At 39.8% G+C, this 288,358-nt stretch overlaps 16 protein-coding genes and 2 long non-coding RNA genes across 23 annotated transcripts in view; 13 read left to right on the top strand and 5 right to left on the bottom strand.

Moving 5' to 3' along the window:
* LOC117471780 overlaps window positions 1-2,505 on the bottom strand; it is a 9,673-nt gene extending 7,168 nt beyond the window's left edge. The window contains exons 1-2 of the long non-coding RNA XR_004554811.1: window positions 2,174-2,505; window positions 598-788 (exon numbers count right to left, since the gene is read on the bottom strand). This is a non-coding gene — a long non-coding RNA (uncharacterized LOC117471780). The remainder of the gene's footprint in view (window positions 1-597; window positions 789-2,173) is intronic.
* A 1,243-nt stretch (window positions 2,506-3,748) lies between these two features.
* Window positions 3,749-16,409, bottom strand: kif7 (kinesin family member 7). Its single transcript, XM_034117041.1, has 20 exons — window positions 16,326-16,409; window positions 14,623-15,069; window positions 14,204-14,401; window positions 13,675-14,074; window positions 13,175-13,522; window positions 12,319-12,511; window positions 12,085-12,237; window positions 11,700-11,858; window positions 11,419-11,576; window positions 11,165-11,283; window positions 10,771-10,926; window positions 10,473-10,678; window positions 9,611-9,808; window positions 9,045-9,170; window positions 8,654-8,830; window positions 8,355-8,570; window positions 7,858-8,064; window positions 7,424-7,622; window positions 6,977-7,138; window positions 3,749-5,979 (listed from the first exon to the last, which is right to left on the bottom strand). The coding sequence occupies exons 2-20, from the start codon at window positions 14,951-14,953 to the stop codon at window positions 5,600-5,602; spliced, it is 4,086 nt and encodes a 1,361-aa protein (XP_033972932.1). The 5' UTR covers window positions 14,954-15,069; window positions 16,326-16,409; the 3' UTR covers window positions 3,749-5,599.
* A 3,352-nt stretch (window positions 16,410-19,761) lies between these two features.
* On the bottom strand, window positions 19,762-26,494 carry LOC117471616 (fibulin-7). The gene is made up of 8 exons (XM_034116734.1): window positions 26,269-26,494; window positions 23,960-24,119; window positions 23,706-23,876; window positions 22,986-23,111; window positions 21,649-21,834; window positions 21,423-21,560; window positions 20,973-21,108; window positions 19,762-20,507 (listed from the first exon to the last, which is right to left on the bottom strand). The coding sequence occupies exons 1-8, from the start codon at window positions 26,329-26,331 to the stop codon at window positions 20,144-20,146; spliced, it is 1,344 nt and encodes a 447-aa protein (XP_033972625.1). The 5' UTR covers window positions 26,332-26,494; the 3' UTR covers window positions 19,762-20,143.
* A 2,585-nt stretch (window positions 26,495-29,079) lies between these two features.
* On the top strand, window positions 29,080-45,042 carry LOC117471387 (C-type lectin domain family 18 member A-like). Its single transcript, XM_034116357.1, has 12 exons — window positions 29,080-29,203; window positions 30,626-30,717; window positions 34,951-35,184; window positions 35,296-35,393; window positions 35,774-35,895; window positions 36,466-36,573; window positions 36,711-36,803; window positions 37,312-37,418; window positions 37,537-37,666; window positions 37,832-37,928; window positions 42,283-42,374; window positions 44,925-45,042. Exons 1-12 carry the CDS (start codon window positions 29,080-29,082, stop codon window positions 44,960-44,962), a joined length of 1,335 nt encoding a protein of 444 aa, XP_033972248.1. The 3' UTR covers window positions 44,963-45,042.
* Window positions 45,043-76,137: 31,095 nt separating this feature from the next.
* On the top strand, window positions 76,138-110,943 carry LOC117471621 (heterogeneous nuclear ribonucleoprotein C-like). Its single transcript, XM_034116747.1, has 7 exons — window positions 76,138-76,285; window positions 81,590-81,665; window positions 102,625-102,675; window positions 106,814-106,983; window positions 107,506-107,619; window positions 108,743-108,900; window positions 109,563-110,943. The coding sequence occupies exons 1-7, from the start codon at window positions 76,264-76,266 to the stop codon at window positions 109,599-109,601; spliced, it is 630 nt and encodes a 209-aa protein (XP_033972638.1). The 5' UTR covers window positions 76,138-76,263; the 3' UTR covers window positions 109,602-110,943.
* Window positions 110,944-111,451: 508 nt separating this feature from the next.
* On the top strand, window positions 111,452-113,801 carry LOC117471581 (5-hydroxyisourate hydrolase-like). 2 transcript variants are annotated; one of them, XM_034116689.1, is made up of 5 exons: window positions 111,452-111,541; window positions 112,329-112,406; window positions 112,812-112,948; window positions 113,076-113,211; window positions 113,389-113,801. In XM_034116689.1, the coding sequence occupies exons 1-5, from the start codon at window positions 111,458-111,460 to the stop codon at window positions 113,476-113,478; spliced, it is 525 nt and encodes a 174-aa protein (XP_033972580.1). In that variant the 5' UTR covers window positions 111,452-111,457; the 3' UTR covers window positions 113,479-113,801. The 2 variants fall into 2 exon arrangements, with proteins under 2 accessions (XP_033972580.1, XP_033972581.1); XM_034116690.1 differs by having other exon boundaries at window positions 111,456-111,541; window positions 112,065-112,406.
* Window positions 113,802-114,432: 631 nt separating this feature from the next.
* LOC117471276 (histone-lysine N-methyltransferase SETDB1-B-like) lies at window positions 114,433-132,143 on the top strand. The gene is made up of 24 exons (XM_034116144.1): window positions 114,433-114,473; window positions 120,095-120,298; window positions 120,836-121,002; window positions 121,097-121,140; window positions 122,056-122,182; window positions 122,281-122,451; window positions 122,586-122,787; window positions 122,944-123,017; window positions 123,129-123,319; window positions 123,452-123,581; window positions 123,782-124,046; window positions 125,958-126,071; window positions 126,740-127,040; window positions 127,138-127,399; window positions 127,637-127,727; window positions 127,807-127,923; window positions 128,018-128,187; window positions 129,431-129,646; window positions 129,912-130,045; window positions 130,215-130,234; window positions 130,380-130,498; window positions 130,612-130,868; window positions 130,979-131,067; window positions 131,816-132,143. Exons 2-24 carry the CDS (start codon window positions 120,096-120,098, stop codon window positions 131,931-131,933), a joined length of 3,582 nt encoding a protein of 1,193 aa, XP_033972035.1. The 5' UTR covers window positions 114,433-114,473; window position 120,095; the 3' UTR covers window positions 131,934-132,143.
* Window positions 132,144-136,038: 3,895 nt separating this feature from the next.
* Window positions 136,039-141,282, top strand: pdcd5 (programmed cell death 5). The gene is made up of 6 exons (XM_034117156.1): window positions 136,039-136,225; window positions 136,942-136,985; window positions 137,266-137,327; window positions 140,379-140,470; window positions 140,563-140,634; window positions 140,715-141,282. Exons 1-6 carry the CDS (start codon window positions 136,160-136,162, stop codon window positions 140,760-140,762), a joined length of 384 nt encoding a protein of 127 aa, XP_033973047.1. The 5' UTR covers window positions 136,039-136,159; the 3' UTR covers window positions 140,763-141,282.
* Window positions 141,283-142,748: 1,466 nt separating this feature from the next.
* On the top strand, window positions 142,749-149,482 carry mvda (mevalonate (diphospho) decarboxylase a). The gene is made up of 10 exons (XM_034116608.1): window positions 142,749-142,931; window positions 143,473-143,543; window positions 144,080-144,194; window positions 144,288-144,434; window positions 144,886-145,085; window positions 147,092-147,166; window positions 147,282-147,500; window positions 148,120-148,235; window positions 148,450-148,558; window positions 149,008-149,482. The coding sequence occupies exons 1-10, from the start codon at window positions 142,856-142,858 to the stop codon at window positions 149,086-149,088; spliced, it is 1,209 nt and encodes a 402-aa protein (XP_033972499.1). The 5' UTR covers window positions 142,749-142,855; the 3' UTR covers window positions 149,089-149,482.
* Window positions 149,483-158,314: 8,832 nt separating this feature from the next.
* LOC117471738 (cytochrome b-245 light chain) lies at window positions 158,315-161,059 on the top strand. The gene is made up of 6 exons (XM_034116939.1): window positions 158,315-158,493; window positions 158,772-158,841; window positions 159,323-159,397; window positions 159,517-159,600; window positions 159,737-159,818; window positions 160,232-161,059. Exons 1-6 carry the CDS (start codon window positions 158,436-158,438, stop codon window positions 160,415-160,417), a joined length of 555 nt encoding a protein of 184 aa, XP_033972830.1. The 5' UTR covers window positions 158,315-158,435; the 3' UTR covers window positions 160,418-161,059.
* Window positions 161,060-163,942: 2,883 nt separating this feature from the next.
* Window positions 163,943-182,945, top strand: tcf25 (transcription factor 25 (basic helix-loop-helix)). The gene is made up of 18 exons (XM_034116329.1): window positions 163,943-164,263; window positions 165,059-165,199; window positions 165,315-165,377; window positions 165,967-166,091; window positions 167,107-167,172; window positions 167,280-167,362; window positions 167,915-168,045; window positions 168,561-168,660; window positions 169,297-169,390; window positions 169,579-169,671; window positions 171,715-171,820; window positions 171,911-172,070; window positions 173,125-173,212; window positions 173,447-173,605; window positions 173,688-173,778; window positions 174,475-174,554; window positions 174,940-175,015; window positions 181,800-182,945. The coding sequence occupies exons 1-18, from the start codon at window positions 164,069-164,071 to the stop codon at window positions 181,965-181,967; spliced, it is 2,019 nt and encodes a 672-aa protein (XP_033972220.1). The 5' UTR covers window positions 163,943-164,068; the 3' UTR covers window positions 181,968-182,945.
* A 2,580-nt stretch (window positions 182,946-185,525) lies between these two features.
* mc1r (melanocortin 1 receptor) lies at window positions 185,526-186,503 on the top strand. Its single transcript, XM_034116328.1, has one exon. It carries the CDS (start codon window positions 185,526-185,528, stop codon window positions 186,501-186,503), a length of 978 nt encoding a protein of 325 aa, XP_033972219.1.
* Window positions 186,504-190,656: 4,153 nt separating this feature from the next.
* def8 (differentially expressed in FDCP 8 homolog) lies at window positions 190,657-201,299 on the top strand. 4 transcript variants are annotated; one of them, XM_034116325.1, is made up of 12 exons: window positions 190,657-190,825; window positions 191,898-192,020; window positions 195,409-195,500; window positions 195,606-195,755; window positions 196,752-196,893; window positions 197,343-197,507; window positions 197,836-197,963; window positions 198,354-198,467; window positions 198,614-198,694; window positions 199,198-199,338; window positions 199,575-199,684; window positions 199,969-201,299. In XM_034116325.1, the coding sequence occupies exons 2-12, from the start codon at window positions 191,912-191,914 to the stop codon at window positions 200,060-200,062; spliced, it is 1,326 nt and encodes a 441-aa protein (XP_033972216.1). In that variant the 5' UTR covers window positions 190,657-190,825; window positions 191,898-191,911; the 3' UTR covers window positions 200,063-201,299. The 4 variants fall into 4 exon arrangements, with proteins under 4 accessions (XP_033972216.1, XP_033972215.1, XP_033972218.1 ...); XM_034116324.1 differs by having other exon boundaries at window positions 195,406-195,500; XM_034116327.1 differs by lacking the exons at window positions 190,657-190,825; window positions 191,898-192,020 and adding an exon at window positions 193,895-194,000 and having other exon boundaries at window positions 195,406-195,500.
* Window positions 201,300-202,370: 1,071 nt separating this feature from the next.
* Window positions 202,371-213,157, top strand: LOC117471760 (AFG3-like protein 1). Its single transcript, XM_034116972.1, has 17 exons — window positions 202,371-202,561; window positions 204,601-204,691; window positions 204,794-204,853; window positions 204,946-205,064; window positions 205,532-205,681; window positions 205,782-205,856; window positions 206,275-206,396; window positions 206,510-206,783; window positions 207,600-207,737; window positions 207,977-208,130; window positions 208,230-208,337; window positions 209,578-209,703; window positions 209,861-209,971; window positions 210,076-210,191; window positions 210,347-210,547; window positions 211,043-211,237; window positions 211,459-213,157. Exons 1-17 carry the CDS (start codon window positions 202,448-202,450, stop codon window positions 211,645-211,647), a joined length of 2,343 nt encoding a protein of 780 aa, XP_033972863.1. The 5' UTR covers window positions 202,371-202,447; the 3' UTR covers window positions 211,648-213,157.
* Window positions 213,158-213,685: 528 nt separating this feature from the next.
* dbndd1 (dysbindin domain containing 1) lies at window positions 213,686-229,668 on the bottom strand. The gene is made up of 4 exons (XM_034116145.1): window positions 229,256-229,668; window positions 225,596-225,739; window positions 221,045-221,182; window positions 213,686-215,043 (listed from the first exon to the last, which is right to left on the bottom strand). Exons 1-4 carry the CDS (start codon window positions 229,284-229,286, stop codon window positions 214,889-214,891), a joined length of 468 nt encoding a protein of 155 aa, XP_033972036.1. The 5' UTR covers window positions 229,287-229,668; the 3' UTR covers window positions 213,686-214,888.
* A 9,078-nt stretch (window positions 229,669-238,746) lies between these two features.
* Window positions 238,747-247,728, top strand: mthfsd (methenyltetrahydrofolate synthetase domain containing). Of its 2 annotated transcripts, none has more exons than XM_034116131.1 (8): window positions 238,747-238,941; window positions 239,269-239,372; window positions 240,098-240,211; window positions 240,477-240,590; window positions 240,721-240,811; window positions 241,830-241,942; window positions 242,376-242,501; window positions 245,647-247,728. In XM_034116131.1, the coding sequence occupies exons 1-8, from the start codon at window positions 238,914-238,916 to the stop codon at window positions 246,391-246,393; spliced, it is 1,437 nt and encodes a 478-aa protein (XP_033972022.1). In that variant the 5' UTR covers window positions 238,747-238,913; the 3' UTR covers window positions 246,394-247,728. The 2 variants fall into 2 exon arrangements, with proteins under 2 accessions (XP_033972022.1, XP_033972023.1); XM_034116132.1 differs by lacking the exon at window positions 240,098-240,211 and adding an exon at window positions 239,952-240,065.
* A 1,591-nt stretch (window positions 247,729-249,319) lies between these two features.
* foxf1 (forkhead box F1) lies at window positions 249,320-253,016 on the bottom strand. The gene is made up of 2 exons (XM_034116133.1): window positions 251,710-253,016; window positions 249,320-250,504 (listed from the first exon to the last, which is right to left on the bottom strand). Exons 1-2 carry the CDS (start codon window positions 252,686-252,688, stop codon window positions 250,341-250,343), a joined length of 1,143 nt encoding a protein of 380 aa, XP_033972024.1. The 5' UTR covers window positions 252,689-253,016; the 3' UTR covers window positions 249,320-250,340.
* Window positions 253,017-253,265: 249 nt separating this feature from the next.
* On the top strand, window positions 253,266-265,470 carry LOC117471266. Its single transcript, XR_004554782.1, has 2 exons — window positions 253,266-253,891; window positions 262,401-265,470. It is a non-coding gene; the product is annotated as an uncharacterized LOC117471266 (long non-coding RNA).
* The last annotated feature ends 22,888 nt before the right edge of the window (window positions 265,471-288,358 follow it).

Raw genomic sequence — 288,358 nt, 5'->3', positions numbered from 1 at the left:
CATTAAATGTGCAGTATTGACAGCACACATTTACTATGATCAGGTAATAAAGTATGTGTTTAAGGGAAGTGTGCTGGGACAGCAACATGTATGGGTGTTTGAATACATACAGCAGGGAAGAATGTCTGAATAATTATTCTTATATTTCCCCAATCCCCATAGATGACAGAAAAAATCCTTCAGAAAAGTTATGTCCTTTGACATGTTAAATCTCACAAACCAAAACAAGAAAGAGAAAGAGTAAATATTGCTTGTGTTGTGAGAACGCAATCTTATTTGTGTGTGGCCTCTAAGATGGGTAAAACACATGATGTCTGATACTGTTTGAGAGGCTGAACAAGAAACCAAAGTGAAATGAGATATGAAATCAGTAAGCATAAGAAGGGATATTTTCAAAGCATTTTACACAGGGGTGTTTAAGCGATTACAATAAAATGCCATAGAACTAGTTTAAGGTATTTTTGCGTGCAACTAATAACTATTTTCATTGTTGATTAATCTTGGTTTACGTCAGAAAACTATTTCCTGATGCCTAAAATGATATCATAAAAGTGCCCATTTTGTACAACCAAGAGTCCAAATAAAAGTGTAACCCACCTGAAAAGACATGATGTCCTCTGGTGTTTGTCTTTGTCTTTTCTCTCATTAACGCAGGAGGCTGAAGGTTTGGAGGTCATTCCTACTTTCGGTTATCTAGCTTTATGATGGAGGTTTAACACTCATACAGCTAGATAACCAAAGATAGGAACAGGCTCCATTGTTGACAGAAATGGTAAGTCTGAAGCTGCCTGGGAACAAAGAAAAATGATTACAGAGTTAATGATACCCTAATTACTTTACTTTAACATGGCATAGGCTTCAACCTAAACTGTTTTCAACCAGCAGAATTAGGTTTTGGAAAACTATAATATCTCATACTAAACATTATTTCACAAATGTTTCAAAACCAACTGAAACTAGCTTTTTTAAGCTATTCATACAAAGACAAATATTATCTTAATACCCATTCAAACATATGTCTGGCAGGTCTTTCAAGTAATTGTTTAACATTTTAGATTAAACCATTCACTCATCCCTAACTATGACTAACTAGCTACCTATGACTAAAGTGAAGTAGAGTGACAGGCTTTGTGGAAACCATATTGCACTTTATGTTGCTAAATAATACTGTACATTAAATTCCCCCTGCTTTGCAATAAGAAGGGACCCAAGTTTAACCCCTTTAGCTCCACATATTTGTTTTTATTAAAGCCCAATCTCTACAGTAAAGATGTCATTTAAAAAAACAACAACTATAAAACCTATATTTGGGATGTGGACACTGTCAGAAAGGCCATACAGGCCTGAATTCCTCGTAGTAATTTATGAAAGACACTATCTCTTAGTTTCTTCTGCTTTTCCAAACGAACTGGGATTATTCTTGATATCATGCTGATTAAATTATGCTGAATTCTTAGGCTTGAGGATCACTCCATTTTCAAACTCATATGTATGCTTTTTTTTCTCTAAATTGACCTTCATTCTTATAATTATATGGATTTAAATTATAATCTATTTCATTTTAAAATAACCTCGTGATGAACTCACGCTTTTCTTGTCAGCACGTCTGACGTCAGTCGTTTTAATTGGGGAGTAAATGCACTGACAAGGCATGCGTCACTTTCTTTGTATATCTAGAAGAAAACTCTCACAAATTACTTAAACAATAATAGACCTTTAAAAATTAACATGTCCAAAATACAACATACTTGAGTCTGTGTAGTCCATTTCAGACATGCAAGGCACATTAATAAAGCTCCTAATGGGTGTGAAGTTGTCTTTATTGATTCAATCTACTGTAGGGCTCTCGGTTTAGCAGACCTTCATTGTTACCATAAAAGCCTAATTGTGTTTTTGTCAAATAGGTCAACCCGTATCTTATAGATTTACTCCTTGTGAGATTTTAATGCAAAATACCTCAAAAGTCATATTGACTTTATCTGGCTTTAACTATGAACCCTGTATGAAGCATTAGACTTGGACATAATATGGTTGAATTAATGCATTCTGAAACACCCTGGTCCTAAAATCTGTCTCAGGCCAGAGCATCTGCAGGCTGACAATGAGATGCATTCATTTAAAAAAACATGCATGATGTGGATATGAACAGTACCACCGAATCCAAAACACTCACCTCCACTCGCATCGTGTCTCCTGCATCCATGGAGACTAAAACATCCACATGTGGTGCTGAGGACGGTGGGCAGTATCTCTCGGACTCCAGATGTGCAGGACGACTCATGAGTTGGTGTGCAGCCTCGCTTTGACGAACAGGTGTGGATCAGATCGATAAATCCCACACCTCCTGCCGAGGCTGGGCTGGGTGTCCGCGGCGGGCTGTGGGTGAGGTTATCCTTGTTGAATTGTGTGTTTGTATCCGTGTTCAGGAGGGTTTTCTCCAGCAGGTGGGACGGCCTCCTCCGCAGTGTGAGCAGCGAGGGTCCCTTCAGTCCGGGGTCCTGAGTCCCTGCCGGAGCCTCCAGTGATCTCCTCTCACCTCCTCGCTGCCTTTTCCCCCTCAGGCTGCGCTGACGTCACACCGACGGCAAGTCGCTGATAACCAATCAGGTGGTCTCCCCGTGAGTGGATGTGCGATGTTTAGAAATAGCTTGTATTAACTCTGCACGAACCAATAGGAACTGTACTGTAGTGATATAGGTTTATATATTTATTTGTATATCACCATGAACCCAACTGTTAAAATGTTAGTCTTAGTATGTATTCTGTCATTAAATGGTTTAGGTATTTCAATTGAAGTCCATGGATGATATGACATTGTTAAAAAGGAAATCCAACAACTGTTAATCAATAATATGTTGAAGCATGCGTTCACCACTTGACTTAGCTGTTTAAACAATACACTTTAGACTTGAAGCCACTATACAGAATTGGAAAATATCTGACTTTGCCGCCCCCTTGTGGGAGTGAAAACAAACACACAGTGGGAGACCAGAGTGTTTCGAGTTTTGCAAACCATCGTCGCAATTTTGAATTTCTCCAGAAAAAAATAAAGAAAATAAATTGAAATAATTGTGTTCTCACCCACTGCCCGCACAGTACCCGACCCTGTGCAGGCAACAATCCACAGGTAGATTCAGTTGTGTATGTATCCTTCAGACCAATGTTGAGTCTTCTCGTCTTTCATCATCTCATACACATTTTACAGCTCAATATACATCAATTTTTGAGTCATATACTTTAAAGCCAGTCGCTAGAAATGTTAGCAGGTAATCCATTGCTTGCCCAGATAAGAAAGAAAGATACAAAACAGTTAACAACAAAAAACACACAAAAAGCTCATCAAGTCTGTGCTCTCCAACCCCACTAGTATTCATATTTAGTAAAGAAAAACATATTTTTGGGCAAAATCATAACACCCACTGTACACGAAAGATTGTTCCCCAATGGCTAATATTTATATTTAGTCTTAACTAATTACATGGCTATGGTTCAGACATGTTGTCAAAATTAAATGCATCATCTCAGCCCCAGTCAAGATGATCATCTCTATCCAATAATTTAAAAAATGATTATGCCCAAATTCATGCCCCAATGTTTCCCAACTTCAGCTTTTTTTGTATTTCTAGACCATTTTAAGGTTTGCAATTCTTTGTGTAATTATTCCCCCAAAGGTAATTACCCATTAAACAATATATGTATTGTACTTCTGTGTTTATCTGTACCTAAACTTAATAAAAAAACAAGCTTAAATAATTCATTGAATTTATTGCTCACACAAATACATATTCACCACCAACACTTGCACTTTCTCTAAACCTGGTTTGGTTTCGAGTTTTAGTCCAGGGTGAAATAACACTGTTGCTGACCCTCATGGAGATGAGCTAAGAAATATTGGACTCAGGTTTTGAGGATATGCCGCCCTCTGCTGCTCAGATAGTTTGACACTCCCATCTCACAAGGTTGAATTTCTCTGCAAGCTAGTGAGAGATGACCAGGTAAACAAATGCTCATGTAACAATACATATGATGGCAGAAAGGTTAAATACAGATGAGAAAGCTTCGTCTTATTTGTTTTTTCAAAGGAAATGATCCTCTGAGTTTTTCATCGACGGATCCTATACTTTGGCTTGTTTGGGACATGAAAACAGAAACTAGGATGTTGATCCAATTTAATGCAGGACCATCCCAAATTAGAGAATAAATTACACTGTTCCTTACTGAATCATTATTGTCATGCACTCATTATAGTAAAATGCATTGTTGATTATTTTCTAATTGATTTGGGACAGCACATTATCATGGCAGAATGTAGTGAATGTTTGCCATGTTGCAGATAGTAAATTACTACATGTGTCCACATCACACACTTAGCATAAAAGTCCACATGCTGGTCGATGTTGAAACATTTCTGAGTATTTACCTCCACCTACTGGAACATTTGCAAACTGGAGTTCCTCAAACCACATCCTGAATGCTGGTGTGTGCAAGCGCAAACCATACACCTCCACACACAGTCATGTCCAGCCTGAAACCGACATTTTAGGAAACCAAGGCCAACAATAACAAGAACTATGGAAACAACTTAATGCAAAAACATGTTAAAATCCTGAGACACAGTGTACGACTGAACACATTTCCACAAACCTGAAAGCAACATTGCATCAAAGCTCTAGCTGTATATGCAAAGACTACATTACCTCAGCCATTAAATAAAAATTGCAAAAACATAATGTGCACAAGTAATACGGAAAAACATTTTAATATAAAATACTGTAGAAGGTCACAAGACTACATGTTTAGAGCACATCCTATGTTTGTCATGATGCAAATACTTCCTCTTTGTTCATGGTTGGCAGGACAATATACCTACAAATTCTGTATGACATGGAAACCAATACTTTACCTTAGTGAAAGTGCTTTATATAAAAAATTAGTGGGTGTCCTTGCTTATTAAAAAAAATGTTATATACAAGTACAAAACACAAAGACAATTTATAGCACAAACCTTTCTGAAACAACAAAACTAAAATCTAAGCAAAACACCCAAAACTGGCAATAGACACGTTTTTTTAACTCATGATTATAAAGATAATGTTGATTGCACAATGTACTGGCTGTAGAGTAATGACATTATTAACATTAAGATTGGTACCTTATAAGCCTCGCTTTTCATTCTGCAAATCTCCTGGGAAAATGAAGGCTTGGTTTAAGGCACAAAGCTGTTAAAAATAAAATGCAGTGTGTCCTGTGAAGTGTTGCCAGCTGTTTGTAAATGAAAGAAGCCAGCACTAGCTCCAATAGTCGCTAGATAATGACAAAACTGTCGCAATGTCATTGCGCATCATTTGCATAAAGCTTTGTAGTTGAGTCGTTCGGAGAGACTTCTGTTGGCAGAAAAGCTGTGGACATTATAATGCTCTGCAGCATTCAGAATTCATTATAATAACATGTATTTCAAAAATATTTCTTGCTTCTTTCCAAGTCAATAACTTTGTTGTTAATAGTAGGCTCTGAGGAAAATGAAAACATTGGTAACGCTGGGAAGGGAGGGGGTTAAAAGTTGTCTATTGCCACTTTAAGGGCCACAATACAGTTCTTTTCAGACAGGATTCTTCCGTACATCAATTAATGAATTGTTGGAAGTCAGTGGTCCAATGTTAAGGCTGGAACGCCGCGACTCTCTGCGAGACTTCACCACAGGCATTGGGACCGGCCCGCCCCAGGACCCCACCCCAGTTTGAACTACACGGTTAACGGGAACGTCCCCCGCTGCCTGGAGCCACAGCTCCTCCATGACAGCAGGTTCCTCTGTGGGGAGAGAGGAGCGCCTCCATGTGGACGGGAGGGGAGTGTTCACCAGCTCACGCATTTCCTCCCGGGACCTGCAGGCCTGGTCCGGGCTCCTGCCCCCGCTGCTGTCCTCAGGGAAGCGGGTCAACTTCTCCATGCTGCCAACGCCTGCTGCTCTTCCATCATATGCTACATCGAAGGACAACACGTCAAAAGGAGAGTTAGAGCCGTCAGATAGGAATGCTACTACATGGGACTTACTGAATCAAAACCAATGTTAAAATACAGATCTGAGGGCTAAATATCTGATCAAAGAAACAGAAAGCCAAATAACATTCCTGCAAGCAAATTTACCTTAGACGGCAGTGATGGAAATGTAATCGATTAACTTAAGCAATATACTTAAGTCAAATGTTTGTGAACTATTTACATTTTGAGGCAACTTCTTACTTCTTCTGAACATTTCAGAAAGAAATGTTGTGTTTTTTTACTTAAACACATGTATCAGACAGCTGCAGCTACTGGTTATTGTTTTTGTATTAACATTTCACATAGAAAGCCTGCGAAAAGTAAACTAAAATCTTAACGATGATACATTTATGAAGTTAGTATTAGCTCATGCTGCTGCCTTGCTTAATTTGCATCTGTTTGGAGTGTGGGTTGTGCATGTCCTCAGAAAGGAAGGAAATGCGTTGTTATGGTTAAAAAGCAAGAATACCTTCAACCAGAGTCTTCTATTCAACAACACAACATATTAAAGATGTAACTTCAGGCTTTAGGAAAGTTGGGGATATTTGAACTATTTTTTACCTTCTGCCATTTTAAAGAGTACGTTTTTTCTTTTGAGAAAATAACAGGCGGATTGGTGGATAAAGAAAATAATAATTAGTTTTAGCCCAAAGGAAAGATGTATCCTGTTTCCTCAGCAATACACCAGTGAAGCTTTTCCCACAGGCACAGAAGCTGATATGAATCTATGTAAGGATCTGAGGGTAACAAATGATCTTAAAAAAGTGGATGTGCCTCAGGATATGTGGAAGTATATTTGCACTCAAGTCATTTTTTTTGGCAAGAAGCAAATTATAGCTTGGATAGCCAAAGCCATCTTGCTGGAAGCTGTAAACACAATGATTATGTAATCATACATGTTAAAAGCAACAACACTTTGATCTGATAATACTTGTACCTTTAATATGCTCCTTTGGGTGGCTGCCTGGACCACAGAGCTCCCTGAGTTTGTTGCTTAGTTCCAGGTTTGCTGCTTTGTAGTGGTTCAGCTCCATGCTGAGGTTATGGATCCATCCTTCATACTGCCGCTGCCTTCCTGCCAGGCCCTCGTCTATTTGGTCTGTGGGGCACACACCATAGTATGCACATTTTGATTATTTTATAAGTTGATTATGTAAATAATGTAATACAAAATAAAAAATATTTTCTAACACAAAAATGGAACTTGACTTTTCGCATTACCTTCAATTTCAATTCTACCTGGTAACCTTAAATATGTCCAGTTTAGACCAGAGTGATGATTTTATAATATGTTTTATGGTGGTGCAAGCACAAAAACACATGCAGGAAACCTTATAATTTAGTGAGAGACAATAAATGTATTTTTAGGCCATGTGACCCGCACCTCGACACTGCTGCAGTAAGAGCTGCACACTCCTCTCGTGCTCCTTCTGCTGCTGTGTGAGCCGGCGGTCGGTGTCCAGCTGGGTGCGATCCAGAGCGTTGTCCAGCCACTGCACCAGCTTCTGCTGCTCGTCCAGCTGCATCTCCAGCTCAGCCAGGGCCAGCTGCAGCTTACGCTCCTCCTCACGCAGAGTCACCACCTGCAGGAAACAGCAACACTGTTCAGCCTGAATATTGCTGAATGTATTAAGAGTCTTATCCAACAAGGTGTGGCACTGCTCAGCTTTAGGAAGGAGTATGGTCGTTTAATGTTATTGATGTTCAAATAACATTAGTGTGGTGTGATCAACCAGCCAGCTTTTCGATTGAAAGTAGTACATATCGCATTTTGTAATGGTTAAGTAGGCCGGAAACTCTTTTTATTTGTGTACAGACCTTGTCGAAGTACTTGCACAGCAGAGCTCTGGTCTCAGAGGCCGAGAGGTAACTGAGTTTGGCCATAAGGTTCATCTCCCACTGGGAGAGCATACTGGCAGAAGCCCTCAGCTGTCTCTGTCTCTGAGTGATGGCCTCATTTTTGTACTCGATGGCGGCATCCAGAGCCTCGATCGCCTCATCCAACTGGAAAAGTGTTCGCTCCTCCTTCAAATGTCAGAGGGAACAGATGGACTTAATTAGAGTGTGAACATTCAGTCAAAAACAGACACTATCACCGATTTGCTACGGCTAGTCATATTTCCTAATAGTGCCATGTAAGTCCTAAATTCAGGTTTGTTGAACAGAAATATCTCTTACTTTGAAATACAATTATATTCCTCTTGCACATATTAGAAAAGCTATCTGTACCATAACAAAACAAAAAACAAATCCTATCCCTTCTTATATAGGTCTTTTTTTTCTGTTGGTACTTAAACCCCAGAGTGATATCTGACCTCAGGTGAGAGCAGGCTGCCCTGCCGCAGCTTATCGTCCAGCTCCACTCTCTGTTTGAGCAGGGAATCTTTCTCTTGCCGCAGGTTGGAGATCTCCTGACGAATCTGTTGTGAGTCTTGAGCACTGCTGCTGCGAAGTTGTCCATTCCTCTCACTCAACTCTTGCTCAAGTGACTCAATGCGCCCCGTCAGAGTCACCAGGTTTTGATTCAGTGCCTGGGGAGAAAATGAGTTAAAAAATGTTCAGCATGTGCTTGTTTTCTTTGTCACTGAATTGAGTTGTTTGTGGTTGTTTATACCTGACTGGAGCGAAGCCTCTTTGTCTCCAGTCCGCTGCGTTCCTGCAGCAGGGCTTCCTTCTTGGCCAGGATTGTTTCTCGTTTAGTGAGCTCTCCTTCCAGATCTTCCAGTTCCTTCCGCTGGCCCAGTACCCGCTCCATTTCCTCATCCAGCCACCGTTTTTGTTCTTCAATCTTCTGCTCACAGAGGGTCAAGACACAAAAAGCCAACCGGTCAGGCGGAAATAGAGACACAGACACACAAACTGAGGATGAAGGGGAATGACAGCCCAGCAAGAGAAATGTAAGGCACCAAAATGACAAATGTGACACATTTTCAGGGGTGTTTTAAAGCAGTTTGTTTTCTATAAATTCAAAGTGATTAGAGAAATAATCTCCATGAGGTTTCCACCTGTTGTTCTTCCAATGAGATGACAGAGCCGTTACTGCCGCTGCGTCTCTGCCTCTGAAAGGCAGCGACCTCCTCTGTCTTTATCCTGAGGATCTTCTGCTGCTGCTCATTTTTAATCTCAAGTTCCTAGAGAAGAGATGGAGAGGAGGAAGAAAGGAAGATAAACATCAATTGCAGTATATGCTTTCCTACAAACCATTGCCAGACATTTGGACGTGGCCGGGATGTATTTTCTCCGAAATAAATAGTGATTTGCAATGAACTACAACAAGCTTGGTTCTAAATGTAGTAATTGGGAATTAAAAGCAAAACAAATAACAACACATCTGTGGCTTGCTGGATTTATAATTCAACGTGTAAAAGTAATGTAGCGGTTTCCTGATACTGTGCATTTAAATCATATTAAATATTTGTAATTAGCTACCCGACACAATGACTTAATGAGCCTTGGTTTTCTGATAAAACACCATTTGAAAATGTATACAAAATTATTATTTTGCAATATGTAGGGATGAATCAGTCCAACTCTTATACAGCACTGATACTTTGGGTATCAGCCGAGGTACCTTGACTCTGTGGGTTCTTCTTTGCATCTCGGTCTCCAGACGTCGTTTCTGCTGACTCTCCTGGCGCAGCCTCTTCTGCAGCTGCTCCTGCTGCGTCCTCATGCTCTGAACGCTTCGCTCCAGCTCCAACACTCGCCGCTCGCTCTGGGCAGGAAGGTTAGCGAGGCGAGCGGTGTCCCTCTGACGCTGACTGAGAACCTAACACAAAACCATACACGTTTTCAATTTCAGAAGGTCAAAACAAACATATAAATAAAGAATAGTGCAGTATCTTTTGCTGTATTTGCATATCAGAAAAAGATCATTAGTTTTAAAAAAGCATCTTAGCACAACATTATTCTTTCAGATTAGGGCAGAACAATTATTGGGAATTTTATTGAAAAAGCAATATTTTGACTAGTGTGATATCTGAATCACAGGAGGCAAAATCTAACCCAACAACACCATTTTTAAAGTATTGTGGTATTGCAGCTCATTTTTGGGCCTATTAATTCTACAAACTTCCGAAAAAGGATTGTTGAAAACTAAAATAATGATGTGAAAATTAACACTCTCTCCGATATTTTGAATCACACAGCAATTTTGATATCAGTCAAACAAATCACACTTCTATATTTTATCTAAATCCTGGAACCCTACATCGAATATCAACTCAAATCAGCATCATGACCTCCTAGTTGTTTTGCCTATGTATAACAAGGTAAGGCCTATGTAATGTTGCATTGTTGGAGAAGCCTGTGACATAAGATTTTCAACGACATAATTACTCTGTAGCTATGTTAGTTTGACAATAAAGAACCTTGAACCTTGAACCCTTGAACCTTGAATATAAGGTATAAATACAGAGGTGTGGCAGTCAAACCTGGACTTTGCTCTGAGCAGCAGCTATCTTCCTGCGACATTCCTGAGCTCTGGTCTTGTCCGATGCGCTGACGTCCCTCTCTTGCCTCTCCAGATCCTGCAGCTGCCGTTGGGCCTCCTGCAGCTCCTGTCGAGCCTGAACAGCTTCACGCTCCAGAGCCGTGATCTTATGGCTGTACTGCTTGTTCAGGGCCTGAGCATCCTTACCTAAAAAAAAAATGTGAGGTGTAAAGACACAAAAGAAAACCTTTATTTGGAAAAGATTTAGCCAAGGAAGGAAACAAAATGGGAATTGTTACCCGTTTTGACCAGCTCCTTGATGAGTTCCTCCTTCATACGGATGGTGACAGAGAGCTCCCTGATCTTCTGTTGTGCCTGAAGAAGACCCCTGTCTGAAACACCTTCAAAACTTTTCAGACTTTCACGCACAGATGTCTCCCCAGCACTGGAGTTGGCTAAACAGAGATTTGAGAGAAAACACTGGAGGTCAGCATGGTGGTATCATGAGGAAGGTGACCGAGCTTCAAGAAGGCAGACAGGGTTCAAACCCTTCTGTGAGATCTTCCTCAAGTATCATCACAGATCGTTACGCCCTATATGGTTTCTCAACTTCTATTTGGGTGTAAACTGGCTGATGTGTGAACATTGAAACCCCATGTGGAGACTAATAAAAGGAAGCAAAAAACGACGTACATGCTTTTCTGGCTAAACAGCGGTGCTGGTCCGGATAAGGCAGAGAGATAAGACCTCTAACACCCACTGCTGGTGCTCCTGACAGCGCGTTCCTCCTGGTCCAGGTCATGTTCACCTGTCTGACAGAATTATAAACATTACACATATATTTCACACACATAACATGATCATATGTGCATGTATTTTTTGTTTTATCAACACTCGATTTAAATAGTCTAAGTTGCAAGCCATGATTTCTTAGAAACACAACGTACTGGCGTCTCTCCAGGCTGAGCTCGTAAAGTCTGGCCTCTTCTTCTTCTTCTTCTTCTGTGTCCTCAATCTCTGCTCCTCTTAGGTTCTCCTGCTCCTCATACAGGCCACCATCCTGATCACCAAACATCCCATCACCAAGATAGCCCACTGGACTGATCTGCACACACAAATAAACCCACAGATCAACACATTGGGAAGCTACATCATACTTCTATTTCTTACCACTTTACCTTAAACATCCACACAAGACCATAGGCCAAAGAACTAGCTGCTTGGTTACCTGTCTGTGTTTGCCTCCATTCTGACTGTGTCCCAGGGAGCCGATAGGGGCTGTATGAGGCCGGGGTCTCAGGTTATGGCCCAGGCCCGTCAGCCCTGGAGTGGACAGCAGACACTGCAGCTCTGCTATCAAGTCCTGTTGCTCCTGCAGCTTATCACTCTGACACAGAAGAAAATGAATCAAATAAGTAACAAATCGTCAACAAAGCAAAAACTTGAAGTGAAAATCAGTCCATTACGATATTATATTATAATCAGGATCATCGCACCTCTCCCTATCTGACCCTACCCTGTTTTGAACAAGTACATAAATATGTCATGCCATGATTACTCTGGGAAAAACTGCCCTAATGGGAAAACAGTATTATAATTGCTCTGCATCTTACCTGCTGCTTGTATTGCTCCATAGCGTCCTCCAGAGCAGCTAAAAAGTCTGTGTTCTCTCCCTCCAGCCGCTGGATTTGTGCTTGAAGCATGTCCATACTTTCCTCTTTCTCTCCATGCTCAAGGCTCCACCTCTCCTCCGCAGCCTCTGGATCCTGAGTTAGTAACACATACAGTTACATATTTGTGGTGTGTACCTAGGGTTATGACTAAAACATTTGAATAAAGAGACAGACCTGGTTCCTCACAGAGGGCCAGCCTCTCCTCAACCCAACAGTGTCTTCATTGGAGCTGTTCTCGATGCCGCTGTCAGGTCCGGAGCCCGTGGTCAGTCCGCTGCGCTCCTCCTCCACTGAGCACAGCCACTCCTTCACTCTCAGACTCTGCTCTGCACTCAGAGCCCCTTCACTCTGCAGCTCCCGCAGCAACCTGGGATATATTTAAAATAGAATATGTGAAGGAAGGCAGCACCTCTTTAACATACAATGAATGAAACTCAAGGAAAACTCATGTCATAGTCATGCTGAGAGACAAGTAACTCTCCAGTGAATGAAGCCTCATCAAGATGATACTGCCTGTAGCTTTATGCCACCAAACATCACTGTTTGCCAGAGAGGGTGCCATGTTTTACATATAAAAAAAAACAGTTAACAAAGATATCCTTTTATTTTAGCAGAGAGCTACACTCGATAAAATATAAAGTCATAGCCGGTCTCTGGCTGTATCTAAAATACAAAGGCAATGTTGATGAAAGGAGGAAATATGGCATTACAAAGGTATAGCTTTTATTTCAATAGTTTTTTTTAATGTCAGTAGAGTTGTATCACAAAAAGACATAAGCTACTATATATTGAGCTTTGGCTGAACAGATACTCTAATACTTGTTTGTAGGATTTGGCCTCCTAATGGAATTTTCCGTTTAATTAGGATATATTTTTGAGAATTAGTAAAGTTAATATTATGGAGTTTGAGTACCATTGTTTTAAGGAAATAACTTGCACACTGGGACCAACGGCTTATACATATACTGTACATAGTAAATCACAAATGATCTTACCAAGTATTCATCTTGCACAATCAATGTGCTCTCACCTGTAGGCAGTGTCTGTGCACGTCCTGTAGTGGGCGCTCTGAGCCTGCAGTCTGCTGATCTCTCCCTCTCCAAGTCGAGGTCTCCTGCTTGGATCCGCGTGAGAAATGATGCGGGTCTCTGAGCGCTGGCGGTTTTCGAGGGCTCTGCGAAGGGCTTTTATTTGTTGCTCCAGCCCTTCTACCCTATCAGGCTCACGCTTGCAGTTGACCGTCGCCCGGTTCTGAATATTTCTGGCCCTTGTGGCGTAGTTTAGTGTATTCAGGCTCTCATCAAAGTCTGACGAAGAGGGGCTGATGCAGGCAATCATCAGGGTTTTTGAATTTCCTCCCAAAGAGTCTTTTAGGATCCTGGGTGAAACAAGGATTATATGATCAACATAGTAGTAATGCCTAAATTATAAACAACATCACACGTAAGCAAATGTAAACACTGTTAAATCCTGCACTGCTGCAGTAGTATATCAAATAAATGAGTATTTCCTGAGCTTATTAAAATGTACCTTGTGATTTTAGAATCCCTGTATGGTATGTGTGAGCCTTTCCTCTTGGGATCTCCGAGTGCTCCGATAACATTTCCCAGAGCCAGAAGTCCGCTGTTAATCTGGATACTCTCTTTCAGTCTCTCGCCGGTGTTTCCCGTCTTTAAGATGCGCTCTGACCCCGCGAGGTCAACAAAGTGGAACTTGGAAGACAACATTTGCGGTCCAGAATTTGCAGCAGTCCCATAAAGACGAGAGGCTCCCCGGCGCTGGTCCATATACACGGTAAAAATGGTGTGTGACCGGCTGGAGTTCTGATTCATCTGGGTTGCACCAGTGTGCCTGGCTGTGTTTCCTGACTCTAGTAAACTTAACACCTCATCAAGACCCTCCACCTCGCACTCCTTCACGCCATACAGAACTATGAAGACAGAGAGACAAAAAATGTAAAGCAGAATAATTCATAAATCAACAGTCAAAAGTAAAATGCTATTCAATATCACAACGACAAAGAGATTCTCAAAGTCAAATCCGGCTGTCAATTTTGTACCAATGTTGCCTTTATCCTCCCGGATGAGGATGTCCTTGCTGGCAGTCTCCACTTCCAGCAGGTCGTTGAACTCCTCTTTGTAGACCTCCAGATAGGAGACGCGGACAGAGAAGTCATTGAGGTCATTTTCATCCAGCAGCTTGAAGACATCTGCAACAGCCCTGGGGATGATACCCTGCTCCTCATCTCTAAAGGAACCTACAAACACAATTAGAAAACAAACAATTGGCAACAACTTGTCAGAGTAAAACTTGATTAGAGCAGTGTGTACTTTGTTGGACAAGACCAACTAATGTGCGATTTACTTTATGGCCTATGCAAAAGGATTTAATGTTTAAACTGAGCTTTAATACAGAATAAACTTAGCTGACAACAATTGAAGTGGACATTGGATGAAATAGATCAAATAAATCACTTACAGATATTAGCTTCCCCGATGGTGTAAGTCTTGCCTGAGCCTGTCTGCCCATAGGCAAACACTGTGGCATTGAAACCTTGAAAGAAGGCATCTATGAGCGGCTGAACAGACAAAGAGTAAACATTGTCTTGGCAGCAAGTTTCTTCAAAAAGGTAGTCGCAAAGAAAGTGTCTGTCGTGACCCAGAGTAACACGACACAGCTCCGAGTCCACGGTGATGCAGCTCTCGTGGCAGTGAAGAAGCTCTTTGGGCAGCAGGGGACGCACTCGGACAGCTACTTGAACTGCAGAATAATCCCCTCTGCCTTGGCCACTGGGCACCTTGGGAGACATTTCTGCTGCCCCGCTGAAGCTCTTCTGGATTCCTCTGCTACATGTGGATCATCTTAGTGGCAATGGATAGAAATCCTCTTTCACCAAATTCTTCGTCAACACCCCATGTTATCCGGCTGAATGATTTTAAATGGTTATAAGTGAGAATGTGATTAATTAGCAAGCAATGAACAAAAGTAGCAGCTCAAAATTAAATGTAAAACCATATTCTAAAACACACTTTAACCTACAATAAAAAATTGCGATATGGATACATACTTTAATAATGCAATATCAAAAATTGTATATATGATAGTAAATAGCCTGAAAAGAAAAAAAACAGAAAGGCGTTACTGATTTTGGTATTGATTAAATACCTGATAAATCAAGATACTTCATCACATTGGTTTTTCTGTAGACCCGGCCTGCCTATTGCTTGACCTCGGTATGATTATGTTTTAAAAATCTATACCAAATAACCAAATACCAAATGTACAGCCTTACATTTTCTCATCTTCTAGATAATATGGCCTTTCTCAGTTGAAAAGTTAACACTGTATAGGGATGTTTGCATGCATGTTATTGTGTAGACATACAGGGCATGTGTTTATTTTTGTTTCTATGAAAATACAGGCATTTCAGGGTTATGATGTTAATACCTGTAATGCAAAGTTGTAACCCAACCTGGGAATGCCTAGCTTTTAAGCGAAAAAGACGTCAAAAAGACGTGAGGTATACATTTTAGTTGTTTGCTTTGAAGAGGTGGCCCTGCAGCCTTATACAAACACACTTTGATATGCTTAATTATAGGAAACATTAAATACAACTGAGGTTTCTAAAATATGGATTTAGATTTATTAAGTAACGGATGATTAGAAAACTGATGAGATGACTTAGCCTTATGCTAACGCTACTACACAGTGATATGCGAGACAACATCACTTTATATCAAACTCCTTAAGTTTCAGACTATCTTCCCGTTAGGAAAGCTTGTTTACTTTCACTAGGTTTCTTAACTTTACGTAAAAAGACGAACACCATCATTATAGATAGCATTTTTAAAACACCATGGTCCCATAAAGTTATCTTGGCCATGTTAGCAACTTAGATTACCGTTATCCACAAACACACACACATGGAGACTCTTTTCTTTTACTTGTAAGACATATTTTCACCAAATCTCCCACGGTGGTTTGCTCGCCTGTTTCCCAGATAACTTCAGCTAAGCTAAAGTTAGCAAGTTAGCCAGAAGTCCGAACAACAACATCAAAACATGGGGATGAGGCTGGATATCGTGCTCTAGAGGGGCAACTGAGATACATGATCCCCTAAGAGATACAGCATGGACTGATGTGGTAAGACCTTACAACCATTAACAGTTCACACAACTTACTTTTTAATGTGGCAGAAATCACACCGCGGATTTAGGATAACACTGGAGGATTTTTGGGAGTATGGAAGTTGAGGGGCAGTCAGGGGGGAGGAGCCAGAAAGTTAGAGCTGAATGTTGGGTGTGGTCTCCACCAGAAAGCATCATGGCTGCAGAGAGCAGTCTGGTTGTTCTTTTTAATACAGTTTATTACACATACATTTACTAGCGAAAGTTAAGGGGTTTTCCTTTAAGATTGTGCATCACAAACAAACGTAGAGAAATAGATGTGAAAATATTAGACAAAATAAATACAACAAAGATGCTATTTCCTTTTTTTGTCTCCCTTAATAACAAATGTAGGCCTACTGTTTGCAAGACTGAACAAGATAGTATTTGTTTTGTGGTTGCCTCTAACATAACATTTTGAAAATGTTCAAAATGTTAATATATCCACCTGCTCCACCTGTTAAAAATCTGCTCAAAGATTGTTGGTCAACCCTGTCAGAGACTCTATGACTAAGCCTATCATAACAACCTAGTGAGGCTGTCCAATAACATAATCTCTGACCCAAACCATGTTCTGAACAGTGAATATGAACTGCTACCATCTAATCGGAGATACAGGGTCCCACGATTCAATAAAGTCAGACTGAAGCACTCCTTTGTGCATCAGTCAATCCTCTCAGTAAATACAGAGCTAAATCCCAGATCAAATGCACGCTGAAGGCTCTTTGAGCAGCTTTTCTCTCACTGATTGTGCTGTTATGTTAAATGTTTGTTGTTTGTGTTTCATGTATTTGTGTCTGGATATTTGTCTGTTGATGTTGGACATGGAGCTGCTGTGACGCAAGTCAAATTTCAGACCTGATCTGACAAATAAAGTAATATCGTATCGTATCGTATCGTATATAAATAAGTCTGCAAAACAGCATATTATCAATTTTCAATACCACCACTTGTTTTGAATATGATGGAGACAATAACTTGTTAACTTTTTTTTCAAATGTTGTAAGATACATTTAAAATCATGATTTAAAATAAATCAGCATTTTGACATGTCTTGTGTATCTTACCTTGAGCCCTCTGCAGGTAAAGTTCATAGAGAGAGACATCAACAATATGTAATGATGAATTGCAAAATAACTAAGATCACACAACACAAAAGGAGATATAACAGGAGTTTATCACAACCGCTGATTTCAAATAGCAGTGTCTTTTGTAATTGTCCGCACAAAGATTACAATATATTCTCTACTGAGTAGCAAAACACTTTAAAGGTCACCAGATTTTGGCCACTTTATGATGTCATAACGATTTTTTTGGCTTGATTTTTTTTTAATGGTTACACAAGCCATTAGCTTATCACCTGAATCCTCCTTCCTTACTGCTGCACATGTGTTGTCAAGTTGGTGAAGATGTTTCTTCATTTTCATGTGTTGGCACATTTGTGTTTTTATATTTGCATTGTTTTTGAGAGTGCAGCACATTTCTCCTAATGTAAGTGTTTGCACCTGTCGGCCACCTCAGTCTATAGTGTTTAAATATAACCCCTGTGTGTGCTTAACATATAACCCAGACTCAGAAATGTAATTCTTCATTTGAAGGCTTACACTTGCCATAACTTGAATATGCAATTTGTTTCTTCTGTGCATCTTCTTAACAACCCTAACCCTAAAAAGACAATATACATAACCAAGTATTGAACAGAGTAGAACTGGGCAGCAGGGGGCAGTGTAACATCATGGATTAAAAGTACACAGAACACACACAGGCTTTTTTTTCTTTTGCAATGGATTTTAGATGTAAACACAACAATAAATGTACTCATTGATAATTGAATGTGCAGTATTTGTGTAAAAAATAAAAATAAAATGTGATGTTTTATTGGTGCAAAAGCACATCAAGTAATATATTTAAGATTTGAAAATTAGGTCCCATGTCCCAAATCCCGTCTTCGGTATAGAACAGGGAAGATTTGCTTTTCTGACCACATCAACTGTGGGCACTCTTGGCAGGCCTCTCTCCAATCACCTGCGTGCCCACATTAAATGGCCCTCAGCCAAACTGGCTTTGGAGTCCTGTCTGCACTCTCCAGAGCCTCTGCAGACTCAGTCACACTCTCCTTTGTTCCATTAGACTTCAGAGGAGACCGAGGTATTCCCTTTCAAAAGTAAGTACCAGTGATAACCCAGCCTGCTGTCAAAGATAGTGTGCTGGTTTCTTATGACCGTAGCTCACAACCAGACTGAGATCAGGATATTGATTTCAGTCCTCGTACACACTGCCAGCACTCATTAGGATGGTTTTTATCTGTATGGTGTGACTCAGCCACATTGGCGAGAGCTGAAGAGAAAGGATAGTGGATGGAAATAGAGGAGTGGGGATAGAAGGAAGAGAAGGTGGATGTAATATGATAAGGTAGAGCAGGGAGGAAAAGTGAGGACAGTGAGTGAGGGGTTGTAAGGTGAAACAGCACAGTCAAAACACCAGATTTGAGACCAGGGTCTATCAGGCAGACTTTCTGAGAGCCCAGTTTGTATTGATGTTTGTTATGTACCATGGCTGGATCTCACACAAGTAATGCAGAATAAAAACACATAAATTATAAGCTGTAGATGATACGAAAAGGGTTGAATTTTTAATTTATGGGGGGACAGGGGTTGAAAAAGTTCATCGTTAGTTCCTGATTCACCTCTACCTTAGTCTCCCATTAAAACAGAAGAGGCAGCAATAGAGTGAGAACAGTGAGAGGTCTATTCTTCGGTGGTAATAAAGACAGCAGATTTTAATTCAGCTTGCAACCCTCAGGGACTGGCTGGCGTGAATCGTCTTCCATTCAGCCCTCTCTATTCAGCCATCACTCTCTGTCTGCCTCCCTATCTCTACGCATCTTTTTTCTTCACTCAGCGTGCAATCTCGTTTAAGGATCCCCCCGCCCCCTCAGCTGTGTCCTCTGCGAACCTCTGCCACAGTATGGAGCCCCCTTCTCCCACTAAAGACACCCTGTTTGTCTCCAGTGAACCTACACTTTGCCTCACTGTGCTACAGATGCACTTCTGTGTGGTTTCTTTTTCAGACAGTTGTGTAACGCAGAGAAGTAGATGGCTCCTACAGCACAGAGGTGTCACATTTCAGCACACTTAAAAAAATATAAACCTCCTCTCAAAGGGAAAATCATCACACGTACCTTAGCTGCTGGGTGAATGTGCATTTTTCTGTGTGTACTTGTTGTGCAAATTGAAACGTTGGAGTTATTCATGCACTGTAAGAACACAGTGGCTCTTTGAGCAGCCTGTCTTTGGCTTTCTGTCTGCTGAACAGCACCGCTCTGTACTGAGAGAACTGAAGTGTTTTGCAAAAAACCACAGCTCACATATATCACTGCTATATATATAAACCATTTTCTTAACATTTTAGGCTTTGGCAAATAAAGAACTTTTAAAATGTTATGTGAGGTTTTAATCATTTTATTATAGATGTGTAGAACCAGAATATAAATAAAATATGATCGTAAATACAATTATAAAATCTTCACACGTCATCAATACATATCCAGCATACGTAACATTAATGTCAACATAGCAGAACTTTCATTGGCAAATATAGCACTTTCCTTCAGGTTGAACTGACTCTAATGATTTTTAACTGTTTGCTACATCATGTAATTAACCTTTTACAAATCATACACTCATGTCTTTATTCGTGCAATAAATATGTTTCAGATCAGCAACAGCACACTAGATATTCACCATCCAATAAAGAGTCCTTGGCCTAATCCAAACAATGCTTTTGTTTGGCCTTTGTGCTCTTAGCGTGATTACAGGTTCTTCCCTATCTTTTTAAAACTCATACTGGGAAACAAACATTGTGACTTTGGTGATGTACCTCCCCAGCTGGACTCGTCTCTCCAGCTCGCTCATCTCAACGTCCGCCTCCAGCGTGGCAGGGCCCTGCACAGGGCTCACCAGCATCAGCTGACCCGTCAATCGGTCTGAACGCTGGACTGTGAAGTGCCGCCGGGTTAGCCTTCCCCCCAGCAGGGAGAAGCGAAGCGTGTCACCAATTGGACGTAATGCTGAGACCCTGAACATGACGCGAGGAGCCGACAGGTTGGACACAACAGCCAGGTAATGGTAGGAGAAGGAGTTCGGTGTCTGAGAACATGCCTTGTTGTCCAGAGGACAGGGGTTACGTTCACAACGCCTGGAAAAAGAGTTTATGTTAAATGATCAACCAAGATAATAATCAAACATATTATACTGTCAATGTTTGAAAGGTCCCATATTGTAAATATTTATCTGTTTTTTATTTTATTTAAAAGCTGGTCATGGTGCTATAAAATACTGTGTAAGTATTGAATCGCTCAATCCAAATGCTCAGCAGCCAATATTCAGAAGCTGTGGCTTTAAACAAAGACTTTGGTAAAACACAACAATACTATATATATGAAGAAAATACCACTACAATGTTTTGAAGAAATGACAGTGAAGACACAACAAGAGCGCAGATGCACTGACCAATCAGAGCAGACAGTAGGAGTTAAATATATTTTTTTGATTATTAAGGTTCTAAAAACCTCCTACTGATAGATCTCAAATGAAAACTCACACTAAATTCTTACAATGCCAGTGAATTTAGATGTAAAAAATGGTTAGGTAAAATGCTCACATAGGGGACGTCTTGACATATGTTGCATGAGGGATTTTTGGGCAGTCCACACGGACACACTGGAAGCCACCATACGTGTTAATGCACATCTGATCCTTTGTGCAGTTGTTTTGTCTGGTGGCACACTCATCAATGTCTGTGAAGAAACATCAGCATAGTAACACAATTATTAAACAGAAAAGTTGGTTGAGATTTTATAATTTTTTTAAGTATCGTTTAAGTACGTTTTGATGAGACTTTCTATTATATTTTGAATGAAAGTAACCCAGAATATAGCAAGTATGATATATATAAAAACGGGACAATGGATAAGATGTTACAATGTTTTTAATCTTAATATTTGTTAACAAATGTTTGTATTACATAACTGTTTTATGGATTATTTTATGTTGAGAGCGAATAAAAAAAAAGAAGAGAGAAATAAAAGTGAAACAGAACAGGAAAACACACCTTTACAGCTGCGTCCATCGCGGGTCCCATTGTATCCGACAGGGCAGGTACAGCGGTAGCCTCCAGCAGTGTTAACACAAGAGTGTAAACACAGTTTGCCAGCCTGGCCATTATGGAACAGCTCACATTCATCTATATCTAAAAGCCAACAATGCAAACAGTTAACATCTCACAAGGAGACATAAATGTATGGTTTAGTCACAGCTTGGGCAGGTGTTAGTCGTACCAGTGCAGATGTTGCTGTCCCTGCCAGAGATGGTGTATCCTGCCTCACAGGTGCAGTGGGTGGTCCCCTGTATTATGCTGCAACGTGATGGACGAACAAAGGGCCCAGTGGTGGCAGCAGGCAGGGTAACAGCAGCAGCGGTGTCTGGGGAGGTGGCGGCAGAGGTGTTTGTCATGGTGACAAAGACTGAATGAGGGGGACAGGAAAACAGAAAGGTAAGCAGTTAAAGATTGGGTTTTCCTTCCCTGATTCCCCTCCAATCAACATATGGAAATTATGGAACCTTTCATATATTCACACATATATCATAGGTTGTCATATTTTTTAGAGCTGGGCTAATAGATAAGCTGCGCTTATATTACAGTGTGAACATTACATCGTTTGTCCACTAGAAAAGTTTAGTTTTCAGCTCTCCCACTTTGCACTGTACATAATATTGTCAACATTATTCACAAAACTAAAGGAATCCTTTCAGCAAAATGTTTGGATGAACTTTGGTTTTATGTGATATCTTATGGCCCGTCCACACGGCGGCGTGCGTTGAAGCTTCAACGCTTCTGCCCATTCACTTTGAATGGGGTGACGTCACGTTTCGCCGAACTGCATTGTGGGAGCGAAGCGTAGCTTCAGAAGCGTTGCTCGCTGCAAAAGTTGAGCAATGTTCAACTTTTGAAGCTTCGGCGGAAGCTTCAGCCAATCGAATCATATGCCAGTACAAGCTCTAGCCAATCAAACCACGTGCTTGTGTGTCCGGGGCGGGAGATTCATGTGATTGGTTGTTGGTCGAGTTTCAGCACCCCCCGCCGGCAAGCTTCAACGCACGCCGCCGTGTGGACGGGCCGTTACTGTCAATATTGATATCAGCCTCAAAAATCCAGTACAAAAAGAATAAATAGAACCTCAGTGATCTAATGAGCAACATAGAATTCTGAACAGTAAATTAGCGTGGTGATATAACATGAATGGAGATGAACAAAGTCAAGTTCAGAGATTCACAGACCCCCCACCCACACCAAGAAGCAGACCAGACTCTGAACCAGCATCGTCTTGGACTTCAGAATGTAATTAATTAAAAAACACTTTGTGGTATGTAGCAATGGCTTGTGTTGGCAAGCCAAACCCACAGCCAATATAATCCCCTTTAGTAGACTAGGATGATTTGAATCCTAGCATAACAATTTATGCTCTTTTTGTTACATATATCATCCATTACTATGGTATGAAAACATTTGAAGGAACCTGATAACCAAACTTCAGGTTTTAAGTGGAAGTTGGTGAAGCAAAAGTACACCACCAACATGTGTGTGTGGTCTGAGTATGAACTGTATTATACCCACATGTTGGCAGAGGGCTCTGACAGGTAGCTCCGGTCCAGCCTTTAGCACAGATACAAGAGAACTGGTTCACTTCATCCACGCAAGTCCCAGCGTTCAGGCACGGAGACGACGCACACTCATTGATGTCTGGGGGTAAAGACATAAAGGAGGGTTATACGAGGAGACTCCATTGCTACATTTAATATTTTTGGAGGTGATACAAGGACATCTGGAACTGAATATCTTTGATGCTGAAGAGTGGGTGACATCTTGCATGTTAAAGAGGGAATACGGCTCAAATGGAGCAGATGAGTTAATGTTAGCGTAGGGTTATCCCTGGTCTTGATCAAACAGCCTTTGAGCTGTTATCTTAAAGTCAGCGAGCTGTCAGAGGACATAGAGGTTAGAATATCATATGTCATGGCATTCAATGAGCTCTCTGGACAACAGCCAGAGTACATAAAGAGGAAATATGATCATGGGTCACATATGAAACATATCTCTACATAGAAAAACGTTGGTGACATGCATGATGCACAAAAAGAGGAATGGCAAAAGAGAGCAGGAGAGGGCAAGGTTACAAAAGGACGATGACAGGGTTGTTAAAGTGATCATAGGGTTAGATAACAGGATGAGTGATCAGGGTCAGGGTGAAGAAGAGGAGGGACACTGGTGGAAAGAGGATGAGGAGGAGACAGTGAAGACCAGCCAGGGAGCAGAGGATCAGTGCTAGTCTCTCACCCCGGCAGGTAGCCTGGTGGCCGCTCCAGCTCAGGCTCTCCTGACAAAACCGGCTCTCAGATCCCACAAGTTCATAGCCAGGGTCACACAGAACGTGAACCTCATGACCTACGCTGTGGGACTTGCCAAGCTTCCTCCCATTGATTGGCACGTCAAGTTTGGGGCAGGTACCTGAGAGGAATAAAAAAACAGAATGGCAGATATTTCAACAACTTCCATTTGAATGCATTCATGTTTCTGAGGGTTTTACTTACTGTTGGTGGCTCTTGTACTCTGCTTTCCAGCACTGCTCTGCAACAGGTTTATTTTCTTTTTCAGGTTGCGAAGACTCTGCATGTATGTGGCTTCATGGGCTGAGAGAAGTTTCTGGACTTGCTTCAGAGAGCCATGTAATTCCTGTCTACCAGGGCAGTCCTGGAAAAAAACAGAGGATGACTAATGTAATAAAGTGCTGATTATCTTTCACAAGAACTTCTTCAAAGCTGTGAATTACCTCACAAGACCAATCGATGTTAGAGTATGAAATATAAAATTGAAAGTATTGACACGTACTGTAATTCTATGTATAATTTCATTCAATGGGTTTTATCTGATTTAGATTTTTGTTTTTAGGAGGTTATTGCCTGCTGTTTTACTGAATTGATGAATACATAAGAGCTACTCCTCACGTTAGTTAAAAATAAATCTTTCCACATAAAAGATGCCGGACTACAAGCCGTGATTTCATTGATGTATGTTCTTCCCATTTCAAATCAAATCAAATCAAATCAAGTTTTATTTATAAAGCACATTTAAAAGCGATTTTTGGTCGAGCCAAAGTGCTGTACATGTAATAAAAACACATTACTACAATCACAATAATTTAAGACACATTTAAGACTCAAAATGATGTAATAGATTTTAACAACAAAACTCTTTATTTTTTTGATTGTTCAGACTTTCAAAAAGCTGTCACCCAATCTGAATCACACTCAATTATGTGGCAATTTATTTCTTTGCACTTTTCTCTATGATTTAAATGATTCAGCAACATGGTCACATCACATAAATTACACTGCCTGGTTTTTTATGTCTGCATAGTGACAAATACTGAATTGGCATCACCTTCAACTCCTATGAATACCTGAGGTTAATTAAAAGTACTCCTTGAAAAAAAGGTTATACTCCAAAATAAGCAGCTCCACAGTGCATGTAAACAAATGAAATTCTGCTGAAGGAGTCCCTTGAAGGCCTGTGCAGAGGGCGACAGAGGCTGGGCTGTTATACGAGCGATTAAACGCTGCAGGATCAGAGCATGTTTGGCCACTGTAAGCATTTGCAAGCAGGAACCTCCTCCTCTCAAAGCTAGATACTGTAACTCAGTTATAAAAACAGAAACACTCTCTTAAAATTGTGATGTGGTTTTTAGGTGTGACCCCGCGTTGATGTTTAAAATCGTCATTACATAAACCTATGTAACTTCCATATGTCATTTAGGTGGTTTCAGGGTTCGGGGTCAGTCAGTCGGGTATAAACGCCCACAGCATAAACATCACCTGTGTTACAACCTCTCTTTCTATTGGCTGCTGGGGCGAGGGAGTGGCAAAGACTTGTTTGTCCTCTTCAACTGCGTCATTCTACGCCCTCTGCCCTGCCCTCTTACGCATGTTTTCAGACAACCAATTAGTGTTTGCGTCCAGCCAGGGTTATGTAAGAAGGGTCAATATTTGTTGAAAACACCTTTCTGATTTGGACAGAACTGGGGTTTGGCGAGGCTTCAGTCAGCCGGGAAGGGAGGCTGGTGTTTATAGCGTAGTTGTCAAAGGCCTCTTTCTGCCTGTGCTCAGCGGCATTTCACATGGCTTCATGTTAACTTGGTAACAGTGTGTATGAGGCACTGGAGCGCAAGATGACAGTAGGACTATTAAATATAACCAAATGATCAACTTTAATGCTTTTGGTTCTGTAGTTTGTCTGTATATCAGCAGCATTACTGAAAAAAATACCGCCCAGATCTTCATGAAACTTAGTAGAAGGGTGAAAAGTTACATTCGGAGCGGATATGAATCACATGGCAGATACACACATTTTTTAAACTTTAAATAACATTGAAAGATGCATTTGGCGGGGTTCTGCGCCCTTTCAGTTGAATGTGCAACGACTTTACTACCTTACACATAAAGTCATAACTAACCATCCCATATTCTACAACATGCTGGCCATCTCTCAGTAACACACACATGCACAGACACAGACATGCATGAAACGACCTAAAAGCAGTCATTCACAGGCAGATGTTGATTTATGGAAACATTTAACAGGAATGCTAAATACAGTATATTTAGTATATTAATGAAATTGTTCCTGAGGCTTGCATACAATATGAAAGTGACCCAAGGTGTGATCTCTCAAAAACTGTATGAATGAAGCCAAGCAGTTACATTCACAGAAGGACTTGTAAGGTTACTCATATCTGTCATTTTTGTCTTCTGTCAGCAATTGGTGAGGCTTTAAATGTATTTAACTGAAATAATATCCTTAGATATAGCTCCACTGCATTAGCCTGAGACATTGAATCACTCACCTGTCCAAAAGTAGGGTGTAGCGAGCAGAAACACAGCAAGGTGATGACAATCGGAGCAATCATGATTCCACTGATCCCAATCCAACTCACAGTCGACGATCAGTCCTCACATGTGGAAGAAGTCGCAGTGCTGTGAACTCTGAGTGCGTGCAGGGACTCCAGGTCAGAGAATGACCAGAGTGAGCAGTTGGAAAAGCTGCTCTAGAAAACCACTGAGGAATGTTGAGTTTACTCTTCAGGAGCCAATCAGGGAAAAGAGTCTTTAAGAAAAATGCGACCACATTTTATCCTTTTACTTAACTTGGTGCGCACTTCCTCTCCAGTCAGGGCAGCTTAGTTCATATCTTGTTTATAGAGAAGTGGAAGAAAACAGAGCTCAACAAACAAAGCTCTGGATCATGTGTTATTTGATAATTATGATTTTTTGATGTTTTGTGATGTTATTATTTGCCTGTTTACAGCAATAGTTACTTGTAAACATTAGATTAAATTTAGCAGTTAGACAAAAAAATACAAATATTGTAGAAACATTTTCTATCCAAGTTCTATCTGTTTAAATACAATTTATCATATAACTAATCTGAAAAGGATCTGTCAGCTCAATTTGAAATATGAATGCTGTTTTTGTGACCTTTAATCAACATGTAATGTAGAGAAGCTAAGCTGTGCCCTCTACAGGAATATCTTAATGCATGCATACTGTTTATGAGCTTGGCTGAACAAAATAAGACACATGTTTCTGAGGTTATAAATGTAAGGGTCCAAATACCTGACATGTCCAAATGATTATGATTAGGGCAGATATTACTATAGGAGTCAGGGAATACAAATGATATGTGAAGATGACAGGTACTAAATATTTATTTTCCATTTATATATTATTACTGAAGGGTGCTTACACTGGAGATATAAACCTGTACAAATCAACAATACCTTATTAAATCTTCCATATTCCACCACTATATGAATAAAATAATACCCAGCTGCTTTTTGCTTGTTGCAACTCTTTTGTGCGCATATGTAATACAATTTCTACTTCTTTTTATAGAATACTGTGAAGTTGCAATTGAGAAATATTTATCAGGTAGTCAAGGCCCATCTGTTCGGACTCACAATACCAAAAAGTAAATATTATATGGCTTCAAAATAACTTTTCAAGTTTCATTCTGCAAGATGTCTAAGTCATCAGCATCTCAATTTCTACAGGGTACAAAGGAACTGCAATCGCATCGATTTAGACAGACAACACCGCCTTTTTGGAAAACCAGTTAATTTAAATTGAATGGTAAATATGAGAGTGAGTTTGAAACTGAAGTATTGCTGCTGTAGAGAAATAATTTAGTGTGTAGATGGACTTCTGTCCTGAGTGCATTCAGCAGACACTGCTGCAGTTCAGAGAGTAATGTGGAGGCTCAGGCTGAAGCAGTGAGGAAGCTTACAGTGTTCACCTGAGAAATCATCTCAGTGGGTGGCCGAGTCAGACTGAGCCCAGAACAGTCTGTGTGCAAAGCTGTTGTTTGGCTCAGCAGGGTCAGACAGTACTTTACTGATGCAGCAAAATCAAGGAGATAAGAAAAATCTGGGCAGCCAGGGGACTGAAATACATTGAGCCCACAGGGGAGAGAGACGAGTGGGAGTCCATTGTGTCGCTCTGCAGTCATCTCCAGACTCTGAATCATCACAGTGTGCAAAGCATGATTCATACTTTCCACACTGGATGCATAAAAAAACATTGTCACCATGTCTAAACAGATGGCCGGGAGCTCTATCCTGTACCTCTCACAACTATCTTATCATTACGTACAATTACATTTCTGCCATCATGCTCAATTCCCTCTTTAAAAAATATATCACAAGACTCTTCTTGGATTAAAAGAAGAAATCCTGCACCCCAGCCAGTACATAGTATAGAAATAAAGCGTTGGAAGTGATTCATTGATGATGGACATTGGTCTCTCAAAACAAACCTCCCCTCTTTTAACAATCATAAACACTATTGAACAAGAGTTAAGCTCGCTTTTGTTATTTATTTTAGGAAATGATGACAGAGATGATTAAGCAATGCATGTTGTCATCAATGACTGACTGGCACTTTTCACACATGATTTTTGTGGTGGATAGTATTTACTTTTCAATGTACAAATACACTAGTATCTCAAAACCATACTATTATAGTGGTTTTGAGTAATTTATTTTGCATATTGTCATACTTTATAAAACTCTAGATACAAAGTTGCCTAAATGAATTTTACTAAATCATATGATGTCTTAAATGTAACTCTTTAATAGCTATTTAACATTTTAAATGAAAGACAAACTTAAGGTGTATGCCATGACCGTATTCCATGTAAGCGATATTACATCGTAATTTAAAAAAATACGAAATTAGCTGTCTTAACAAGCGTCTAAATGTGTTATGAAAAGCATAATAAATACATCTACTATATGGTATAATATGTTGTGGTTTTGTCAGGAAATAGCCTACCCTCCATTATAATGTTTATGATTCATTGTTCCTCCTCGTGCATCTTTGCACACATGCACTTCAACGCGTGCAGTGATCATTTGCGTTAATGTTCCATTGTTAAAGGCAATTAAGTATGGATTTTTTTCCCCAAAAAGAGGGATAATGATTTAATGAAACGTTAAAAGGTTAATTACGCTGTACCGTGAGTCTGCTTCAAGGATGATACATGTGCTCACCGCTGCAGCCCGGGGTGATGAGGTGAAAAGAGGGAGGAGAGGAGCGGAGGGAGGATAAAACCGAGGGCCGAGGGGTCACTTTAGTCGGAGATACTTCAGGATTTCACAATGCGGCCTGGAACCGCGTCCCGGTTTTTGGATCTGTTGGTCGCGTTGTCTCTCCTGCCACAGTTTATCTTCGCGAACCGGATTATCACAGACACACCGGAGCCCCTGAAGCCCACCATCACCGGTAAACACACTTTAGCTGTGCGTGAGGCAGGTGGCCACGAGGGACCGTAGCCTACTGTAGACAGTAGACCTCGTAGTGCAGGATGAGCTAGCACGTAACATGTTGACTTAAATGCAAAGGTGGAAAAAGTATTCAGATATTGTACTTAAGTAAAAGTAGAAGTACCAGAGAGTAGGAATAGTAGCTATGTTACAAGTAAAAGTCCAGCAATCAAAATGTGACTCAAGTAAAAGTAGGCCTATTGGCATCAAAATATACTTAAAGTAGGCTACCAAAAGTAAAAGTACTCATTATGCAGATTGGCCTATTTCTAAATAATATATGTTTTGATCATAATTATTGATGCATTAAAGTGTTATCAAAGCTGGTAAAGGTGCAGCTATAGTTTTAATAACTTTGTATACTGCAGGGTAGCTTGTGAATTTTAATCCAGAACTAAAGTCTTATTTAAGTGTTGTTTATATTTTACATTATGAATCCAAATCTGCAAAGTAACTAAACATAGTCAATAATTGTAGTGGAGTAAAAGTAAACAATGTACTTCTGAATTGTAGTGTGACGTACAAAGTAGCAAACAAATAAGTACCTCATAATTGTACTTTAGTACAGTACTTGAGTACATCTACTTAGTTAGTTTACACCATGCCTAAATAGTTTTCCCTTGATGTAAGTCTATTTTAACTGATAGCAAAGCATGTTTTAAGTGTTTGTTTAATGTTTGCCATCAGGTGGCAATCCTTTAAGCTGTAGACTCCAGTGGGTTTTCTAAGCTGTCTCAATCCATCTGGCAAAGCACCAGCAGGCCCACTTTTCTGTCACTGCCTGCTGTGCTAGGAGTTTGGCATCAGTTGAACAAATTACCATTTTGAAGGCATTTTGCCAAACCCAAGGCAAAATGATTAACCTATCACTGGGGAGCCAACTCTCTACTCTTTAACTTTTGGAGTGAAGTGCTAAGGGGTAATAAGTAACCTTTAGCAGTACATTTGATCAAAGCAGATCACTGCCTATTCCTAAATGTTATTATTCCATAATCTGCCTCTACATGAATGATTTAAGAATGTTGGGCTCAATTAAATAGCATAGGCTTTATTGTGCATGGTCCCCAAGATCTCAAGGTTTTGAATAACACTTTAACCGATTTATACGCAGTATGAAACTCATTTATTGAAGACATTTTAAGTCATAAGTAATGTAAAATAAAAATGAAAAAGAGTTTTGATTGAAAGTTTTGTCTTAACCCAACTGACCCTTGAGTTCAATTGTGACTGAAGCTGTGACAAACTGTATTAACCCACGCTCTCACACACACACACACACACACACACACACACACACACACACACACACACACACACTCCATTGCCATGGCGACATCAGTAAAGGCATCGTTGCTAAATGAGCGTTTGTGCTTCCTTGCAGGGCTCGGGGTGAAGGAACACTCAAAGATTGTTGCCCAACACAATAGGCTGCGCAGCCGGGTCAACCCCATGGCAGCTAACATGCAAAAAATGGTTTGTGGCATCCATTGTCTGTCTCTTCTGTGTGAGTTTGAATGGCAAGAATGCTGTCACATACATTTGAGTTTTATTATGTCCATTATGCTGTTTCTCAAACCAAAGTTTAATCTTCCTCTGCAACACAACACATTAGAATTACCTTTTTGTACTGTACTTTCCTCTCTCTCTCTCTCACACGGTACTAGTGGAAGATATCTAGCCATGTGTAGCAGACTTAACCAATATTTGACATACATTTTTTTGCAGATACAGTGCAAAACTTAGAGAAAAACAGTTATGATGATGATGATGATGATGATGATGATGATGATGATGATGATGATGATGATGATGATGATGGTGGGAGTAATGATCAGACATGTTGCGTAAGGATCAAGCTCTGACTTGCAGCACCAAAAAAACATGTTTGTAACGTTTTTTTATTTAACTACACCAGGCACACTAGCAGCATAGTCACAGGCTAAGCACAATGGTCACAATGGTCTTCCTGTGTGGTGCCGATAGTCTCAACAGAGTAAAACAGTAATGAAGCATCATTTTAAATCCGCTCAGCTGCAGGTGGAGTGATAGTGTGGAGAGTCAGAACTGGGCCAAAATCTATTAGCAGTGGGTAGTCTTGTTGCAAAGCATAATTGTACCAATTCATGTTTAAACACACAATAGGAATAAACTAAGCAACACCTTCAATTTGTTAGTTTCAGATTATCAACAGCTACAGTTCTGTATACAAATTAGCTTTCATGAATTTGAGAGTGATAAAAACTGTGTGTTGCTGAGTGTGCAGCATAAATATTAATCTTTCACTCAGGTTTTTCTAATCCCACTCTCTGCAAAACACAGCAGCTGCAGTAAATCCTCTCCCTATCTTTCCCATCTTGCTTCGCCATACGGTACTTATCTGCTCAACTGTCTTGGTTGCATGTGATTATGATGAAGAGGTAATGATGGATTACTAAAGTCATAATGCTCTAGATATCCTTAGGGTCTAATATGAGTTTTGTACCAGGGCAAACTGTCACTTTGTCATAGATTACATCCTCAAAGCCACCCATACAGACCGAGCTCTCTTTCTACGACTGCTCTTCAGCCTCAGAGAACTGTTCCCACCTGATAAGGCAGTAATGAGAAAAAGAGGATGTGGATAATCATTCTGTATTCACAACTCTGGTATTACCGGTAATTTCCCTCAGAGGAAGGTTTGTCGAGCTGAAGAGGCATATTAAAGAGCTTTACTGATAAACGTTAAAAGGCTCAAGGCTTCGGCTGTGTTTTTGAACGTTGGGATAAGAGCTTTTTTTCACCCAGGAACGAGCCAGTTAGCATTGTGGTGAGATTGTGCTGAAGTGATTATAATATAGACCTTTAGGCTTTTCTTTCAGGGGGAGATAAAATACCAATATTTAAGGAATGAAGGACGCCTCTTCCTTTCTTACCCGATGCCCTGTCTGCAGCTTTTCTTTGAGCTCTTGAGGAAGTATTATGAGGTCATACAATCGCTTTAATACATAACAGTTCAGTATTTACTTTTGATATGCAAGACTTGACCTTTGTTTGTTAGATTAGCATTTTATTAATCTCTTTTATTCTGATAAAGCTCCAACGATTCATTTAAATAATAAAGAAAAACACATAATTATGGAGCTGTATTGATTTAGCTATTTTGGTAATCAACAATAAAGCAATTGTCTGTGGTACCACAAAAAAAGCTTAAGAGGGTATAAACTAACATTTTCTTAGTGTGACATTCAAATCCCACAGCTGATAAAACATGACATGCTTTGAAATAAAATGTCTGAAATGAAGTATTGCCCGGTGACCTCTGCTGACATCAAATTATGAGTCTGTCACTTAGGCTGGCTGACTTCAGAGAGCAGAGTGAACAATCAACTTAACGGGCTCATCGTGTCTAAGACATACATTTGTCTCTGACCTCTGATTTGTATCCTTCAAAATCAGTCAAACCAAAAATAATTGTTTGATTCGATTATTTCCTTCTAAAACAGAGCCTCATTTATCAAGAGAGAGTAACACTTTCTAATAAGGCATAATTTATAAAGGGTTAATAAGCGGTAACACATGTTTCACTACACTCTTGGTACATGCTGACCATCAACAGGTAAACATTTTTCCCAGACTGTGGAATTGCAATGAGGGAATTAAACATTGTATTATTTAATAACACTAATATTTACCATAAAAGTAATTTCCTTACTTTGACAGTTTACTAAGTAATGCCCAAAAGCATGAATACAAAACCACACAGTCATAGTAATATTGTATTCACCCATTCATTTAAAGGTCACCTATTATGCAAAATCCACTTATTCATGTATTTTATACATAAACATGTGCGTCCTCTGTGTAAAGAGATTCTACAAGTTTCAGGAAAAAAGTTTCCCTCAGTTTTGTCCTGATCCATTTATATAAAAACCTGTCTGAAGATGAGCTGATCAGATTTTGGCCACTTTATGATGTCACAACGATTTTTTGGCTTGTGTAACCATTAGCCAATAACCAACCAAGGTAACCCCCACCACCTTATCACCTGAATCTCCTCAGAGCACCATTGTGTTCTTTTTAATCAAATATCTCTCAGAGGGGCGTGGGGAGTGGCTCCTTATTTTCATCTAAAGTAACAGACAGAGAATCAGCACTTTTGAAACAGGGCTGAAACAGAGGGGTTTATGGGATGCTGCAATGGGTGATCTGTTGGGTATTTCGAGCCAAACACTTCAGAGACATGTATTGTATATATCTGAGACATATAATATATTGATGAAAGACTGTATAATAGGGGACCTTTAATACATCATCATTTCTAAAGGGTTAATAAGCAGTAACAAACTTTTCTTATGCTACATCCATGGTACATACTGACCATCAACAGGTACACATTCTTCCCAGACTGTGGAGCTGCTGGGTTCAACAATTCAACTGATTCCTGAATGAACTCTGAGTACACATATAGCAACAAAAAACACCATTTATCACGCTCTGCAGTGAAAAGACCATAGTGATATCAACCCTCCATCAAACTCCCATAAAGATAAGTTGACCCCGTAAAATGTTAAAGTAACAGAGCATTACTGGGAACTGCTTTGAGGGAATAAACAGTTTAATCTATTTAATTACACTAATATTTACTATAAAAGTAATTTCCTTACTTTGGCAGTTTACTAAGTAATGCTACTGCCCAACTTCATTAATACAAAACCACACATTCTTAGTAATATTGTATTCACCCATTCATTTAAAAATATGTGTTTATGAAAGTGGTACCCAAGAGAGTTTCAAACATAAAAAACATGTTATTACAAAAAATGCAACTTTTTAACTTAAATCTGTGACTTTCCATCTGTGGTTGCCTTTCCTAGTAGTAAGAGCTTACCTCAATGTGATGTTTGTACTACAGAAAATATGGCAGAGTGATTGATTGTGGAAAGTTTGTGTGTTGTTTATTTGAATTAGCCACTGCAAATCTTGGAAAATGTGCCCCATAGTGAGGTGTTTTTACCAGTGTAGCACACAATGGGTGTCAGTCAGTGTTTGTTGGTCCTGCACTGGCAGTTCGCCCAAGGTGTCTCCCTGTCTGTTGTCTGCTGGACTCAAGGTCTGGCTCCGACCCCTGAAAAGGATTAAGCGGGTAAAGAAAATCACTCATGCACTATTAGGAATGACCTTCATGCCAAAGAGTTTTTCCTTTCATCCAGATTTAATCATATTTGAAGTACAAAATGACCTTCATTTCGGTTGTAAGATGCATCTCAGAGTCCAACAGACCTCAATAACATATTTTAATACTGAATAAGGTGATGAAAATATCCTATTGCTAAATGTTGATGTTATTGATTATTAATCATTCACTAACATACGTATTACATTTTTCATTATATATGTGGGGTTAAACTAAATCAGAATTTGTTTTTTAAACTGTAAAAACTGTAATGTCAGACCTTTTTGTTGTACCCCGATTATGAAAATGATAGAGCAAGATTTAAAACGTTTGAATCAAAAAACATGGTAAGCTTCTGAAACAGATACTTTTTTTAACATTTGCTTTTTTAACTACAATCAGTGGCAGTCTGATTTGATCTTCCCTGTGTGCATGTACAGTAGGATACTGCCAGAGAAGACATTAGTATAACGTATTCCTTTGAAGGTTTTTACAGTAATTTTTGGGAATCAAAGATGTTTTTATGATATTAAATATTATTTTTGTCTTTATAGGAGTGGAGTGATAAGTTGGCCTTACTTGCAAAGGACAGGGTGGCATCATGTCACACAGATCCTCCTGATCAACAATCCTCACCTCTCAGTCACATCGGCTGGAACACACACCTCTCTGCCCGTGGTCTCACTTCAGTTTCTGATGCCATACACTCCTGGTTTGAAGAGGGGAACGATTTTCTTTACCTGAGTGGGAAATGTAGGGAGAACGCCACCTGTCAGCACTATACACAGGTATTAACACTAAGATACAAGCTGTACACATGTTCGTCAGAGATTCTCATAATTGTGTTTTTTCTTCAATAGCGCTAATGTTGTGTGTCTGACCCCTCTGTTGTTGTGTAGTTGGTGTGGGCCACCTCGAGTCATGTGGGCTGTGCCAGCCAGCTTTGTCTGAGGGAAGGAGACCTCTGGGAGATGTTTGTCTGCGCATATTACCCTGGGTAACAATGACACACTTTATCAACCTAAGAAGAGATTGTTAAATTCATCTGAGAATTGCGTGGTAAAAAAATAAAGCCAATACTAAGGGTTTTATCTGCCATCCAGCTCAAAACCATTATGCTCTTGAAAACGGCAATAATTATATCAAGGCTTATATTACTTTTCAGGGAGTCCTTGGTACATACAGTTAAAATGAACTATTATGTAACACTACCTATGTGAAGGCCTCAAAAATGATTATATATATATATATATATATATATATATATATATTACAACATTTTAAACATTTCTTTGACTTTGCCCCATTGCAGAGGCTCTAGATTTTGTGTGATTGTGTCCATATGTTGCAGTGTTCTGTATATCTGTGTTGCTGCAGGGGGAACTGGGAGGTGAACGGTCGGCTGGTGACTCCCTATAAGACGGGGCTGTACTGCTCTCTCTGCACCTCTTCAATGTCTGGCTGCTTCAGACTGTGGGACCATGTAGGTAGATTATGTGGTAAGACAATATATAAACATTAAGGTGGCTACAGAGGCACATTTTGCTGTTGTTGGACATTCACAAAGGTACATAATGAGTTCTCTGCTAAGAAATGTAATAGGCAAGGACATTCCACATTGATTAAATGCAAGCCCTTGAAACAGACATGCATATCATATACATAGTATTATAATGTAAGGTGATTAAAAAAACAGTTTATGAATAATACTTTTACTTATTACTGTAGTTACACCCATATGCTGCTGATATACATTTCTGCACATTTACCATCAATGTGTTTTAGCAATTGTTAGAAGTGCAAATTGAGTCCAATTCAACAAAGATGACAGGTGTGCCCATTTCATATTTCTGCTTATGAAATCTTTCGTTCAATGTTTGTGCCAGATACGCAGTTTTGCCATTTATAAAGTATTTTGTGATTTCCATGGTATCTGGCCTTTATAATAGAACAATAATCACAATACTGCGGCAATGATGTTAACCAATATGATCTAATGTAACACTTCCATATGTTTATTTTTGTAACGTGCATATTTGTGTTGGTGTGAATGCACATTTTTTTGTCAGAGATTCCAAAGAATCCGTGTCGAATGAGCTGCGGTCAGCACGGCCATCTTAACATCTCATCCTGCAAGTGCACGTGTGACCGGGGCTTCACCGGACGCCTCTGCCAGGGTACCACTCATCAACATCAAACCAAGTAGTATCGAGATAATACCCTTATTAGTACCAGGTCTCATTAAATATGTCTGTTTTCCTGTCTGTTCAAAGTAGAGTGACTGATTTCACTGAACTAAGGCTCTGTCTTTCAGTGCGCTGCAGTGTGCAGTGTGTGCACGGTCGTTTCAAAGAAGAAGAATGCTCTTGCTTGTGTGATGTTGGCTATGGTGGTGCTGAGTGTGCAGGTGAGTGCAGTGTGCCTCTTTGTGTTTTTATATACCTCAGCAATGTGTACCCTGAGACGCAGGTTTCAATTCACAAGCTCAAACAGGCAGAACAGTGCTGAGTAAAATCCATCTGCTTGCTGCTACATTCTGTATATATCTTAAGGGATGCCAACGTTGGTGACATTGTGAAAATGTGATGAAAACATGAGCATATTAACTTGTCAAAGGGGGCAAAAATTATAATTTAGAAATGAGATTTAAAGTATGCTATATCAGGTAGGTAGCACCTTTGCAAATGTGTTACAAAGCATTTTTGAGCATTCATATATTTTAGCTAAAGGCAACAAAACTATTTCTTTGTTTGTTTATTAATCTCTCTGAACATATTCTGAAACTGTTATTCTTTAACAATTCATCCAGATTAACAACTGTAATTGCTTACAGGAGACTACAACTTCCTTTTTGTTGATGGTATGCATCATTAGTGTTTATTTTCACCATATTTTGTTGGCTTGTGTCCCTACAGAGAAAGTGCAGTTTCCCTTCCACAGCTGTGACGCGATGATAGACGGTGATTGCTTCGTGGTGTCTTCAGAAGCTGACACCTACTATGGAGCCAAGAGTCACTGTCAGGTGAGAGACAGGTGTGTGTTGAGACAAGCTCTACCGCCATAATACATCATCTAAAACTAGATACGAGGGCTTTTAATTCTGCTTTCACTGTGGCCTTTTCTCTTGTTTACACCACAAGGGACGAGGGGGGATTCTTGCTCAGATCCACAATCAGAAGGTTCAGGACATCCTGGCGTTTTATATCAGTCAGCTGGAGACGAGCAACGAGGTCACCAACACGGACTTTGAGACACGAAACTTCTGGATTGGTACAGTATTCCCTCATCCATTTATGTTAAAATGTCATACTATTTTCTCACACCTGGCAGCAACACCAGATTAGCAGACTCAGCTGTGGTTTAGACCAGATGTACTACCAGGTGGAGGTTGTGGAAATGATGCACGGACAAAAAAGCAATGTTTTTACTCCACAGGTTTGACATATAAGCCTCTGAAAGACTCATTTCGCTGGGACACAGGCGAGATCCCCAGATTCAGCAGCTTCGCCTTTGGGCAACCGGACAACCAAGGGTAAGAGACACATTTACTAACAGTCACTACTGCAAAGTAGAGGTGCAATGGAACTCAACAAACAAACAAACAAATCATCTTAAAGGTAGAACATTACTTTTTTGACTTTTGTTTATCTACAAATGAGTATGCCTTTGGTTCTACATTATGTATTACCTAAATATTACTGCGAGAGATACATACTGTATTTGTGTCTCTAATGTGTTGTGTTTTCACATTCAAATTACATTATCTACTGAGATTTTCTCAAATAATTACATTTTTATTTATGGACTGATGAGGAAAAGACAGATGTTGGCTGACTGACAACCTTCACTCTGACCACTAGATGTCTCTCTCTTTCTGCCTCCCTTACTCCGTTTTATTTATCTCTCTATCTATCTGTCTATAAGTAATTCTTAGTGTTTATAATTAACTACCAAACTTGTCATTTTTTTATTTTATTTAACCTTTATTTAACCAGATAAAAACATTGAGATAAAATCTCATTTTCAATGCTGACCTGGCCAAGAAGGCAGCAACGTTACACATAACACATAACACAAACATATAAAATACAGAGAACATAAAGAAAACAAAAGACGAAAAAGCAGTCACTACATTGTGCACATTAGGACAATAAAAAAAGTACACTACTTGTTACTGCAAGAGCAGCTGGTGGTGAGGACTTCAGACAACTTCAATTTAAAACATGATATAGAGACAAGTGCCCTCAGTTTAAGGCGTGATTGAAGGTCATTCCAAGACCAAGGACCATAATAAGAAAGACTCCTTTTTCCAGCCTCAGTCCGTACAGTAGGAACCTGGAACCGTATCCAGGCACTGGATCTGAGGTTGTAAGAGTCACAAACTGGGGCAAATCTGACACATATGTAGAGTGGAAGCTTACCTAAAATGGCTTTATTAATAAAAACCAGTGCTGCATCCTACGCATAGTAAGTGAGGACCATCCAGTTAGGCTATACAGTGTGCAATGATGAGTCCTATAGGGTGCATTTGATATATAACGCAGTGCAGCATGGTAAAGTGGGTCAAGTTTGGCCAAAACAGTGGGACAGGCAAATCTATAAATGGTATCACCGTAGTCCAGCTGGGACAGGAATAAGCCAGAGACCAACCTTTTACGGGATGAAATTGAAAAACAACATTTAAATCTGAAAAGGAAGCCAAGAGTGAATTTCAATTTCTTTGTTAAAACTTCAATATGGTGTTTGAAGTTCAGATTACTGTCCAACCAAAATCCCAGATATTTGTAGGTATCAACAAACTCAACAGAAACGCCATCAAGGGTGTCAATGGAGAGGCAAGAGGAGGACGCTGACTTGGGAGCAAAAAGCATTGCTTTGGTTTTCTTACTGTTCAATAGCAGTTTAGAATCAAGAAGCGCATGCTGCAGCGTGATAAAATCTGATTTTAAATTGGAAACGGCCATATCCAGAGAAGGAGCACACGAGTATACAATAGTGTCATCAGCATACATATGATAGGTAGAAAATTGCATCTGATTACAAATATTGTTTACATATAATAAAAAGAGCAAGGGCCCCAAGATAGAGCCCTGTGGAACTCCCTTCTCCAAGGTGACAGGGTCAGAGACAGTACTACCCAACCTGACGCATTGAGTACGGTCGGTTAGATAACTCTGAAACCAGCAAATGGCATTATGACCGAAACGAGACACCAACATAACATTAGACATAATGTGGTGATCTACAGTGTCAAATGCTTTGGCTAGGTCAATAAACAATGCAACACAAACTGATTTCTTATCCAAAGCAGCCTTAATATCGTCTAAGTCTTTCAGACTGGCAGTCACAGTACTGTGCTTTGATCTGAATCCAGATTGCATAGGGTTAAGGATGTTGTGTGAATTTAAAAAAAGTTTTAGCTGAGTAGAAACAAGGGACTCAATAATCTTTGATAACACAGAAAGATTTGAGATAGGACGATAGTTATTCAACTCCGTGGGATCACCAGCTTTCAAGAGGGGCGATACCAGAGCTTGCTTCCACACAGCTGGCAGTGTGTGAGTGGACAGGGAGAGATTCAAAATATCAGTTACTGGCTGTGCTATCATCTGAGCTGCAATTTTTAAAAAGAACGGGTCAAGGCCGTCAGGCCCGGCAGACTTTTTAGGATCAATCGAGTGCAAACCCTGTAAGACTTCAGAGACCGAGAAATAAGCGAAATCAAAAACAGGGGAGTTCAACTCTTGACTATGGCTGTGAGTACGACCATTTAGAGAGTCATGACTTTGCTCATCAAAAATGTGACCAGCCTTTTTGAAGTGAGCATTAAAGGCATTAGACATACCATCTGAATCTGAAATAAAAGAATCACTGACCTTCAGTTTTTGTGGGAAACTAGAAACCTTCTTGTTCTGAAGTGATTTAATTGTTTTCCAGAATTTGGAATGGTCATTAAAACAATCAGTGGTTAAGCTCAGATAGTAATCAGCTTTAGCTTTTTTAATAAGGGCTGAACATTTATTTCTGAGGACACGAAAAAGAAGCCAGTCATCACTAGTGTTAGACTTTCTAGCTAAGGACCATTGCTTATTTCGATCATGAATGAGATCAGATAGTTCTCTAGTAAACCATGGAGTGTTCCTATTCTTAACTCTGAATTTTCTAAGGGGGGCATGTCTATTAATAATCGATAAAAAGTGATCAATAAAAAATTGGACGGCAACATCAACAGATGGAATTAACGCTGTGAAGTGCCATTTAACCTCCGCCAGATCGTGTAGGAAAGCCTGCTCAGAGAAGTGTTTGAAGCAGCGCCTGAGCACAATAAGGCCCTTGGCTTTGGGCAACTTAGTGCACCTAACGCAAGCGATAGTGCAATGGTCACTGATATCATTAGGAAAAACACCAACAGACACATACTTATGAGCTGCATTTGTTAGAATGACATCTATAAGGGTATCGTTATTGGGTTTGGCAGGGTTTATTCTAGTGGGACTATCAATAAGCTGAGTTAAGTTCAAAGAATCACAAACCTGCTTAAACTGTGAAGATTTATCACTTAACCAGTCCCAATTTAAATCACCCAATAAAATGATTTCAGAAGAAAACTTAGACAACAATTCAGTAAGGCTAGTAGTTGCATCCATGATGGCCGATGGAGGCCTATAACAGCCAATAACAGTGAGAGGAGCATTTGCTATAGTTATTTGGACTGCTAGCAACTCAAATTGCCTTGGAATTGAAATTGAGTGAAGGACAGAGCACTGTAGTTTCTCAGCAGTGTATATTGCAACACCACCAGCTCTGCCCTTACGATCCGCTCTGAATACATTATATCCATCAATCTGAATAACAGTGTCAGTGACAGACGGTTTTAACCAGGTTTCAGAAACTACAACAATATCAGACTTAGCAACTAAAAACCAGGTCTTGAAAACATCTAATTTGGGCACTAGGCTTCTAGCATTAACATGCAGAAAACCCAATCCTTGCCTACAGCTAAACTCATTTGGAGTTGGCAAATGATGCAAGGAAGCAGAGAAACACTCAGGACCAGGGTTAATGTTAACGTTACCAGAGAGTAATAGCAGTAACAATATTAACAGTCTGGAAGATGATTTTTTCACATGTGCTCTGGACGCGTCACTCCTCAGAGGGGCAGGGCTGCTCCGATCCTTCGATATTAGCGAGTCCAGAGTCAAAAGGGCATACGGGAGTGCGCATTTCGTGCCATGAAACGTCAGCTTTTGGTAAAAACTATCCGATGGAGTCAGCGCTCCAGAGGTTCCACCATCCGAATGTCCGAAGTGAACAGAGGCATCGCTGGGAGGCAATCCGTCAGTTTTGCCGACATGCGGGCTGACAATTAATCCCAGGAAAAAAGCGAACACAAGGGTAGCTTTAGGCAACATTGAGCTGCAACACACCCAATTCAGGATCCGCAGCTCAGGTCCCAGCAGCTCAGGTCGATCAGCAGCTCAGGTCGACCAGCCCCCGACAGCACGGCAGGACAGACAGCAATCCACAGTCCGAAAGAGCGACAGCTCAGGCAGAGAGCAAACAATCCAGTCACAGCGAGGCACCGGCACAAAACGACGCAAAACAGCCCAAAAACTTTGATATATGTTTATATTACAATATTAAAGTGTGATTTATATATCTGAGACAGAATCTGTTTGTTGGTTTTGTGAGTAACTGTAGTATAAAAATACAACTTATTGTGGTGGTTCCTCTGCTTCATCAGAGATTCAATCGGACAAAAGTGATCTGGAAAAAAAGATCCCCCCTCAACTTTACAATAACATTTTAGTATTCAGTAGTTCAGAAAAGCAGGAGAAAAAACCTCAGAACATAGAGTCACTCAATATTTGTCTTTCTCTGTCCAGCTTTGGAAACTGTGTAGAGCTGCAGGCGTCAAGTGCCTTTAACTGGAACGACCAGCGATGTAAAACGCAGAACCGATACATCTGCCTGCACGGTAAGAGTCCTTAAGAAGTTATGTTGACCTTTTTTGACATTCTTTGGGCACAAAACCAAATGACGGAGCTTTAATAGCAATGCTCCCGACTGTACAAATGAAATGCATGGTTGGGTGAATTTGTCCCACTGCAGCAGCATGTGCTCAGTTAACTTGGGGGAAGATGGGCTTCACCTCTCATATTTCCCCCTAAACTTAGCACTTAGTACAGCTCCAACTGATGTGCAGAAGCACCAGGCTCTGGACTTCATAGTGGAACAGATGCCTCTCCAAAACTGGAGTGCTGGTCCAATTAGAACAGGATTCAATGGGGGTGATATTTTTGCCCAGACCGTTATGTTGTTCACCTGAATGATTGGTAGTGATGGTGGTGAGCGGCCACTCTGGGAAAGGGTTCCTAATGTCCGGTCATTTTTACCACCAGAAAAACAGCCGTTATATATACATTCTTTCGAGGGATCATACCTTGTTTCTATACCAACATGACGATACAACTGAGGAATTTAAGTTCAATAGGAATAACCGTATATCAGGCTGATACTGAGTCAAATAAATGTATCAGGTTTGATGAAAATGGGACCTATTTTTCAATTTAATTGAATGTTTATATACTTTATAAATTATATACTGGAATTTTATTTCAGGTTTTGACTAATTTGTTGCTGCATTAAATCACATAACACTTCAATTGTAATGAAAGCAATGTTTAAAGGTCACCTATCATGCTATTTTTAGGCAATAGCATAGGTCTCAGATATATAAAAATATATAAAAACATGTCTATGAAGTGTTTTGCTCAAAATACCAAACAGATCACCCATTCTAGCCATGCCTCATATCCCTCTATTTCACTTCCTGTTTCAAAAGTGCTGATTTTGGGTATAAAGCTTTAAAAAAAAAGATTTGATAAAAGAAAAAGGAGGGGGCTGAGCTCATGCGGGAGATTCTACCGGCAGATACTGCGGTGATGAAACGCCATATCATGGATTATCAAGGATTATTTCTGAAACAGTATGGAGCTCAAAGGCTTTCTCTCTTGCCGGTTATACCACAAGGTGAGTTCCTTTTTATTTCCTGCTTCTTCACACACATGCTCTCCAGTACAGGTTAGCTCTGAGTGTTAGCGATGCTAATGTGAACATGCACCGACCATATTACGTCCAAAACAGTCGGGCATTGTTTCTGATAGCAACGTTTCTGATAGGGCCGTGAGTGTAAAGCCAGCCTACATTTCCGATATTAGGTCATATCGGACGCAAATCTGGATCAGCTCCGTTGTAGCCCCGTTTTTAGAGATTTGGGTACGGAGGAAAAAAGAGAGGGTTTTATTTTCTGACGCTGCATGAGTTCCCTGACACACCGGGGACACATATTTATGTATAAAAGACATCAAAAAGTGCATTTTGCATGATAGGTCCCCTTTAAGTCTAGGCTAATTCAGATGGGTTCTCATTTCAATTCCACAAGCAAGTCTTTCACATAAAGCATTTATTTTAAAAAGCTTTTAATGTAAACAAAAATATAACTTGGAGCTGTACAGCAATTTGTATTTGTTTGGATAGTAGCACCTTCTGTGCTTTACTATGCCCATAAAAACGATCTGTCACTGATAATCACAGCGGAGTGACGTCTAACATGTTAATCCAGTGTGTCCATTAATGACATAAACACGACATGGAAGATGTGTGTGATCCTGTCTACACATTTAAACATGGCACTCAGTCCAAATCAATGGCACTCAGTGCTCACCATCCAGAGCCTTTGAGCGATCAATATGTGTCAACTCAACAAAGGCCTGCAGTGTTTAGACACACACATAGCACTTACATTGATCCTAAGGAATGAGACGGTGGCAGATGTTTAGTTTTGTCCACTTGAGTTGTCTTTGCAAGTGGTCGGTGTGTAATCTTGTATTGATCACTCACAGCTGAATGAGGGATCAGCTCTGAAGGCGGTCAACATTGCCAAGATGGCATGCTAAAACAGGACTAGCATATCATAGTCAGTTTTAGTTTTTATATATGATGACTGTACATTTGGTATGGACCCAGGAGAAGTATAGGTAACATGCTGTCACTATTGGTGATTATTTGTGATATAGGTGGCCAGGCATTACACATTGCATCTTCAAACTGCAGCTAAACATGTGAATATGAGTTTTGTCATGAGTAAATAAATAACATTTCACTGAAGCAGCAAAAAGTTAGATACATAAATTCAGCTGATTATAAGCACACAGAGCCCCCCACCCCATCGGACTCATTTCCAGCCTTCATTGCTGTGTTGTGCTAATTGGTGATAAAATGATAAGTGGATATCACACAGCCTGAGGCAAACATGTTTCTCTAGAGTACCGTCTGTGCATGTGTGTGGGTGGGAGTGTGTGTTTCCATATCCATTTGAAAGGAGTAGTCTTTTATATCATGTTTCCTCACAGCCATGTAGAAGGATGTATGGGACAAACTGAACTCCCCTTTTCCTTTCTTGCTGTGCATTTTCTCAACATGTACAATTCTGTAAAAATGTTCTTTGTTGGTGTGCGTTTCACAGCTGCAGAGCACATTGGCCGCTGGGAGGATGGCAGGTGACCCGGATTTCTTAAGGACGTGAAACTAGGTGTTAAATGTTGGTTGGGACCAAGGCCACTAATGTTTGTCAATGTAGTTTAGATGTGCTGTATATACTCTACATGTAATACAAGATGTCTTATTATTAAATGGTTGTATCATGTGTCTAAAATTCCTTGTTTTATTCTTTTATATAAAAGCCTGCTGTATCTTCTTCATCTTCCGGCCCAATGTGACCTCAAAATCGATTTGCTTCGGCATTTTGAAAGAAAGTAGCAGGTCTCTTAATGTTGCTTGCAGGAATGAGGAGAAATAAAAGATCAGACTTCTAACAGTTGTGATGTCGGGCCGCGTTGAAACCACATTGTTTGTCAAACTGTAGCAAAGGGCAAATAACAGCAGCAATAAAAAAACACTAAAGCAATGAAGTCGATTATTAAAACACTAGAACCGCCAGGGGTCGCTGTATACCTAAAACCGCCAACGGGTAAAATGTACCCGCTATTAGAATGCATTGATTTTCAAGGTACAATGTTCTTTTACATTACACAGTGATGAAACTTATACCAATAGAATATGTTGACTCTCAGATATCTAGTGTGCAGATTGCATGAAGTATAAAATATCGCTAAAAGTGTCTCTCTATCTATCGATCTATCTACTGTATAACTAACTATCTACCGATCTATCTATCTCTCTATCTATAAGGAACCGCAGTAAACAACAGGCGTTGCTATAGCAACACGTCATGTTTATGTTTTCGCGCGAGATCAATAGCGCGAAAATCATTGCATTTTCTATAAGGTCAATATTACCCGCTGATGGGTATAAATGGCAATTTTTTGTGCAATTTTTTCAATCTGACTTCATATTGACAATTTTTAACAACAGAGGGTGATACATAACACACTTTCAGGAAAGGTCACGGACTGGGAGACTTGAATATTTTATTGAAAAAAAGTGACATACAATCAAGAAACAGCTGCGGGTAAAATGTACCCGTTGGCGGTTCTAGTGTTAAAGCTCAAATGCCCTCACATTCTGGATAAGTATAAAAGCAACAGAGCCCCATGATGCCTTCATTCTCTAAATCTAGGATTTCTGTTGAGTTTATCAGAGCAGACACTTTTAAATGTACAGTTAATAATACATATTTATGTTTTAAGCCATTTTCCACCACTTAAATCAGGAATAAAATGCCTCATTGGCTATTAAATGCAAAGAAATGTTCTGCATACATTCATGAGTCACGTTTCCCAAAAGAGGAACCATCCCGGTTGAATGAGCTTTTGAATGAAAAACAACAATCAAATGGGTAGGAATAAATATAACAATATTAGTGATCCTACAACTTCTCCTATAGCGATGAGCTTCAGCTCCTTTCATAATGATCTGACACACAGAAATGACACCTTTGACCCTAAAATAATCATAATAATTCCTTGCAAAAGCAGGGAGGAAATGCATTCAAAAAGATAATGATGCAGTTACAGTACAAAAGGAGATGTGCTTTAGTATGGAGAGTACAGTGTACCATCTGTCATACCAATATAGTTGAAGTTGGAGAGCTTTATTTATAAAGTGACCTGATTTCTTTTTATGATCCCTAACAATTTAATAATAATAACTTGACAGCAAAGTGGGATTTAATGTTTGATATGAGAAACGACACACAAGGTATTTGTAATTATTTCTTGACTGCAGCTGTGCCAATAATTACAGAACATCCTGTGAGGCAGTGGTTTCTTGTATTCAGAGATTAAATGATCCCAGAAAGGAAAGGTAAACTATGGCTGAGCTTACAAAATGACATCCTGGTCTCGATGATCATGAAAAACCTAGAAAGGAAAATGTTTGCTGACGGGAACGATTCAGCACCTTGGACAGCGAACGTTGCTGTTACAGTAGAAGAAGAATAGAATTGGGAGGGATGAAACCCTCTTTAATGGTCACACATGCAGAGCACACAGCACACACAGTGACATTTGTTCTCTGCTTTTAACCCATCCTAGTACCAGGAGTCTAGTACTAGGAGCAGTGGGCAGCTATTGGACAGCGCCCGGGGAGCAATGGGAGTGAGGGGGGGAAGGGGGATGTCCGGTGCCTTGCTCAAGGGCACCACGGCAGGGCAGGAGGTGAACTGGGACCTCTCCAAGTAGAAGTCCACACTCCATATTTTAGGTCTGGTTGGGGACTTGAACCGGCGACCCTACGGCTCACAGTCCAAGCCCCTACTGACTGAGCCACTGCCGGACAGTAAAGCCCATATCAAGATTTAACTATCTTTTGAAAGACTTGCTATCCAATATCCCCAATTCCATATTTGAGAAAAACATCATGAAAATACTGGGAAGTATCCAATATGTTGAGGAATGAGGATTTCAGCTACAGGATAAATCTGAACCTGAATGGAGGCAGCAGATTCACACGACCTCTGTTTGAATAACACACAGAAAACAGAGGCCACACGTCCCTGACTCCAGAAGAGAGGAGGAATGAGTAGAAATATCAGTGAAATATAAACTAAAAAAGGAGAATAACTGTCAGAGATACATAGTCAATTGGTTAAATTGTTTACCGTACCATATAATAAATGGCTTGGCAGCAATTGTTTCTTGATCTGCTTAACTGAGTCTGAAGTAGCCTACATTTGATTTTAGGAATCCAGTTGTGCATCAAGGATGATCTAAATACATCTTCCAAAGTATGAATTGAAAAAGACAAAGCTCAAATCCTAAAGAGAATAAAAAGTGACATATAATGCTATACATTAAAGACATTAAGTCTTGTGTTAAGTCTGTGAGTATATCTTTTTTACAGTGTGTTAGATGTAGTATGTGTAAATTAAAACCAGACAAATTCCAGCAGGGATTCAAACCTGATACGAGCAGCTTACAAAACAAATGTGGTACCATTACACACCACAGGAATTTACAGGAGTAAGTGTTTTTGCTTTTTGTGCGTGTGTTTGTTTGTGTGTGGTTTAAATGCGGATCAGGTCAGTGACTGTTTAATGGCGCCTCGGAGGTCCAACACCGCTCAGGCTTCTCAGTGAACAGAGAAAGATCCTGCTGGATGGGAGATGATGATACACCCGGAGTGAGGGGAGGGATAAAAGCTGCAGATAATGGGGTCAGAGCAGTGTGCAGAGCTGCAGTGAAATGGTGCAAATGAACAAAACAGGGATGAGGGTTAAACAGCTGGGAGCAAGAAGAGCAAACCAACAACCTAATTGTCTTTCAGCTCTACTGAGTTTCCACTTTACTCAACACATTAAATGTACCCTCTGCAAGCGTAATGCGCACTACAGTGCTTCTACATAATGCATACAGGGAAACCTTCCCATGTCACATGCACCTGGCTCACACTGACACAGCCTGATGCTCCATCACAGGAGGGTCAGGTCTGTTTAGGAGTTGATCAAAACAGGCTCTATACTGTCAGCTTCAAGAAATAATTCCAACGCTGTCATGTCTTCACAGCTGAAATAATCGGCAGCAGTTATTAGCTTAGCCAAACTGATAGCAGAAGAAACAGGCAGCTGATACTTTACTGACCCCTTTCTTTATGTAAAAGCTAAAGTACCCGTCTTATGGGTCCAGCTTCATATTGAACAAACGTTGACACTTTTATCAATGCTCTCTTTGAAAACTTTGAAATCTAGGTCAAGAACTTAAATTGTTAGTTTGAACAATGTGTGGCTGCACAACATGCATTATTTATGACTGATAGATCACTGATTACCTCAATGAGTTGTTGTGCCCTTATGAGCCTGTGCTCAGTCTCAGATCCTCGGGTAGGGCTCTGATGGCTAAAAGAAAAGGGCGACAGAGCTTTCTCCATCAGATCTCCGCAGCTCTGGAAGAATCTGAGAATGAGAATCCGAGGCTTGCAGAATCAGTGACATTTTTTAAATCACTTCTTAAAACTCACCTTTTTATTAAAAGCTATTGATGACACCACCGTTTGAGTCGCCATCCATGTTCTATTTGTTTAACTTTCTTGTTTTGTATTACTGCTGCCATTGTTGAAACGCTGTATATTTTAGTGGGTGGGTTTGGGGAATTTTGACCGCATGCTCTGTCTTTTTAATCCATGTAAAGCACTTTGTGACTGTTTTGAAAAGTGCTGAATAAATGAAGTTATTATCATTATTATTATCACTGGGATGTTAGACGTTACCTTTGTTTTATTTAAAAATAATGACTTAATTGGTGTCAATGGTTCAGAGATGAACAAATAATACAGACGAATGTCTCCCCACACAGTGTGTCACTAAGTGAGATTTGCTGAGTAAAACTACTTATTTTGCTGATGTGTTGGTTCATGCCAGTGACTGCCTCTCCAAACAAAGTCCTGAATGTGTTTGCCTGTGGCGTACTGTATGTGTAAATCTTTCCGACGGGCGTAGCTTCCTGCTGGTCTCATGGTGCCCCCTGATAAGCTGGTGCTGCGGAGGGCTTCAGGATGGCGCTGGTGGCAGTGGAATTAGCTCCCATTGTCATGATAATGACAGTGATACTCTTGCACCATCCAACTCAGACCAGCCATTGTATGGAAACAGGAATGCAATTTCTCCTGCAGCGGCAACCGACAATCCTCTGAGAGAGTGAAAGGTCCCTAAATGACTCTCCTTTCAGGCGAGGCTGAGGGGCCAGCAGCCAATTAAAGTGGGAGCAGCAGAACAGTGCCATCCAAGAGACCTTTAGGCTGTCTCTAAACACACACATTAAGCAACACAAAGTCGCTGTATTTTCCTTTTTACAAAGAACATCTAATCCCCTAATCTATCTTTCTCCTTATCCACCTAATTCGTTTGGGGGTACAGGCAATGTGCAGTAAATAACTGAAGAGTTTATTCAGCACAAAATGTACACGACTCAGAGGTTATTGATTTGAAATTGCCAAACTATTGGAGTTGGGGGACGGAGCTCCTGAGCAAAGGGGAGACACTCTCCAACATCAATCATGGTGAAATTCTCTGCTGGTGTTTATGGTACCAGAGTTTCCTCTGAGCGTTTATCTGTCAGCTGAGGTAGAGTCACGATGGGGGGAGAAGGTTTTTTTTAAAGTGTTCACGATACTGAGCTGTAAGTAAAGTGGATGTTTGCTGTCGGGCTCCGAAAGCCTTGAGCTGAAAAGAAGCCCATTGAGCTGGATAAGTTTGTTTTAAGCAACACTGCTAATAATCACTCACCGCGGCACTGACGATAACTCAGAGATTCCCCAGAGACAAAGACACTATCCGTGAATGCCGACTTCCCTCCAAAACATTTTCTCTCTTTATTTCCACTGCTGATTCAAACACGTTTATCCATACTCTTTAGAAATGCGTCCAGTTCAGGCATTGAATATCTCCTTTGTTAACCCTTCTAATTTGAACCTTTGTTATTGATGTACGGTATTGATAGCTAGTTAAAACTCAAAGCAGAGAGTATTACTCAACAAATCCCCTGAAAATACCAAAACCAACACTGAATTGTGACGCCTGAGTAGCCATAGCCTGATAAAGCGTATTCCTCTGGAGCTCTATTGTGGTAAAAAAAAAAAAAAACTAAAAAACAAATCAGTCAGTCGCTGAGATTTGACTGAACATGGGTACTAGAGTTTATTTTAAAATCATTCGTACAAACAGCGTTCTGGAGCCATAAATGCTCGCTAGGGCACTAAATGTGTATTTATCCACAGCTGAAAATAGTCCCTGACAAATGTACTATTTATTCATGTTCAAGAAACGATTGTACAAATATAAATACAATGCCTGCCTGTTGCAGGGACTTATTCAACCTTTCAAACCGCAAATAAAAAGAAACAATGTCGTTTACTACTTGTCACATTTTTTACACTAGCAAGAAACAATTAGTTTGAATCTGATGACAGAAATAAGGGACATAAACAATGTTGGTTAAGCCTTTGTATGTTTTTTATCAACAAAAATAATAAATTATATTAAAATAAGACCAAATACTATGCCCATTGAGCAGTGAACTTGCAAGATTAATTAAAACAGTTGTTCATCTGCACCTCAGTTTAAAGTATCTGTCAATAATGGCAGTAAAGCCATACTTATGTTACGTGTTTCAGTCCTGGAGAATAGTGTTTCCTCCTGGCATTTTCAGTATGCCGAGGGAAAAATGACTGCAAACCTGAAACAACACAGACATTTACAGGGGCTTCATGATAACAGAGCAATTAGGCACGAGTTTAGGGGCTATTGGAGGTACCTTGGCTAGCACAGGGCATAATATGCATGAAGAGTTAGCAACAGACACCAAGTCCAAAATACCTTTCACTCAGATGATATTACACGGTTAGATGAAAGCTCTCATCAGACAGCAGGATTCTTTTTTCTTATTATAAATAAGGCTCTTATGTGTTTAAGCATCTTGTGATATTCAATGAAAGCTGCAATCAGTCTCCAATTAAATCTCTTCACATCTCAATGAGGAAAATCCAGCTGTACTGCAGGATCTGATGATACAGGAGGAGGAGTAACGTGTATGAGGAGGGGTAGATGATACTTACAGACAGAATTACACGATGATTTCTAATCAACCCGAGTACTCGCTTCATGTGTCCACCTGCCAATGTTCTGTTTACTGGAACTGGGGCAGTGTTTTCATCTCTGCCGTGCTGCTTGAAGTGGTTTGTGAGCTTTGGCATTGGCATTTCTCTTTTGATGGATTGAAAGCAAATAACATGAGGGCATTCATCAAAGGGCCTCTATTGTGAGACTGAGATTGAATTATGATTGTGAATTCTATTTAATTATTTGTCCGAGACAGTTGTGCTTCTTTTACTTCTTTCCCATCTCTAAAATACCCAAATGGACATTGAAAAGTATTGGTTTATAGAAAGAAACACATGCTTATCAGAGGTTCAGATATGAGCTGTTTAATTTAATATCAAACCAATATTCAGTCTAGAGGATTGCAGTCATTATTCTGCCTGTCCTCAATCACCATTTTACCATTATTTCTCCGTCCTTTATCTGCATGTTTCTCTCACTGTCTGTCTCTCAGCCTCTCTCTCTCTCTCCATCTGTCTCTACAGCCTACTTTGTCTTTTTCATTTTCTCTTTTCAATGCCGTCCGTATTGAGCGGCCCACAGCATTTGGATGCAAGATGAACTTTGATAAGAGTTAATGAGAACACAGCATTGTACGGGGAAAGAATGGCTCGGCTTCACTCAAGAGCCTCCTCACCAGGAAATGGACCGTAAAGAGCCACAGCCACCCACTCCTCCAGGTTTAGAGGAGAGGAGGGGGGGAGGAGGAGGAGAGGAAGACAATAGAAGAGACCAGGGAAAGACAGGAGAGAGAGGATGTGAAGGACAAAGAATACGAAAAAAAGAAATATATGATTAAGGCACAGAAATGTGGAGAGCCCAGGGTGCAGCCATAATAATAGATAATTACTGCATTTTAAATAACCCAGCTTTACTACAACTAAATTGCACTGCGCTCTGAAATGTTCTGTCTTACTGTAACAATAGATTGTAGATTGTGCTCAGAAAATAAATTAATCCATTTCAGTGTGCTTTCCCTCTTTAGCTGGACTCAATAATGTTCTGTTAAAAGCAACCAAACACCAGCTAATCATTTTGACTTTAAATCATTTAGTATAGTTTCCCACATGCCCGAGAAAAACAGGTTAACTGAACTTGAGTCAACATTTAGTTCAAAGTCTACTTGAGTAACATTTAAACAGCTTCAATTATGTAAAAAAACGATTCAGTTTAGTGAACAAGCTCAATATACTTCAGATATTAATTTGAGACACATAGACTTTCTTTTTATATTTTTAAGAGTTAAGTAAAAGTTCTTCATCATCTCATTTTTAATTCATGGTTTGATACCCAATGACTTTGGCACAAGTCGTTTTTAATTATCTGCATTTATAAAACATTAGAAACAGCTACATTTTCTATACTCACATTTATTCAAAAATGTCAATAACAGTCTATTCTTCTAACTATAGTGTCTGTATTTGTGTCAGATGTATTAAAAATGAAGTATGACTCTACCCAACAATACTTAAAGGGGACCTATCATGCAAAATGCACTTTTGTACGTCTTTTATACATGAATATGTGTCCCCGGTGTTCCAGGGAACTCACCAAGTGTCAGAAAACACAACCCTCTCTATTTTCCTCCATACCCAAATCTCTAAAAAAGGGGCTGCAACGGATCTGATCAAAACTGATCCAGATTTGAACACTGTCCTGACGTCAGGACGGTGGCGCTACGGCTATTGGGCCAACTCCACCAATCAGGAGGAGACAGCCACGGCCATTGCCGTTCGAAAGCGCTGGATACGCTGTAGTACATATGCCAGGCCTCTAGATGGTGCTGTTGCTCACAGAATCAACCCTTGCAAAAACAGAGCTAACATTTTTCAAATTGAGCGAAATGAGGCATGGCTAAAATGCATGATCTGTTTGGTATTTTGAAAAAAAAAAAGTATAAATATGCCTTATATAGGTATGGTCCTACACTATATTATTCAAATATAGCATGATAGGTCCACTTTAAACTATTTACTCCGATGAGATATGTTGCTTGACAACCAGGAAAAAAAATTATAATGTCCCCGCCATTGGTTATAGGAAATCTTTTCAAATGTTTCACCGTCAGATATGATGCTCTTTAAGTATATTTTTAGTAGAGTATTTAGTATTTTAGTATAGTTTTAGCTTTTTTTGCATTTGCCAATCATAGAACAGATACTATTGAAAAACAGTGCAGAAAAAATGCAAATGCACTTTACGGTCTGTGTAGTTTCTTTTCTGCACAATTCGGTTTCCCAATATTTTAATGCCGTTCAAGGCCACGTCCTATAGCTGACTGAAAAGCATTAAAGATTCATGTTTCTCAGTTTAGGGCTTACATTGTTAACCATCTTGGATATTCAAGCACAAAACGTCAGCACTTGATCATCCATCAGTCTTTTTCCAGACAACATTGTGTGTTTACTATTTGCAGCCAATCTTAAAAAGGAAAGCAATTTTCCCAAAAATCCAAAAGATATATGCAATTATTATGTTTTTGCAGCAGCTCAACAAACTTTGGGGTACTCTATCTCATTAAAGTTTAGCTTGGCAGGGTTGTCTATTCTCTGCAGAAAAGATAATGTTTGAGGAAATAGTTAAGACAGCATCCACAAAAATGTTTATTCCCAATAGGCCATTTCATCAATCTATGAAACTCGCCTCTGCCAAATAAGTTTTAGCGCTGTAACAGAAAACTCTCGTCAACAATCACTCCTTTTTACAGAACATGCTTCTTGGGAAAGATTGAGACAACTTTTACACTTTTGTGACGAACATTTTTATATTTTACATTATTCTTGTTTATTTTGTGAGTAGTGTGAGTTGTAATGCCAATAAAACCACTCAGTTAATAAAGCCATGAGAGTTGTTTGGAATAATAAATGATAAATTAGATGAGATGTTGAATATATGTAAAGGGGGTTTCATGATAGATTCTGAAGGGGCATATAGATGATTATAAGATAAAAATGAAGGCTTAATTAAGGATGAAAGACTACATGGAATAAAGCAGAGGAAGTGCTTGAAATCAGAGTGGCCTCCATCGTTATCAACCGAAAAAGACGGGTCCCAAACATTGAGAGGAGAGGAAGAGAAAAAAAGATCAGGAGGCAAATGAGTGGAGCATCTTGAGGAGGCTGCTGATAAATGAATAAATACAGAGTTGAGAGGGGAGAGGGCTTCTCAAGGATGTCATATCTTAATTGAAAATGACAGCTTCAATTAAAAATGTAATCATTCTGTCCGTTTTCTAATTAAAAGCGAAACCACTGATAGTTTTGACTCATTAACTTCAAAGAGTGATGCAGTTTGACAGAGAGGGGGGAAGTGTGACATTTGCTGAAAGGAGAAGGCGAGCAAAGTGGTGCAAAGTCTGAAGAGGACAGATGCGTTGGGTGAGGATAATCTGTTACAATTACTCTGTTTGAGAGACAGACACAGCTTATGGACAGGGGACGAGTGGTTAAATTATAAATTATAATCACCAGCAGACAGTCACAAAGGTTGTTAGGCCTGACAAAATCAGTACACCCACAGCAGTGAGAATGATTGATTTGAAAGAGTTTAACTAAAACTGACCGAAACCTTTCACACACACACACACACACACGCTCATTACCTGATACACACGATATACAGTCTAAGATACACACATATGATTCTGTCATCAGGAAGAGGCCACTCAAGGTCTGACCCACCTTCAGAGAGAGAGTAGAGAGTGTGAGGAGGGCTGAATTGTGAGGCAATTGAGTCTGTGTGTAAAAACTATTTGGCTACACCTTAACAAATAGCTAATATTTACTGGCTTTTTTTTGGTGTCCTGAGGCAACAAAACATAATCGATGTACACATTATTTAATGCTGCTAGTTGTTTTAACCATGGTAATAACATGTGGTATTACATGTGTGCTTGCCTCTCTTAATATTTTACCCTTTTTTATTTTTGCCTTTTATCTGCACTGTCCCACAATCTTGTCTTGTTTATAATAGCGCAAAGAAACACTATGCATAAATGATTTCCCCATATACAGTACAAGTTTGGGATACATGCCTTGCTCATGGACGCTTCAGGATGAGCTGAGAATACAACCAACAGCCTTTCACTGCAATCAGTCCACACGGCCTCCTCTGTAAGGAGTATTGTACATGTTAGTCAAGCTTACACAATTCAATAGTTGTCTGTTTAAAATAGGAATTTGAATAAATCATTACTTATTTGGTCTGTTTCCAGTAACATGTCACCAGCATTCGTCTTGGTGTGTCTTACACAGTCTAACAGGAACTAGCAACATGTGCCGAGACCCTTTGATTGTCATGAAAGATGATGTTTTTGTTTTTCCAGAAAAAAAAGCAAAGCTGCATCTCTCTCTCTCGCCTTTTATTTTGTCCACCCAAATACCTTTAACAGCCATCTCTTTACATCATATACAAGCAAATTCTTAATATTTACTTTGCTCTGTCAAATCGATACTTGCAACAGAATGGAAAACAATACGACAACTACAATGTGAACTCTTATGGAATGATTTCATATTTTTAAACATATTAACTCGATGTAAATTAGATTATAGGTCTCAGATGATTGCCAAGTGAGAGTTATTTAAGTACTCTGAAATAAATGTAATTATTTATAGTTTCTTAAAACTGTATTAACCCAACAAAGCTTAATTATTTCTTCTTCACACACAGTCTATGGTAATGCAAACCAAGCACCTCCACTGGAGCAGCAGAGGAGAGAAGTGAACAGTGGTCTCCACTTTTATGTCAAGCATTTTGCTGATTTATAGCTCATTTTGAATTCCTCAAAAGTAAGACATCTCAGTCTGTGGGTATGTATGTTTTTCATTTAATAAACAACATTTAAACTCACATTTAGCAGGTGCATTGTCACATACTGAAAGACGTGCAGTATCAAATTTAGTTCAATTTTGAGTGACACATTCAATATTAATAAACTTAAATAAACAAGCAAACAGCACTCTTTGCAGAAGCGAAGGGCTGGAGGGCGGGGATTTCAGGACTCTGAAAACCGAGTTTAGCATGTCGACTGCAGCAGGTAGACCGCTGCTCACTGACTGCAGTTTGCTTTTTTCAGCAGGGTTCAGTATGACTAATTTACATAATGGATGCTGGATAAACCAACGTTACAACCAGTCTCTGAGCAGACAGCCTGATGGAAGCTAAGTTGAACGACAGTGCATTATATGAGCAGATCTTCGAGACATTTTAAATGCAAATGCATATCCCTAAAATAATGGTGGAGCTAATGGAGAAAAAATGCTTTCTGAAACAGCAACTGATCCGGTTAGTCTCTGGTCAACTTACCCTCAGCTGTTAGTGGAGGGGCGAGTCTAGCCTTCACTTGCTGCATAAATGTACCAATGCAGATTTCACTGTGCTAACATCACAAGCTTGTTTCTCCAACATATAAGCGTTTCTGAAAATGAATAGATACATTTACTAAAGCAGAGAAAGCCAGCCATGATCACAAAACATTGTCCCTCAGACCTAAAATTGGAGCTGATGGCTAATCATTCACAATAAGCAGAGGAAACATATCATTAGACCATTAGCTTGCATAATGTTGCTCTATGAGGTAAGTGGGAAAACAGGGCTTGAGTGACCTTTATCTGCCCCAAAACACACACAGTTTTAAAGATAGAAGGAGAAAGAACAAAATAACTATAATAAAGAGTAATTGTCTAGTTAAGTGTCAGCTTCCAGTCCAGAGAAGATCACTGGAAACTGAATTCTAAATAAAGTCATCCATTTGTTAATCTCTACACAGTACAAGTTAAGTGGAGTCAGACACAGTTCAGAGCAGAGTATCCCAAAGGAGGAAATGAAAGGTCTGCACAAGTCACAGACATAGGTTGCGGTCGAATAGTCCAAAAATCAGCTCCTAACGTCTAACCCTATCGTCTATCCCTTGACCTCTGAGTGAAACGTCACGGGGTTAAGGGATAGTGGATAGGAGAATTCAAAAGGAGAAGAGACTGCGATGCTTTGAGAATCCGACTGCACTTTCACTATCCGACGTGTTTATGATGCGCCAGCGGACGTCATAAATGTGCGCCTGCTGCTGTGGGGAAACTATGGAAACTACAGTTTTCTATACAGCGGACTACAACATGGATGTTTAATAAGAACGAGGGACTACTGTAAACTCATCTAGAGACTCTGCACCGTGCTCTGATGCTGTTGTTTTATGCTTTATGAACGGGGACAACAGAGAAACATATTATTCATGACCAAAGTTGGAATTGAAATAAAAAAGGAAAGTGAACCTTATGCTCGTCACCCTCTCCCTCCGGTCTACATTAATACAAATGATCCCAATACGTATGATTGTATGAACTATGAAAAGATCTTAAAATCAATACAAATGTATTTATTATAAACGTTAGTCCTTAACATCTATCACTGTGTATATCACCATTCAAACATCTTTTAAAAAGTTGAACAAACCCCACAGCTCAGTAAAGACTGAAATGTTGACTTTATTTGATCATTTCAGTAAAAACTAACGTTCATATTTCTCTTTTTGATTATAATACTGATGAACGTTCAAAACAAAGCACTTTGGTAAGTTACCATATACGTTTTAAAATGCTTAATAAGCACCGTAACTTTCATGATATCATTTCTCGGTCATAATCGGTTGTTTCCGTGAACGGCCGAATGTTGTGTGACGGCAAATGCTGCGGCTGCAAGGCATTGTGGGGCAGCATTTTCTCCTCTCCTTTCGTCAAGGGAGGTCCAGTGGTTCCTAAGCTAAAGGAGGTTATAAAGGAAGTTTGAAACCTCCTTTCCTATCATCTAGAGAATTTGAACGGCTCTTATCATAGCTGCCACTGAGGGACTTCCGGGTAATTTCACTCCGTTAGGAAGGTTCCTAAGCTAAATGGACTATTCGACTGCAACCATAGACTAGTCTTCATTGTTTGTACATTACATCATAACAACTTAAATAAATCATCCTGACTTACTATAGAGCACTGCAGAGCTCAGGTCTAGTGTGAAGATTAATACATGAAAAATAAATATCATACTTACAGATCTCTATATAGTTACAGTAAAAAAAAAGAAACTTAAATGCATAATGTAATCAAGCGAGGTAGAGGTATAATAATTGAAACTTTGGGTGCAGCCCTGCATCATCAAAAGGGTAGTATTCCCTATAGTGAGCCAGCAGTGTCTCCCTACAGTAAAACAACAGCTCAGTTTTACTGCTGATCATGAAGGAAGCCTTACAACAAAGTCATTAGTTAACATGTGGATTACGGTTAAACCCAGGGCATTTTCAAACAGCAGTACTTTAAAGGTAGGTAAGTTTGAGAAACCGGCTCGAGATACACTTTTTGTTATATTCCATGGAATGCTCTTAACATCCCGATAGCAATGAATATCTTAAGTGCTTTGACAAAAAATCCATAAAAAAATGTCATGTGTAAAAGCCGTGGTACTGTAAAAAGCACGAGCCGGCCCGGCTAAAATAACTGGATGGCCTACCTGCCTGTCAGCCTTCCATCTGTGCACAAACTTATCTCGTGCCCTCATTGGTCATGTGCGCGTTCGTGTGTGTTGGAGGAGGGGCTCTGTAAGGAAGTGGCAGATTTTTTCCGGCTGTGTATTTTCAAATTCTAGCACACTCGAGCTGGTTTCTCCAAAATTACCTACCCCACCTTTAAGAAGTTGTATATTTCTACGTTTTATTCTTCATACATGGAGCATAGGGCAGTGTGTATGAACAGTCTATGGTATGAACGTAAAGCTGATGGGGCCAAGTGTTTCTGACACGGTTGTTGTTGTGTTAGCGATTTCACAATTAAATTCTTCTACCTCACAATGTCTGTTTGAGCACTAATTTAAGTTGCTATAAAAAAATATTTCTAAATCAAGAATTGATCTGGTCCAAAGAGAGTCAATGGAGTGATTAACCCCAATCTGCAGTTCCCCTCAGCTCCATGGGGTTTCATACCATTGTTTTGATTTTCTGACATGCAATACTGTTTTGGTTTACTCTTTAAAAATCTATTCAATGCTGCATCGGCCAGAGAAAAAAGCTTTAAAAAGCAACTGTGCAATACCTGCTCCAAATCAAAAACCAGACTTAGTCTGCGTCAGTGACATGTTCTCTAACATTTAAGTCGGCTTTCAATACATGTAGCTTCTCTAACAGAGTTGACACGTCTGCTGTCAGTGCATCTCTCGTGTTTAGAAATATGACAATTAGAATGTGAAAATGACTGCAAATGCAACAAAAATAAGCGCAAACTTTTCCTGTAACTGTTTTCAAAGCCTAACTTTTCCAATGTTCGCTCTGTAGTATTTTGTTCGGGTATGATTTCTGTTTTCTTTCCGATTTCTGTCAGGCTCTCTGGCTGATGCAGAAACGTCTGGTTAGTTAAGAGGGTTTTTTTTTTTCCTTTTTCGTCACACCTGGGCAGTCCAAGTGAACTATCCCTGACATAGAAAGATAGGGCTGCGGAGGATGATGAATGAGGCTGTTTTGGAAAGCTACTCTTCATCCACTTCTGACTCACTGCAAGAGGCAAGGAAACGGCTCTAATGCAAAGTTAACCACGTTTTACATTCTCTCTATCCCTGAGCATAATTGAATCCTCTTTCTAATTGGTCCTTCTAGCTGTTAGACTGGCCAATATGAGTTGGATTGTCCTCTGAGAAATATGCTCTGTTCCTCATCGAGCCATCTTTCTTTGTTCAATACATCACAAGTTTGGAAATGGCTTACAATCAGTGTGTGTGTTCTGTATCCCAGAGATGCTCCAGGGAGAGACAGCTTCATCCAAAACTGAGATCAGACTGGGCAAAGCAGACACTGTTATCTCACATTCAAGTAACCAGCATTAAAACCAGATCCTCACAACACAAGACACTGTCTGATGTGTACAACACTCTGCATTGGACCATAATTTTCCATCAAAGAAGAAAACATATTTGACTCCAAGGTTAGTGATCCTTCTTTTATGATCTCCGGATTTTGAAATCTACAAAATAATGAACCATATGTTCCCTAATGTATATCTACGCCTATAAAAGGACACATTGGTGCTAGGGAATATTTTATATTGAACAAGAGAGTATGTTAAGTGTAATAGCTGAGGGCCAGCAGCAAAGGAGAGTGATTGAGGCTTGTGAAATGTGTAGCTGGCCACAGGCCTATTATCATCAAACGGGTCAAATCATGCTGCCATCACAGTTACCCAGTGTTCGGAAAAGGGGAAATTCTCACCACATGGACACTGTTACACTGATGGAGCCCTTCCTGATTTATTCACCACTGATCACACATACAGGTGCCTGCACACACACAAACAAACAGGCATGCATGCGTTTGCATCCACACTCACACCAAAACACACTGGCTCAGACCCGCACTATAGCTCTCTGTCCAATTTAGTTTGCAGGTCCAGTAGCAGAACATAATGAGGTTTTCACACCGCGACACTCCAGCAAGAGAGAGCGACGCGGGAGGACGGTGTGAGGGGGAGTCAGTGGGTGTGACACGGAGAGAGAAGGGGAAGGAAAGAGAAAAGGCACTCGATGATAATGTATGAGCTGTCGGCAGTGCTCTATGGTGGGGGGAAAGAGCGCAGTGGTGCATTTAAAAAGAAGATTATCATGTCAAGATACAGCAATACCTCGATGAACACAGATTCTCATTGGGTGACGCTGCTCTGCTCCGTCTGTCTGGGTGTGAATAATCAGAGTTGCTAATCAGGAGGAGAGGGTGTGTTGGCTCCAAGTCGTCTCATAAACTGACCACGTTGAGTTTGAACAAGGACCAATCATTGATGGGTTTTTTTGTGATTCATATAGCTTTACTGTCACTTAGCATTTAAGGTTATATATAGACTAATCAGATGATCAGATGTGCGTTTTGTCATTCAAACACTAGGTTTTGTAGCGAAACACCAACCCTTGTAATGGCTACTTGTTTACTCCCAGATACTTCCCCGGATTTGCGTATACAATGTTTTTTAATACACAGTAAAATATGTCAAGACTACGGTGACCATTCCTTTGGCCCCTAACAGCCCTGGTGTGTATCAGGCTGTACCATCTTAAATCTACTCTGCGATCTGATAGGTGGCAATTAATCAAACACCATGTTAAGCTAACTAGCATGCCACCTGAGCCACCAAACACATCAAACAGTCCTCATCTTCTATCAACAAAGCATAGGCCTACACGTCTATCACCATTAGACGACAGCTAACATCATGTTAAGGCTAATTCATAGGCCATGTCTACTGTTTTTGAACACAACACAAGAAATAGTCTTAGATTAGTGTTAGGCGTGTCCTTTAGAAAAAAATGCCGTGATCCTGATGAATACTCTCTTTCTAGTCCCTAACGCAACACCTTTAGACATGCTTTTTTCACACCCTGAATTTGCAGACGCTGTATCTGAACATACTGCAGACGGAGCCTGGAGCTGCTACAGCTGACACCAAAGGTTAAAAAATAAATACAATTAATATAGAAATATGAATAAATACACTAGCATAAAATAGCAAGCATGTTAATGGTTAATAAAGCACGTCGAGAAGCAAGAAGACAGTATTCCTTAGTCTTCATTTACAATTCAGTGTGGTTCTGAATGCCACAGTGAGCACCATTTATATTCTGCTGTAATCCTAACACCAAATTCAAATTAGTTCATCCTTGAGTCCAAGAGGAAGTTTGTGCCAAATGTGAAGAAATTCCCTCAAGGTCTTCCAGAGAAATTGCGTTCCTGAGAATGAGACCGACAACCTGAAAACACAATGCTTCGTCCTTGGCTGTTGCACGCATGTAATAATAAAACACGTGTGAGATGCTCATACTAAGCTCTAAAGTTTTTATATTTTCTTCTTTTTTCAACCGAGATGCATTTCAATATTTATGAGAATCAAACTGTGACTTTGGTTTTAAATGACTCTGCTCCTAGATGCTGCAGCAGTTAATGGTTTCAGTGCAAGAGAAAAACGGTGTAAGGATCTCAGTTATTCATCTGACTCCAGATTCAAGTAAAAGTGCACCTGTATTCTTTACACTTGTACAATAGAAAAACAAATCACATGTTTGGTAGGGCTTGTATCCCAATTGTTTTTTGTGATTAGAAGCTCACTGCTGAACCTCACCATGGCTGTGTGCCTCCTCATGAAAGTTCATCAACACTACATTGCCCAGAGCCTTTATTTTTTGCGATGTTGTCAATTTGTCGGTTGGCTAAGCACAGCTTGAATACGTAAGCTAAAACAAACCTCTTTCTGCAGGCTAATAACCTATAGGTTAAACATAAAAGCATAGGTGTAGTTCAATACACTTCTTAAGGATAAGCTATTAGAACGAGGACTTTCTAAGAAGCAAGCTTCAACTTTAATGTTTTTTAAATCAATGTAGGCTATCTGTTCTTCACTTTTTCTGCTAGAAGAAATCTTATTTTATTTTCCATTCATATCTAAGCATGTGACATTGTTTCCATGTTTGTATTTTCCATTTCAAACTTGTTTTAACCATTTCCTCAGCCTGCAGGATAACTTTCTCTCTCTTCTCATCAGCTATCCACCCCCAGCCCTATTTTATTTCTAGGTGAGTCAGTCAGCTGGGCTGCATCAAGCCGAGTTCTGCTCCACTAACCTGTCCCCTCCCGACTCACCCTTTCTCCCCCCTCACCTCTCTGCTGTTTCTCTTTTTAATTCCTTTAATAGCTCACAGTGAACCCAAATGCACCTATCTGGAAAGACGGTATAAAGTCAAAGCCATAAAGAAATAAAGTAAGAGTAGAAACCATGCTTGCACTGTCTGGAATCGTACACATAGTATGTTTATTTATGTTTGTGGTGTGTTCCTGTATATATATATAGAGAACTGTCTGTACATGTTCCCGATTTCCTGTGTGCTTAACAAGCTGCCAAGAGCAGTGCTGGGCTGTGCTGTAATTTCAGCAATATGCTCACATAACTGTAGTACATGTGTTGCAGTGTGGCCAAAAACATTTTATCTTAAAACTATGACTCAAACTGTCACATACAGTACATGAATACATAGATAATCTTATTGAGAATGATTTCCATCTGAACTACTAAGATCTTTAACAACTGTATACGGAATAAAACAGTCCAGAAATAGTGGTTAGCAAAACAAATATTTAATCTACCAAATGTAGGAAGATTGACCAATTTCTGAATAATATATTCAATAGGCAACGCAATAATGTGTAAGCATCACTAATGTTGCAGTTAGCCACTTGAGGCTCTGTACCTGTATACTCTCATGTCCTCAATATGTTTGTTACAAAAAAACTTCCCCAGATGTTTCCCCAGTACCTGTGGGGTTTCTTTGGGAGTTGTTCTGGTTCTAAGGACAGAGGGTGTTGTATTCTGTACAGATTGTAAAGTCCCCTGAGACAAATTGATACAAAATATATCAACATGTACAAGATGATTTACATTTGGTATTAATAATTTGATTGTGCAAAGTTACTTGTAACTAAAGCTTTCAAATAAATGTAGTACAGTATAAAACATGTTTAGCAGTATAAGATGCATTCAATGTACCTGATGTAGTGTTCCCAAGAAATGATGGTATTTTTCTCCAGCTGGAAACATGGCGTAATAATAGGGGTAAGAAAAAGAGAAAAGAAAATAAGACCATTTATTTCACAAAAATTAAAATCAATAATTTAAAAAGTGAATGTTGTTCGCAAATAAACAAACAGCTCCCACCATCTCAGTCAACCCCATAGAGGCAACTGTATCTGCAATACACACATCCATTGAAGGCGTACAGCATTTGTTTACACATGTAGCAAAGTCATGAGTGCTCATTTTTTGTTAGCATGTTAATGTATATCCTAGTTGGCATATTGAGCAATCCTAGCTCAATATACTAGCATCCTTGCTAGTTTACACAAAGATGATGCCAGCTAATATTAATCACAATATTAAATGAAATATTGACAAACCCTTATCAGCCTGCCAGGTGCAAAACAAACAAGACACGCAACACGCTCTTTCCTCTGGAAAAACACACCTGCCACTTCTTCTTCCGGTGTTACTCTTTCAAAATAAAATCACCGGCCAGTGGCGAAGTCACGCCCATCTACTTCCGGTCCATGGGACCTTATTTCGGAAAAATAGTGGGTGTTTCTCAATCGCGAGTATGCTTGCTTGGTAGCACATGTCTGCCGAGCATCTTGCTTCAGAAGTGAGTCAAGAATACTTCCTGGCATTCGGAAAACGAAGTGTGGAACACGCTAGCAAGTGTGCAGGTGTGCGTCATATGAGAGGCCCCGCCTTACATCTTCCGCCACAGATTTGGGGAAATTGGTCCGTGCGCAAAGCATTGTGGGGATTTTAAGACCGCGGAGTCTACTCATGTGCAGCCTCGATATTTCTCCAAACTGAGTACGCCGGGCTCGGTAGATTTCCAAGTATGCTGGAGATTGGAACAGTACTTCGGCGGCACTCGATGACGTAGTATGCTTGAAATAGTGGCTCTGAAGCAGCTTTACTCGCGATTGAGAAACACCCAGTGTATTGAAGTCAATGGAGAGAGAAAACTTATCTTTCGATCCCGTTTGAATTGTGCCATGAATTACACATATGATGTTTGTCAATCTTAAAAAATAATTTCCATGTCAAAAAAGTCACAGTTTGTCGTAAAACTGTTGAAATATAAGACTGAAAAATACGCAACTAGAAAGACTACAAATCCCAGAGTCGCGTAAGTGATGTCACAATTGAGACACTAAGAGATAGCTACGATCAGCGCCATATAGATAGAATCTATCTATATGGCACTGGCTAAGACAGGGTTGCCAACTTTGGGTACCTGGCTGGAGTGAGATTTTGATATCATGGGTTTAATTCGGTTTAATTACACATATGCGCACGAAATGACTGCTATCGTGTCAGCAGCGGGACCTTAGCATATATATAGGATATATATACAATATATACAAATACACAATAATGGACACAGACTATAAAGGGCACACAGTTTCAATTCACTAATGAAAGTCAAACATGTTGTTTCCACTGTTTTATTGTGTGCCTGTCGCGATAAGCAATTAATTGACTTATCGTACGATAAATCAAAATGAACTCGATAACTTTTCTGACCTTGATAAATTGCCATTTACATGAGGATGTGACTAGCAGTTTGAAAGGATGTACTTGAATTATTATTATATATTATCATTATGTCAGTGGTCTAAAATGGTCATACAACGGTGCCGACAATATTATCGTTTATCGCAATAATTTCCGGGAAAATGTATCCAACAAAATTAATTATCGTGAGAGGCCTATACATGAAACACACACACACAAACAAATCTACAGACTTACTCCAAACTGCCAAATATATTAATTAACACACTCTCACTCTCATATACTCTTTGACTCTATTTTGGCCTAGTAGAACAATAAGCAGCAGACTTTTACTTTTTTATCATTTCTACTGGATCTTAGACCTGCGCATGCGCTCCAGAGTATTTTTGTTGGGTAATCTATGGTAGTGTTAACCGATACAGTGGTGGGGCTCAAGTCAGTATTTGCAATGTAATTACATACACCAGGGGTCCCCAAACTTTTTCCTGTGAGGGCCACATAACTTTTCCCTTCTCTGATGGGGGCCGGGGTCAGTTTGTAACAGAAAAGTGTGACGATCGCAGGGGTGCCTAAACGTAAACATTTATTGTTTTCCAGAAAGCCACACATAACCAAATATTAATAACCTTTTCCGGGATCTTCACAGAAAAAAAGTCAGGAAATAAATAATAACACTATTAATGAAATAAATAATAACCAAATAACCCTCTCTGGGTTCTTCACAGAAAAAAAGTCCACTGAACATTAACTTTCTGTTGTGCCGTGCACAATCTTAACAGGTAAAAGTTTAGCTTAGTTGTCAGAGCAGAATCTCTTACTCAAATGACTCATATGAGCAGTCTCTCAAAGTTCTTGTGTTCCTTCCTTATAATCCTTTTGTAGGTTCCAGTAGGCTTGTAGACACCGCTGTTTGCAGCTCTCTCTCATCAACTTCCCTGTGAAAACCACAAAGCAAGCAGGCTGAGAAACCGAACTAAGTGATACAGCACCTACACTGAGGTAATGGTTTTTGGAGCCAAGGCAGAACGTATAAAAGTTAGCGCTGAGCTTCAGTCTGCAATGTTCAAAACAACAGATAAAGCCAGAAATCTAGGTGTAGTCATGGACTCTGACCTGAGTTTCAACAGTCACATTAAAACAGTTACTAAATCAGCCTACTATCACCTAAAGAACATATCTAGGATTAAAAGACTAATGTCACAGCAGGATTTGGAAAAACTTGTCCATGCTTTTATCTTCAGTAGACTCGACTACTGTAATGGTGTCTTTACAGGTCTCACTAAAAAATCTATTAGAAAGCTGCAGCTAATTCAGAACGCCGCTGCTCGAGTCCTCACTAACACTAAGAAAGTGGATCACATCACTCCTGTTCTGAAGTCCTTACACTGGCTTCCTGTGTGTCAAAGAATATATTTCAAAATACTGCTGCTGGTTTATAAAGCTTTGAATGGTTTAGGCCCAAAATACATGTCGGACCTACTGCTAAATTATGAACCATCCAGAACTCTCAGGTCTTCAGGGACTGGTCAGCTTTCTGTCCCCAGAGTCAGAACTAAACATGGAGAAGCAGCGTTCAGTTATTATGCTCCAAATATCTGGAACAACTCCCAGAAACCTGCAGGTCCGCTGCAACTCTTACTACTTTTAAATCCAGGCTGAAGACTTTTCTTTTTGCCGCTGCTTTTAATTGAACTATTCACATCTTAAACTGCACTGTAACTTTTAACTTTTATCCATGTATTTTTTCTTTTAATGTTTATTTTATTATCTTTTCTTTTTAATGACTGATTTTAAATGCCATTTTCATAATGTCTTCCATTTTTGTAAAGCACTTTGAATTGCCTTGTGTTGAAAGGTGCTATATAAATAAACTTGCCTTGCCTTGCCTTGCCTTGCCTTGCCTTGCCTTGCCTTGCCTTGCCTTGCCTTGCCTTGCCTTGCCTTGCCTTGCCTTGCCTTGCCTTGCCTTGCCTTGCCTTGCCTTGCCTTGCCTTGCCTTGCCTTGCCTTGCCTTGCCTTGCACAGCACAGCACAGCACAGCACAGCACAGCACAGCACAGCACAGCACAGCACAGCACAGCACAGCACAGCACAGCACAGCACAGCACAGCACAGCACAGCACAGCACAGCACAGCACAGCACAGCACAGCACAGCACAGCACAGCACAATACATTTCACTACCAGTATGGTTGTGGAGATGGATTTTATCCCAGTAGATTTTATTATGATTACATTTGTTTATACTCAGAAAAGTCAGAAAAGTGATCTTACCTATGTATGTTCATCAGTGTGAACTGTGGGCCTGCATCTGGCTGGTGAGAAGTTGAATGTCAGGTTCCATTCTAGTCACAGCCAGTCTCAAACACTGATGCAGATGTTCATCTGTCAATCTTGATCTCATCTGAGTTTTCAGGTGTTTCATGTGTGAAAAGGTTTGCTCGCAGATATACGTGCTGCCAAAAAGTGTAAACATCTTCATTGCGTGTTTTTTTATGTTAGGGTACGTGTCGTTTGGGAGGGCGGCATAGAAGTCAATGAGACTGTTGGGCTTGAATGTGTCTTTCAGAACATCACAGTTCTGTAACTCGGCCAACTCAAACTGATAAGAAGGCTGGGCTTCATCGATGTCGGCAAGAAAGGGGTTCTGAAAAAGACGGATTTCTTTTGCATTAACACGTAGTTGCCGGAATCGCACACCGAACTCCGCCTTCAGCATTTCCAGTGCTTCCACACACTTTTCAGCTGGGAACGGGACCGCTGGGTTCTCTGCAGAGAGGTTTTGGGTAGCAGGGAGATGGATGAAGTTGTGCTTTTTCACTTGTTCCAAAAGCAGCGCAAGTTTCACCTCAAATGCTTTTATGTGAGAATACATGTCGCAAATGAGTTTCCCCTGGCCTTGTAGCTGCAAGTTAAGGCTGTTCAGCATTTCTGTCACGTCTGTTAAAAATGCGAGGTGCCATTTCCATTCTGGGTCGATCAGCTCTGGGACCATTTTGTCTTTTGAATGAAGAAATGCGTTAATTTCGGGGTAGCAGCTCGTAAAAACGCCTCAAAACTCTGCCCCGGCTCAACCATCGGACCTCTGTGTAGTACAGCACATCGCCGTGCGCAGACTCCAGTTCAGACAGGAATTGTTGGAACTGCCTGTGTTTAAGTCCCTTTGCTCTGATGAAGTTTATGCATGACACCACAACCTTCATGACAGAATCCCACTTCAACACTTTGCAGCACAGTGCTTGCTGGTGAATTAGGCAGTGGATTTGTAGCGGGGCGGTGAGACCCCGTTCTTCCATCTCCCGGTTCATGCGTCCTATTAGACCCCGAGACGCGCCCACCATACTAGGAGCCCCGTCAGTCGTGATGCTGGCAAGCTTTGACCAGTCTAGGTCCAACTCTTCCATGGTTTGGCATACTTTGCCGAAAATATCCTCCCCCGTTGTAGTCCCTTTGAGACTTTGGAGGGCTGCCAGCTCCTCGCACATCTCAAAGTTTGCGCTAACTCCGCGAATAAAAATGAGCAGCTGCGCTGTGTCTTGCACGTCCGTGCTCTCATCCAGTGCTAATGAAAAAAAGTCAAATTCTTTCGTCTTCTGCTGCAGCTGGGCATATACATTACCCCCGATTTCTTCAATGCGTCTGGTGATTGTACTCGCCGACAGACTCACGGCATTAAAGACATCTTTCTTCTCGGGACACACCTCTTCCGCGACAGCATTCAAACATTTCTTGACAAACTCTCCATCAGTGAAAGGTTTACCGCTGCTTGCTATCAGTTGAGCAACCCGAAAGCTGGCCCGAACGGATGACTGGTTCAGCTGAGCTTGGCGTACAAATGTATTCTGCTGAGCTAACAGTCCACTTTTTAGCTTTGAGAGTTTGTCTGCTCGCATTTGGCCTTGCAAGTTATCATACTTGTCTTTGTGACGGGATTCATAGTGTCGGCGCAGATTGTATTCTTTGAATACCGCCACCGCCTCTTGACAGATGAGACAAACAGCCTTTTCTTTCCATTGAACAAAAAAATAATCGTTTGACCACTGCAGGTTAAATACCCTGCATTCTGAATCAATTTTTCTCTTACCTAACCTTTTCGCCATTATTCCGTTCTATTTGACAGGGGCTAGTCTAGGATTCGCGTGGCCAGACTGAAAAAAAAATCATAATGCGTCTCTGGTATTGTTCAGGGGGCCGGGCCAAATGTGGAGGCGGGCCGTATCCGGCCCGCGGGCCTTAGTTTGGGGACCACTGACATACACGCTCCCCCCGACAGTGAAACGCCACGCGTGAGGTTTAGATTATTTCCCTGTCTCAATCCAAATTGAACTGTATGAAATAAAAAGGCACATTTGTGTTGTAGTAAATAAAAAGGGCGACCTGGAGCCAATCCTGCAATTTGCCCACAGGTGAAAGAGTTGACATGCTGAAAACCCAACCCCTGCAGGGGGGTCTGGGGGGATTCTCCCCCAGGAGATTTTTTTAAATACTAACATAAAATACACATTCTGGTACTCTCTTGAGAAGAAAAATAAATAAATCTATTACTACACATTTAAAAAAATGAATGCCATATTAGTTTTTTGTTACTTTGTTCTGAAAGCTGAACCTGCTGCTCCTCACAGAGAGAAGAGGGAAGAGGCTGTGTGAATTACTTTACATTGTGGATAAGGGTGGATAGCCCCCATTGTTCTGTGTGTCAAAATGAAAGACAGCCCACACACCTATCAATCATCAAACCGTGGGGTCTTATTTCATTACGTGTTGATTTCTATCAACACGTAATGTTGTATCGATGTATAGAGATGTACTACCGCAAAAGTATTCTCCGTCGGGACTTCCTGCAACAACACCACGCCGTTATCGTGATTCTGATTGGCCAGAAGACATTATCAAAGATGTTCTATTGAGAAGACGATCACTACGTGACAAAAGTTTTCAAAACCGTTTCTAGTCTTCGTATTCTTGTTTTTGGTGTGAGAATAGTTTGGGCAGCGTGAGAGCGTGAGATTGAGAGTGAAAGCGTGTGTCACACGCCAGATGCGTGAGAGTTGGCAACCCTGGGCTAAAATAAGATAACTTTAAAGCTCCCATGTCATGCTTTTCCGGTTATTACCCGTCCCCTTGTGTGTTATGAAGGTTTTTATGCATGTAAACGGTGTGCAGAGTCAAAACCCTCAAAGTACACCCTGTAGCGAGTAAAAGTCTAACACAGAAAATACCTCCCCAAAACGCCTCGTTGGAGATACGTCACTGCCCATTTGATTCTTCCGGGTACCGCCTGATGTCATGCGGTACCCGGAACGAAATGGACCAATCCCGAAGAGCTATGGCCACACCAGCAGCGGCGTGTTCCTCCTCCAGAGGTTCGAAGAACCGGCATTTCACAGACGAAAGCTTCCAAAACATTGCCCAGTTTGAGGCCGGATATGCACAGCTTGTTTGGACCGTTTGGAGCAGGGGAAGATCCGGGTATACAACCTGTAAGTTTGCATTGTTATTTGTGTATTTATCAAACAAGACTGTTTAAATGTGTAAACTGTGTTGGACTGCTAAGCCATTGACACAGTGCTAACTGTGCTAACTAAGTTGCTAGAGTTTCCATATATCAACTCTAATATCAGCAGATGGCCTTGCATACATGTATCTCATAGCAGGAGAATGTCTGCATTCACACACAAAATACCTATTGACAGTATACTCCGGGTGATTTGCCGTGCGGTCAGTCGCGAAACGTAATTACATTATAGCTGGCGTAGCGTGTATGCAACCGATCTAACACACGGAGCTAGAGCTAGATTTGGTCGGAAAAACATTTTTGTGATGCTACGTTGCTAGCGTTTAAATATATCAACTACAATGTCAGCAGATGGCCTTACATGTTTGTCATGGCAGGAGAATGTCTGCAGTCACACACACGGAATACTCATACAGTATAGTCCGGGTGATTTACCGTACATTGTGACAGTACATATACTGCATGTAGCTAACGAGGCTAGCTGTATGCTAGCGCAAAACAATGTATTCATGCAAGTTACATTGTATGGTAGCAGAATACCCGTATACGATTGCAATTATAAACACGTTATTGCTAGCCTAATATGAACCACTAGCTTTTGTTCATAGTAGTTTTATTACACTGCATTATAGTTGCCTTTCCTCCAAGCTAACGTTCATATCGTGTTAGCTACCAAGGTAAACAAAGCTAGGTTAGCATATTAGCAGGCAAGCTGTTCATTACACAACTACTACTAACGAATCTAAAACAACTAAGTTTCTCTAATATTTTGTGATTTGCATTTGATTTCGTCCAGCCAGATCCTGGCGGACAATCCATGACGGGGACGGGACTTCTACTACTACTGAGGCGTCGTGCTAAAAGGCACCGCACCGCACCGGCTGTGCGCAGGCAAGAGGAGGAGGAATGGATGATATACCGTGTATATATGTATATTTATGTTCATTTTGTACATTTCTAAAAATAAAGTTTAATGGAAATACTTAGTAGGCCTATCCTTTCTTCCCTGAATTCATATATTAGCAAACCATGATTTGATTTCTCATCAAACAGTAGTAGTTTATTACAGGTAAAAATAACTTACTCTTTGTTATGTCGGCTCGTAGGCCACAACGGAAAGGCAAGGAGACATACACGAGTTTACAAAACCACGGCATATTTATTGTGGTAAATGCAGAGATAGGTGGTCGAGGGGAGAGGGTCGCTCAGTTCGTCCTTCTGCAGCCGCTTTGGAGAGAGACTCCGGGCCGCTGGGATTAATAGCACCGGCTACGGAGGTGTCCGTGATCGCGCTGATTACCCTCTTCAGCTCCACCCCACCGTAAGCCCTGCAACACACCTGCACAAAGGCCCTGGGGCCGTCACACTCTTCTATAACAACAGTTGTAGGTTCAGTTCGGTTAGTTAGTATAAAATATCAGCTGTACCATTACACTGATGTTCCCCGAAAAAAGCGGGCGGAGCCTCTCTGGTGGTTGACTAATCAGAACAGAGTGGCCGAGCTGACCAATCGGAGCACACTAGGCTCACAGGGAGGGGGGGGCAAGAGCTCCAACGAGTCGTTTAGTGGAGAAAGTAAATACTGCTGAATACACATGCTTGACAGAGATGCTGTATGCGAAACCAATGTGAGTTTGGAAAATTGCACAGTATAAATCTATTTTAGTATACCTCAACAATGTAATTATGATCAGTGGAAATGGCCATGACATGGGCCCTTTAACAACATGCCTGTGTGCTTAGTACCAGGTTGTTATTATACCAGCAATGGGTCTTGCTCGTTCTTTCGCTTCCCGTCTGATGAAAGGACCAGGAGTGTGTGGATCAAGCTAGCTAGTAGCTAGCACGTTAGTTAGCATTACAGCCTTGTCATTTGTATTAGCCTTAACATGAAGTAACATTAAGTAACCCAAAATGTTAAACAGTAAGAGTAGTAGTCATATTTCGTGAACCCTTTGAAGAGTACTGTCACCGGTGTGATCATTCTATAATACACCATTTAAGCCCGGGGGAGAAATGCTAACGCTAACGCTAGCGATCTTCTCTACTTCATGCTATCTGCACAAATGGTTGACATTAAACATTAAAACGACCAGGCAGTTCAGAGAGAATCAAAGGAAGGCAGGCAGGCAGCTTTGCATGACATTCTTCTGGACGTGTTTCATTGTGGTGATAGTGAGGGTAGTCAATTGTTTTGTTGACAAGACAGTAGTGACGGCCATCTTGGTGACGTGTGTTGTTGACCAGAGATGTAGTTCATTGAGCGTTTCACACAAACAAATGTGTTACTTCACAGTTTTACGACACATTTTATTTTTTTTGACTTGCAAAATTATCTTTTAAATTGACAAACATCATATGTGTAATTCGTGGCACAATTCAAACGGGATCGAAAGATAATCTTTCTCTCTCCATTGACTTCAATACATAATTTTTCCGAAATAAGGTCCCATGGAGGTCCACCGGAAGGGGAGGGACTTCGCCACTCTATAGAGTGGCGAAGTCACGCCCATCTACTTCCGGTCCATGGGACCTTATTTCGGAAAAATAATGTATTGAAGTCAATGGAGAGAGAATGTAATTATTATTATTAGTTAGCATTACAGCCTTGTCATTTGTATTAGCCTTAACATGAAGTAACATTAAGTAACCCAAAATGTTAAACAGTAAGAGTAGTAGTCATATTTCGTGAACCCTTTGAAGAGTACTGTCACCGGTGTGATCATTCTATAATACACAATTTAAGCCCGTGGGGGGAAATGCTAACGCTAACGCTAGCATCGGTGATCGGCGATCTTTTCTACTTCATGCTATCTGCACAAATGGTTGAAATTAAAAAGACCAGGCAGTTCAGAGAGAATCAAAGGACGGCAGGCAGGCAGCTTTGCATGACATTCTTCTGGACGTGTTTCATTGTGGTGATAGTGAGGGTAGTCAATCGTTTTGTTGACAAGACAGTAGTGACGGCCATCTTGGTGACGTGTGTTGTTGACCAGAGATGTAGTTCATTGAGCGTTTCACACAAACAAATGTGTTACTTCACAGTTTTACGACACATTTTATTTTTTTTTGACTTGCAAAATTATCTTTTAAATTGACAAACATCATATGTGTAATTCGTGGCACAATTCAAACGGGATCGAAAGATAATCTTTCCCTCTCCATTGACTTCAATACATAATTTTTCCGAAATAAGGTCCCATGGAGGTCCACCGGAAGGGGAGGGACTTCGCCACTCTATAATGTAGGCAGAGGGACTCCTTTTTACAGTCTTAAGAAAACGCATAAAAACGTGAAAAAAACTAATGTTGATCTGGACCAAACTATAGACCCTTCACAAGAACATTTTATAAGTAGGCCTACAGTTGGCTATTGAAGTAAGATATTCACATTAAGAATATGTTAACTGTTGGGAAGACACATTTTGTGAAATTGTAGTTATGGTTTTTCAACTTCTACATTTGTTTCATTGCTTCCTATGGAATTTGGACACAGCTAAAAAAGTTCATGATCTTGTTCCTGGCATTACATATCTTATCAATATCACCACCAAAACATCCTCTGTAACCTGTGTCTTTGAAAAGCAACAATAATTCATTATGTCTTTTTGCAAACATGTCATGTTTTCATTATGCACTTATAGCGTTGTGTTAATATGGGTTACTATTTTGATTTGGTTTTGACTGACATGGTAACACATATAAAAGCATATTTAAAAACAATTGCTGAATCAAATTGATCACCAGCACTAAGATCCCTTATGTCTTTTCATGTTATGATGAAACAGAAACAGTACCCTAACCATGATATATTTTTCTGACACAGTGTTATTGCAACTCATAGATCAATGGCCCATGGGCTAATTTAGCTCCTTGTTACAAGACCGAGAGCACAGTTATCCAAGGGTTAACAGTTTAATAATGCAATTGCTCCTGGGTTAAGTGTAGTGTGAAAAGAGGTAATAATCATTTTAGAGTTGACCAAGATTAAAGTTTGGCTTACAGCCAGTCTTACTCTGTGCTGGTTGCTAAAGAAGCCAATTAAACCTATATGAAAGCCTCTCCTCAGGAGCCCTGAAAGATTAAATACCCTCAGGTGTATTCTCTCAAAAGTGGAACAATGATTAGACAGCATGCACACTTTGCAATATGTTTAAAGTGATTCAGCTGCTGTGTTTTCAGGTGTGGTATTCATATTATCACACTATCAGTGATGGAAATAACCTTGCCATATGTTATTAAAATGATACTGCTAGAGATGTATTAAAAGCACGAATTGGTTTACATGTAGCTCATGGTTGAGGTTTAGCTGGGAGATTAAGTTTGTCTGAGTATTTTCAACTCATAATTGCTTATTAGTTCAGCAGATTTCCTGCAGGGAGACAGCAATTGTTGTACTTGGCGATAATCCCTTTTCCTCCTGTTTTACATAATCACATAGGATGTGTGCTAATGTACTCAGTGTGTATGCCTTTATTTCCAAAAATTCAAATCCAAATGGTCCTCTAAAAACACTGCAACTCAATTTATTCCTCCATTTCACCAAATATGTGTTCACTTATATGAGTGTGTTCTGAACACAGTGAAGGTTAAGTGCACAGCTTTGTCTACAGGTTCCTTCTCTTTGTCATGTTTATTAAGACACACACACACACACACACACACACACACACACACACACACACACACACACACACACACACACACACACACACACACACACACACACACACACACACACACACACACACACACACTCCGGCAGCTTCCTCTTGCCTCCTGCCTGGCTGGAATCTGTAAGCCCTGAGCTCCAGCCAAGCTCCTGTTGCTGAGGGGAAACCAGCTGCACACTCATCCAATCCTCCTGCCAGTTCTCCTGCTAATGGCACAGCCCGGTGTACCCCTGTCCACCCCTGCCATAGGAAACCATTTGGTACATCCCATTGGTTCTTCTTTAGCTGGTTTGTCACTGACTCAGTAGTATCACAGCAGTTAGCCAAACGGCAGCCAGAACACACACACAGACACACTGACTGACACACAGCAAGAGTGAGGACGTAAAAAGGGAGAGTTGCAAAAGAGAAGCAGAGAAAGCCTCTCTTCTCTGTTTCCTGGTTGTTTTGTGTGCCTGATATGACCCTGTTCAGCCCGAGATGTGAGTATACCGGGGTTATCCCCATTTCTGTATGTGTGCAAGTGTTAGTGGATGTTTGCATGCAGCACTGTGTTTCTAAAAGACAATATATTCCTCTCTGCCTCTCATTCTTTGTCTTTCCCTCCCATCTTCATTTCCATCTGTTTATAAAATCAGCTGGTGTTTGCTAATCTGAATCCCAGGTTCCGTTTTTTTTTACTTCTGCCTCAGAGCTTACTTCACTGGCTTTCTCTGTACCCACACATTGATCCAATCAGAGGGTGGTTTTGAAAAGAGTGTGTGGGATGTTTGATGTTGAGATGTAAACATTGTGATGCAATAAGAGGTGTTTTAGACAATTTGACCAAAACTGTGCAGGTACATGTGATCAAATCAACCTTTCTCTCACATGGGCAAGGTCAGCAGTAGCTCTACAGGGCATAAGGCTCATGAAACAAAATGTCAGAAGTCATAAATGTGTTAAATGGTGGACTTTTAAGTGCTTTTTATTCAGCATTCAAAAATAGTGCATCTTCTTTTTTAGAGAACAATTAATCATCTGAGCTGCTACATTTCCTAAAAACTTCCACACTGGTTCCGAAACTGTACTGGTCTGTCGGGGGAAGTGAAGTATTTAGATAGCTAATACAGGCTTAAAGACTCTTCAATAAAAGTGCAACTCATAGGCAGTCTTTGTTGTTTGCCGTGATTTGAGAAACTGTATTCTCAGGGTCTCTGATCACATAATGCAGGAGCTTTCATTCACCTCCTTTTTTGCGTGTAACATTTTCTTTCTGGCTTCCACCTCTGATCTCAACATGCGCATCAATTCACATCACACTACACTATGTTTTCCATCTGCCCTGGCATATTGATTACTCTGCATTTAGCCCTGAGAGCAGTAACTCTCATGGTTGCCACTTGGCTCTAAGTCTGACCTGAGGTCACTTGCAGTGCAGGAAATGGAAAAGATGACGGAGTGTGAAGCCTTTCAACAAGAAGCATGCATGCTTGGCTTTTACATCCTTGTATGACAAACTACCCTCTCTTCATATGAATGAATGGTACAAGACTGTGGCCTGAATATTAAACTTTGAGGCTAGTGAGGGCTACAAGCTGTCCTATTCAAGTGAAAATTAGGGGTAAGGGGATATTGGGGCCTTATTTTTCAAATATCAGTCAAATGCTTTGGAGGATGTAAATAGAAAGTCTGACAGCATCCCATACAGATTATCTTATTCATTGACAACAGCCTTTCACATATTTGAACAATGGAACAAACTCAGGTGGAAATATATATGAAGTACTCTTTTTGTTGCTTTATTGCAAATAGTGTTTCATCTTGCCAGATGTATTCTGAGCTAAGATATTCAAACGGATCAGGCAATATTTTTAATCGGTAACCGTGATAAAACTGGCAGAAATAAAGGAAAATATCTGTTTGTTTTTTAAATGCAAATCAGAAAAGAAACAAGCAACTTCATTTTTCCCCTCGGTATGAAATAGTTTTTTTATATATGCCAATGCCAGTGAAATTAGTACTTATTCATGGTGGAATGTTTGACATTAGTATGAGCAGCGTCACAAAAATATCTTTTACCTAGATTGAGACGCCTCTGAAAACATTTGTGTCAGTCATCCGCACTCGTGTGTTTGTGTTCTGCTCTGAAATAAATTGTGTGATTTAAGAGATTAACTGAAAGAATCTATAAAAATTAAGGATGCGGTTCAACCCATTGCATGAAAAATTGTAAAATTGGAAGGATGGCACTGATTAGAGAAGATAGAAAATTGAGCGATGTTTTTATCTGATGGTGTTATTATCCCATCTCCCACACATCAGTGACTTCAAAGTGTACAGATTAAAAGAACATGCAGTAGTTTATGATTATCTTCCTATGAGAAGCACCATTTTCTTTGTGTGTGTGTATGTACAGGTTTCAGGTGAAATTATGTTTTTTCTTTCTTAATGGCATAAGGAGGGACATTTTGAAAAAAAAGAATAACGCTATTGTAAAATTAGGACCGCTTTACAAATATTAATATAATATAAACAGGGGAATGTGTGTGTGTGTGTGTGTGTGGTGTGTGTGTGTGTGTGTGTGTGTGTCTGTGTATGTGTGTGTGTGTGGTGTGTGTGTGTGTGTGTGTGTGTGTGTGTGGTGTGTGTGTGTGTGTGTGTGTGTGTGTGTGTGTGTGGTGTGTGTGTGTGTGTGTGTGTGTGTGTGTGTGTGGTGTGTGTGTGTGTGTTGTGTGTGTGTGTGTGTGTGTGTGTGTGTGTGTGTGTGTGTGTGTGTGTGTGAGAAAAATATGAGGCGGCTTGCCAAAAACAGTTTGTACAAGAATTACCCCCATTAAAATGTTTGAGCAAAGTATTTGTATAAATGTTTGCTCTTGAGATTTACTGTGGCATACATAACTCAGAGAAGAAGAAATAACAGTAGTAATAGTTCAAGGACACTTCAGCGGCAGGGCGGGTGCTGACTGACTGTGGTCTTCAAAGGTTGTCCAGCCTCCTGCTCCTCTGGAGATTCAGAACAATTTTGAAAAAAACTAAAAACATGTTCAAGATGTTACCGTGTCATTTTGTTTCCAGGTAGTGTGGTCTCACTCTGCCTCGGTATGAAGTGACGGTCTGGCACTTAGCCGCTCATCCGTTGAAGCGGAGGCTGAAGCTTTCATTGTGGCTGTTCATGTGTGACCTTGATGTGTCCTCTGGTGCCCTTTGCTCCTATTTTATAAACATGCTGACTAGTATGCCATACCTGTTTGATTTCTGTATGATCCTGTTCAGGACTCTCCTGGGCTTGTTCCTGATTCATTTGACCTTTAGTGAGAATAAACACTTTCCATGCCATGTTATTCTGAAATGCCACCCATGATAATGATACTTTCAGCGTACAGGCATTGTTTGATATACAATGTATTAAAGAAAAGTGTCTTTAATGTATCCAAAAACAATCCTCCCAAAAGCTGGAATTTGTTCTCTAAATACTACGGTATGTAACATTTGTAAAATGCTGTTTAACAACATTTAATTTGTTTGATTTCACTTTTTTGTTAATGTAAAATGTTTTCCTCCCCCACCATTTTTACCTATCAAAAATTCTAATAAGGTTAAAATGATAATGAAATGGAGTTATAAGAATAATAAAGAAAAACACATATGAGAAACAAAAGAGCAGATATCTTTAACACTTTACTCGAACAACCTACATGTACACTTTGTTTGTTAGTAGCAAAATAGAAACAATACAGAAATCCGCAGTGAAGTCGATCGATGTGCTATTATTTCAATTAAAACATTTAATCTGTTTTTAAAATACGAACAGCAAATCATTTTCAATGTAAAGGCTGTAATTTGTAAATGTAACCCAAATATAGGCTTATACAGTATATGTTGTTCAGGTGAGTGCGTCGGTGCTGTGTGAGTCTTTGCTGGAGAGGCTGATTGTGGCACACAGGATTTTGTTTACCAAATACCAGCTTGATTACCTCCTGAGGTTTTGCTCCCGCAGAGCGAGACCACTGTGCTCAGCGGCTTCCTCCCCTCTTCCTGTGTAATGGCTTCTTCGTGCAGTCAATCATACAGTCCTCATGTTTCTCAGCAACACATTATAAAACTCAGTTTTGTTTACAATAATTTCAGCCCCAAACTGTGGAAATGAGGACCTGTCCAGTGTGTTTTTAAAGTTTTGTTTCTGTAACACATTATTTTTCTTCAGTGTACACGTTTTATCATCATAGTGGAGGAGGTATACTGTCACAGGAAATATTACAATGGTGCATGAAAAGCTTGGCTTATCTAGTGCAGTTGGCCAGATATGAAACTAGTTATCAGTGATTTTTACAGTATTATTTGTAATAGTATGATAAGCCATATAGTACATTGAGGCATTTTATGGTCTGCATTGCAACTTTCTGAAATGGTTAAAATACAATTTTTACTTATTTTGATATGCCAGTATTACTGCCCATAAATATCGACACTTTAATGTGTTTTTAAGGCATATATCATGTCTTTATTTTACATTTGTTTATATTCCTCAGATGTACATCACAGTAGTAGTGTTCTTGGTGTGCACCATAGACTGTATATATAAACGTGTGCATGCTTGCACAGCTCAGGCATTGATGATTTAAAGTGTGAGCAGCAGGGCCAGCTCCTCACCAGCAGAGTTGGCTGCAGAGAAGCCATCCAGCAGGTCACTGTTTGACTAAAACTGTCAGAAAATGATCCCTGCTGTGAGGGGTAAAGGCGCATACACGTGTCTACATTTCTTTTCACACATTCAAACCCATACTTAATTAATTGTAGCTTCCAGCCATTTGACAGTCACGCTGTGTGAGTGTATGTGCAGCTGGCCCAGTCACAGTCCATTCACCACCCATCTGTCCATGTCCGACCAGCCTCCTCGCCTCGCCTCTTTTTACTTTTTTTTTCACGTTTCCACTCACCTTTGGAATTTTCTACTGAGGCACGACCACCGTGAGCAGTGAGCTGTTGGCATATCCTGTAATCAACACGGCTTGTGGTCAGTGGCACTGGCCTTCTAATTATTCCCAGGGTAAAAACAAAGACATACGGGGAGGCAGATCTCAGTGCCTGTGATCATCGCCTCTAGATCAGCCTGCCAGAAAAGCTGAAGGCGTCTGTAAATACCTCTTTTAACTAAATATTAAAACATTTGTTTTTATATTGCCATTCTCTAACCTTAATAGTCTTAAAAACATATTTCAATAATTTAGCTACCATCTTTTACTGTGCAATGTTTGATGTTTTGGTATATTTTCATTGTGTTGTTGGTCATTGTATTATTGTAATGTTATGGTTTTGTTATATATATATATACATAAATAAATACAGTATTTCCGCATATGGACAGAGATCTTTGCAGGAGAGACCTACGCAGACAAAGAGATATGGGATTTGACGTTTTTAGACAAACTAAAGCTGCACCAGGGTTCTGATAGACTTGCAGATGGGGGACAATAATTGAGGTGAACAGCTGGCTCGGAGTGGCAGGAGCTATTAACAATGAGTGATGGATGATAGATGTATGTGAAAAACAGCCACTGTCGTTCTTAGCCGGCCCTTTAGTCATTATGATGTCAAATGTTGACAGCAAACACAACCGTTTAGGTTCATTTTGTTCAAATAAAGAGCAAACTCGGGTGTTGGATATACATGAGCAGACAATGTGAAGGGTTTATAGGTTAGTTAGTCATCTGAATTAATTCTCTATGTGTTGTACCCCTGCTATATGGTGTTTTGATGCTCTTTGCTGTATCAGTACAAAGTTAATTGCTTTCTCTTCCATGCAGACATAAGCATGAGTGGAGAGTTGAAGTCCAGCCGCTCCAGGGCAGCCAGTAAGAGAGCCAGCAACACCACTTATGGGTGAGTAACACACACAAAAACACACACCCCTGCCACCACACACTCTGAGGTAATCATGCACTCTATTATTTGCTGCAGCCCTTTATCTGTAACTCAAGGACTGCACCTTAGCGTGGCGATCAATGTAGCATTATTCGTTATTAGCTTCATACCAGCTGTGTATGTAAGCATCTATTGATTTTAGCCAGAGGTGCTGTCTCCATCCGTCAATGTTTTAATCTCTCTGTTGATGTAGTGCACACATATGACTGGAGCTGATTACTGTTTATTGCTGGCAATTCAATACAGCGCCGGGGAGCTACACTTGCATTAACTGTGTGCTTAGATAGCTGGTGAAGGGAATGGAGGGCAGTGGGAGAGGCGACAGTGTGTGGGCTTGTGTAAATTCAATTATGCCTTCATTACTCTTACCTCCAACTCTCTCCTTGAACCATATCTCTTCTCTGGCTGCAGATTTGTGTGCTTGAGGTCTTCTAATGAGCATAAACTACAGAGAGTATTCAGGTTTTTTTTTCTCCATTTCCTCTGAAAGCCCACACATTGTCGACCATAAAGCAAGAGACCTGGAAACGATAAGCAAGGTCCTTAAAAAACGAGAACACCAACATTGCAATTGTTAATACTCATTGGGCTCCTGAAAACATGTTTTTTTGGGTTCTGCTTCCACCGGTGTAAAAATTAAATTAATAAAATTGCTTCGAATAGCTTTACCAAAAGAGGCACAAAAGCCGATTTGCTGACAATGTACAGTAGATAGGGAGAGGAGAGATACTATCATTAAAGCAACTGGGGTAAGCATAATAAATAATATTAAAATGCTGTGCGTGACATCCACCCTCGGGCACCAGAATACAAAATAGGTTAGCAGTGCAAACAAAAATAGGAATTTAATATTAACAGATGTGATAATATTGATGCCAGCTTGTTTTTTACCGAGCCAAATCAACAATCGCTTTATTATTCTGTATAACTGGACACACTAGGGTGGTCCTTAAAATTGAAAGTCGGAAAGTCTAAGCTCCAACCCCCAGAATTAATTCTATTAGTCAAGAAAACTCTCCTGGTGAATCTTTTCCTCAATCTGACAACATTTACCCCCCCCTCATCAACCTTGAAGTTTAGCCTCAGTTGCAGCACCGTGGCTGCTGGTGTGGCAGCCCAGGCCGATGAGGGGGGGGGTAAATGTTGTCAGATTGAGGAAAAAATTCACCAGGAGAGTTTTCTTGACTAATAGAATGAATTCTGGAGGTTGGAGCTTACACTTTCCGACTTTCAATTTTAAGGACCACCCTACGTGAGGCTAAACTTCAAGGTTGATGAGGGAGGGGTAAATGTTGTTGGAATTTGAATAGAATTCACCGGGAGAGTTTTATTGACTAGTATAACGAATTCCGGTGGTTGGAGCTTAAAATAAATGAATTAAAAAAATGTACCTCTCACGAAGGACCACCCTAACACACACGTGTCCAGCTCCACTGTAAATACTGGTATGTATTGATTCCCGGAAGCTCCCTGTCCCTGTGCTTGTCTCATTATAGCATAAGTAGGTAGAGGTGTATATATATTGCAATGTAGGGCATTAGATATTATGTCCCCAACACAGTTAATCCAGCTCTCTGCCTGTGCTCCCTCCGACCGTCTCTGCCTAGACCTTAAACCCCCAAACGTTATTTGCCCATTCCACCATGTAATTATTCAGCATGCGGCCATGCATTAATGAGGTTAGTCATACAACAAGCACACGCAATGACTAACCGCAAATGGGGCACACCTGAGGTAGCAGCCTGATATAGCCTGAGATTACATGGACCTAAATTTGACTCGTCGTTTTAGGTCTATGGACACATCCAGTTGATTTAACGTGAGAACCTGTCCAGTCTCATAGTCACAGAACAAGACTGTGAGTGTGCGGCCATTTTAGCAGCTCTGTGAAGCTGTATATTACATCCTGGTGCATTTAGCTAAATGCTAATGCATCATGCTCATAATGAAACTGCTTACATGCTGATGTTAACAGGTATGTAGACCAACGATCACCATCTTAGTCTCACATGATACATGCATGCACATCTTTGCTAAACACATTTTAACCTCATTATAGCAATAGATGAAATATCAGAAGGGTCACAAAATGTTTTACCTATTAACCTGAGGGCAACATCATTTTGTGTAGACACATGAATGGCCAACATTTCAATAGAAAAACACGAATAAAAAGAAAAACACAAACAACTTTATAGAGGCGCGACAGGAAAAACCAGAGGATCACGAAAGTTAGTTGGATTTATCACCTGGGCACCATGAATGTGTGTACACAATTGAATTGCAATCGATTAAATATTCGTCTGACTAAAGCGGCTGACAGTTCGACTTCCTACGCTGCTAACATGGCTAAAGCCATTCATTTACACAAGTTGTGAAACTGCAAACATAAAAAGTGATCCAAATGCTTTCGCTTTAATTTATATTGGAAGGCAGAGTCAAAAAGTGTTAACCCTTCACCTTGAACAGCATTGCATAGATTTCCAGTCAAGGGAAGAGATAAATAAATGACCAAACAAGCTAATCTACATAATCATTTCACAGTGAATAATACTGCTATAGCCACAAATCTAAATCATGGCAACATAGCCACCAAAACTCTTTGTGGCCAGACTCCAATATTCCTGCTCGGTGCTGCTGGCATCAGTGTGCCCGTCCCCTCCCACTGTTCTCACAGTTGGCCAACGAACACTGCTGCCTATGGCCTAGATTACTTCTCGAACAAGCTTTTCAATTCATGACTAAAAGACTAAAGCAATATAATCTGCTCATGAAACACCATATGGGTTGAATGTTGCTAAAGGATTGTATTATTGTTGGAAATGTTGATTTATTTAGCTACAAAAATAACCACCACTGTGATGCCACCCATTGGTTTGTGGACTACCATTTTGAAGCCTTAAGTTTGGCATTTGGGCTGTAGCCATTTTGGAAGTACTAACAAATGGTTAGAGATGAGTACACCTGTAACGCTGAACAAAACATGATAAGGCGACCAATCGTTGCTATAAACTTTGATAACCCTTAAAGCACGCTGTGGTTGAAGTACAGAGGTAGCGACCTGTCAATCACAAGGAAGCCGAGTATGCTGCTTTATCGTCAATTTTACTCTAAATTGGCCCATCATTTACAAAATGAACATCATGCCTAATTTAAGAAAACTTGAGACAAGTGATTTTGAATATATTCATTAAGAAGTAGAGTCATTTTCTCATTGACTTTTATACAATCAGACTTGTTTTTGCATCCAGTATAGGTCTCTCTGGCTGGCCGTTACAACACATTCATGTTTATGGCACTTCTGCATTGGCTTCACTTTTCAGACCCGGATGTTGAAGTTTGGTCCTCCCCCCTCAGGCCATTTGCTCCAGAGCAACCCTGAAATGATAAGGGTTATCATCATTAATCGTCCGTGCTTTCTGTCTTTCACAGCAGGTCGCCTCTAGCTTGAGTCCCAGCTGTTTAAGAAGGAATAGGGTTGAGAGAATGGCGAACGTTTCACAACCCAGATGCCGCTGCTGCGTGTGTGCTCCAGTGCACTATTACAAAAGCTCACTGTACTGTGTGGCCTGTATAAGGAGGCTCAGGTGCCAGAGGAAGGGCCTCAGAAGTGTCTGTGTGTTTGTGTGCAATTTAACTCTGATTTGGTAAACCAGGTCAAAGGTCTGCTGTGGTGAAGCAATTAAAAGAAACAGAGCAATATCACATTGAAGACCCTGATGTTTCTCTAGCTCTGTTCCTTAGCGTGTGGCTCTGTGGTCACAGCACTCTCTGTAGAAATGTGTATCCCGTCCTCAACCCAGCACAGTGCTCATTTCATCATCTGCTCCATTTTGAAATGTTTTATCACAGTGAAGAGGGGACTGGCCTTCACGAGTGGTAAAGCGTACTGAACATCTGGTCTCTGGTATTTCTGTCTGCTTTCTCAATGCCCTCACTCATTTAATATTCTCTCATCTATTTTAATTATCAGAAGGGCTGGTCATAGAGGAGTTTGAGTTATGATGGAAACGATGTAGCGGGCCCATCTGTCATAAAGGGGGCAGCGGAGGGTTCAAAGACTGCAGCTGGCAGGAGCAGTGATGATGATGTCCTATCTGTTCTGCTACACAGCGTGGGGCAACCTAAAGAGTTATGTGATGGCAGATATTACAAAGATGGGTAAGAGGGTGACAGGAATAACAAAAGTTGGCTAGGGCAACTAAAAATATAATTCTCGTTTGTTACAACTGGGTTGTCATTGTTGTGATTTGGGTCATCATTTTTATTGGTTTATGATAACATTGAACTAATTGCAGTGTTTGTTTCCTATCAGACTTTGGTGTGTGCTCTACTAAGTTCTAACTTCAATGAATGAATTGTCACTATAACTGATAGAAATAATAACAAAAGTTATAGGTTAATACAGAGTTAAAATGTTTTTTAGAGGCAGTTACTGTATAGCAGTATTAGGGAACGATCTAAAAAGCTTTTTTCACTGAGTATAATTGTAGTCGTTGTCCTCCATCTCATTTGTTCCCCTTGCAACACTTGTCACTGATTTTGTCAGATTGTATATGTGTATGTGCTGTACATATTTCTGTGACATCACTCTGACACAGGTGACTACCAGCTGTTATGACACCCACCCACAGCTACATCTGTATGCACTACATCTTTATCATCTCTTTAAATCCTTACAGTTATAAACATTGTTTAGGAAAAGGAGAATGCACAGGGCTTTAGACATTCAACTCACATATTGCTAATGGGGAAATATAGCATGTTGTTGCTTCTAAAAACATGTAAAATAGATCTGACATAGTGCTATATCTACCCCCACCCTTACCAATTTCCCATTGTGGATGTCAGGTTATGAAGATGAACTGTGGACAGGTTTGTGGGACTCAGTTCAGGTACAATAACCATCCGTTGGGATACCACATTTATGACTTTACAGGACAAAGGGGTAGCTGTCCCGTGTTTACTGGCTTGGCTAGAAATCATTGCCGCATTTACTTGATATTTGCTTTTGATATATTCAAAACATCAAGTAATCGGGAAAACAAGGAATAATACATATAGATAAACAATGGCCTACTGCAGCATAACTTGTTAATTTGTTTTATATTGAAAAACACTCCAGTTTACAGTGATGAATTTCGCACCATTTAGTTTCTCCTCCCAAATAACAAGACCATTCTGCTTGTGTCTGCACATCTGTGAAATGAAGTTAAATGAAGTGTGGAGAGAGTTCTAGGTCTGTTTTGTCAGTATTTGTATTGGGAGAAGCAATGTTGTTCTGGCCATGTCAAAAACTATGCATCAAATCAGGTCTTCTTACTTGACACATGTTTAAGTCCCTGGCTTAATCCCATCAATACAGCAAAAATGCGTGTTGTATTGTATACATAAATCTATAAATTAACCCTGTACACACCTTTTCCCAACATTTCCGAAACCAACAATCCCTTCAGTGCATCCAGTTATACTGCGTCTAACCAGATGTGTGGAGGTGGGAAAGTAGGCAGGATTTAAACTAGTCTCTTAGCTTTATTTCTTCCATTCTTACAACTACTTCTGCCTCTTTTTGTGTGTAAAACCAAGCCTTTTAGGAGAGTCTTTTCGTCAGTGTGTACCATTATCACTTGTACAATTACTTGCATCTCACCCTGCCTTCTAGTGTAGCCATTTAGAACAGCTATAAACACTTGCGTTTCAATGTGTTAGGATGACCATTGATTTGCACCATTTCGCTTGAAGCATACCAAACCCAGCATCCTCACACACTGAGTGAGCAAGTGGGTGACGACCATTTGCAAGAAAGTGTATAGCTAAGACGAGCCTTTCTAAAAAAAACAACAATCCAGTAACCATTCATTAAAGCTCTCTGTACCTTTCCCTTCCACTTTATCGGTGGTGTCACTGCCATTTGAATTTTCTCCCTCTACTCTTTGTTGCCGTTTTTCTCTGCCCGGATGCACAGACAATGTGTTGTCTGCAGTCCACTCCTGTGAGAGGGTTACTCTGGGTAAAGGTCAGTGCAGTCAGAGGTGGATGTACTGCCGGAGAAAAGGTCACTGTGCAGAGACGGGAGGAGAGTGCTGGTTTCAGGGCCACTGCCACCGCTTTTGAGACGGCAAACTCCTATCATGAATAAAGGACATGGGTGGATAGAGAGAGAAGGGATAAAGGAAGGAGGGATAAAGTGATATGGAGTCTGTAGACATGATGCTCTGTGGAGAAAGGTTATGAGTCAGTGCTGCTGACACCAATAGCTCAGGGCACGATGGAAAGATGACCAGGACTGCATAACTGAGGAAAATATTTTTACATTTCAGTGTGTGTGTGTTTGTAGGTGGGTGTGTATATGATGGTTCATGTCCATGTGTTCTGTGGAAATGTCCATTACCAAGTTAGATGAGTTATCTCTCCATTCCTGCAGGCTTATCACTCGTTGGTCCCTCTGCTAATGAAGTCATCTCTATCCCTACTGCCTACTCTACACTGGGAGGGGAAAAAGGCAAGGGAAGCAGGTGGGAGATGGAGAATAGGAGGCATGAATAAGGATTGATGCAAAAATACACGCAGGGCGTAATATAGTACAACAACATTATGTTTGAAACAACTGAAATGGAGAGGAGTGGATAAGAGAGAAAAATGCTGAGAGAGAAAGAAATAACAACAGTTGCGGAGAGTGAGGGGTGAAGAAAGCAAAGAAGGGAAAGCAAGTGAGCACTGCACTGCGTGTCATTGGCCCCCTGGCGTGAACAATCCATCTCAAATTGATCTTCCAGCTCGGCCCAGCAGGGCATTCTGAATCAATCTCAAATTGATCTCAGTGCCAGAGGTCGGGAAAACTAGCAGTGGAGCTTATCAGAAATATAGTGGTGCTGGGAGGATCTGACAGGGAAACTTATCACACTGCACAACAGGAAATGGGCTCTGAGCCCCCGGGGCAGCGAGAGGACGAGCCTGCTCCCTGTGTACACACACACGCACATGCACACACACACACACACAGAGATTCAATGTCTCTGCGTGTTCCCAACACAACCATACACTGACACATGCTCCACAGTGTTCAGCACAGTACTGAGAGGGTATACTGTGCAAAGACACACACACACACACACAAACTGGGACACACACACAAACTGGGACACACACACACACACACACACACACACACACACACACACACACACACACACACACACACACACACACACACACACCGCCCAGGCATCACTATATACCTAGAGGCTATGTTGAAAAATAAAAAGTTTGTGAGAGCGCAATATGTCAATATATTTTAAGTTAGACAGGTGAGATTTGAGGCCTGGAGCCCTTAATGGCTTATAACACATTTAATGTGTCCTTAGCAAGGCTGTGTGAAAGGCCAGAGGAAGGACGATCAATACTGGCTTGCATTTAGACGTTCAGTCAGCTTAAGGGAACAACCTGCCTCTCCAGGGTTCAGTGAAAAATAAAGCCATATAAACAATTGTCCATACGTGACTTTCACCTTTTGTTTTTCTGAAAACACTTTCAAAAAATGTAGTCCAGGGGTGAAGGAACCTCATCCACAGCCACAGCTTTCTAAGCAAACTGCATACTCAGAATTAGGAGCTGAGCTTATGATATTTGGTGACTTTTGGAGACGGCAGTGCAATGTTATTACTGTCACACTAGTGGTCAGTGATCCCATTTATGTCTCTTAAGGAACTGTAAAGTGTATTTTTCTCGCTGCTCGGGTCACCAGATTGAAGCTGACACAAACTTTAAAGAGCACTGCAAGTGAGCAAAACACACGGAAAACTAGCTCAAAATTGGGTAGGGGCAATACAGACAATGTGTTACTTTGGTGTACATCAACACTTATTCAATCTACTTTCCCAAAAAATATTATGCCTCTAATTTGTTGTCCGTGTTGACATAAGCACTGGGACGTTGATTCATTTTGTTTTATTCCAGGTAGAGGTCATGTGATATGGCCTTGGTGAATAAGTGAAGGACATGTTGTTACTGATAAGACCCAATCAGGAAGCAAACGTGGGTATCTTTGTCTTTAAAAGTTCACATTTCTGCCCTTCCAGACTAAACACCTCTACCTGCATTCCAAACTAAAACAGTTATAGCAACATTTTCAAAAGTCTTCATTTTCGGGTTTCAAAACGCCAGAATAGTGTCGACGCCAGGAGTAAACACAGCAAAAGTCATGCTTTCTGAATTGAAAACGTATTGGTGTTGATTCAGCCTGAGGGAGTGCAGAGTAAATGAATGAGTGAGGAGGGGAGGGGTGTCTTTGAGCCTGTCAGCAATGGGGAGGCAGCAGGAGAACCTTTTCTGTGGCCTGGACTGGAAAAGCTCTCTGTCAGCAGAGAGGGGTAATGGGGGTTAGCATGGTGAATAGAGGGAGTAAAAATGACTGTGTGAGTACAAAAAAATATGAGTGTGTCAGGACAAGTGGTTGCGTGTCCCAAGTGGTACTACAGAATATTGGCGACCCCAGTGAACCTCGGGATGCATACATGCACTCACAATACCAAATAATAACAGTCACTCTCTAGAAACCTGCATATAAGCATTTAGTGAATTCAATTTGAATAGTTTCTTCCAAAAGTCCCATGGGAAGGGTAAATAAGCAACTCTGCAGAATCAGCCGCCACGATACGAAGACAGATGCTGATTTAAAGACAGTTGATGTACTGGACACCCTGTTGTGACTTGGCACCATCTTACGTTAAGGAATGCTTCAACAAAAACAAGCCAGACCTTATTTTGACCTTTGGCCTCCATGAGGGACACACACATGCAGAAACACACACTCACACAGACCTCAAAGTCACCTCCCTGCAGCTTCGCTGTGCAGTCTTACCTGTGATGCCTACTGATGAATGCCCTTCATATAACACATACACTGCGTGCTGTATTATTACACAGACCTCCCTCTGTTGACTTCATTCAGAGTCCTTTCTTTACAGGAGACATTTTGACTCGTCGCAGCAGGAAATGTGTACAGGACATACACAAAGGTATACACATCATCACTTTTCACTATTTGGAAGGTGTGTCATAATTATACAATTCTTAAGAACAACCTTGAAAATAGTTTATTTGATCATTTTTTTGTGTACAAACACAATTTGTTAGGATTGTTCACTTGTCTATCTCCTTCAACAAATCCTGGTCTCTCTCTGCCTCTTTCAATCTCCAAAAATCTTCCAAAATTGAGGCATATGGTTGTTGACTCAGCATAGCTAATGTTATCTGAGGTTAAAGTTTTGTCCAGTGAGGATCACTGACTGCAGTCTGAGGTTTACTCGGTAAATGCCGGTCCTGTCGATCACAGTTAAAACCACAGACAGCTCTTCTGAGATCTTTCTGAATGGCAGCTTAATATTGAGAAATCCCCCTTCTGTTCAGATCCACATACACACTATCAGAGTTTTGGTATTTTCGTGATAGTGTCCTTACTTTTTTACTTTACTTTTAGTAGCGAGTTCATTTTAGCTCAGTGTAACCATGCTGCTTTGCCCTTCATGCAGTTGAGCTGAAGTGACTTTTAGCTTTTTAATTCTTCAGTAATTCCAGGACAACAGCATAGTTCAGCACACGGAAACGATGCAGGGGCTTGACAGAGTTGAAAAGGCTGAAAGGATTAATTACTCCAGGCAGCCCTGGGTAACCTTTTAACTTCTCGCTCTAAGTCGGTTATGACGGGGATATTCGCCGCTTTCAGAGAAAGTGTCTTGATAACTATGCTCCTCAAGCTCTTGGTAATGGGTGGAGGGGAGGGGTCTCTCTGAGTGCCCTGGATGTCACCTGTCACCTTACTGCTGTGTAATGCTGCTAATTAGCACTTAATAACCTGAACTCTGAAATTTCCAATTACTGCTCCCTGCGAGACCCAGAGCTTTTTGATAAATGGCATGGAGCTAAAGCATTTGGCCCTCCTGGAGAGAAGCCACACAGTCAAATACGAACAATCACACGCACTGCATCACTAACGGGCAAATGACATATTAACCAGCTCTCTTTTCCACATACCTCTCACTCCCTCATGAGCCCCAACAACAAGCTTTATTTAAAAAGTGCTTACTAAGAAAGAAAGAAAAAATTAGGTAGCAACTTTGCACATTTTGTTGCATGTTGAGTTGTGTGCAGATGGTCTCAAGTCACGCAGAAGAATTGGACTTATCCCACTCCAAACACTCTGCCTCCAGGAGGATTAGGCCACATTGTTGATGCTACTGAGAGGTACAAATCCCTGCAGCACGTACTGTACGCATCCAGTTTAACCCACACTTACATATGCACATATTTATGCATAGCAGACATACCTACACCCACATAATGTACGCACACACTCGTACCGAAAGGACTGCAGCACACACACAGAAGTAGATTATACTTTATGTCTTCCAGTGATTTTAAAGCCAGAGATTTTGGTTTCTGTGATCTTATTTTTAGACTTGCGGTGTATTTCTTTATCAAACAGAGGCCAGGATCCGAATGGGTATATTTATTTTAACTGTGACAATAAAACATGTACAGTGTCTATCATATATCCTGTCCTGCAAGAGTGCTACATGAGCAATTCATATAAAAGCCTTTTGGGCTTTTAATCACAGCAAAGACGCGAACGATTGCCTGATTTGAAAGGCAGCTTATATTAATCTTTTGTTTAGACAGTCGAGGGTCATCCTCTCCTCTCCTCTCCTCTTATCTCCTCTATTCTTTACTGTTTTTGCAACATCCCTTTGTTTCCCCTCACTGTTTCTCTTACGTATTTGTTGTTGAAATGCTTCTATTTAGTCTTTTGAACCTATTCAGTTGCTTTTGGATCAAAGCCGTGCTGCAAATGGTGACATTAAGATGTAATGATTACAGACTGTAATGACACTGTCTCCTCTCCCTTGTGAGAAAACATTTAAAAACACTGTCTCAGATGAGTACGTTTTGTCAAATAGTCAGTTGTCCATGATTGTTTGCTGGTAATGATGCAAGTACACAGGCTGATTTATCATTTCTAGGCTCATTATTTCCAACTCTAACATTCTTTGGCTAATCAAACAGAAATTAAACCACGCAACACCCGCCTCGTCTCAGCCACGGCCGATCCTACTGCCTCAGTCAGGAATGTCCACACCCCGACAGCTGTAGGAGAATCTGACTCATTCCTCTCTCCGTCCCAATCCTCCTTGTCTCTCTAACAAAAGCTCCACTCCACCCCTTCTCACCCTCTCTGTCCTTTCCACTTTATCCACTCTTGTTTGAGAGCTTTGGCAAGGTGGCTCTGCCTCCTCCTGCCATCTAAGTGTTAGTTTACCACTGATGAGTGCGCTTGTAATGGGACAAGAGGGATGCATTCTGATCGACGAATTGACCAAAGAAAGAGAAAAAACCTTTCTCTTAAGGGACCCTCTTTATTGAGTCTCCTGGTCTCTGATGCATGTCTTTTGTCTGATATGTGCCTGCTATGGTTTGGCTCAAGTCCTGGCTCCTGTTCAGTGCCGTATTGATGTAGCAGCACTCCCCAGCTTCTCTCTTTGAATGCACTGCTCTTCCACCCCTCTCTCGCTGCAATCAAACCCAAATGGCTGTCAGCCATTCAGAGCTACTTAAACCAAAGTGAGGAAGGATGAGTGCAATCTGACCTTTATCCATGTAGCTCTATTTCTCCGACTGAATAAATAGCTCTCTGGCTATAATTCCACCTTGATGCATGTAGGATATACGTTTATGAGCCCCTGAGGTTGCTCTCCTCTCATGCTCCGGCCTGTAGCTGTGCATCACTGCCCTGCGGCACATTCACTACATCTAAATGATGCAGACCAGTGGGCCAAGCTGTAATGGATGTCGAGAAGCAGATTACATGGTAATGTGTTATTGATCGACTACTGTCCGGCACACATCATTGATTAAGGCAGCAGAGTATGTGATCGCTGCATGTTTAAGTAGGATCTCAGAAAATAATGAAGATGCTGTTTGTCAAATGCTAATACAACCTCCGGACTAATTATAAAAGCTGCCATGTGTGTAGGGGTCATTATCAGGAATCAATACTTATGATCTTGGTAATTTTATACTGCGATACTGATACTATTGATAAAATAACCAGATGGAAATGTCAAATATTGGGAAAACTTAATTAAAAAAGGTTGTGTACCCTATATTACTATTAAGCAGTCTTGCTTATTGATTTGCAATATTGCCTCAATGTCACCAGAGATGTTAAAGGGATGGTGAGTAGTGCCTCGGTGTAAACAGAAAGGTCTCTGACTTGCAGGTGACACATATGTCTTTCGACCAAAGCACGTTAGTATATATAGCTGTAGCATAATATAATTTAGATGACTCAATAAGAAATATACAGTTTTCGTCTTGTTATCATCTGTGTGGCTATTCTTATACATGTGTATGTCTAATGCAGGTGAAGTATTACATTTGACAAAAAAACAAGAAAAAGTCAGCGAGTAGAAAGTAGAGAATAAGAGCGACAGTGATTACATGAACGGGAGGGAGGGAGTAGATTAGCTCAGTCTGTCCTCAGAGAGAGTCTGAGGGAGAGAGAGGGAGCTGCCAGCACTCCCTTTATCTCCCCCTCCTCCCCCCCCATCAAAGCTTCTCTGCTCTCATCTTGATCATACTCGCCCTAACATCCCATGGTATCTCTTTCCGTCTGTTCCACCTCTAATTGTCAGTCTATGAACAAAAAAGTAGTTTTCTAATTTTTGATTGAACAGAAGAGAAGTCCCACTTCACAGTTTTTGTCATTTCTTCTTGAATACATGTTCTTGTCAGTCTCTTTTGTGTACATGTAGGTTGTATTTCAATGTGTTGTCTCGTGATTATACTGCTTTGTTGTGTTTTTTTTTGTATTTTACTATGAATGTGGACAGGGGGCCATGTTGGCTAGAAAAAACACCCATTGGTGGCTTCGGGTCCTATATGATACTTCATTCTCTTTAAGATACGAGAAGATACTTGTTTCTAATTCAACATGTCTTTCATAAAATAGGACACAGTAAGTTGTTTTTTCCTTTCCCTCAATTGACAATAGTCTTCATTCCTACAGCTACTTGAATGTATTTGGACATTCTGTAGTAATTGTCTCTATATGATTGGCTTGCAGGTGTGTGTCAACGTTTTACTGTGTAAAAACACATACTCCAATTGACACGATGGGCTCATAGGAACTCAGATGCACGATTCCGTTGTCTTTGTTATGTTCTTTATTATAAAAGACTACAAAGTCTTCAATAATGATCACTAGGATCTACTAGGACTCTCAAATGAATCTCTAGGTTCGACTAGGTTTACATACAGGTCTCTGGTTTACAGGCATAGACACGATGAAGAGACAAGACGAACCAACACAAGACAAAGGGAGAGAAGGGCTATACACACACACATTAGGTAATGGGGCACAGGTGGACACAATCAGGGGCGGGGACAACAATCAGGGTGTTTCTCAATCGCGAGTACGCTTGCTTGGTAGCACATGTCTGCCGAGCATCTTGCTTCAGAAGCGAGTCAAGAATACTTCCTGGCATTCGGAAAATGAAGAGTGGAACCCGCTAGCAAGTGTGCAGGTGTGCGTCATATGAGAGGCCCCGCCTTACATCTTCCGCCACAGATTTGGGGAAATTGGTCCGTGCGCAAAGCATTGTGGGGATTTTAAGACCGCGGAGTCTACTCATGTGCAGCCTCGATATTTCTCCAAACGGAGTACGCCGGGCTCGGTAGATTTCCAAGTATGCTGGAGATTGGAACAGTACTTCGGCGGCACTCGATGACGTAGTATGCTTGAAATAGTGGCTCTGAAGCAGCTTTACTCGCGATTGAGAAACACCCCCTCAGTCTGACAGGTGACACACAAGGACAGGAAGTGCAGACACCTGAAACGGGAGGGTAGAGTCAATACCAAAATAAGACAGAATTAGACAAACACTAGGAACACAACACAACAACTAACAGGACACTAACGCTGAAACCTTACACCAAACATGGCAAACATTCACTTTTAGCACACTTTGCACTTTAACAGTCTGTTCTTAGCTTTATCAGCTTCATCACATCTCAATGCACTTTACCTTCACAGGCAATGTAACAACCTTTTTTTGTCCTTTGCCTCTTAATCATAAGATATGTGGCTCTTGGAGTCACTGCTTAGTCCTAATGGGCAATGACACTTAGAGGGAACATCGAACAGCTCATAACCAGCCAAGAGTGTATTTGTCTCCTATTCTGTAAATCACATACTTATTGTTTATAGTTTCCAATCTCTCCGAAACATTTCTCATGTATCAACCTGCTTCCTGTTCATCTATGTTTGCCACATGAAGAATATTACCAAACGAACTTTACATTAGGCTACCACAACTCAATCTGCACTCATAACTTTATTGCAAAAATGACTGTCTTGTCCTTTTTGGTCACATGGACATCAGAGAAAGAGCATGAGACATTACATTTCATTTGTTGGATAAATAAAAGATCCTTTCTGCACACTCTTAGCAATGTTTAAACACTAGCTCTTGACCTTGAGTGTTATTGGTTTACGTTTGTCTAAGGATGTGGGGTCCTGTTGCTCCTACATTCATAAAGTAATACATATGTAATTATAGCAAAAAAAGGTCCTTCACTATTGAGACTATTTGGCAGGATAGGAACTACATCAGTCTGAAAAAGTGAAGAAATAAAAATGATTCTTGAGATTTATTTCTGAAATTGAAAGAATCTTACATAAAACCAAACACTTCTAAATCGCCGTGGCAAATATAGAAAAATGCATGGCCCCCCTTGCTATGAAAATTGCTATGAACTTGGACAAAAGCCTTAACAATTCAGAAACTTACTCAGGTACTAAACTTGAGATGGTAATTTCCAGATTTGTATATTTAACTCTAAACTCCACCGGTAGATAATGGGGAGAGGCCAGTGTTGGAGTAATGTGCTTTCTGTGCCTTCTCTTTGTTAAAAGATGAGCTGCATCATTTTTGAACGAGCTGAAGGCGAGCTGCAGCTCCTCGGCTGAAGCCAGCATATAGAGAATTACAGAAATCCAAGCATGAAGACACAAAAGCATGGATTCATTTTCCTCTCATTAAAGGAGGGAATATGTCTCATCCTATAATGATTTCCGAACGGGAAAAAACATGACTGAAGAAGTTTGTTAATATATGTGAATTTCTCAAATAGGATTTAAGACAAATAGCAAAAGGGAAATAAGCGTGTTGTCTAGAAGATCTTATCTTATTTACAGTTGTTGTTCACAGTTAACAGGACAAAAACACAATGGAAATCAGAGAGAACAGATGCTTTTAGTATTTAGACAGTATTACGAAGAGCTGGGGTTCACAGGTTCGAAGAACTTAGCGGCATATTTATTTGCAGCCTTATTGTTAGCAACAGGCATGCAGCAATAAACCCATCTTTGTATTCACATGGAAAATGTCAGGGCACAACAGGACTCTAATCTTACTGCATTTGCTCATATGTCTAATTGTGTAACAACAGGTGAAATGTCAAAACAATGGCTCTGGAACACAATGAGGAGCACATTAACACTATTAAAAATGGAGTCTGACACATAACATGAGCCTTACTTAATCCTTTTTTACAATGCATGCTGGGAGGCGTCCCTAAACGGTTTAATGCAGTCCTGACTGTAGAGGAACTTAACTGTGCCTCGGTAAAACAAATGTGTTTGCTTAGTTACTGCAACGGAAAAAAAGGGTCTGGGAATTTTACTCCCGTATTATATCTGCTCTCTGATAACACAGAGAGTTGCAAGCAGCTATTGTCTGAGATCGCATGATGTAGTATTGTTAGATGTGCCAAGAGCAAGGACTGTCTTAGGTAAGACAGCTTTTATGTGCGCAGCTCCACTTGCTTGGAACAATCTTCAGCAAGAATTGAAACTGAGCAATCTCAATCCTCTGCATGTTTTTAAAGCTAGGCTAAATGAAATGCTCGTTGATACTATGGGTACTTGTAAATGTCTATACTGTAACTATGTAAATGTATCCTGTAAATATAATGTATGATGTCCTTTATTGTTTTATGTTTCATGTGGAACCTATATGCTGCAGGTCTCCCTTGAAAAAGAGATCTATGATCTCAATCGGACCAATCTGGTTAAATAAAGGTTTGAAATGAAAAATGAAATGAAATGACATTTACCATAAAGATATTAAAAGATAAAATAAATATTGATGTAGATGTTGCTCTGCATCAGATGTTTTTTTTTAAACTGTAACATTAAGCCTTATCTATCTCTGTGTTACATACATAATGATCTTATTGTGTTGAGGAAACCTTATTGTCAGTGACAAAAGATTGTTTGTGTTTTTTTCTAGATTTTGAATAACTCTAAAGATGGGGTTACTTTCAGGCAGGGGCAATATTCTGGTCTTATTTTTTACCTACATTTATATATATTGTATTATCTTTAAAAAAGGTATCTGTCCAGTCTGATGACTTCACAAAGAACTGTTGACAATGTTGTAAATGTATCGTAAAAGAAGTGAAGGACAAAAGACTATGGCAGTGAATATGTATCGCGCAAGATGTCACCACAATCGAGAAAACAAGAATCTCACATAAAATGTCACTTTGATTCATTGTTAGCGGGATTTAAATTGCATCTGTCAAGGCTCTAAGCCAAGTGAACTACACCTCTAATAATTCATCACACACGCACACACACAAACACACACACACACACACACTCGAGGTTCTCCAATAGATTCAACTGCAGTGAAACTGATGGTTTTCTGCCCAACGGCGGGTGTGCATGTTTGAGGAAATCTATAGGATGCTTTGTTCACTAACTGCATCTGTTCTTTTGCTAATACACACACACACACACACACACACACACACACACACACACACACACACACACACACACACACACGGGGACAGGCACGCCGAGGCTGAGATGATTTATAGCCAGCCATGTCTAATGGATTGCCTTGGCACTTGAGAAATTATGAAAAGAAATTAATTAGCCTTTAGTGACCCTGCTGTCCATCTGCCCCCCTCTTTCTCTCTCTCTCTCCCTCCCTCTCTCTCTTTGAATGTAATTAAGGTCTGTATGGATTGGGCTAACCTGTCCATTTAGCTTCACTTAATCATATGACATATATGATCTATACTGTTTACATTGACTTTTTAATTATTTGTTCAAATATGTTTTTAAGTGAGATAGAGATAAGTACGGTGGCCGACAGGCGCTAACACGCTATAACGGGCCAAAACATTTCCATTAAGAGAAACGCGCTGCACTTTCTTTGCATGTGTTTTTGGCACATTAATGTTTTTTTATGTGCATTGCTTTTGAAACGGCAGTTTTTGTCTTTGTGGAAATGTTTTGGGCCTGTGCAAAGTGTTTGCACCTGTGCAAGAAACAAGAACAAAAAGGTTAAAGTATATAATACAGGGTGCGTACGGGTGCTGGAAATCCTTGAAAATGCTTGAAATTGTACGAGGTGTTTTCAAGGTTTGAAAAGTGCTTGAATTTTGGGAATGGTGCTTGAATTTGGGATAAAGTGCTTGAAATTGTAAATGCTTTACTTCGCTTTTTAGATTAAAATAAAATAAAGAAGTCGGAGCGCGCTTAATTGCTTCGCTTTTACATAAAACAGCTCCGCTCCGGCCTTCCCGCGCAATGCGCGTGACCGGCAAGTGTTTTTGTTACGTGTGTGACCTGGGCATTCTGATGAGAGTGATAGATGACAGTATGCCAGGAGGTTGCCGTTTCAACGAGCGTTGGCTAGCAGAAGACAAATAGTAAATACAAGCCATGGCTAAGACGAGGGTCAAGCGAAGCCCAAGAGTAGCCTCCTGCAAAGTGTGCAACAATAACGATGCGAGAGTCTGCGCTGACGAGCCACACACCACATGAAAGGTACGCCATCGTAGAGCATTTTAGATTAGGCTATCGTTGCATGTAAAATACATGACACTTTTCTCTGTGCGCGGCAAAAAAGCTCGCCAAAATGGCTTCACCGGTCTGGCAGTATTTTAAGTGTCCGAAAATGACAATAAAATAGCGGTATGCAACGTGTGTGTGAAGCAGAAATCCTGCAGCTCCACCCGCTGTGACGGACCGGTGAGCGGAGCAGAACACACATTAAGAGTTAGACCTAACACACTTAGCTATTTTATCTACCTCTGGAACAAGCTAAACTAGTTATAAATATATTTATTCTTCACTGTCGGGTCGCTCATTACTGGATCAGTGAGCTGCAGGAGATACTGACAGGCTGTCAGGAGAGAGAGAGAGGGGGAGAGAGGAAAATAGAGCGATATCGGTATCGGCCGATACTGATTCCGGCGATCGGCTCCAAAATTGGCGATCGGAGCATCCCTAATAATTGTATATGATATGTTTTATAATGATTGATCATGAAAGTGTTATCAAAGCTGGTAAAGTTGCAGCTAGTTTGAATGGCTTTGTATACTACAGAGTAGCTTGTGAATTTACTCCAGGTGGAACTAAAGTCTGATTTAACACTTGATTATATTTCACATCATTCATCCACATCTGTAAAGTAACTAAAGGTATTAAATACATGTAGTGGAGTCAAAGTACACCATTTACCTCTGACTTGTGTTTACTGCCAACCTAAAAGTACCTCAAAAATAGTAATCAATAATATATTGAAAAGTTATTTGGCTGATTGTTTTATATTGGCTCAGCCAGGTTATATGGGATGCCCAGTCTACGTACAGATGGGTCACACATTTTGAAATATTAAACTTAGTTTTCTTTTCTAACATTTTTAATTTTTCATCCTCATGTAGAATGCTATTATGAAACACACATTTGGTTGTTTATAGCATAAAGAACATCTGATTTAATGTGAGGTAGGGAAATAATCATTTGAGTATAAGTATGTGTATATAAATATGTAATTTACAACAGCTGTAAGATGCTTGAAAAGCTTGAAAATGCACCTTGAAAATGCTTGAAAAGTGCTTGAATTTGACTTTGGAAAAGGTGTAAGAACCCTGATAATATACAATAAGATACAATTGTATAAGTATACAATATATAGATTTTTTAATGCTTTATTCAGAAAAAAAATACTTTCATACAATCAAAAAGGAATACAGATTAGAAAAACTCACAAAATAAGCGTAATTATTTAACAAATTATATTTTGACAAAATTAGAGCCAATGTGAGATCATCAATAGGAGTGAACAACATCTCCCCCTCAGTGAGGATTTCTTCTGGCTGAAATCACTTGGAAAGCAGAACTCTAAAACAACATGTACATTTTTAATTGATTACTAGAGGACAGTCTTAACATTAGATTCAACAGAATAATGTTGTGGTTTCCTGTCTTCTGAGTTCTGAAAACCAGCTGGTATGAGACAGAGAAGAGTCTGTGAGAGTAGGTTGTGCGTTGGTGTTGGGATCAGGGGGTCACAGGTTCAAACCCCACTGCAGTCAGCATGTCGTTGTGTCCCTGGGCAAGACACTTCACCCCAAATTGCTCCTGTGTGGATTGCCCACGGTATTGAGTATGTAAATCGCTTTGGATAAAAGCGTCTAACAAGTGACATGTAATGTAACGTAATGTAATTTAATCCAGAGACCCACACACAGCACACAGCTTCTTCCAGCCCGATGATGTTTAACTGTACGTGTGTGATTCTGAATGTGGAGTTTTCAGACTAGTCCACTGCTGTTTTCCCTGATGTAAAAACAAAGTAACCAGAAGTTATTCTGTAACCAGGAGAACCACTGCCGCCTTGGGTGATCAGCAGATGGCAAGGATTGTGGGGGTTTTAGTCTTCCAAAATATGTTTAAGTGTCCTCCAAAATCCACATACAAATGGCCTATATTTTGTGAACATGGGCATGTCACTGATTTGAATATAAAACTATGGATGCATGATTTTGTATTTTTGTTGGCATCCAATATGTCAAATGTTCCTGATCACCACTTCCCAGTGCCAATAAACACTAAAGAGAACATCAATTCTGTGTTGGAATCATACTATATATGCCAACTGCTATCTCAATAGCTTACAAGAGGTTGCAGACATAAATTACAATGGGTACACAAACAAAAGTGAATAATGTATCCTTGAATGACGTGTCAGCTTATCGGCATGATCATATCTGGTCGATGGCAATATTTAATCTCCAAGCCTTTCATGACGTGCTGTTGCTTCATACCTGCTGGATGTGTAAGTAACACAATCCTATATTGCTTCAAGTGGCCTTGCAAGTAAAGAAATACTGATTAGAGAGTAGTTGATGAAGCGAGGTCAGTTCAAACAAAATGGAAAGCAGAACCGATAAATGAAAGAATGACAAAGACAGATTGAAGGGAGTGAGTCAGAGAGAGACAGACGGATGGTGAGAAACATGGAGGGATTATTAGCGACTCTGTGTGCCAACCAGAGAGGAATGCTGGGGTCTGTCACACCAGAATGTGATCTCGCTACGGCTTAGTGTCACTTTTCTGTCCTCCACTTCCTCAGGTATGTATTGCCGGTACACACTGACTACTCGCCCATATAAATTCTCTCCTGTCACATCACTCAACCTGCCTCACTGCTTGCCTCCCCAAGCTTACACATAGAGATGTTCGGTGAGTGGTACAGTTGGCACAGAAGCCCATTTCTATGGATTTTCCACCTTGGATGCTGCAGCAAAATAAATCCAATGTCTTTTTCTAGCTGGCTGGAGCTCATGAACATTGCATTCTTTCCAGATGAAGTGATTGTACCATATTACTCTGTTGAGGCTCACGCACATTTACACCCTGACACAACAAACAAGCTTACTGTTTGTTAAGTGAAATGTGTTATCGCCCCAGTGAAAGAGCATCTTGTAGATGTTTACAAATACTTTACCAACCACCCCTTCTCCATCTCGGTCTCTGTCTCCATCTCCCCTGCAGATCTGAGTTCGACCTGGACTATGACAGCTATCACGAGGACTACTATGACAGGTACACGAGTGGCAGCTCACACACCTTATTGCTTGTCTGCATGTCACAGGACGCTCAAGAAGGAGGCTCAAGTGGATTCTTCATCCTTGGTGTCTCTAACGGTCTCCGCTGCCTGTCGTTTTCGGCCACACAGCTGTCAGTCATCCTGTCTTTACTCACAATGTTGCCTGTTACCACTCAACAGCCATGCACACACTGCATGTTACACACAGAACACGCAAATGCACACTTTCTTTGAAGACACCCAGACGGTTCAATTACATTTGAGCATCCAAACTTGTGCTACAGACTCAAATCATTTGCTTTAGTTGCATCCATTTAAAGTAAAAATGTCAATACAAAAATAATGTATAGTGGGAAAGCTCTGAATGAACAAAGTACTATATATTGACATACTGAACAGTATGCGTTGTATATCAATACAAAAGATCTCTGTGCTCATTTCCCACTGGTATGCCTTTATAGAAATGAAAGCTAATCACTAAGGTAAGACAATATTGCTGCATACAGATATTTATCAGTACGCATTTTACTGTATTTGTCTTTTGTGCACTCGGTCAACCCAAACTAACAGAAGACCTATTCCTCTCAGTCTCTGTCTAAAGCTATCTAAAGCAAAGAAAAATGCTCTTTATTTCACCCAAATTGAGGGCATAATAAAAAAAAGAAAAGAAAACCTTCACTGAAAGACTTATAAAGCAAAAACACTTAATTGTTGGTTGACTATACAGTATTTTAACTTAAATGCAGGCATTTAAAGCTGACTCAAGTATTGTTGTTAACTGCCAAACAATGATGTTGTATGTTGTGAAAATGTCACAGATTGGTGGTCGTTTTCAGTGAATCTGCATTACTTTAGTGCCCACAACGGCTTAACAATAATCATATACATAAGGGTTACATAATAAGCCTTAAAAACACAGTACTGATTATAAACCATGTTAGATTACAGCTTGTGTTTACTTTTTTTAACTGCAGAACACACTGTTGTGCAGTGTACCATCAAATGCAATGGTTAGGTAGATGAGGTATTTAGTTGGACTGAGAATGGTTCTGTATTATTGGACCTGCACTGAAATTGCGCAGGGACCTTTACCAAATCCCCCAGGTCTCAATCATAAACACTCCACTCAGCATATCTGAATAAAAGCAAGTAGTCACATAACAGACACACACACACACACACACACACAAATTCACACAATAGAATATACACCTCGTTCCAGTGCCTTTCGCGCACGTATCGATGCTCTGTTACTCCCAGTATCTGTCATCTTTTTTTGCATTCGGTATGCCTTACTCTGCATTTGTTTTACTTTGCTCAGGGGGGTACACTCACTACTGATTTTCAATTTGTTTTTAACACAGTGCATGATTATGCCCCATGCTGCTGGCTAGCACAACTGACAGCTGTGTATGTGTGTATGTGTGTGTGTGTGTGTGTGTGTGTGTGTGTGTGTGTGTGTGTGTGTGTGTGTGTGTGTGTGTGTGTGTGTGTGGGGGGGGATATGTTTGGGTATGTGTGTATATTTTCTGTGTGTGCGCACATGTGTTTGCCTCTGGGTGTGAGTGTGTGGGGATTGTGTGTGGTTGTATGTGAGTGTGTCTTTTTGTTTCCGTGTTTGTTGTTTTGTGGAATAACAGTACGTGGGGAAAAGGAGAAATTACTCTATTTTTTTTTTCTACTGTCCTCTTGTGTGAACACGATAGAAAAGTGTCTTTCAACACACAGATAACAGCCCCAGCTGACAAAGCTGCTTTCCGTGTGGGGTCTAATCCATAGAGACAAACACTCTCTTCTCACACACACTCACACACTTTTCTGTAATCCTCACTCGTCTACAGTCTCTCCATGTCTGAGCTTCCATTCTCTGAGATGACACTTCAAAGCCGGTGTAACAACACATTGTCTATCTGCCCCCGCAAACAGCTCTAAAAGACTTTAAACTCCCCTAAGTCTTTGGTCTCTGTGTCTCCCCACACGGACAATGCTCAAATCCTCTTATCTCACACTTAAGAAGGGCCTAATATACTTCATCCTTATGTGACATTGTGATGCGTATGACTATGTGTCTACTGTGGATGTGCAAAGTACACAGTATCAAGTAAAGAGGCTTTAGAGAAAAATAACCAAACAGAAAACAATATGGCAAACTTTTCAGGAAGTCGGGCTGCTTCAGACTGTCTGGCTAACAGCTAAATCCACATTACCGTCCGACTCCAAGTCCTTGGAGCTGACAGCTTGCCTCCCTGTTGTTGGCGGCTGACGTATTACAGCAGGAGAACTGTTCACTCTCATGGCTGCGCAGAAACCATTTGGGCTGTGCTCAGACTGTCCTCCATCCAGATTTATACAGATTGTGACTAGATTGAGAGAATATTCAAACTGTTGTTATCTGCAGATCTGGAAAGCACTCAATTCAATTCCCCCATAAAAAGTCCACGATGTTGCCATATGTCTTGAAATGTTACTTATATATTTGTATTCCTGCAGTAGACACTCACATTAGATATATATTTGTTTGTATGTGGCTGAATCCTGTCGGGACATGTTATACATGGTTATAGCTGTTCAATCATTTTTTGTGGAGGTTCAGCCAGAACTATGAGACCCAAAGCAAAAACTGTCGCTTCAGTAGCTAGGAGGCTCATTGTCTCATAATGGGTAAATACAAGTTTTATCAAAAAGTTAATGAATTAATTATTATTTCTAGGAATTATTGTCATAGATAGCTAAATAAATTATTTAAATGTCAATGAAGTAATGTTTAATAGAAAATATAATGCCCTATTGTCCGTATGTCATTCTTTGAACAAAATGAGAATGAAAAATACATGTTATTCTATGTAGTATTAGAGTGTCTTGGCCTTATTACTCTTTGGGGGGGGGGTTTCCCTTTCCTGTAGTCCGTTACATATGTTTTTGTACATGTAAATGTTCTGAAAATGCCTAAATCCCTGTGATCCCTCCAGAGGGAGTTTCTCGTCCACACACTCTCCCCCCCCCTGCCTGAAACACCTCCATTGGACTCCTTTGTTTACTTCCGTAACATAGTGACATCACTATGTAACATGTATGCTTCTATTGGCTAGCGCTCCAACACATTGTATGTGATAGGGGAGGGGGAGGGACATCTCTAAGTGGCTGACCAATCACAACAGAGCCGGCCAGCTAACCAATCAGAGCAGACTGGGCTCTGGTTTCAGACAGAGGGTGAAAAGAGGTGCTGCAGCACAGGCAGTATGAGAAAAATAAAGAGCTTTTTGAACATTAAAGCATGGAGACATGTCACAGTAAAAGCGCAAATTACAATTATGAAACCTGAGAATTAGCATAACAGGCCCCCTTTTAAAGTTTAAAAAGTAACATATTTATTTTGGTGAACCAACAGAAACCCTGTGTATCCCTTTGTTTTATTTAAAAAAACAATGGGGTGTACCATTTCTTTCTAAGGGCTACAATTAGTTAGATACATTAGTATAGTCTTTCATAGATTTGATTGGCCTAGTTCCCACACCTCCTGCATTGGTGGTTGTGGTAGCCCTTAGCTGTGGTTCTCCTGCTGTTGGGTTCAAATGTGAGGTCAAATCACTTTCTGCTTCAATCACAAATTCACATCTATTCTTATAGTAACACACACACACAGACACACACATACACACAAATGCAGACACAGTGTGGGTTCTTTAAGCACTATAGAGTTTGGCTGTGTTACACCCCCTGTCACCAACACTACGAGCCTGGCGGAGAGCTATTGATTGGCCCTGACAGAACCAATTACATTCAGTGACAGATAGAGACATGGAGCTGTCCGCAGGGAGGAGGCTACGCGAGCGCAGGAGAGACAGAAACCCAAATAGAAAGACAAAGGACCATAGAATATAAATATCCATATTTATCTATGAACTGCTTCAACATATGCTTTTCTTCACTGAAGATGTTTCCCTTTTGGACAATTTTTTTTCAAACTTGTATCACCAACTTATTTGAGCTACGGCTGGGTTTAAGATATTTCAACATTAGGCCCAATGCAATTACTGAGTTTTACTATTGATACCAAAACATTACTTTTCTCCACAACTGATTTGAAGGAATTCTTGTTTTAATGTTTTAAAATTGTATCTCCCACATTTTTAGGGCGTATGACTACCAGCGTGTGCCCGCCTCCTTGTCTCCTCTGCCCCTGGGACCCAGTCTGGCCAAGCGATCGCGCTCCTCCTCCCACTCCTCTGGGCACAGACGCAGTCGAGACAGAACCCATTCCAAAAGCTCCAGAGCCCAATCCTCTAATTCAACCACATCCAAGTGTGAGTAATATGAATGGAACAAGTCACGAAAAAGGTTGCACGAGAAGCTGCAGATTTACAATGTTTCTCTAAAACTCTAGTGAGTAGAATGCCTGTCTGTATGAAGAATTAAATGTCAACCTCAGATTAATACTTTTGTATACCCATCCCTCAAGTATAAAGCAATTGCAGGCAAAGTATGCTGTGTGTAGTACTTAGAGCACACACTGAGTATTGAAGTTCAGTCAACAGTTTTAAAAAAAAATTCTGTGATGTTCCTGATGAGAGAAACATCGCAGTGTAGAAACATGATTGTAATCAAACCCCTTTCATGACACCTAAATCTGACCCTTAGAAATGGGATAGTTAATTATGCTCATGCTGCCCTACTAGTTCATAAAATCTAAATAATGCCACATGCCACATTTTAATATATTATGCCCCATAACCCAATATGTCTAACTTTAAAGGTCTCCCTGAGAGATGTCCTGCTTGTATAATTTCTTAATGTCCTTTACGTTTTCCCTCTCTTCATCCCTGCAGTGGGCATGGAGGAGTTGCAGGTGATTAAAAAGGAGCTGACTCTGATAAAGACACAGATCGATGGGCTGCTTGACAGTCTTGACAGGATGGACACACAGAGGAATGACCACAAAGGTGAGACACTCATTCACAAACACAGTGGAGGCAGGTAGGTGCGAGATCGAATGATAGATAATCTATTCGCACATCAAAAACATTTTAAGGCGGACTCAGGCAATAGGCTACTTTCAGAATTTTGCTTGATTATCTCCAACAGTCACAACCCCATTCAAAATGATTTAGGATCTGTGCCGCAGGGGAAACTGGGGAATAAGGAATGCACTGCACCACCAGAGCCACTCCTTTTTTACCTGACAAATCAATTATTTTTACTCCCGTCAGGTATTTTTTTTTAAAACGGAATAAAGGCTGATAGGAACTGGAGTGCGTTGTCTGGATTTAATGCTGTGAGCGAATTCTCGAATATGCTGGACAAACAGTGTGGTGGAAGGAACTGGTGAAGCTTCAGAAAACAGACACATATCATGAATTGGAACAACAGCAGCTCAGTGTGCATGAAAAGAGCTTCTGCTGTCCTCATGTGGACATTAGAAGCCAATACAGTTTCTGCACCTGCCAAAAAGACTAACAACCCAGGGAAGAAACAAGGCAGAGCTTTATTATCCTTCCTAAGAAAATTGGTTTTGCTGGAATCTTAATTAAACTGATCGTAAACTAAAGCAAAGTTAACGCTTTTAATTTGTAGTCCACCCTCCACTGAGCACTATATCCACAATCACTGCTGCATGCTCTTGTACAAAAAAAGAACCGTAACCTTGAGTCATTATCATAACATCAGGCTGAATAAATAAACAGACAGTGAACTAAAATGAGAATGTGTCCTGGGGCTAATTTAACTGACGGTGCAGACCTTCAGGGAAGTATGTGTGTTCTTCCTACTTTGAATGACCTTGGGCGTGTGATAGCTCTCATCTTCATAGCCTATTAATTTATCTCCGGCTCGACTTGATTCCCCTGTCTGTCACTTAGCTCTGCTGTCTCTCACTTCTCTCCTGGTATCTCCTTGTTTGTCCTTCCTCTTGTCACTCCCTTTATTAGATTCTGCCTGTCATCTCGTACAAAGTCAGTGGGATGTGTGCAGGTTTTTGTATTTGACCCACAGAACACATGTATTTTCTGTATCCTCCAAAGAGCTCAACACCTAAACTCCATGTGTGTGTTTATTCCTGTGTGTTAGGGTCTCCCCTGAGAGAGGACAGTCCAGCTGGCTCACCATACGCTCTGTCTGCCAGCAGCCCCGAGCACTCCCTCTCCTCCCTCTCTCCACCCAGCTCTCGCCATCGAATCCACCGAGAGAAACCCGACCAGAGGGAGCTTGATGATGACCACCACACGGTAAATGCACCTGAAGGCTGTGCACACTTGTTCCTTCCCTAGTGCTTTACAACATGATTATAGTTACTCAGAATCAGAATCAGAAACTAGTTTATTGCCAGCTAGGTTTACACATACGAGTAATTTGCCTTGGTGTATATGGCGCATATATAAACACAGTTAAAGAAAATAAATTATAAAAACTAAAACAAAACCTATTTTAAAAAACCATTAAAAAAAACTATTATAACATTAGAATAGATAAATATTTATATGAAATATAGATATAATTGGTTGATATTCATGAAAAAAGTCAAAGTGGAGCTGCACTTTTGGTTACTTTGTTTTAGGCAGAATGTCTGTGGGTTCATATTTTGTGGCTACATTCTTTTTTTTATTTAGGACAATAATACACAACAACTCAGGTTCCCACTGAAATTGAAAAAGATCTTGAGACCAGATATTAATTTTAAATTAATTACTATTACATTATTTTAAGCTTTCCCATTAACAATGTCAAAGAGATGTGAGGAGATGAATCTACTCATGAGGCTCCGCTGTGGTGAAATCAATTAATGCTTGCTCCATTAAAGAATACTTAGTCATTGTGAGATTGCAGTACAATGAAACGTCCCTTTGTTTTGTCTCTCGCTGTCCCGTCTTTGTCTGCCTGTCTGTCACAGATGAGCAACCACAGCTCTGACCCTGAGGAGGAAATATGAGGGAGGAACATGAGAAGACACAGAAGACATGGATTAAGTGCCAAACATGGAGGAAGAGAACAACAACGCCCAAGCAAACGCTCATATCAGAGGCTCAACTCCCTTCCAACAGGGTGTACATATCAGACAACACAATACATTTAATTGCATCATAGCAGCTTGGTTTCTTTTACTTTTGAGGAAAACTAAAGCACTGACAGAGTTGACTAATACAAACTGAGTACATGCACATCTGATTGACTAGTATTTGGTATGTAAGGACGTTGTGTATTTCACTTTTTATCCTCTAGCAGCAGCAGGCATTTCTAATAATTTGTATAAGAGGGTTTGCACCAACACATATTCCAGTATTAATCCAAATAATACAGTGTTACTCCAAATGAGACAATAGGGTTCTCTGATTAAAACTTTGTTTAAGCAGCTTACCACCTTCTTTTAAACCAGGCAGCTTGCCATTATCAGACTGTACATAAAAAAGTATTATGTTTCTGTTAGAGGTACACAGGTACTACAATGGTTCTGCTGTTTCACCAGTTTCTCCCAAAAACGGATTTCTTACATCTTGAATTAGCTGGAATACAAACAATATAGAACCAGAAATATTAATGCAGCACAGTGGTTATAAACCGGGTAAAAATATTACATTATTATGATTTTCAGAATTATGGGTATATCTAGAAAATGTTGTGCATCTACTGAGAAATGAAAAGCTCTTCTGTGATTCCCAAATTATTTTAACATGTAAAAGCAAAAGAAAACACTGTCAAATTTGATATTTCAAGAGTGCTTTTTGTTAATGCTAACCCTTTTTCTCTTTGTTGTATTCTTCTCAGAAATCAGAATTGTACTTGTCAAAGTAAATCACAGTAATACTTGAGGGATGATAGTCAAACTGATCATGCAGGAGAGAAACGGTTGCTTTCTGGTTATGAGTATCAGAATACATACTTCTGTAAACCAATGTCTTTTGTGTACTTCAAACTTATTAGATGAGTATTACAACTATTTTCCACCATGTATTTGGCACTTTTAAGACATGCAAAGGCCCAGGTCTGTGTGTAATATTGTGTATTATTGTAAACTTTAATGTAATTGTTGAACCGTCTGATTTTATTCTTGTTTTAGGACTTCTCATGTTTTTTTTAAAGGAAAACAATCATGTTATTCTTATGGTGTTACATGGTTTTGTTTGCATTCTTAAGATAAGCCAAGTGAAAATACTCATTGTCACGGTAGTAAAAGTATTTTCATATTGAGTATAAGTACAGTACATGGGAGTGTGTTTTTATTCTGATGAACCAAGAGCGACACATTAAAAAAGGGATAGAGAAACAAACAAAATCAAAACAAAGTTTTCTTTAATTGATCATTATTTACATAAAGAAATGCTGAAAGCTTCAAAATGTGACCGCTAAAAGTGTGCAACTAATCCAAATTGTAAAAGTAATTCGAAATAATTGATTCTATACTATATTCCACACTAAACAGAGGAAAGCTGGTTTACTGTGTGTGTTGTATTGAAGGCTGCTGGTCTGGTATATAACATATAGTTTATGGCATTTTCTTTGCGAAAATATTGTAGAACAATCCTCCGGCTACTCTCTTTAACAGCACATGAGATCCTGCTATATAACATACATAATAAGACTAAAATAACTATTCAAATCAGATCAGGAAAATAAGTTTGAATTAGGTTCAAAGTTAATTGTTAAGACTAATATACTGATGTAAAACTTAGCCTATGTTCAATTTGCTGATAAAGCCCATGGGCTATGGTAGAAATGCGTGTTAATAGTAAATACTTTCAGTTCTGGATATTACCTCACAACTGTAGGCCTACTATACAAATCCGGTATATGCGCATGTCGCAGGACTACGCACCCTGCCCGTGCACTCATGCGCGTCACCAGAGTCTAGCACAGGCTGGTAGCTTAACAGCAGTGAGTAGCCTTCTAACATTAGCCATGTTGTTTACGTTCACTCTAAACTGTTTACGTTACTGACATTGTTCTGGGAAGCGGCTTTGAAGGGAGTTCCTGAAGGGACGTTGTGTCAGTGTAGTTTTTTGTTAATTTCTCGCTTTAGCGTCTTTTGGAGCAATTGCGGCTAGGTATCATTTCAAAAGAGTTGGCAACATGTTATTATTACAAATCTTACCGACCCTAGCCTTTCAAGCAGTCTTATTTTTGGATTAAAATCATTGACTATTCCACAACTCGGTTCATTGAATTACAGGAAGTGCTTTCAAAGCAGAACTAGCCTATTGCATCGGTCACATTTCTTTTATTTTTTAACAGAGCTTCAGAGAGAGGAGTAGGCTACACAGCATGTCTGTTAGGGAATTAACTTGTGGAATTCAACCAGGAAGTTGAAGGTTGTGTATTCAGGGTTTATTAACCTAGCAGTCAAACATCCATGTTAGGAAATAATAATAAAAAAATACTATGTTTCTTTTAATTCCAGTAACTGTGCTTGTCTGCATTTACTTCGCCCTCTGAGCATTTGGATCATCCATTTCCACTTAGTTCAAAGTGCTGAAAGCAAAGTGTGACAAAAAGAGCTCTTGCACAACCAGTCGTCTGTTGACAAAAAGATAAGCACACGAGTACTGAATGTCATGCCGAAAAGGACAGGGTGCAGAACTGCATGAAGGCAATGTGACAAACATCTGATGCCTTTTAATTTACCATAAAATTACAATTTGGTTGACTAAAACTGCTGTGCTAGTTTGGATTTCATTCATCAGTGCACATGAGTGTGTCCAGGCTGCAGCAACTCAAGGGTCATATTTTTCCTGAAAATAAGGTAAGCACAAAACAAACTTTAATAAAATACAATTATTCAATAGAATATAAGATTATAATTAATGTGTTGTATTGTTTTGTATACTTTATTTTATAGCCCAATAGGAGCAGTCAATAGTTGAGTCACTGAAATAATTCTAACATTTAAGAAGATTTTATTCAATTGTGCTATACAAATATGATATGAAGAGTTTGTATTTATCAGTCGGATGGCATATTTAGTATTTAGCTATTAAAGGGAGATTCATGTATTGTGATTTGACTATCCTAAGGATTTATACATATTAAATCACAGTCCATGTCCCTTCAAGAAACTATTAGAAAAACATTTGTGGAATTATTAATATTGTTGTTTAATGTGATTTCTTCAGATTGAATCATATACGTTTTACTTATTGTTCTGTAGATCACAGCAATGGCAGCCCCTAGTCCTCTGAGCACCCATGTGCTGAACACAGCTATGGGTGTCCCTGGCTCGAACATGGCCCTCAGTCTCTATCGACAAGACCCCACCACTAATACCTGGAGTTTGCTGACCTCTCGGTAAAAACGACAGCCGCAATCAAAATAGCTCATAAAGTCACAAATTATGATCGCAGGAACATCTGAAACAACACTTGACAATGTGTATTGTCATTCATAGGTCCACAATACTATTTTGTCTCAACAGGACCACTAATGCTGATGGACGCTGCCCTGGACTCATTACAAAAGAAATGTTTATTGCTGGCGTGTATAGATTGCATTTTGAGACGGCTCTGTACTGGGAGAGTATGGGAGAGACCTGTTTTTACCCGTATGTTGAGGTGAGGAAAAAGCTTCCATTCCTAGTTGCTCCTTTGTTTGCTTGTTATGGTACTATATTTGTGTTACTTAATCAGTTATTGTGTATCCTCCTTTAACATTTCACATGCATGTTACCAATCCTATAAATCTTTTACTTGTAATTGTTGATCTCTTTCATGTTTGGTGTTTTGTTGCAGATTGTCTTCACCATAATTGACCCAGGCCAAAAGTACCATGTCCCTCTGCTGCTGAGTCGTTTCTCCTATAGTACGTACAGAGGGAGCTAGAGATAAACTGTGATCAACCTCCTGAGGCTTCCTCTACCTATCAGCTGTCTAAAGGATCACGCAGAGGCCACTCCACCAAAAACAATCATCCCAGCACCAGCTGAACTGTCACAGCTATTGACAAGACACTGCTCCATTTGAATGATCTTAATGATATCAGCATAACTAAACTAAAGAACCATAGTACTCAGGAATCATGAGTACTATGGTTACAGTGATCATGAGTCATGATCACTGTAATTATTAGGGTACCGATTTAACACCTATTTTAAAATGTTATTGTAACATAGGCCTATCACATTTTATTAAAACAATAAAAAAGATGTCTTGTAAAATGTGTTGCTTTTTTATATAAATGTTCATGTAAATCCATCTGCTAACATTTTTTACTCTGTATTTTATTCTAAATGAAACTGATTCCAATACTAATTTTGTATAAATACCATCAAATCATTGACAGTGCACTGTTCTCTCAAAAAGGACCATGAACACACCCTGTGAAGTCATGTGACAATTTAGGCTATTCCCATCCTCAACAGCTTGACAAATGTTTAATAAAATCAGGCTATGATACAATAAATCATATATCTGAGTGTACAGAGAGTACAGAGTATAGCGTATACAGAGTACGCCCCCAACACCTCCGGGGGACTGCCCCCCTGACTGCCCCCCTGTCGGCGAGGATTTTAATTTAAAGTTTTTTTTTAAGTTTTAGTGGATGGATGCCTAACAACCAGAGGGTCGGTGGTTCGCCTCCTAGCATGGCAAAGTGAAGTGTGGTGGGAGAAAAGATGGCATGCGTGTGTGGGTGAATTTTATAATTTTTTTAAATAATAATAATAATATAACAAAATATTTCAAATTTTGCTGCAGCTAGACTATTGAACTTTTCCGAAATAAGGTCCGGAAGTAGATGGGCGTGACTTCGCCTCTCCTACAAGTTGGTTTGCCAACCGCCAATAAACACCAAAGAAGAATAAGAAGAGCAGCGAGGGGTGAGTGTTGAATGCTATTTCTGAATTAAGTTTACCGCTGATGTGTTTTTGAGATGAACTCCAGAGGACACAATGCCGTTTGTTTCCAGTCAGTCCACTGAAGTAACTTTCTGCAGGCTAATGCTAGGCTAACGAGCTGCTCTCACTGGTATCATGCTTCAGTTTATTGTCATTTAGCTCAGGGGTTCCCAACCTTTATTGTGCCAAGGACCAGCAGATACATTAAAAAAAAATCGCGGACCGGTTGTCAATTTTAACTGATTTTAATATTTACTCACCAGCAGGTGGCAACAGAGGCTAATTGTATTTAACAGCCTGAACAAATACCAATATGCATCCAAAACATATTGACAACGTTTAAAACCAGGATACAATTAAAACAAAAAAATTATGACCGCATTACAAATGTTAATATAATATATATATATAGTGTGTGTTGGTGTGTGTGTGTGTGTGTGTGTGTGTGTGTGTGTGTGTGTGTGTGTGTGTGTGTGTGTGTGTGTGTGTGTGTGTGTGTGTGTGTGTGTGGTGTGTGTTGTGTTGTGTGTGTGTGTGTGTGTGTGTGTGTGTGTGTGTGTGTGTGTGTGTGTGGTGTGTGTGTGTGGTGTGTGTGTGTGTGTGTGTGTGTGTGTGTGTGTGTGTGTGTGTGTGTGTGTGTGTGTGTGTGTGTGTGTGTGTGTGTGTGTGTGTGTGTGTGTGGTGCTTTTGGGAACACCCACATATACCTATGGAGTTGGCCAGATGTGTGTAAATTACTGTTCATGGTAATTTGAAAACAAATGCCGTTGTTGGACACACACCGAACATACACGCACACAGCGGAGCTGAGCAGAGCACATACACACACACATCATGTGCCTTTGTGACCGGACATTTCCTTCATACAACGAGTAATAGGGGCAACTAGAGAATGCAATTCCTGAAGAACTTGCTAGTGGGAATGCTTTATGCTGAAAATCTGACGCTAAACTGCTATGCTGAAATGTAATGTGTAAGAAGAAAGTGAAGAATTTAAATTATACATGAACACTGGGGGCTTGAATGTGTGATGAGAGAAGAAAAGAAAGTAAAAAGGCTTGGAAAAGCAGCAGAATATTTGAACTGCAAACTTTTGAACTAACTTGATGGTGAATGATCTGTCGCCATGCCAACGGCATTTTATGACATCCCATAATACGCTTAGATGCGTTGATGGCTGCATCGTTACCAAACCTGTGAAGTTTTGGGCCATTTGGAGCATTTTCACTGAAGTTATGAGAACCGTGTTTCATGGCGGGCATTGTGTTGCCATGGCAATGGCATGTCCCGTAGATGTCTTCACGGCTGGACTGTTAGCACACATGTGAAGTTTGAGCATTTTTTGAACATTTTCATAGGAGTTATACATTACATTAGGAGGTTACATTACTCTCTCTCTTCTCTTGATCGCCCTCTCTCTTCTCTTGATCACCCTCTCACTCTTCTATCACCCTCTCTCTCTTCTCTTGATCACCCTCTCTCTCTTCTCTTGATCGCCCTCTCTCTTCTCTTGATCGCCCTCTCACTCTTCTCTTGATCGCCCTCTCACTCTTCTCTTGATCACCCTCTTTCTCTTCTCTTGATCGCCCCCCTCTCTCCTCTTGATCACCCTCTTTCTCTTCTCTTGATCGCCCCCCCTCTCTCCTCTTGATCACCCTCTCACAGGAGAACACTTCACTGTAGGGTTTCTGCCATGTCTCCACTTTAGTTTGACTCTCTCTCTTCTCTTCTCTCTCTTCTTTCTCCTCTTGATCGCCCTCTCTCTCTTCTCTCTCTCTTCTCTTGCTCGCCCTCTCTCTCTTCTCTTGATCGCCCTCTCTCTCTTCTCTTGATCACCCTCTCACTCTTCTATCACCCTCTCTCTCTTCTCTTGATCGCCCTCTCTCTCTTCTCTTGATCGCCCTCTCTCTCTTCTCTTGATCACCCTCTCACTCTTCTCTTGATCACCCTCTCACTCTTCTATCACCCTCTCTCTCTTCTCTTGATCGCCCTCTTGATCTTCCATGGAAACGGCATATGATGACACCCCATAATTGACGTAGAGCTGTTGAGGGCAGGACCATTAACCATTATCTGAAGTCTGCTGCTCTGAGCATGTCAGTTGGAGTTATGACATCATCGTGTTCCATGACACAGGTGTTTATATTTTAGCTAACGAGGTGTCCAGAGATCAAAGGTTTCCATTGTTCTGAATGAGAGATAAACCTCTTACATGTGAACGTTTTGTTGAAGAACCGTAAAAGATATCGGTGAAATTTCAAAGCGTGAAGCATCTCAAGGACCTTGAGTATCTGAAGTGTGCTTTTTGTGTACTTTCGGGTCAATAATGTGGCCTTTTTTGGCAGATTAACTAAAGGTGTGCGGCTGCTGCTGTGAGGAAATATCAGCCTGAAATTACAATGGGCTTTAATGGAGACATGTTGAACGTTTTTGTCACTTCATGCCCTCAAGAGGCATTTTGCTTAATTATTTGTCATTTTTCAAGCTACGAGATGTTTTCCTACGTTTGTCATGAAAAATGATGTCTCAGGAATGTAGGGTTTGGGAATTATGGCAGTTTTAAAAACAAATATGAAGGCAAATATCAAGATTTCCTCCACTCTAGCTGTGACATCACGCACTCTAGTTAAAGGAGAGGTGTCATGGCCATTTCCACTGATCATAATTCCATTGTTGAGGTATAGTAAAATAGATTTATATTGTGCATTTTTCCAAACTCACATTGGTTTCTCATATAGCATCTCTGTAAACTACTTGTATTCACTGAATTTCACTCTCTGCCTTTAACGGCTCGTTGTAGCTCCAATAGCTCCAGCCCCCACCCTCCCTGTGAGCACAGTGTGCTCTGATTGGTCGGGACGTTGTGAATCGCGCTGAGCTCCGTGGAGGTGTTGTTTCCTTGTTTAGGATACATAGCGAAACACAGCCAAACTCATCCTGAGCACACACAAACTCACATCCGAAGTAAAAACAATAAGTGTGGCTTGATATTGAGTAAGAAAAAGGTTGATAAACGCTGTGAGAATGGGTCTGCAGAGAGAATTTTGCCGCGATCCCAACTGTCTGTTATCAGCCTGCAGCCAGGGAGGAGAAATCAGCTGAGCTGCCTGTGTGTGAGGAAGTCCGTGGATTGGTCAATTTGGACCAATCAGCGGGGGCTTAACGTAACGGCTCCACGGACGTAACGTAACGGCTCCACGGATTGGTCCATTTCGTTCCGGGTACGGCTTGACATCATGCCGTCCCGGAAGAATCAAATGGACAATGACGTATCTCCAACGAGACGTTTTGGGGAGGTATTTTCTGTGTTAGAGTTTTACTCGCTATAGGGTGTACTTTGAGGGTTTTGACTCTGCACACCGTTTACATGCATAAAAACCTTCATAACACACAAGGGGACGGGTAATAACCGGAAAAGCATGACACCTCTCCTTTAATGTTAAAATCTGAAGAAGGCCTCTGTAACAAGGTCTGAACAATGTTTAATATCTCTAAAAGTAAGAATCAGATTTAAAAGTTGTGTTACACGAATAATGTCAGAAAGATGTGTAACATTTTAAAGTTGGAATGAACAGTTAGCAGTTGAAGTCGCATGAAGATTTGTTGAAGTCTGAAGAATTTCTCCATTGACTTCAATGGTTAGAAATGTGATGAATTATGGGATGTATCTCTGGAATTATGAAAGTTATAAATGAGAAAAGTAATAGCCATCGATTCCCGACCGAGCTGAACGTTTTGATGTTTCAACAGAGTTTCTGCGATGTTCAATGCGGGAGAAGAAGACCGGCAAAATAACGGGCGGAATAATAAGAATAAAGAATTTCGTGCATAGAAGAACAGATAGTTGGAATGCTGTTAACAGCATTCCCACTAAATAATCAGGCAGTTCGGTGTGTGTGTGTGTGTGTGTGTGTAGAGGTGTGTGTGGTTGAGACGTAGCAGCCTGCAGTGGTGAACACAGTGAAGGCGGTGCGTACGCGCTGGTGCTGCACTTCTCAGAGGCTGCCTCCTGATGCTGCAGCCATTTCATGAAGTGAAGGAGGTTTTACAAAAAATAGCTCTACACCCCTGGCCGCAATGTCCTTAAAATGAAGTCAGAGTTCGAAATATATCTCAAATAATGTATGCACTGCCATTTCCCCACGTAAGCATAACAGTCTGCGATGAAACGGTTTTCTCCTGTGTGCTCCACTTCCTATTGGCGTACCGGTAACGTTCTCGTGCGCACGAGAGGCTGAGACCTTATGCTAACCAATTTTGATTTATTTTGTATGTTTTGGATGAAATAATATGACTGGTATAGGTGCGAAAAAAGAAAAAAAAAATTGAATTCTTTTTTTGATAAAATATTTTTATATATTTATAATTCTGCAAATATTACGATAAACTCACAGCTATTTTGCGGCCCGGCAGTAACACCTCCGGGGGTTGGGAACCCCTGATTTAGCTGACCTGAATGATTTCATTTAAAGTGTCGGTTAGGTTGTGGTTATGTTAAATTGTCAGTTTCGATCTCTACCGAGGTAATATTTGGAAGTTGTAAAGGGATTTCGGCCCTTGTTGTGCTAGCCAGCAATGTTAAAAGACAAAGCTTAAATGCAGCTCTTGCAGTGGCTTCATTTACACTACATGTATTGCAATCGGTTTTTTGGTGGGAATAGCAGTAAACATCAGCCCAGTCTCTCTGTTTGGGTTAACAACAACATATTGAAGTCGGTATGAATGAGAGGAAGAAGTGTAAACACGTGTGAAATGTGGCTCCACATCTCAGATATACACAGGAAAGAAATCAGGGATGCATTCATGTTTATTCTGGTAATCGATATATACTGACATATCAGCATGCAATTCTCATATGTTTTTGCAGACATTACAAGCAGAGCTCTAACTAGGTTTGAGCTGTATGTGTGGATTCATTATTGAGGTATTTTGGGATATTTTTGTGTGTGTATGGGTATCACCCGATACTCCACAAATTAGATTATTGCTGGGATGAAAGAAAAGTAGGCCACACACACACACATATATAGGAAGGCGAAAAAACTGATAAGAAATGTGTATAAACAGAAGCATGAACATTGTAAAAGTAGCCACTTGATGAACTGACTCGTGTTTGCTGTATTTTGTTGAATCTTCAGTAAACTCTATTCTATTGGAACTCTTTTGACTTTTTGAAAGTTAAATAAGTGTTAACATAGTGTTGTGAAGACATCCGGCCCAACTTCAGAGGTTTCTTCCGCAACAGTATTAGCATTGATAGAGGGGTATGATATATCATAGATAAAATAATCTTACTGGTGAACATTTTTTAATCAAATAATTATTAATTGACTAGGTGTTTTTAGGAATATTAAGACATGCTTACATTAAGGTGATCATATACATTAATGTCATACTTTGTATTGTTGCTTGTTTCAACAATAACATCAAACACCCTGAACATCTATGTTATTGAGTTACAAAATGCTGGCAATAAAGGAATGCTGGTATTACTTCAAACAACAGTTTCGGTGCAATTTAATGAGTGAGACCTGGAAAGACCTATATAAGTAGGTTTAAATTATAACTACGTTTCCTATTTCTGTTTGTTTTCCCCTCCTCAGAATGGAGGTGGAAGGCTGGGACGCCAATCTGGAGGAAGAGCTGGGCATTTCTCTGGATGAGCTGGAGAAGTGGATTGATGAGGCCGTGGAGAAGAGTGAAATTGTGCAGAAGAAAAAGGCTCAACTGACAGAGCTCAAGGAATGGGTGGAGCAGAAAGAGGAACAGGAGGCAAAGACAAACGTGCTTCTCATCGAGGCCAACAAGTACGTAGCTTTTTCCCAAAGTCCGATGGTTTTAGTCTTTATACAGTATTTATTCTATAAGGATACATATCTTCCTTATCTCAGTGTTTATTATTGTTAAGTATGTTATTGGTTGTTTGCATTTGTACTTTGTGGGTACTTGTTAAAGGTTTAAATGACAGGTTTCCATCACAATATGATACAGTACTTGCAATACTTTGAACAACACTACGATGCATCACAAAGTCTACCATGGTGTATATTAAAATGATAATAATGAATCAAATGATAATATGTTTTCACTTTGCAATAGATGATATTTGATTATTGACTTACTATGGATCAATGCACCCCATGTTATTGTGTTACATTCTTTACACTATCATACTTAAGCATTATGTATAAAATCAACACAAACAGAATCATTGTCCAGTGACAACTGTTCACCGACACTCTGTAGTCTGATGAAGATAAGTGATTGAAACCTGACCTTGGTTAAATAAGTGGACATTTGTTCAGTGTGCAATTTATACATTTTTGTTTGACATTTTTCCTCAGATCCATATTGGAGTGTGAGAGACTTGTGAAGGAAGCCTACCAAAAGAACGGTCTTGTTTACCGAGAGAGCAGCTCGGAGGATGAGGGCGGCGGGGGGGGCCTGTTGCCCTCTGAAGTAATTGAGATGGACGATGACGAAGACGATGACGTCATTGATGTTGGCTGTTGTAAGTCGTTCTACTTTAATGGCGATTTTAATTTCTACTACAGGAGGAAAACAATCAGGTTATTAAATATCATCTGTCCTTTATAATGTTTCAGTGGTTCCTCCAAAGAAACCCGGCACTCCTTGCAAAGATCCACTGGTAAGAACAACACAAAGTTTCATTTCTGTGATCCCTTTTTACACTTCATGCTCAATGTCTGTTGTGGGCTGTCTGATTCATGTGTTAACATATTTATTTTGTGGTTCCAAAAGAAAAAAGCCTTTCTGGATGTGGCTATTTTAAATCTTAATAATTTAGAAAACTTTGTCAACTTATTTTTGACAAACACTGTGGATTTCTTTAACATATATGCTCATTTTCCAGTTCGTATTGTATGTTGTGCCTCTACTGTGACATGTTTACATGCTTTAAAGTAAAAAAAAAAGACCTTTCTTTTTCTCTTACTGCCTGTACTGCAGCACCTCTTTCCCACCCTCTGTCTTTAACACCTAAATGTTAAAATATTTCCATTCGGTTTTTACCAACTGTCTCTCGCCCTTTTTCTCCTGGCGTCTTTGTTGTTCTGGGTCATGTCTCTAAACCAGAGTCTGCCGATGAGGAGTCCGGCGTATCCTGATGACTTCCCACTTAGTTTTAACGCTGTGCCAGCTGCCCACTGAGCAGTGACTCTGACTGATCCATCGGAGGCAGACCAATCTATCTCACTTGGATTAGCTGATCAGATGATCAAATCTGGCTTGGGACCATTTACTGAGTGTCATTCCCTTTGCCATCCCATTTAAACCGTGTCCCTTCAATGAAGGCACTGGTGGCCCAAAAAATACCTTAAAAAATAAAATTATTCAAAAGCTTATTGCTGATGTTCTTGGGCAACTGCCATTAGCTGATATGTTTTCCCAATTAACAAGCCCCACTACTTCATTAAGTTGTTTTCAAGCTGCTGCTATGTTAGACATATATACGAACATGCTTACTAGGGAAACTGTGGATATTCTATCCATTTGATTGTAGTGTATGCAGATGATGATGGCATGTTTAATTATTTTTTTCCAGTTAAAAGATGCCTGGACAGCACTACAGAAAACCTCCCAGCAGGTGCAGAAGTTGAGCCAAATTGTCACCAAGCCTTCACCAAATGCTGCTTGGCAACGGTCTCCATCAAAGCCTCCATCGCAGTCAGGTTAGCACACACCTATTCCCTAAACAATGTTAGATAATCCACACCTGTGTGAAAGTAGATTTTATGTTAACAGTGTGTTTGGCTGTTCCTTCCTTCAGGTATTCAGGCTTCAGTGCCAGCAGTGTTTGTGTTCCAGGCTCCGTCTCATTCCATGACGCAGCCGAACTCGAACATCACAGAAGACGAGCTGAGAGTCGGGATGACCATTCTGGGAAAGAAAGGCACCAAGACCTGGCACAAAGGCACCCTCGTTTCTATCAGCCCTGTCGGTACGTTACCAAAACATTTCATTCTTCTTTTATGCTTTTCAAGTTTCCTGTAAATATAATTATTTATTGTACTTTGTATTTTATTAGTTCAATTGTGCCATCTATAAATAAACACACCCTCTGTTTATTTTCAGGAAATGGTGTATTCAAGTATAAAGTGAAGTTTGATAAAGGGAAGAGTCTGCTGTCTGGGAATCATGTAGCTTTCGAATATAACCCCATCCTGGAGATTCTGTATGTCGGGACTCGTGTCGTCGCCAAGCACCAGGGCGGCATCCTGGTGTGCCTCTACGCTGGAGTCGTGGCAGAGATGCCCAACAACAAGAACCGCATGAGGTCCGTGTATTTAGAGTTTAATGGCCGGCATTAAATAATTTTAAATTGACGTATAGCAAACATTTGTTGGTCCATTTGCATTTTGCTGTGCAAAATTGTGTTGCAGAATATGACAACAAATGACCTTGAATTTAAACATTTATTGTATGTTTTCAGGTTTCTGATCTTTTTTGATGATGGCTATGCTTCATATGTCGACCTACCTGATCTCCACCCAGTTTGCCAACCATGTGAGTGCCAATTTCTCCGTGTTTTCTTTCTTTTTTGTTATCTGTTGAATTACTTGTCTAAATGCATGAATGAATATACTAATTAAAGACTGTGATGATCCTCGTTCACAGTGAAGCGTACCTGGGAGGATATAGAGGATGCATCATGCCGAGACTTAATTGAGGAGTACATCACGGCATATCCCAGCAGGCCTATGGTGCTCCTGAAGGTCGGACAGATCATCAAGACGGAGTGGGAGGGAACCTGGTGGAAGAGCAAAGTTGAGGAGGTGGAAGGGAGCTTGGTCAAGATCCTCTTTTTGGTATGTTGGTTAGATCAATGATAAAAAGCATTTACTAGTTAAAAGAAGGATTTATGTTAATTGCCAGTACCCACATCAGATTGAAGTTGACCTATCTGTGCAGCAGTTGATGAAGCTTTTTGTGTTTATCAGGATGACAAGAGGAGTGAGTGGATTTATAGAGGCTCCACCAGGTTGGAGCCAATGTTCAACCTGAAGATGACCTCCGCCAACACCCAGGAGAAGAAGCTGGCTGGCCAGCAGAGGAGCCGTCCTAACATGGGTAATGTTTCAACCTACACCATTAATCCATGTCAAAAGCCCAATTTATAACAAGTTGATGCAGTGTTTTAAGGGGAGACACTACAGGTAAATGGTGTCTCGCCCAAAGAAAACGACCACCATTTTTATAGTGTTTCTGTTAATATCATGTTCAAGAACATTCATTCATGTGTTTTGTTTTTTGTCCACTTTAATCTTCAGGGGCGTTGAGGAGTAAAGGTCCAGTAGTCCAGTACACCAGTGACGGACATGTTGGAACTTCAGTCAAAACGCCGCAGGGCTCACCCAGCCAGCCTCCGCAGATATCACAACAACAATCACCACAACAACAATCACCACAACAACAATCACCACAACAACAAAAACCACAACCACAACAACAACAACAACACCAGGGTCCTCTGCCCCCTCAGCCCCTTCAGCCACAACAGATCCAACAGATTCTTCCGCCTCCTCAGCCCCCTCAGTGATGATTTCTGATCTAACACTAACACTCCTGAACGCATTTCTTTCTGTGGTGTATACTCTGCAACAAAATCTGAATCAACGGGGGGATATACCTTTTTATAAGAAACAATCTCGATAACAAAAATCTGTGTCTTCTTATGATCCAGTTAGAGGTTTAACGTCACAATATCCAAATAAAAACACTGAGAGCCATCACCATTTGGGAAAAGGGAGAAAATAATTGTGTTCATGTATTATACTGCACTGTGAAATCTTCCCAATTTCATTCATACTAATTTGAAATAAAGTGGGCGTTGGCTTATAAAACGTTTAATAACTGAAAACAGGTTTTACATTTTCCACCAGAGAGGGCAGCAAAATACTGCTTTTCTACCAGAGGCCTGTACTACGAAGCTGGTTCAACCTAACCTGGATATGTTTGAGTTAGCCGGTTGGCCCAATCCAAAACATACGCGCTCTGGCTAAGCTGTACTACGACGCTGGTTATCAAGTGGATCGCTCAAGCCAGCCGTGTCCTATCTAGTTAGGTGCGCGTTCACATGAAAGGGGTGGTATTTGGAGCATTCGACCAATCTCAAACATGGACAAGCGTACTGACAGCGCAGCGTCATACTTCCTGAATGAAAAGTGAACTTTAATATTAGTCAAATATGAAGAAGTTAAACTTTAAACATCCATGACTTAAACACTTTATCCAGGATAAAAGCCACATAGCTGCACCTGCAAGGTGAATACAGCTGGTAAAAGAAAAAGTGTTTGAATGCGTACATTAACAGGTTTATGAAATCACTGCCCCGTCCAAGACACGAGTGGATCTGACTTTAATTAGGAGAATTTGACTCGAGTGTTTCGTCAACTTAATGTGTTGCTTAAAATAATACTTCTGCATACAGTATGTGACACTGTGAGTGTTGCACGGCCAGATACGGCTCAAGAAGCTGACTCAGATAAGGAAATATATGATACATTATGATGTGATATGATATGAATGATAATGGGACACATCGACGTCTGCACTCACAGTGCCGTGGACTGTACTTAATGTCCGGTTCCTTCTGTCGTGGCAGATATTTAAGTAAGCTTTCTTAACGCTAATATTATAATAGTCAGATTGCTCTGAAGATGGGAGGGGATATTCTATTAATTTTCACGTTCACACAATCAGTTGATTTTGGCCGGCCGTCGTTCCTGCAACGGCAGTTTTTCTGTATTTCCTCTATCCTGTAATATGAATGATAGCTTTAAACTCCGCACACGGAGCTCTGATTGGTCAGCAGGCGGTTCTTTCACTGAGTTGATCTCTTAGCCTGCCACCTAACCTGCTCCGGAGCAGGTTAGCCGCTCAGCATAAGTTACCATGGAAATCTAGCCTGCTAAAAAGAGAACCAGCGTCGTAGGACCAGAAAGCCCGAGATTTCCCTGAAGTCAGCCGGCTAAGCGAAAATCCAGCTTCGTAGTACAAGCCTCTGGTGTTAAAGTACTCATTAAGTCCTTCTCAAAGCAGCATAATGTTGGGCCACTTAGGGTTAGCAGAACAACAACAAAAAATACACATACTGTATAATGACCTGGCAGTGGCTTAGTTACACAAAATGTGAATTGATAGAGAACCTTTTCTACACATTTAAAAGACAAAGACTAACATTAACCTTTATTTGGATTCATGTTTTTGCGATTTTCCTTTTTTTTTTGCGATACATTTCAATACAATATTCATTATTTTTGGTTTTTCAGCTACACCAACTCCTGATGGAAATCACTAACCATTGACCGCTCTCACATTACACATGTTTGATGCTTAGTCAATGAAAGACAAACTGTTGATTTTTGGAGCTTTAAACCTAGTTGATAAGGGCAGTGGAAACCTTTGATACTGACTGACTGTCTTTCTCTCCTCGCTGTCTTCAAGCAACAAACATCAGATGGCAAAGAAGAGCACCTCTCCGTTTATTCCAGGGATAGGAGGGACCCATGCCTCCAAAATCATGCAGTCTCTTTCTGCCGGTCCCATGAACCTCTCTAGGTGAGTCCACCTCATCATTTCTTCTAATAAGTTAAAGGGCATTTTAAGTATATTCCAAATCGTCAAACTAGTTATTTGACATGCAAATTTAACATAACTTGCAATGCACAATCACTACATATTTGTTGTCAAAATAGTTGAAACTCTAGTGCCATTTTGCCTTTATCTATAAAGGGATATCTGATGAAAAATGTTGAACATTATCAGTGGCTGCGCAGATCTTTCATCCCTGTATTGACATGATTGATCAATATGGGAAACATAAACTGATTAATTTAGTTAGTCTTTTAAAAAACACATTCGTTAGTATGAAAGGGATGACATCTTGATACAGCACTGAAGGTCAAGCTAATGCAATTTAACTCATTCACTATTATACCTGGCACACGCCTGTATAATAGTGAATGAGTTAAATTGCATTAGCTTGACCTTCAGTGCTGTATCAAGATGTCATCCCTTTCATACTAACGAATGTGTTTTTTAAAAGACTAACTAAATTAATCTGATGAGTCACTTTATTTTGAAGTGAGGAGTAGGTTTGAGGATTTTTTATTTAGTGTTAGGATTTCAATGAATATGACTACAGACATTCAGAGCTTTATTCAAAAACATTTGGTACAGTCCTAATAAGATGCTGACCTTTTTCTCTTTCTTTTGTCGATCCATAGTGCAAGAATGTTGAGCACCCAGGATATTGCTGGTCCCACTTTCAAGCAGTCCTTTCCGAGACCCCCCCTTCTGGTCTCTTTCCCCCCTGCTATTCCCCACACGATGGCCACCGTCCCACATCAGCCCTCTTACCGCGCCTCCACGGACCGCATCTCCTACCTGGCACACGCCTGTCAGCCCGCATGTCTGAACAGCGTCAGACCTGTAAAACCAGACGTGCACCGAGGGAAGAACCCCCTCCTCACACCTCTACTGTACGACTTCAGACGCATGACGGGACGGTGCAAAGTTAACCGGAAGGTAAATATGAAGGAAGAGTAGTATGATGTAGTAGCTATATGAACGACTACCTAAATTGAATTGTAAAACTCTTGTCTTCCTCTTGTCCACCCCTCAGATGTCTTTCCATGTGATCTACAAGGCTCCGTGTGGGCTTTGCCTGCGAAACATGGGGGAGATCCAGCATTACCTCTTCCAGACGCGCTGTGACTTTATCTTCTTGGAGATGTTCTGTCTCGACCCCTACGTGTTCGTGGACAGGCCCTTCCAGCCACAGAGGCCCTTCTATTACATTCCAGACATCACTAATGGAAAAGAGGACATCCCCCTCTCCTGCGTCAATGAGATCGATTCTGGCCCGCCTCAGAAAGTAGCTTACAGTAAGTATTAAATTCACACATTTTTCTTTTTAAACTGTCCACCCGAACACTAACAATACCATTAAAGTGCAATGATAGATCCATAGAGTACTATTTTGTTTCTGAAAGGTATTTTTGCAAGCCTTGAGCTTTCGTCCTCACCTGCATGTACAACATATACATTAATAAATTATTACATATCAATGCAGCTAAACTTTTGCTGACCCTAATTCCTTTGCCTCCTCTCTTCTCTTCAAGGTAAAGAGCGGATTCCTGAAGATGGAGTATACATCAACACCAGTGCAGACTTCCTGGTCGGGTGTGAGTGCACCGACGGCTGTCGAGACAAGTGAGTGGAGCCATCATTGTTCATATTCCTCAGACTCGTCACAGTATTCTGACCACATGTCTTTATTTCTTTGTTAAAGGTCCAAATGCTCTTGCCACCAGCTGACCCTTCAGGCTACAGGTTGTACACCGGGGGCACAGATTAACACCAATGCTGGATTTTTGCACAAACGATTAGAGGAGTGCCTCCCCACAGGGTCAGACTTTTACACACACCATTCAAAATGACATAAGGCTGTTATTTCTTCTTCTCCCTGTCTGAATGTTTCTCTCCTGCTCTCTTTCCCTCAGGATCTACGAGTGTAATAAGCGGTGTAAATGCTGTGCTGAGATGTGCACCAACAGGCTGGTGCAGCATGGTCTGCAGGTGCGTCTCCAGCTCTTTAAGACCCAGAACAAAGGCTGGGGCATCCGCTGTCTGGATGACATGGCCAAAGGCTCTTTTGTCTGCATCTATGCTGGTGAGGAAGGGGAACAATTTTGGAAGGATAGATTTGACGGAATACAGGCTCACAAGCAGTCATCTTAAGTTTATTCATAACAATTCAACAGGAGATGATTTGATTGCAAAGTGACTCACTTCTTTACAGTGGCGACTGGTCATTAGGGGCAGGTGGGGCACAGCCCCACCTAGTGTCAGCAGAAAGTATTACAAATAATGATTACAAAAATGCAAAAAAATAAATAAAAAAATATATAAAATATATTTTAAGATCATGTTTAATCATCTGATTCGTCTGTACATTGCTGTTTTAGTCTGTGTTCTTCTAATTAGTGTGTCTACAGTCACAGTGTGTGCCTATTGAGCTGTTTAGAGCCATGTGGGACAAAACCTGATTATGCCCCTTCCTCTCGCTGTGAAGTCAACGGTGACTGTAAAAACTTCACTGCGCATGCTCAGAGTATTTTGTAATGAAATGTGTGTGGCAAAAAAATAATGACCAGAGGGGCATGGAGCTACCATCCCCACCATACGTCATCTCAAATCATTCAGAGCTGATTGGCTGTAAGTACGTGTGCCGCGAAAAGTGTGCTGTGTGAAGAGGAGACGAGAGAGCTGCAGTGGCGCGTCCTAAAACCAGGAAGTAAGCACAAAAAAGCAATGAGATTTCTCCAGAGGATTTTAGAAAATAGCTCGAAATAAGATCTGTGGGAAACGTACCTGTTAGATAAATGCACGTTTTGATTAGCCGGATAACATCCACATGTCTACCCTACTTTTATAATTTTATAAATCTATGGATTAGATTTATGATAGACTTTTGAAACTACAAGAACATAAGGAGGACTTTTACAAAAAAGTAATAGAAATGTTTGTCCAGAAGGATAGGCAAATGGACTTCATCTTCAAGTCAAGGTAAGACCGCCATTTTATTGAAAATGGGATCTTACTAAGAGAGAACAATTCAATATTTAAATGATAAAATGACATTTTTTGGGTATCCTTTTGTTGAACTGTCTGTTTAAAATTAATCGAAGCATCAGACAAAAAAAGCTTTTGAAAATAATATTATATTTTGGTTTAGGTCAAAATATAATATTTGTAAACCTGAAGAGTCAGTGCCAGTGCCTCACCAGCCATGAACCTCACTGCACGTCACTGCAGAAGCTTATATATAGACATCTAAGTTTTTTGTGCCCCACCACTTTTGTACATATAAAAACGCCACTGCTTCTTTATATCTTTCCCTCCCGTTTTACCAGGTAAAATCTTGACGGACGACTTTGCTGACAAAGAAGGTCTAGAGATGGGCGACGAGTATTTTGCCAATCTGGACCATATAGAGAGTGTGGAGAACTTCAAGGAGGGCTATGAGAGCGAGGCTCACTGCTCGGACAGCAGCGTGGACGTGTCGAGGATAGAAATCCAACCCTCCGCTTTAGTAACAAATAAAGCTGGAGGGAGGCCGCCCAAAAATGGTGAGTCCAAGCCCAAAGGTGAGAGATCAAGATGGTGCATGATGGACCTGGTTAGATTCTCAGCTGTTTTTCCTTCTCTTGACCAAGGCTGACGCATACTCCTTCTCCTCGTGATTTAAAATAATGTGTTTTCTTTATCTATTATAGCCCATACCCCAAGCTCATCAGGAGACAGTTGAATACAAATAAATAAAATGGAATAGTATTTGAAACTGGAAGATTTCAGCTCTTTATTTTTATACACACCTCTCCTTTCCTGCCCCAGGGAGTCAAGACAGTAAAGATGGCTTGAGCCTTTCAGCAAAAGGAACCGATGAGGAGAAGAATCCGCCGTCCATGCCTGAGGAGACGGGGAAAAGCAAAGTGGCTTTATGGCTCACCAGCCAGGGGCTGAAGAAGGTGAGTGCTGAGAATAAGGTTATATCGAGCTCTTTGTGGACAGCCTTTTTTAAATAATTTGCCCCTCATTAGACCTTTTTGTTATGTAAAAGGTGGCTCTTATTCCAGGAGATGTTGTGCTGTAGTTGTCAATGATTGATGATCGTTTATTTTCTTTATTCCATTACAGGAGTCCGGGGACGGCAAAAGGTGTGTTGGACTTACCAAAATATGCTTAAATAGATAAATATTTGTTCCTGATTTCAAACATGTTTAACACCAGCTCTTAATCGCTGTGGTCAACAACATAACGTTTGATTGTTGTTAAGATAAATTGTGTGTGTCTTGTGTGCAGTCAAGTGAAGTCAGAGTCGGGGAAGAAGCAGGATGTGATGACTCTCTCTGACAGTGATGATGTTCAGACCAACAGCTCTGGATCTGAAGACAACAAGGAGAAAGAGAAAGTCATCCCGGGTGAGGAATAGAGAAATGTTAAAGCACTGTATTCACACCACACAGATATTGACCACATGGTTTTAACTTTTTATTTATTGTCATTTGCTTCTGTTGCTGCTGTTCTGTCTCAGGTGTGACTAAGAAGCAGGTAGCAGTGAAATCTACTCGTGGGATCGCTCTGAAGGGCAGCCACGGCATGATGGTGAAAACGGGACCACCTGGAGGCGGGGGAGGGCAGGGAGGTCAGGGAGGGAAAACAGGAAAGCAGGGACACACTGGAGGAGGCAGGAAAAACACTTACAAAAATTCCCGTCTGTTCTTTGACGGAGAAGAGTCCTGCTGCATCATTGATGCCAAGTTGGAAGGAAACCTCGGGCGGTACCTCAATGTAAGTGTTTAATCTACAGGATCTCAGTGTATCCATTAGAGGTCAATTTAATATATTTTCCTATGTATTTATCTTGTATTTGACCCTCTCGTCTCCTCTTTGTCTTACAGCACAGCTGTAGTCCTAACCTTTTCGTCCAGAATGTGTTTGTGGACACGCATGACTTGAGGTTTCCCTGGGTGGCGTTCTTTGCCAGCAAGTGAGTGTTGGAACAAATGTTAAGTTTGTCACAGATCCTTTTTTCAGAGTCTGAGGAAAATTAAAGGGGACCTATCATGCAAAATGCACTTTTGTACGTCTTTTAAACATGAATATGTGTCCCCGGTGTTCCAGGGAACTCACCAAGTGTCAGAAAACACAACCCTCTCTATTTTCCTCCATACCCAAATCTCTAAAAAAGGGGCTGCAACGGATCTGATAAAAACTGATCCAGATTTGAACACTGTCCTGACGTCAGGACAGTGGCGCTACGGCTATTGGGCCAACTCCACCAATCAGGAGGAGACAGCCACGGCCATTGCCGTTCGAAAGCGCTGGAGACGCTGTAGTACATATGCCAGGCCAGTAGATGGTGCTGTTCTCACTGAATCTGCCCTTGCAAATACAGAGCTAGAAATTGTCAAATTGAGCGAAATGAGGCATGGCTAAAATGCATGATCTGTTTGGTATTTTGAAAAAAAAAAAGTATAAATATGCCTTATATAGGTATGGTCCTACACTATTATTCAAATATAGCATGATAGGTCCACTTTAAAGCAGTGAGGCTTTTGGGGATTTTAGGGAATTTATATTTTGAAGAAGAAGCTTTTAAACTGGAAGTGATTATTCCTTATTTCACATAATTGATCACCGTGACCACCAGCTTTAATTCCAAAAGTAGACAATTAGTTTAGTATTAGTGCAACATTTTATCTTTATTTTAACATCCTGCTTGTGTCCCTGTGCAGGCGGATCCATGCCGGCACGGAGCTGACGTGGGACTATAACTACGAGGTGGGCAGCGTGGAGGGGAAGGTGCTGCTGTGCTGCTGCGGGTCCAGCGAGTGCAGAGGGAGGCTGCTGTGATCCTTCTCTGCTTCATCTGTAGGAAACTATAGGAGTCCTTTTGACTCTGTAACTTTGTTCTTTTTTTTTTGTTCTTTTTTAAAGTTGATCCATGCATTTTATTACCGCTGTTTTGCGGCTTTAATTTATAAGAAACATGTTTCCTGGTGTGTCTCATGTTATCCATAAATCTCTTTCTTTACATATGAATAAAATGTAATGTTTCTTCAATGAATCTGAAGTGTCTCTTAACTGTCGTGAATCAACATTGGGTATAATACAACATATTATAATGATTAATTAGATGTCTGAAAACACAGGAAATGGTACAATTTCAAGGTGAACCGGTTTCATTATCGAAAGAAAATTTACTTTATTTAATACAACATTTACGGTACAAGATTTACATCATACAGCCCATGTAGTATAATATTTTACAAATTATGAATTACAGCAAACATGTGCAATATATCCATTATTACAGCTCCGTGGGTTGGCAGTAAGGCGATATGGGTCCGTTCTTATTGTGCATCCATGGGTAAAACGCATGTAGTACTGAACACGTCACATGAACGTGCCGGGCGGCGCGGTCTCGTGGGTTAGATGCACGTTCATAATGCAGAGGAAAATAACTCTTAGAATAACGTTATTAGCACATTTTGCAACTTGAGGACCGAATGTTTTTAATAAGGGCTATACAAACGTTCATACTGTGTAGTTTATTTAGTTTAAAAAAAATTATCCAACGATTTACAGACTCTTTGATTGATTGATTGAAAAGTTTATTAACAGCTTGTATATTGGGTACAGTACAGTACAGCTCAAAACATACAATTGTTAAGGGGATGCAGACCAGAGAAAGACTTTCGTCTTGTTTACATCAGGGTCCCCCATTTCCAATTCATCATATCATTTAAGACATATAAGACATATTTGACATACAGATGGCTTATTTACAATTTACATACAGGTGGTTTTTTACATACAGATGGCTTATTTACAATTTTCATTTTAGATTTCGTTCTAATACATCCTAACCGGACATTTAAGACATACCAAGTCTACAGATATACAGTTAGTAACAGAGTCTAAAATGCGAGTATATACATAGATGGGGGGGGGGGAGCTGTCCATTGTACGACAGGTTGAGATTTGTACCATTACCGGGGCCAGTTTTGCAATGCTCTCCCCCTAAGGTGCTCTTTAAGAGAGGTTTTGAAGGTAAGTATAGTTTTACTTTCCTTTACAGTTGTGGGAAGAGCGTTCCACCTTGATGTGGCATAATTCCGAAACGTGTATTCCCCCTTTTTTGTGCCAAATCTGGGTTTTACATGATTTGTGGAGCTCCCTCTGGTGTTATGATCATGGTATTCCTTGACCTTTGGGAAGAATTTTGACATGTACATGGGTACCATAGAGGTGTAGTGGATCTTGTAGACCAGGCCCATTGCAAGTAGCTGTACTCTGTCGTCTACTCTAAGCCATCCTAGGTTGTCAAAGTGGGCAGAGGTGAGGTGGGTTCTAGATGAAAGGTCAAGCAGTAGTCTGACCAGTTTATTTTGCGATGTTTGAAGTTTTATTTTTAGCGCCTTGGAGGTGCTATGGTACCATGACGTGCAAGCATAGTCATAGTACCCTTGAATGAGTGCTCCTGCCAGAGTTTTTTTGTTTTGTTTACCAGAGAGGAGATCCGGTATAGGAATCTAGTTCTTTGATTGAATTTTTTTATTACATTGGATGCCATTTTGTCACAGGAGAGGTTTGCCTCAAGAATAGATCCTAGATATTTAATTTCCTTCTTTCTAGTGACAATAATGTCACCCACTGCAACTGAGAAGTCGTCGGATTTGCTGAGATTATGTTTCGAACCGAAGAGAATGGACTCTGTTTTACCCAGGTGTAATGACAATTTATTACCGGCGAGCCAGGTGCAGATTCTGCCGAGCTCGGAGCTGAGGGTTTTTTAAACCTGCAATCTGCTCCTGTCAGAGACCAGCAGGGCTGAGTCGTCCGCGAACAGGAACAAGTTGCAGTCACATGCTGATGACATGTCATTTGCATAAATTAGGAACAGTAACGGACCTAATATGCTTCCTTGTGGAACACCACAGCTCACTGGGAGGGGGGGGGACAGAGTACCGTTTACCTCCACCATCTGTTCTCTCCCCTCCAGGTAGGATTGCATCCAGCTCACCGATAGTTTATCAAAACCAATTGCTTTTAGCTTGTCAATCAGAATGGGGTGATTGACAGTGTCGAAAGCCTTTTGTAGGTCCAGCATCACCATGCCGCAGTATTTACCCTCGTCCACCTCTTGTTTGATGTGGTCGTTCAAATAAAGAAGGCATGTGTCAGTGGAGTGGGATGTTCTAAAGCCAGATTGAAATTCATAGATTAGATTCTTTTCCGCGAGGTACTTTTCAACCTGTTCATATACTATTTTTTCCATGACTTTCGAGATGGAGGTAAGTATAGAAACAGGGCGGTAGTTGCCTGGGTCCAATTTGCTGCCCTTTTTGTGCAGGGGGGTTACTCTTGCAATTTTGAAGTCTTTGGGTACTTTTCCCTGTTTTATGGAGAGATTAATTATGTGAGCTATAACTGGTGAGATGGCGGTTGCTGTGTCTCTGAGGAATTTGGAGGGGATATTGTCGTGGCCAGTGGCCTTGTTAGGTTTGAGGGCGCTCAGTTTAATGAGTACCTCTGCTGTTGTTACCCTTGCTAGACTGAAATCATCTTTGCGTACCCCTAGGTTTTTGTAGTAGGTCATGATGTGATCTACTCCAAAAAGCCCTGAGTGGGAGGGTAATTTATTTACAAGAGTTGTGGCTATGTTTGTGAAAAAAATGTTCAAGTACTTGGCCACATCCAGTTTGTCTGTGATGAGCCTGTTATCTGTCTTTATGTTTAAGTTTGAAAATCTCGTTTTGAGTTTTTTACTGCAGCCAAGCTGGTTATTGAGTAATTTCCAAAGTTCACACGGTTTATTTTTGTTTTCCTCAGTTTTGTCATTGATGAAATTCTTTTTGGCAGTTTTGATCATGGAGCTTACGTCATTTCTTAGTCTGTTTCTTTCAATTTTTAGTTCAGTCACGTGGGCCTGGAGTTCACTGCTCGTGCTTTTGGAAAGCATTGACTGACTTTTATGAAACTCAGAGCATTTTTTGTCTCTGGTTTTCATGGCGGTCAGTATGCCGGAGTGCATCCACGGCTCAGCGCGATTTTTTACCCTGGTTGTTCTTAGGGGGGCCAAATCATTGATTATTGCAGAGAATTTGTTTTTGAAACCAAGCCATGTTTCTTCAACTTGTGTACCACTGAGCTCATCTCTTTCCCAATGTTAGTCAATGGGAAAAAGTGTTTCCGGGCCCAGCAACCTAACGGAAGTGTAGTACCGCCGTTTGGCCACAACGAATATTTTCCTCAGAGTCCGGCGCACTTCCTGGGGGCTTGACACGAACGCGCAATTGACCAATGAGGGCACGAGATAAGTTTGTGCACAGATGGAAGGCTGACAGGCAGGTAGGCCATCCAGTTATTTTAGCTGAGCCGGCTAAAATGATTGGTCGTGCTTTTTACAGTACTATGGCTTCCACAGATTACATTTTTCAATGTATACATGTATTCATTGTCAAAGCACTTAAGATATTCATTGCTATCGGGATGTTAAGAGCATTCCATGGAATATAACAAAAAGTGTATCTCGAGCCGGTTTCTCAAACTTACCTACCCCACCTTTAAGCAGACATTATTAATGTATTCAAACCACCAGAGGAATCGTTAGGACATGTGTGAAGTGATTTTGGTAGAACTTGACTTTTAATATGACTAATATATTGCATTGCAGTCTGCTTACTAGTTAAAGAAAGACAACAATTGAAACAAAGCTACACAGACTTGAGTGCTACAAGATTTAATGGTTTAAAATTGTAGTCACATTATTGGAAAATTAGAAAAGAAGATTCACGTTGGCTGGCGGATGCAGCCAACGTGAATCTGAATGACGCAAATGACGCCTATGCTGTAATTATTAAGTATTAGAGTAGTACACCATAAACTGACAACTTGTTTTTCTTGTGTGATCATTACTCTGTTCTCGATTGCTTTAGTGTTGGATCGTTTTTTCCGAAATTGACTACACTCCCCTGGACTGGGTAGGGCCTTGCCTCAGAGGAGAATTTGGGCACATTTGATTACGTTACCGCTTTCTTTATCACTGTTGTGGGTCCACATCACTATTCCTAACCATGGCAGACGAAGAATTAGAAGCAATTAGGCGTCAACGAATGTCGGAACTACAGGCAAAGCAAGGGGTAAGGACAAAACATGAGCAGAAGCGTGTTTACGGCCGCCTTATAAGGAGATGCTGAAGAGAGCTTCATTATGCTGCTAGCTAGTGTGGCTAAACCAGTCACCAAAACTCAAATTATTTAACCATCTGTAAGGGGAATAGATGCAGCCCTCCTAAGATAGCCATGTGCATCTAAATGAAATGTAATTAACTCAGTATTTAGTTAGAGAAATCACAGTAATAATAACCAATGTCCCATTACTTGCACTGCTAGCTCTGCACCAAATGACAATGACAGTGTTAGCTGAGCAAAATTAAACAATGACTTATGAACAATTTAACCTATTTAAATGTATTTCTGTCCCATTTCACAAATACAGGGTAGAGCTTAGATGGGGTGAAGTATTCTCATAAATTGTCTGTTAGAATAATGTTAAGTGTGAAGTCAGGCCAGCTATCCACGTAACAAAATGAAACATTAGTTGAAGGTATGACTAACTACCTTGTTGTAAGAATGTTATTAATTTATACTTGTACTTTTTACAAAACCATTATATTCTTGCAATCTTTTAGCTTTCCCCGCAAGGCAGTGATTTATCTTTTTTTCAAATAAAAAGATATCCAACCCAGCACATATCTTACACATATCAGTGGCTAGAAATATAAGTGATGATTATATTTAAGAGATTACAAACAAATGTAACCTTTATGTAATGGTGCTCTAACCTGTTCTTTCAGGATGCCTCAAATAATCAGCAACAAGGAGAGGAGGCCAAACAAAGGTAACATTAGAACAAAAACATTTGTATACAAGAACACCTGGAAATGTTATCTACCAACCTTTTTGAGATGATGGTTCAGAGTTACAGTATATCTTAAAGAAAATTAATACACATTTTATATCATATTAAACCTGTGTAGCTGTGGGACCAATCTGGAGAAATCCACTGTTCTGATGGCGAAAGTTTAATAATTGTTCTTTACTGTTTTCCCTTTACTCGTCCCAATTGTAGATTTTGACAGTGATTGCTGATGTGGTAATATTTTCCATTTTATTCTCAGAGAAACGGACATGAGGAACACTATATTGGCTCAGGTTTTGGACCAGTCTGCCCGTGCCAGATGTAAGTTCGCTCTCATATTTATTGTTATATCTATTCAAATAACTTTTCAAAGTTGATCATGCTATCTAGAACAAAGTGCAATCATTTAATATGTTTATTTCTTTGGAATATAAAAAAAGGGCGCAAAACTATAATGCAAACATTTGTGTGAAAATCAACAAACATTCAACATGAAACACAACTTATGAGTGGTTTCTATTCACTGAGAGTGTCAAATGCGGCTTTCACACCAGCGCTTTTCCCTTTCTAGCTCCTAGCTAGAGCTTTTCTGGTTCAGCTCCGGTTTCCCTTTTCAGCTCCCGCTCTGTTCACACCGCCCAGAGCTGCCGCTGCTGCGTCATGACGTCACCGTTTACATCGCTGATTTTCTCCCCAACGGAGCTCACAACAACAACAGCAACAACGGGGGACTGCGTTGGGTCGATGATCGTGTTGCTTTTAATCATACGAAGCCAAATTAAATTAAATAACGACTTCTCCAACCTTATACTTTTCTCCAGAGTGCCGTGGTTCATTGTTTATTAATGTGTTTCAGCGGCATTTACCGACCGCTGCAGTGCCGGCTGCTCTTCCACGGGAGTTTATTCTCTCGTTAGCTCCGGGTTAGCTCACACGGCTCTAAAGTATTCACTGTCTGACTGTCACACAAGCAGCTGATACATATCCCCATTTCCCCTTAAGTGAATGTGTGTCAGTCTGAATTGACGCTGTTTGGCATCACAACGCTGTTATGAAAGTTTCTCTGGTATAACATGGGTGATGTTAGCATAGCAACCAAAGCTAAACTGACTACTTGCTAAGCCGTTTTCTACAGGCACATTTTACCGGCGTATTTTTCATTATGATTCTACTTGTGATAGTCGGACATGACAGCCTGTGCAGCCCATGTATTGATTCCATCCGATAGCTGCTATAATAAAAAACAAAACGTCTGCCTGCTCTCCACAATGATCAATAACAGCGAACGGATGGTCAAAGTAAGGTACAAATAAACAGAATCACACGAAGCCTGGTTAGTGTTGCCTGACTTTATAAAGTGTGTTTTTTTTTTGTAAGTGTGTGGTTGCCTTCTAGTCACTTTGCTCAGCGCTACTGCTTGTAGGCAGGCATGACGAGAGTCTTCAGTCGACCCATGTTCAGGGGAGGTGGGTTTGGTTTCCTGCACGCCTCGACGTAAGAGAGACGTAAGCGACGCCGCCTCTAGCTCCGAAGCTCTTGCCTCTAGACCAGGGCTCTCCAACACGTCGATCGCGAGCTACCGGTAGCTCGCGGGCAGCTTTTCAGTAGCTCGCCGCTCGATTATCGATTATTGCGTAGTAAGGTTGCTTATTGATTTTTCGGCCGCGGCTGCCAATAACGTTTTTTCATTTTAGAATTGTTTCTGTCACACGAATATCAAATGGTCGGTGACGCAGAGATCTAGGAACAGACGTGACAGCAGCACAGCGACACCACACACGGAGCAGTCTGCTTTCTCCACCAACACCAGTCCAGAACCAACAGCAGAATGACCCGCTCTGAATCAGGCCCTGTCGCTGCGGCTCAGAGACACACAGGGAGGGATTTGTGTTTTTTGAAAAACACTCGTTATCGTCATGTCAGGTTTTTGGTGGATTTAATCAAGTCTTGGATTGCAGAGTATGAATGTCCTCTTGCTATTTTCAGTTGATAAATACTTGTGTAAAGTTTGTGAAGGCAGGAATAAAGCTTCCGCGATCACCGTCTCCTCTCCGTTCCTCCAAACCCCGCCCCCTCCCTGAAAATAATGAGTGACAGGCTGATAGTGACCCGATAGAAACTTTATTATTCACTTAATCACTGAACGAGATATGATGAAGTTAACCTAATCTCATACATTCATGGGATTTATGTAACAGTAAGACAGAGAATGTAAGTGTGCACCCACATGCACTATTTTTGTTTTTATAATGCTGTTGTAAATACTCCTGTTGTCTGCTGTGTTCAGACTTAAGTCATGTGTGTGATGCCACATTCAGGACATTCAGTGTCTTTTTTTTAACAGAAGACCGTAGCTAGAAGCTGCAGCTAGACTGCAGAAGCATTAGTCTTTTGTTTTTGAGGATGGAACCATTTTCACACACAGATATAGGGAGGCTAGACCTATACAATTGATTTATTATGGTTTATAATTTAATGTCAAGACGAAGAAGAAGAAGAAAAAGATGGCTGAACAACTGTTCAGTGTCAATCCTGTGGAGATCTCCAAAATAATGTTCAGCTTAAGTCTCAGCAAAACTCACAACATTTCTGGAGCCTTGTAGACCCCGAAAACTATAGAACATTCACCAAGCAGCACTGAAAATGTCTGCTTTATTTGGTTCTGTTCTACATACCTTTGTGAAGCAGCTTTTTCTGACATGAATGAAATCTAAATACAGAACAAGACTGACTGAAGAACATTTAAATGACTCTATTAGAGTGAACCTAATGGGTACACTCCAGCATACACCTGTATGGTGGACTGCCAGTGCCATTCATCTCACTAACAAAAGAGTGAAATGCTTGTAAGGTGGTGATTAAGGACACTTATGTGAATGTTAAGTGATGTACGTATACGTGGGCCATAATAATATGTGAGAAATCTTCGTTTTCTTGGACCTTGATGTGAAGTTAAGATTTTTGATAAGCTTTAGGTATTGCAATTTCACACGTGTACAAAAGTATAGCTTAATTCAACTGATGAGGGCTATGTGAATAAATGTAAGCGATGTGATGCAAGTAGCTCTTGGCCACTTTCATTTTTTGAAAGTAGCTCTCAGATGAAGAAAGGTTGGAGACCCCTGCTCTAGACCGACCATTTTTTGGAGCTGGAAGTGAACCGCATTCCGGAGCTATGAGGCAGCGCCGCTGCGGTGTGAACAGGAAAAAACGGTACTTTTCAGGCTCCAGCTCCGAGCCGGAGCTGAAAAAGCGCCGGTGTGAAAGGGGCAATAAAGGATTTACTAGGAAAACCTAAAGCTCCTCTTACTGGATTTTTGATAAACGTTCATTGCTGCATGTGAATAATATTTCTAATCTTTTTTTTTTCAGTGAACAATCTTGCTTTAGTGAAGCCGGATAAGGCCAATGCAGTGGAAAATTATCTCATTCAAATGGCTCGTTTTGGAAAGTTGGGAGGAAAGGTAAGACCACCACTTTCTGATGCTTGAAGCACTTTTGTTATAGATATTCCTTCTCTGCGAGCAGAGCAATAACTGTTTTTTGTTTTGGTCAGATTTCAGAGTCGGGCTTGATCGAGATTCTAGAAAAAGTCTGTCAGCAAACCGAGAAGAAGATGACTGTGACAGTAAGTCCCACTGAAGTATCTCCTATGTTTGATGTATTATCCGTCACTTCTCTATCTTACAAAATGTATGCTCTCTGTAGTTCAACAGGCGGAAGGTGATGGACTCAGATGATGAGGATGATGACTAACTTTAAACTGGAGGAACAGGCCAAAAAACAGGAGAGGATCTGCTTTACTCGGACTCTGATACTGTCTTTGACCTGTTAGTAGAACCTGGGATTCCACACTATCTGATGTGTGTCTCTGGAACGACATTACCAAGAGGAAAGAACAAAGTGGAGTTAAATTTTGACATAACTGGTAGGCAGTATAATACACACAGTGTCGAAGAAGGGGCTCTTTTGCGATCTCTTTTCAAACAAGTAGCTACAAATTTGCTCTGGCTGTGTTGTACCCATAACAGCTGATGGCACTGTTTTACTCCTCTAGTCCTTCTCAGTAGTTACTCTTTTTTTTGTCACCATGTTTAACTGTTCTGTTCAATCACAAGAAGCTATACAAAGTGCACTGCTGTTGGTGCATTTGATCTAGACTGTTTTGTTAATAAACACATTGCTCTTTATTCAGGCCAACATTTGTATGTTGCACTTGGATGTTTTCTTTTTGCTGAGATGTATGTTAAAGGTTTACATAAAACAATTAAAAAAGTCTTACATTTTAAATGTTTTTTTTTTTTCTAGTTAACTATTTTTAAATGATTAGTTATTTTATGAAATAGTGGTGAACCCTTCTGACATTTGCAAAATGTAGGGTTTTTACATTGATGATGATGATGGGTCAAGGCCCTTCTCATGATTGGGATATACCCAACTCAAGAAGAGACACACTTTGCAGCATCACTACACAGTATCCTCACCAACATATACATAGTTTTCAGTTTCTGTATTTCTGCTGAATCAATAGCTTAAAGAGTCAACAGATGGCAAAGTGTATGCAACTACTTTTCAACTGAAAAGCATGAATAAGATATATTTCAAGAAAGTACCAAGCCACAGTCAAACAACCAATGGAAACATGAATCTCCTTTTAATAAGTAAGCTGGAGTTACCATAACTTTACAGTCAGCTTTAATGACTGCAATCAATACAGATTTAATAACATTCATCATTACTATACACCTTTGTGTTCCTACAATGTCAAATGGAAGATGAAGAAACGCTCATTAAAGAAAGGAGCAGCAAGATGGAAGGAGTTTTGCGTAAAACACTGAATTATGCATTAAAAACAAATCTCAAATAAATGTAAAATAATGTGTTACCCAATTCTTATTCTTAAAACATTAAATATATACTGCCATGTACTGCTTAGTTTAACACTTGTATATAGTTATTAAGGTCATCAAATGTGTGTGCAATTAACATCTGAAATATAATACAGTAGTACACAATGGAAATACTCAAGTATGATATACCCATATTGCACTAAAGTGCAGTACTTGCAACACCGTGTATCACACTGAATAAAACAATTATAATTTGTACTTATCTAACTACAGCCTAGAGAGTATACAATACAAGTATAAGTCAGATTGGTCTATAATAATTGAATATCATAATCATCATTTTACTTTCCCAAGGCTGTTCAGAGTCAGAATATTTTATTAATTAGGGAGAAATTAGATATAACAGGTGCACAATTTTAGAAAAAAATCAAATACAAATATTCTTATATATTATTGCTATATATTGTAGGAAACATTTGCACATTTTACTACAATATATATCACAATAATACAAATGTAAAAATATACAGTAGTGTAATAATAATGGTTATCAGGCTCAAAATGTACAGTGTGATACAGTAAAAATGCTGTAATAATGCCTAAAGGGGTGTAAGTGATGCACAGGTATATACATAGTATTTTAAGTATGTTTAAATTACTATACATTTAAAAAAAACCTGAATAACTACCCCGTTCATTAGTGAGGCAGTGTTGTGGGATGGTCTCTGTTATTGCCCCATTTTCGCACGACTGTGGTCAGATGATCTCTCATTGGCTATTCCGTCTGTTGAGTCAAAACGGCTTAGCTCTGATTGGTCGCAGGCTAAGCCACATGTTCGACAACAGCCAATCGGAAGACAGCTCGATGAAAAGCTGTAGTAAGGTTGTACACAGTGTTAGCTTAACTGTGACTGCTAAACCCTGAGGAGCATTGAAAGTGTATTTCCGAGTGTTCAGGTACAGTGTTATCAATATAAACACCGGTTTACATAAACAGCTATGCCTGAGAATACTATGGAAAAGCCAAACATAGTTACATGCACCGCTCCAGTGAATATAGCTGTCATCAAATACTGTAAGTATCACCTCGACTTGTGTGCATGCTTGTGTTCTGAGTTTAAGTTAGCTTTAAGAAGCAATGATCATTGAATCCAAAACGACAATATTTTACGTATTATTGTTCTATGGGGACCGGTTCGGGATGTTTTACTGAATATAGTGCATTAAAGGGAAACGTTTACAGCTGAGCATTTTAATATTGTGTCATTGTATCACAGAAGTTGGAGAAGTACTCAGATGTTGTACTTAAGTAAAAGTAGAAGTTCCAGAGTGTATAAAAAACTCTGATCATAGTAAAAGTCCTGCATTCAAAATGTTACTCAAGTAAAAGTAGAAAAGTGTTGGCATAAAAAAATACTTAAAGTACCAAAAGTAAAAGTACTCAGAAGTACAAAGAAGCAGAACATGCAAAACTCAAGTAAAGAACAAGTATCACAAAATGGTACTTTAGTACAGCACTTGAATACATGTACTTAGTTACTTCCCACCTCTGTTATATCAATCTTATAATAATTCATGTATGCATCTTGTGTAAATCTAGTCTACTTTCTTTTCAGGGGGAAAAAGAAATGAAGAATTAATTCTACCCATTAATTCATCGTTGAGCGTCACATTGCATCAAGACCAGGTATTTTAATAAAACAAATGTCATCCAGCAGACAATGAATGTGGTTTCTGTAGGAAAAAGGTTGTTTTTGTGTCAAATGTTATCCAGAGCTGTTACAGTGAACAGCTCTGTTTTCTTGCCATCATTAAAGGATACCATAAATAAAAGTAAAGAGGCTTATTCAACAATGCTTCTCATGGCATGTTTATGTTAAAGTATTTACAGTTTTGAGGTCAGTCATGAAATATTTATATTCACTTGTGGTTTGTCGTGCAATGTTTCTTTCATGCTCACTGTGGGCAAAACATTTTTTTGACAAACTCTGTAGCAGAGCTGACATAATATCGTTTTTGTGCTCCATGGTCACTGTAAACGTTTTTTATTGCCATTACAAATAAATGATTAATTTCCATGATGTGTGCCTGGGTGATGGATAACATAAATGGTGTCATATGTGGTCTGCAGATCTTAAGCCTAAGATTTCCTGATATGACTTTGTGTTAGTGATAAGATAGTAACAATTACATGTATATCTGACATGTCCTCCTTCTTTTTAGCTGAAAACAACCACAACGGTTGCAACTAGCAGATCATTTCAAGAAGATCGAATATGGCTAAATGGCAAAGAGGAGGATATAACCCATCCAAGACTACAGTCCTGTCTGAGAGAGAGTGAGTCCTGTCTGTTAATATACCGTCGTTAAAACACAGATGCGTTAGAGACAGCGTAAGCCACTATGTCATCTTTCCTTGTTTCTGTATTAGTTCGCAGACTAGCAAGGAAGAGACGTAATGATGGGGACCCTGCTCTGGATCCGTCTGTTCTGTCTCTCAAAGTCCACATCTGCTCGGTTAACAACTTCCCCACTGCTGCCGGGCTCGCCTCCTCTGCTGCTGGATTTGCTTGTTTAGGTGAGAGTGCGCACTACACTAATGACTTTAAAGTATTATTTTTTAATAGTAAAAGCTCAAAAGTTGCTTTCAGCATAGAATAAAACCAGTTTGATTATACTTTGAACAATACTTACTTGTTATACTTTGATTATATTGCCTTTTTAATTATCCAGAATTATTATACTGTTTATATTGTTTATATAGGATATGATATCATATTTAATTTAATTTTTACTTTTATGTTTTAGTTGTTAATTCTCTATTCCACTTTTTAAGTATTTTTATTTTATTGTCTGAACACACTGATGATGCTTCTGTAACAAAAATAATTTCCCAAATTGGGATCAATAAAGTATCTATCTATATATCTTATTGTGTGCCTTTTCTTAAATAACCAGTCTATCTGATATTAGATACATATTACTCAGCCTCCTCTGCTCTAACTCCCTTCTTTTTCTTTGTGTTGCAGTTTACACTCTGGCCCGGGTGTTTGGCACAGAGGGGGAGTTGTCTGGGATTGCTCGGCAAGGCTCAGGCAGCGCATGCCGCAGTATGTATGGAGGGTTCGTGCAGTGGATCATGGGACAGAAAGATGATGGCAAGGACAGTCTAGCCCAGCAGGTGGAGCCAGAGGCTCATTGGCCTGAGCTCAGAATCCTTGTACTTGTGGTAGGTACATCTTTTTAGAGAACTGTGAATTCATGATCATTTTGTCCTGATTGAACTGCACTGATCGTCTATTGTGAATATTGCATACTTTATTTATTTACTACTATGAATTACAATATTTTTTGCAACATGTAGAGCAAACACATTAAAGGCTTCTCAATTCTCTAATTTCCCCTCCTCGACTCCTATCCTCGTGACTTAGGCGCCGTTTACACGAGGAGAAAACTGCTTGTATCTGCATAGTTTCGCGTGCGTATAGCCCTATTATTTACACGAGGCCGATAGAAACCGACCCCACAAACAATAACGGGTCCCAAGGTGGATAGATTTGCAAACGAAACGCTCTGGGGGGTCAACCGAGTCCGTGTAATCACCTCTATACGAATATTTCCTGAAAAAATTGCGATAGCCCCACCTCTCCTGCTCACTGCTGTAGCAACTATCAAAAATAGCTGTGTTAATTAAACGCACAAGGGGTTCTTGAATGAAATAATATTATAAAAGGCAAACCAGAATTGTTAACGCCCAATATACTCCTTAAACAAAATAAACAGAGTCAGATTTCATGCATTGATCCATTATATTGACAAAGGAGGATCTCACCCGGTGTTTGTAGAGAATATCTCTCTTTTCTGAGCAGGTCCTCTCCACGGAGACGTCGGTCGATGCAATATCCACAGATTCGGTTTCTTTCAGTTAACTTCCCCGTTGCATTTATCCATATGCTGAGGAAATTACTATATCCCGCTGAATACCAGCAATCGCCACACACACTTCCTCCTGTCAGTAGCTACTGCTAGTGCTACTGCTACTGCTACTGACCATGCTACAGATATTAGTGCAAAAAATATACAGCTCCTCTACCACAACCATCAGCAACAAGTGGACATGGAGAATTACATGAACTACATGTTGCTAAATACACCGCGGGCCATGAACAGAAGGGTAGCCATGGCAACATTGCGGCGGGGGCTGCTGGGCTGCTCTTCTTCGCTACTTTTGGTGTATTTTGGCAGAAGTTACAGCGCCACTTACAGTCCCGGCATATGTACTACAGCGTTTCCAGCGGCCTCGTTTGAACAGACACGTTAAATGAAACTAATGCATGTGAACGGAAGACTTTTTTGAATACGCATACTGTGCATAAACGCAAACGGTCCCGTGTGAGCGGGGCCTTAGTCCCGCCCACAGGAGATGCGAGCGGAGGAGTCGAGGAGGGGAACCGAGGAGAGAGGAGTGGAAGCAGCAGGCGGTTAGAGAAATGAGAAATCCTCTCCTCTGAGCGGTCATTTTAAAATATATAAGTGGTCATGAACACATCTGATGGACAGATGTGTTCATGACCACTTATATATTTACTTTTAATTCATTCACAGTGCGGTATAATGAGACAATAACAGGCTACAGATACGGACATTTATATAAATATATACAATTTCAGAATCAAACAAGAGAGCACTCTCATAGTAACATAATCAGAGACTGGATATATCCCCCCCCCCCCCCTACTAAAGCGAGTAATGTAGTCCTGTTATACTGAGTGATTATACACACTGCTCTGCTTTCTGCACGGACCTCACAGCTGTTCTCTCTGTAAACATTGCGTCGCGATGAAAGCAGTTAATACAATAATATCCAGGGGATGCATGCAGAGCTGTCATTGGCTGAGATAAGTCCGGCCGTGCGTCACGACTCTTTGAAACATCACTGTTCCCGGAAATACATCCACGGAGGATCCGTGGAGGACCCATCAGTGTATCCTCGATTATAGCTCCTCCAGAGAGCCTCCAGAGAGCCTCCTCGATGCTCGGTCCTCGATGTGCATTTAGAGAAATGAGATGTCCTTCAACATGGCGCGCTGAAATCCATTTCCGGGTCACTACCGGAGGACCGAGGAGTCGAGGAGGGTAAATTAAAGAATTGAGAAGCCTTTCTTGTCTAGTGAACACTTTTTAAATTAAAAATAGAAAATGTATATCAGGTGTAATGAATGCACTTTTCCACAGGCCAGTGCTGAGAAGAAGTCAGTTGGAAGCACATCTGGGATGCAAACCAGTGTACAAACAAGCTGTCTCCTAAAGGTACTTTGTTCACTTACATTAACTAACAGCTGTTGGTATACTAACATTACTGTCAATATTGTTAAAAGTGAAGAATATCTTCATTTACACTCTTATCTTGGTTCTGTGTCTGCAGCACCGGGCAGAGTCTGTCGTCCCGGGCCGGATGGAGGAGATGATTGAAGCGGTGCGGGGAAAGGACTTTGTTGCATTTGCTGAACTAACCATGAAGGACAGTAACCAGTTCCATGCAACCTGCCTTGACACATACCCTCCTATCTTCTACCTCAACAGTGTGTCTCAACAGGTTATCAACTTGGTGCATCGGTATAACAGACACTACGGGGAGACAAGGGTGAGCAACTTCACTCTTCTGTAGATCTCTAGGAATAGCTTTGGACAGCTGTTTATGTATCTCTTTATTTCTATATTTAAACAATTTTTGTATTTCTTACTGCATTATTATGCAACAATAATACAACTCTGGATTCAAGGATTCAAGGCTTTTATTGTCATTTGTACATTTGACCGGCGCCGTCTCGGAACTCTGATACTTAAAGAAAGCAAGGATTAAGATATTTTCAAAAAGAAATAGAGTAATCATTTAAAACATGGCTGCTTTGAAGGTCAGATAATTATTCATACAACTTTGAAGTTGCTTGTAAAATATTAGTTATTTATGCAGTTGTAGTTCAATTTAGCTTAAACAACATAACTACAAACATGCTTTAAATGTTCTGCAGACGATTGGTCTGTGGCAGTGTGTATGTCTTATGATATTGTACATTATGTATAACTGTAGTCTTCTCCCTTTTATATCACTGCTGCTACAAAGTTGTATGTTTTTCTTGTGTAAGAAATGTTTCTCAGGGTATGAAGCTGAATTTCTGAGATGGTGTAATGAAGATGTGAAACTTGTGGAGGTGGATTTTAAACTCTCTGTATGACGGTCCCTTCTGTTTCTACCACTCCAGTTGGCCTACACATTTGATGCAGGCCCCAACGCTGTGATCTACACTTTGCAGCAGCATGTTCCTGAGTTTGTTCAGGCAGTGCAACATTTCTTCCCCCCTGAGAGCAACGGAGGACAGTGAGTGGACAGATACCCGACCTAGTTGGCTTTAGGTCTTCAAAAAATAACTGTCATACAAACTACTTGATTTATCAAAACATTTAACTAATGTACATAAATATACACTGATAGATGGGTGTTTGTGTGGCTCCTATAAGCTGTTTTATACTATCTATTAAGGTTTGTTAGCTTCTTTGAAATGGGTCATTGAATGTTTCTTCCTTCTCTGCAGGTTTATTCAGGGTCTTCCAGTTAACCAAGCTGCTCTTTCCGAGGAGCTGAAACAGGCTATTGGTCTAGAGCCTATGCCAAAAGGAATCAGCTACATTATTAGTACAAAGGTACACAAACATACCCACTGATATAATCCCTCTGTTGCTCAGTTGTTCTATAAGTTTACAGCAACCTAAAATCAATGTTTTCTGTTTTGATTTATATGTATTGGTGTGTTTTCTTAAGGCTGCACATTGTCTTGAAAAGAAATGTGATATATCAGTTATCAGATTGCTAGATACGTTTCAATTGATGTCAACACTTCCTTTAACTGCCCTTACGTAACATTGTGTTGCCTTACCTCAGTTGAAGATTGTGGTAGATTGTGGTTCCTCTGCTACAATGATGTTAGACTAAGTGAATGAGGTCATAAATACCGTTGAATTCTTTATTACACATAATTTCTTATTCAAGTAAAGACTTTATTTGCAAGGATTTAAATTGTGTATTTCCATGTTAACACAGACACAATTTCAGAGGATAACTTCCTAATGATCTTTCGTTGTTTGTGTTTAAGGCTGGACCAGGCCCTCGTGTTGTGGAAGATCCCACTCAGCATCTAATTGGATCTGATGGGATGCCTAAACATACTGTATGATGCTCTGCAGCCCTAAATGGACACATTTCCAGCAATAATGAAGCCAGTTCAGCAAAAATAAAAATGTTGTCAAATGTAGCTATATTTTGTACAGCTGACCTTGTGATGGCTGCCCAATCCGAGTACATGATTGTGCCTGTATGGCTTTGACGGTCTGTGATGTATCAATGTGTTTAACCATGTAAAGCCCAAATATAGAAATACATTAGAATTTATTTTTTTGACCTTTCAGATGTTGTAGGAAGCCTCTGGAACAGAAATGAAAGAGTTTTCATAATTTTTTACGTTTTGGTAATTTTTAGAGAAATGTAATATTGCAATGTTGGGCTTAGGTGGGAGCAGAATTTCTGTATTTCTACTCTCATTGTCTGAATAAATATATTGAACAACTAAGTGTTGATTTGCAGGATTGATTGCTTACTATCAGTATAAAAATGTTTTCCAATCTTTATTTTTTATTTCCTACCTATTTAGGGTTAAAAAAACATCTTGCAATTTAGACTTAATTCAATTTTTAAATGTTACAGTATGTCCACTGTAGAGGACGTCAGGACCATTTTAGTTTGAAAAGACAGCCAAAATTAACAGACTATGTAACGTATTATGGTTATAGAGTGATATTACTACAATAATACATTCACCTTTATTTAAAACATTAAGTGATTGATCTGAACATTGCTGTTTATTTGGTCACTAAAAAACTAGTTTGGTTTTTGGTGAATCTTTCCAGATCTTCAAAGACTTAGTCAATTTACTGGGAAAAGTACCTCATTGGACTCCAGTCGGCACGGGCTGTAGGGTCATCTTGAATAGTTTTATGGATGTGGTCTCCAGTTGACCATGCTCATAGAAACAAACTTGGCATTCCTGAGGCAATTCTCATTTTTCATGGCTCCACTAAAAACAAGACATACGTGCTACTCTTGGCCCACGTCTTTCCAGCTCGTCCCCATCTGTATCTGTGCGCTCATGGAGCCTCCTGCATCTTTTCCCCCCTTCTTGACCCTCTTCTATCCCAGGTGTGAAATCCTCATCTCTCATCATCTGAGAGCTCCAAATCCTCATCTCCCTTAACTATCTGGTACAGAATATGTCTGCTTCAGTTCTGTCTCCTGCAACGATATTGAGTCATTAAGTCCATGAAGATGGTCCTGACGTCCACTAGAATGGACATTTATAAAAGAGCTGTTATTTCAAAACTTGATTTAATTGCTTTCAGAAGTAATTATATAGTTTCTCACATGTTAAAGAACATATGATTTTCATGTTAAAAATAACAATTATTCAACAATATTTTACTTCTCATGCTTCTATAAATGTTGTATTGGCATGCCAGCCATTTTGGATGAAAAGAAAGAGGAACTTCCCAGCATGCAATTGTAACCAATGACATCACTGGAAAGCCTAGGATGTCCCCTGTACAGTACATCAGAGATTGATAGATTACCTCAAAAGAGTAAAAGGAGATGCATGTTAACAAAATGTCCACTACAGTGGACATTTTGTCAATGGGCTGGGTCCCAGGAGGATACAGCATGAATAATAATCACACATCAGTCATATTTTTTATGAATAGTCATTTATTAAATATGAATACAAGGTAGTCCCAAAAACAGTTCCTATCATCGGAAAAGCAGAGACGGACATCACACTTGGTGCATTGTGTGTTTGTGTACCCTTTGCTGCAGTGTCCTCTCTTTGTCTTCACTGGAAAATGTGCCATTAGGTCCTTGCGTACAGATTAGAAATAATGTATTAATTTATTCAATTCTGGTCTTAATTCAAAATCTTAACAGAGGACACATTTAGAACATAGTTATAGTCAATTATCAAAGACATTATATTTCTATTAGTGTTTTATTTCCATATGTGAACATATAAGGGCAATCTCCATGACAGGTGCTTATGCTATTTTGACTACCACACTGACCCAGTGTTGTAATATTACAACAAAGACATAAGCTGCTCAAAATCAAAATGTGATGAATGTATTCCACAATAACTAAATATGTACATGTTCTAGACATTGTAATAATCACAACAACAACAAAATTACTGACAAATCCAGTCCAATAAAACAAAGAGATGTTGCTCGTTTGAAGATTCGGAAGTTGTGTGAGTGTATGGCCAGAGGGCAGGACCTATAGACACATTTACTACCCAATAGCATTGTGAGGCTGAAATGTGGTCTTTAAAAAAACAAAACATTTACTGACTTTTTTAGGATAGCTTAAAGTAATGTTGTAAAATTACAACCGTGGGCCTTACAAGGTTATGGAGACCATCATCATTTTTAATGTTTATCTTGCAAAAATATAATTTAAGACCATCATTATGTGGCGGGGTGGTCGTTTTTAAAGGCAGAGCCACCCAAATACCAAAATGCCTGACAACGCTACCTGGGGAATTTCACCCCAGGAGATATTTAATTTACACCTCAGAAATAAGAAGGCTCTACAAGTTTGTGACTGACACAAGACAGAGACTTGGTTCAATTATAATGAAAAAGTTTAACAGTTTATTTCAATATGTCAATCACATGTATTTGTTTATTCTTGGTAAAAACACTTTATATAGAACATTACTAAAAATCAATGAGGGAAATAAGGGAGTGGGCAGATACCAGCCAGGGGGAGGCAGTCTAACAGGGCTGTGTCCCACTTACCCACCACCGGTGCTCACTGCAAACCAAAACTCACTGCATATCAAAACTCACTACAAACTGTGTCCCAGTGCTCCTACCACTACAAGCCGTGAAGGGAATCAGACTGTGTGCCTCCACCACTAGCTGGCTCCAACTCCACTACAAGTGGCAAAGAAACAATTAGTATAAAGCAGAATAAACAATTATCCAGTTGGTCCAAACGAGCAAACAGTAAAATACACTAAAATCCTAAATATAAGACAGCAAAACTAAATTCAAACAAAAACATAACTCAAGCCAAACCTAACAGTAGCAAAACAGCAGCTGATACCACAAGGAACAAGGAACAACACACATCCCTCCAGGTTAACAGGAACTTCAGGCATCACACTTGGCCAAAGGAACACCAGTTGGACCAGGATACAAGCTGACAGTAGGCTACTACAAATTAATGTAATTCAGTGCCAATATAAAATGCGCATGAGGAATATTAAGTTGCTGATCCAACATGACATCCAGCATCTGACAATTGACCTACCCTTAAGGTGGCCATGTGACAACAGGCAGGCAGCAAACGAACCAAAGGCTGCCATCTTCTTCTTCTCTCGGTTTTTAGCAGATTGCAAACAAAGACTGCCATGATGCAACAGGTGTCTTAAATACCCCCTGAGTTAATTAGGGGTTGGCTCTGGGGGAGGAGTTTACCTACTTTAGGTGATGGTGAGTTCAGGGCCTAGAGATGGTGTATTCAGTGGAAGACGCTTGATTGGAGTAGATCTGCTGGGGCTGGTGTCGATTGACGGTGAGTGCGAGATTGAGAGCAGCTGGTGGAATGGTGTCTTTGAGTCCTGGAGAGGAGGATATGGAAAGTGCATCTGAAGGAGAAGGAGGATGGAATGAAGTAAGAACAAAGAGTTCAAGAAAGAAGATAGACATGTCAAGTGACAGTCTCAGTGAGTCTGATTCGCAGAATGGAATGAAAAGAACAAAGAAAAGGAATGAGAATGAAGAGTGATTGTGGAGTTTGGTGAACAATCCGCAATTAAATTACACCCTGTGGCCCTGACTAAAGCGATTCACAAAGAAATTGGATCGATAAAGCAAGCAAGATTTCTGAGCAAAGGACGGATGTTGGTAGAAATGATAAATGCAAAGCAACAGGAAAAGTTACTGAAAATGAAGACCCTGAATGAAGTTCGAATTAAATGCCATGTTCCCGGAGCAAATCGGAAAATACGTGGAGTGATCAGTGGAGTTCCGCTAGAACTCAGCATTGAAGAACTCAAGAAAGAAATTAAAGGGGGCAAAGTGTCCGTAGTTAAACGTCTTCCTACTAGGTATCAGGGTAAGCTAGTGGATAGTTTGTCTGTTCTTCTTCAGTTTGAAGAATCAATTCAACATAATTCATCCCTAAACCTCTGCGGTGCTTTAAATGCCAAAGGTTTGGGCATGTGGCAGACAAGTGCAAAGCAACAAAGCCTAGGTGTCCAAAACGTGCGGGCGAACATGAATATGGTAGTTGTGCTGCAGGTGCTAAGGTGAAATGTTGTAACTGTGGTGGGGAACATAGTGCTGCGTATCAGGGCTGCGAAGTGCAGAAAAAGGCCAAGGAGGTGCAGAGATACAAAGTACAAAACAAAGTCTCATATGCTGAAGCAACAGAACAGGTATCGCAAAACTTAACTAGGAAATCCCAAGTAGCAGCAAGTATATTCTCCTCAAAAGATTTTCCCAAACTCCCACAGGCAAAGGGTTAGGGTTATACACAATATGTTCACATAAGTGTGTGATAGGAGAGGATGCATTAATTGTTAATAAGTACAAATGTGTGGCCTTTATTGGAAAAGTGGTGAATGTTGCCCAACAAACAAAAAAGAGGTCAAGACTGAAATCAATAGTGGAAGCAGCAGGTGAATGTTTGGGGGTAAAGGATATAACCGTTGAAATGCTACATGATATGCTAGCCCCCATGATTCACAGATTAGTGAGTAGATTAGATTAATGTTTTTTCTCATTCTGCAGTGGAATGCTAGAAGCCTTATTGCAAATGGACAAGAATTTAAGACCTATATATATATATATATATATAAAATCAGTTAAAAGAAAAACCAGATGTTATTTGCATTCAAGAAACATGGCTGAAGACTCATTTGGACTTCATTATTGGGGGATATAGTGCAATAAGACAAGATAGAAATGATGGTCAGGGAGGGGGATGTGCAATCTTTATCAGAGAAGTAATGTCTTATAGTAGGCTAACATTTAAGAACAGTCTTGATATAGAAATAGTGGGTGAGCTTTGGGCTAATAAAAGGAAAATGAGTGTCCTGAATTTTTACAATCCATGTAATAAACTCAAAATAGAGGAATTAGACAGACTTTGTCAAGGAAATGAAATAATATGGTGTGGTGATTTTAACGCACATAATACAATGTGGGGAGGGAGATCAACAGATTACAACGGACAGGTAATGGAGGATTTAATGGAGGCAAAATAATTTGTTTGTTTAAATAATGGGCAAGGTACAAGACTCAATTTTAGAGATGGAACAGAGTCTGCGATAGATCTAACTCTGGTATCAAGTGAATTAGCTTCTGGTAGCAGTTGGGAGGTATTGGCAAATAACAGTATTGGGAGTGATCATTTTCCGATTATAATCAAGTTTGATGTAACTAATGTGGTTGAGCTAGATGGTATAATGAGATGGAATTTTGCTAAAACAAATTGGGAGATGTTTGCTAAATTGTGTTATAATGAATTTGATAAGATTGATATGGCAGGAAGTATTGATGAAATAAATGAGTAATTTACTTCAAATATAATTAAAAGCGCTAATCAAACTATTGGGAATAAAACTGGTAAACTTAGTAAATGTTTTAAGATGGTACCATGGTGGAACAAAGAATGTCATGATGCAATCCGAAACAAGATCAGGCTGTTTGGAAAGTTAAAAAAGACACATTCAATAAGCAACTTATTAGAGTATAAAAAGGCACAGGCTCAGGTGGAACAATTTTAAAAGAGCAAAAAGGGAATGTTGGATAGGATACTGTTCGAGTATTGGGAGAACACAATTAGATAAAGTATGGGGAATGATTAAGAAGATGAGGGGAATTAGACAGCAAAGTAACCTGCCAGTGTTGGAGAATGGAGGGGAAATTGCCACTGGTGCTATGGAAAAGGCAGAAATGCTAGCTAAGAATGTTGTAAAAGTTCATTCTTCTGAACATTTGACAGAAGAAGGTAAGATCAGGAGACAGGAAGTGTTGGATGAACATCCTAATGTATATGAGGAAAGAAATTCGTTGCAGTGTTGTAAATGTACCTTTTTCTATTCAAGAGTTGAGAAGAGCACTAAGTAAGTGTAAAATGACTGCTCCTGGGAAAGATAATGTATGTTACATAATGTTGGCCAAATTAAGTGATTTTGCATTAGGAAAGCTGCTGGAGATGTACAATAAGATCTGGGAGAAAGGGAAGCTGCCAATAATATGGAAAGAGTCTGTCATTATTCCTATTAGAAAACCTGGGAAAGATCCAACCAGTCCAGTCAGTTATAGACCTATAGCTCTGACATCGCACTTGTGTAAAGTTATAGAAAGAATTATAACAGAAAGGCTGACGTACCATGTTGAAAAAAAATGAATTAATGACTCTATATCAGAGTGGGTTTAGAAGAGGGCGGAGTACTTGAGATCCACTGCTGTGCCTGGAATCTGAAGTCAGGAAAGCTCAAGCGAATAAGGAGTGTGTTAGCTGTATTCTTTGATGTGGAAAAAGCTTACGATATGATGTGGAAGGAAGGATTATTAATAAAACTGGACATTATGGGTCTGGGAGGTAACGTATATAATTGGATTATGGATTTTTTGTTTGGCCGTGACATCAGAGTCCGAGTTGGCAATTCATATTCTCGAAGGCATGAAGTTGAGAATGGAACCCCACAGGGGAGCGTAATCAGTCCTCTTTTGTTTTCTATTATGATAAATGATAGGATTCGATATTGGTAAGTCACTTTTTGCAGACGATGAAGCTATCTGGAAAAGGGGTAGAAATGTAAATTATATTGTAGGTAAGATTCAGGAAGCCATTACGGAAATTGAAAGATGGTCTCTGATATGGGGGTTTAGATTGTCGGTAGAAAAAACTGAAACTTTATTTTTTACGAGAAAAATAATAGTTGAGGTTAGGTTAAAACTTTATGGACAAGAACTAAAGAAAGTGAAGACTTTTAAGTTTCTGGGAATATGGTTGGACGAGAGAGTCACATGGAGTATTCATATTGATAAAGTAGTAGATAAATGTAAAAAGGTGTTAAATATTATGAGGTGCTTGGCAGGCACTAAGTGGGGGGCTGATCAAGCTGCTTTGAGGAACGTATCCACAGCCTTAATTAGATTAGTGTATGGTTCAGCTGCATATTCTTCTCTACAAAAATTAGATAGAGTCCAGGCACAAGCACTAAGGATATGCTGTGGGGCAATCGGATCTACACCAGTGTTGGCACTTCAGGTAGAGGTAGGAGAAATATCAATTTTTTTGAGGAGAAAACAGTTAATTGTTAATTACTGGGCAAATCTACAGGGCCATGAAGATACTCACCCTACTAAACAAACTGTAAAAGCAAGTTGGGAAAGTAACAACATTAAAAAAGAAAGTGTTTGTGTTTCGGAATTATGTAAGGAATTCAAAGTTAAGGAATGGAATATTAGTCCGACTGTGTTGATATCAGCTGTTCCACCATGGTTGCTACCTCAACCTGTAATAGATTTATCCTTATTGAAACTGTCACATTCAAAGAAAAATAAAATCAACGTGCAGGCTTATGTGAACACTGTTCTACATGAACAATATGGGCAGTTTATACAAATATTTACTGATGGATCCAAAAGTCCAGAAAATGGTCAAACTAGTTGTGCATTTTATGTTCCTGAGTTAAAGGTCAAAGTGAAAAAGCGAGCGAGTGATCACATCGCAGTGTACACATGTGGAGATGATGGCTATCTCACTAGCACTTCAGTGGATAGAGGAAGTATACAGCCAATGCGAGTGGTCATTTACTCTGACTCCAGCGCAGCTTTGGAGAGTATACATAACTTGTCGTCAGGATATTCTGCATGAAATTGTGCACATCATGTATAGGTTAGTATACATTTGGGAATTGCTGTTCAATTTGTGTGGATTCCAGCGCATGTGGGTATTAGAGGTAATGAGTTAGTGGATCAACTGGCACAAAATGGATTGAAAGCAAATCAGATTGATTTAATAGTAGGCCTACCTGTCAGTAGAGCAGAAGTCAAATCATTTACGAAAGTTATTATCAAGCAACAGTGGCAAAAGTTATGGGACATTTAGGAAGACATTTATACCAGATACAAAGGGAAGTAGGAATGGAAAGCACTTGGGGGAGTAATAGAAGAGAACAGAACATTATCAGCAGGATACAATTGGGTCACTCTGGATTAAACTCATCACTGCATCTGATTGGAAAACATCCAACTGGCAACTGTGATGGTTGCCAACAATCAGAGACAATACATAATGTATTCTTTAGCTGCCCGGCCGGAATATACCAGACAAAGACTCATTCTGAAAACTGCAATGGAACAACATAAGGACATGGATTTCAAGTCAATATTCGCAAGTAACTCAAGAAATGAAGTTAACAAACTGATCTTCAAGTTTCTCAAAAACACTGGTCTGAGGACAAAGATTTAACATGAAGGTTCAATAAATCAACAGTAGGTGGCGATAATGCTCCAAGTGGTTGCGACTCGCCATTAAAGCGAAGAAGAAGAAGAAGATTTTGATTTTTAAAACAAATTGTATTTACATTTGTTTACACACTTTAAAATCAAAGACTACACCTATCCTTTAAAACTTCAATATTAGAGTCATTCTCCCCCAGTGAGCACAGAACCTGCCCAACAGCCCACACATCCAGAAACCCCTGCAGATGATTGATCAGTGTATAGTAGGCGCATGCTCCACCCTCAGAGGGCCTGCGTTAATAATATACGCAAATCTTTTTTTAGGGAGGGTATTTTATATAATATATATTTTTTTATATTCTTCTTCAAGTTCGTCTTTTTTTGCCATAGATAAATGAATTCATTTGATGTTTTGTTGTATATTTGACCCATAAGACTATTTTTTTTAATTGAAAGTCAGCTTGGGTTGAATGTAATTCTAAACATTTTGGCTTTTCTGATTGGGCACATTCTTTTCCATCCTTTGCACCTGTCCCTAACACAAATTGTATTAACGCTTGAAGTGGAAATAGAAAATACATAACAAGAAACAATTATATTGAAACGGATGGCTGACATCCAATGGAGAATTATACACGGTGCAATAGCCACTAACAAATACAGAGCTCATTTTGACCCAGGCACAAGGGGGGGGGGCTGTCCGTTCTGTTTTATGGCAGAAACATTGGAGCATTACTTCACCTGTCCGTTTTCTCATTATTATTTACCTGTCTGGTATGTTTGCCTGTTTAGCCCCGCCCCTCAAGATGTAGTCCTGCACTGTTCGGAAATGACGCCAGAAAAGGGATCGGCTATCTGTAGCCCTGCCTCTCAGCCTACATGCACACCTCACATCTCGTAAATACATGTTCTTCCTTGTATAAACAATATAACTGTGAGCCGCTCTCCGGTGAGTTTCAGAGTTTTCAGAGGGGCCGCTTACGTGATCGCGATGGGGAAAATAGAGTGGGCGATGTGGGCCAATGAGCAGGCTCTGGCTTCAGGACTCAGTGAGTATACAACTTTATCTAAAGATAAAATACAAATATTACTGAACTTAACATATTAGTATGATTACGTTTCATGAGTAAATGAGCATTATAATTCAAACTGAAATATTTTCATTAATCTTAGCCTATATGTAATGCATTACAATTTCAACTTTATAACATAATCAGCTATAAATCCAAACTGTTTTAATCAACAATCAAGTCGATGTACAAACAGACTCAACGTTTGTGTCTGTTTTTATAAGTTTTAATTTGATCTTTCTGCTTCCTTCTTTCAGTTCTCCTCACTGGAGGCATTGTGGGGGTGGCTGGACAGTTCAGAGGCTGGCAGTTTGCTGCTTATGCTATGTATCCTTTACACTGTGCATAAACCAGATATCAAGATGTCTCTTCTTGAAAGTGTTAATCATCAAGTTTCCCACCTTATAGATTTACTATCATGCGTTTAAAGTTTCTTTATCAAAACTGAAGTCTTATTTAGCCTTTAATTGCATGCTGTGAAATAATTCATAAAAAGCTTGAAACAGATGTGATATAGGGGAGCACTAAATGAAATCCACTACCAATATTTATTTTTGGCAAGTTAACATTGTAGCCTGGTCTTATATTGTATTGTTTAGCTGGACAATATAATTAGTGTCAAACGTGTGTACTTTTATTTAAATAATCATAGTTTTTCATATGCCAGAAAGAAATTAGTCCAATCATCATTATCTTGTCCAAGTAAACCTGCTCACGGTCACAGATGTTAATATAAACTAATGTCCTATTATAGTTGTGATGTGACGAGTGAATCTTGTGAAATGAAAAAGTCTTGACAGATAACTAGTGCTGCTGGGGCATTCGTGTGTCTACTTGAGTATCCACGAAGCAAGAGGACCAAGGGCACAAGTGTGGAGAGAACGTAAGTGATTTTCATGATCTACTTTGTCTGCAACGTGTATACTGTATGCTTAAAGGGTCAGGTTCACTGATGATTTGCCTGAATATTGTTGCTCACTCCTGTGTCTTGTTCTCTCTCAGGGGCCAGTACTGCTTCACTGTATGTGTGAAATCCTTTGGGCCATTGACAAGGAACTACTATGTCAGAGCATTTTTACATGCTGCGTGAGTGTTACACTTGTCACTTTCCTTTTGTTAGACTGCATTCCTGTTATTCACTGTCAGTTTTTCCACAATGAACATGCTTGAAATACTTGGCTTATTGTGTTTTGTCCTTACATTTCCTTTCTGTCTTTCTTAGACTCAGTGTACCTGCAGGTTTTTTGCTTGCTACTGTCCTCGGGTGTGTGTGCCTGGGCATTGCCAGCATCATCTACCTTGCAGTAAGTGGGCAGCTTTCGCAAAACTAATCTCCAGTTTGTATATTAACTTTAATAAAGGTGATGGATGAGACTTGAAGTGGCCAGTTCTCAGAAACAAGGAAGTGGAAACAAGGAAGAGATTGTTTCATGACTAGTACCTCTGTTGAGACATGGCCCTTTTGTTATGAAATCCGACCAGTCAGAGGTGTGCCTGAATTCTTAAACAAACCTAGATGTGACAATAAACCAAAGATATAAAGCTTTCCAAGTAGCTCAGTTTATCTAATTATAATTATGCAAACAACTGAGTAACACTGCCACTATAACATATCTCTTATTATTGTTGAGATTATAATAGTTTATAGGTATGCTTAACTTTATCTTACTCTAGCCAAACACCACTGACTATTCTTTGTCAACACTTTGTTTTCTAGGCAGCTATCCGAGGTGAACACTGGGAGCCCATTCTTCCAAAGAAGGAGATAGCCAGAAAGCCAGATGACAGCATGAAGAATCCACCTCAGAATCCACCACCAAGACCTCCTCCTGAGACGCGCAGAAAGCGGGTCGACGACCTGGAGGGAGCAGCCTATGACAACCCCATCCCTGTTGATGAGTAACCAGCCCATTGCTCCACCCTCTGTATTCCTTTTCCTTACTGCCTGAGATATTGGTACAAAACCAGTCATATGTCACAATTTTCTCAGTTTATGGACAAATGAATTTTTCTGAAGTTAAGGAAAAGCTTGTGACTGGACTACATGTTGAGTCCACTCCTTCTTACCTCACCCTGCAGAGAAATAGATTATAAACAGAGAAAACATCTTCTTAGCAATAATTTAGAATTAAATGAAGGATGGGTAAAGTGAATGTTACTTTTGAACAAAAAAGAACATGCCCCCAGAAGTCAATGGTAATGCTATCACTGCTCAGTGCCAACCAATTACAAAAGTTGTCTAGTCAAAAGACTCTAGGTAAGGTAGTTATTTGTACTGCTGTTTCAAATGTGCTGTTTTCTCTGCCAACCACTGTACTGTATATTCTGTAATGGCATACAACATATTCTGTTATTAATAAATGTTACTCAGTGTGTTTGTCTATTTAATGAGGTAAACTGATCACAATACTGTAGGACTACAAAGCGCTGTTTTCTACAAATAAATAGACAATTAGGTATTGGTTGTGTCACATTGATATTAGGCATTTGTTGTTATTTTGTCTGTACTTTGATGTGTTGTAAATAAACCCTTTGTGCCACTGAATCATAAACTTTCCTAGGTTTTTACATTATGTCTTATTTGACAAGTTCCGTTTGGATGATTATTTTAAGTTATGACACTTGCCACTTCCCCATTTTGCAAACACACAGGATTTCAATACATTGGAGTTTCCCTTAAGTGTAATTTCTACATTTAATTTCATTTAGCCGACACTTTCATCAAAAACCACTTACAATGTCTTTCTCATTGTTTGTCACATTGCTGTTCTTTGTTGACTTGGAGATGGAAACAATTATGTTCTTTATACTTCTGGCTAGTTGTCAGACAAGTTCTGCATGTTTCTGTCATTTCTATTCTCATGTCTCCAGGTTTTGTTTTTGTCCTTCACAGCTGACCTGTTAAGCAGCTGTACTCTGTGTGAAAACCACAGAGGTACTGTGCCACTTCCCCATTTTATTGTGTGGGGCTGTAACATATGAAGCGCAAACCAATGTACAGCAGTTATTTATTTTAGATATGTATCAGTACTATATACAAATAATTACTCAAATAAACTACTTATAGGTTATATTCCTAAAGTAACTTCTATGAAAAAGGTTTTGGGGAAAATATGCAGTTTTTTTTAAATGCATCTTTTTTTTTACAGCATGTAATGCAAGGCTCGAAACAATGAAAGTTATTTAAAACCTGCCAGGCAGTTTACATCAGGGAAATGCTGCCACCTCCTGCTGTATGAGAGAACTACAAAACATACCCAGTTGATTTGGAACAGTATTTGTACTGTAGGCTTAGAGTTTCAGGATAAGTTAGGTTAAACTATTTCATTTACACAGCAAGATTCATACACTCAGGCTGTTTCAAAGCACTCTACAGTAAATGTGTCAACCTCTAAGAGAGACTTATAACGAAACAGTGTAATAAAAATCTCCTTGAGATACAAAAACAAAGTGCATTTAATAATATGTAAAATAAATGATAAAATACCCCAAATGTAATAAGTGACATGACAACCACGAAAGAAAGATACATTACAGTTTCTATGCCATGTAAAAAGTACTACCTCCTGTTCAAAACTTTACCATAAAATTAATAGTTATTGAAGCAATTTTCTTCCTTCCTGTGGGGGGCAGTAGCACACACAGAACCGTTTAATCTGTTAGAAGAAGAAAACCAACCAATGGGATTGACCCTTATTTCCAAGGAAGTGGGGAAGGAAATATCACAACAAAACATACAAGATTGCTGGGAATATTCTAAATTCCAGGGGCGTGGGTTTGGATGGACAAGTATAGGAAAAATAAGGACATACGACATGCATGATTTAGAGTTTACACCATCAAATCGATTCAGTAGTGTTCCCCCATGGCTTTTTCCAATGGTAAATATTAGTGATGACGAGATGAAGCCAGCTTTGAAGCTTTCCAGCCAATTGGTTCGCAGAAGGGTTCATCTCACGAGGCTTCATTTGAACCCCCCTGTTGGTCAAAGTGTGTAAAACAGGCAGATTTGACATCTCAACAGTGTGCTCTATCTCATACCGAGTTCCCAATGAGTAAAGCCTTAGAATAACTCTAAACAACGATAATTAAATCATATTTTCATGTTAACAATATTGTATTTATTCCAGTTTAATGATTGTGATTGAAAAGCATAAAGAGGCTGGTAAACATTGCAAAGAGGGATTTGTATTCCTTAATAATATTCGTAAACTTAACTATGTTGTAGCCTGAGAAAGGCTAAACCATAAGAATACATTTATTAACTAAATTATTATAGTAAATATAGATATGAGTATTCTAGAAAATAAAAGAGAGTGGCAAATAAATGAAGTAGGAATCAAAACAAATATGTACCTCAGGAATAATTATCACAATTACCTCAAAAATATACACAGATCTAAGAACAAGGAAGAGTGTGTTGGAGTTGGTATCCCAGACTTTAAAATATCGATCTCAAAAAGAGCGTCAGATCAACTATCAGTGTACACAGCAGAAATGCTGGCAGTAATAATAGGATTACAGTGGGTTGAAGAGGTCAGACCAGATAGGGTGGTGATATACACAGATTCATTATCCATATTAAAAAGCATACAGTCAACAACAACTGTCAGAGAAGACATTCTCATAGAAATTAACCATAGCCTGTTAAGACTTCACAGAGGCGGTATAGATCTGCAGTTCTGCTGGGTGCCTGCACATGAGGGGGTGAAAGGGAACGAGTGTGCTGATAAATGAGCAACAAGTGCACTACAAAAGGAAATAACATTACCAGTTCAACTTGGAAAAGGAGAAGGAAAAGCAGTAATTAAGAAAAAGGGGATGGAGATCTGGAAGAAAAGGTGGGAGAAAGACCAGAAAGGCAAAGAGTATCATAAAGTACAAAAGACAATCACAATTAATATTTATAAAGAAAGAAACAGAAGGGAGGAAATCATGATAGACTCAGACTGAATCGCAGCATTGAATCGTATGCTGTATACGCAGCATTGAATAGTACGCTGTATGTCATGGGGAAAAGTAACAGTGACAACAAGTGTAGGAACTGTGGAGTTAAAGAAAATGTGGAACATATCTTATTACATTGTGACATCTATAAAGCTGAAAGAGAAAAACTAAAGGATAAAGTTATAGAGGCAGAGAGGGAGAGGAGTGTGTTTGGTATTCTGGGATCAGAAGGAGAGGGAGTAAGAGCTACCAGAAAGGCACTGTTTACCTTTCTGAGTGAAACTGGGGTAGGTAAAATAATCTAACATTAGGTTAGAATAGATCATGGATTTTTGTTTTGTTTTGTTTATTTTATGTTTTTATTTTATTTTTCTTTATTTTTTATTAGATCTCAGGTCCATGAGTTGAGAGTTGGAATGGCATGATGATACACACTCATGTACAGTAGGTGGCGGTATGCAACTAAAAGCTGTTTGCGATCCGCCATTAAATGAGAGAAGAAGAAGAAGAAGACCCTCATTTCATTGCTTTACTCTGTTTGTCAGCTAACTAAAAACGACTTTAATCGCGATTAACTGACGTGTATGTGTCCCATGAACAGTGGACCATGTCTACCCGGGCTCTGCGAAGGCTCAAAGGGAAGCAGCGGGGCCAGGAGGCCCTGGACGCCGGGGACCTCACTTTAGATGACAGCCCGGAGGAGCTGCTGGACACGGCTAGTGGTTCCCCCCCGTCTGATAGCAAAGGCAGAAAGGCAAAGAAAAACAAGGCTCAGAAAAACTTCAGCAACATTTATGAATTGGTGAGGTGATGTTGTAGTTCTCCAGATATGATATATGTTTCTGTTAACCAACGTTACTGTGTGTTTCCTTCTGGCGGATGTTTACAGCGAGCTCTGTTGATACACCCTGCTAACTCAAGCTAGCCGTGTGGCGTCAACGTTAGCTCACCTTTTAGTTTATTAAAATAAACTAACATTCAACCAAAGTAAACGTTAGCTAAGAAGCTAACATAGGAAGTAGTCTACACCAACCTTAAGAAAACACTGACAACAAAGATCCAGTGGACTGTACAACAGTCACGTTTGCCAGCCTTTAAATTGTGTTTTATAGTGATACAAAATGGAGATATAATATAGCTACCCTACAATCATTATTTTTATATTTTTCTTCAGAATTTGGACAGATGAATGTTCAAAATCAAGTTGAATATGGACTTTCATGCAGCCAGTATAAATGATGTAGTGGAACTTGAATCCATACTACTGTACCTAGAAAGAGTTATTTAACTAAAAGTAAACGATTGATTTGAGCATTCATTAACAACATTTGGTTTACGTCATGAAACAAATGATCACTGTAAATCAAGACATCACATCATCATTATTAAATTAAGCTTATATGTTCTTTACATCCATTTTATCCCACATCAATATCATAATGCATCACTAAATAATAGCCTGACTGGTTTCAGTTGTTCAGGTTATTATTAATGGATACCAGCAACTTAGGTTTTCAATGTTTAATCCAGAATGTTTCTCACTTTTAACGCTGCTTTATCCAACTAACTATTTTGCCAATGTATCATTCTTTACTAGATAGGTGATGCAGACAACGAGGCAGATATAATCTCACCTGATGAAGAAGAAGATAAACCAGATGAAAATAAAACAAGTGGAACAGAAAAAAAGGATGTCATTGAGAAACCAGATGAAAAGCAAGAGAATGCATCTACAAAGGTAAAGATGAAGCAATATAAGGAGGAGTGCCTCTGATCAACTTACATATTTATTTCTGATATAAAAGTGCATTTTTGTCTAGATATGAAACTGTCATCTCTCTTTACTTTAACAGTCGTCTGGCGACAGAGTTAAAAAGAAGAAGAAAAAGAAGAAGACCAAAGTGACAGAAGGACAGGTACATTTATTGAGAAAGGATTTACACTGTGAGCCGTAGGGTCGCCGGTTCAAGTCCCCGATCAGACCTAAATATGGAGTGTGGACTGCTACTTGGAGAGGTCCCAGTTCACCTCCTGCCCTGCCGTGGTGCCCTTGAGCAAGGCACCGGACACCCCCCTTCCCCCCCTCACTCCCATTGCTCCCCGGGCGCTGTACAATAGCTGCCCACTGCTCCTAGTACTAGACTCCTGGTACTAGGATGGGTTAAATGCAGAGGCCAAATGTCACTGTGTGTGCTGTGTGCTCTGCATGTGTGACCATTAAAGAGGGTTTCATCCCTCCGATTCTATTCTATCTATATTTTCACAATAAATAGTAACCCTGCGCTATATTTTAAGAATCAATGATAACTTTACTAACATTAAATCCATACAATTAAAATAATTGTACATTATTAATGTGTGTTAATGTATGTATTAATAACACTCATACAATCACTTTTCATTGCCAGATACAGTATATACACACATTTTTCAAAAAGGTAGCTTTTTTAGCAAGAGAACAACAGGTAAACGTTGTCTAACCACTTTGTATTCAATTATTTTCAGGAGGCTGTACCGGACGATAACATTGATTTAATACTGGAGAATCTGGAGCAGTCCAATGGACTGGGTTTGCAAAATGAAGATTGTGGAGGCTCCGACAGAAGATCTGTGCTACATGTGGAGCACAGGTAAGGAGAGCAACATCTCACATGTAGACAAAATGGATAGTCAGATCAGATATTTCTGCATAGCACTCACATACACAACACTCTGGTTCCTACTGTACTGTATTATTCCAGTAGTTATTTTGTAAGATACATCTGAGCTGAAAGGCTCGTAAATAAGCACATGAATATGTTTATTGGAGTAGAAACACTAAAATATCTCTTCACCAGTGAACAGCTTACATGACTTGGTCTATGGTCAGTACAGTAGCCTTACTTACTAAAATATACATTTCTGTGATTCCTTATGGCCACCATGTGTTGGCGCTTGACCCACGCCAAAAAAGTAAACTATTTGGAGTCTATCCATCTCAGAAATGCATGGCATTGAATTAACACTTGTTTACACAATTGTTGAATTATGTTGCACTTATTGCTACATAACCAGGGACGTCAGAACATGTCATATACCTCTAATGATAGCACTGCGTTTGATGTCATGTAAACTGCTGATTTCACTGATGCAACCATGCTGATACAGAACAAGATAATGTGCTTACCTAATGCTTACATTGATGACCAATATTAAATACGCACACTGTGCAGCCATGCCATTGATGGTGTGTCCATAGTATATTGCTAAAATATAAAAACATTGGTACTTTTCGTTATCCTTCATGGAAACCTTATTTGGCACTATTTCTTTTTTGAAGATGTAGTTAAAAGGTAAAAGTTGACCTTTCTAACCTAAAATCAGGTAAACAATTCTGTACACTGACATTTACAAAATATGAGGCTTGAATTCTGGGTCCCACTGGTGTGATTACTAACTGTCAACTGTTAAGTATGGTCACCAACATCAACATGTCAGCGTCGTCTCTTGAAAATCACAGAAAACACAAAAAATGTTTTGCATTTGTGTTGTAGAGTCTTTCATGCATGACCTGACAAAATGACAGGCCCTTTCCATGTTTCTTCTCAACTGACATTGTCGGCCTGTCGAAATCTGAATGTAATTTTTTTTATGTCAATTAATAAGGAACCTCAACTCAGAGACGGAGCTGAAGAGATATTTTGGGGCTCGAGCTGTTCAGGGGGATCAAAGGTAAAAAGAAAAATTGTGAGACTGTTTGGATTAAAATTGCCGACATTATTATAAGATTTAGTTTATTCTTGTCATCATTCTTATATGTTTTTCTTGTCTTTTGAAAGACCTCGACAGAGAAACAGACAGTTTCACCGTAGCACCTGGATGACCATTCCCAAGGACAGCTGGCCTCGCTTCAGCCGCCCAGGTAGGCTTTTCCTTACACTTGTCTTATCATAGCTTGTTGCTTTTTTAAATGCATTATTTCAGGCTGAAACTCACTACTTAAATGTTGTCCTATATCTACAATTGCATACTTCGCTCCCACTTGACTGTTTTTTTCTGAATATGCTTCTTTATTGTGACTAAGTATTAAGATTCCTACGCCAATACACACACATAAGAGTAAATAGTGATATTATTGTACTCTTACTTACTCAATTATATACGTGTTATACTGTATATAGCTTTGCCATTTATTACTCTGTTGTGTCATTCTCGTGTCAGTTTTCTTCACGGTTTTTCTTGGCCGCTTTTGCCTTTATTAAACAGTCATGATAAATATACTTTATTATTTATATAGCACCAAATCATAACAGAAGTTACCCCAAGATGCTTTTCTTAGAGACCCGTTTTAGACATTACTTTTTAATTTGCAGACATACTGACAGTTAGGAGACAGTGACTTCAAATGATGGAAACAATTGTGTTATGGCAAGGTCCCGAGGCTGGAATCATCCCCCTTTTGATGTCTCCACAGGAATCTCAATGACCCTACTGCAGTCAAAGGATGGCATTCAGTACTTTACCTTTGAGCACGGTCGGGACTACCAACAAGTACAGTTCAAGTTCCTGGATGCTGTCGAGTCCATGGATCCCAACAACATTGTGGTAAAACAACCAGCTCATACGTTGTCTTTGCTCTTTGGTGTCAGTGCGTTTAATGATTATTTATGATATTTTAAATCAAGCATCCTCAGTATTGATGTTGCCAGGGATTCATAAAATAAACTGTGATACTGTTTGGCATGAATGGTCAAGTAACATCCCAAATGGAATGTTATTTGTATCAGCCTTTCCAACTCGATTTGACGTTAAACTATCCTGTTAAATCATCATCAGTATAAAAATTCAACAACTGCAATTTGAATGCTCTCGTTCATAGTCCTAAGACTGTTCCTAAAACTTTAAGAGAAAAGTCAGCGTTCAGCCCATATGTCTTATGATTTTACAGTTAAAACCCAGTTTGACTTCCTATATGTCAACATACTGACAATCTACAGTTGCACAGATAGTTCAGCAATATGCATTATTCACATTTTCAACAGGAGGTTGAACGCATTTCTGTCTTTATGTCTTTGTCCTTCCCTGTCAAAATGACCATTGTCCCTTCTCTGTTTCCCCAGGCCTTGCTGCAGTTGAACCCGTACCACATTGATTCTTTGTTGCAGCTCTCTGATGTCTGCCGCATTCAGGAGGATCAGGAGATGGCCAGGGACCTCATTGGTGAGGATCATGGACTCCCTCTCTAAATCCCACTTTGAAACCAAATATTGAAGATGTTTTTATTGCCAAACAATTACTTTAGGGTTATTTTAAACAAACTCTGCAGGCAGAATGTTAAATAGCCTAACTATCCACATCCAAAACTGGCTTTAGTCAGTCCACTGATGCCTCCTCATTTGTCAGATTATCAAACTATATAATTGTGGTTAATCTAGAGCTCACTGTCAGTGTGCTTTGGTTAAATGTAAACCAACAAAGCAGCCATTCTTAAAAAGTTCATGCTCAGGCGAAGCACATTACTATATTACAGGCACTCTCACTTGATAGATAAAATGGTTAATGTAATGTTGAAGACTAGAGGGATTATTTAACGAATTGCATTTGTCTTCGTTGATAGAATTTTGTTTAAATCAACATCAATTGAACTCAAAGGAGTGAGTGGCCTTTGGTTTTCAGTTCTGTTCTTTGGGATGCAAAGCCCTGCTGGTAAAGTCCAAAAACACAACAGAACAGACTCATCTCAACAGCTGCAACTATAATGTGTCTCTGTTCAGTTCTGCGTACATACACTGTGCCCAGATTGGGAATACCTCACTGAAAATGTTCTGTTTATTTGTGGATATAATATTTTTTCAGAGAGGGCCATGTACAGCTTTGAGTGCGCCTTTCATCCTTTATTCAGTCTGACCTCAAGCACCAGCAGGCTGGATTATCTGCGAACAGAGAACAGGTTGGTCATTTCTTAAATGCTTCTTTATTAGACACCTTGCTTTTTTATCGAAGCCTCTGTCCCACTAGATTATCTTTTGTAACATTTGCCCCGGACTCTCCATGTATTGTGTCCTTAATAAAGATGACATTGAATTGAATTGAGTTGAATTCAATTGTGTTTAAAGGATGATTCATGTCTGCTTGCAGGGCTTTTTATCTGGCTCTTTATAAGCACATGATGTTCCTGGAGAAGAGAGGCTGCCCACGGACGGCTCTGGAGTACTGCAAACTCATCCTGAGGTACAAAGGGAAGAGCTTGAGCACTGGGAATGACGAGATAAATAGTTAAGAGGAAACAGTCACAGTTTTTATTAAGATGTTTTTACAGAAAGAATATCCTGTTTAAAGGTTGACCGCAGGCATAGCTATTAACCCAGTTACTATCTCCCTCGTGACTAACACATCTTTTCTGTTCCTATTATCTCTGATCAGTTTAGACTCTCTTTTGTCTCTATTCCGTCTTTAGTTTATTTATTTGACGTCACATTAAACATCACTACAAACAGTATGATTACACACTAGCTAAACAAAAAAGAGTGTTATTTCCCTAAATAAAGTAACCACAAACGGCAGTCATCTGACTAGAAAGATAGTCTTTAAAGGGTGTTTACTCAACATTTGGTTTCTATGGTGACTATGTCTTCAGACATAGGAAGTCCCGAAAAATGATGTTGATGGTATAAAAAAGGTTATATTTTATATTCTGTGACCAGTGTGACTACTGATATTGATCTAAGATGCCCCCTCCGAGGATATTTAAGTTGAGAAACAAAGGAACATGTGTTTGAAACTAGAACTATCTAAATTTCAAATATTTGCCTTTTTTCATGGCTGACAAGAAGTTGTTTTTCAAGTCATCTGAATGCTTCGACTCATTATTAAACTATAACAGTAAGTTATTGAACTGCAGTCTAATGTTAGTGTTTAACCATGTTGATGCACATGAGATAAAGTAATGTTGAATTCTCATGACTTTACATAGACCCTTCAGTATCCTGATGGTATAGGGATTACGTCAGTTAGGGTGGTCTGTTCCCCGGCTGCCATCAGTCGGCCGTAGCTTGAGCTTTACAGCCTAACCACATAATGGTGAATGCTTGTCTATGATTTGTATCAAACTCTGGCTTCCTTACTTAATGGCAGTTATGTTATGGGCCTGTTATAAAGCAGCAGCGTGGGAATAAAAGCGGACAGCTGTTCCTCACCGAACTGCAGTCGATAAATCTGAAATGGTTTCACATATTTTGTGATTAACACTATCAGTCATATGTTTTATAGAACGTAAACAATATTTGTATTCCCTGTTGTTCTTTGAGCACAAACTATATTTGACATCATCAAGCATGCTTTGCTGGTATTAAATGCAATGTGGTGGATTTGGATGGAAACCAGGAAAATGTATTTATTTCACTATCAATGTCAATTTGTGCACAGTCGAGCAATTCCAGGGTAAGATAAGTGGGTCTGCTGCCCAATCATCCAAATGTACTTAAAAAAAGCAGAGCTGGGGGACTTTGCTGCCATCTGGTCTGTTTTGTCATATTTATTTTACACTTAAATGGCATCATTTGAAATTAAGCTAAATGTCAGCTATAACCACAGTTCATTTAAGGACAGAACAGTCGGTCCTACAGGTTCATAAATCAGAATCGACCCGGCACCAACACGTCCTGGAAGATGTTAATGTCCTGCTAGAATATGCAAATTAATGGTCAAATATTATGTGTGTTTATTATTGAACTAAAAAACAATTGATAGGAAGGCTATATAAAGGAAGACTTCATAAAGCCATGTAGGTGTATCGTTTATTGCAAAGTAGGCTATTTAAAATGAAACAATCCCCTAAATAGACTCAAGCATATTGAAAAATATTACTTACCGTAACTTTTATACAAAGAATTTCCCTTAGCTTTAGGCCTACTTATTCTCAGATAAAGAACTGAATAAAAAGTATTTGTAGACAAACCAAAATACCTGTAGGCCTGTCTGCTGCCGATCTGAAATCTGGCGCTGTGGTAATTCTCTTCGGCAGACAGAAACCTCATCGCTGTCACAAGGGCTGGTGCTGACTTGTCCTTTGAGATTATTTTTAATACACTTCAAATGATGCGAGGATAAATTGCTTTCACCTGACATTATTCCACTGACAGATTTTCCGGTCAAAGCCTCGTAAATACAAAGAATCAAAGAAACACTGTCATGGATTGAGATATCTTATCTTCGTGTCTTTTGGTCAAGTGCCTGAAGTAACCATTTGCTTCCGATCTGCCTTTCTTTTATTAGCTTGGACCCAGACTCTGACCCACTTTGCATGCTGCTGCTGATTGATTTCCTGACGCTGCGCTCCAGAGAGTACCATTCTCTGCTTCAGCTACACCAGGAGTGGGAGGTAAAGTGTGCTGTGAAGTGCCAATGTGTGCATATACACTATGTTCACCTTTCCAGTCTGATACAGAAATGATTTGTTTTTGCTTTTCAGGAGCACAGAAATCTGTCTCAGCTGCCAAACTTTGCATTCTCCACTGCACTTTGCCATTTCCATCTCAGTCAGCTGGAAGATGTGGATCCTGAAGAAAGTGAGAAAGAAAGACACAAAGCCGACCAGCTGCTGCAGGACGCTCTCATCATGTTTCCTGGAGGTTAGAATCTCAAAAAAGTAACATCTATTAGTCTATAAATATTGTCTGAGGCCTTTCTGACACACAATTCTGAAATATCCACATGAAATATGAAACTTTCAGTCATCAATAATGATCATTTCAAAATAGACGTGTGTTCAGTTGCCTACTTTAGTACAACCCACCCATATCTTACACAGGTTTCCAATAAAAGGAACAACAACACCTTAAAATTAATTGACATTTTTATCAATTTTAGAAGTGGTCAGGGTGTCCGCGGGGTCTTAAAAAGTATTAAAAGTTGATCAATCAATTTAGCGAAAATGAAGGCTATTAAAAAGTATTAAACTGCATTTTCCAAGGTTTTACATTTTGTAGCTTGTTTTCAATAAGTATATAAATTGTCCAAAGAGGTTGTATTCTACAGTCTGCCTGAATGTAATCATTGCGTAGGTGTGTAGTGTGATTCTGTGTAGTTTATTTATGGCATCCCGTTGGATTTGACGTCATCTGAACAGGACATCGCACGCTCACTGCTTGATAGCGCGCGAAGGTCCGTTTACAACATCGTTATGGGGAAATGCAAGTTTGCGTCCAAATGGTTTGAAGATAAGGAGGAAGGACAATCAATACTGTATATAGTCAATGTGAGGTCAAGTGTGTCACCAATGTAACCGGTTAGAACTCAAAGTGGCGATGAGGTCTTCAAATGTATGGAAAGGGTCTTAAAAAAGGTCTTAAAAGGTATTAAATTTGACTTCAGTTTTCCTGCTTTTGGTGGTATACGTTAGAGTACACTAGACTGTTCAACTAAAATATGAAACCATAGACTTTCAGTTGCAACCAAATCAATGCACATCTCATAATAAAATATTGCAATTAATTTTCACCATTTAAATAAAACAAGTTGGTTTATTGGCACAGATTGGCCCTAAAACCACTTTTAGACATGCTTGGTTTATGGCATGACTAAAAAATGTCAACAATATATTAGGGATTATTAACCAATCACATAACGAAAGCTTTAATAGTGTTCTTTCACCTACTTATGTTGCTGTGAATGTGTTTTCTGCAGTCCTGATTCCTCTCCTGGATCTGTGTACTGTGCAGCCAGATGCCGCAGTCAGCTCACATGTCTTCTTTGGCCCAAAGAGCCAGTTGGGGTAATGTATGCTCTCTTTGTTTTCTGAAGTAACTAGGACATTTTACCCTATTATATTAATGAAGCATGGTTTGATTTATCATGCACACTGCGTAAACATGAACTATAACCAATTCATTATAGTATTGGTATAAATCTCTTCATATCTGTAATTGATATACTCCTTTTGATTCAACTTGGTCTTCCCTTATGCTCCCTAACTTTAAAGAAGTCATCCTAACCCCCTTGTCTGCAGGCAGCCCCCGGCCCTGGCTGAACTGACTTCTCTGTATGTCGGGAGGACGCACAGCCTCTGGAGGGAGGCAGCGGTGATGCTGTGGCTGGAAGAGTCTGTGAAGGAGGTGCTGCGTCGAGTTGATGCCAAAGACCCTTTGGTGGAGGAGTGCCAAAACAAGTAAGATATCTTAATGAGCTGATTGCTGCCACATTTCAGTGCAATTATGCTCCAACAGTAACCATGACTTCATCTGTTTTAGGAGGAAGCAGAGGTACCAGAGTGCACCAAGGAACATCCATCGTCACGTCCTTCTCTCTGAGATCAAAGAAGCCACCTCAAGTCTTCCTCTAGTAAAAAGCAATCTACTACTAATCTGCTACCTAATTTGAATTCCCTTCATTTTACCCACAAAGCCCTTAGTTCACCTTTTTCTCATTTTCAAAACAGCCTCACAAGCAACGGGAATTTAATTTAACAACCAAGCTACAAGAAACATGCGGCCTCCCTGGGGCCCCAATCTAAGATTGTCTTGCTCCAATGTTCCCAAGTTTAAATCAGATTTCACACTAAATAAGCATGTAGATCACATTTGTGAAGACTGTAAATATATCACAAATCCACTGATGCAGTCCTAAATAAGTGCACCCACATGTGGCTATTTTTGTAAATATATTTATACCAAAAACTAAAGCTTGCAATTTATTTTTTTAGACCAATAATGCGATGCAGTGTGCATTTATTTTCTAACTATATTCAAGCAATAAATCATGTTATAGCATGACTAACTCGACAGCAGATACATAAACTGCTCTTTTATGTAGGCCAGGCTTACTGTCTGAGTTTTAATGAGATTAATTGATATGAATAACATTTTTATTTAGCTATTGAAATGTTAAAACCTTTAATAAAACTATAATATTATGCATGAAAAAAAGAACCACAAAGTACAAGGCCGTTGTCCCTGCAGCACTCCGAGGGTCTTATGTATATTTTAAGTGTCAACCAAGATGGTAAAACTTGCCTTGCGTGTCTGTTTGACCCCTCAGGAGGTGACCAGTCAGCCTGTGATGGGCTTTGACCCTCTGCCTCCGCTGGACTCTGTGATGTCGTACACTCGACCAGAGAGGTAATGAAGGGCAACACCTGTGCACATGAGATTCTAAAATAATTTTGTCTGAATATGTTGCTTTACAAACCAAAAGGCTTTATATCCTCAAATCACTTCTTTTTTTTAACACAATGTTTTTATTAACATTTTATACATAGAAAACACATGTATACAGTGTACTGTTCCAAACATACAGAAGTGCACTTCTCAAGGTCAAATTACACTGAGGTACAGGTGCAAACACAAACACAAATAAAAAACACACTACCCTTCATACAAAGACACATCTTACATACATTTAAAATTGAATGGCATTTCTAGCCCCTTTGGTTCAATTCAAGGCAGTTTCTCAAATCACTTTTTACTGTAATGTATTTCTGCATGTGTCTATGTCTGCATACAGGCAACACGTTGGTGCCACAAACGAGAGCACCTTGTCCCTGTTTTTCCGGTCTTTGTTGCCAAACTTCAACCTTCAGGTGAGTTGCATGCATGAGGCAAAATTGCGAGAATACTGTATTTTCAATAAATAAATAAAAAAGGCATATGTATCTCAAAACAAAATCAATATGCTTTTGAATTAAGCTACAACGCAGTAATAACTTGAATTAGGGCAAGTTCATCCTCTACCTGAAGAGCAAACGGTAGTGATTTGATCTGAAAGCGAATCCTGGTGCTGCTCTATTGTCGTATAATACAACTTTTGAGGACACTAATAAAAAGCCCATGGCTGTGTGGATTCGGCACATCATGTGTTTATCAGCTTCAAGCCCAATACCCAAATGAAACTACTCTCTAATAAATTGTCTAAGCTCACAGTCAGAGAATAATTCACTATGAACTGAAATGCCCCAAAGGGTGTCAACTATTAATATCACAAAGGATCTTGATGTTCTGATTTCCTGCCAGATGTCTTGATAATTGTCCTAAACATTGAAAGATCACAGTGTGAATTGAGTTTTATTAGTCTGGGGGTTGCTAGTAAAAATGACTTGAATCACAGCGTGCCGTAAAGCAGGACCCTCAAGGGCTGCTGAAAACATGCACTGCTTTAGGATCTTGGAAAATAAATTTCCACACATGCTTGACTGATTGAATATTTCCCGCAAAGACTCATGGTTAGCCTAAGGCGATAACAACTGCAACAAATATCAAAGAAGGCAGATTACCTTGTAACAGTTCATTCTGTCGAACATTTCCCTGTGTTTCTGATGAACAAACAAAGACAACATTCATTGAGTGCGAAGCTGTTTGTGGCCTTGGCTTTGATGTCTCTTTGTTAATATTGAAGCTTAATGTTTTAATTAAACATTAATAGGGTCATGTTATCTATAACATGACCCTATTCAAACATTTAGCCAACATAGTCAAGTGGAATTTTACCACGACAATCCTGAAAGTTCCTGCTATTTATTCAATCCAGATCTCATGTCGCACATATCATTTTTTTTTTAAACTTGCAACATTCAAAAGGAGAACTTTTTGAAGAATGGTTGAAATTGTCTCACTGTGCATGTAGTCCTGCAGCCTTTGTTGCAGTTGGGAATGTACAAAATAAAAAGTAAGTTTAGTGCAACGGATGCAGACATTAGAATCTTTGGCTCCTTTGTGGATAGACATTATTTGTATGTGAGACGGAAGATTTAAAAGAAAAAATTGGATTATGTTAGATGAAGTATTACTCTGGCCTTTACTTGGTTTCCAGTGAACAGGAAAAACATGTTTAAATCTATTTAAAATACAAATTAATGTCAGGAATAACATTAATTAATCTGAGCTACATCGTTAAGATGCATGAACTGGGGTTGTTGTACTGGACCTCAGTCAGTGTACAGTAGATGGTGCTGAGTACGCCCCAAGGAAACAGAAAGGAGTAACTGCAAGGGATCAGAGCGATTTACTGTTGTTGCCAAAGGGCAGCTGAAAAAGCTATTTTGGACCCCTTATAGAAAGGCCTACCTTAAAGTGAACCTATCATGCTATATTTAAATGATATATTGTAGGGCCATACCTATATAAGGTATATTTATACGTTTCTGTTTTCAAAATACCAAACAGATCATGCATTTTAGCCATGCCTCATTTCGCTCTATGTGCTGTTTGCTGTCTACGGGTCTGATTCTGCTGACCATGCCCCCCTGCAGGAGAGGTGAGCCGTGCTCTGATCAGCTGCTGGGCTGTCAGAAGAGGGGGAGAAAAAGAGATCTCCATCCTCCGTGTTTTATTATATAGAGTTGTTATTCATTTGTTTTAAAGCTCAATAAATAACAAAGAAGACCTTTGACCGGCACTCTTCTAATTTTGTCCGGAAGATTTAAACTTTAACGGACATCTTGACCGGCGAAAGAAACTGAAACTGAAACTCTGCCGCACAGTCCCCTCGTTCCTTGGAAGAGGCGGAGAGGTGGGTGTTTGTCATCTGCTGGTGGACTAACCGGAGAGAATTACAGTGCTTGCCTCGACGGGGAGGGATTGCATTGAATTAAAGCAGCAGGAGCAAACGCTTGCCTCGGGGAGGGAGAAAAAAAGCCACAGCGGAGAATAAACAGAAGGGTAACCATGGTAACTATGGGCGGGAAGTCTTCTTCGCTGCTTTTGTGGCAGACTACAGCGCCACTTACAGGCCTGGCATATGTACTACAGCGTCTCCAGCACTTTCGAGCGGCAATGGCCGGCCGTGGCCCAACCCCACATTCCCCTGATAGGTGGAGAGTTGGCCCAATAGCCGTAGCGCCACTTCTGTGACGACATAGAAGTGTTCAAATCTGGATCAGTCTGTATCAGATCCGTTGCAGCCCCTTTTTTTAGAGATTTGGGTATGGAGGAAAATAGAGAGGGTTGTGTTTTCTGACACTTGGTGAGTTCCCTGGAACACCAGGGACACATATTCATGTATAAAAGACGTACAAAAGTGCATTTTGCATGATAGGTCCAGTGGCGTTTTTATATGTACAAAAGTGGTGGGGCACAAAAAACGTAGATGTCTATATATAAGCTTCTGCAGTGAGGTTCATGGCTGGTGAGGCACTGGCACTGACTCTTCAGGTTTACAAATATTATATTTTGACCTAAACCAAAATATAATATTATTTTCAAAAGCTTTTTTTGTCTGATGCTTCGATTAATTTTAAACAGACAGTTCAACAAAAGGATACCCAAAAAATGTAATTTTATCATTTAAATATTGAATTGTTCTCTCTTAGTAAGATCCCATTTTCAATAAAATTGCGGTCTTACCTTGACTTGAAGATGAAGTCCATTTGCCTATCCTTCTGGACAAACATTTCTATTACCTTTTTGTAAAAGTCCTCCTTATCTTCTTGTAGTTTCAAAAGTCTATCATAAATCTAATCGATAGATTTATGATAAAAAAATTATAAAAGTAGGGTAGACATGTGGATGTTATCCGGCTGAACAAAACGTGCATTTATCTAACAGGTACGTTTCCCACAGATCTTATTTCGAGCTATTTTCTAAAATCCTATGGAGAAACCTCATTGCTTTTTTGTGGTTACTTCCTGGTTTTAGGACGCGCCACTGCAGCTCTCTCGTCTCCTCTTCACACACACCACACTTTTCGCGGCACACGTACTTACAGCCAATCAGCTCTGAATGATGTGAGATGACGTATGGTGGGGATGACAGCTCCGTGCCCCTCTGGTCATTATTTTTTTGCCACACACATTAAATAGGAAAATACTCTGAGCATGCGCAGTGTAGTTTTTACAGTCACCGTTCACTTCACAGCGAGAGGAAGGGGCATGATCAGGTTTTGTCCCACATGGCTCTAAACAGCTCAATAGGCACACACTGTGACTGTAGACACACTAATTAGAAGAACACAGACTAAAACAGCAATGTACAGACGAATCAGATGATTAAACATGTTCTTAAAATATATTTTATATATATATATTTTTTTTTGCATTTTTTGTAATCATTATTTGTAATACTTTCTGCTGACACTAGGTGGGGCTGTGCCCCACCTGCCCCTAATGACCAGTCGCCACTGGATAGGTCCCCTTTAAATCAACATCAGTTTAAGTGTTCGCTATTGTTTTGATATTTTCATGGTCTTTTCCAACGGGAACTGAAGCCTTCCCCTATGCCAGGCATCCTCAAAGTCCGGACTCCGATCCGGACCGAACCACAACTGTCTCTGGACTCTGAGCAAATTATACTTTTCTTATGTATTATCTGTGTTATCTGCGAGACATCGCCACAACGCAACGAGTCAAAATTCTCCGCTATGTCCACTGCAAACAGCGCTCTGCATGTCCGACTGTTCCACGGTCCGTGTGTGTCTGTCAACGCTTTGGTCCAATCACATTCAGCATCCTGTCAGCGTTTTTTCCCCCCACCAACAGTCTGCGAATCAGAGGCACAGTAGGGCGGGTCTTCGAGAAATGCGGGTGGGAAAAATGCGTGTGTCGTCTCTTTCAACCTGTCAGAGCGAGAGTTTAAAAAAAAAAAGTCAGAGCGAGAGTTGACAGTTCCTCTAGTTTCACCTGTAATGTAGCTAGTAGCCTAGTTTCACCAGCAGGCTCTAGTAGAAGCATGTTCAAAGATGACCAGTAAAAGAAAAGTCAACAGTGAAAATCGGCAATTCAAAGATGAATGGACTGAAAAATATGCGTTCATCTTCCCTCCAGCGAGCACCAAACCAATGTGCCTAATATGCCAAGAAACGGTAGCTCTTGTGAAGAGTGGCAATTTGAAACGGAACTATGAAACAAAACACAATTATTTTGAAGCGACCTTTCCTCAAAATTCAGCGGTAAGAACCAAAAGAATAAATGGGATGAAATCATCATATCAAGCTGCAAGCAGGATCCTTGTTACATCTATGTCACAACGAGAAAATGCAACTGAGTCCTCACTCAGAGTGGCATGGGTGTTTAAGCAATTCTCTGATGCAGAAATAATAAAAGAATGCATGACTGAAGTGATGGAGACCATGTTTGAAGGCAAACAAAAAGAGGAAATAACAGGTCAAATCAAGCAAATCCCCCTCTCAGATTCCACAGCAACCAGAAGAACATAAATACTGGCTGGTGATTTGATTAATCAGCTTTGTGATGGAATACAAAATGCACGGTGCATTTCCTTAGCTGTGGATGAGTCCACTGACACCACTGACAATGCTCAGTTGCTGGTGTTTGTGAGATTTTATGATGAGGCAAAGGGGGAGTTTGTTGAAGATGTGTTGGGCCTGACGAACCTCAGTGGAGACACAAGGGGGCAAGACATTTATAAAGCAATAATGGGAATGCTGAATGAAAGAGGGTGCAGCTGCCTTTATTCATAACTGTGCAGCTCTCACACTGCGACTCTGAGGGATCAAGCACAGACACAATAACAATGAAAACTGCTGCGTACAGATTATTTTTGTTTTTGCAACCTCGTGTTAAGAATCTTGTTGCAATTGTTTAAAAGTTTGAATGACCGTAATAAACGGACCTTTGTCTTATTGAAACATTTCTTTGGACCTTTAAGATTTGTATTTGAGTACCCCTGCTCTATGCTCTCTTTTGAAAAACCAGTCATTTTACTGTGCAAACATGTGGGTTGCTGCTTTACTGTTGTCTCAGTCAGTTTGTTTTAGTCTTGTGTCGATAGTGACTTTGCTGTTTTAAAGGATTAGTTTATTCACAGAATTGGCAAAAAAATCACTGGAGTCTGTTTGCTATGAAGTGTGTATAGATAATGATTTCAGTTCTCCATCGTAAAGGGCAAGTTCAAGCTGCAAGTATATTTCAATTTAATTTAATTCCTGTAGAGCAGTGCTGTAATTCAGTAAGACTAAATAAGCAAAATGTAAAAAAACAAAAACAAGGAGAAAATTGTACCCATGATATTAATAAAGTAGGGACACATGGTGACAAACCCATTTTGATGTAGAGCAGGACGGTGAGATGTGTTATTACAAAACCACAGCAAACAGACGGGTCGTTTTAAAATAGATAATTCATATTAATAAATTATAATATTTAAAATTCTCTGAACCATAAAGGTGATCTTTCCTTAACCCTAAACGAGAAGATTTAATGGCCAAACCCTGCAAATAATAGAGACTGAAGATAAAACCATCATATGAGACAAAGCCTTTAAAACAACTTTGATGTTAAGGTATCTGGACTTATGGGACACCCAAACACATTTAAGATCTACATTTTTTTTACCATGTTTCAGCCCCCGAAAAACTGAACAGATGATATCTTGCGTATCTTAATAAATACAACCAATCTTCAGTAAATCACCAGTTTAGTAGAGAAACGTAGAGCGATGTGAATCTTTGGTGTTTAACAGCATTGTTCAACGTTATCGGATTGTTTGAATCCAAAATGCATGTTGACCGGTCCACTAGTGACTTGATGATTCAAAAGTAAACGATATGCTTTAACACAGCATGAATTACACGACTACACGTTAACATGGTCAGAAACTTGTTTGACATAAACTTTTAGACTTCCAGAATACTTATGGCATAACACAGTTAAACTCTTTTGGACATACGGCACCATCAGTAATGCTAAGAATCAAAAGCTATATGGTTCTGCTAGACCAAGCACAGAACAAGTCTGGTTTATGTCCTACAGGGTTAAAGCCAGGGGGCTTTGACAACTTTACGATGATTGAGGTGCTTAACATGAAACAGTATGTACCCAGTGGATCGTAAAGGCTTTTCAAAGACATATGGAGTCAGGTCTAACTCATCATCAGCCGTTAAGTGTACCGTCAGTGTGAAGCAGAAACCGACTGCAGCCAGTAAGATGCATACATCAGGTTCAGCCACACATTGAGTCTCTGGTGCGGCTATACATGCTCAGTCACCAGATGGGCCTGGGGCATGTCTCCATCCGGAAAGTTTTATCCATCCTGATCATGTTATTCACTTATAGAGAGGAAGAGATGCAATATGGATAAAAGAAATAAAGTTAAGGCGAGTAAAGACCTACATACACAACATAATGTTTACAACACAACATTATCACTAGATTCTCCTGGTATTGGTTTTATTTTTTAACAACATCATCAAAAGTGCTTTGTATTGATTAGCTTGGCTACGAATAAAATGGGATCATTTAATGTCAATAACTTTCTAAAGAAAATCCTTTTGATAGTTTTCTTTCGACATCGAGTGATGACTGTTGAACCACTGGTTACTTTTGCAGGATTTTAAATAAATCCAAAATGCTAACATTGAAAGTATTTTGATTCTTGATTTTTGTTTATTGACTGACATCTCTTTTTCCCAATAAGGGTGGGCCGAGGCCGGAGGATGAGTTGGAAGTGGCTCGCGCCGGACAGGAGCTGAACCAGGAAGTGAATCGTCTGATGGTGGCAATGAGAGACATGCTGGCAAACATCAGGTTTCAAGAGCCGCCGAGAGACGAAAACCCCTACAGAGATGAGGAGGAGTGGGACTGAGAGGAGAGAGACTGAGGTGGAAGAAAATAATGACATTAAGACAAATTAAAATATTTAATGGGGTTAATAAATCATTGAGAGAGCTAGAGTGGGAGAACTGAATAGTATTTTTTTAATTATCACAATTTCAGAGAACTGGACTGGACCTGGTTTTATGAGGTTGTCCAGTTCTCTGCCTTAGATACAAACAGATGGTTATTGAACATGTCATGTCCTTTAAGCTTGTACACAACATTGAGCACTTCCAACATCTTCAGTCATGGTCAGTGACATATAATGGCCGCTACTCTTTCCTCTGGTTTCTGGCAAACCACATCTTTGGGGGAATCAGTTCAACAAATTAAAGTCCATGTGAACTTTCAATGGCTTACAAATGTAGAGGGGAAAACGGAGAGCTAATTACACGTCTTTTTTATATAATTATATATACAATATTAACCACCTTTTGTGTTGTGAAAAGCACATATACTGAAAGGCATACCCCTCCTCAGACAACCGTGCTTCCTAGCAAATAAATAAGTACAAAAAACTGCAAATTATATCAGTGTTCTACAAATTCTGCTAAAAGTAATTTCTGGTGGGATTTATAAAAAAACTAAATCTTGGTGAGGTCCTGTTGGGACTGATCACATCCTTCATTAGGATCTAATTTCCCTTCAACGAGAATGAAGTTTAGTTGAGTTTCCTGCTAATTTAAGCATTCACTAAATCAAAACTATCACTTTTTCTTTGATCCTATCACTACATTATTCAAGAAGAAATATATTGCTCAAGTGTTGTTTTTTCACATTGTCAAGCAACAGTCGAAAACTCGAGATCACATTTTTCATGGGCTCCTTTTTTTTTTTTAAATGTTGGTGTGAATCTTATCTTCACTGCAGGAAGTCTGCTGTTTTCCTGCTCTGTTATGCTCCCCCGCTCCTGCTCTGTTCGCTTCACCCAATAAAACGGTACAGAGAATTGGCCCACTTCTTTCTAGTCTGCTGTTGTCTGTCAAACTATATTCAGTGCAAGAGTATGGCGGATATTTTATACATTTTGCTTTAGGTTGATTTTATTATTTGAAGCCATTAGTCAGATACTAATGGCTTCTCTCGGGATGGCTATAAGATATTATATTGAACTTTTCATTCCTGCATTAGTAATGTGACACCAGATGTTTCCCAGTTTTCAATCTTGTGTTGCTGGTTTTTGTCATCATAATTGGGTCCTGAGTAAGGCTACAGAGATTTCTCCGCCTGACAATCTGCAACGCCCTCACCTGGTTTATCTTCTGGCAGAAGGAAGGTCCTGTCTCATGACAACTGATTTTGTCTTCCTGTCACACCTCTCAGACAAACGGATGTCACATCAGTTGTACTGTAGCTCTTATTATTATGTAACAACTTGCACACAAGCTTTTTGGACGGAAATATATAAATCAAATTCAACCTAAAGGCTTTTTTTTATCACAAAGAAGATACACTCTGGATTTAACCACCACACACACACTGTAGCTGTTCATACATTAACTTACTCAGCTCACCACATGATAACAAAGTGTGACTGTGTTTGATTGTCAAATGATGTCATTGTTCCTAGATCACCTGGAGCTATGCTGAGTGAGAAGTTTCATGCGATCGTTTTCAGTATAGAAAGGCTTTCATATTCTCAGAGAGAGCTGTTTGCTAGTGTCAGAAACCGTCTGATGCAACGCTAATGCTGCAACCACTGCTGCATAATTTATATGTATGTATATAATAACTTAGAGATCACGACAGGGTTATCTTATTTTTTTTATTCTGAGGTACTAGACCTTAGAGAACTAAAACTATACCTGTAGTTATTGACCTTGGTAACTTCTGTTAAATAGCACTGTGCATTTGAAGTCAAAAGTGTACATGCTGATGATTATTTCAGTATCCATTAATGTGGAGATTATTTTATAGATTAATAAAATAATCTTTTAGTAAGATGCATTGTAAGAATAGCATGTTGCAAGTTCCCAGAGCCTGAGACGGTTTGAGCCAAACAAGACTCGAAACATGTCCAGATTATAACGAAATCATCACATTTGAAAAGCTAAATCGAAAGAGACAATAATACTTTTATATAAACAATTAATAGATTATTCAAATAGTTATTAAAGTAGCTTAATTATTTGTCCATCAATTCATCTGTAATCTTGATGTTTAGCTTAAATTGAGAGGAATTTAAAACTTGAGAACCTCTTTTAAGAAGCAGAACAGCAATTATACACTTTCCCACAATGCTAATTGTATACCCTGTTAATTCTGATTAAAGTATATAGCTTACAGTTTCAATTACATACTATAAACATATAGTCCTGACTGAACTACACCCCAATACAAAACATACCAAATTCTTGCTCAGTGCAATGAGTCTTTTATTTAATCCAGACCTTAACCATGCAGCAACTGGTGCTACTCAAATGTAAAGTAGACCAATGGATTGTTCATATTTGAATAAGAACTGGTGTCATGTTATTACAGTGCTTTTCGATATAGGCAAGGAAGAAATCATCAACCATCAAACACCAGCTTTTTGTTGATGACTTAAATAGCTTATGTGGTGACGTGTCTACAGCAACAACAGTATTTTCTGCAAATAATTGACTTATCAGATTTGTTTTATCCGTAGAAAATTGCAAAAAAAGGTCAAACTCAAATCTGGAATTTAAAGCATTGATTCATATCTGTTCATGTCTGTCTGTAAGAAGGGAAAAGCAATGGAGGAGGCATACACGTTTGGTGGTCACATTCTTGCATTCATTTAAGGGTAATTTTTAGATGGATAATATGGCACTGTCACTGTCATTATTATAGCATAATAACTTGCACGTTTGTAAAGATAAAAGGAAACTACAGCATGCATTTAAAAAAGAGGACAACAAGATGAACTACTGGGCTGAACAAATCTTTTCACCGCCCTGCTCTCCTCTACATGTTTTCTCCAAACTGCGCTTGTGTCAGACATGACTGAAGATCACAGCTCAGCAGACGACTGCTGGAGAGGAGGAGTCGCCGGGGGTCAAGAAGCATCACTGAGAGAAGTGTTCAACCAAGTCACCAAATCCCAAGGTAACAAGGACACTTTATTCACTCTCGACCATGTTAGTCGGAACTGTCGTTGCTTTTTGTGGATTATATTTTTGAAGCGATGTTTTGACGGAGAAGTTCATTTTATGGATTCCTATGCTGGACCACTTGCATCCATAGGAAAGAAGAAAACTGTCATCAAAGAGACAACATCGCAAAATCTCTGGAATTACTTTGACTTCACCCAACTGCCGATTAATATTGATTTAATGGCTGAAATATATAGAAAAAAAACAGTTTTTAGTTATTAGGGGGTGCATTGTGGATAATTGACAATCAACGCGTTGATGGGTTCAACAACTGAACCACTCACTTGATTTTCTTCTAACCAGTTTGAATAAAACAGCTGATGGTGAAGCATCCTCCAAAAAGAAAACAATAACTTTCTTCCCTCGTTTGAGACTTTGCTGCAGTAAAAACCAGAAGCGCAGTGTGTTAACCTGCCAGCCATCAGTCAGTCATGGAAATGACCAACAGGTCACACAATATCCCCTCCATCCTCCACGTGGACTTCGGCCCGCTAAGTGACTTTTTGGAGTATAACGAAACTAACTCCACCGCAGGAGAGCGAAACTCTTTGGGCTGCGTGCAGATCCGCATTCCTCAGGAGCTCTTCCTCGCGCTGGGGCTCATCAGCCTGGTGGAGAACATCCTGGTGGTCCTGGCCATCATCAAGAACCGCAACCTGCACTCACCCATGTACTACTTCATCTGCTGCCTCGCCGTGTCCGACATGCTGGTGAGTGTGAGCAACGTGGTGGAGACCATCTTCATGCTTCTCAACGACCACGGCCTGATGGACGTGCACCCTGGCATGCTGCGCCACCTGGACAACATCATCGACGTGATGATCTGCAGCTCCGTGGTGTCCTCGCTCTCCTTTTTGTGCACCATCGCCGCGGATCGCTACATCACCATCTTTTACGCGCTGCGTTACCACAGCATCATGACCACGCAGCGCGCCATCGCCATCATCGCGGTGGTGTGGCTGGCCAGCATCACCGCCAGCATCCTCTTCATTGTGTACCACACCGACAACGCTGTCATAGTGTGCCTCGTGACCTTCTTCTGCATCACTCTGGTGTTTAACGCGGTGTTGTACCTGCACATGTTTGTCCTGGCGCACATTCATTCCCGGCGCATTGTGGCTTTCAACAAAAGCAGACGCCAATCTACGAGCATGAAGGGAGCAATTACCCTCACAATCCTGCTCGGGGTCTTCATTGTATGTTGGGGCCCCTTCTTCCTCCATCTAATCCTCATCCTCACCTGCCCAACCAGCCCCTTCTGCAACTGCTTCTTCCGAAACTTTAACCTTTTCCTCATCCTCATCATCTGCAACTCGCTCATCGACCCTCTCATCTACGCCTACCGGAGTCAGGAGCTGCGTAAAACCCTGCAGGAGCTGGTGCTGTGTTCCTGGTGTTTTGGTGTTTGAAACCGTGTACTTCTAGGAAGAAAAAGAGCACCAATCTAACTACAATTATTGTCGGCTACCTCTTCTTCCTGAATGTGAATTGTGTCAGAAGATGAAGTATGCTGTGACTGCTGCGTGCTTTAAACCGCTCATGGGGGACTGTAGTTCTGATAAATACTTGTCTCTACGTGGATTTAGTATTTAGTCTTGCTGTACAGATACTTTTGGTGTCCCTGCATTGTGAAACACCTTGATATTTAATCCAATAATGTCTCCTGGTACTGGACTACTTATTTTAGCTGACTGGCCTTTTATTATTGTTGTTTGTGTTGTGTTTTCCTCTATAAAACAACACGGTTTTTTTTTTAATATAGTGCTCTCTGTGTTCGTCAACATGTAATCTTATTGACACTTTTGAAAAGAATAAATAAACACATGCACTGGCTGTTCAATGTAGCCTAATGTGCTGGATAAGTATTTCAATTAATTAGAACGCAATGTGGGTTTAGTGTCCCTAAGTAATTAAGAATATATCTAGTATATTTTGACTCCCAAAGTGTTCAAATCTAACTCTTTATTTGGAGTTTATATTTTACACTTTTGACAGTGTTCAGAGAACACCAAACTCTTGGACCTATATACACCCCGAGACTGGTGTTAAATGTACTCTTATAGAGTAGGCCTACAATGTACACTGTGGTTTTTGCTGTGTAGGCACGCATTCATTTAAGTCTAGGCTATTTACTCTTTTAACGAAAAGTATAGAAGCAATTCCCAATTCTGATATTGTTGTGATTTGCGTGGATTTCGGGGGTTTGGGACCTCTCGTCATTTTAATGCTGTCCATGTCCTAAACTTTTTGAATATTTGCCATTAAGGCATGCATCCCCGAAGCATTTATTGAGATGAAAACGTTTCACTGCTGATGAAACAATTGTTTTAATTTCGCAGTGAACGCGGGGATTATTTGTTTGAGCAAGGTGCAACAAGGGGAGGCTATAGATGAAATTCGTTGTAGTTACCCTTTAAATTACACAAGGCCTATTGAAAGTCTCGTTGCAGTCTAATTGGTGGCGATGTGTGTGAATTATTTCCCCTCAAATAAATGTCCGGGTGACTGGGGGGGGGGGGCGGGGATTATGAGAAAAATCACATGAACTGCCACGCTTGGTAACAGGCCTGGGGCATCAGAGGGTTTATGAAAGAATGCATATCAAAGTTATATTTCTGGAAGTGTCTGTAGTTCTCTGAATTGCGGTTGGTCGAACACTTGGGACTTTGGGCCTGGTGGCCTGCAGATGTGTTTGTAAAAAAAGCCATAAGAGCTTAGACTTTGAAACAAAATGCTTTAAGATATAACCTATTGCTCTTGAAATTACCAAGCATACAATATGTAAAACTCATATTTTATTTGTAATTATCATGATATCCTATTCTTTATTGATCCTAAGGATTAACAGAGATTTTGGAAAAACTGAAATGCTGTCTGTAATGTTATGGTATCTTTTAATACAAAGTGCTTTTGAAAAATTGTTCCCAAATACAGAAACACTGGACTGTTTTGTCTGACAGGACAAACACTATTTAACTTTAGTGGTTAGGTGATGGCCATGTATGGAAAGCGCATGTTAATATTTAAAATAACTTAGACTGCTGTAGTAGTTGAAATATGCTTGTCAGATTATTTGCTGCTGTATTATATTATTTAAACAGTCCCCATTCAATTCATTCATTTTCTGTTGATTTTAAATTTTCAGCCAACTGTTAATGATGTTTTGGTTTTAATACCATTACCTGGTGTGTGGTGTTTTCTTCTTGGCGTGGGAGTCATTACCTATACAGTATGTTGTATCTGCTATATAAATCTTAAAAGATAACCTCTATTAAAAGTAATGAGAATTACTTTTAATAGAGGTACTAACGTCTCAGTCTGAAGTAAACCTGATTGAATACATTGTAAATGCTGGCAAAACAAACCCTACTGAATTAACTGGAAATTGTTTACATGTTGTCTATTTATCTCAAATAAACCGACCAAAACAACACAAGCTTGTGGGAAATGAAAAATAATAACAGCAGCATGTTCATGACTGTTCTTGTTATGTGTGTATTATTGTTCAATTCAAAGCATTCATTCATGATGCTAACTATTTCTGTACACTGCTTCGTACAGTCTCCATGCGTCTGATGTGCCAACTAAGGACATTTGAAGGTTATAACATTATGGCTTGTATTCTAGTTCTTTAGCCATACTGTCATGACCTTATGTCATTACACATCTAGAAGTATCTCTGCAAAAACGTCACGTGCAATGTAACTTCTGCAGATGATGAACCAAGACAGAAAAATACATGAACTTAAATAGACGTCAATAGACATAAACGTATTCACATGCAACATGAACACATTATTTATGCCTTAAAAATATGCAATGCAACATTTGTTCTTAGCAGACAGAAGGGCCTTTGATATATAACAGAACAGAGACGTTCTTGAAAAGCAACTTTTTCAAACTCATGATCAAGTTCAGTTGCTGTGCAACATCTCAACAACACTGCTGGGAGGGGTTCCAGATTTCCATCTGGAACAAATGTAAATTCTTGTACTGTCCTCATGGAGGAAATTAAAAACCTTAATTGTTTTTAAATCATTCCAAAAATACTGAGTTGATAATGGTTCACCCATGGGCCTCCTTTGGAAGAACTACATTAATTGTTATTTCATATTTTTAGCAGAGAACGAGCATTAGCACTAGATATGTATTTTTAATTCTGGGGATCTTTTAGTGACTTTCCCTTCCTCTTTAACTCTTCACTGCTTGGTTGTTGAGTTTGGTTGATATAGGTTTTTTTTTTTTTACCAGAATGTTATGACCTGTATCTTTTGGAATTACTTTTGCTTTGTACAGAAGAAGAGCATGAAGCATGAACCCAAAATGAATGAATTATCCTTCATTTTCAAAATTGGTATTTTTAGGCAAAAAATGTTTGGTCACCTTGTTAAAATAATAATGTCATTGTAGTTGCTGCTTCAGGAGGTTATACCTTCGAGTTCATTATTTGGATTATATGAAGGTCTACTGTGCCGTAGAGGCGTCATTAAAAAAAAACGAAGTTGTGCAATCGGTGTCCCCATCGTAAAGCTCAATTACCTTGTGCGTAAAATCAGAGTTGATGTGGCTCAGCGTGAGAGCGCGCGCCATGGAGTTAATTTCCTATCTCCACAAACAAACTAAACAAGTTTTACAAATGCCTTTTGATTCACTAACAAACACAGTGTGGTTTGCAAATACAAAACACCATCTACAAACGAATGCATTCAGTTTTGCAAATACATAGAAAAACACATTACATTTTTCTAATACATCATGTTTCAGAGACAAATCCAGTTTAGGTTTTACAAGTAGGCTACTACACAAACATATTTTCTACGAGTACAAACACAGAAACAAATACAGCATAGGTTTTACAAGTACAAAACCTTTTTCTCTACGAATACAAACAAATAAATCCTACAGAGACAACAAAAATATCACGTGACCTTCCGCCGTGGTTGTGGTGCTGAGGATTTTCTCAGAAATGTCCTGAGTTATTCTCCACGGAGCAGGGGGCGCTACTGAGTCCATTTAACGGAGGGGGGTTGAGCAGAGCAAGTAACAGCCTGCCAGTCTGATGACAGCTGTGTGTCTAGCAATCCAGCGATCCGATTCCAGACTACATTTAAACTAGTGATGGCGAGATGACATGGATATTCAAGACAACCACAAAGCCACTTATACACAGTAATTGCAGCATTAAGGGCTATGTGTGATGATTGGCATATGGATTTTAAATGTACCACTGTAGGAGCTGCTGCACAACAGATTGTAGCAATGACAACACTGGTCTAACAGGTCTAATCGTGTACATCTGAATACAGGCATACTTTCCCATAGCATTTAGGCCAACTGTATATTCCCCCTTCTTGTTAGACACTCAGAAAAATGACAACTTGTAAATTGTAATATTTTATTAAATGTCCATTCCTATCATCAGTGCAATATCTAAGCTGTTAGATGTTCTGGGAAACACCTCTTTTTCAATTCAATGAGACGCTTTTTAATCTTTGAGGAAGTTATTTGGAAGGTACCAAGACTCCTATGTGCCAAACGGGTTTTATTTTGAAAATACTTACCGGGAATCGATTTTTAAACAATGGATGACTTGACACTTTTGTCTTGTGATGTTGCTGATGGAAGAGACAACCCAACACGGGGAAAACTGTTCATTTTAACCACTGGTGTCAACCATAACATATATTTTACTGCTGCCGAGTCCTTAACGATTACTAGTGTCGACAACGGGGTAAGCTATTGAGCAAACAGGAACGTTTAATAAGCTAACATTAGCATCCAGCAGATGCTTGTTTTTTTAAAAGCTAGTGAGCTAGCTGTCGTTAGCTGTCTGTTGACATCTGTCTATTGTTGATGTGCCCTTTTTAAATTATTAGCATAGATTTTATAATTAATATTTAGCATTATGGCTCGCAACAATAATGGTAAGGTTACCGCTGTGTTAGAGGACTGTCAACAACAGCCCTGATTGGTTACAGTGGATGAGGCGAGGCTTCAGAAGGTGTTTTCCTATTGACCCTGCTGACCCCTTTTACCGTCACTGACCTCGATAATATCAATGAATCATAAACAAATATTTGAATGCCTTTTTTGGGGCATATATCAAAAGTGACTTCCCGCTAACTAGCTTTATAGCCTGCCAGAGTTAGTGCAGTGCTGTGTATTGGGTCTGTATACAGTACATTGATTTGTTTGATTTAAAGGAGTGCTGTTGTTTTAATTTGTATGCTTTTGATATTACGCATCCTCAAACACTAACATAAAGTTAACACATGGTTTTTATTTATTTATGGCAAAAACACACAGTAAGACATTGATAGCTCTTTAAGATGCATTTATTCCCTTTTCAGATATGAAAAACAGTCTGCCGTTCAAGATGATATTTTAGTTTTTTTCTCTTTTTTAAAAGAGCTCTAGACCATTTTTACATAACTTCTTGACATTAACATTAATCAATTTAAGCATATTTTGGAATTTACTTATCAAGGGAGAGCTCTGTGAAGATGCTGTCTGGGAAAACATCAAAAATAATTTGTATACTTTCTTCTGTGGCTTTGTGGAGTCTCATTTAAGTTCAGTTTCGGATGATTCTTTACAGTGTTTTTACAGAAAGTGCAAATCACAAGTATAACAGGTAGCAGGTGCCCAATATAATTGGGATGTGAATGGGGAAAACACTGCAAAACAAGTAATACCCGTGCCGGCAAATTAGGTTCCGGCTTCCTGCTTCAATTCATAAATATAAGAGAAGAGAAAGTAACCAACTTATCACTGTTACTGTTATGTTTTATATTCTTCTTTAGATGTAGCCGATGAAATGGAGTATGATGAGAGACTTGCACTTTTTCGCCAAACCCGCCTCAATCCCTTTGATCGTGGAGAGGAAGAAGATGGTCCCCAAGGAGGCAAAACGCCCCCACTCCACGGTAAAGTTTGTGGAAGTTCTTCACAGGCAAATCATATGTCTTTACTTTATGGTCACTTTCACACCTGTAGTTCATTTCTAGGAAAAAAGGTTGATGCTTTAGGTCCAAGTGCTTTTCATGGACTCTAATTTACTAATGAATTACTAATGAGCCTAGATCTGTTAACCTTAGAGTCATATGGATTATTAATTGAACAGTTTTGGTGACTTGTCAATCATGCATCATTAGTGCTACTTTAAACATAACAAAGTTTATTACGGTGGCTGACAGCAACTCACACTGCACTTCACCACACCTCATGGGTCTCTTTTATTCTCTAGTGCTCACAAAGACCTCATAAAAGATAACATGCTGACAGAAACATGTCATATCAATTTCACTGTTGGGATCTGCCAGAACACATGCGTAAGACTACGTAAGACTTAAAGGTCCCATGTCATGGCCATTTCTACTGATCATATTTCCATTGTTGAGGTCTACTAGAATAGATTTAAATTGTGCAATTTTCCAAAATCACATTGGTTTCTCATACAGCATCTCTGTATAGTATGTGTATTCACTCTCTGTCCTAAACGGCTTGTTGGAGCTCCTGCCCCCCCCTCCCTGTGAGCCCAGTTTTCTCTGATTGGTCGGGAAGTTGCGAGGCTCGCTGCTGCGAGGAGCGGACAGGTTTCCGGGTCGGCGATACAGCCAGACACAGCGAAACTCATCCTGAGCACACACAAACTCACAGCCGAAGTAAAAACAATAAGTGTGGCTTGATATTGAGTAAGAAAAAGGTTTATAACGCTGTGAGAATGGGTCTGCAGAGAGCATTTCTCCACGATCCCAACTCGTCTATTACCAGCGTTCAGTGAGCTCTATGCAAGTCAATGGGACTCCCTGTTAGTTAGCCAAGGGATCTTGGTGTGTGAGGGGCTCCGTGGATTGGTCCATTTGGGCCAATCCGGTCATTTGTTGTTGATTTGGGTATTCACACGTCACAGAACCCAGGAAAAAAACAATGGAAAATGAGAGGGGCAGCATAGACAGGTCTTTTCTGTGTTAGTTTTACTCGCTACAGGGTGTACTTTGAGGGTTTTTGACTCTGCAGACCGTTTACATGCATAAAAACCTTCATAACACACAAGGGGACGGGTAATAACCAGAAAAGCATGACATGGGCCCTTTAAGCACAAAACAACTCTGTCGAACCCTTGTTTCACTTTCTGATGTATTGCGGGAAAATCCCAGAACGTGTGTGCAGCAGATACAATTGTGAGGATGAGAAATTAATTCCTTCCAGCTTCTGTCGTTATGATGCACATTTGACCTTGTCTAGGAAGTATTTAATCTACTTTGGCAGACATCCACCTATCATTACAATCTTCTGTTATGCTGGTGTTGCAGACTGTGAAAAGATTCTGATTAGTCCTACTTCTCTATTAGCAATTGTTTTGAAAAAGAACACATGTTCCTTGCCTGAGGCCTGTCATAAGGAAATGTGTGCTGCCATAGGAGGTGTTTTCTGAGATCATGGTTTTTACTTTTCTAAAGGCCACTTTCAGATGTGGTAAAACTCCCTTATTCTTTGCTTACATATCATCCCTATGGCTCACTAACTGTGGGGCCGTGACTCCCTTGTGATGCTGATGACTTGTTTCCCTAATATATTTACAGAAATTAAACTATTTAATCTAGTTTGGAAAAGATCCTAACATAAAGAAAAAACATGCTGGATTTGTGTCAGTATCTCTAAGCTTATGTAGTGGAAGGTTGAGCTAACCAGAGGAAATGAAAAGCGCAAGTGTAAGCAGTACATTCGGAACACTTCCTGTATTTTTAGGATTTTGGATATACAAACTTGTTCTTCAATTACAATAACTTGGACAGACAAGCCTGACACACTAAGAGAATTGACTCGTGGCATATGTCTTTTTCTGTTGTCTGGCACGGAGAAGCAGGATTCACTGAGCATGTTTTTTTGTGAGGCGTATGCAGGTAAAAACATCATCTGTTGTCTACCTTTTTTTAAATAACAATTAGACTGGTTGACATTTTGGAATATTATATATCGAATGATTAGGGTGTTCTTGTTTAATTTGATTTTAAGTTAAATGTAATAGATGTTTGCATTTAAAAAAGAATGTGTTTCAATATCAACATTTTCATCATAATACTTCATGTTCCAGTATACACTGTTGATGTAGGTTAAATCAGAGTGTGTTTTAGTATATATATGGTGCAGATTTATTATTAAATTATTTAAAAAATGTAATTTTAAATAGGGGAGGATGATCAACCTTTATTTTTTACTAAGTCTAACTCTAAAATAAATGGGGGCTTAAAGTACTAACTTATTACAACCCTTTTAGTTCAGGACAACACAGGTGACAATCAACACATTTCGTACAACAGTATAATAACAACAACAACATCAACAACTGTATTGAGGTAGTTTTGTGGCAAGGTTATTCTATGGGTCATAATAAATTGTACAGATGACACTTTCCTTTTGGTAAAATGCACATGATTCAGTGTTTTGTTAATTTGTTATTAGAATGAATCCTCTGATTCCACATTCTGTTTGAATTGCACTCATTGAAATGACTCAATGTACAGCAGAATGTTCCTCCTGTCTGCTGGATGTGTGTGTGTGAGTGTGTGTGAGTGTGTGTGTGTGAGTGTGTGTGTGTGACCGGTCATGTGTGGGGGAAAAAGGTTGTGAAAAAAACTGTAGCTGGCATTCTTTCATTGCTTGCTGAGTTTAATATATTACATACTCAGTTGAGATTTGATTCATAATTTGAAGCGCAAGATAGTGTGACTATGTGGGCTTCTTCACCCCCCCCCCCATGTCCCTTTGGCTCAATAATAAGGAAACAAGTCAGATGTTATGTTTCAGCTTGTTCTGCTGCTCCCAAGTGGCCAAATCAATACAATCTATTTATGCAGCTCTAATGTGGTCACATACATGAGAAAGCACAAGCTCACATCTAGTTTAGAAATCACTCTTTGCATCTTGAAGATTATTTTTGCAAGTAATCTTTACAAAACGATGATATTTCACAGAACAGATTGATTATAAACATTTAGACGCAAAAGTTATAAGCACTTCAAGGTTCATTCAGGTAGTTAAGTAGCTGTTTTAATGACTCAGGACGGAGTCTGTCTTTTCTCCTGCCTTAGTCACACATTATCCAAACTGATAAGAGATTTTTGTATAGGATTACTTCAGTTATGCATTTTGAACTGTTTGTCCTTCTAGACTTCCTGAGAGGTGAGTCAGAGTGTAGGGATTCTCTTGAGTGGCCACAGTCATGTGTGCGAAATTAGCTTGCATGACTGAGTGCATTTGTATGCCTACAAGAAGAACAGTGCTTTATGCCATGTTGCCTTTTTTAAGAAGCAAGACCTGAGCTGTTCTCTGGGACCAGAACCCACAGTTCAGACCGGACCATGGACCTCGGTCTAGCTGAGGACCACTTCTCAAGGCCCATGGTAAGAAAGGAATTGTCAACTCCAAAAAAATCTGATTTAAAGAAACCTACATACAGAGCTATTGGTTTTAATGTTCTTAATTGTGTTCTTGTTCACCTGTTTCAGGGTTCGTTTGTTGCATCCGACATTGAGAAGCTTAAAATGGCCATTGAGGAGTGTAAAAAGCTGATCTTGGAGCTGCCAGAACACTCAGAGAGACAAAAGGACACCGTGGTGAAACTGATCCACCTCCGTCTCAAACTGCAGGAACTTAAGGTAGGAGCTGAGGAGTGAATAGAGCTGGGGATAACTGTTGTTTTTAATAATGGCTCAGACGGACAATTTGTCACTTTAAAGTGACCAATTTCATATGCATGTTTCTGATTATTTTAAATGCACAGCTGTACCCACATTTGTGGAGAAACATGGCTTTCTTTCTGTGGAAAACATCAAATATTGGGGTAAAGAATAATCTAATGGGTGCAATTATTATTTACATACATGATGGTCGTTGGTGGACGTGAGTCTCATGTCGGGAGGCTCATAAGAAATCCTATTGAACAAATAAAGGCTTTCCTCAGTATCAGCTTTGCTCTTTTAGCCGCCACCCTGTACAAGATAAATGAGAGCAAACATTGGAGACTGATAATAATAAACACGTTTGTGGAGATCTCTTATTTCCTGCAGAACTCCTCAAATTTCATAGGCACAGTTTATGTTCTTTAAAATGAGAAAAAACAGTATTACTTGCAATCTATTTTTTTGCAGAACACTCAATACAAAACAAATCAATAAATGAAACAGTTATTAGTCCAGTTAGGTTTTTAATGCATTTCAAAGTAAAGGGAAATGTAATGATCTTACAGAATAAAGGGTTTCATTTAATGAATTGGACTGAATGTTGTCACTCACCCTATTTTAGGTCAACCACTCAACTTGTTAGTTAGCATCTGCATGATCTTTTATGAAGGGTATTTATACTGTGGCATTTGAACCCTATCATGTGAAGCAGCTGAATGTCATATACAGTACAGTACTGTACATTTTGGCAGATTTTCCCTGAGCGTCACTTGGTTTTCAGCTATATGTTGAATTACATTAAGTTGTTTTTCCTTGAGAGTAGACATCTGCCTGTGTTCAGCAAGGGTCATATAGGGACTATGATTAATATGGATATTGCATTTTTGTATTCTCTCTCATCTTCATCTACACATAAACTGTGTTACTGCCATGTTAGTGGTAAATTCTGTTTTTCACTTTGTCCTTTAAAAGGACCCAGAGGAGGATGAACCTAATCTGAGAGTCCTTTTGGAGCACCGCTTTTCCAAGGAAAAGAGCAAGAGTGTGAAGCAGACCTGCGACAAGTGTGGCGCCATCATCTGGGGCCTTATCCAGACGTGGTACACCTGCACAGGTGAGACACGCTAGGCAGTGCATCAGCTTGATATAACACTGTAGAGATGTACCAAACTTTAAAACTTCCAATAGTGCAAACAATTCAAAACTCATGCACAGGCTTTCAATTTGGACTTCATGACACATCCATCCACAATCCCACTGTCTCGTTTGTTGTCTCAAAGCTGCGCATGCATGCTTCATGTTTACATTTCTGAACCAATCAGAGAAGGGGAACATTTGTTTAACCGACTGTCCTTTAACCCAGATTCCTAATAGGAATTGGATTGTTTTTTTCAGTTTCAATAAATATTGATGTATTTTAATTTAATATTTTAAGGTTCACTTTTAAATCTTCTCAGAATATATTTCTCTAATGTCCGGCTTAAATATGTTAAGCAGCGATTCACACCCAACCCATTGGGTAATGTCGTTGCCTGCCAAGTGATTATCCCTTTCTTGTTTCAGGTTGCTATTATCGTTGCCATAGTAAGTGTATGAACTTGATCACCAAGCCCTGTGTCAGGGTAAAAGTCAGCCACCAGTCGGAGTACGAGCTGAGCATCTGCCCGGAGATCGGACTGGACCGACAAGACTACCGCTGTGCAGAATGTCGTACACCTATTTCACTGAGTGAGTTCAAATCGACTGTGTTATGCAAAAAAAAAAGGCTAACAAAGGAACCAAAAGCAATACGTAGGCTATTTGAACTCAAGTTTGCTTGGCATGTGCACATAGTTATAAATAAAGGTTTCTTATAAGCTACCCAGAAAAGGATGACTATAAATTACAAACACATAACAAATGACTATTTTACACAGATGTTACATTACAGGTAACCTTTATCCTCTTCTGCACATCTAAATACAATGCATTTGATCATGATTTGAAACTGTATTAAATTACATCCTGCTTTCTTTTGTGTCATAGTTTTAACGTACTGTGCTATATTAACGTTTAGGGGGCGTGCCCACTGAAGCCAGGCAGTGCGACTACACAGGCCAGTATTACTGCAGCACATGCCACTGGAACGACTCCGCCGTGGTTCCAGCTCGTGTCATACACAACTGGGAGTTTGACCCACGCAAGGTAAAAACACAAGACTCGAATGTGCAAATGTACCCATAAATGTTACTGCTAATCACAGAATTACACAGAATTGTATTACAGAAGCATCAAACAAACTTAAGGGCGCACTCCACCAATTGTACTTGTCAAAGTCAATTTAGTGGTCATGAGGAGGACTTCACAGGGAAGATAATTATTCAGGGTAGTCAGCTTGATGTCGTTTGAACATCAATAACATCATCTTACATAATAGAAATACCTACCAGTCAGCACTTTCCTGTTAAACCCAGTCAGGAGGAGGGTTGCACATCTTAGTCAGATACAGGTTTAACCCACATCACTGTATGGGTCTGAGAGGTGTATCAGCATGTCCATGTCTGCATATTCTGACAGTGTGCGTCTCTGTTTCAGGTTTGTCGCTCCTCAATGCGTTACCTTGCTCTGATGATCTCACGTCCTGTGCTGAGGCTGAAAGAAATCAACCCGCTGCTATTCAACTTCGTGGAGGAACTGGTTGAGATCAGGGTGGGTAGCTCCACTGCTTTGGAGTTTGTAGATGTTCTCATTGTAAATGAAAAATAAATCTTAAAAAATATCTTTCACATATTCCTATTTAACAACTGCAATTCTGTGTGTGTGTGTGTGTGTGTGTGTGTGTGTTTCCTTTACAGAAGCTCCGTCAAGATATTCTGTTGATGAAACCCTATTTTATTACCTGTAAGGAGGCCATGGAGGCTCGACTATTGCTACAGGTAATTATGTATTTACTGAATTGTCATTTGCATGGTGCAGCTGTGGATGTGTACTTTGTAAATTGTGTAATTTTTCTTTTTAATTTAATTTTTTTTATCTTAATATATTTTTAATGCATGCTTTTTGGGTAATATTAAGCTGTATTTGGCTCTTCTCCTGCTTTAACAAATGCAAATGTCCCGTCTGTGGGAGGAATAAAGGTATTCTGATTCTTATTCTGAGCTAAAGCATCAGATACAGTTGCATGAAATGATGCTATGTGACCAATAGGTTAGCTGTGTCAGAAAAAGTTACCGTTGTAAATTTGAGGCATTGAATGTGATATTATTAGTCCATGAAAATACTGTAAACGTGACTTGGTTCAGCATCAGCTCAAATATTTCTCCATTATTTTTCCTTCTGATATTTCAGAGCTTTTGCATTCATTTTTCTGTAATTTAAAAAGGCTTTACAACAGACAAAAAAACATTAGAGTATTTTATTTTATCTTTGTGTTCCCCAGCTTCAAGATCGTCAGCACTTTGTGGAGAACGACGACATGTACTCACTTCAGGATTTGATTGATATCTCCAGTGGCAGACTCAGCTGTTCCCTCACAGAGATCCACACCACATTTGCTAAGCATATCAAACTAGACTGTGAGGTGAGCTGATACACACAGAGAACATGACCTGGCTCTGAAAGGACACACATTTCCTCTGTTGGAATCACTCTCAACTTTATCTTGTAGTAACTTCTAAAACGCAATTAGCAAATACTTTTCATATTTACATCTATTTGCGAAATGATTGAGCATTGTTCGCTAAAAGAGAGAGAAAATTAAGCCTCCCTGAAACTCTAACTTTCTTTCCAATCTTTTGTGTGTGTCTGTGTGTGTAGCGCTGTCAAGCCAAAGGATTTGTGTGTGAGCTGTGTAAGGAAGGAGACATACTGTTCCCGTTTGACAGTCACACCTCCGTCTGCTACGACTGCTCTGCTGTCTTCCACAGGTTAGTCACCACCAGGAGTTTAAAACGCAGCATTGCCATAACGGAAACAAAATGTTAAAGCTATAAAAGTGAATGTCCCCTTATTTTCAGTGGAGCTGCAGTACTAGTAACCCTAAAGATGTCCAGTTATTGAGCTTATCTAGTTCAGATTTGACAAATCAGATCATCCAGTCATGATTTAAATCCAGATCGTATCAGATAATAAGAAGGTCAACTCATTACCCTAATGGACACAATCCATTTGACATATTATGTAACAACATTGTTGGTGTTTGTCTCTTTAGAGATTGTTACTATGACAACTCCACAACTTGTCCGCGATGTGCCCGAATGACTGACCGCAAGCAGGACGAGGTGCCAAATGTGAAGGATGCATAACTCTGGAGAGGACCGCCTGATGTTTCTGGATGTTGCACTTTGCCTCGTGTTGTGCTCTACCCAATCAACAGAAGACTAGCTTTTCGTCCTTGTCCTGGTTTGTTTTGTGCGTATGTTAATATTGTAGTGTCTATATCTTCCTGTGCACTAAACATGAAGCAGGGTACTTAGAAACCCATCTGGAAATTAATATATATATATATATTTTTATCCAACTTTTTGATTCATACTGAAACTGGATGTACTGAACACTGTGTATGTGTTTGTGTGAGTGAGTTACGTTATTTTGTGCGTCTGCTTGTATAAATGTATAAAATATAGAGAAAAGCCACATCAACATGGGTTATTATGCATGCAGGAGTTGTTGTATATTAACCATTACGATCCTCAACTTCATTAACCTAAACTGCCAACATCGCTGAATAATAAACTTTAAGGTTGCCATATATGATAAATGGATTATAACTCTAGCTTTAAAACACTAATTAACATTAGTAATATTAACCGGAACTTTCGCTTCAGCTTCCAGTTTTTGTTTTATACCACCATTTTGTGAACAGGCTATTGTAATTTAGGAGAGTTACCTACTAAGCTATCATTTCCAAGCAGCAGTTTGTTATGATCAACTTAAAGTGCACAATTAGTTTACAATAATAAATCCAATAAATAGATTGACTATGTGATCATATTCAGATATTGGCAACAGGTATATTATCACAGCATGCATCACCAGTATATTTTTTCTTGTAAGAAGAATTGTAGAGTTACAAAAAATAATAATATGGAAGTTAAATGTGCTTTCCTTTATTCAAAACTGTGAACTCATTTCAGACGGTTTGTTATGTGTTTGATCTGTTCAGTTTAGTGCAGTGAGTAGCACATGGTTGTGAATACTAATGAACATTGTGTGCCTAAGATAGTCAGGTTACATACAGCTGTTATCCAAACGTCTTATTACATTTACCATCATGTTAATGGTTTCAGTCTTAAATGACCTATAGCACTTGTGGTCCAGGGATGTCAAAGATGTTACGTGACAACTTTGATAATGTGTAATTGTTGACCTCAAATATTTGTTTTAAAATAATTAATGATGGCTGTGTTATCTTTCAGCATGATGTACTGTATTTTTTTTTCAAACTAATGGAGTTGGGAAGACCCATGCCCTGTTGTATAACATGTCGAGTAGTGCATGAATAAAGTAATGGATGCATTACAACTGCAGTTTTGTGCTTAACTCCAGTTCAACTGTCATCTGTTCGTGGATAAATGATAATAACTGGACCTCATTTTAACGTGTGTAAAACTTTAAAACTTTTAAATCAAAATTATAAGAAAATTACATTTATGATCAGGCTCATAATTAGCCTAAACAGTCACTGAGTCTTGCCTTGTCTTGACTAAGCCATTTGACTTAAAAAAAACTAATGTTGATACCTCTTTTAATACAAGCTCTGCCTCAAAGGCTCTCTGGCCCCCTGACCCTTGGGCCCCTGCTCTTCTGCCTGGTATGCTCTAAATCCATCCCCAATGTATCTATTATGTTAAATGATGGTACAATGCGTTATTCAACAGTCAACAACAACACTGGCCCCAAATTGCAAGATTTGCCCATGCTGTAACAAAGCAATAGTTAGTAATGCTTTGACACGTTTATTTAGATCTGTTATATTTGTACAATTTGAGCATATGCCTTGTGTGTGTGCAGTACAGGAAGGTACAGGTTAAACTAGAATAGCCTATTTGAGTACATGTACATCCAACCACTGGTTATAAAGTATAAAGTCCAAAAGGGGGAGTGCCACGCCTCTTTTGGCTCCACTTGTGAAAACATATGGTGCATTGACGGTCGAGGACTTGGAATTCCGCCAGTGATTATGCAAAGTACAGTATGTCCTGTGCTGTAAATAATCTAATAAGAACCCTTATTCAGATACAATATCTGCAATATTAGAAGTCAAAATACAACATTATAGTTATATTATATGTAAATTCCCTTATTACACCATCATAAACAGGAGTTCTGGTCGCAAACAAATGAATGCATAAGTATGTGTATACATACATGTACAGAATGAACTCAGTGAACCAGTCAAACTCCAAGGCTTTGTGATACAGATACTAATGATTTGAATTTATTGTTTTTAGCTTGAAGAATTTATATCCATTATCCAGTCATGATTTGAACCCATAGTGGTAAAAGAAAGATATGTCTTTCGTATTAAAATTATTATCAATAAGTCCCACATGTGAGACCACGACCAGTTATTTTGTAACTAGAATCTCGCGAGGTTACGGTTTGGCATTGTGTGCATGGTGCACGGTACTTCTTGTTGACTCCAGCAGGCAGCGATACTTCAGTGAAGCCCAGGGAAGATAGCTGATATGCTTCTCGCTCTGAGTGTCGGGCCCTTTCGGAACCGAGTCCGGGCGGTTCGGTCCTGGAGTCGAGATCTATCAGCTATCTCTACTTTCCGCAGCGGCGGAGCCCTCACATCGGTACGGTGACTTTGTTATTCTTCTTCTAAAGTGGCTACGGTCCTCTCAGAGCCATTGAAAGAGACCTTCTTGAAAAAAACCTACACATTTGCATGAATTATATCAATGCAAACTTGTTGTTTTGCAACACTTGCATTATGCATTGGATCACACAGTAATGCAGGATTTGATTTGTTTTGTCATGGGAAAGAACACAGTGTTCCTCGGTGCAAGCTCTCTAGAGTCTAGACCCCCTAAATCTGTAAACAAACAATCTGAGCACTGTTTATGTATCATTCCTCAGTTGTTTGCACTCTCACGATATGTCCTTTTGATTATGTTTAGTTTAGAAGTCAATTTCCTCAGTTTCATAATATTGTGTTTGAAGGGGGCGTGTCTCTGGTACTTTTTGTTTATTGGTTCATTCATTCATTTGTCTTTATTTTTATAATTGGTCAAGCAAATATTAAGTAGACTATAATTGGTCAAGCAAATATTAAGTAGACTATCTGCTTTTTTTGTTAAATAGAACAATCAGAGAGAATTTACATGTTTTATTTTTAATGTTTTGGATGTCCATTAACAGATAAAGAGCTGCACTTCAACATTGAACATTGTGTTCCAAACGGTGTTTTCTGAATGAAAATGTAATAGAGATACAGTAGATTACAGTTTTGATGTCACATGACATGAGGCAGATTTTAATCTGGGGAAACAAACAGATAATACATGTTTTGGTTATCGTATATTTGTTTTCTTTGCATGGTAAATAGAGCCCAACCCATACAGTATATTGGCAGCTGATCCATATATTGCTGCTGCTGGTGTGTGTGTGTGTGTGTGTGTGTGTGTGTGTGTGTGTGTGTGTGTGTGTGTGTGTGTGTGTGTGTGTGTGTGTGTGTGTGTGTGTGTGTGTGTGTGTGTGTGTGTGTGTGTGTGTGTGTGTGTGTGTGTGTGTGTGGTGTGTGTGTGTGTGTGTGTGTGTGTGTGTGTGTGTGTGTGTGTGTGTGTGTGTGTGTGGGCTCTGCTGTTGCTGTAGCATGTCTTTGTTACAATCAGTGGTGTAAAGTAACTAAGTACATTTACTCAAGTACTGTACTTAAGAACCATTTATAGAGACTTTTACGAGTATTTCAATGTGTTACTTCTTTGTACTTTTACAGCACTACAATTCAGAGGTTAATAGTGTAGTTTTACTCCTCTACAATAATTATAATCAAAACATATGATGTATATTATACTTAAATGGGCCAATTGGAATAATGAGTACTTTTACTTTTGGTACTTTAAGTACATTTAGCTGACAACACTTGTACTTTTTCTTTTGTCACAATTTGAAGGACTTTTACTTGTAAGAGAGTATTCCTACACTCTGGTACTTCTACTTAAGTACAATATTTGAGTACCTTTCCCACCTCTGGTAACAATAAACACTTGAAATGAGAAATGCTTGTGAATGCAAAGGTTGTATAACATGTAAACTGTATTGCTAATTTAACTAAAAGTTTGCTAAATTTAATATTCATTTAGGATTTTTTTAAATTATTAAACAAGCATCTTTAATTGTAAAGATAATTTTTCAACAATAACAATAACAATTTTGGCACCCAGATATATATTCCATCAATATAAACATCTAAATGTTCTTTAAAATGTTGTTATTCTCAATTATTGATAATGGTATTTGATTGCTAAAATCCATGATCAGTCATGCATTAATGAACCCAATGAAAACATTTTTTAAAACGTTTTTATAGCCCAGAGTATAATTTAATTTGTGTTTGATATTCTCATGCAATCTGTATCTGAGTAAATACCATGTGAGATTTAGAGACACGATTCAGTGTATAAGTGGGTTATCTGGAACAGTTTCTTAATTAAATCAAGTTAACCGGGACACAATGTTTACAATGTTGTTTCTTATCACCAGTCTATAACATCTACTAGTCTATAACATCTACTAGAAAGCCTGTTGAATTAATCTCTTTCAACTTAATATTTAGTCTTTTTTTATGGCCATGCTGTGAGATTGTTAATCATATTGTAACTTTTTGTTTTGGAAGGGGTCACTGATCCAAAGGCGATGCGGAGGATTATTCCAACACAGTTTCCAACTTGCTCGCTTACTTAGCTCAAACAAACGCCCAAGAGGTAATGTAACTCCTAATGCTGTAACACTACGTAATTCAGCGAAACGTTTGCACACGATGACCTAAATATTTTGTTGTTTGTGTTTGCTGTTTTTGCTTTCAGGTTTTGAAAAGTTTTTTCCAAAGAGTGAAGAGAGCCCTGGCGTCAACAAATCAACTGAAGGTGAGGAATGTTTGAGTCACTATCACAGCATAATTTGTACATATTCCATTCTCATTTCCTCTGCAGTGCATGACTGATGTTCTACCATTCAGATGAAAATACCAAAAAACAAGAATCTCTTGTAACGGAAGAGCAAGACACAAATAATGATGGGGATGGAAGAAAACAAGGCGGGAAAAAGGAAGAATCCCACTGGTGGACACGCTTTCTGGTGCGAAGCATGACCAGAATATTACCGATTTCTGTCTTAGATGCACTTCAAAATGCACTACACGTTAACTTTACGTATATTTATTTTTAAATGCTGGCATATGATATATTTTATTCAAATCTAAGCCTGATCTCACTCATTAGAGCAAATCTAAGTTGCATTCTTCATAATTTAGCATGCTTTTTGACCTATTTGAGCATAGAACTACTCACAGTATTATATAAATGTTATGTATTTATGTTTAATTAACAAGAACTCTGTACACTGTATTGTTGTCAGTCTTTCTAAACTGTCAATTCATGAAATTAATTATATTTCTATAATATATAGTACTGTACTAGTACTGTTCATATCATGATATATCTGGCAGGCAGCATAGTGCGGTTGCAGTGTAAGAAGAGAGATGGTTTTACAGTCTTTCAATTAATTAATTGTTTTTTTTCTTACAACATTTCTTGACCCAACAGGAGGAGTTTCCCTTGCATCAAAGATCTTTTCAGTACGTTGCATTCGGTGCAGCAGGCATGGTCTCAGCTTTTTTGTACTTTTACTTCCGAGAGACGGGGATGCAGATCTCCTGGAAGGACTTTGTGCAGTACTACTTGAACAGAGGCTTGGTAAGAGGCGGAGAGAGGATTTCGTTTTTTGTAACTTTCGTTTTTATTGCTTGTTTTTTGCAACCATGTAAACAAATTGTTGTTTGTGCCCTCTACACAGGTCAATCACCTGGAGGTTGTCAATAAACAATATGTCAAAGTAATTCCTTTCAATGGAGTGAACACATCGGAAGTGGTTAGTTCTTCTGCTTTTCCTATAGGTCGTGCTGTTGGTTAGGTTAAGGGATATTTCTAAAACAGAGATGAGTCATACCTTTGTTTTGCCTAATAATTTAAACTAAAGGCTCTCTTACAACGTATATTCTGAACTTCAATTGGAATCCAGTCCACCGATTAGGTTGATCACATGCAATTTAAAATACTACTTTTTAAGGTAAAACAATATACTTTTGTGCACTAGAATTTGCTAACATAGCCAACAGAAGCTGCAATTGATTGACTGTTTACATTTGTTGAAAGAAGAGTTTATGTCTTCCTTGTTATTTACCTTTTAGAAAAACCTAGACAGGCTTGCTTGTGAGTTCAATGTACATAAGCAAACGTTTTGCACAGTATACTGATGTTGAATCCCCTCTGTTTTGTGTATATTTCAGAGCTTTTTGTGGTTCAACATAGGCAGTGTTGAGTCATTTGAGCACAACCTGGAAACGGCCCAGCAAGAAATGGGTTTCGACTCACAGAGAGTTCCTGTATTCTACAGCAGTGAAAACGATGGGTGAGGATTTTATTAGATGAGTACCTGAAAATGTTCATATTAAAATGACTTTACACATATTGTATTGTCATATTGATGCTGGCCTTATGGAGCTTATTTATTTTCCCCCACAGGACACTCCTTTTAAACGTTCTCCCAACCTTACTGCTGGTCAGCCTTTTAGTTTTTGCCATGCGTAGGGGACCAATGGCAGGAGGTCGTGGGGGTAAAGGGCAAGGAGACCCCTTCAGCATGAGTCAATCCAAAGCTAAAATAATCACAGACAACATCAAGGTTCGATTTAAAGATGTCGCAGGATGTGAGGAGGCCAAACTGGAGATTTTGGAGTTAGTCAACTTCTTGAAGAACCCGCGGCAGTACCACAACCTAGGAGCCAAGATCCCAAAGGTGTGCCCTTAGCATTCATCATTATTCAGGAGATATGATGGAAAACCTACTTTGTTAGTGCTTTTATGGCTGCCCTGGTCAAAAATCATGGGATTCAACAAGCCTTTCACATTTGGCTTCCCTTCCTACGTTACATGCAGGGTTATTTGAATATAACCCACATCTAAATATCTATAGAGAAATACATTTGCACCACATTTTTCTCACAAGCCAATCAGAGCATACTGGGATTTTTTGGAGAGGGTCTTAAAGGTACAGGATCTAAAACAGAGCCTTTCAGACAAAGAGTGATTAAAGGTGTATACAGACAGACAATATAATACAACAATTATGTGTTTTTTGAACATTAAAGGTAGGGTAGGTAAGTTTGAGAAACCGGCTCGAGATACACTTTTTGTTATATTCCATGGAATGCTCTTAACATCCCGATAGCAATGAATATCTTAAGTGCTTTGACAAAAAATCCCTACAAAAATGTCATCTGTGGAAGCTGTAGTACTGTAAAAAACACGACCAATCATTTTAGCCGGCCCGGCTAAAATAACTGGATGGCCTACCTGCCTGTCAGCCTTCCATCTGTGCACAAACTTATCTCGTGCCCTCATTGGTCATGTGCGCGTTCGTGTGTGTTGGAGGAGGGGCTCTGTAAGGAAGTGGCAGATTTGTTCCGGCTGTGTATTTTCAAATTCTAGCACACTCGAGCTGGTTTCTCCAAAATTACCTACCCCACCTTTAAGGCATTTAAGCAGGTTTTGGTAGAAACTCAAAAAACAAATATGAACCTGAAAATGAGTGCAACATGTCTCCTTAAACCAGGGTGCAATGTTGGCGGGCCCACCTGGTACTGGAAAGACCTTGCTAGCTAAGGCCACGGCAGGAGAGGCCAACGTCCCCTTCATCACTGTCAACGGCTCCGAGTTCCAGGAAATGTTTGTGGGCGTGGGTCCAGCGAGGGTCAGTATGGGCTAAATGCAGGATAGTGCCAAGTAGTCATAAAACTGAATGAATTGGTCACATGCATTTCATTATGCTGTTTGGCAACGTCATCTGTAAACAAAATGATATTGGGATTGTTATGTTAGAGGTGCCAATAAAAAGCATGATCCTTGCTTTGGGTGCTTTGTTTTTGACAGGAAAGGATGCTTACTGTAAAGATCATTTCTGTGATTTCTGTTTGCTCTTTCCTTTATAAGATAAGGGACACGTTTGCCACAGCTCGAAAACACGCTCCGTGCATCCTCTTTATTGATGAGATTGATGCAATTGGCAGAAAGAGAGGCAGAGGGAACTTTGGCAACAACAGCGAGCAGGAAAACACCCTCAACCAGTTGCTTGTGGAAATGGACGGTAGGCAGTAATCTCTCTTAGTTTTCAAAACTTTTTTTGTCCCATTCCTGGAGCATTATTTCACGACATCACATATGGTATTTGTATTTGTCATTCCAGGGTTCAACAGTTGTACTAATGTGATAGTTTTAGCTGGCACCAATCGAGTGGATATTCTGGATCCAGCTTTGATGAGGCCGGGACGCTTCGACCGACATATATACTTAGGTAAAGTGAAGCACTTGTTTTAGGTCTTCTCTAACTTTATACTGCTCTCTCCTGGATTCCTGAGAGCAGGTTTCACTTAATTACACTCAATCTGTTATCCACATTTCTTTCTCTACATCATCATTTATCCCTGGTTCACTTTAAACGTGCCTGTAAGTTACATTTGTTACATTTCACTTAATCATTTGCAAGGTAAGAGCTATTTGGGGGGTTTGATCTTGTATAAAATAAACAGGCGGACTTTATTATTTTTCCGTAATGCAATTTTTGTTCCTTTGGATGTTTTTAATTTCAGTTAGACTTGAAAGGAGTGGTTTCTCTCTTGTTTTTCCCCTCTTTTTTTACAATTCCATATTAATGTGTAAATGTGTTACCACACCATCTCAGTACTACTGCACAGCAGGCACCATGCAACAAACCCGATTCAGTGGCACTAATGTGCTAGCAGATTTAACTTTGTTATTTGTCTTCGCCTGCTTCAGGTGAGGTGCTAATCTTAACCTTACTGACACAGTCACTGTATGGTTTCCATTTAAGAAATTGGCTTCAAGCCTATTATGTTAGCTTCTGTTCTTTTATTTGCGACTGCTCACTTGTAATGTCATTTAAAACGTGTGTTGCATACTGTGCGCTTTTATCTCTGTGGTTAAAATGGTTGATCTTTTTCAGCCTGCTGAGATCTAATTTGCTTTATGCCAGCAGTGCTGGACAATAGTGGGCAGGGCAGATTTCTCTCTGAATAGAAAACTGGGGCAAAAGGAGAGAGCTGGCTCTCTATAAAAGAAGGATTAGATGACTGGCGGCCAACATGCAGGACGGGACACACACTCCTCTGTGTTGTTGACTCTTTCTGTTCCCTTTCCTTTAATCGTTCTGTTGTTACAGGTAAACAGTATTGTTAAGATAAAGTTGCCTCAAATACAGTTTCAATACCAATTTATGTTTAACTTAAAGTTTAAAATCAGCATGTCACAAACTTTTAAATGTATACATTTTTTGTAGGCAGTCTTCAAGATAAGGGTAACTGATCCCATGACTTTGCCTTCCCATTAAAACAGTTCTCTCCTTGTAAGAGCTAATACTGCTGTATGAGGAGCTTAACGACACATACTGCTGCTGACACAGGGTTTGTCGTTTAATGTTGTCTTTACTGCCCAGTTTGATTTACAGAATTTGATGAGCAGCTCTTCAAAATAAATTTTCTAAATCTTTTCTTGTTTTATTTTCTATTTTTGTACAGGACTACCAGATATTAAAGGCAGAGCATCCATCTTTAAGGTGCATTTAAGACCTCTGAAGTTGGACACCAATATAGAAGTACAGGCTTTGGCCAGGAAGCTAGCTGCACTAACTCCAGGTTTTACTGGTAAGAAGAAGAGATGTGTGTTCATGTTCACAAGTGTTTACACTGTTTTCTTTTATTACTCTACAAATGTCATACAGTTTGCATGCTGTATTTCTCGCCCAATTTGTTTTCTCACACGACAGGTTAACTTGGTTGTTTTGGCTCCTTTTTATCTTAGGGGCTGATATTGCTAATGTGTGCAATGAAGCAGCTCTAATAGCTGCACGCCACCTCAGCCAACATGTCAACACCAAGCACTTTGAGCAGGCAGTCGATAGAGTTATTGGAGGTAAGTTGACATGCACTTTACATTAGGACAATTCTTATTGTGAACCTATTAGATATAGGTTATAAACCTTCATCAAGTTAGTAAGACATCCTCCTTTCTCTCAGGTCTGGAAAAAAAGACTCAGGTAATGCAGCTTCCAGAAAAGACGACTGTGGCGTATCATGAGGCCGGACATGCTGTGGCCGGCTGGTTTCTCGAACATGCAGACCCCCTTCTTAAGGTAGTCACATCGTTTGCTTTCTCTCACACTGCTGCTTGACCATCTGAATCCACCTTCTGCCCTTGAATAGTTTTGTTTTTAGCCTCTGCAATTAAATAGGGATTTCACCACATAATTATATTAATAATTGGAGTAACGATCATGTACTCCCTCAGGTCTCCATTGTTCCCAGAGGAAAAGGTTTGGGTTATGTGCAATATCTGCCTAAGGAACAGTACCTGTTCAACCGTGAGCAGCTGTTTGACAGGATGTGCATGATGCTGGGGGGTCGAGTGGCAGAGCAGGTTTTCTTTCGGCGAATCACCACCGGAGCGGAGGATGACCTCAGGAAGGTCACCCAGTCTGCATATGCACAGGTATTCACCATATTTTAGAACAAACATGTTAACAAATGCACAAGAAATCAGTAAATTACTGTATGTGACAAAATATTACATTGGGAGTTAATGTTGAGTCATACACTCTTTGAGTCACACTTAGATGCTGAAATGGAAGTTATATAAAATATGGTAAGACTTGTATTAATAATAACTATAAAAGTTGACTCGGTAGGTTTGTCTTCCTCTCATGGAACACCACGAGTTAGTAGTCACTGACGGTATAAAATCAGTCCTAAATAAGCAAAACAAATGTATAAGTCTGATGGGTCAGGTAGTTTGCAAGATGAGCCATAGACCGGAAGACAGACAGAAACACATACACATGTCTTAACGCATGATATCCAAACAGGCTTTTGGGTGCACAGTTAGAAGTCACTTAGCATTTTTGTTAGTTTGAGAACAATGTTGTAATAAAGGCACACAAGAACAGTTTGTTTTGTAACTAACGGCCTGTTTCTCTTCATATTTCAGGTTGTACAGTTTGGAATGAATGATGCGATGGGTCAGATGTCCTTTGACCTCCCTCAGCAGGGTGACATGGTAACAGAGAAGCCCTACAGTGAAACTACAGCCAAGCTCATAGATCAGGAGGTCCGCTTGCTCATAGATTCTGCCTTCCAGCGAACACTTCAGCTCGTCACGGACAAGAGAGATATGGTGGACAAGGTGAGAACTACTCATATCACTGACAAAAAGGATGGACAGAAGTAAAGAGTCATTTTTCCAACACTGTATGAAGAAGCAGCTTGATAGCTAATTCTACTATTTGTCGCAACTACTGCTCATCTGTTCTCGAAGTCAGCAATAAGAAATTACATTTGTATTGATGGAGTTAGCCATTATCTTAAAAATGCTTGTTGTTCACTATAATTGTTCATGTGCTGCAGGTGGCAAAACGTCTGCTAGAAAAGGAGATGCTAGACAAAGCGGACATGGTGGAGCTGCTGGGAACTCGTCCCTTTCAAGAGAAGTCAACATATGAGGAGTTTGTTGATGTGCTGGGGAAATTAGAGGACACCTCTATATCCCAAGAGCCAGAAGGAGTACTGAGGGTGGTAAAAACACTTCCAGAATGAGCAAAACAAATCAGCCCTTTTCCTGTAGTTGGACAATCTACTCAAGGAAAATATTTTAGCTGAATTAAGTTAAATATTTCCGAAGTTTTTCACCATCTGGTCCAGAGTTTCGGGGCTCTGAAAAAAATCCCTGGTTCTCACAGCAGCAAAGTGAGATACGATGTGTTGCACTGGTCTTAAATGGCCTCAATAATGCAATTTTAATTGTAATTGTGGTCTTTATATTCCGGGGGGGAATTACATAAAATACTCATCATGTTATTCTTAGTTCAGTCTGTAAGCCACAGTTCTGTGAGGAGCTGTTTGTCGCTTACATTTCCCTGGGGTTGCCTTCCTCTCACACTGAGATGCAGTTACTTCCACTTACAAAACTGCAACCAAACGCGATTTTTAACATTGAGAATTCATTGACATTGTGTGACGTGTACATGAATTGTGGTTTGTATTTGTCAGTTACACACGTTGCTGGTATCATTATATGATGGTATCAAAGGTGAAATTGTATTCTACAGCTCTATGCCTTCATCGGACCCCAATTTTGTTAATATGACAAGAATGGTTCCTTTTCCGGCTGCCACTTCGTTATGTTGGTGGCTAAATATCTAAAACGTGTTGTCCCTGAGTGTAGAGGCCAGGTTTTTTTAAGATTTCAAAAGTACATTGATTGTTCTTCTGAAAGTTTTAAATATGTCTTCACACGGTTCTATAATGAAGACATCTTTAAATATCTGTGAAGATGTGTCTCAATTTAAATACATTTTTTATCACCATTCAATTCTTCCAGCAGACGTCAGCCTTTCTCAACCAGGTTCTCATTCAGTTATCAGGAGATGCAGCTGTTAGAACTCAGTGTTGCACATATGATACTACATATGTCATGTGATCACATCTACTGTAGACATCCATTACTTGGATTGATGATTACTTAAGAACTGGGAACAAGCAGAGGAAGAATTAAGTACTGTATGAGCTAACAAAATGGCATTTCACACACTCTTTTTCCGGTTAACTAACATTTCTTGTAAATAAACACAAAGGAGAAAGGGCTCAAATTCCAGAGATGAATATTTGAGTTGAATGTTGTCCATGATGACCCAAGCAAGCTAAGCTAAATAACTTCATGTGGCCTAGATGGTTGGTTACACTGTTATTGTAATGTGAATTGTGTCTTCTTCTTTTAGCCAGTTGCTCTTGAGCTGAGTTAACCAGCTCAAATATAAAAACATACTTGAACTAAATGCCTTGCAATATCGGCCCCTTTTCAAAACGTTTTTTTATCAGGTTTTCCAATAGATAGTGAAAAGACGTTTGGTTAAATGACCAGCTTGACACTGGAACATGTGTTGTTCTCTGGTTGTATGTCAGTGTTAATGAAAAATATTGCTTGACAATGCACTGTTCTTGTTCTTGCTTGATGAATATATCTTGTCAGTGAGGATTATTGATTTTTTGGAAAGGAATGTGAGGCTGCTGTGGCTCACACCAACATTAAACAACTTGTATACGCCTCTGTTCTGTTTTATATTCCCGGTTTCTATATTTAGCATTTTCTGTATTTCTTTATTATTACAAAAATGTCAGAATTCTATTGATACTGTTTAACAGTATGTTTATTCTGGCATGTGTGGTGCTATTAAATAACACATAATCTAATTGTATGCAGAACCTCTGTTGAATTACAAGTTACATTTGAGTATTTGTCTGGGATGTAAGCAAATACCCTTAAAAACAAGTTATTTAAATCAACTTCAAAAGAATACAAATCGTAATTTCCAAAAGTATGTGTAACCTGTGTGAACAAGCCACAATCCCATTAGAAATACCTAAAATAAATGTTTAGATATTACTTAAAGTTTGAGCAACCAGTGTGCTTTCTCTTTTGCAGAACATACCTTTGTTAGCCTTTGTCTTAATAGATATTTTTGTGAAAACACCATCTACAGTTGCCGTTGCTGTTGTGTTAAAATGTTAGGGGTTGCCACACAGTACCAAATGGGGCTGCACTCAAAGTGTAGTTAGTAAATGACAGGAGAAAATGTTCTTTTTGATGACTTTTATTTATTCTTCCATCATCCCAGTGTCATTTGATCCATCTTGCCACAGTATTCAGAATTATTGGCACTCCCGGTATAGACAAGCTAAACGTCAAATAAATGCATCAAGTAATCAGCTATAACCCTTTCTTTAAAATATGTGAAATATTGCATCATGAGTGGAAAGAAATCTTTCAAAAGATAATTACAAAATTGTTGGCACTTTATTGTGTTTTTGGCATTCATGCAAAGTTCACTGAAGTCCACCTGATGCAATTCTCCCTTTATTTCTAACTGCTTCACCCATCAAGTTAATGCATCCTCAAACTTTAAAGAACCAACTCTAATTACTCCAGCACTCTGAAATAATAAAAATGGGATTTATTTAAACATATGGTTGGACCATTGTTTTGCATATAACTTGTTACTTATTTTTGTTAACCTGTTCTATCATCTGTACCAAATGCCAATAATTCTGGGGGGCACTATTTTACAATTCAGTGAGAGAAGTGCAAAACATTTTATTTAGGCAATCATAATAACAACAATACACATTCTTCACTAAGATGAAGAAGGTATGGTGGATATAAAGAGCGAGGCCTTACTGACATCTACTTCCACTGATCAAGTTACCTTTATTGCAGGCAACAGAAATACCCTGTCACACTTCTTAAGTGATAGCCTTAGCAAGATATTTCATTTTGAACAGCTATTGATTTGTGTGTCTAATCATATCCTGGTCATTCAATTTGAATCCCAAAGTCTGAAATTCACCATGAAATGACTAGGCACACGCTTAGGACACAATTTAGGAACCAAATCAAACTGTCCAGGCTATTTCACACCCTGAGAGGCTGTGAGGATGGAGGTGCTGTTATTCTGCCGACCTCATACCCTGTCTGTCATCCAAAAACAAAGATTACAATTGTATGTCAGTCCAGAGTGCATTAAGAACCCTTTGATGAAAATCACAATTATTATTATGTGTAGAGAGAGGGAGAGAGGAGAGGGGGGGTGTGTGTATTGCACATCTCAACATGTTGGAGTACAGAGCTTGTCCAGAGCTCATCCTGAACACTGTTAACGTTGTGTGAGTGTGCAGGGGCAGATTTGGTCCGCTTTGTTGTTCTGCTCTGGCGGTGTCTTTCTTTCTTTCTTTCTTTCTTTCTGGCTCTGGGTTTTCTCTCTTTGCTGTTTCCCGTCAGATGTCACGGCTGCTTCGGCCTCTCCAGCTTCATTAAGGGCTCTGCGGTGTCCGAGTCGCTGTGATGCTTCCTCTCCCGCGGGTGTTCAACTCTGCTGCAGCGTGTCCACGAGGGAGAGCGCATGTACCCTCCTCTGGGCAGTACAGGCTGGTGGGAACCTGGGGACCAAACACACAATGAAGTTACAATGAAGTTACTAACAGGCATCCTGAGTCTGGAAGATACTAATATGGAAGCAGACAGAAGGAAATCATTTCCTAATTCTGTCAGCTTGCACATAACTATAACTTTATAATACAATGTAATGGTACTTGGCGTCAGTATACAGCTTAACACCGGCTGATGACATATTTCAAAGTAATATAACTTAACTGCAACAGATACCTTACAGATAAAGTTGGTTTCTCCCAACCATCAGCAAATTTAAAAGGTATAATGACTTAAGTATAATAAACTTCTGCTTGTCTTATATTGTACTTCTTAAATATATATGTTCAAATATATAACACAGTATTCATGTGTTAATAGGCCCAATGTTTAGTTTTAAGGAATGAGCTGCCAACAAAATTAATTAAACCCTCTGGAGAGCTGTGAGAGGTTTTTTTATGACAGCATTTTCAAGTATCAAGATTGATTTACCTACATTGGATTGACTTTACCAATTTATAACAGAACTTATGAAGAAATAAACCTCTAGTGAGTGGCCCAGCCCTTCCTATATTTTTCTGTATGTGGCCCTCAGTGAAAAAAGTGACACCCCTCGTCTATAGCATACCTACACACTCTGCATGTGCGCACACACACACGCACACGCACACGCACACGCACACGCACACGCACACACACACACACACACACACACACACACACACACACACACACACACACACACACACACACACACACACACACACACACACACACACACACACTGTACATGCCAGCTATTTCTAGATAGGCAACAGGTTCTTGTAAATGCGAGATTACAAGCTGTGAAAGTGTCATAATGCTTAGATTGGATAAGAAACTTTAAAAAAAGAATCTAATTTTGATTATGATCTCCAAAAGCATTCCTCAAACCAAAAGCTGCTTTCGCTTTGTAAAATCCAGTAAACACATAAGTACTATAACAAATGTTTTAATAATACAAATGTTATAAAATACAAATATTTATTTGTTCAGTTTTGTTGTCGTTGCCGTTGCCGCTTTACACCACTTGGTGGTGATGTCCAACCTGTCAGGAGAACAGAAAGACGACAGGGGAAGCTGTGACTTGCTCTATTCACACTTCCCAGTCTAATGTTGGGGCTCTGGAAGGTCACACTGGGAACCTGGCTCATATATCTCCCTGAAGCTACACCCATAACCTCACACACATTAGAGACTGACAGACGAGGAGAGAGGGAAAAGAGGGAGGAAGAAAAGGCGTATTGATCTAAAAAGATTGATGGCGTCTCCACTGGATTTTAATGAGGGACAACAACCTCCTCAGCAGCACGGAGGCGTCAGCAATGCCACGATCACCTGCTTGATCGGTTGTGTGATTACATTTATGTGTGTCTAATCTGTTTTAACCAGGAATAACAATTTTCCATTCCTTGAATACTTTCAGATTTTTGTTGACCTGTTTTTACCCCTGATGAACATACATTCAGGAAAATAATTGGAACACACTAAGAGAAATGTTTGCACACCTGAGAGGTGACGTCATGTCACACAACACACATATTTTCCTTTTTACTCTCTCGCTCTCTTGCAGTCAGAGTACCCGGAGCGATGGCGTACTGCACTGTACTCCTCCTGTGCTGCTGGATAGAAGCCATTTGATTTTTCAGTCAGCGTGTTGCTGCATAACTCAATGTTTCTTAGACACTAGACTCTCCTACAGAAAACATTTAGGCACAGGAAAACAACCGTTACATTTTCCGTTCATATGTGCACAAGCGCACATGCAGAGTGTGTGACAAAGACCTCCTTATTAAACCCAACTAGGTAAACAATACTTGTTTTATGAGTGTTGGTGAATTGGGGCATGTCTATTTGTCAAAGGTTAAAAGCCAAAGCAGCCCCAAAGGCAGTAAGTTTAACATTCAAAGGAGCTTTTATAGAGGATTTATTAAAATTGGTCTTGTGGTCCTAAAGGATAAATGGATAAATAACAACTGAATTACACAAGATAGGAAGCTGACACCCTACAGGCTAACATTTCATACATGCTTCACTTGTGGCCACAATCCAAGCAGTGACATCCCTGCAGGGGTTTGACAGCAGATTGTAAACTGATCATTAGGGTGTGCCCCTCTTATGCAGGTGTGTTGTGTTTCAAGTCGATTGATCTGCTATGTACCACACAACACGTATAAACTGTTAGTTAAGAAACACTATATGGACAATACATTTATGTTTCTGTTTCCCCTTTTCTGCATCACTTCGCACGTCTACTTGTCAACAAATCCTCAGCCAAATCCTTCAAACAAACTCCCGTTCTCAAACACGACTCAAATCAACCATACAAAAACACACTGCTTATTAATATTCTGAAATGTCGTCTGCTCAAACTCCGGAGAGAGGAAGATGGGAATGGACAAATGGAAGAAAGACAGCATGGTAAACAAAACAAACAAGAGACAAGCATCTATAAATAATGTGCTAGTGTAGTAACTCAGAGTACGACATATTATGATAGTGTAAAGGCTTTTAAGGACCAGGCATTGTTCCCAGCAGGGAAAAGTGAATAATTCAGGAAGAACCTACATTTAGCATGAACTCGCTCACCCATTTGTCTCCTCTCCTCTTCCTTTAACCTCTCCCTCAACTCCTACATGCCCTCAACGCACTGGCACACACTCAGCAGTTTCCCATAGAGAATAATGCTCACACAGCACAGCTCAATTCTACCACATTTGCATTGCAACCTTTGACAAAAACTATTGAAATCAAACATTTTTCAACAGCCCCCGCCCTGAACACACTGATGACTTACCGAAACTCATAAATCCTTGCATGAAAGAAAAAGGCTGAATAATTGCTGAGGATTTAACGAGATCCAGGAATTCAGATGTAACAGAACAGCTGGGATTTATGGATCAATCCATCGTCCAATTGTGCATCGCTGTTTGCATAAATCCTTTCTCACACACACACACCCACCCACTGCCATTGTCTGAACAGCCCAGTATCTGTATGGGAGGATAGATGTTCTTGTGTGAAATATATCATGTTGCTACTTTAGATTGCTGGAGAATTACGAGAAGTGTATTTTCATAATGAGGATGCTTGAATTTTTCAAAGGAAAAAATATGAAGGGGCAACGACAGCAGAAATCAAATGCACAAATCAAGCATTAGCGTCCTATTGTATATGTGACTCAAAATGATCACAGCATCAAACGTCTGCAATTGAAATAGCCTCATTCCAGAAAGCTAATTGTATAGAGCTGTGTCTTTCATGTCTTTTGTGATCATATGATTTTCTAAAAGTGTTTTGCTTGAGTATCAGCCTGAAGATTTTCTATAGCAAACGTTGTTGCCACATCTGTCTGGGATTTTTATACTTTCATATACAAGCCATGAAAGAGGCAGACATGGAGACAGAGATTGGGAGTGAGGGATGGAGACAAGCTAAGAGACAAAGGGTGAACGAGAGGAGGATTGTGTCTGAGTGAGACAGCTCAGAGGTAGAAGCGGGAGCGCTGAAGAGAGGCACTGATAGATCTCATGTCGAAAAGGTTAAAGACTTTCTTGGAGGAGAAAAATAGGTTTGCCACTTTTCAGGTGGCTGATTTATTTGTATTCAAGGTTAATGTTGGTAAAAATACAACAGGAAATGACACACGCTGCTCATTGTGAGGTTGACAATTGTATTAACTAACAATAAGAAGAGATCAATCATCTGAATATGTCAGTCTGAGAGTGGAAACATTTAATCATTGTAGGATTTTCTTTTATCTCTCGCAACGGAGGCTATGTAAATGAAATCAGTTAACATCATTACAGCTGCACGCCTCCTGACAGCAGGTCTTCAGCTTGATAAGAGCAGAGCAGCGGATGTCCGGCTTTGCAAGGCCTTGGACTAAAAGCTTCTGGGCTGTTGAGAGCAGCTGAGGCCGGATTCTGCTCGGCTGTGTGAACATGTGTTTAAAACATTTAGGAAGGACAATATGTATGGCATATAAGTATAGTTTACCAACTTGTTTTATAGGTTTATGTTTTTGGTATTTAATTATGTTTGCATATGAGAAGCTGTAAAACATTTTGAGCTATCATCATTAACCACACTGAACTGAAATGAATTAATCATTGCATAATGTGATTTCTAATGATGCATCTAATCTGAAATAATGAATGAAATTACTTTTGGATTAATTGTGTTTCCCCAGTAGAACAATGCTATAAATGACTTGATTTCACTTTTGAAAGGAAGCATAGTCATTAAGATGTTTTATTTAAGACAGTTGAATGTCATAGTTAAAAGACTGCAGTGCTGCAAAGTCACTAAACAGTCTAAAGTGTGAAGCATCAAACAGCAGACGGAAACAGTTAGCAAGCAGGTGAAAATACAGGGGCATTTAGCAGCTAAAGAGACAGATATTTCCATCAAATGGCTAAAAAGAAGATATATATAGGACTAACATTAATCAGGAGGCCAGAAGCACAACTCCCTATGAATAATAATGTCGCTCCATAACACCAGGATGTGTAAAAGTAGCTGTTCACAATACTTAAGGATATAGCATATCAATGTTGCGTTCACAACCTGTTTCAGCTGCCCCTACGCAGGCAAACACATGTTTTAATGCAGTTTTACGTAGATCCATATGATCTGTAACTCTGTCTGTAAAGAAACATTATGGCATTTATCTGGTCATGTTTTTGTTTTATTGTTGTACTTGTACTAGCAGAGACTACGCTCAATGCACAAGGTTTTACTAAGAAACAAAGAACGTAGGTCTTTGAAGTCATAAATGCGCCTCTGCTACTTTAATTTAAATAATTGGCAGTGGAGCTGCAGACAGCAGCATATAGCACAGATGGCCCATTGGGACCATAACTCACACTTAACGCTGTGCCGCGATATGATACATTAGAAAAAAAACATAAAAAAAGAAGTGAGATAATGCTGTGAAAGGAATATATGCTAAGTGAGACATATAAGAGAAAATAAGAGTGACAGAAGCATGTAGAAAAGTATGAGGAAAACCCAGATTATTAACATTTTAAGATGTCTGTCTGGAAGTACGGCTGATGACCCAAAATCAGTCAAGCACTGTCCTTCTGTGGATTCAAACTGTGAAGTCCATTTAGTTCTTTTAATGTCATTGTCCCCAGAGTGATGAATATCTGTTTTGAACCTTTAATGTATTCTCAGACAAAGTAGAATAATTGGTTTCGCCCTCAGTCGATGAAAGTGTCACAATCGAAAGTATGACATTTTTATCAAGAACATTTCTTCTTGCTTTTTGAAGGGCACAGTCCATGGTCAGAATATAAAATACTTCTAATACATTGTTTAAATGACGTCGAGAGACCTTTAAATCTTATGCTACCTTGAAATCCTGTGTGCATGCTGAAGAGAGAGTTCACTGTCCGCATGCAGGATGAGGCTCTCAGGTCATAAATAAAACATGGGCAAAGATTTTGTGCTTCCTCTTGCGCATCAGGGGAGAAAGACGACTTAGTGTTTATGCTGTACAGTACCTGCTGGGTGACACACATGCAGGGTCTGCTCTTTAATATACAATTGTGCATGACGCTCAACAAAACAATGTCTTCTTTATTACTGCTTTCCAGAATGACGGAGTTCCTAGTTGACATTTTTTGACAGACTTGAAATAAAACAGTTTTACATGAGAATCAGAAAGGATGGAACAATGTAGAAAAGGCAGTCAAACCTTTAGGGGAATTTATCGAGACACTGCAATGTGTTTCCAAGGAGTCCCTGAAGGGAGTCACTCAACATTTAAAATCATTACTGATCAGCATGATGTAAAATACCGTCCAGCTAACACACACACACGCACGCACGCACGCACGCACGCACGCACGCACGCACGCACGCACGCACGCACGCACGCACGCACGCACGCACGCACGCACGCACGCACGCATTATCTGTGTTTATTGTAAAACCATATACATATCATTTTTCAGCAGGCCTTACCTGCTGGGGACTCGTTGTGGGTCTCCTCGTCAGAGTCAGCAAAAACTTCAGCCAGCTCCTGGTCGGACATGTCCGTCAGCTCAGTCAGATCCAGGAGGTCAAAGTGCACCTCCAAAGAAGACACACTACTCAGTGGTTCTGTGAGGCACAGGGAGAAAGAGGCATACTTTTAATCTAGAGGGAGGATGAGAGATGAAAATGATCCACTAGTTTTTCTGCTGAGAGTGTAGAATAAAGAAAAATAAATGAAGTACCGCATATATTCTACACAGAGCTCCTCCGCCCATCATGCAACACTCTTGCATCTTCATTGTTCTCATAATCAGATCAATAGATGGCTCACAGCATTGTAAAATCTATTTCCAACAAAGAACAATTGTACTCTTTCATTCGCCTACATCTCTTGCAAGGATAAGTCTCTGTACTTCAGTCATATTTCTCACAGTAGATGACTTGAATATGCCTCAGAGCTCCCCACTCTACACCTGTGTGTTAATGCAGTCAGAGAATAATTGAAACAAGAGCCAAGGAGATGAAAATAGCCAGTCTTTAACACATTGTGATCTCCATCTTTCCCCTGGGTGTGTTGCACCTGTTCATTTCTGCACAAAATTCCTCGACAGGCAGGAGTCACTGCTGCTTCACGGGGTCACATTTAAATCAACGTGTGAGGCTCAGCATTCCAAACAGGCTGACCTCAAACCTCATATGGTAATGTGATGGAAGACAAATGTATTCAAAGACTCTGTATTACATACATAAATCCTAGCGAGGGTCCAACAGCATCTGCTTGTCTCAGCATCGCTCGAGTTAGGAACATATCCCTGTGTAATAGAGCTGAACTAATCTGCCATTATAGTGAGAAAGATGTTTGGAGACAGCACTGAGGCAGGTGTGTTTGTATTTCCTTATGAATCAGTGGATGCCTGTCTGCCATGCAACGTCAAGACTGAATTAAACACTTCACTAATTGTTTGTGGGCGTGACTTTGTGGAGAAAACGATGGGTTATGTGACAGGTTGAAAGCTGTTATTGTCCCATGTTGTTCCCCTGCTGTTTTCCAGGCTGTTTAGACAAGGCTGTAGGTTGAAGAGGCAAAACCCACTCTCCTGCTGCTACTGTTGAATCTAATTCCCTGCATCCTGCTTAAGCACATATTAATATAAAGAAGACTGATCATCACGCTGGAGCAGTGGCTGGTGATGCGATAGTTAATAAAAACACTCAATATCATAAATACCGGGAGACACAATGAATATAACATAAGTAAGCAGTGATTTGAGAGAATGCAAATAAGGATATGAGCAATGAAAATGTAGTAAGACTATGTTCAAGGGGATGAAACCCCAAGACCAATGTCCCCTGTCCTTTATTTTACAAACCTTCTGCTCTACTCCAAATGTACAGTCAGTTTTTCCGTCATGTTTACATACAGGACTAGGTCACATGTCGGCCAAGACCCAGGCAGATATGATATGCATGAATATTTAAAAAGTTAGTGGCCAGCATATAAAAGCCCCACAGTAACTCAAGAAAAGAAAAGACTGAAGGAAGACCATAAGAGATGCAGAAAGAGAGAAATAGAGGTGTTATTTGTATAATTTTAGACTTTAGGACGATTAAAAAGCATATCAGAACTAATCCTTTTTAGTATAGTATAATTATTTATGCTATTAGCCATTCCCATTTTGAATGTAGAAGGTTTTAACACTTAAAAAGAGACCACCTATGGGACTTTTAGCTTCTCCCCGCTGCTTACTGTACGTCTTAGCTCACAAATGGCCAGATTATTGATTACATGCAACTTTCATACAGGAATGTGAAAATAGCTGCCTGAGGCTTGACGTCACATTACTCCTTTACAGTACAATAATATAATTGTCTTATAAGTCACTTCATCAAAGGGTAAAGCTCAACAGTTTCCATTACCACCACAATTAAACAGCAGCAAAGAAAAGCAGCAGACAACATTCACATCACTCTGCTGTCTGATAGTAGTTGAATATATTCATTGGAGAAACACTGCATTAAGCAATTACTGGTTGACAAGAATCACATAGAACCTGCCTTTTTCTATTTCTTTCTTATTTCTCATCACTTGCTTTTTGACTGTGTTTTTAAATATATTTGCTTTCCTCTCAGGCTGTGAGGTGCCTGCAAATAGCTATCACTCTTTTTGACCCCCTTTCCAGGGAGAGTGAAGAAACTGGTGGCGGGGATGTTATTAAAGAGGGGAATATGAAGGGAAACGAGGGAGAGGGTGGATGCTGGGAAAAAGAGAAGTGAAGCTATAAGAAAGGGAAATGTTAAAGAATAATAGGGGAATAAAAGAGAAAGTATTTTGCGGAAGGAAGGCATTATAAAAAGAAATCCCTGCATTAGTTTCTGCCATTTTCTTCAGTTGGTTAAAAGGTTATTCACATTCTGCTTTGCTTGTTTTTAACCTCATCTTCCCCATCTTCTTTGTTCCTCTCCCACACCCTTTTTCTTTAAATAATTGATCAGTGCGTTCTTTCTTCCAGGCAGACACACTGAAACAACTGCCTCCATCTCAAAAGCCAATCAGGAGGGCTTTGCGACGGCAGTGGAGAAGACTGACAATAGAGAATTCACACTGAGACCAAAAAAGGGGACTTTGTGCCTAAAGCAGATGATTTAAAAGAAGACTGCCTTTTTCTCACAGCAAGCTACAGTCTGTTGGCCCATACAGTCAAATGTGTGTCGTCTGATCTGTTTCAACTCCTTTCTGGCATATTTTTCATCATTTGCTTGATACCACACTTATGAATTCATGCCTTTGTAGTTCAAATTAAAATGTCAGAAATAAAGGTACCATCAATTCACTGAAAAATAAAAGCATTTTCTCCTTTAATTTAGAATATCACAGCAAGACAAATAAGTGTCTGCAGCATGCTGTCAATTTAATAATCTATCAAAAGGATTCCTTTCATTTAGTTCAGTTAGTTCATTCATCCGTTAGATTCAACGGATGGAACAAAGAATAGGGAGGATGGGTATGAGGGAGGGGTTAACATTTGGGAGAAGGGATAAGGGAGCAAAGGGAATGTGCCTTGCATGCTGAAAACATGTAATCCCCTCCCTCTCTCTACTGGCACATCAGGGCTCTGAGGTCATTTTTCAAATCCGAGAAGCTTGTACTGACATCTAGGCTTTGATTGAGTGGAGAAGATTGAGAAAGGACTACGGTATGAGACAGTATAATAAACAAGCAATGCCAAAAAAACATGTTCTCCTGCATCTGTTGCTCGTGGGTTATTTTCTCCTCACAGCGACTGAGCATGCAGCCATCCTCACTTGTACAGTTATTTTCTGTTGCATTGTTTGCCAATCAACCGCTGACAGGTAAACAAGCACTGATTTCTAACAGCGAATCCATCAATTTGAAAATGTCATAACAGTTTTAAAGAAAAACATGATTTTACAACACCCTGCTGAAATGTTTGATGAATAATGCATGGTTTACCCTGACATGAGTTTATTTAAAGATTTAAATCAAGTGGAAGGAAAGTTTGTGAATCCCACTTTTTTTCTACATGATTTTGACTTCAACTTTACTTGCAGTTGCAAACAACTCAAACTTGCTCTTCTCATAAACCTCTTTTTAAGGGAGGCTGTTTGCTCAAGGTCTAAAAATAAATGTTGAAGATGAACTATAGTCTGTCTTTATGGAAATAAAACTGCAGCACTAGGGAGGAATGGCTTTCCGTGTCATTAAATAAGAAGCTGCAATGTGGCTTTGTGGACAACAAACTTAAATGAAAAATATATTTTAGAGCACGCACTCTTTTTAAAATGTCTGATCAACAGGCATGATCATTTTGATTAAATGTTTTCTCAGGATGGGATCTGTTCTTTCTTTCTCTATGCCACACAAACTATCAGCTGACCTGTCAGGTGGCACGGTTAGTTAGTGGGTCACGTCGAGACACAGACATTAGCTCCTGGATGAGTGGCCTCTCTGAAAAAGTGTTTGGTTGGTGAAGCAGATAAAGGTTCCCTTGTCACCCGTGCAGCCCCAGTATCTGCCTCTGTGCCTGGGCTATGAGTCTGGCACGTACAGGGCAGCTTCTGTGAGGGACTGATGCACAATGAGTCCTTTCAACTCAGACTGAGCTGCAGTGGTCTTTGAGAATGTGGGACTAGAAAACCTGAAATAGGCAGCACTAACTCAGTGGGTTTATAGTTTGGAGCAGATCCACCTGAACTCTATTGGATGAGGATGTAAATAGACCAGAATAAGATACCTGACATGTTGTAGGAGATAGCTTTATGGGGAATTCATTATGTGTTACTCCATTTTACTGCACATCGATCCAGTAGTGACTGCCTCTGAGAAGACACTCTTTAACAGAAGCAGGGTGTCTTCTGTCATCTTTATTCAACATTTGTTGGAAACAAATGTATCGATCAAATATCTTGCTCAGAGCATTTCCACCCATAATTACACTATTATGCAACAATAAATGTTCATCACTGTTTCACATTCTGAATATTGACTTCTCAATACCCTGCACTTCCCTGGGTACTCACGTCTTTTCTCAGCGATGTGCAGGAGGCTTGCAGTGTGCCCCAACAGGCTGCCCTCCTCCTCCTCCCCTGGGTGGTGGAACAACTCCTTGGATATGTCACCGGAGCTGGAGGGCTTCAGCAGCTTCTGGATGTCTTTGTTGGGATCTATCGGCACACATAGGCACAGAACAGATAGTCAGAGGGAGCCAAGAGAACAAAAAGATAGATATGTTGATAGGTTTTTAAATTTTTAATAAAGGATATCTTTAGATATACTGGGTTATTGCTCTGTAGATCTCAGATTAAGCTCCAAGAAAACTGATTTGGGACAATGAAGGGGAAGATATGGGTTTAGTGATCCTAAGCACTAAGAAGAGGCAATTTTGGACCCACTGTTTAAATAATGTTCCGTATTTGTCCTCCACGTTTACCCAATATTACATTTTCCCAGTCAATTACTAAATTAAATTGACATTAATTCTCAGATAACTAACTGCGTCACCAATCATCTTTTCCTATGTCTTTTGTCAATCCTGTATGCATTTCTGTTTACATCTTTGTGTGCATGTGAAAACACAGTGTTGTATGTTGTATAGATATGTGATTCATTGAAAGAAGATTGGTTAACTTGCCTGTTGTTATAGTTGTTACATAATTGTCATTTTAATGTTTCTATAAACAATATGCATTCTGACAGCCTGGCCATGCTTTTGAAACCAACACATCCATTCAAAATTGGAAAACAAGTTCACACAGGCTATTAACAAAGTCTTAAAAATAGATAGCACCTAAAATAGAATCCCTTCAAATGCAGGAGTATGCACAAACTCAGTTCGTCTGTTTGACACAGCTAAAGTGGAGTGAGACTGTGATGAGACTCAGTGAGGTTAGGAGAGGAGAACAGAAAAGCTTTTAATTTAACTGAAATAATACAGAAATTGAAATTGCAACATCGACTATAGACAAATTGCAGGAGGCTCATGTGATTTGGTGGTTACAACAAATCAAGCATGTTGGATTTATTATAGAATAGAGTTTTTATAAATCAAAACTGAAAACTGTGTATGGAGCAACATTTAGCAACATGGCAGGATGGCTTTTTTTTCTAATAACATGTAGATCTGATGGAAAGAAGTGTGGGAGTATAGCAGATTTCTGATGGGCCTCACCAGATGGCTGCTGGTAGATATTTCTTCCTGCAGTATGCTCTTAGACAGTTGAATTTCACATTTCAGTTTCACCGAAAGCTAAGCCAGAACAAGATGGATTCAGCTTTTACTCTGAGAAGCAGTGTTCATTGCATTCTATTGATTAATTTCCCCAGCGAGAAGCCACAGAAACTGAAAGGCTATAAAGTTACCTCTGCTGTTATAATGAAATGTTTGTTCAATATTTAGACTATCTACGAGCAGCTTTGGATTCCATTACCATCACCTTCTTCAGCAAATATCCATAGTAGAAAAAAGCAGGACTTCCATTGCCTTAAGGCAGTTTATCCTCCGTCCCTCCACCAAAGCTAATTTGATCCATTAACTCTAAAATTGGATTGGAAGAGTAGAGGGCTGTTGGAGTTGCAGTGGATTATTAAAAAAAACTTGTAATAATCTATTTGTGTTTCATAAGGAAATATAGAATACACACAACTTTACTGCATATCACATAAAGACATGTTTACATTTTTAGCCACAGATACACCTACCATCTAAGACAAATGCGTGTGTAAATATACTTCTTCATGTATGGCTAAATGTTTTATATTTTGATGGAGATGAGATTGGCTCTCAGTAAGGATGTTTGTTATGTGACAGAAAAAACAGATCTTTCAAGAAAGTCAGAATACAATCTGCGTGTAAAGGAGGACAAGTTTACACAGATTGCCTGATTGAGCCGCCACCTGCGAAAGCGGCTGGGAAGAAGTTAGAATAAAAATCAAGAAATAGAAGTTTATGCAGACCCTGTCTAGCCGTGACTGTCTGTGAATCAGCTAACTCTAGACATCAGACAGACACACAGACAGACAGACAGACAGACAGACAGACAGACAGACAGACAGACAGACAGACAGACAGACAGACAGACAGACAGACAGACAGACAGACGGACAGACAGACAGACGGACAGACAGACAGACGGACAGACAGACAGAGAGAGGAAAAGAAAAGGAGAGAGATGGAGGATGAAAATTATGTAGTGAACATTTGCCAAAGGTTTAATCAAACCCAGTGTCCTGGTTCAATAAATCAATCGCTGTTTGTAACGCAGGCAGGAGGAATTACCATCCTCTCTCAACACCATTTTCACAAGAGCATTTAACTTGATGATTGCTCTTCATCTTCTGTACTTTAAAGTAATTGGATGCATTTATTGTTTTACTATATATCTTTTAGAAATTCTAAATCCAGAGTATATATACTCTGGATTTAGAATTTCTAAAAAGATCTCTTAACATTGATGACCGAATTACTGTGCAGAAGTTAGGGATACGTAGACCCCAACATTCAGTCTCAGTTTATAGTGTTTTGGTGCGTATTCCAAAATATTATCCTCACAGCTATAGGCTTAAATTATGTGGCTGTTGGCACAGAGCAGCCATAAAACAAAAACTGCACTTCACAAGTCCCACTTAGTGACCCATTCCTCTGATACATCATAATAATGTTGTTCACTCTAATTCAATATCATCGTAATGAAGAAATAATCTCCCAATTTGTCATGGGCAGGTAATTCTGGCCCTCAGCAAGAACAAGTAGTGGTTGGATACTGTCTGTAAACAATGATTGGTGGAACAGAGCCATAGCAGGAAGATAACATTACCCATTATATCTGTCCAAATTGCAACTTATAGTGGCTGCAGAGACATTATTTTACCCTTGAGGTAGAACAGAGTAATAAAGCATCATTTTAATAGTGCTTGAATGCACCCTGCTGGTTCAGATGCAACTAATGTAATCTGCTGACAAATAAACGACCCTTTTATGGCTTTGCCTCATAGTATGATATACATGTATATTAATGTATCAAAGCTCATGTTATAATGATATTGTCATATTTATAGACTGTACTTCAAATAGGAACTCAGATACATTCCAATACTCAGCCTACTATGTATACAAGCACAGTTACATTTGCAACCCTTTGACTGTTTAGATGTTACAGTGCAATAGTGAGGCATTGTGCAGAGCTACCAAACAGCACAGGCGTCTCTGGATGGTCTTTACACAAAGGCCACAGCCATCCACTATTGTACTACAATTTGTATTTCAGTCCAGCTTTTGCATGGTTGACCTTCAGTGTGTGGATATAAAAAGACCAGTACTGATGGGCAATAGACTCAACATGAAGCTTTAGTGTAAAATGAACCCTCTACAACTGGATCCTATAGGAGAGGGGAAATGACCAAGGACAGAGCATAGTAAATAGTGCACTGCTATGTTTATACCTTATCTATATCAGTGACTTAATTTTGACAACACAAACACCAAAGTGTAGTTATATGATTTAAACCAGCTCTTCTGACAAATATCATCCAGTCCTCCCATTTAGAAAGTGTCCACACAAATATTATAAAAAGACACTAACTTACTACACACAGGGTATCCAGACCACAAATCATTCCAAAGACAAAGACACTCAGAAACAACCATGCTAGAGAGAAAATAAAGAATAAAAAATGGCTTTTACCTGGGCTCCCTGCCCCTCCCTGTGCCTCCATGCAGCTCAGCTGAGTGTCCTGCTGTTCACCACACCAGCATCAGACAGTGGAGGAGACAAACAGGGAGGGAAGAAGGGAGAGGCAGGGGGAGAGTGTGTCTGTGTGTGCATATGAGAGAGAGTAGGGTTGGGTGGGTTTGTAGACACGGCAAGACCTCTGCTCTCCAAAGACTCTGCTCCTCCTCTTCCTTTTTCTGTTGTCGTTCGTACTAGATTCCCCCCACAGGTGATGTTGGTAGCTGTTCTTGCTCAGTGCACCTGCCCCGCTCTGCCATCAGAGCCGTCTGACTGCTGCACTGCCTCACAGAGCGAGTCCACCACAGAGAGGGAGGTCTGGGAACAGCGACATCACTGAAAATGTCTAAGCCACTTATTTCAGTAAATGCAGCATTGAGAGGCTTGGCTTGGTATGTACAGAATACACAGAGAGTGAGTGAAACAGAGAGAGAGAGAGAGACAGAGAGATATCTAGTACAAAAGAGTGAGAGAAAAAGAGAGAGAGGGAGAGAGGGAGAGAGGGAGCGAGGGAGGGTTGTGCTGGCAGCCTGCCCAGACTCAGAGAGAATGGGGTGTCAGGGAGGTCTATGGGCCACTGGAGAGAGGAAATTGTGTGTGTGTGCCTGTGTGTGGATGAGTATGCCCGTGTGTATGTCTATGACTGTAGCATAACAATGTCTGGATATAGAAGTTATTAAACCTGATGATGGGTCAGTTCATGTCAAATATATACTGCTCAGGCAAGGTGTCAGGATAAACCAATTGCCAAGATTTGTTGCAATCAAACACAGTTGAAGGACATGACAGATGATACAAATTGCATGTCTGTGGTACAGGATGAACACAATACCTTCAGAAAAAGCAGAAAATGGTCCTTCTTTCTGCTTAGGGGGATCTTTTAGTAGAGCTTGCCCTCTAGTGGTGGACTCTAACACCTTCAGGTTGTCATGCCTAGTAAACATCAGAAACCCCAACTCCTGTCTCCTTTAAAAAGAAAGTCAATTTTATTATTATGTAGGCTGATATAATTTTGTCTCTGGTAATTTGAGCAATGTGGTTACCTTGTATTTTAATGCTGCAATCCACAATATGTATTTAAATTGTTCAAGAAATAACAGTATGTTTTTTAATCCAAGTGTTAGATTGTATGGTGTGAATATCGTTGGATTTCCATTTTTCTCCAATTGTCTGTCCAGTAAAATAGAGCTGTTACGGTTATGTATTTAAGAGTTATGGTTACAATGATCCTTATAAGTTCACACAAGTAGAATGTGTTTCCCCCTCATGCCTGACTGATACCTCCTTGTTTAGAAGAGCACTCACCAGCAGAGGAAGATTCACCTCATTTTCTCAACACCAGGGGAAGGATGTCAAACGGTTCTCCAAGACTTCTGTCTTCACTGGAATACCTCAGTCCATCTGCAGCTACTTAAGATCCACGACAAACAAAACAATCCACTAGAATTTCACTACAAAATCCGGACCATTGCGGGAAACATGACTCAAGCACTACGGAAGTTCGCATACAGATGTTAAATGTGGTAATTTCAGGGAGGTAATGAAAAACTGAGGTTAAAGTGGGTGGATAAAATATTTTTTATAATGATTCCATGTTAATGTGTGTCATGTCAACCATCTGCTTTTTGGGCCTCTGCAAATCCATTTTGCTGGGCACCTCAAATATTTGCACCAGTCTTTGCAAGAATGATTTTATGTCATCCTGTCTTCAATGTCTTTTAACTTGTGGTTGCCTGAATTGAACAGAAAACCTTGCAAATACATAAGTCTACATGCCTGCTTTCTCTTTCTTTACTAATGAAAGTTTCAGCTTTGGGGACAAAAAACATTATCTGCTTGCGTTTTAATTCAATTCAATTCAATTCAAAACCTTTATTTATCCAGGTGAAATCCCATTGAGATCATTGATCTCTTTTTCAAGGGAGACCTGCAGCAGTAGGTTCCACATGAAGACATAAAAACATAAACAACAGAACAACAAAAGGACATCATACAGCAACAATTACAGGGATTACAATTTACATATCTATCCACATGTACAGGTACCAACAGCATCTTAACATATTAACATATTGCAATGTCTATGCAGATGAAAGTTAGTGTGCTTAACCACCACAATAAATAGGATTGAAATCCTCTTTGTAAAGTGGCAATGATAAAACATGCTACAAGCTAAATTAAAAGAAGCAGTGCTTCATTCAAATGTTTTGGTAAACTATGATTGTTAGGAGCAAATAACCTAAAATCAATCAGCTACTCATTAGGTAACTTGGATTGTGTTTAGTAGTTGCAGAAATACTGTATAAACTACTGCAACATGTGTACTGTACTTTTGTCGCCTTTTAAATTCAAACACACTTTGGATCGCCTGGAGGATTAAAGCTGCTAAATAAAAATGGCATTAGCAAATAGCCAAGAAGTAGAAAATAAAGGAGTCAAACAAACATAGAAATACTCACGATAAGAACTGATATTACAAAACAGTTCGGTAATACGGGTTTGTTAAACCTGCATTTGCCAACTCCGAATGAGTTTAGCTGTAGGCAAGGATTGGGTTTTCTGCATGTTAATGCTAGAAGCCTAGTGCCCAAATTAGATGTTTTCAAGACCTGGTTTTTAGTTGCTAAGCCTGATATTGTTGTAGTTTCTGAAACCTGGTTAAAACCGTCTGTCATGACACTGTTATTCACATTGATGGATATCATGTATTCAGAGCGGATCGTAAGGGCAGAGCTGGTGGTGTTGCAATATACACTGCTGAGGAACTACAGTGCTCTGTCCTTCACTCAATTTCAATTCCAAGGCAATTTGAGTTGCTAGCAGTCCAAATAACTATAGCAAATGCTCCTCTCACTGTTATTGGCTGTTTTAGGCCTCCATCTGCCATCATGGATGCAACTACTAGCCTTACTGAATTGTTGTCTATGTTTTCTTCTGAAATCATATTATTGGGTGATTTAAATTGGGACTGGTTGAGTGATAAATCTTCACAGTTTAAGCAGGTTTGTGATTCTTTGAACTTAACTCAGCTTATTGATAGTCCCACTAGAATAAACCCTGCCAAACCCAAAAACGATACCCTTATAGATGTCATTCTAACAAATGCAGCTCATAAGTATGTGTCTGTTGGTGTTTTTCCTAATGATATCAGTGACCATTGCACTATTGCTTGCGTAAGTTGCCCAAAGCCAAGGGCCTTATTGTGCTCAGGCGCTGCTTCAAACACTTCTCTGAGCAGGCTTTCCTACACGATCTGGCGGAGGTTAAATGGCACTTCATAGCGTTAATTCCATCTGTCGATGTTGCCGTCCAATTTTTTATTGATCACTTTTTATCGATTATTAATAGACATGCCCCCCTTAGAAAATTCAGAGTTAAGAATAGGAACACTCCATGGTTTACTAGAGAACTATCTGATCTCATTCATGATCGAAATAAGCAATGGTCCTTAGCTAGAAAGTCTAACACTAGTGATGACTGGCTTCTTTTTCGTGTCCTCAGAAATAAATGTTCAGCCCTTATTAAAAAAGCTAAAGCTGATTACTATCTGAGCTTAACCACTGATTGTTTTAATGACCATTCCAAATTCTGGAAAACAATTAAATCACTTCAGAACAAGAAGGTTTCTAGTTTCCCACAAAAACTGAAGGTCAGTGATTCTTTTATTTCAGATTCAGATGGTATGTCTAATGCTTTCAATGCTCACTTCAAAAAGGCTGGTCACATTTTTGATGAGCAAAGTCATGACTCTCTAAAATCTAAATGGTCGTACTCACAGCCCTAGTCAAGAGATGAACTCCCCTGTTTTTGATTTAGCTTATTTCTCGGTCTCTGAAGTCTTACAGGGTTTGCACTCAATTGATCCTAAAAAGTCTGCCGGGCCTGACGGCCTCGACCCGTTCTTTTTTTAAATTGCAGCTCAGATTATAGCACAGCCAGTAACTGATATTTTGAATCTCTCCCTGTCCACTCACACACTGCCAGCTGTGTGGAAGCAAGCTCTGGTATCGCCCCTCTTGAAAGCTGGTGATCCCACTGAGTTGAATAACTATTGTCCTATCTCAAATCTTTCTGTGCTATCAAAGATTCTTGAGTCCCTAGTTTCTACTCAGCTAAAACTTTTTTTAAATTCACACAACATCCTTAACCCTATGCAATCTGGATTCAGATCAAAGCACAGTACTGTGACTGCCAGTCTGAAAGTCTTAGACGATATTAAGGCTGCTTTGGATAAAAAAACAGTTTGTGTTGCATTGTTTATTGACCTAGCCAAAGCATTTGACACTGTAGATCACCACATTATGTCTAATGTTATGTTGGTGTCTCGTTTCGGTCATAATGCCATTTGCTGGTTTCAGAGTTATCTAACCGACCGTACTCAATGCGTCAGGTTGGGTAGTACTGTCTCTGACCCTGTAACCTTGGAGAAGGGAGTTCCACAGGGCTCTATTTTGGGGCCCTTGCTCTTTTTATTAGATGTAAACAATATTTGTAATCAGATGCAATTTTCTACCTATGCTCCTTCTCTGGATATGGCCGTTTCCAATTTAAAATCAGATTTTATCACGCTGCAGCATGCACTTCTTGATTCCAAACTGCTATTGAACAGTAAGAAAACCAAAGCAATGCTTTTTGCTCCCAAGTCAGCGTCCTCTTGCCTCTCCATTGACACCCTTTATGGCGTCTCTGTTGAGTTTGTCGATACCTACAAATATCTGGGCTTTTGGTTGGACAGTAATCTGAACTTTAAACACCATATTGAAGTTCTAACAAAGAAATTGAAATGCACTCATGGCTTCCTTTTCGGACTTAAATGTTGTTTTTCAACTTCATCCCGTAAAAGGTTGGTCTCTAGCTTATTCCTGTCCCAGCTGGACTACGGTGATACCATTTATAGATTTGCCTGTCCCACTGTTTTGACCAAACTTGACCCACTCTACCATGCTGCATTGCGTTATATATCAAATGCACCCTATAGGACTCATCATTGCAAACTGTATAGCCTAACTGGATGGTCCTCACTTACTATGCGTAGGATGCAGCATTGGATTTTATTAATGTATAAAGCCATTTTAGGTAAGCTTCCACTGTACATATGTGCCAGATTTGCTCCAGTTTGTGACTCTTACAACCTCATATCCAGTGCCTGGATACGGTTCCAGGTACCTGCCGTGCGGACTGAGGCTGGAAAAAGGAGTCTTTTTTATTATGGTCCTTGGTCTTGGAATGACCTTCAATCAAGCCTAAAACTGAGGGCACTTGTCTCAATAGCATGTTTTAAATTGAAGTTGTCTGAAGTCCTTACTACCAGCTGCTCTTGCAGTAATAAGTAGTGTACCTTTCTTACTGTCCTAATGTGCACAATGTAGTGACTGCTTTTCGTCTTTTGTTTTCTTAGTTGTGTTCTCTGTATTTTATATGTTTGTGTTATGTGTTATGTGTAACGTTGCTGCCTTCTTGGCCAGGTCAGCATTGAAAATTAGATTTTATCTCAATGCTTTTTTATCTGGTTAAATAAAGGTTAAATAAATAAGAAAATATGGTTACCTACGTCAACCACCCCCCCCCCCCCCTTCAAGAAAGCATCTGCGGTCTCCGAAGCCTGATAAGGATGTGTGTGTACAAAACGCAACAAACTCTAACTGATATGTGTTGGGTCCAGGCTCAAGGGCGTATGGCACTCTCCAGGACATGCCGGGGCCCTGCCTGCCAGTAGCTTTGCCGATATCTGTGTTGATAGGTAATGGATTAAGAGCAGTGAATCAGCTTAGAAACAGGAAGTGCTCAAACGTTTGTGTGAGTTTATCAAATTTAGCAGTGATTCCATGTCAGCCACAGCTGTCACAACAAATCTTACTGATCATGGGTGTTTCTCAATCGCGAGTAAAGCTGCTTCAGAGCCACTATTTCAAGCATACTACGTCATCGAGTGCCGCCGAAGTACTGTTCCAATCTCCAGCATACTTGGAAATCTACCGAGCCCGGCGTACTCCGTTTGGAGAAATATCGAGGCTGCACATGAGTAGACTCCGCGGTCTTAAAATCCCCACAATGCTTTGCGCACGGACCAATTTCCCCAAATCTGTGGCTGAAGATGTAAGGCGGGGCCTCTCATATGACGCACACCTGCACACTTGCTAGCGTGTTCCACTCTTCGTTTTCCGAATGCCAGGAAGTATTCTTGACTCGCTTCTGAAGCAAGATGCTCGGCAGACATGTGCTACCAAGCAAGCGTACTCGCGATTGAGAAACACCCAGTGTATTTAACAAACTTAAACTAGCTTTATTAAATGTCAGGTCTTTGGCAGGAAAAACATTTTTAATCAATGATTTTATCACTGAGCACAATCTCGATTTTATGTTTTTAACGGAAACTTGGCTTGAACAAAATAACAGTGTAGCTGTTCTTATCGAATCAACCCCTCCCAACTTTAGTTTTATGTGTCAGGAAAGAATGCATAAGAAAGGGGGTGGAGTTGCTATTTTGTTCACTGATTCCATTTAATGCAGGAAGACATCTTATGGGAACTTTGCTTCTTTTGAATATGTGGCCCTTCAGCTGAAATGCTCCTCTCGAGCTCTGTTCCTAAATATCTATAGACCACCCAAATACTGTGCAAGCTTTTTTGATGACTTTACTGAACTGCTGTCTATAGTGTGTATTGACTTTGACCGTCTAGTCATTGTTGGTGATTTTAACATCCATGTTGACAACCCCCAGGACAGAGGGGCTAAAGAACTGTTTTGTGTTCTTGATAACTATGGACTGACTCAGCATGTGACGGAGCCCACGCACAATAAGGTGCACAGTCTGGACTTAATTATCTCAAAGGGTCTAAATATCTCTAAGGTTGAGGTGACTGATGTTGCACTCTCTGATCATTCCTGTGTTTTCTTTGAGAGCTCTATTTCTGTTCACAAAAATGTTCAAAAAGAGGTAACCACAAAGTGATATTTAACTGAAAATACTAGGGAAATGTTTACTCAGAATCTTTCTTCCACACTTGCCCCTGCTAACATCTCAGTAAATGAGCTAGTAGATCATTTTAATAAAAAAATTAAAAATGTTATAGATGCCATTGCTCCAACTAAGGTAAAGGAAGTGATTGGCAAGAAAATATCTCTATGGAGAAAGGCCATGACCGTGAAAACAGAAAAAAGAGAGTGTCGAAAAGCTGAACGCAGGTGGCGAAAAACAAATCTCCAGGTTTATTTTTAAATCTATAAAGAGAGACTTGGCCTTTATAATTTGGAATTGAAAATTGCACGACAGTCTTTCTTCTCTGACATCATTACCAAAAACAAAAACAACGCACGTGCCTTGTTTGCTACCGTCGACAGACTAACAAACCCCCCAGTGTCAGTAGCCTCTGAATTTCTATCCACCAGGGCCTGCAATGCCTCCTTCTTCACTGACAAAATTCAGAAAATCCGACAAGCAGTCAGTGCCTCTGTATCAGGTACAGCAAATGTTTTGTCCCTGTGTTCACCTCAAATCAATTCAAACACCATGACACAATTCCATCAGATTAATGATAAAAACCTAGAGGACATTATTCAACTTCTGAAATCCTCCTCCTGCTGCCTTGATATTATTCCAACAGGATTTTTTAAAAGATGTTTTTCATTGCATGGCCTCAGATCTACTTCACATAGTAAACAAGTCTCTTTACTCAGGTGTTTTTCCACAGGCCCTAAAAACGGCAGTCATTAAACCGCTCTTAAAAAAGAATAATCTAGATGCTTCAGTAATGAACAATTACAGGCCCATATCAAACCTGCCATTTCTAGGGAAAATCATTGAAAAAGTAGTTTTTCAACAGTTGAGTAATTTCTTGCATTTAAATAACTGTTTCGATGTGTTCCAGTCAGGCTTTCGTCCAAACCACAGCACTGAGACTGCTCTTGTAAAGGTCTTCAATGACATCCACTTAAACACAGACAGTGGCAGAACTTCAGTGTTAGTATTATTAGATCTCAGTGCTGCGTTTGACACTGTTCACCACAACATATTACTAGACCGACTAGAAAACTGGGTGGGACTTTCGGAAACAGTTCTAAATTGGTTTGAATCCTATAAAGGACAGAAAAAACTTTGTTTCTATAGGTAAATACACATCTGAGTTGACAAATATGACATGTGGGGTACCTCAAGGCTCCATCTTGGGGCCTCTTCTCTTTAACATCTACATGCTACCACTGGCTCAGATAATGAAAAACAACAAAATAAGTTACCATAGCTATGCGGATGACACACAAATTGACATAACAATTTCACCAGGAGGAGACTATGCTCCAATTCAAACACTGAGTAAGTGCATTGAACAAAAAGATAAAACTGAGGTAATGGTTTTTGGAGCCAAGGCAGAACGTATAAAAGTTAGCGCTGAGCTTCAGTCTGCAATGTTCAAAACAACAGATAGTAGGGGCTTGGACTGGGAGCTGTAGGGTCGCCGGTTCAAGTCCCCGACCAGACCTAAAATATGGAGTGTGGACTGCTACGGAGAGGTCCCAGTTCACCTCCTGCCCTGCCGTGGTGCCCTTGAGCAAGGCACCGGACACCCCCCTTCCCCCCTCACTCCCATTGCTCCCCGGGCGCTGTACAATAGCTGCCCACTGCTCCTAGTACTAGACTCCTGGTGCTAGGATGGGTTAAATGCAGAGGCCAAATTTCACTGTGTGTGCTGTGTGCTCTGCATGTGTGACCATTAAAAGAGGGTTTCATCCCTCCCAATTCTATCTATGCTTTTATCTTCAGTAGACTCGACCACTGTAACGGTGTCTTCACAGGTCTCACTAAAAAATCTATTAGAAAGCTGCAGCTAATTCAGAACGCCGCTGCTCGAGTCCTCACTAACACTAAGAAAGTGGATCACATCACTCCTGTTCTGAAGTCTTTACACTGGCTTCCTGTGTGTCAAATAATTGATTTCAAAATACTGCTGCTGGTTTATAAAGCTTTGAATGGTTTAGGCCCAAAATACATTTCTGACTTACTGCTAAATTATGAACTATCCAGAACTCTCAGGTCTTCAGGGACTGGTCAGCTTTCTGTCCCCAGAGTCAGAACTAAACACGGAGAAGCAGCATTCAGTTATTATGCTCCAAATATCTGGAACAAACTCCCAGAAACCTGCAGGTCCGCTGCAACTCTGACTACTTTTAAATCCAGGCTGAAGACTTTTCTTTTTGCCGCTGCTTTTAATTGAACTATTCACATCTTAAACTGCACTGTAACTTTTATCCATGTATTTTTTCTTTTAATGTTTATTTTATTATCTTTGCTTTTTAATGACTGATTTTAAATGCCATTTTCTTAATGTCTTTCATTTTTTGTAAAGCACTTTGAATTGCCTTGTGTTGAAAGGTGCTATATAAATAAACTTGCCTTGCCTTGCCTTGCCTTGCTCAACTTTTTGGGCCTCGTGTGACGCTTTCAGGTTCGCGTTTGATTCAAATTGACCTTTCTGAGCCACCGTAGCAATGATAAACAGTGACAAGCAGCTGTTCCATCAGTGTTGTGTTACTGAACTCACGTGTAGGACCTAACTGCGTGTAGTGTAGAGTATAACGAGTGTTAAACCAGAGACGAATTTGTTTCGCAAACAACACAATGGAGCCTGCTATACAAATAAATCCGGGTAAGTGGAATATTCGTGAAGTATTTTTGGTGGTTAAAAAAATGTATGTCGATGCACGATAATGTATAGCATTTGGAAATGTTTGGCTAATGCTGCTCCGTCGTACTTCATTCACTTTGGTTGTTCCGATGGTGAATAAACTAATGTGTATCGACAATAACACAATTGAGCATGTTGTAGGAGTAAATACCGTAGGTTAACTATTCGGGATGTTTGGTTTGTAGCTATTTTTGAATGTGAGCGCATGCTAATGTGTAGCAGTTAGGCTAATGTTAGCATTTCTTCACATTGAGTCTGTTACTGAAGCCTGCGCTTGTTTCTCTCCAGGGGCGACGAAATGGGACATTCGTCAGAAAGTTTGGGACTACATCGAAGAAAATAATCTGGCCAACTTCCCCAGGCCTGTTCACAACAGAATACCGAATTTCAAGGCGGGTTAAAACTATTTAACTGAGAGAGCATGCTGGACCACACGGTGTGCCTCTGTAACGTTATACTAGTTATACTCCAAATGGAGACTCTGTTAACTCACATATTCAGTGGCTTTAATATCGACACGGTTGCGAAGGCTGGTATCTGTTTATTCATTCAATCACATTTATCCAGGGTGCTCTACGCACTTTGACTTGTTCACTGTCTTTTGCATGGGGGCCACGTGTACACAGGACGCTGGATGTAATGACACCATACGTTACAATAAAACCGATGTTTAACACGGAGCTAATTATAACAACACGCATTAGAAAACCTTTTAAAGTAGTAATATGTTGTGGAATTGCTCAATAAAGCCTGCGATATAGCACACATACATTAATCATTAAAGCAAATGTTATCTCGGAGTACAAAAACATTTTCATAAAGATGTAACATGTAATGTAACTTTTTGTTCCTTATATTGTTGAAAATGATAGTTGTTTAAGGAGTTATATGTCTGTATGGGAAAACAAATTGTTACAATATTATCCCTAGAAGGAGGTTTTCACAGCAGTCTCTTTACTGTTTATGCCTAGGGTGCAATTCAAGCATGCAACAGGCTTACTGACCTGCAGGAATTCAAGTCCAGCAAGACAGTCAAAGTTAACCCAGACAGGCCCCAGCAGCAGGCTCGCTTTCTCACTCTGGAAGTAAGTTAACTCGCTACTTTCTTCTCATACAGGGTGCTTTCACAGCCTGTGCCAAAGTGTCTGAGCTGCCGGTGTTCACCGGGGCCGCCGAGGTGAAGGTGGATCCCGATAAACCCCTGGAGGGGGCTCGGCTGGCAGTGCTTCAGGTAGCACTGCAATGAGGAAAAACATACCAAGAACAAAATGTCAATTTGCCCCACACGTGTTAGAAATTCTCTACTTGACTCAATAACTTATTAAATATCACTTGTTGAGGTGTAACCAATTATTTCTTATCTGCTAAATGTTACATTTCATAGTCATTATTATCACCATAAATCACTGAACCTCTTTCAATCTATTAATTATCTGCTAATTATATTAACTGATAGTAAATATCTGGTGGCTAACATTTGGGATAATCTTTCACAGGCTGGGAAGACTTTATTGGTCCCAACTCCTCGTCTTCGTACGGGCCTTTTCAACAACATCACTCCTCCCGAGGGGGCCAGCAAAGAACAGCTGCGCATCTGCTCTTCTTCCCAGGTTTCAAATCGCTGATTTTACACATTTCCATCAAATGTTCACCCAAAATGCCATTATGACTTAAAACCCCCCAATATTCCTCAATTCATATTTTATTCTCTCTTGCTTTTTTCCATACCTCTTCCTGTAGGGGGTGAAAGACTTCAGTGTGCCTGTTGGCCTGGATTCAAAGGTGAAGGTAGACCTGGTGGTGGTCGGATCTGTGGCGGTGTCCGAGAAAGGTGACCAGTTATAGTGATAACAAATTGATATGAACATATGCCTAAAATGTACCTATTTCATTTTTCAGTGTTGAGCCTTAAACCAGTTTCACCATATGGATATTTAAGTATTTTTTAACAACAACAATCGAGATTAAAACGCACTCACCCACAAATAAAAAGTAGTTAAAGCCACATGTGTGGCCTCTGTTTTTGCTGGTTAAGAGACATTTTAAAATATCTATTTAAGTTTAAATGAACAGTTAATTCCTAAAACATTAGTACCTGTTTTTCTATACCTGTAGTGCCGATAATCAATCTATATTGCTCTGTTGAGAGTTGCAGTTTTGGAGAGGTCAGCCTCCTCAAATATAATTGAACTAGATGAATGGACTCCGCTTGTGATGCTTAAAGCTCCAAAAATACATTCAATACATTCTTTTCAGATGTGCTAAGGTAGAAAAAAATAGGTTTACACAAAGTTGCTCACAGCAAGGTCTGTAGATTATCTTGAATAGCTGGGTTTTTATTAAAAAAAAGGACTAAATAATATTAAATATTTCCATTGCTTGTGATTCTCGCCCTCTGAGGAAAGGGAGTTGTGGAAAACAAAATCACATACAATGCCGTTCGGTCCTCATTTTCAAAGTTCAGAGAATGTGTTGCTGTAAAACAGATGTTTAACATAATGAACACACTTCAAAATGGCTGTATTTAATGCCACTTTGTTCTCATTAACAGGTTGTTGCATCCGTGTTCCCCTCTTCAGTTTTCTTTGTACTGTTTCTGTTCTGATTTTATGTGAAGCGTATTTGAGTATTAGGAAAAGCGCTATAAAAATCCAATGTATTATGTCAAATGAATTAATCGGAAACTTTATTACAGCTAGAGGATCTTTACTTTTTTTTGTTACACTTTGTAGATCTTTGATGTCCTCACAAAACAATGCTGCACTAACAGTGAATGTAGACTTATTTTGTATCGCATTGGCAAAACCTCCCATTGAAAAGGTACTTATGTCTCTATGGCTCTTCTGCAGGCTTGCGCATTGGGAAAGGCGAGGGCTTTGCTGACTTGGAGTACGGCATGATGGTGTCAATGGGAGCAGTCAATGAGTCGACTGTGGTGGTGACCATCGTCCATGACTGCCAGGTTAGTCTTTCTTTTTCATCAGAGCTCATAACTCTGAACATGGAATTTAAATATTTATCTTCTCTATTACAGTTGAAACTATTATTCCATTAAAGCTATCTTTTACTTTAACTAACTTTATCAAATGAAAACCTGATTAACGCTTTAGCAATAAAATGGATTACAATTTCTCATTTGGTGAGACATGTTTTTACTTTTATCATTGTCTATTGTGCATCAGTTTGTGTTTTTAGTGGGTAAAATGTCATAAATAATATCATATGCGCAACCCTACTCATATTTTAGTACATTTAGAAGTTCATACTTGCAAATATCATTCAAACAAATTCCTCCCTTTTCTGTTAATAAATAAGGTTCTTTTTACATTGGACTGTTAATCAAACACTTGATTACTGACCTGTTTTGTTTCTTATTGGTATATTTATGCTTTCAGGTGATGGACCTTCCTGAGGAGTTAATTGAAAGTCATGACCTGACTGTGGACTACATCCTCACACCCACCAGAGTTATTGAAACAAAGTGCCAGACCCCCAAACCACAGGGAATCATTTGGACTAAGGTAAGTTAAAAGGATTGTTTTGTTTTTGCTTTGTTCTACTGTATTCCAGTATACATGCATAGAGAGGCGAAGTCCCTCCCCTTCCGGGGACCTCCATGGGACCTTATTTCGGAAAAAGTATGTATTGAAGTCAATGGAGCGAGACAACTTGTCTTTCGATCCACGAATTACACATATGATGTTTGTCAATCTTAAAAAATAATTTCCATGTCAATAAAGTCAGTTTGTCGCGTTGAAATATAAGACGCAAAAAAAAAAAAAAATACGCAACGAGAAAGACTACAAATCCCAGAATCCCGGTCCCGCATGCTGGCTCTTACGGAACCGACTAACTCCCCTTGTGTGTACAGCTCTCAACATGCCCAGACTTGTAGTGATTTTCACCTCGTTTAATACTTTTCGCCTCATTCTGAAAGAAAGAAGTGAAATGTGCCATCGTGACGGCCGTCTTGGTGCGAGACGGGAGATGTAGGTCATTGAGCGGTTTCACACAAAAAAAAAGTGTTACTTCAGTTTTACAACACATTTAAAAAATGTTGACTTGCAAAATTATGTTTTAAATTGACAAACATCATATGTGTAATTTGTGGCACAATTCAAACGGGATCGAAAGATAATCTTTCTCTCGCCATTGACTTCAATACATAATTTTTCCGAAATAAGGTCCCATGGAGGTCCACCGGAAAGGGAGGGACTTCGCCTCTATAGAAATCAGACTTGAATTTCGGGTGTATTTTATTTTAAAGTCAGTTTAAAAATAGGACATCAAGATGAAGGAAATAAACCATGACTAAAAAAGCCTCCTTGCAGATCTTTATGTTTTTCAAATGAAGCAGATAGAAGTTGATTGTACAGAGATTCTCTGTCGTAACTACCTTACTTAATATTGAGCTACACTGCCCTCTCATGGACATGTAATGAAATCCCACATCATCAGTGTTTGCCATATTCATTCTCCTTCAATTGACCCTTTTTAATCAGTATTTGTAAGAAAACAATTTATATAAACATACTTTTAAGAAAAATTAAAAAGCAAAATACTTAAAACATGAGAAAACAGCCAATAAGAAATTAACTGTATATGTTTAAATGTTAGTCCAAACTGCTTCTGATTCACTGACCTTGATGGAGATGTTCCACCTGATCATTTGTCTTTTATTAGACATTATTGGGCCATTATTCCTGCCATGAGTGTGTGCAATACCTCTGGGCTCCTTAAGACATGCATGTTATGGCGCATTTCCACTACACGGCCTCGCTCGGTATGGCTAGGCCTCGTTAGGACTGGCTCACTTTATGGCGCATTTCCATTACAGTTTAGGAACTGGGGTAGTATCTATAGTAACGCAGTGTAGGCGGAGCCGTGACATCATCTTCAATGAGAACCCCAGAAAAACAACACAGCCGTTAGCTGTTAGCACTCAGAGCTCATAGCTCCTCATATATGTTCAGAAACTAGACAAAAGTTAAACAAGTACAAACCACAGACTGCCTGTGTCATGGCGAATACAGTCGCTGCTTTATTTATGTCTGTATAGGCCGTTGTTGTGAGTGTGGACGGTCGGAGCATATACTGCGTTAGCTTAGCCAATCTCCATTTAGAAAACACGCATTTTAAAAGGTTTTTCGCCTGCAGACTTGTCAAAGCATTAATTCATGGTTTTTACTAACCGGTATCCGTATGTTGTTACTTCGGCATCATTTTGAAACGTGTATTACAATTAAATCACGGTCAAATACGTCCATCTTGTTGTAGTTGTAGCCCCCTTGCCAGCGATTCTCTCTCTAGTTTAGCATACTCAGCCTCGTTGTCTCTGGCCCTAGACCCACGATTTTATGAGGCCAGAAAAACTGTGAATTAGGACCCGCCGGCCGGTACTAGGCCAAGTGGAAACGCAACCAAAAACGGGCCGCTGACGTCACAGCCCTCTAATGGCGCGTTTCCACTACACGGCCTCGCTCGGCCCCGCTCTGTATGGCTGGGCCTCGTTAGGACTGGCTCACTTTATGGCGCATTTCCATTACAGTTTAGGAACTGGGGTAGTATCTATAGTAACGCAGTGTAGGCGGAGCCGTGACGTGATCTTCAGAGAACCCCAGAAAAACAACACAGCCGTTAGCTGTTAGCACTCAGAGCTCACAGCTCCTCATATATGTTCAGAAACTAGACAAAAGTTAAACAAGTACAAACCACAGACTGCCTGTGTCATGGTGAATACAGTCGCTGCTTTATTTATGTCTGTATAGGCCGTTGTTGTGAGTGTGGACGGTCGGAGCATATACTGCGTTAGTTTAGCCAATCTCCATTTAGAACACACGCATTTTAAAAGGTTTTTTCGTCTGTCTGCAGACTTGACAAAGCATTAATTCATGGTTTTTACTAACCGGTATCAGTATGTTGTTACTTCGGCATCATTTTGAAACGTGTATTACAATTTAAATCACGGTCAAATATGTCCATCTTGTTGTAGTTGTAGCCCCCTTGCCAGCGATGCTCTCTCTAGTTTAGCATACTCAGCCCGACTCAGCCTCGTTGTCTCTGGCCCTAGAACCACGATTTTATGAGGCCAGAAAAACTGTGAATTAGGACCCACCGGCCGGTACTAGGCCAAGTGGAAACGCAACCAAAGACGGGCCGCTGACGTCACAGCCCTCTTAAACCGTGCTCCGCGCTGTAGTGGAAACGCGCCATTAAACCGTGCTCTGCGCTGTAGTGGAAACGCGCCATAAGTAAACAGGACCCAGTGACCTCACTGGCAGGAAGGCCATGTCTGATCATCAAAGGCTCCTCTGCCCAGCCAGCTTGGCTCTGCAGCGGCAGGGGAACGTCAGGTCAAACAGGCCAGTGCAAAAACAATAGCCCCGTATATCCTTTACAGGACGGCTCCCTATCAAAGGCTGCCAAGACACTTACAGGCCCAACAAATCAAGAGGGTAGTCTTTATTTTTAACTGCTTGGGAAGTGAACTGTCCTGTTGCTATGTATGGGCTCTGAGCAGGATGGAATAATACCAATTACCTTATCAGATTTTGGATTATTCATTTGACTTTTCCGTAGGTATGGGCTCAGAGGTCTATTTGTTTGGTGTGTGTGTGTTTGACACCCTTTCCCTTCAACCCTACTGAGACTGTTTTGTGTCTCCAGTTGGACCCAGAAAAGCTGGAGAAGATCCCCGTCCTGAAGAAGCTGCGTGAGCTGGAGGAAGAGGGTGGAAAGGACGTAACTCTGGGCGTGGCACCCGAGGGAACAGAGCCTGGTCTGCACACAGGTCAAACCAAAAGGCCACCCAGACGGAGGCCAAGGAGAAACATACAGCAGGACGATGAGGGAGAGTCCAAACAGGAGAAAATAGGGGATTCAGATCAGAAACCGAGACAGCGTCCACCAAGAGTGAGGAAAGAAGGCAGGGGAGATGGTGGGGGAGAAAATGACAGAGAATTCAATAAGAGAGGAAGGGGAGGAAGAAGAGGTGATAACATGAGGGAGAAGGATCAAGAGGAGGGTGCAAGTGAAGTCCCAACTCAGCGTAGGCTCCCTCTGAGTGTGACCACAGTGTACCTGGGGGGAATCCCTGCTGGGCTGCGTGTCAGTGAGCTGAAGACGGCCCTCAGAGAGAGGGAGGCCATCCCACTGAGGCTCACCTGGCAGGGGGCTCAGCACCGGGCCTTCCTGGACTACAGCGACCCTCAGGCTGCAGAGGTGGCCCTGGAGTCTCTGCAGGATCTCAGTCTGAATGGTCACAGTCTCCAGGCCGAGCTGGCCAAGAGCCAGCGGGGAGGCAAGAGGGCTGGACAGTCCAACCGGAGAGAAAGACCACCGACGGCTCCGGAGAATACAACTGATCCCCCAGAGGCTGAGAATGACACCAATGAAAAGGCTGAGCAGGAATAGCAATAAGCAATACTCAGTCAAAGGAGTTTATCGTGAACCAACCTTAAATGCCTTAAGAAGAATCTAGTTTGTTTTATATATTTTTGGATTTACTACAAGAGGAAATCAGTTATTTGGACCATAGACATATAATTTGACCCCTAAGGCTAATGAGCTTAACTAAATATGAATTGAATATGCAATTGTTCAAACGAGAAAGCATTTCCCTAGAAAGGTTTTTTTTTTACATACCATTTCACAATAATTTACCTATGTGCCTTTTTGCACACACACATCCACACACAGACACACCACCTACCTACTGGTCTGTGTACACACAACCTTCATTGCTTTAAGGCGGTTAATTATTTTTTTGACTGAAATTCATTTCTTCAAAACAGTCTTTGTTAAAAATACAAGTATAGAGTTAACTGTTGTAAAGTGTTCAGTAAATTTTATTTCTACAACCAGTTATCAGTGTTACCTCCTCAGAGAGGGTTTTGTTTTCAGACTGATTTGTCTGCTTGACTTTAAAACCTTTTAACTGGTTAGTTTTTGTTGTTAAAGATGGCGCCATAATTTACAAAGTTTATACAATCTGGATGATTCCCGAGCTAGGAAGCGTGACATTTAGAGAATTGTCCTTGGTCTAACGTTTCTATATCCATATAGACCACACAAATGAACTTTTTTTAAACGCTTTGCGAAACTCTTTTCCTTTTTTTTTTTTTTACCTATTCTTAAAATGTCATGCAATGTTCACAGCATCTCTAATATTTGATTGCCCATAATTGCATTATTCTTTTCCTATTCAATTTAAAAAATAAAAATAACAATGTGCTCCATTTGAAATAGACTGCCATACATTTTGAGCAAATGTTGGCGTTAGACAAATTTAGAAGATGTTTAAAAGGCCATATTTTAGTTGTGATATGACATTTGCATAGTTCGTCCTTGCTCATAAGACAGGATTTAGGAATTCTATAAAACCAACATGATTGTAATGTGTATTTGACTACGATCTGGTTGTAGATTAAAAACATCTAAACATTTAGGACTTTGTGTAGTCTCGTTGGAGCTACACCTTTTGATTTCTACTTGCTTACTGTGGTTTTTACTAAGGTTTTTTTCAGGATATTTTGAAAATACACATTGTACATTTAAAAGTTGATATTTGTACCTTTGTTGATTAGGAAGTAGATGTTCAAGGCATTCTGTTTAGTTAGACAAGTTTGAGTATGCAGCCAGCCCCACCATTCAACTTTTAGGAGATTCTACCAGGCCTGGCTGCTGTTTAGTGTTAACTGTTTGTAACACGTTGCTGTATAACATTCTTTACTAAAGCTTTTGACTGTACTGGTTCAGCTTAGTGTCTTTTTTTTTCCCGAAAAAAAATGCAGTGTCTTTCTGTTATCTTCTATTTGGGGTCATTGGCAGAATTTAGGAAATTGCCTGTTTTTGGATATCGACCAGCGAACCTTGATAAAACCGCACTCCACCTCAACCCCTAAAACTCTTGCAAATAACACTTTTCACCAAAGAGGCATTAATAACGTCACAATTTAAACTTAGACCAGACCACTGAACTTACACAAAAATATATATAGAAAGCATGTTGGTGACTTGGAAATGTTGAACCTTTTGAATATGAATCCAGTCAGTGTTTCTTGATGGGTAAGACAAATCATATAGGGTGATTTATTGTTGCCCTGTTTTTAGATACAAAGTAAAAGATGAATCTGTTCTCAAATACCTGTACTTAGATGCGCACAAGCCACTCATCAAAACCCAATAGCCTGTATCTTGTGCCCTATAAAGACAGACACATTATCTGGTCTCTCACTCCTGTCGGTCTGCAGTGCCAGACCAGTATCCTGTTTTCACTGAAGTCTTGATTGAGGCACACAGCATGTCTGTCTGCACAGCGCAGGCCTCTGGCTTTTTATGGAGCTGTCATCCAGGCCTGGTGAGGGAACAGCTGTCGATCTCTCTTTCTTTCAGCCCCGCCAGAGCACTGGACCTCGGCAAATGTCATCAGTTTGTTAATGCGCTGTTGAGCCTGCCATCCCCGTGCTCTAAGGCATGCTCGTTTTACTGGGGTTCAGTCAGTGGTCATGTTGTGAGATTTCAGAGCTACACAAGTATTAAAACACAAATGTTTGTGTACACATACGCCTAAACGGCATTAAATGAACAAGATCTCTTAAATTACAATCCTGTTATTTGAGCTTACTCAAGACACAACACTCGGTGAACTAGTAGATGCTAAAAAGCTAAATTGCTGCCACCATGCTGGCAACTGTTATTGTTTTTGAAACCTTAAACTACATTTTATAATCAATAAAACTACACTTGCATACCCCAAATATACAGCCATTAAAACTGATTGATATTTGCCTGATTAAGAATTAAAAGAAAAAAAGACATACCCTCAACAGCTCTTACTTATAAGTTATGTAAGACCCACATAACCTTTTTTTGGTTTTATAAGTTGTTAGTTAAAATCCAGTCTTTACACACCCCGAGTTATTCAGAAGGAATAACAAAAAGCAGTTTTTCCGCCTGTAACCAAAGGCGTGTGAGATCTCTGCCTCTTGATTTGTTACGCTTTAATTGCTGCGTACACTCTCCTTACATAGAGGGTGAAGGATTTATTTCTAAAGCCTTTTATTTAAAACCTATTACTAATTAATCATTGTTTTGTGGAAAGTCAGATTTTTTTCCCTTGAAATGTCAATTTTATTTAATCATGCTTGACTTTTTTTCTTAAGTGTAGTATAGGACCACTTTAATGTGGATATTATACCTTCATTTTGGCTTCCCTATCAACAAAGATTTAGTATCTAAAATCCATGTAAAGAGAGTATGCCCCTTTTTCGTTAATAAAGTAATTAATTGAAATTCTAAACATTTATTTAAGAACCCTGTTGAATAATTGTACATAGTGTTATGTCTCAGAAAGAAGCAGAATTGCCTTTAATCTTAAACTGCTGCCAACAATTACATATGTTGTGTGGTATTTGTTTGCAGAGTCCCGAAAACATTAGCATGAATTGTGGGTGAGTAATGAAATCGATTGTTTTGTGTATTTAGGTTTCAACAGCCCAACAGATATATTTTATTTCTTTACAAATGATTTGTTGTAATATAACCTAAAGATTAGCCCTCATTGATGGACCCTTGCTAATTTTCTAACATTATATAAGTATACAGTGCTGAAAGTAATGGTCTACATAGATCTAACACAAACGACATAACAGTGCTTACAATATATCCTCAATTTTCATTTTAAAACAAATAACAAGCGTTCTGACAAATATTGCCAATAAAGAATATACCTCTTTGGCCAATTCGCCTGAAATTAAAATATGTAGGCCGAAAGAATAAATAAAAAGATGCGCATAGGCTATTCAAAAAGTGCCTTCATCCTTAGAATATATGGACATATTTTATGTGATGTCCAAAACTGTTCATTCCAAAATTCAACGCTGGTATGAAAGTCCAAAAAAGGGAAAAAGGAGCCTCAGTCTAATTTGTCAAAGAAAAGGCAAGTTAAAACTTTAGACATAAAAGTGTGTGCATTTTTACATTGACTTACTTCAAGAAGAAAAAGCATTAACAAAATGTGAAGTGGTAGTCATCCGCTCTGCAGGACTAAGTACCAAACAGCAGCAGGGTTTCAATACACCCAGTCTTTACCCCGCTGGACGATGTTGATGGCATGAAAAAGTTTGTCTTTATTATTATATATTATTATTATGTGGTTGATTTGTGATTGGCCTGTCTCCGTGTTTGTCGCTGTGTGAAACAGTACAGAAAAGTAGTCCGGTCTACTCGAAGCAGTGAGTGCTCTCCATGGGCCGGGGCATGCCTTTATGTCTCTCAGTGGTTATTTAACTCATTTGTTCTCTTTTCAGTTCACCGTCCTGGGACACCGTCCTCTGGTCTGCAGGTTGTCCGCCGGGGCCTCACATGACGCAGGGCTTAATGTCCTGGTAGGAGACCTGCTGGTGGTGGTAGTACGAGCTGCTGCTCGGTGAGTGCATCGCGGAGGACGTCATGGCGTTGAACGAGAACACGAACTCCTTTCGGTCACACATGCTTGGAGACTGGGAATGGTACCGAGGAATACCTGTGGAAAAAGCATTTAAAAGATATGGTCACAAATATGTTCAATGATACATGGCAACTTTCCAATAATGTTGTTTGGAACTATAACATAAAACCCATTTAAACATAATAGAATGATTGTATAAATACAAAATGTAGGCTGTAATTGTTAATTGTCAATTAGGTCTGTTTATGATGGAAATGTCATCTTAGAGCAGCCATAACTTTGACTTTAATTTCATTGATCTATTTGTAGCCTAGGCAAATAATATTACACTAATAATAAGAATACAAATAATAATTATAATAATAACTTGAGACAACTTTGTTAAATTAAATATAGTGTCCATCCTATTCCTTACTAACAAGTATGTTGTTTTCAACAGCTGTCCAACCACATGTTATTGTGTGAAAAGAAAGCTCATTATGGAACATTTTCTCAGAGATGACCATTATTATTTTTTATAATAACAACACTTTTGCTTATTTAATGTATAAAGGACAGATAAATAGCTCCACTGGTTTTTACTAAGTCGGATACAAGTGTATAGGCCTATTCCTCACAGACCCAAAGTCCATTTAGCAAGCGCGATTAAGCTTGTGGAAAGCGGAGGCAGGCTTGCAGGCTAATTGACAGTGGCTCTCTTGCACGCCAGTCCCGGAGGACTTGGTGCCTCGGGGCAAGGCAGGCTGCTCTTGGCCGCGCTTGTTTTTCTTGCCCAGAGATTGGCACTGCTCTAAACTGTCCCGGCAGACTATCCCTACCCTCTTTTCTTTATCATTGCGGAAACTGAAACCATGCGAGTTTAAGCCGCCTAATTAGAGCCGGACAGTGGTGAAGAAGATTACATTTTTTTGTGGGAGAAATACGTGGTTTCATAACTGTCCTTAATTGGCTTGATTTTTATTGTATTCATCCCTTTTCAATACAATAGTTGAGATCAGCCCATGTTTAGTGACAAATACAGTGTGAGATTCTACTAAGGAAATGTAAAGCTGTTCAGTATTACCAATAGACCCACGATTATAAAAACCTGTTGAACTTGGTTGAAAATATTGTGTAGACCTCTTGAAATTAAATGTATTGTGGTGTTATTTGTAAATATGAATGAAATTATACTATGATTTTATTTATCTTCACACGTTTTTCTTAATGAAATTTTCCACAGTCTTACACAACATGTTTGAGTTTTTTTAAGTAGATAAATTAGAAGTGAATAAGCTTACCTTGTAAATCTGTAGTATTGTGCCCGTTCTGGTGCAAGTAAGATTGGTCCAATGAATGTGTGGGCAAGCTGGGCTGCAGTGAGTTGGCCCCTGGATTACAAGGAGACAGAGGCTGCTGCTTTATGTAGGAGGCCCCGTTATTCAGAGAGGCCGAGGGGGCTGGAGCCCACGCCGAGGCTGAGCTCGAGTAGACCGGATGAGGCTCCATGACTCCTCCGCTGGTGAGCAGAGGGGAGCCGGAATTGTCGTGGTGTGCATAATCACTCCCGGTGGATCCTGTACAACTTCCCATGTAGGAATGTCCACCGTTGGTTGACAAGTGTGACATGCTGTGCCCGGACAGACCCATCCCTTCCATGTTACCTGCCAAGTGTCCATTCATCATCCCAATCCCGCTGTCCAGGGACAGGCCGTTGGGTGGACAGGAAAGTCCCCCGCCGTTCCCCTGGAAGTTGTAGGACTCGGGGATGTGGTTGAATCCCAGGCCGTTCATCATGCTGTACATGGGCTTCAGCGCCTGGCACTTGCGCCTAAAACCCCTCGGTCTCCTTCTGAAGGACCCTTCCTCAAACATAAACTCACTAGCCGGGTCGATAGTCCAGTAGTGGCCCTTCCCGGGCCTGCCGAGGCCCTTGGGCAGCTTGATGAAGCACTCGTTCAGAGACAAGTTGTGACGCACGGAGTTCTTCCATCCCTGGTATGAGCCCCTGAAAAACGGGAAACGGCTCTGTAGGAACTGGTATATTTCACTGAGCGTCAGTCGCTTGGTTGGAGAGCTCTGGATAGCCATGACTATTAAGGCGATGTATGAATATGGGGGTTTCTCTGGTCTGCGGATCCCAGCGTTTGTCTTTTTGGTTTTCGTAGTGGAGGATGCGGTTTCCATCACTGCCGTCTGTCCGTGCGGCTTCTCCGGGGCAGACATCGGACTGCTCTGAGCAGGAGTCTGCGCGGCGGGCTGCTGGACCTCTGCCGTCATTAGTTAAATGTAGTCTTCGAGATGGCAAACGAAAATAGTTGGTGTCCACCTTTCCAGCTATAAACACTTTAAAGTAAGATGCTAGTTAGCTGGCATAAAGAGTCGAAAAAGTAACCGTAGGCAAACTTAACGAACGAGTCAAAATCGAAACTGTCTTCTAAACTCTGACTTCTTCCTCTTGATGCAGTCCTGCAGCAGCCTGAAGCCTTGTACAACGCGTCCGAAATGGGATGAGGAGCAGAACAGGAGCCGCTTTCCACTTCAGTTGGTGTGTTGTCGTGCGTCCGAAGAGCTCACTTTTTACTTATCTGTTGCCATCAGCGCATTGGAAGCTGGATGTCTTGGCCATCCTGATGTTGGGACCCGCCCAGATCCCTCCTACTCCAGTGGTGGGCTGTAAGTATGCACATCTGTGTGCGTTCACTTTTCAGGGAAATGTTTTTCCCTACCTTACATTAAAATAGGGAATGTTTCTCCGGTATATTCAGTTAAACGTATATGTTATTATACGCTACAGAGTTGAACTAAATTAAAATGGATGATCATATTATGCGACAGCACACTTACTACACGTAAAGGGCATTTAGATACAGATTCTAAATGCCTTGCTTTCTAGTATGACTTTATTTTATTTATATTCCTATTTGTAATGCTGAATAATACAAGTGATGTAAACTGTAGATTCCTGAACGTGCAGTGCAAGCAGTGTCCCTCACTTTCAGGCCACAGGCTTGATGCACCAGCACGGCACTTACCCCGAGTCTAATTTGCAACACAATTAAACTTGTGAAATATTTTAATAAACATTTTAACTGTATTCAACAGTGATAACCAGATAATTTGCCCCTCTTATTCAAACCACCTTATGATTTCTTCAAAAGATAGACAGGAACATGGGCAGGATGTTTATACAGCAAAATGTAAACATTTTCCCTGGCTTCTTTAAATAAAAAATCAAGCAAAAGCCCCGTTAGACCAGTTAATACTCAATCGGATGCAATATGCCCTTCTCTTCGCTGCGTCTTGTGTGATGTTGGACTTTTTTGCATATGAATATTGTTTGTGTAATGCAGTCATAATATTTACGCAGGGACGCAGGAGGAGTAGAGACCAAACTGTGCCGAACTGTGAGCACAGAAAGTCGGACCGGGATCTGAGATCGACTCCTGCTGCAGTTTACCATCGAATGATCTAGGATTCAAGGTAAAGTGGATTTAACACTTTTTACCAGCAGAACTATGGCCGTTTTATTTAAGTGCCAATATTAATGTTTATTATGTTTTATCGGACAGTATATCTGATAGCAAAGTTAGAAAAACGAAGCTTCAATTATATATCAAGCCTGTTGCAATAACTTATATGTATTTCACTCAAGAAGATGGGCACCGATTTGTTGTGTTTTCAAAGTGAAAAAGCTTAGTGGTTCGATGTATTATACCTTTTACAAAGCTGTGAACGAGAGCTAATGAAAGACGATCGGTCCATAACCTAAAAGTGTTGACAGTAGATTGCTTATTGTTCCCTGGAGATCTCGATAACTGCAGCCGGCAAACTTTTGCCTCTACATGGGTCCAGTTAGTCGAACTAGTTGTGCTTCTGATCTCTGCCGGCTTTACTGCTTCTAGAGAATGCCTGTAATGACTGTTGGTTTTGACACAATGAAAATAACACAATGGAAAATAGTGGGTGAACAATTTTATCCTGTGCGTAAAACCAGACAATGTTTGGAGACGTTGTTGCCTGTGCGTAAAGGTCAACAGTAGCTCTTATAGCTTAATATTGTTTCTTATGTTAAACACCAAGGCAACGTGTTTTTTAAATTAAATTACATAGGACATATATTCAAATTCAATTTCGAGGCGTAACTGAAATATAAAAATGTTTTGTTGAGGTTGGCCGCAAATGTCCAGTGTCATTTTTGTTTCAGACGAGAAAACAATCCATTGTCAAATTCTCAGTGTCAACCCAAAGGTGACAGACGTGCCACTGTTAGCTCTCGCAGATTTGAACACATAGATACATGAATGTAAGTATTGTTTTAACCGGTGCCTGTACGGCCACTCGCCTGGAGTGAGGTCCACACATTTATCAGGGTAAAAGACCACCCAGCGCGCACCAGGGGCAGGCGCGCTCCCGTCCTCTCTCTGCCCACTGCATTTAATTACCGCTGATGACTTCATTCCATTAGGGCCCTTTTCCCCTCACACGCTCATTCGCCCCATGTCATGTTATTCTTTCTTTGTTGTAGTCTACATTGGCCTATTTTGTTGTACTTCTCATAATCATCCAACGCCTGTGTCCGTCCTTACATGTTTACGCAAACTATCAGTGTTGGATTGTAATGTACTACTCCCCAGCTGCATTTTCCTCTGGCCAACAAAAATAAAATATATATATTTTAAATAATCTAAGATACAATCGAAGTGAAATGATAAAATGATTTTAAAAAATCAACCTGAAACACCATAACTAATGCACTGTTGTATTTATATTGCATATCAGAATTGAATGATTTCCTTACAAATTAAGATATTTCACAATATGCTGTAACAGGGTCGGTGGAATATTATGTTCGTCATTACTGAGGCTTTAGCCCCGAGGTCACAGCATCCCTGTTGCTCCATCTCAGACAAAGTCATGCACTTTTCCATGACGTCCCATCATGAAATATTTGACAGCGCTGCATCCTCAGGAATGCTCGGCCACTTAGGTGGAGGTACACCGCAGAGTGCACGGTCCTGACAGGCTTTCCGGACTGTCTTACCGTTATTTAGTGCTCAAAACCCAAGCTTGGACCCCTCAAAATCAAGTTATTGCAAAGTTCTGCAAAAATGTTCAAATGAATGAATGGTTTCTTATTGCTTGTATTCTCCCATCCATTAACTATTGTGACATATCAGAAGCTATCTGATATAATTTATGTTTTTTATTGTTGAACCTAAACATATTGCATTGTATTGTCTGCAGAAACAGTTTAATATTTACATTACGTTTAGTTTTGACCTTAAACGTTTCTGAGGATTTGTTTCCTTCCTCATATCAAAATCTTGATATTGCATTCCTTGTTCTCTCAGAAATGATAAGGCTTCACTGTGCTACATCATTTGAACAAGTCACGATACCAATTATACCAATTAGGCAAATAACTCAAGCGGATTATACATCAGCTGCCGTGGTCAGCACTGCAATTCGATTTAACCGTATAGCAAATTGAACTGTTGGTCGGATAAGGTCCGTTACCAAATGACCTGGAGAATGTTATCTATCAAACTTGAAGATGCTATTTTCTTCAAAAACGATCATCTTTGAGGGATAACTCTCTCCTCTGAGGGCCGCCGGGTCATCGAGAGGCCGCAGGGACTTTGTTTGGAGGGCAGTGCGACAAAGTGATCGATCAACTGGCCGTGCACTCATCCGACTTGAACTTGAATAAGGTTTTAAAGCATTACCTAACAGCTTCACATCGGTAAACGTAAATTAACTCCTTTAATTATTTGATTCACTACTTTTTATTGCATGCAATTGATGTGAGGTGTCAAAACTGTTGAATTGATCTTGAGAAAAACAAGTATTCATATATTTTTATAAATGTTAAGTAAAAAACAATTGAATGCATACTTCTATTTGAAATACTATATACAAGTTTAAAGTTGAAATTCATTAGTGGATTTTACAAATGACCAATTGGTCTATATATTAGTCACAGAGCCTGAATGGGCTGGACACTATCCAATTGATTTTTTAATAATAAAATATGATTTCTCACATTTTATTTGATCTATTTTATCATGCAAAATGTGTCAAATGTAAAGAACAAGCATATAAACAATGGTACTGTTATGCATATATATATATATTTATATGGGAAGCTGTTGCGCAGAAATACTCAACATTTTGAGGTGTGCATTTTTTTTAAATAGATGTATTTAACATTTCTTTATATTGAACTGTCAAATAAACACATTATATATTTTTCCATTTTGTTATACATATTATTTGCGAATTCTATCACTACATGATTGATCCTATACAATTACTTTAATTGCAGATTTTAAGTGAATGTAATCCTCCTTTTCAATGTGTCCTAGTTTTTCAAGTCCAAAAAATAATTCAAAGATGTATCCTAATTGCTTTACTTGCTTTTTGTCTCTGCAGTGTCGCCTGCAGTTCACTCAGCATTGTCGTTTTAATTGAAAACAGTGTAATGTCGAGGTGGGTACCCCCTCATCACTTTCTTTGCGCTGTAGGTGGCCGTGTATATTTTCGTTTAAGTGGTGTTTATGTGAACGAGAAAGGACGGGATTGCTTGCAGACCGCTGATTGCGCGCATTGCGTCTCTGCATGGATGTGAAGTGTATTTGATGGGCACCTCCCTCTCCGGTAATCAGCTGCAGCAGAAGTGCGCTCGATTACTTTTTAATTCTCTTGGCGATATATCTCTTCCGTGCCATGCTGTGTGTGATGGCGCGCAGAAAAGTAGTGCCTTGGCACAGCATCCTTTATAGAAAAGGATGACTAAATACATGTTTCTCTTACACAACATTTCATAGAGATGCCCTACTAACTCAAAATAATAGTTCAAACATCCGCCCTGCTGAAGTGTCCTTAAGCATGACAGTTACGATAAGCGTGAACGAAAAATATATAATTATTTCAACCCGTGCGTCGTGTTGCAGGTGTTGCAGTCTGATGGAAATTGTAAGGTGTTTATTAATCTGATGTGAGATACATTACGCGTACCTCTGTAATCTTTTGTCACATTTAATGTGTTTAAAAAACGTTCCACTCGTGATTCAAGGAGAGGTAAATCACCTTTTAGTAATTTTCACATATTAAAACTTGGTTTAACAACGGACTCTATAAGTTGTCGATACAAACTTGCCATATTAATGATTATTATAATTTTTATTTTTTACAACATAACTTTAGTGTTAAATGCCTAATAATAACTGTTTACATTACATATATTTTGTATCTGTATGTGAATGTAGGGTAATAACTAAATAGTTGCCCAAAGTTCCTGTTTTTTGTCATTTGTTGGTAGAGACACACGCCCACCTGTCTCCGATGCACACCTGCAGCAACAACTATAAATTGCACACAAAGCTATAACTGATCATTTAGAGTAGTCGATGATGTCTGGATATCGCAGACCCTTAAGTAACTTTTTTGCACATTGAAACTTACATAATAGAGATTTAATTCATTTGTAGGTTTAAAGTCCAGGTTAAAATCGTAATTTAATCAAATGTAAAACCTCATTAGGTTCTTTCACGACAGAAATAATGAAATGTGAATATGCTGCAAGTTTGAGGCCATAACATTTGTTGGTCATGGAGTTTTCGACACAAAGTTTTTTTTGCAGCAGTTTACGCTATAGGGAGCTCATTATGCCGAAACGCATGAGACGTTTGTAGAAATATTATTGTGAGAACCTCTGCCTCCTCAGTAAAACTTCACATAGCCTTCCCGCAACAGTCCCTGGAGAGCTATATTGGCAAATTAAAGATAGCCCACTCACCTCATAAAGATGGCATTTTATTATTTCAGTAGGCAGTCATTAGTTTGTCCTTTGCCCCAAAGAAGATTAAGTCCTGTTTTCTGACAGCTGTATGTTAAAAAAAAAAAAAAAAGTTTCTTTAAGATAAAAATAATAAAGTATATTTTCTGATCATAACTTGACTTAAAGGACAGCCATGAGGATTTGGCTGGTCCAGAGGTTTTACACATTTCTAAACGTCCAAATGTCGTTAACACTGGAAGGAAAAATGTTCCATAACTTTTAATACCGGTTTGTAGTTTGCTATGTGAAACAGGACAAAACACACAAAGTGTAAAGAAAAAAAGTGAAAACACCAAAATAAGAACATTATTTCATTTATTTTGAGGTTAGTTTTCAAGGTCAAAGCATGAGGAAAAACTGTTTCTGTTCTTCCTCAATTTATACACCTACATTATAAAATAGAGGAGAATTTATATACCATTATTCCTGATTTTCTTTAAACACATTTTACAATGTAATCCAGATTTTGGATTATTGGCAACATTCTAAGATATTTAAAACAACAACAAATTAAACTCTGTCAGGGACATGATGAAAACAATTAAAAACCAAAAAGCTTTGACCAAATATTGAATCCCTTAAATGTTTATCTCTGTCTTAGTTTCTACAGTTTTTGTGAAGAATGAATGAAAGGTAGATAATTCATGTTTTAATTTGAAAGCAAAAGTTTATTCAAATGTATTTCATTTCATTTCAAACCTTTATTTATTCAGGTTGTATCCCATTGAGATCATTGACCTCTTTTTCAAGGGAGACCTGCTCAAGTAGGTTCCACATGAAACATTAAAAACATAAACAGAACAACAAAAGGACATCATACAGTAGCATTACAGGGATTACAAATTACATACTATCCACATGCACAGGTACCAACAGTTTCCGATTCAGTAGCATCCAACCGAGCTTTAATTAGTATTATTGAGAATTTAAACTTAGGTGCTTTTCCATTGCTGAATATTGCATTATAGATTTTTGAAGGGATTACTTTTTAATCTTTCTTAGTTCTCCAGGGCAGTTTCTTTCACAATTCTGTAAGAAAATATAAGTCACATTAATCTGGTTTAAAAATATTGAATGCAGATTTAAAATATTATAAACTTTATAATTTAATATATGTTTGATGTATGTTAAAATGAAGCCATGTATTCCCTGCTCGTCACCTTTAGTTTATAGTTGAACTGATAATTAGTATGACAAAAATATTATTGTCCTATTTGCTATTAGACGCTTATTTGACCGCTGATCTCTGCTCAACTGTTGTGTTTCTGAAGATTCAGTCCCACAGTGGGTTGGCACCCCCCCCCTGCAGCCCTGCACACCTCCCCGGTCCAACAGGGTCTGTCTGATGCAGGGAGAGACATCAATAATAAGAGCTGAAGCAGAAACCACAGTGGAGAACACAGAGAGAGAGGGGGGGCAGACGCAGGCCACAACTGGCTCTGCTGCAGGTCAGCTCCTTTGATACAGCCCTGATGGCAGTTTGATGGGTGCACATGGGGCGACATGGGTTTATACGTACGTGTTTACATGCACGTTTACATAATATCTATGGTGTTTACGCACAGCCCACTCATTCTTTTTTTCTTTACTCTGAAGGGGGATTTTCCTGTGGCAAAGCTGCTTCGGAAAAAGCAATTAAGAATTCCCAAACAGCACACCACAATGGGAGATATCATTTGTGCAATGTGTATTCCATGTCCCTCGCAGTTCTTGTCTGGAATGGCTTGGCTATTTTTAATCTGTGCACAACCGAACCCACCTACAGACAAACCGCAAATTGACAGAAGGGGAGGGGGCTGAGGGGGCTTGGTAATTGCCTATTGTGGAGCTCAAACTCCTCTGTTCTGCCATAAACAGCTCTGGTAGTTCACAACTTGATACCCAGTGATCCAGCGGGTTGGAAATGAGGGCACATCCTCACTGTCTGTGGGAACCCATAGGCAGGCAGTGGTTGGAATCAGTCAGGAATGCTTTGGGATGGTAACTGGATTCGGTCGTAATGCCCAGCTCTCCACAGTGGAACACAAGGGTGGGAAAAAGGCTGCGAGCATTTCCTGAGTGAAGGGGGGTCCCAGTGAAGCATCACACGCATGGGCATCATGTGACAGTGATCCTGCCAGGTTTTATCCTATGATCCCAGAGGACGAGAGGAGAGGAGAGGAGAGGAGAGGAGAGGAGAGGAGAGGAGAGGAGAGGAGAGGAGAGGAGAGGAGAGGAGAGGAGATGTGGGCATTGCCAGGGACAAGGATAGGCTGTAAGACAAGAGAGGCGCAAAGACTGTAGCTGTTATAATGTAAACTGTCAAAGGTTGAAAAACATGGGGGAAGTAAAAATGAGGGGTTTAGTGCAAAGCTGCTGTCTGATTCTGTTCTTTCTCTCACAATATGTATTTATTCCTGAAGTACTTTGGCATGCTGTCTAATTTCCTTTTGTTAATTATCTTCATTTATGCTCTGCACATTTGTATATCTTTAAGTTTAGCTGCTCACAAAATATACAAAACAAAGTTGGTGTTTTATGTGCCCGAATAAGAAACAAAAGACCTGATTATAAACCCCACCTTTGAAACAAGTGCAGACTTTAAGTCTCAATAAATTATATACAACAGTTAATGATCTGGGTGAAAAGAAAGGAAATACAACAGGTGATTTTTACTGCTGGAAAATACAAGTCCTTGTTATTTTGGATCATATTGCATGTTTTTATTTTAATTTTAATTGAATACCAGTGGTTGTGTATATAATTAGGGCAAGCCATGGTGAAAATAAAGTTGGTCTAAAGTAGTGGTATATAAAGAAAGTATTTAGGTCTCTCAGCCAATTTGCATGGGCCTTTCACTTTAGCGTATCTACTGCAGAATTGAGGTCAAAATAACCCTTGTGCATCATCAATCAAGTATCCTGCACAGCACACCTTCTATGATTCAAAACCAATAACAACGTTTATGAGATAAACCCTCATTGAATATCTGAATGTCAACAATATCCCACCTTCCTGTTTTATGTGCTTATCTTTTGATTGACTATACCTCATGATGCTCTGGCCACCTGGATTTTCCCTTTGCACTGTTCAGACAGTAATCACCTGAAAATCTTAACCTGAGTCTGTGTGTGTCGATCTGAGAGGAAAGGGTGTTTGGAAAATGATACTGAAAAATGTAACATGCGGTTTGTATCTGATTAGAACACATATTCTGCTCCTATTCATATTCATTCACATTTGTCTGTAGGGATGTTGAAGTTTAATGTAATATCACATTTCAGCAGAGCAATGGAGCAAACATCATGTATTAAATTACATTACATTGTAGCAGCTGGTTAGTGTGTATTTGTTTTCCTCCACCTTTTTCCTGCATACATATTGCCATGGCTGCCTCATGTGTAGATGCAGATTTAATATTCCAGACTGTCTTTACCTCTGGTTTCTGCTGTCTGTGGCTGCATGAGCTCCTATATCAGTGCATGTGAGAATGTTGCTGACTAGAAATGTGTGTGTCCAGACTGCTGGCGGCCCGACGTTGCTCTCTATGGCTTGTATAAATGTTGTGACGATCTTGGGAGGAATTTTACCCCATAGTTGTCAAAGGGCTTTTTATTTCCACCTGCTAACGGCCTCTTTCCGTTGGTCTGCTCTATAACAATGGTAGTGTGAAAGCTGTGGAGTGCAAGGTGATTGATGTTGGACTGTATTTGGACCTTCTTCAGATTTGGGGCCTTAAAGGAAGGGGTGATTCCTCCCTCCCACCCCGACTACCCCGCCATAACACAGGGCTCAAGAGGGCAAAGTGTTGATCAGGACGTTCCTAGACATCCCATTTGAACAAAGTGCCAATCAGTCCATGAAAACAAGTTGGCAGCCACATGTAAACAAGGTTTTATGACATATCAATCAATTTGCCACTAAAAGAAACAGAATGAAGTTAATTTATGCCACAGTTGCAATTAAACCCAATTGCATCCCCTCCATGTTGTCTCAAACCATCACTATTTTTCTTGTCGTGTCTGGGTTCAAACAGACACAGGCTCATCACGACTGCATTCTTTCCATTTTGCTGGAGAGCAGCGTGGCAGAGGAGGTAATCTATCACCCAAATTGTCTGTCCTTCTCCCTGCCTATTTCTAACTGTGTTTCTCTTTCTCCTTCCCCCAGTCTGGAGTGGGCAGGCATGCGGCTTTGGCCACAGGAAGCAGTGAATTCTTGGGAGAATGGAAGATGTCTTATGGGGAGACATACTGGCCTCCCCACCCACTCACCACCCCAAAATGACACCTGACCCCTTCGTGTGTTTATATCAGACCATGGAAGTGAGAAATAGTGATGAGTCACTCTGGCTGTGTGTTTACACTCCGGAGTCACGCAAGGAAGGAAATCAGCCACGGTCTGCTAAAAGTGGCGAGGTGAGAGAGAATGGCTGCAGTCCCCCAGCGCTGCAGTGATTTACCTCCAGCCAACATTTATTTCATGTCATCTCTGCTGCGAAGACTTAAGACCAACAGAAAACAGCAGCATTAGCAGAGAAGTGGACTGTAGTCTAGGAAAGGTAACTTTAAATGTTTAAGTTTTCATTAAGAATGATACTTTAGACGTTTAATCCTCATTAGATACACTCTGTTGATCACATCCAGTTGCTTTCTAATCAAGGCAGGTGAAACACAGATCACTGTGTGGATTTGAATGAAAACATGCATCTCAACACAAAAACTAATTTCAGCGTGATGACGATTCATTTCCCTTTGTAATGTATTTTGTCATTTTCACAGAAACCTTCTCAGCAACAAGGACATCTGAGTAATTGCTCAATTTAATTTCCTACCGACTGATTACACGTTTTAAACCAACAGCAACGATATGAACTTATTCAAATGTTTGTTTTATTATTATTGATATACTATATTAATATCACAATTAATGTATAGATGTTTATTTTATGACATTATTTAAATGACTATGCCTGCCACATTTCAAATAACTAGTTATGGTTTCCTGCAAACAATAAAAAAATCAATTGATTAAAAAAAGTGTTCAAAGATTTAATGGCCCTTACTAATTACCTTTCGAAGAAATTATTATGCAGCGCTTATTATCTTAATTGATACTTAAATACTATTTGTTTGTCCCAGGTATACAAGGTTACACCAAATGTTATATACTTATTCTAACTTGGATGAAATAAAATGTTGATTATATTAAAGCTAGCAATAGTCACACCTAATCATTTCAGGGAAATATGTTGCTTTACAATGTAATAATATACTTGCATAAATGCATTACTTTTTTTGGAAATCCTAAAATAAAAATTACTTTGTAAATGTTTAAAATATAATAAAACAGAAAATGTAGGTTTCAGAACAAGATCACAAATTAGTATCTTTGTTTTGCACATCATCCAAAAGCCTGTGCATCAGTTTATATTGACAATAACACATGGGCATTTCCGGTTACTGTCCACTTTATGGACTCAAAAATAGAATATTATAATGAGAATGTTAGCATGGTATTATAAAATGTGTTTTTGAGACATGAATCAGTGATCATACTGGCCACGTACTGCTGTATGCTTTGAAATGTAAGGAGTGTTTACTCTGGCTACCACCAGTATTTTATACGTATTGTCATTGTTGTCTTCCGCACTGAGCGACTTTACACCTTAGATTGCATAACTGTTGTTTTGAAGAGACAGCTAGAGTTACTGCATTTGGGCTCTGAAAAGTGACACTTTATTTCTTTATATCATCACATTGGTGCAAGTAACTTCATTGCAGACTGTAGCGCGTATCCTGTTACACTCCCCCATACGCACCGCCACAATGAGAGAGTCAGCAGCTTTTATTTTGGCTCATCTCTTGTGAATTGTAAGTCCTGTCAGAGGCTTTGATTGATAGTTGTGTTTATCACCATATTATTAAGTAATCAGGCTCCACCACAGCTAGGCCCAGAGCTCCTTAATTTCAGCTAAAGCACACTGCTTCATGCTAATTAAAGGTTTGGCAAAAGTGTTTATTTTTGTGAATAAAGAAAAACATATATATATAGTTTTTCCGTGTTTTATGCAAGTGTGCTGATTGTTGCATTTGTTTCCTCCCTGGAAAATATTGTACCAGACTTCAGTATTGTTATCTGCACCAGAAACATGGTTATTTAAGGTCAGTGAAGAGAAGACAATGCTGCATAGACTGCATGTACAGTGTGAGAATCTTACATTATATACTGTTATTATTACTGTGAAACCTGCAAAATGTCAAATAAGGTACCTACAGTACAGTACGTCCATGTATACCATAAGGGGGTCAATCAGTCTGTATTGTGTATCAGCAGAGGTTCTTCTCGCTTCGTTAATAGAGCCCGCTGCAGGCTGCGTTTGTGTATTCCTGAGGTAAACACAGTCATGGCAAAGTGGACATGCTGCTGAGTGTGTCCTGACTGGAGACAGAGAGCACTGTGGCACTGACGGAGACACTGGCAGCTCTCTAGAGGCAGGGTTAATGTGATGAATGGCCATTTGGTAATGGGCCATGTATTAGGGTGAAATTGCTCTTTTAAAAGCCTGGGCTCGAGCCGCTGCTATGGGCAGTTTGATTCACCAATCAATCAGGTGGCAGATGTTTCATGTTGGATCAGTCAGCTCTGTCTCGCTCACTCTTACACACAAATTAAGGAGGAATTGCTTGAATGACTGCACGTAGCAAATGAAAGCGTAAATTCACCTGGGGAGACATTTGTGCAAAGTGTACAGATTTTTATATCCCATGCAAATATTTATATGTAACTGAAGATGTTGAGAGAATGTACATTTGAATTGAATAAGTTAGGATGATGTGATTATGAAGTTTTTTCTGTGCAATAAGGAAACCCATATTGCCCAATACTGTCACACATTATCCTTGTAACTTGTCAAATGTGCATTAATACTACCATTTTTTATTTATAATGTATGTTACATTATTTTTGTGTCAACACAGTGCTTTAGTGTTTTGGACATAATATCTTGAATCTGTATTTGTTTTATATTTTCATTACGGTAATACAAATTCAGGTTGAAATTGACGGGGGTGCCTGTTAATATTTGATCTGGTTTTCCATTGATCAGGATAAACTGCTTTACTGTATACTTGCTATGTTTTTCCACACACGCGCAATGTTGTAAATCACAGGATACTGATTTTAAATTGTATTATGTTAACATGTCTTCCTTTGAATAAAGTCTGTACGTTGAAATGAAGATGATTCTGAACAAGCAGCTTTAAACTATGCACTAAAATGGCACTGGCGAATCACTGTATCACAAATATGTTTACCAATCTGCATGTCAATTTGTGTGAAGCCACTTCAATTTACCCTGAAAGTTTCGCTCTTTGCCAAATTCAAGTCAAGAACCACTTACAGACCTTGTGATGTATGCCCTGTATTTCTGTGGCGGTGTGAGACTCGTATGATAAACACAGCTACGATACGTTTGGCAGTATTGAAGCTGTTGGTGGTCTCGTAGTTTACTCCAGTGTCATACGTTTTCTTCAACAACCGAAGGGTTATGGATCACTGTTCATTCTGTCTACATATCTGAATAAGAAGCCACCACTACTCAAGTTGATACCCAATAATGACCCGTTATCTAATTTATGATGTTTGACCTGGGATTTCTGCAGATTCACTATGGTTTATCTTGTGAACCAGAAAGCTCAAGCATGCTTTAAAAAAGAAAGAAAATAGCAGAGCCAGTGTGTTTCACTTCTGTCTTATATGGCATGTGCCACAGAGATGGACATTAAAGTAAAGGCAGTGCAGCAGTATTTTTAAATATTATGTATAAGCTTCATTTAAGAGTGTCTCAGCTTTAGGGGGAAAATAGATTATCTGGTGTTAACACATGAGCTTCTGATGCATTTAATGTATCTCAGATTTGGAAGGTAGTTGAATTTACTTTGAGCTTATTATCACTTCTGCCCTTAATATGAAAAAGATCGTGAAAGATACAGTGAACTTTCAGTGGTCAGTGATCCCCGGAGGACCTAATTAATGTGTGGATAATCAAACGCAGTGATATGCCATTTCGCCGTGTCCAAAAAGCCTTATCACAGGTGTTAGTAAGGACAGACAGATGGACAGACAGACAGACACATGGTTCCACTTTGACGTCTGCTAATTCCAGGGAATCAATCCTAAATGACACCTATGGGATACACAGAGTGGATTTCCCTCTGATGCAGATTGGTGGTGGTTTGCAGATGAAAGACAGTAAAATAAATAAAGTTGTGGTGAGCAGGCAGAGCTCTTCTGTCCACACAGTACAACCATAATGGGATACATGCTGACTGAGGGAAGAAGAGGAGGCCTGCTCCTGTTTTCACCACGGTTGCCACGGAAACGCAGATGAACTGCTGCTGCAAATCCAGAAAATCTGCTTTCATGTTTGTTGTTAAAAACATTCAGATTTCTTTCTTTTATTTCACATAGAGTTACCTAACAAGGGGGTAATAGTAATTAGCCGAAAGCAGTTCTGTTCCTTGTCACCCACTCTGCTGCTGATGCTGTTTTAATCCAAAAACACATGATTACATTAAACTCAGTAGCATCAAATTACTCGTTAACCTCCTCCAATCAATCTTTTCATCAGCTGCTGTGTCTGCGGTCAGCCTTGAGTAAGAATATTAATGGTAAGCTAATACTGGCTTGTCTCATCCTGGCTGAGAACTTGCATGATACTACAGGTTACACTGACCTCCTATTCCCGCTGTGCCTGCACACATTAGACTCTGTATTGTGCAACAATGCGAGTTTGCTGCTAAGCTCCTCCAATTGTCTCTGCATTTTATTATTGAAGAGTCTAGCTTAACGTCCAACTCAACTTAAATGTGGTGTGATTGTTGTTACATTGCGGGGTTGTTTGAGCTTTATTGTGCAAAAAGGCATTTGTGCAGAGTTTGACATAAAGCATTTTAAAATCCATTCAAAGGGGGAAAGTGTCTCTGTAGTTTATTTTAAATACTCAATTCAGTTTCAGTGTCAGAATAGTATGTAGAACATTGTTTGGTGACCTCTCAACAACTTTGGAAACCAGTCATGGTTATCAATGCAAGGTAGTATTTTTGTATTCATGCGGTTTAACTTTGTTAAGTACAATATTTAAGTCTTCATATATTTAAAGTGGGAGTACTAAATGCAATTTTTCTAAATGTTAATATTTCAAACGGGATATGTCTTTGTTTCTGTGTGTCTTACAAATGTTTCTTTAGGGGATCTTTACAATAAAAATCTAACTAAAAATGCAAGGGCAACGAATCAACTCACATAAATACATGCCTGTTTAGAGGCACACAGATGCACTTTGAATAGGAGCATTATCAAGGTTTTTGTCACCGGTGCCACTGAGGTGATTTATTCATATTCTGGTCGACTCCCGTCTGATTCACTCCAACAAATCACAGCCTGAGGTCTGTTTAACCCGGCACGCCACACTCATGTCTGTCTCCTTCTCTGACCCCCACACAGCTCACTCTGACTGGACAACACAGATATCACCCAGGGGCCGTTTTTCAAAGCTCAGCTGACAGGGAGTTGAGCCATCCTGTGCTCAAACCTCCCTGCAGCTTCACCAGGAAACATACGGTCCAATTGGCATCCCATATTTAATACAAATGATACAACAACAAAAAAACAAGTTAAATAAATCTGCTCATATGTTTAATGCACGTAAAGAGCATTTATGGTTGCTCATTACCTTTTAAGGACTCACCTCTCCATGTACAACTAATACCTGTTTGTTGAGAAGAGCTGTGAGTTTTTGTAATGATTAAGGGGTTTTTGACCACCAGCAGTGCCGTGTGACCTGGGGGCCCAGGGTGATAAGACCTCCATAACTCTACTTTATCCCTCTGCTCATTATCAACCTCTATCCCCGATCTGCCCTGCGCCCTCAGGCTGCAGCAGGGCAGCTCCTCTCCACCTTCCTCAGCCCTCCGCAGCCTGGAGATTACTGGGGAGACACACAGGCTCAGTTTGTCTAACCCCAAACACTTGACAGCTTCTTTCTGTGGGAGGCAGGGTTAAACATTTTGTAGTACTCAACCGCAAAAGAAGAAGAGTTATTATGGAGTAATTAGCAAAGGGTTTATTTTGAAAGATTTAGCATAATCTGATTGGTATTTTACCCAAAGTTTAGCTTAACCCTTATTCTTCCAACGTATAAAAGTGACCCCAAGAATAAACTATAAGAATGAGATAAATGTTAACAAACTTCTTCTCAAACATATGACTTTGATTGACTTTGAAATAATAATACTTGAGTATGGTTAACCTTAAAATGCATGTAACATTTAGTAAGTATATTGTTTGAGGGTTTTATACCTTAGTTCTGAAAATCTGTTTGTTGTACTGATGTAGTAAACACTGCACATATTCTCAGCATGATGTCATTCATTATATATTACACTCAGAGACGTGAACAAATCCTCAAATCAATTCAGTTTGAATCCTTACCAGAGTCACAGGTCTGCTGTCCAGGCTGTTGCCCTTGTCTTTTTTGTGGGAAAGTTATAGCAGTTAGTAGATGAGGCATAGGATATGTTTTAATATGAGAGGGTTTTCTTTTAACCTCAGGCTGTTATTGCTGGCCCTCTGAATCTGCCGCACAGCCACGTAGTTTTCATCACATTTTTTGAGTGGCAAAACACTAGCCTGTTTTAATTTGTTTAACTTTGATGTAACTTTAAGAGTTTTTTTTTTGTATGAAGTGAACCATCAGTGGCACATGATTGATGCCTCTTAAATTATAATTCATTGTTGTATATTACTTTTATAAAATTGAGACATAAAAAAAATGGTCTCTTTAAATTGCAAGATTCTCAAAATGAAATTGTGATTTTTACTCGAGTTACACATGGGTTTCAAAGTAGCCGATAACGAAAGCTCATATAATTTAGTTTTCTCCTACTACTGCATTTCTTCTTGGTTCTGCCTGAGCACTTCTCTCGGCTATTCAACTTGTTGTTTATGCATCCGTGTGCATGCAGACTGCACGTGAAGGATCGTTCATGTCGCCATGCATTGTGTGTTTGCTTGTGTCTGTGCTTTATATGAGAAGTATGAAGGACATGATAACCAGACCCACATTTCAACCTAGGAATCTGATAAAGAGACTATATCTGATTATAGCAGGTCTCACCAAAAGTGTAAGGAATAATCATCACATATTATGGAAACTGTATTTTTACTCAATATGAAAGATGTTGTGTTATGATATTTATTTATTATGAAAGTATTCCAAAGATGAATGATTCTTGTTATCTTGCATTGCATTAGTAATGCATACAACAGCAAATGTCTGGACAGATAATATACATTTATGTGATAGAGAGAATACTGCAAAAGGTATTTCTATCATGTGTAATTGCACATATTGTTGTTTGGTGTTAATCATGGAATAACAAGTCAAAGTGATAAGGTTGTCTTGCCAAAGTTGTTGCAAGCTGTTATACATTATACATATATGTATATATGTATTGCAAAGGGTTTATAAAAACATTTAGTTGTCTTACAGTTTGCAGTTATTTTGATATGAAGAGACAGTGTCAGTCTATCTGTCAGAGAAAGACCTGTGTAACTGGAGGAGGCTTTCTCGAAAGAGCTTGGCAGGCTCTGCATAGCAAAGTAAAACCCTGGACAATATTCCCACTTTATGCCTGAAATCAATAACCCAGGCCCCGGTGGTGGATGCACGCGAGACAGACCCCACACAGCGGTAAGCCTTTCCCCGTATATTCCCCTCACACCCCTCGATATTCCCTTCCTCTACATTACGCTAAAACCCCCCAGACTCAGCCCTGTGTGTCCTGCGTTCCTTAAAACACCCTCCACACCCCTCTCTTCATTCCATGTTTTTTTCTTTTCCCCACTTATGTCTTTCGCTTCTCATTTACCGCTCTCATAAGTAAGCTGGTTTGCAGAACACCACTGAAGGATATTGGGAAATAGCTGTAAAATGATTCATCATCTGGCTGACCTTTACCACATGCATTCGTTTTTGTGCTTGCGAGCGCATAAGAGAGAGGAGCCAAGAGCGGGGAGGGGGCAAAGGCGTGCACATTTCTTGTTTTAATTTCTCAATTGGCTCTTAACCAGGGGTCAAAGGTTGGCTTAGCACAACAGCTTTGACAAGATAAGCACCTGTTTCTCTGCTGTTAGCGGCTAGAGTTATCCTATTACCCTCAATATGTAAACCTCTCAAAGGACCTGTACACACATGCGTAAATACTGACGTAAATATGGGTAAACTCAAGCGCTGCTCTCTTAGGGAAAACACTGTCAACACCTTCCACCCCCGCAACTTCAGAGACATTCACATCCAGTATTACCTGAATACAAACTCCTCATCAAGACCTTTGTTTTGAGCTGCGTTTGATGCTTTGTTTACCTCGTTAGCAGAAAATCTGTAATTGAACGTTTCAGGATGCTCATTACACTTCACAAGTCAGGAGAAGTCGCTTTATATAAAAGGTGCTGGCACGGATACCTCTGTGGGCATCCAATCCTTTAAGGTTGCCCATATTTTTAGACATTACATTGGCACAAAGAAACCACCTTTCTCTGCCACACTTTAGCACCCATAATTTGGCACACCCCTTGTTTATACTCTCTTGAGCCTGCATGATCTTTTTGTTTTCCTACTGGTGAATGATGAGGGGGTCATTCTTAACTGGACACAGATACAGAAGCTTAAATACAGATATATCCTCCTACATCAACAGTATATTTGCTCCATTCCACCATGTTAATTCATCAAAACAAGGCAGAATGAGCTTCATTAACTAATGATGGAGACAAACAGACGGTACCAGCTGCTGCATGTGGAACAGTAGGCATGCCACTGCCTCTGAGCAATACAGCTGTACAATTGTGAGAATGATTTCAGTTTCTGTCAAGGTTTTTCAAAAAAAGTGCCGCACTGGATCTAATGATGCCAAGTATGTCTATTTTCTGGGGTGATCTGACATCTCATTAGGCCAGAATTGGCTTGGGTTGGCAAGTTTTATTTTCACACTTATGAGGTGAGGTCGGCCAAAACCACAAAGCCCCAAAGCCCAGAGACAGTGAGGTACAGTCTGCTGAGGTGAAAGTTGTTGACATGCGGCAGTGAAGACAGGCAGTCATTAAAGTGTCAGGAAGATGTCAGAACTCTGGCTCACTCCTTCTCACTCCATGGATTTTCCTCTTCTCCAAGTCAGATTGCTGTTTTGATAGAAACCGATCATTAGGTGCAACTAGTTTCCTGAGATGAAACCCAAACTTGGATGTTGTAAACATCTTCGTCCACTGCTCTGTCAGTACTCCCATATGGTGAATAAAGGAGGAGGAGATCAGTCTGTTTTCCTTTTCATATCACTCATACGTTCCCTTCTGTTATTAATGTGCACTGTGCTCTCTTGCAGAGAGTGTGTGTGCAAGTTTCTACTGACCCAGTACTCACTGTGTGTGGTTCCCCGCTAAAGAGCAACTGTGTGTATTTGACAGGCAGCACCGTTAATCCATACATGTGTAAGGGGTCATATGGCTCAGGAGTGTGTGTTTTGTGCCAGGGGTGTGTACTGTACTTGCCATTGTGTGTTTGCATGCGTGTAAGTGTCTTCACTCACCATTCGTTGTTAATTAGGTATGGGTGATGTGAGTTGCACGCTTGTATGATCAAACGCAGAAGAAGCAGTCACGAAAGCTGTCTTGGCAGTCTGTGTGTGTGTGCGTGTGTGTGTGTGTGCGTGTGTGTGTGTGTGTGTGTGTGTGTGTGTGGTGTGTGTGTGTGTGTGTGTGTGTGTGTGTGTGTGTGTGTGTGTGTGTGTGTGTGTGTGTGTGTGTGCATACCGTTGCCTGGCTGGAAAGCTTTCTGGATGCTGTGGCCTTTCCCTAAGCCTGGGCTTTCTGTTGTATTAATCACCCTCCAAAAGGTCTGATTTCTTGGCCTCTTGCTCTGAATCTGAGGCCTCGACACTCGACTCTGCTCCTTGCGCTGCCCATGAACATTGAGTCAGCAAGGCTTCCCACAGCATGCGGTTTTAGATGTGTGTGAATGCACGAGAAGGAAACTAGAGAGATTTGTATGGTAGAGGGAGAAGGTGGGGAGGAGAGCAAGGGGAAGGGCTGGTTACATGCATCGTTGTGCCAAAACTGGCAGACCTGATAAGAAGGGTCGGTCCAAATGAATGGGGGTCAGCGCTGGAGTGGTATAGTAGGGATCCAGTTTGGGTAGGAGAGGCAGTAAGAGGCACGGGAGTCCCATAGGTCACACAGTCACAAAGACAGGGTGTGTAGCCTTACATTGTTCTGAGTAGTCTGGCCATATGAATGACGACATGTCACGATGAAAGTACTTTCTCACAATTGTCTGTAAGAATGTGTGTGGTCATGAATTTTATGCTCATGTATGTTACACTGTTAACCCTCATAGACCAAAGAAAGGAACTGTTTATTTGTTTATTTTATAAAGAAAGACATAAGTGTCATGAAATGTCATTTAGACTGAATTTCAAAACAAACCATGTGCATAATCTCAGTTTTGGCTAATTCCTTTTTTACACTCTGACAGTACCTAAATTCAAATATTGTACATACAAAACATTTATCCACTATCTCGGTGGGATATTGGACTCATTTTGCAGTAAAAAAAAAAACTATAACGCTATCATTAAGAATCACAATTTATTTGAGCCCTGCCTTTGTTAGTTTGACCTTTTAATTTGTCAATCCTTTTTCCTAAAAACAATGAAGTGTAATAAGTTCAAATAGCTATCAATAATATTGGAATTGTTGAAAGTTGTTTTCTTTTGTTTGGCAATATGGGGAGATAAGAAATCCTGTGTAACCAGATCTAATGCTGTCATACTCTTATTTGTGTGTGTGTGTGTGTGTGTGTGTGTGTGTGTGTGTGGTGTGTGTGTGTGTGTGTGTGTGTGTGTGTGTGTGTGTGTGTGTGTGTGTGTGTGTGTGTGTGTGTGTGTGTGTGTGTGTGTGTGTGTGTGTGTGTGTGTGTGTGTGTGTGTGTGTGTGTGTGTGTGTGTGTGTGTGTGTGCATGTCTAATGTTAGCTCTGGGTTGGCAGTGCCAGTTGAATGACCTAGAGATTCCCAGCTTTAAGCCTGAACTATTTTGCCATTAAACTCTCACACAGGGCCTTTGCTCCAGCGCTCTTGTTACTGGGGGAATATGTCAATGTGACGCAGCACTGGTTTGTTTTGGCGGCCACTCCACTGCTATGGGATACAGATGTTAACGGTCTGTGTGTGTTTCCCAATTAGAGCATTAATCCAAATCAACCCAAATGATCGCACACAGCCTAACAACGACCAGGGAGGCCTCTCTTTTCTCTCTTTATACTTTTCTCTCCTGTTCTCACTCTTTTTCTCTCTTCTTATATGTCCATCTTTTCTCACCCTGTGGCCTCTTTAATTGTCTCCATCACCTCTTCAGTTCATCAGTGTAATCCACCTCTCTCCTCCCTCCCCTCTTCCCCCCCTGTGATTACTCACCCTGCATTCCTTAAGCATGCATCAAAGCAGCCAATGCTAAATGTGGAAAAAGTGAATGTAGAGAATAGGAAGACAATAGCGCAATGAAGCTCAGCTTTGTTGACCATTTCATTTTTTCGCAGTTTTAAAGATTCTATTGTGTTTATTTTCCTTTATCTGAAACAGCTTGGGTATATATAGCATATTACACGAATACAGTAGGGCATGTAGTTTAACACAAAAACAGATTTAAAGCTACTCGGTGAAACCTTTCAATTCAGAGGGACAACACGACTTTTAAGGGCATAGCAAACCCTCATGGAATCGTCTGGGTGCAAAAGCATACGTACGCACAGTGACCCTACACCCACCCCACATACACACGGATGTTCAGTTTCACACGTGTTCGGGTCCCAAACATCCTGCTGCAGCTTACACTTACTCATCATGTGTACAAACAAATGTCTTGAGGAGGCAGGACGCGTTTTTGGAGAATAACGCCCACCTGCGCAGGTCAGACAGTTCACAAGTTGGTGGCCTCACAGATATGTTTGTACAGCAAACACTTGCACATTCATGACCAAACGCTTATTTAAAACCCTTTCGCTTTCACCCGAAGCATGTGCACACACAATCACACACACACACATACAGTACACACATTGCAGTGCTTCTCCACTGGCACATGAAATACACACCCACTTCAAACATGTTTCTGAATGTATTCACAGAGCCAAAAAGGCTTAACAATGGCCAGATATAGAGAAATTCTGAGTAAACAGTCAAAATATGGCTTCAGGCAGGCAGGGGATGAGCTCCATCTGGCGAAGCTGATGCCAGATATGCATGTGTGTGTGTGTGTGTGTGTGTGTGTGTGTGTGTGTGTGTGTGTGTGTGTGTGTGTGTGTGTGTGTGTGTGTGTGTGTGTGTGTGTGTGTGTGTGTGTGTGTGTGTGTGTGTGTGTGTGTGTGTGTGTGTGAGCATGCTTGTGAGCAATGGCATATTTGAAGATGAAGATGTCAATGTCGTTGTGTATGCGTGTGCATTGCAGGGCGTCTGCATGTGTGTGTTCCCCTGTCCTCCCAAACCAAACACAGTTAACAGTAGCCTGCTGTCATAACACCCTGCCATTCTACAATGGAGGCCGCTGTTCATTCTAAACAGGCAGAGAGAGGGAGAGAGCGAGAGAAACGCTGGAGAAACAAGGACAGACGAGGAAGCTAAGGGACAAAGCTGCTGCGTGTTGAGACGCAATAAAAGGGTGAACGGAAAAAGGTAGAGATAAGGTAGGACTGTGAAACTGACCGTGTGTAAAAACCACGCTGATTATTCTATTGTGAGCAGGAGGCAGGTTACTGGACTGTGCCAACAGGAAGTTCAATACATGGTCAAGCTGACAAAAATACTAATACACTCGCTGAGGTCATTGAGCATCTGGGTGTGAGTGTTTGATTCACACAAATGTCAATGCTTCTCTGTCAGTGTTTACAACCTGTCTGTGTTTTCAAGTGTTTACATTTAACATTATTTTCAATATCAAGTATATTCACAAATTATATTGAAATACAAATTTGAACCAGGCTAGACTATAGTTACAATTTAAAAAGTGTTGCATATTCATGAACTTTTTTTATTACAGCACTAACACTGAATAAATGTTTATATCTTCTTAAAAGGGATAATACAAAAAAAACAGTTTTATGTGTGAACGCAGGACAGTGTAACTTTAAATGGTTCTCTGATGGTGGAGAATTTGAAAATGTTATTTGAGGCCAACTCACAATAACATGCAGTGAAAACGTGGGAACACACACAGACTCGCACACACACGCCTGCAGTTGGGGGGTCCAGTGTAAACAACAATGACATGATTTTATTTTCCTCTCTTTCAGTGCTGCTGAGTAAAGCTTTGTCCCGCTTGCACTTTCTTTCCATTTCTCATCTTTCAACAAGTTTGTGGAGGAGGATATATACAAGGCTTGTTATTCAGATTTCACTGTGAAATATGTTTGTATAAAACCATGGCTTGTGCTTAAACCAAGAGATAACAGAGATACATTTAGATATTGACACCTTTTTAAGTGGAATATATATAACAGCTTTTCTTTAAACTCACTGTTTTATAACATTTACTCTAATCCCTTAATTTACCAAATGTATACGCACAATCTGAACTAATGTCAACAGATGCAATACAAAGCTTGATAACTAATCTAATATTCTTCTAATAATCTATCTGATATTTTCTTTCTGAGCCCGGAATAAAATTGTTTACTTTTTTTTACACGGAATGATTTATCTCACATAAACAGCTGCATCAAAAGAACAGAGAATATACATTAATCTAGAAAAAGGTTATAAAATGTTCATCCTTGGTTCATTTTAAAATGTTTAATTGATTATAGATTAGAGAAATGGGTATTCCCCAAAACGACCACTGCTACAATTTCTCCCCACACAGCCTATAATTCACTGTAATCCAAAAAACCTTGAATTAAATATGGCGAAATTACAGAACAACTGTAAAGATGGGTGATTTTTACTAGATTACTACACCAACTAAAACCACAAAATTAAAGAACAACGATTGAAACAGCAAGTACATTAATTTTGAAACTTCAATGACTTACTATTGATATTTCAAAATGTTTAAGCCCATTTCTTCTTAAATGTTTTTTATATTTAAAAAATCAGCCGACAACCTCTATTTCCACACATATAAACTTCATATGCACCCTTCATATACTGTGTAGGTAGTTTGAGTCTATCGCAGCTCACCCTCTCTTACCCCATCACTGTGGCGCTCTGCTGGATTACAGGGTTGAGAGTGCCACCTAATAACAGGGTGCACCAGGACTTTTACTCCAAACCCATTTTGTGGACGGTACCTGATACGTTAACTCAACTTATCATTGTCATCTAAAATTCATGGCTCTAATTAACTGTAAATATAGGTGATTTCTACTCTCCTCCAAATTATGCACATGGCGCTCTCTCATTTCATTCAAGTTAGAGGACCAAAACACATTGTGAAAGGTCCATAAAGAGAAACAACCTCCAACGATAAGAGAATAATGTTGATTAAAGTGCAACCTGCCCAATTAATAGGATTAAAGAAACCATAAATTAGATTTTTTTTCTCTTTCTCTGGTCAGGCTGAACTTGGCAGCCGTATCAGTGGACATTTTTCTCTGTCAGGCCGCAGGAGTCAGTACAGCAGAGCCAGCTGCCGAGGCTCACAGCCTGGCCTCTAATTAAAACAGTGGAAAATGAGATAACTCCACAGATCCATCATGGCCGCCGTTGGCTGTCAGAGAGCTTGGGGGCTGCCACCCACCGTATGTTTACACCAGGGCCACTCGGCCTCTCTGCTCTCAGGGTGTTTTTAGAGTCCCGGCCTGATTTCTCTAATGGGCCGAAAGGTTTTTTTAGCCTCCATCCACCCTTGCTTTGCAACAAACTTCTCTCCACTCCCACCCCTCCTTCAAGTGTTCCTGATGGGGTTGACAGAGGCTTGGAGTGGCAGGACACCCCCTTCTATCCCCTCCTTCCATTTTTCCCACCCACTCTGCCTCGTTAGCCTTTCATTTATTAGGCCTTAATGGAAGCTGGGAGTGCTGTGATGTCATGCAGTGGTGCATGGAGAGGACAGCTTTTCTCTGTTTCTTTTTCCTTCTCTCATCCTTTAGCTGTGCCTCCGATTCGTTATTTTTAATCCAACAATTTTCCATTTTGCCTGCCTGCAGCATCCTTCTCCGTCATGTTATCTTTCCTGTTAGTCTTGAACTCTTTTATTCTTAAATCAGGTGTTCAGAAGGCCTGGTAGATTTGTTGCAAGGTCGAGCACAGGGTGTGAGGGAGGGCAGTGAAGTCCACAGCATGCCACGGTCAGCAGTTCATTTATTGGCAGAGTTTTGGAACATGCCTGTCTATTTTGTGTTAAAAGACCTATTTTGACAGCTGCCATTTAAAAGAGAATTTAAAAACCGCTGTGATTAGAGTCAGGCAAAAGCTGTCTTCATTCTTGTTGAATAATGGCAGAGTGTTAGCAGATCTCCTTCAACCTCTCATGCCAGCCTCACTAATGATCATAAGGCCTCTTCCACAGCTTTTGCCAACACACTACAGAGGAATCCAGCTACCAGCTCTGTTTCCTTTCCACAGGCAGAGAACAGCAGCCTTTTGCACTGGAAGGAATGTGGAGGTAGAGTTGAAGGACTTGTCGCAGCTGGAGACATGTTAGCACCCTGTTAGCAGCTCTGAAACTTCATTGTTAAAATATAATCTACAAATTAGCTTTTCTAATGCAGTCTTGACAGCAGATGTGTTTTCTATGTTACTGAGATTGTAATGATTTAACAGTTTGTTTTAAAAAATGCCCAATGTATCTGATGACAGGTATCTCCAAAATACATAATATTGCATGAGTGATGTGTCGCCTTTTATGGCATCCAGCTGTTGATAGTTGTAAAATAACATCCATTACTGATATGGAAAAATACTTTTTTATTCATAGATGAGGCTTTCAGATCATGGTTAAAGCCAGTGTTACTTAATAATGTTCAATAGCCCACCCAGATTTAGCATCGCATCACTTCATGTTTCAGGCTAAATATCATTACACAAACCCCATTGATCAAACTAAATGCAGCCGAGCTGATGACAAAGACCACAAATGTGATACTTTGTCCTGTAACTAGATCTGTGTTTTTGTTCTCATTTCAGAGGCGTGTGCACCCTTGCTTGGTCAGCAGCATGTGCCTCATTTGGAAATCAAGCAGGGATCATTACAACACCACCCTCTCTCTCTCGCTCTCAGTATAGTAGCTAACACGTTTTCAGACGTCAACAGATGTCAAATTACTCTACAATTAGCCCAATGGGCCTCCTTGCACGACTGCATTGTGTGCTTTTGGTAAAAGAGGGCTTTGGTAGATTGGGCTTTTGATTTTTATAAGATGACAAGTCATCCATCACGCTGAACGCTCTCCTCCCGCTTCCCTGCTCACTCCTCTCTCACTACAGGCTTCTCTCTCTCCCCACCAAAGGCTTTCTCCTCACTCCCTCTCTTCCCTCTGACCTCACTCTGTACTCACTTGCTCTTTTTCTGCCCCCCTGACTCTTTGTCCCCTCCCTCCTGTCACTCCCAGTCAGGATGAAAAAAGGTCAGTGTGAGAGTCGGCCCAGAGAAAGAACAGGAGAGTAAACAGGGGAGAGAGATCAAGAGCCTTTTACACCCGGTATAAATATTTGCAGAAATGTGGCTGGAACACGTGGAACACACATGAAGAAAAATAAAGAGCGGAGAAGTTAGGATTTCTGCACACATGCACATGAGACCTACATGCACATATACAAAAACCTACAACAAAGTCTTTCTTAAATGTTTCTCGATTGATGGAATTTAAATTGGCAGAGTGGTGCAGTGAGTGGAAAGACCACCCTTCCACCAAAGGGCTTCTGGTGCGGACCCTTATGTCAGTAATGATCTGCTCCGCTGTGTCCTTGAGCTCAGTATCGAATCCCTCCAGCTCCAGCTGACGCTGTGCTTTATATAAAAAACTTCCCACGTGCATATCACTTCATCTGCACTGATTATTACTTCATGAGACAGAATATAATCTTAGCAGTGTGAAATAATACAGGATAGTGTGACCTGCAGACATATTGAAGAGGTTTACCTCACTCGCTGTCATCAAGCCCCCTGTCAGACTCTTGTCAGCTGACTGAAGGCTGAGCTTGAGAAGCTCACAGCTGGTTTCAGTTTCAACACCTCCCCTGTAATTACTGATAAACATACAAACACCAAGTGATGCCACTGAGCGTCTTGGCTGTGATGGACAGACAGGTGAGGAGACCCTGTCACTGAGAGTGTGATAGCTAATATGGAACAGCCGAGTGCTGACAGAGAGATAAGTCTTTAACAGTTGATGATAGATAACATGACAGAATAGTAGAATCACACCTGATTTCCCATGTTAGTGGTACAAACAAAGTCTAAGATTCAAAGGTGAAGACACATGTAATGATGAAAATTGCATTGAGGTAAGAAGTTAAAGGGCAAGGAAATTATAAAGAGGCTTCAATGGTCAAATTAAAAGGAATTACAATTCTTAGCAGTAAAAAATATCACAGCAGACATTTGTGTGTGTTTAAGAAGGACATGTGTGATGGAAGATTAAGATATGGCTCCTTGGATATATCCTACTACATTGTACTCTCTGGCTACTCTGCTGAAAAAGCAGAACATCCACGCTGCCTTAAAAGGAGGGAAACATCCCGCAGACCCAGAGTCACAGACAAGAGGAGAGTGAAGCGCTCCGTGCTTTACTCCCCTTTATCCACCACAGTCACATTCTCTCGGTCCAACCTCTTTTTCTCTACACCTCTCTCATCTCTGTTTGGAAGGCAGACACACAGAGACTCAATCCCTTCAATGTCAAAAACACTACCAGGATACACATTTTATTAAGGCAGTTGGAGATTTTCTTTAATATAATTGATTTATTCTAAAACTTGTCAAACATTATTTGTCAGACTTCGCTGGGAACTACATCTCAACAGGAAAGCTGAGGGAGTAAAATGTGTAAGACATTGTTCAAAACTTCAACCCAACCACCAACCTTTTTTCTTTATCAAATGTCATGTTACAAAGCAGCAAATATTACAATTATCAAAAATATAATATAATACAAGCCATACCAGCAGATGAAATAAAACAACAACTTCTTATCAACGTTATGCTTTTTAAACAAACAAACACTTCTACATATTTATCAGTGAAATTAGTTTACTGAACCTTTGAGCCACTACAACCCATCCTGTCATTTATTATCTCTGTAAAAGGAGGGTTAAAAGTCCATCAGCAGCCTGTGCCTCCTCCAGTTCAGCCCACCGTAACCTCTAGGCTGCTTGTCTGAGGCTTCAAATGCTTGCTGCAGCTCAGAGTAATTGAGTGGGGAACAGATAAGGAAACTAGCTGGGCTGATCTGCTGGTATGAGTGGGGAAAGGAACAGAGGGTCCCAAGAGCATCAGGGTCATTTGGCTGCTCTATCTGGATTGGCAAAGGAATGTCGGAAGCAACAAGAAACATTTTATAGACCTATTTACTATAAAAAAGGGTTATTCTGGTGAACTGAAATGAAAATGTTGTAGCCTGTGTCTGTATACGTCATAGTCACTTCAACATTTTGCAAAATAGGTTTTTCGGTTTGTTGTGTTTTGGCGCTATACAGGATGACAGGATGAGTTTACAACCAACAGCAGCTAAGCTAAGCACAACATCTGTAAACTGCGGGAAATTGCTTTGCCTGGCTCTGTCCAAAAGTAAAGAGATTAAAGATTGTCAAAGGAAAAATGACATGTTAATAAGTAAACTTTATAGATACTGGATAGAGCCAGGCTAGCTATTTTCCATTGTTTCCAGCTAAGCTAAGCTAGCAGACAGCTTTACGTAGCTTCATACTGTAGAGATATTGGTATTCATCAACTCATCTAACTCCAACCAAAGAGAGTGAATAAGTGTATTTTCATTTGATTTTGAGAACACAAATTGCTTAAATTAATGTAATCTTTTCCTGGTCATTCTTTAAAATAATTAATAACATGCCTTGCTATCCCTGAGTTTCTTACATTTGTAATTTCTATGCTGCTCTCTGTCACTCTTGCTGCTGAATGCTACATGGTGCTGAGCTCTGGTGTTGCTGTCATTTCCAGCTGCTCTCTCTATCAGCTGTCATCCCTTCCACAAGTTTAACGCTGCCAATTAATTCTCTGTATCCCCAGGTTACTATCCAAGAGCTGCAGCTCCATGTTTCTGTGTACTATTCTTGGGAGCTACATCAGTGGGGTTCAAGGCTGTGACGTCACCTCAGAGACAGCTGTTTTTATTCTTATGTCCGCCTTGCGCCCACTCTCAGGGCCTGGCAGAGTGCTGATTAATAGCTAAAGGCTTAGGAATCATTCACTTTTTTCCGACTTGTTAAAAACTAAATTACCTTTATTCTTTCCTCCTATCCTCTAGTAACATTCTCATTAGCAGCTTTTCAATGTTCTCACATTAAGTGCAAAACGCCTTCTTTAAATGTGTTTATCTAGCCCGGTAACTGGCATCTAAGATTTCCCTTATCTCAGATTGTATTACTTCAAATAGTCCAAAAAGTGAAATAAAGTCATCCAGACTGTGAGGTTACTTTTTTTTTTATCCAGTGACATAGCACAACTTCAGGCCAAAACTCCATGTGAATGACAAACTGGCACAGATTGATAATGTAATGACTTTGAGGTGTGTTCAGGATTATGTTGTGCCGCAGTCACAGAGTAAGATTAGGAGGAGGGGGGGTAATGAACCCTGGGGTCCTGTACTGGCCCAGTAATGGCCCAGTTTTATCATCCTACGACTTCCTGTAGCCTCCTCTCCTGGGAAGGCCTGTTGGAGCTCTGCTGGAAGCCCTCTGATAAAAACCCTGGCTAATGTTCACATGCTGATGGGAACAAGACAGAGACAGAGAGAGAAAGAGAAAAAGAGAGACATGAGGGAGCGAGAGAACGAGATGAAGCAGTGATGGCGAGACGAAGACAAATCAATAGAAGTCTAGTGTCATAGAAACAGAAACATAATCTACAAAGCTGTGGGTTTCAGCTTTTAACAATGACATGACAAAATGCAGTGTCACATGTGGCTTGCTAAAAGACTGTGGAAAAGAACCAAGTGTAAGAATGAGCAAAGGAGGGGAGGGAAGATTGTTATTTTGGTGTTTTTGGCCCCAGATGAGAGTAAGTCCAGTCAGAGGATAGGCATGCTGGACACCAGGCATGGGAGCAAGGCACAGGAAGAAGAGCAATAATGATCACACAGACTCAGATGATCCCAGGATACCACACTGGCTTCCTGTGTTGGGAAACAATAAAACTGACACAGAGATGTAGAAATTGGTAAGAAGTGAAGGAAAAGGTACATTCAATTGTGTAATGTTGAGAGATATATCAGTGGTAAATAAGATGAAATAACTTAAAACACATTGGAGATCTCAGTAAGTTATATGGGTTTTATAAATGACCTTTTACTGACAAGGGTTGAAAAGTCAACATAATGTCACAGCACATTAGTAAATCTCAGTGTGTGGATATCTATGTGACATCTCACGTCTAAGGAGGATCTGCTTTTCCTTGAGATGGACTTATTTTATTCAATCCATCATGCTCTTTTACAGCTGTACTGTATTTCAGAGTTATCACATTCACATAACTCTGTATCTAGCCCTTCATAAATCAGGCTTTAGGGCCTGTTTCTGCCCACTCATATGAATATGGAGCAGATTCTGGACACTGCGATGAAATAACGTCATGAAAACTACAAGCTCATCTGCAATCAGTGTTTCTCATGCACAGGCAAACACAGGTCCATTTTTGTTAATTACAATGCGACTGAGTAAGCATTTATTCCTGCTGGCCTGTAATGTAGATTTGGGCTTCATATGTTGATGTAATTCTAAATTACTGATAGCTTTGTGAACATTTGCTGTGAATGTTCACACTAGATTCCCCAGAACTACCCCTGTTGTGCTCTGCACATAAATATAAATTTGACTAAGTATCAGTGTATCATCCGAAAGATGGAAGGAGCTTCATCCTTAGTACTAAAGCACAGTTGAGATCATATTTGTTAGACTGTAAAGCACAACTGATTCATGTTGTTTGATTATACATTATATATTTAGAGTTTCCAAGATTGGGCCATGTCTTGCTGGCGTTCAGTTTACACAGCTGTGAAATAATCTTGTTGAACTGATCGGGTTGTACTTGTGACAAGCACTAATATGTGTAAAATTTGGGGGCATTGGGTACATGCAGTCTTCTGTCGTATCTCACAAAACACTGTCAGTGCCTGTTATTCTGCTCGGTAAGTGAAGAATTTGTCTAACTTATTTACTTAAATTGAAAAAAAAATGACCATGGGGTTGCCTTGAGAAGAACATTTGAACATCTATTTTGACAAAAACAACTATTTTATGTGAGCATTGCTCCCAAGAGATTCATAGATTTTACACGCTGAAGTTACTGACTGCAAACAGAAAAACAATTTTCTTTCAAAAGCGCAACACGCTTTTTATTTTTGTATTGTTAAGAATACCTATTTATTTGACAATATGAAGAGGACACAGGAGTGTTAAACTGATGTTGTAATACAAAAATGGTCTCACAGAGGCTAGTGAGAGGCTAGCAATTAAAAGTGAGTGGTATCTTGCTCTCTGTTGATTCATCATGAAGAACTGTATTTTATTTCGTGAGGGATAAAAGGGATTCTTGATGTCCGTGGTAAAGAAGCGTGCTCTCCACACACTGAGGTCTGGGTGGGGTCGACGCACAATGTTCAATGAATTCCATTAGGGCCTAAATTACCTTTAATAATAAAACAACAGGCAATTACTGGGGCGCCATTAGCATGGTATTGAGGTGTTTGCTCGTGTGGGTGGCGCGGGCCTAACATATGGTTCGGCTCACGGCAAGCCCGCCGCTATAAAGCTAACATTGTCATGACTGATGTATGGTGGCGTGGTAGTGGGCTCTGAAAGATCCATTTGTCTTCTCAATTAAAGCTGAGAGGGGGAAGAGAGGAACGGGATATGGGGGCAGGGAGGTTAGGGGGCTACCCCCTGTGCGGTCCGCACTCAGGAACATGTGGTGGGGGCGAAGCTGCATGTATTTGTGTGTTTGTTAAAGAGAAAGAGAGAACGAACAAGTGTGTGTCGGACAGTTGGATGCAGGCCAGATGAAGCCTGGGAGTTGTTTTGGCAGCTCCTTTTCACCTAAATGCCCCTACCCTCCCATTTTACTCCCTTCTCCCATATCTTTTCCTTGCCGTATTCCCCACCCCTCTCCATTTTGCCATGCAGCCAGGAATCTCTTCCCTGAGGCAGAGGCCACTTTAATGTGGGAAGCCTAGCAAAGGCAATCAGAGACCCAGACTCTTCTACGCCATACACACACACTCACACACACACACACACACGTAAAATTGCACTTAAACATAGACACACACTCTGAGTAGTCTCTTATCTGACTTGGCGACATGGCTTGCATGTTCTCTATTTCCCTCCATGATCTTACACTGTCTCACCATCAAGCACTACAACCTAGATAAGACCAAATGACGGAGAAGGGGGAAGAGGGGAGCTATTATTGAGAGGCTTAAAACTCCACAAATCAGTTTTTTATCCATTAGGGTATAGTTTTCAACAACTAGTTAAATAATTATACTATCTTCAAAGACATTCTTTGATGGTTGTCAGCTCATCCGGTTCATACATGATGTTTTTCAGCTTATTTTATCTGACAAATTAACTTAAATACAGCACCACTTATAGACTATTTTCTCCTTCTTGGGGTGTATTAATTGGGGTATCAGATGAGTCAGTTGTTGCTCCGTTCTGTCTAAGCTGAGAACCTCAATTTGTTCCCCCTCGACTGATTGTTCACCACAAATGTCAATAATGTCACAATGGTGTGGAAACATTGCCAGGATGCAATTTATTGTAAATCCCAACTCATACAGTATACTGTGTAAAGCCTGAAGTATATTAACTTGTAGATCTTTGTGAGCTGGCACTATTATTAATGTATCTCTTTGGCTACGACAAGTGAAGTGTATAGAGAAAAGGCTATTCATTTTTCTTACTGTAGGACATATATGAGATTAATAATAAATACTGAGTAAATGACAAGGGTGATTGCTGCCACAAGGGATTGTAGAGGCATAAGAAAACACTCACCCCAAACCAAATCTCTCTCTGTCTGTCATTCAGAGCCTGAGGTGGTCTGCACTAAACAACCACTGAGACTAAACAACTCTTTGTAATGTCTCATTTGTTACGTGAAGTAGCCTTTCATTAGCATCACAGCTCAGAAAAGCATAAATGGCCTTGCACTTCTGTCTTTGACCCTTTATGCAAAAAAAGTGAAATGTAAAACAGAATGCACAAACTCCAGTGATTTCTTGTGAACTTTATACCATCAAATATGTATAAATTAAGGAAGAGAACTAAGACTCTGACAATCACATCATTAATGATATTTAAGTGTGTGTGTGTGTGTGTGTGTGTGTGTGTGTGTGTGTGTGTGTGTGTGTGTGTGTGTGCGTGCGTGCGTGCGTGCGTGCGTGCGTGTGTGTGTTTAATTAGGTGTGTACGAAACGGAGAGGATGAGAGAGAAATTGCCACGAACAAAGGGTTGATTTTCATAATGAGCATTTTAATGTTTTGACCAGTTTAAGTACTGTACTGTGGGTATTTTTTATGTAAAGTAAAGAGTCATATTTTATAAGCTCTTGAGCTCAAATAATGTAAAAATATTTATCTGTACAGTAACTGTGAATTATATGTAGAGACGTACAACGTATAGTATTTACTTTTGAAATATCATTCAGTTGAAGAATGAAATAGAAACATTAAATCCTGCAAACAATAAAAAAAATTGCCTCTGATCTACAATCAGATTCCTCCATTTGTATAAAAATGAAGTATTTAATCACTGGCTCTATTCCAAAAGCAGCTTTAACTATGAACACACACTTTGGCTCTGCAAATGCTACTGCGAAATGATGATAAAGACCGTATTGTTCTGAAAGTCCAGCTCCTAATTGGCCCTTCTCATTATCCTGCCTCAGCGGTCCACTGTTGGTGGTATGCAGTGTAATGGAATCGCACTTCTAAGGGGCACAGAGGAAGTGCACTATATGCTCAGTGTGTGATGCTTTTTAATTCAAGGTCTCATCCAATTCCCTCTTGCTGCTTATGCTGGAACATCTGGAGCAGGCGTTAGCCGTCCGTCTGTGTGTCTAATAACTGCTGGCACGTTTGAGAGTGTACACCCAAGCAGATCTCATTGGTTGAATGTGAGGCCTAACTCCTCCTGTAGCTGACTTGTTGATCTTTTATTTGAAGACATATATACATGTTATAGTACGACACCTTTATTCACCTTATTTCAACTTGTGGAGCTGCCAAATACATTGTCATATGGCTGTCAGTGTTGTTGTTAAAGCTTAAAGAAAATGTGGAACATATACTTAAGAGGGACGGTATTGCTTTTGCATCACATAGTTGACACATGAAACTGTGCAAACATGAACGCCGTGTGGGTTGACGTGGCTTTGGAGCTAACCTCCTCTAACAAGTCTCTGGCCGCATTTCCCTTTGTATTTATTGTGAAAATGTATAATAACTTAAGCGAGCGGTTTACGGCGGAAATGGTTTGAGCGTGGCTCTCTCGTGTGAAACTGAATCCGCTGCTGCATTATGGAAATGTGAGGCTGGAAGCGAGTGCAAAGCAAACTGAGGCGGCTCTAATAGTGTGGTGCGCTCTAATGAAATCACCAACCCCAGGCCTCAGGAATGAAATCCACTCACGGCTTTTCATTCCCTACATCCTCACCCAAGCCATCTTTTCATTTGGATGTTCTAGCGTTGGTTTTAAGGAGAAGAGGCCTCATGTCTCATCTGGCTGAAAGGATGGCGGACTATCTCAGAATCAGCAGCACTTTAGTGTTTCAGAGGCACTGTATTTCCTGCCCAGGTCAGATTGAGAACAGAGACGAAAGAGATGTATAATGCACTGAATCATAGGCTACTGTAGTTGTGTACTAAACATTGCCTGGAGTGAAAAACAGTACCAAGAGTCATAATTTGAACTCTATATCCTGTCTGACGAGAAACAGAAAAGAATGACAGAATAAAAGGTACTCTCTGATCATATGGTTGCCTCTGTCTTTTTTTACACCACAGTGGCAACACTCTAAATGCAGGCTATCATCTTTTGGGCAGCTGTGTCAAAATGCAACATGTTGCTTTTTCTGCACTAACTTTTAAATAAGTTCATGTTTATATCAACAATCTGTGTTCGTTCAACCAAATTCCCTATTCTGCATGTGTACCCACATTGTTTTTCAAGTACATTTCAGAATGTAGAAAGGATATTTATTATTAAAAACAAATATAAAATCTGCAATGTAAAAGAAAAAACAAGCACAATAATTATTCATGCTCTCCTTTACCAACATTGTGTTTTTAATAGGTGATTGATTGATGTATCAAAGTTTCAGTGGCTGAAATGAGGAGTCAGACCCTTTTAGGGAGGTGGATTCGGGTTGTAAGAGACACCCACGCAGCCCTCCAGACGGAAGAACCCTGAGGAAGTTCTGGGTTAATTAGATTTGTCCTACAACGCAGCGCAGCCCTTTCCACTTCAAATATTTATGGATCACACGTCAGGAAAACAGACATTTGAGACCTCTCTGAGAGCTGAACATGAATTATCCCCATAGTGTGCTGCTCCCCCAACCGCTCACACAAACACACACACGCCAAAGAGGCAGAGAAAGACACAAAACAAACACAGTACTAGAATTGAAGTACTTGAACACTCACCCACATGAGCATTAATCCACTTTGCCCATAATGATTGCACAGGAATGCTGGTAAATTTAGATTTAATAGCTGTGAATCATAATTCATCTAACTCTTGACAGCTTTTGCATGTGAAGAAAAACTCAGATTTGGAAACTTTGAAAATGTATCTGTTTACCTTGATATTGAAGTGACGTGCAGCACACAATTCAGCCTC

This window comes from Trematomus bernacchii, unplaced genomic scaffold (assembly GCF_902827165.1).
Source record: "Trematomus bernacchii unplaced genomic scaffold, fTreBer1.1, whole genome shotgun sequence".
NCBI lineage: Eukaryota > Metazoa > Chordata > Actinopteri > Perciformes > Nototheniidae > Trematomus > Trematomus bernacchii.
Note: the sequence above shows the minus strand (reverse complement) of the source record. Positions and strands in the feature narration are given on the sequence as shown.

What these genes read in the sequence shown, in the direction of transcription:
- kif7 (XM_034117041.1), bottom strand. Translation starts at nt 14,953, where the DNA reads ATGTCTCCCAAGGTGCCCAGTGGCCAAGGCAGAGGGGATTATTCTGCA. An exon ending in CTCAGCCTGGAGAGACGCCA is followed by an intron (nt 11,284 to 11,418) that starts GTACGTTGTGTT and finishes TAATTCTGTCAG; the next exon opens with ACAGGTGAACATGACCTGGA. An exon ending in GAAGAACCCACAGAGTCAAG is followed by an intron (nt 9,171 to 9,610) that starts GTACCTCGGCTG and finishes TCTCTTCTCTAG; the next exon opens with GAACTTGAGATTAAAAATGA.
- LOC117471616 (XM_034116734.1), bottom strand. Translation starts at nt 26,331, where the DNA reads ATGATTGCTCCGATTGTCATCACCTTGCTGTGTTTCTGCTCGCTACAC. An exon ending in GAGTACAAGAGCCACCAACA is followed by an intron (nt 23,877 to 23,959) that starts GTAAGTAAAACC and finishes TATTCCTCTCAG; the next exon opens with GTACCTGCCCCAAACTTGAC. An exon ending in GGACAGCAACATCTGCACTG is followed by an intron (nt 21,561 to 21,648) that starts GTACGACTAACA and finishes GTTGGCTTTTAG; the next exon opens with ATATAGATGAATGTGAGCTG.
- LOC117471387 (XM_034116357.1), top strand. Translation starts at nt 29,080, where the DNA reads ATGCGGCCTGGAACCGCGTCCCGGTTTTTGGATCTGTTGGTCGCGTTG. An exon ending in CCTGTCAGCACTATACACAG is followed by an intron (nt 35,185 to 35,295) that starts GTATTAACACTA and finishes GTTGTTGTGTAG; the next exon opens with TTGGTGTGGGCCACCTCGAG. An exon ending in GTCTGCGCATATTACCCTGG is followed by an intron (nt 35,394 to 35,773) that starts GTAACAATGACA and finishes GTGTTGCTGCAG; the next exon opens with GGGGAACTGGGAGGTGAACG.
- LOC117471621 (XM_034116747.1), top strand. Translation starts at nt 76,264, where the DNA reads ATGACCCTGTTCAGCCCGAGAT. An exon ending in GCCAGCAACACCACTTATGG is followed by an intron (nt 81,666 to 102,624) that starts GTGAGTAACACA and finishes TCTCCCCTGCAG; the next exon opens with ATCTGAGTTCGACCTGGACT. An exon ending in TAATTCAACCACATCCAAGT is followed by an intron (nt 106,984 to 107,505) that starts GTGAGTAATATG and finishes TCATCCCTGCAG; the next exon opens with TGGGCATGGAGGAGTTGCAG.
- LOC117471581 (XM_034116689.1), top strand. Translation starts at nt 111,458, where the DNA reads ATGCGCATGTCGCAGGACTACGCACCCTGCCCGTGCACTCATGCGCGT. An exon ending in AGGCTGGTAGCTTAACAGCA is followed by an intron (nt 111,542 to 112,328) that starts GTGAGTAGCCTT and finishes CTGCTGTGCTAG; the next exon opens with TTTGGATTTCATTCATCAGT. An exon ending in GTTTTTACCCGTATGTTGAG is followed by an intron (nt 113,212 to 113,388) that starts GTGAGGAAAAAG and finishes GTTTTGTTGCAG; the next exon opens with ATTGTCTTCACCATAATTGA.
- LOC117471276 (XM_034116144.1), top strand. Translation starts at nt 120,096, where the DNA reads ATGGAGGTGGAAGGCTGGGACGCCAATCTGGAGGAAGAGCTGGGCATT. An exon ending in TTTTGTCTGCATCTATGCTG is followed by an intron (nt 128,188 to 129,430) that starts GTGAGGAAGGGG and finishes CCGTTTTACCAG; the next exon opens with GTAAAATCTTGACGGACGAC. An exon ending in GAGTCCGGGGACGGCAAAAG is followed by an intron (nt 130,235 to 130,379) that starts GTGTGTTGGACT and finishes TCTTGTGTGCAG; the next exon opens with TCAAGTGAAGTCAGAGTCGG.
- pdcd5 (XM_034117156.1), top strand. Translation starts at nt 136,160, where the DNA reads ATGGCAGACGAAGAATTAGAAGCAATTAGGCGTCAACGAATGTCGGAA. An exon ending in GGAGAGGAGGCCAAACAAAG is followed by an intron (nt 136,986 to 137,265) that starts GTAACATTAGAA and finishes TTTTATTCTCAG; the next exon opens with AGAAACGGACATGAGGAACA. An exon ending in TTGGAAAGTTGGGAGGAAAG is followed by an intron (nt 140,471 to 140,562) that starts GTAAGACCACCA and finishes TGTTTTGGTCAG; the next exon opens with ATTTCAGAGTCGGGCTTGAT.
- mvda (XM_034116608.1), top strand. Translation starts at nt 142,856, where the DNA reads ATGCCTGAGAATACTATGGAAAAGCCAAACATAGTTACATGCACCGCT. An exon ending in TCACATTGCATCAAGACCAG is followed by an intron (nt 143,544 to 144,079) that starts GTATTTTAATAA and finishes CCTTCTTTTTAG; the next exon opens with CTGAAAACAACCACAACGGT. An exon ending in TCAGAATCCTTGTACTTGTG is followed by an intron (nt 145,086 to 147,091) that starts GTAGGTACATCT and finishes ACTTTTCCACAG; the next exon opens with GCCAGTGCTGAGAAGAAGTC.
- LOC117471738 (XM_034116939.1), top strand. Translation starts at nt 158,436, where the DNA reads ATGGGGAAAATAGAGTGGGCGATGTGGGCCAATGAGCAGGCTCTGGCT. An exon ending in CAGTTTGCTGCTTATGCTAT is followed by an intron (nt 158,842 to 159,322) that starts GTATCCTTTACA and finishes ACAGATAACTAG; the next exon opens with TGCTGCTGGGGCATTCGTGT. An exon ending in AGAGCATTTTTACATGCTGC is followed by an intron (nt 159,601 to 159,736) that starts GTGAGTGTTACA and finishes TGTCTTTCTTAG; the next exon opens with ACTCAGTGTACCTGCAGGTT.
- tcf25 (XM_034116329.1), top strand. Translation starts at nt 164,069, where the DNA reads ATGTCTACCCGGGCTCTGCGAAGGCTCAAAGGGAAGCAGCGGGGCCAG. An exon ending in TCTCATCATGTTTCCTGGAG is followed by an intron (nt 172,071 to 173,124) that starts GTTAGAATCTCA and finishes TGTTTTCTGCAG; the next exon opens with TCCTGATTCCTCTCCTGGAT. An exon ending in GGCCCAAAGAGCCAGTTGGG is followed by an intron (nt 173,213 to 173,446) that starts GTAATGTATGCT and finishes CCTTGTCTGCAG; the next exon opens with GCAGCCCCCGGCCCTGGCTG.
- mc1r (XM_034116328.1), top strand. Translation starts at nt 185,526, where the DNA reads ATGGAAATGACCAACAGGTCACACAATATCCCCTCCATCCTCCACGTG.
- def8 (XM_034116324.1), top strand. Translation starts at nt 191,912, where the DNA reads ATGGAGTATGATGAGAGACTTGCACTTTTTCGCCAAACCCGCCTCAAT. An exon ending in TCAAACTGCAGGAACTTAAG is followed by an intron (nt 195,756 to 196,751) that starts GTAGGAGCTGAG and finishes GTCCTTTAAAAG; the next exon opens with GACCCAGAGGAGGATGAACC. An exon ending in TCGTACACCTATTTCACTGA is followed by an intron (nt 197,508 to 197,835) that starts GTGAGTTCAAAT and finishes ATTAACGTTTAG; the next exon opens with GGGGCGTGCCCACTGAAGCC.
- LOC117471760 (XM_034116972.1), top strand. Translation starts at nt 202,448, where the DNA reads ATGCTTCTCGCTCTGAGTGTCGGGCCCTTTCGGAACCGAGTCCGGGCG. An exon ending in ACTGGTGGACACGCTTTCTG is followed by an intron (nt 205,065 to 205,531) that starts GTGCGAAGCATG and finishes TTGACCCAACAG; the next exon opens with GAGGAGTTTCCCTTGCATCA. An exon ending in CCCAGTCTGCATATGCACAG is followed by an intron (nt 210,548 to 211,042) that starts GTATTCACCATA and finishes TTCATATTTCAG; the next exon opens with GTTGTACAGTTTGGAATGAA.
- dbndd1 (XM_034116145.1), bottom strand. Translation starts at nt 229,286, where the DNA reads ATGGAGGCACAGGGAGGGGCAGGGAGCCCAG. An exon ending in GGGAGGGGCAGGGAGCCCAG is followed by an intron (nt 225,740 to 229,255) that starts GTAAAAGCCATT and finishes GTGTGCCGATAG; the next exon opens with ATCCCAACAAAGACATCCAG. An exon ending in GCACATCGCTGAGAAAAGAC is followed by an intron (nt 221,183 to 225,595) that starts GTGAGTACCCAG and finishes TGTGCCTCACAG; the next exon opens with AACCACTGAGTAGTGTGTCT.
- mthfsd (XM_034116131.1), top strand. Translation starts at nt 238,914, where the DNA reads ATGGAGCCTGCTATACAAATAAATCCGG. An exon ending in CTCGGCTGGCAGTGCTTCAG is followed by an intron (nt 240,212 to 240,476) that starts GTAGCACTGCAA and finishes AATCTTTCACAG; the next exon opens with GCTGGGAAGACTTTATTGGT. An exon ending in AGGGAATCATTTGGACTAAG is followed by an intron (nt 242,502 to 245,646) that starts GTAAGTTAAAAG and finishes TTGTGTCTCCAG; the next exon opens with TTGGACCCAGAAAAGCTGGA.
- foxf1 (XM_034116133.1), bottom strand. Translation starts at nt 252,688, where the DNA reads ATGACGGCAGAGGTCCAGCAGCCCGCCGCGCAGACTCCTGCTCAGAGC. An exon ending in CAATACTACAGATTTACAAG is followed by an intron (nt 250,505 to 251,709) that starts GTAAGCTTATTC and finishes CTTTTTCCACAG; the next exon opens with GTATTCCTCGGTACCATTCC.